Source organism: Vanessa atalanta, chromosome 5 (assembly GCF_905147765.1).
Source record: "Vanessa atalanta chromosome 5, ilVanAtal1.2, whole genome shotgun sequence".
Taxonomy (NCBI): Eukaryota; Metazoa; Arthropoda; class Insecta; order Lepidoptera; family Nymphalidae; genus Vanessa; species Vanessa atalanta.
This window is the reverse complement of record NC_061875.1, coordinates 9,472,741-9,761,098: the sequence shown is the minus strand read 5'-3', so window position 1 is coordinate 9,761,098 and position 288,358 is coordinate 9,472,741. Positions and strand designations below refer to the sequence as shown.

The window sequence follows — 288,358 nt, the reverse complement described above, 5'->3', positions numbered from 1 at the left end:
CTTTACCTTTAATTCAAAAATGTAATACGACGATTCGAACGTGTTTTTATAAGCCTACTTGAATATATTTTGATTTAGATTTAATCTAGTTAGTTATGTTATATGTTTTTGTTGTTTCAAAATATGTGACAAATATCTATTGAAATAACAATAATTGTTAATTGAATATATAATGTCAAATAAATCATGTCATTACAATTATTTTTTTAAATATATCTTAAGAAGGTCAGGCGTGCAAATAGACCACTTGTTGGTTTATAGATGAAGGTGAAAAGGTCAGCTATGCTATTTTTATTTGTACTAAAATCGCTTATTAAAGCAAAACTTTATACATATTCGAAATAGTAACAGTGCTCGTCAAAGAGTAACACAACTATAGCGGTTTATTTGTAAGCTACAAAATTGGAACATTTCATAATTAATTAACGAAGAACATATCAATGTAGCTCAATTCAATTAGTTTACGATGAAAGCCTCGGAAACGGTAAATTAGTTGCTAATATAATAAGCTATGCTCGAGGCTATTTGAGCTCATGCCATGGTATGAGAAATAGCTCACGGGACACATTAGACGTGTCACGTTTAATGACCGTTTGACAATATCAAAATTTGTACACATAAATATCGGACGTGTCACTCGTTATAAAATAAATTCATATTTTATAAAAAAATATATCTCGTATTCTACGGAATTGTATAGGAAGAATTGCGCGTGCCACTTCGATACAGAAAGCAATAAAATGTCTTTCTCTATACATCATAAGTTATCTGTGATATTATTCGCATTTATTGCAATACATTGCGCCGTGAGAGGATCATGGAAACGAGGACGAGGGCATTTTTAGGACAATTTAATAAAATGTTCGTATACATGCCGCCTGCAAATGAGAGATTTCGTGAAGATATTTTAAGCAAGAGTTGCAGGCGCTATGAGTATAATGGCTTTAAAGTCGTGCGGTATTTGCGCCACCGGCTGTCTACGTAAACTAATTAAAGAAGCACTTTGAGCTTCCTGATTGCATTTGACACGTCAGCTACTTTCCTACGCCTATTAACAATGTTATGAGAAGCTACTTGTAAAACGTATTTGATACATCGACACTAAAGTCTAACGTTGCTATAACAACCGTTGTCAGAACAATTTTAAAGTTAATATAATCAACGAGTACAACTAATTCATTGTTATTAGTAGGAACATCAAATTTGTAGCATAGAAATGAAAGTTGATAAATAATAACAAAAAGTAAACCTGATTTAAAAAAAGTATATATATATAAAGAAAAGTATATAAAAATATAAGTATATATGTATATATATAATATATTTTATACTTAGCTATGTATAAAATATATCATTGAAGGGACGAAATGTTTTTTCTTATATCCAAACTACAATGAGAAAAATATTATTGTCTTGTAGAACACAGTAAGGACCATTATAAAATAATCTTCCGAGACGTGCGTCCAAGCTCTTAAGATAAAAATGGCCTTATATGAATCAAGTATACTATAGCAAGCGTCTAGGACACGGCGCGCTCGCTTCCGGCTCTCGCTCACTACGCGACTTCTACGCTAGCAGTCTTGATCATGATGCTACCTTTAATGACAATGATATTTGTAAATATTGTATTCATTCATTTTAAGATAAGGTCAACTTTTGTTCCTATTTTTCGTATGTATTTTGGTTAAGATAATTGATGTCCAAAAAAGAGTATTAAGATTTCTCTTACGACCTCTTAAGATTTAAATCTGGATTTTCAACATGGTGGGATGATTTGGATGCTTTAAAGTAATAAAGGTGCACAAATCCGAGCCCTAGCAATTAAAGTTAAAAAGATGAATGTTTTTATTTATGAGGCAATACCAAAACTTATTTCCCTTAAAATAAATTCCATTTCCATGATGCCAGATTGTCACTTTTTAAAAAAACTCTCAGTCTAGTTTTCATTTGACAAATGAATTGATGTTAGAGCATACGTTATATGTGTATGTTTGACAACATCGCTGAGTGTCGATGGACGACACAGAGGACAGACAGGGAATTGATATACTTGATTGGCTATCAAAATCAATTGGCGTCCGGAATATGTCCAGAAGTAGCTTTTGTTTTTGCAATATATATATATATTTGTAAATACGGATAGATTATAATATATCTCGTGCGATTGTGCACTGTCGAAAGATTGGGTTTGGTGACTCAGTTTATAATAAAAAGTATAAAATGAGTTCATTATGGTTCAAAGGTTAATTTACTTGGTGGTAGGGCTTTGTGCAAGCCCGTCTGGGTAGGTACAATCCACTCATCAGACATTCTACTGCCAGACAGCAGTACTCAGTATCGTTGTGTTCCGGTTTGAAGGGTGAGTGAGCCAGTGTAACTACAGGCACAAGGGATATAACATCTTAGTTCCCTAGGTTGGTATGGCATTGGCGATGTAAGGAATGGCTCTTACATCGCCATTGTCTATCATAAAAACAAGGTTAGGTTAGAGTTTTTTATAATTTAACTGAAATTCACTTCACCGAAGTCTCTATCGATCGAGTTTATGATCAACCGAAACATAAGATTTGAGTAGCAGTGATTATAGGTAGAACCTTTTTTTTTAAATTTACCTACTTCTATTAAATTATTTTTTATAAGAACAATCCATAAAAAAGGTCAATATTTAAGGAAATAAAGCTAACTAATAAAAAAATATATCCTACCGTCCACCTAACGTCTGGACCATTGATATCAATTAGAAGTAATGTGATCAGAATAAAAAAGAGCAATATAATCACCTCAAAGTGTTAGTACCCATTACGGACTGAGCCTACGATATGATAAAAAAAATGTATTACTTTTTGAGCAATATTTGTTATTCTGTTTATTCGAAAATTTAAAATAAAATTAGCAGTAAGTTGATCCAAATAATAATTAAACGTAAGAGTTTTTAAGTAACTGGTGTATTTAAATCAAAATTGCTTTCATTGTAAAATGTCGGAAAATATACTTTGCTTTGGACTTTCATTAATAAAACGGATCCCAGCTTAAATTAGGTTTCTATCACGAGCTGATGGAAAGACGAAAGAGGCGAGTTTGGAATAAAAATGTATCCAACACTGATACGAGTTTTATCAAGTGTACATATTTTCTAATTGGATCCTTTTTTATTTCAGAATATATATGAGGAAGATTTTCAGGATTTAAATACCGAACAACATACTATAGCCTCACGTATAAATACAAACCACAACACGAAGTAAAATTAAATCTATTAAATTATTCTCTTTACTGATAAAATCAAATTACCGGTATTAGCAAATAACGCTTCACTAAACTAACAATTACAATAATGGAAGCATTTTACAAAACAACATAAATTTTGAAGTATGGGTCAGTGCTCGCATCATTTATAATTAAATTAGATACCATTTTTATAAATGCTTGTACCTCTTATTTAACTTCACTTGTGATATAACTGTTATTATGTGGTTAAATCTTGCAATTTAATTTTATACCAGTTCCTACTAACGGATTAAGCTGAAATTCGGAATATGTTTGTAACTTCGGTGACAATGCAATAATATGGTGCCACGGAGTGGCCACACGATAAGCCACGTTCAAATATAACTTATTCGTATGTGAACTATTTTCTTAGTTTTGGCACAGCTTAAATATAACCTTCGATTTTAAAAAAAGGTTGTTATACTTATTAATAACATTTACCTCAAAATGTTGTAATACTTATAACTATTTGACTCATTCATGCACTGTATCATCCAATTTACAAAACTAAAAAGAAACTTAAATATTTTTTTATTCAAATAAGCTCTTAGAAGCAATTTTGAAGTGTCATGTTAAGTTTTAAAATTAAATGCACTACGACCAGTTCGGATTAAAGATCCCACGAAGAATCTTCAATAAACTCAGTAGTTACTCTTGAGCACAAAACATACACATGGTTCGTTTATAATATCCAATTGAATTGACATATATATCAGGCATGAAAATCAACAAATATAATCTTATTTTACTTTATTTATAATGTATAATTATAATCTGTTAATAATAATATATATTATAATTAGTAATAAGACTTATTTATTATTATATATTTTCCATAAGATTTAGATTTACAGCATCGACTTATATACATAATTAGTGTATATACATAAATAATATTATTTTTCCTATACCAGCTGTTACACGCCGGCTTCGCTGGGCGTAAATTAAAATATTACAACGTTTTTTATTTTAAAATGTATTTCATTTCATGGAATGTGTACTGGTTTAATCGACTGGAGTCCCTCGACGACGATTACCAAATCAAGAGTAACGAGGACAAAAATCGGTACTGTGTTGGATTTATTGCTATAATAATCTTAATATCATCTTGATCTCTCATTTATTCATGGTTTTATAACTGTAAAATTAATTTCTAGAAACTTTAAAAACGCTCGACTTTGACAACAACGAGTTTTCTTTGCATTCGTAATGAGATTCAGATTGTTGTCTCCGAACAATTCACTTAATTTTTTGTTTTAAAGTCTTTTTCAACAACTACATTGCTTTTTAGCTCAATGTTTATAAATTTAACGATAGGTCAAAACAGTTTGTATATAAATATAACATACTACTTCACCGATAAAAGGTGGCATGAAAATATACGGACGTTCGATATTTGAATGAGCTGCATAACTTTTTGTTCGGGTGAAGATCCGAAAAAAATAATTGTAACACATATATGTGTTTAAGTTCTGATATAACATAAATAATCTACATGAGTGTAACGTTAAAGTTCGCTAAACAAAATTCAAAATGTAATGAAATTTACTTATTCGTCCGTTCAAATGAATTCTATAAAAAAATAATATAAATGTAGGAAGAGGAAAGAAAATGGAAGCAATAAGGTTCCGCTATAATTTAAGTGATAAAATAATATCGTTTAAATGAATTTTTCCTCCTCGTAACAGTTTCATTAACTAATGTTATTAAGGTCCTCGAGAAGGCGCTTACCAATTAACTTTGAAGAATTTCACTTATATCACTTGTGGAGGTTCGCTCCATCTAATTAATAGACGGAACGTTGTCGACGAAATTAATTACTTGCGTAAATTATATTATAAAAAATCTTAAATTATAACATGCTATCTACAAAAAGATTGAAGATGATAAATTACTGAAGAATTTGTATAAATAATAAAAAAAAAAAAATCATAACTTACATAAGCTTTATGATGTATAAACAAATATTTTTAATATAAAAAATCCATGAAAAATATTTCACGTTTATCGAATCAAAAATATTTCATAGTTTGTAAATGTGAACAGACTTTATTTTTTTATTGACGGAAACCAATATATGCAGAAACAGTCATAATAATAAGTAATTATATCGTCTCTTAACTGATCGTGGTTTATTTGAAGCCATGTCAATAGAATGTTACTTTAAAAAACAACATATTTTCACTATGTTATAAATTACCACCGAGGACGATATTAATTAGAAACACTAGTAAACGACCAAAAAAATATTTGGTGCTCGCCCACTTTGATTTGAACACGATTAAAAAAAATTCAAACCGTTAAATACATTTTTTTTGTACATATGCACAAAAATGCTCTTAAATTTACGAATCTAGATCAAAAGTACAGGACAGAATTATATCAAATTATGAGCGTTATAAATTATACGCTCGTTTTGGAATAAAGATTGCTTTAATGTGTACTTAAATCATTTTTATTAACATGAAAACGTTAGATTTATAAGGCAGATCTGTATTGTAATTTGCGGGTTGCTTTGAATATTACAACCTCTCATATTTTTAAGGGCGTTGGAAATGAGTAAAAGCAAAAAAAAACTAAAGCATTTCCTAGACAGTGGTAGTAGTGGTAGTGGTCGTGGCTTCATCACAACTTAACCTATTGCCGAATATGACTGAAAACACAGGTACTTCTTATGCTCGCTACCTACTGGTTTAAAAGTCTTTGATAACATATTTAATCTTTGCATGATTAGAAAGGTAAGTAATATTCAAACATATTTACACCCATATATCACAAGGTTCACAAATATGAAGTCAAAACAATGGCTTAGTTTAAAATTAGAGGCGCATTTAAAACACGTGTATCAAACGGAATATATAATGTTGTATGAAGTAACCACGTGACTTGCAAATATTTTATAGCGTCCGTGTTGTAGTAAATTTAAAAAGCCTTTGAAGTTAATAAAACTTACACCATCCTGTCTTGAAGGTACGGGATAAATGGACAAAACTGACATTGCACAGTCCAATAAGCGTCTGTTATTACAAAGCGACGCCATGTTTCAATCCTGCAATCTCAGACTGCTCTCCGTTCAGACAGCTTTACCAATTAAATAGTCTTGTGACCAACTATAAATGTTTTATAAACTGGCTTATACCAGATCAGGGTGTTTAATTTGGTTTTGAATTGTCTTTACGACACTAGTTGTAAATATTTAGCAACAAGAACCTGAAATTTACTCTTGTGACGTCAATAGTCTTTTTAAGTGGTCATCAACACGCATAGATGCATGAAATATTAACCAATCCTTACGCCAATACGCCACCAACTAAACTATGATACTATGTCTCTGATGTTTGTGATTACTCTGGCTCACTTTCCCCTGAAACTGAAAAACAAGTATAAATATTATTGTTTGGCGGTAGAATATGTAATGCTTTGGTGGATCTAATCAGACAGGCCTGCACAAAGCCCAACCGCCAAGTGAAGTGTAAATTTATAGCTGGTGAAACTGCGAAGCGCTGCTACTAATCTATATCTATACTACTATATAAATCTGTAGAGTACAGACTCTACAAAAAAACGCTCAAAAATTGAGTATACAGACAGCTGTATACTCAATTTTTTGAGCGTTTTTTTTTTAACGAGTGACAGTTGAGGCGTAGTCAGAGGTTATTATGTTTGTCGCGAATATTCAATTTATTTTTTAATTTTATTATTTTCACTATTAATTATGATTTTAGTATCGTATATGTTCATTAAATATATTCAAAATTAAAAAGTATGGGTTCCATTTATAATAATTATTATTATAAATAACAACTAGTCTAATACTAAAACCTTCTCTGAAACGCATTGCATTAATTCTGCTATAAGTTTCATATACCTATCTTTATTTGATTAGTAGTATCCGGTTAAATAAAGAAATAAGTACAAATAATTTCATAATGATTGTTTGTTAAGAAGATTGCTGTTACTATTTTAATTGAGCTATTTGTTTTACGAAAATTAAATATACATATGTAATGTACGTGTTAAAACATAAACTTTTTATTTTGTTAAATAAATTCCGAATTTATGTTAGGTAATCGAAAACAAACATGAATGGTGACTAGTGAAATCTCATCCCCTTCTCCACTTTCAGCGGCAATAAAATTCATGAGGCTCTTGTTACATTCATGAGTTGTATTGGCTAAAAATGGCGTTTACACGCGTTAGCTTCCGAATTGGGGAATTAATATGAATTGCCGGGTAAATTTATGTCACTTAGTTTCAGTTTATCCAAACTATATGTATATTTTAATTTTGCTTTATGTATGCTAATACGCAGACACGCAACCTTATGTATAAGTCATCTTCGCACAATGACACCCACGTTTTGAGAAATATAATCTTCACGCCTTAAATGCACTTCTGTCCCCTTTGTACCTTCAATTATACTGGCTCACTTACCATTGGAGCACAGTATTGATGTTTGGCGGTGGAGGCATAAATAAGTGAGTGGGTTCTATTCATACAGACGGGCCTGCCTCCGGAAAATATTGGCTTTTTTATACTTAGTATGATATCAAATAAATATTGATAAAATATGATCATTTAAATTTTAGAATTATGATTAGAATTTTGTGGTATTTTAATGCACTAAAACAAATACAATTTTACTAATTTTAGCAGAACCTCTTTCAATTTTTTTATGTCATGGTAAGTGGTCACCACTCCCAATGGACATCGGTATATAAGAAATATAAATCATATATCATAACACCAATGCACCACCAACCTTTGGAACTAAGATATTATGTCCAATGTGCCTGCACTTTGGCTTACGCACCTATCAAACCGTAACAAAACTAAACTAAGTACTGCTGTTTGGCGGTAGAATATATTATGAGTGGTTGGTACACCCAGACAGGCTTGCACGAAGTCCTACCACCAAATAAATCTATCTATATAAATGATAAAGAAAATAAATATGTATTTATAGCTTGTATAGCTTCGTGTTAATGTTATTGACTATAAAGATTAGTCTTCGCGAACAAAGGAACGAGCAACAGCTAATTAAGTAATGCATGTACTGAGTTTGAAATAAGATGAAAGAACATCATAATAATTTTTTGAGATCTTTATTTGCTTTCATAAAAGAGGAAAATTAAAAAGATAAGGTACAATTTCACGTTGTTTTTTTTAAATAAAAAGAAATGTTAACCATTTCAACATTTTCTTGGCAACAACTTAATTTAATACTTTACAGTAAGCGTATTTTATTATGATAATTTATCTCTTTTGTGATTTATTGCGAAGGAAATTTGAATATACGAGGATAAGCGTCAAATTATTATCAGCGGCTATCATAAATTTGTATTAACTTAAATATTCCTTAATTATAATCGGCTTCATGTTAAACGTCTTTATTTTATAGACGTCTGCTTAGTATACTGCATACTATTGTTCTACTCGTGAGACTGTCTGGTCCGGAAAAAGACAGCTGGGATGATTTCGCGCTGCCATTGCTTCGATGACTTGGTTCGGTGGGGGAAGGGGTGATTTTAGAAGTGCACCTAAGAAGGATCACTGTATTGGTATTGGTCCGAGTGTATAAACAGATAACGATGACAAGTAACTTTAATTTATTACGACCAATAATAATAAACCCCGATCAAGGACCTCTTGGCACTGAAGTCAGTTGTAATGATCATGCTATGTGATGTACAGAAAAAATAATGTCGTAAAACAGTTTGTTTATTCTATTAATACATAAAAATGGAAAAAATAAAGAAATTCATGTGATGAAACTATTACTTGAAATTTAAGGAGTTTGTTAATAAACATCAATTTTTTTTAACTAGGTAAGGTATCAGACCTTAACTCAAAGTCAAAGTCAAGTGTTTACACTTGCTTATTGATTGTCAAAAATCTACCACCGGTTCGGAATTTAGCACCTCGGACCTGAGAAGAACCGGCGAAAGAAACTCAGCGGGATATATATATATATATATTTTTAACCATTTTCCATGTACAATGATAATTATATTTTAGTTATTTGAAACAGCCTGGAGGCGATCATTTCATTCCCAAGGTGTGCAGTCAACTAAAAAGTCATTAGTGTTGTAATATCCTTTAGCACACAAACGCTCTTTAACGATTCTTTTGAATTTTATAATTGAATAATTTTGAACGTTTTCTGGGATCCTGCTGTGAAAACGTATACATTGCCCCAAAAAAAGAGTTACTAACACTGTGTAATCGGGCACTTGGAGTAACAAGTTTATTCTTGTTCCTAGTGTTAATAGAATGTACGTCACAATTTCTGGGAAAATCATTTATGTTTTTGCGTACATACATAACATTATCAAAAACGAATTGAGAAGCGACAGTCTTTATTTTAATTTCTTTAAATTTAATAAATAATTTTGTTTCATGAGGTCAGGAAACACGCCACTAAGGACACATTTATTAAATATAGTGACAAGGTAGGGTGCGATTACACAGATTCGCCGTTCGGACGTCTTCGACTGAGGTTGTGTTGAATATTGCGATAAGATTTTACGATTTGATGAATTAAAACGACACCTGGCTTGTAAACTGGTTTTCGTTATCTCTGACGCGTAACATCTGGACTTTTTGCTTTGTATATGGACACTTGTTTTGTTTAAGGATTGGTTTTTGTTGTCGTGGAATAGATCTTTTTAGATCTTGTTTTTGTTTCAGTTTTTATAAATTAATATATATATAAATATATATATATATATATTTTTTTTTTTTTTCTTTCTTTCTTTTTGTTTGATGTTTTTATTTTTCGGCGATGGACGTCGACACTGAGTTGTCGTCCGACGCCTTGGTTGGCAGAAAACGCCCTCATGGGGGCCTTGCTATTTTTAACTCTGACTCTGACACGGAGACGGAGACGAGGTTAGCTGCGAAGAACAAGCCTGCCATTCGCGGCAAAACCGCGAAAGGACGTGGTAGTGGTCTTGCTCGGGCTAAGGCTGAGCTGAAAGCCAAGGCCAACGAAGCCAGAGAGGAAGCCTTCGAACGATCGCTGCGTAGTCGAGCGTTTCGAAAGGACGCTCCTCAGGTTGTTTTGGACTCCGAGGAATCCTCTTCCTCAGATGTACACACCGAGGATCCCACGAAGTTGGGTGCGGAGGAACTTCGAGCACAAGCTGGCCGAAGCGCAGCTCTCATTGTGGAGGTGGCCCAAAAATCCTCTAACTTAAAAGGAGGCTTTGCAAAGAGGCTGAGGGAGTCGGCGGCTGCACTGCAGGGCATTGTAGACGCCTTAGCATCTCGGACAGAAGCCGAGGAGACGCGAAAGCTCCGCGTTGATAATGGCCGCCTGCGCAAAGAGGTGGACAGCCTCAAGGCCGAGGTGAAAGCTCACCGCCGCGAGTTCGCGGAGATGCGGACCAAGGTGGCAGGGGCAAATGAGGCATCCGGCTCTGCACAGGATGCTCAGATGGAGAAATTTAAGGCCTCCATAATTTCTTCGCTCGGCGTTATGTTTAACGCCCGATTTGCAGTACTAGAGGAACGCTTGCCACCCGCAAAGATACAACGCCCTCCGTTAGCTGCGGATAAGAGGCGGGAGTCGGCGCAGCAAATTGCTGCGCCCTACGCGCAGGCAGTCCACCCGGCTCCACTGCCGAAAGTTACACCCGTGCCAAAGCGGGCGCCACGTGCTGCTCCGACAGCACCTATCGCTGGTCCTTCAAGCGACCAGACTACGTCGGAGACGATTCCACCACAGGTAGTCCAGGAGATTTCCTGGTCTACTGTGGTTAAAAAGGGAAAGAAGGGAAAGCAGGTTTCCCCCCCGGCTGTTACAACCGCCACGGTTGCGCCTACGATGCCTAAGGCACGTCATGCGGCCAAGTCCAAGCTGGCCGCTCCTCGTACAGCTGCAGTGGTTTTAACGCTGCAGCCGGAAGCGGAGCAGAAAGGCATCACGTATGCCCAGGTCTTGGAGCGCGCTGAGCAGAACGTGAAACTCGAAGACCTTGGGATCAATGGCGGGCTCAAAGTTCGACGCGCAGCGACGGGGGCTAGAGTGCTGGAGCTGCCGAGAGCACAGACAGAACAGGCGGAGAAATTAGCCGACAAGCTCCGCACTTTGTTGGATGGGGTGGCCAACGTTGTTCGCCCCATAAGAAAGGTGGACATTAAGGTGACGGGGTTAGACGACTCCGTCACTAAAGAAAAAATTATTGCCGCAGTCGCTCGCGAGGGGAGTTGCCCCGCTGAAATGTTAAGGTGTGGAGATATTTCACGCGGGCCCGGTTATATGGGTATGGTCTTTGTGTCCTGTCCGATAGCTGTGGCGAAGAAGCTGTCTGATGCCGGTCGTCTCTTGGTTGGGTGGAGCTCGGCCAGGGTGTACGTGCTGGAACAGCGCCCTCTGCGCTGCTATAAGTGCATGGGCCTTGGTCATACAAAGGCGCTCTGCCCATTCAGTGCGGAACGAGGAGGCCTTTGCTACCGGTGCGGCGTTGATGGCCACAAATCGGCTGCATGTACCGGGAAGCTGCGGTGCGCAGTGTGCTCAGACGCCGGCAAGCTCTCCGGGCACGTGATGGGGTCGAGGGAGTGTAACCCCCCCATCACGAAAGGTAAGGTGGTCCGAGATAACCAGACCACCGCCAACTTGGGACGGCGCCAGGCCGAGGAGGAAGCTGCAATGTCAGTATGAGCGTAGACTTCAGCTTCCTTCAGACGAATCTCAACCACTGCGCCGGGGCTCAGGACCTACTGCTGCAGTCCATGGTGGAGTGGGGGATCAACCTGGCTGTGGCCTGCGAGCCCTATTACGTTCCGCCCTTAACTCATTGGTTAGGGGACGTGGACGGCACCGTGGCGGTCCTCACGAGAAGCGGAATAGGTCCACCCCTTTCACTCATTGAGAGGGGCTCAGGCTACGTAGTGGTGGGGTGGGGGGAGTACGTGGTAATCGGAACATACTTCTCCCCGAACCGAAGTTTGGCTGAGTTCGAGATCTATCTCGGTTCGGTCAGAGCTGCGGTGGCCAGGCAGTCGTCGAAACAGACAATACTTCTCGGCGACCTAAACGCAAAATCGCGTGCCTGGGGCAACCCTGCCACGAATCCGTGAGGGAGGGCCGTACAAGTGTGGGCCCTACTCTCCAATCTGTCCCTCCTCAACAAGGGGCAGGTTCACACCTGCGTGCGCCAACAGGGGGGTTCTGTGGTGGACGTATCGTTCGCTACCCCTGTAGTGGCTCGCAGAGTGCAGAACTGGAGAGTAGAGGAGGAGGTGGAGACTCTATCGGATCACCGCTACATCCGATTTGAGATCTCCACCTCTCGCAGGCCGGCGGAACCCCAAAGGGTGCCGACCACGCTGCCGAGGTGGTCTCTCGGCCAGGTCGATCGAGAGCTGGTCAAGGAGGCTGCCATCGTGCAGCGGTGGGTTTCCGCAGGGAGAAGGGAGGGCGCCAACGCGGAGGAGCTGGCGGGTCGCATGAGCAGTTCCCTCAAGGAGGTCTGCGATGCGGCCATGCCTCGGACCCGGCGCAAGGTTCCGCGCCGGCATGTCTACTGGTGGTCGCTCGAAATCGCTAACCTTCGGGCGACGTGTTGCCGGGCGCGGAGGGCCTACGTCCGCTGTCGAAGACACAACGGCCTCGACGCGGAACTGGAGGGACAGTTGCTGGCCGCTTATCGTCAACTGAAAAAAGATCTGCAGTTGGCAATAAGTAAGGCCAAGGAGAGGGCCAGGGAGGAGCTTCTGGCGGGCCTCAACCGAGACCCGTGGGGGCGCCCGTACCGTGGTGTGCGTGGAAAGTTCCGCAACCAAAGCGCCCCCGTCACGGAGACGCTGCCGCCGGATCTTCTTCTGCGCCTAGTTGGGGAACTCTTCCCCCATCCAGGCGAGCACGTCCCTCCGCAGATGGCCCCTCGCTCCGTGATAGAAGACGCAGTGGCTCCACCACTGATCACGGAGCGGGAGATGGAGATGGCCTTCGGCCGCTTGAAAACCAAGAACACGGCGCCGGGTCCAGATGGGGTTCCAGGGCGTATTTTGTGCGACGCTCTGGAATACCTAGGTGCAAGGCTTCGGGAGTTGTTCGACGAATGTCTTTGCAGCGGGTAGTTTCCGAAGCCTTGGAAGGAGGGGAAGTTGGTGCTATTGCCAAAGGAAGGTCGGCCGATGAATTCCCCTTCGGCGTACAGGCCAATAGTGCTGCTGAACGAGACGGCCAAACTTTTCGAAAAGGTCCTCGCAGCCCGTCTTGTTCAGCACCTTGAGGAGGTCGGTCCGGGTCTTTCAGAGGCCCAGTATGGGTTCAGGGCAGGCCGATCAACAGTCGACGCTCTGGACGCCCTGAAGACTCGGACGACAGAAGCGGTGGCCCGGGGGCAAGTCGTCCTGGCGGTGTCACTCGATGTGACGAACGCCTTTAACAGTCTTCCATTCGAGACGATCAGGGAGGCACTTCTATACCACGGGGTGCCGACCTATCTGAGGAGACTGTTGGAAGCGTACCTCCAGGACCGGGAGGTCCTCTGGGTGGGGGTCAATGGGGAACTAGTCCGGCATCGGGTAGGCTGCGGCGTTCCACAGGGGTCGGTTCTCGGCCCAATCCTGTGGAACGTTAGTTTCGATTGGCTCTTGAGAGCTCCCGTCCTTCCCGGGATGGGGGTGCTCTGTTACGCGGACGACACCCTCATCACGGCGACAGGGCGAGATTTTGGGGACGCAGCCCGCTTGGCTGAAGTCGGAACTGCTCTCACCGTGGACCGGATGGAAGCGCTGGGCCTGAGGGTCTCCATTTCGAAAACGGAGGCTCTCCTTTTCCACGGTCCACGAAGGGGACCCCCTCGAGGGGCAAGTATCACCGTCCAGGGGACGGTGATCAAGGTGCAGGCCCAGATGAAGTACCTGGGCCTGATCCTGGACGGACGATGGAGCTTCAGGCAGCATTTCGCTCAACTCGGGCCGAAGCTCATCAACGCCGCTGCCGCCCTGGGACGCCTCCTACCAAATGTGGGAGGGCCGGGATCGCTATGTCGGCGACTATATGCCGGTGTAGTGAGGTCAATGGCGCTGTACGGTGCCCCGATTTGGATAGACGCCCTCACCGCTGGCAATCGGGCCCTCTTGCGGAAACCGCAGAGGGTCATAGTAGTGAGAGGTATAAGAGGGTACCGTACGGTGTCATGGACTGCGGCGACACTTCTCGCGGGTGATCCACCTTGGGAACTCCAAGCAGAGGTGCTCGCAGAGGTGTACCGGTTCCGGGCGGAGGCGAGGAACGGCGGCGACCGTCCAGGGTTGGCGGAGGTCGGGCGGATCAGGGCCATAGCCCAGCAAGCCCTGATCGCCCGATGGGAGGAGGATCTGGGGTCACCCACGGCAGGCCTGGCGACAGTGGAGGCGGTTCGTCCCCACTTGAGTCGCTGGGTCAAGAGAAAGCGTGGCACGCTCACGTTCAGGATGACGCAGGTACTTTCCGGGCACGGATGCTTCGGTAAGTACCTGCACGGGATAGCGCGGCGGGAGGTGTCACCCTCCTGCCATCAGTGTGGCGCGTCAGTGGACACGGCGTACCACACCCTGACTGAGTGTGCTGCGTGGGGGCCCCAGAGGCATTCCCTGGTGGCGTCTTTGGGCGGAGACCTCTCGCTGCCGAGCGTCATCAACGCAATGCTCGGTAGCGAGGCGTGCTGGTCAGAAATGCGCTCCTTCTGCGAAAACGTTATGTCGCAGAAGGAGGCAGCGGAACGGGAGCGGGAGGTGGACGCTGCTGCAGACCCGATCCGCCGAAGAAGACCGGGGAGGAGGAAACAACGCTACGCGCACCTTCTCCCCCCGCCTCAATAGGCGCCACAGGAGCTAGGAGGGTTCTCAGTACCCCGGGAATCCCCCCTAGGAATTGGAGGCCCGCATAGGTGGGCCGACCGTCAGGGCGTCACGGTAGTATGCGAAAGCGATCCCGTGGCGCCTACCGATGAGACGGAGAGGGTACCGCTGGTTTTTTAGTGGGTATTCCGGTGTGCCGCTAACATCTTGGGCACCGGCGAGTCCCACATACCCCCCCACTTCCACGTGGGGGAAACGCGTAACGCGTTTATCCAGCGAAAAAAAAAAAAAAAAAAAAAGGGGTGCGATTACATCAATTATTGAATTGACTTCCTTGACAGAGATCCCCCACAGATCGGCCGTTTTAAAGCTAATATTACATTCTTCTACATTATTAGCAGCCTGTAAATTTTCCCACTGCTGGGCTAAAGGCCTCCTCTCCCTTTGAGGAGAAAGTTTGGAGCATATTTCGCCACGCTGCTCCAATGCGGGTTGGCGGAATACACATGTGGCACAATTTAGTTGAAATTAGACACATGCAGGTTTCCTCACGATGTTTTCCTTCACCGCCGAGCACGAGATGAATTATAAACACAAATTAAGCACATAAAAATTCAGTGGTGCCTGCCTAGGTTCGAACCCGAAATCATCAGTTAAGATGCACGCGTTCTTACCACTGCGCCATCTCGGCATTCTTCTACATGGTTTTTTAATAATTATTCAACAACGAAAATGGAATGTCAGCAAAAAATTTTTCAAAAACAGTTGCAACATCCCGATCTGAGGAAAATAAATTGTTGTCAATAGATAAGCTAAAGTCGGAGATGTTATTTTTGACTCTTCCAGTTTCGCAATTAATAATTTTCCATGTCATTTTAATTTCATCAGGTGCGTCAATAATTTTTTTTAGCTTTATGACATACACGTTTGAATAGTTTAGAGTAGGCACTAACATAACTTCACTGGGCATTCATTAAAATTTAAATCTGAAAAAAGAGGAAAAATCATAGGAATTTTACTTGGTGGTAGGGCTTTGTGCAAGACCGTCTGGGTAGGTACCACCCACTCATCAGATATTCTACCGCCAAATAACAGTACTTTGTATTGTTCCGGTTAGAAGGGTGAGTGTGCCAGAGTAATCACAGGCACAAGGGACATAACTTATTAGTTCCCAAGGTTGGTGGCGCATAGGTGATGTAAGGAATGGTTAATATTTCTTACAGTGCCTTTGTCTATGGGCGGTGGTGACCACTTGCCATAAGGTGGCCCATATGCTCATCCGCCAACCAATGCCATAAAAAAAGGAATAAAAACTAAATACAACCTATAACTATAGACTACCGCGTTCCGCGTCGATTGTTTGTAGTCTCTCTCTCCTTAGGCGAAAAATATCCAAAAACGCTTAAATGCGAATCAACTCATTTTTAATCGGTAGCCCAAAAATAAAGTTTCCTGCTTCTAACTTAAAAAATGACGGTCTTCCAAACTATCCTATATACGAAATGTCACCTCTATTTCCCTCCTTAAGCGTAAAATATCCAGAATCGTTTAAATAGGTATTAACTAATTTTTAATGGGTTTCCTAAAAATAAAATTTCTAGTTTCTAACTTCAAAAATGACGGACTTCCAGACTAATCTGTATATGGAATGTTAATCCAATTTCCCTCCTTAGGCGTAAAATATCCAGAAACGCTTAAATACGTATTAACTGATTTTTAATCAGTGGCACAAAAATAAAATTTCATGCTTCTAACTTAAAAAATAACAGACTTCCATACAAACGTTGAGCCCCTATTTCACCCCTTTAGGGGTAGAATTTTCAAATTCGCTCCTTAGTGTGTGTCATGATATGTTAGTTTATAAGTGTACATATAAGTTTTATGCATATAGTTCTAAAAATAAAATATAATACTCTCAACAACTTACAACCTTTCATCCCCCTTTTCAATCCTTTACAGCCCTTTTTTCCAAAGTAATTCCAAATAAAAAGTAGCCTATGTCCTTTCTCAGGCCCTAGACTATTTGTGTACCAAATTTCATTAAAATCGGTCCACTAGAAAGCGAGACAGACAGACAGACAGAGTTACTTTCGCATTTATAATATTAAATAATATGGATTATATAAACCCGATGTTGTGACCTAATTTATAATCTTATCGGCTTGCTTCTTAGAAACAAATGAAAATCTAATCATTCTGCTTCGTATACAATTTGCTGACAATCTCAATAGCAAAATGTGGCTGCCGTCTTTGAATTAAGACCAAAGTGATCCGAGAAATTGATAGATTTGCCAAACGTTGAAGCGTAATCTCTACCGCCTCTGACTTCTTAGTTCAGAGACGGTAACGTGATTTTGATGAGCTGTTCGGCAGTCAGTGTGAATTTGCAGTTATCGTCAATAATCGTTCAATCTGAAAGTGAGTCTAAATGTATATATTATTTTAGAAATAAAATACGTTCTTATACCATTTTAAGTTACGCTGTTAAATATTATGAGAAAAACAAATAATTTAAGCAAATCCTTAGTAATAATTGAGCTTAAAAGAAAATTTTGTTTTTGTTTTCAATTATAGGAATTAAAGGAAAATTTTATAATTCCAATAATATCTTACTTTGATATAAGAAAACACAAAAGATAGAACAGAGAACAGAGATACAATCAGGTTCCTGTCATTAATTTTCGAATACCTTGAGGCGCAATCGGATGTCCAACAAAACAACATCGAAGTTAGAGTCGCTTTGTTGTGATATTCAATGCAGCTCGAAAACCAAGTCGTTGGAAATTGAGCTACTCCTTAAGCTTATTACTATTTGTGTTACAAAGACTTGAATCCTATGGCTTTGAATTGAGTATACACTGAGGTGACCGAGTTATTAGCATTCATATATATACCTATATAGCATAGTATTCATGTATATTGTATATCAACTGCCTCGTTGGTCTAATGCTTTGTCTTAGTGGTCGATAAAAAGTTATTAAGATTTTCTGTCACAAAAATCTCAGTTACAATCATAAGTCTGGAAGATGGATGTGTGTGTAGGATCATGAGATTACGGAATAGATAGTGCAACTATGTTTACGCACACACATGCGCGTTATAGAATGTCCTGTGTAGTTGTTGATGAGATTTACATCAGCTATAATGTGTAAGGAGCTGTATAATCTGTGTATATTCTTTAACAAAATCTCTAGGTACTGATCGTTTTTTTTAAATAACGTGATTTTTGCTATTGGCAATGTAAATTTGATTTAAGAGCTAATTAAATGATTTAATATTGATTTTAATTAGGCTTTTTTTCATTCTCTAGTTACAAGTACGGCAAAGCGTTTGTAGAACAAATATGCTGCACCAGTTAGTCCTATTTAAAGCAGAATCAATAAATTATCATATTTATTATAATATATAACAATTAAATCTGTGTAATACTATAATTATTGTTCTTAATACAGCTTTTATAGATATTTTTAATCGTTTATCATCATTTTTTTAATATATTAATATTATGTACATACATATATGTGGATAATACATTTTTTTATATAATTTTATTGATAAATATTTTTATTGCACATAATTTTATAATTAAAAGCGAATGAATGAATTTAAAATGCAAGCATTAAATACAATTATTTGATGGTGATTTTTCCTATCTCTCTTGTTGCGACTAAATGCGTTCCTTTGATAAATAGAGAGGTATCGTCTTCACCATTAATATTACATACTACTCGGATAATGGTGAAGGCTTTGTACAGTCCGCGGCTGTGTATGAATTACTCATTTACAATTACTCAACAATCAGCAATACTACTGTAAGTACTGTCGAGTGACGTTTAGTAATGGAGAAAGAACTATTTGTTTCTTAATTCCTAGTGGATATCGAAAATGAAAACTTTTTACCGTAAGATATAAAAACATAATCAAATATGCTTAGATAAAAATACAAACATTTACGTCTATAAAAAATTTAAAAATTAAAAATTTACGTGAACGCATAATCAATTTCTTAAATAACTAACAAATAATAAAAAGTCCCACCTCAATGGCAAAAAACAACTGGACGTACATCTAAAACACGTTTTATGTAAAAGTTTCAAAAGAAACAACAAAATATTAATAAAAAATCCTTTGAACTGGCCGCAATTTATGCCAAAAATATATGGACCCTAAAATTCTTATGAGTGTATATTTATGAAATGTTTACGGTTATATGACAAGAGAAGTTTACGGAAATGGCCCTATGTTTATAAATGTCGTCGTTTTCTTCAGAGCGATGTGAGATATCAACAATTTTAGTTTGTGAATTTATTATGTCGCCTGTATTATATGTATTATATTTAAAGTTTACGGAATACCCTCACCTTAAACATTTCAGTCTTAAACATTTATTCATTATACAAACATTGGGTAAAGATAGGATCCCCATTGATTTATGGCAAACATAAATCTTACTTAAAGCTTAGAAACACATGCTATTTTCTTAGACGCGATTTCCTATGTTTAATTATATTTTACGAAATATCTCACGTATGTGTTTTAATTTGATGAAGAAGATGTTTGATTACCGACTTATTGTCTTCTGAAGCGATGGCTAATTTACCCGAAACGTTCAATTACAGTGAAGCTCATAATACCATTTGTCTAATTAGTGCCTTTTATAAAAAACAGCCGATTTTAAAATTAACGATTGTTTTTTTTAACAGTGAAATATAATTAGTAATTTGTGATATACTTGTACTTTATTAAATAAAAGTGGTCCATTTGGCATTTCCTTATTTTGAAAGAACTACTTTATGCTTTCTCACGAGCTCTCTGATATATTTATTCGTTATTTTTTAAGGTTAATTCAAAATTCAAATTTACCACCGGCTTGGAATGTAGAATTTCCCGAGAAGTACTGGTAGGAAATTTGGTCCTTAACTTTTTTCGGACAAATAAATTACATTACCCTGCATGGAAATCAAACATGTTAACGCCACGCTTATTATCATCTACCAATATAATATTTTGTCAAGTAATATAATAAGCCGTATGAATCAATGTTTGTGTTGACATGTCAGATTTGAGGAGTTTTAGTATGGAAACGAACATCATGCTATAGACGAATAATTTTGCGGAGTAGGAAACCTGTTGTTATTTTTATATCAAAAACCGGATGCTTTTCAAGAAACAACAGTTTTCTTGCCAATGAGATATTTTAAATATCAGAAATGCAAATTTTAAAATAACCTTTTGCCGATACATAGTTTGTCAATAATTTTGAATATAATCGAAGTAACATCATATCTAAATAGTAGTAGTATTTATCGTAGTTAGATTTTTAATGCGATTTTATAAATATGGTTGCAAAAACAGTAGCAACAGAAAGATATCCATGGCTTTTAAGGACAAGTTTTATTGACGTATAATTTGATAAAAATACAGTTATCTCGAAATATAAAACACTTTTAGTTCATATTATTTAGGTAATACTTAATTATTTTATATAATAATTCTATGGTTTTTCAGTACCTGCAATCTTATCAGAGCTTTTTAGAACATTCACATTTATATTCTAAAAATATTAAAGTTACTAATTGTTATCTATAAATAAAATATAATAGCAAGATAATATTTCAAACGTATATAAATTTAAGTAGTACAATTATGGCATATTATTTATTCTATTATAATAATTCTCAATTTATTGAAAGGTGAAATATATTGATTAATAATTAATTAGCGAGACCGTGTCACAAACTGGCGATTTGAGAGAACGAAAATATTTGCTTAATGAAAGCTTTGCGGGCTACGTCGGCTAACCGTTAAAAAGTACTTCGTCAGTATCAATGTGCCCAAGATATATTTGGTTCCTATTTGCAATTCTCTTTAATATTAGTTTACGAACCTGGTTATAAATAATCTCACGTTATTTATCTGTTTGTAAAATAGTATAATACATTATGTGTTTTTAATTTTGCTTCATTAAAATAAATATTTATATTTTTTTGTGAAATATATCTTTAATCAATGTTTATAATTGTATGGAAAATGAATCAAATAGCGTTTATTAATATGTATTATGATGTAATAAAATTCATTATCTGTCATCGGGCGAATAAAGTCGACACTGGAAACAAGAAAGTTGGACAGACGAACTCGTTTGGCTGCAGCCTTTCGCCCAATAAACGTTTGTAATTCGAGAGTTCCATCTCGGCTGCTACCTAACAACTTTCCTTCACAACTTTTTGGCAGCTTCACTTCAACTGGACAGCTTTTTGTACGAATAGTTTCTGAATACGAAGACAAAATTTTCAACGCAACATTTTTAAATCTTTTTTGCAATCAAAGTTCAAAAAATTGTTTTTAATACTGTCATATTGAAATGTGTAAAAATTACATTAGAGTTTATTGAGCGCATGAATCACCAGCCTGCACAGGAAGTTACGCTACGATACCCAAATCCACCATTTTACGATTTGGTAACTTTTGCTCTGAATATCCGATTGAATATCTCGGTAATATCAAGTTGATCTATCGTGTGATTTATTTTGAAATATAATGTTACATAAGCGATTTTTGGTATTTATTAATTATGATTTCTATGTAATGGATAATAAGTAAGTATTTGTTTCAAATTTCGAATTAAAATTTTAATTAACGTATATTCAATAAATAACTTTATTACCTGTCACCGCAGAAATAAAGCCGAAATTGCAAACAGTAAAGTTGGACGTGGAACGTGGAACTCGTCCGACTTTCCGCTCAATAAACGCTTGCAACTCGCAAGCTGTGCCTCGGTCGGCCGCACCGTCCAACGGTACCTACTAACTTTCGTCACGGCTTTTATATGAGTTTCTATTAGGATTACGCATTTTCACATAATACCCGTAGAAATTACAAAGCGGTCAGCGGTAATAGTAAGGAAATTGATACATATTGTTTTTTTAGTCATTATACTTGTAAAGTAACTGTTAACTGAGGTGAACTAACCGTAACTGGTCCGGTAAGAAATCGGTCTTTGGACCGCTTCATCTGCTTGAGTCTTACTCACATAAGAGCCAGGGGAGAAAGGAAGACTTTAAAAGACATCTTTATATCCTAGGACTCGTGACAGAATCAGGGGACCATAATAAAATAAATGATATTTCTAGAGAACTAGACAGTTTTAAGATCCAGCTGACGTATGCCGGAGGATAAAATAGCAATCGTTTAAAAAAAAAATGTTTGTGTTTCCATCACTTGATTTAAATGGTTTTAGGCTGTGTACACAGTATTTTAGGCTGATGTAGGTGCTAATACGATTGGTAAGTATCTGTACCAAATAGATCCTGCTACAATGGAGATAGTATTTGTATTGCATATAGTGGCTAGTAGTGATTGCCCACATATACTGTTAGTTATAAAAGTGAAGGGATGTTTAAAGGGATTGTCTAGCAAACACGAGGTAGCTGAAAGTAAAGATATTTCGAATTTAATAAAGTTATTAATTATTGTAAGATTTTTTCTTTTAGTAAGCATGTTAATGTATACTAATAAATCAATACTTAGAAATATCATAATTACTTGTGGGTCGCCCGCGAAACTTAGCGTTTAATCAAAAGATTGCAAGTCGCAAGTCGAACTGCAAGTCGCTCATCTACCTTTGGCGCAAAAATGATTATACCTTATTTAAATATTTTATTTAATGTCAAATAGTATATATTAGTTCAGTTAGAATTGGAGTTTGTCGATAACAATTTACTTTAATTTGTTAACGTTTTTCATTTTTTTTGTAACAATTTAGTAAATTGCAAACAAGAATCCTCTTTATTTATCTGCACACCCACGGCTGGAGCTCTTCAAAAGAGACCAAATTTTTATGTGCTATCTTTCCACAATCACTGGGACAAAAATTGGCTTTTACGCTATTAATATGTCGATTATACAACAAAATGCAGTTAAAACAAATAATTTCAACATTGTCATGACAAACAGTAATTGGTCCAATATTAGTTTACAAATTTATTTAAATGACGAGATACATCTCTACATTTTGATAATTGTTCGGAGCTTAGGTATAATAAGTGTCCAAACGGTTTTTTTCTAAAAATACTAGTCATTTCTTCAGTGGCCTTCCGACTGAGTTTTAGAATTAAATAGCTCAAAACAAAAAAGAATCGAATGGGCGACTTTTACCATATTCCTTTCGCTAGATTTTACCATATTCTATCATGACCAATTGAAGCTGTAAAGTTTACAAAGTGAATTAACAAAACGCACTTTGACATAAAAAAAAAAATTGCGACATGCTGGTGAAGTCGGCCGCACACGTAACGAAAAGGTAACCAGTATTGCAAAGGTTGTTAACGACCATTAGAAATACGGCTCTGATTTCGAGAGAATTTCAGACTGAAAGTTCGTTGTTTAGTTTTTCACTGGCATTCGTTAGTTGGAATGTCGAATAGTAACGAAGTGATTAGCAAGTTTCATTTGAACAGATAAATTTTTGTTTAGTTGCATCGTTGCTTTGCGGTGTAATTAATCGACTATTTAGGATTTTGTGGTAATTATTATTCTTTCCAAATACAATGCAAGACAAAGTAAGACATACTTGTCACGTTAATAGTATTAGTTTAAAGCGAGTGAAACTGTAAATTGAAGCTACTTATAAAATAATATTATTATTGTTGGCGGATGTGCAAATGGGCCACCTGGTCGTATGTCACCACCTCCCATTGACAATGGCGCTGTAAGGAATATTAACCATACCCTACATCGCCAATGCGCTATCAATATTGGTAACAAGCATGTTATGTCCCGTGTGCCTGTAGTTACACTGGCTCATTCACCTTTCAAACCGGAAGATAACAATACTGAGTACTGCTTATTTGGCGGAAGGATATCTGATGAGTGGGTGGCACTTACCCAGGAAAGCTACGGGACTGGCGGGCCAATATAATTATTATTATATGTAATATTAAATGCCTAAATGTTCTCAGAGACGAGCTACATCCTCTAGCATAAGTTTTATGTATATTGATTATGTAGTGCTATTCCAGTTATAGAAAAAAGTCTCCTCGTTTAATATCAATATTGCATTACAGTTTGAAAGTCGAGTGAGCCAGTATACACAGCGGTAATTATCTGTAATTGAGCTCAGTGGACATCTTAAGTGCGATGGTTTGCGGCGCTTTTGCTGTATAAGGAATGGTTCAGACTTCGTAGATACAGCAATGCGATTATTCAAGAATTGAATTCTTATCTCTGACATATTGATAACTTACGGTGTTACGACATTTTGATACGTGTATTATATAAATATGATACTTCTTACAATCAATTTTGGAATTCACTTGTTGGAATTTCACGTTCGTAGTTTTCATTCAATATCCGTCTTTCTAATAAATAAAAAAAACCTACCTAAAAATATTAGTCAATTTTGAATATATTTTGATATGTAAATTTCTATAATATATGTTTATAAAAACATTTCTAATATATTTGATCTGTTATTAAGACAATAGTAAAAAATCAGTTGAATATATTTATTGCGAAAGTTTAACTTGTTCATTTTATTTCCGCCTTAGCACTATTAGCTAATTGGAATAAAAACACGTAGCCTTGCGGTGTTGAGTAACAAATGGAAAACGTTTGTTCTGTTATTCTGTAAAAAGATAGATAAAACAAGGTATAATTCTACTTTTAACAAAGTTTAGATAAAGAGTGAATTTTAATTAAATCAGCCTGTAGATACATTTCAGTAACAAAAATATATTATCGATTCTATGATATTCTATTTCATTTGTTTATTGTATAAAATTGTTTGCGATAATGTTAAGCTTATAGGAACTATCAAATAGAACGCTTTGATATTTATCGAAGATTGCGGGTTCAAATCCGGGAGAGCACCGAGCCTTCGTATGTTTCAAACTCGTATCTATTAATTAATTATCACGCGAATGAAGAGGAAAGGGCGATTCATCAGTAAAGGAAAAAAACGCAAGCTTCATGTCGGATTCACGCGCAGATTACTATGTCGAAATAAGCTGAGAAATGAAGCAGGATTTTCCTCCTTTAACGAAATAATACACCATTGTCCAACACTGGGACACTTAAGGGCTGCTACCTTTTTAATAGTATAGGAAGGCGGATGGGTAAATGGACCACCAAATGGTAAGTGGTCACCTGAATGGGTGGTTACAACCCAGACGGCTTGCACAAAATCCTACCACTAAATATAACCTACTAGCATGTGTACGAAAGTTTACAGTTGTAAAAAAATAAAATGATTCATTACTAATAAATTATATAGTATTAATAAAATAATTACAATACTAATGCATTAGCACTGTGTAAAAAAGCTCAAGGTGGCTTTTATTTAATCAGCAAGACGAGCTTAGCAAGTTTGCCATACAGTTTAACATTCATATAGTAAGTATTTCCGTACGTTACAGCTAGATAAATGTACTTTAGACGAATGTCTGACATAAACTATCTAAGTTTGTGTCTCCTAGTTCCTAATATTCGGCGCAACGCTTAAACTTTGCAGAAGTTTGCCCGCTCATAAGCTTATTACTATTTGCTTAAGAAAATTGCATTTTGTAATTTGCAATGTTAATACTTACTATTATTTACTTAAAATGAGATTTTTGAATATATTTTTTTTCTTCATTTTTGAAATTTAATATTTGACCTATCTCCCCTTTGAAATTCAATTTGTTCGTTTTCAGAAGAATATCTTACGTGTTCCCATGTATATAATATACATTGTAATATAAAATTTTTGTTTATGTAATTTATTTGAGGTAATTTAAAAAATGTATATTGTACCTTAAAATGCATGTTGTGGCCGTCTTAGAGAGTCGTTTCTTTATATTATGTCTAACTATGATTTTATTATTACATGTATAACTGACTGCTAATAATCCATAATAAATAAAATAAAATAAATATTATATCGATTTCAAAGTGATTTCATCAGACACATAATTGCATAGTAAATAATTGACTTGGCCTTCATCGAAAAATTTAATTTATTAGTGCCATTATTTTTAATATTCTTTTCCGAGTAATTAAAAAGTTTCGCTCCAATAGCGCTTGATATATATTTTTTTCTAATTTCTGCACACTTCAAGTCATAGTCATCAAAAACATAACCTTTCCTACCGTACTATATGTAATAGATAGGCAATGCACTAATAGATTCACTTTGACTTCAATTTGTGAGAAATAATTTTATTGACTAACTGATTATTATTTTGTTAATTCTCACGATAATAATATCCACACAATTCCGTAATTATTAACAATGAAAATGACGTCAGCAGTAAATTTATGTGGGTAAATAATCACGTACGGTTAAACACAATCTGTGTCACTTCCACTGAAACCTGGCACACTTAATGCGCTTGTGACTGTAATTACTTTGGCTCACTTGCCTAGGTTTCACAGTACATGGTATTATTGCTTGAATGTAAAATTTAAAGTGACTGGCACCTGCCCAGGTATTCCGGTTGTATACCTTCAGAAGGTTCATTTTACGAAGCAGTAAATTATCAGGAAATTTAATTAGTCGATTGGACGGGTGTTTTGATTTTAGTAGGTTTCGAATAAATAGATACAGGCATGCCATATACATATAGCCTTTGCTCTATGGACGCGTTTTAGATGATAGAGAGAAGAGTAACAGCATTAAAAGAGGTCGTGTTTGTAATCAGGAAACAATATATAAAATAAAAATGTTCTCTATGATTTTTTTCTTTGATAATTCGCCATATAATCATTTCGTTGGAAATAAGGATGCAATTTTGTATGTGAGTTCACCTGTTTTGAAAGTTATGAGGGTAAAATGAGGATCAATTTTTTTTATAGCATTTTACCTTTTCTCTATGTTTTAGTTATGGAAATCGGTCTTTTGGCATCTGTTTTTGTTTGAAATGCAGTCGTTTCGGCGCTGTTGAATATTTATTAAATTAGTAATTTTTGAAATTAAAAATATGAAAATTGATCTTTACCGTTCTAGTACTAAGGAAAATTCCGTGGGTTTCTAGATAATGTTTCCGATCGATACTATACGGTAAAAATTTAATTTTTTAACTTTGTTCTTCTAAGATAACAAGTTAATATCGTAAGCAGTGCAGACATAAAGCAGGTTAGGTATCATACAGAGGTTTACAATACGTGTTATGTTTAAAAAAACAATAAAATACTGAAATCATTTGAATTGTCTACAAATGTAACTATTTTGAGTAACCGACTATACATATTGAGAGCCGAGAGGGCATAGTCTTTAGAACGCGTGTATCTTAACCGATGATTGCGGGTTTAAACCCAGGCAAGCACCACTGAATTTTCATGTGCTTAATTTGTGTCTATAACTCATCTCGTGCTTGGCGGTGAAAGAAAACATCGTAAGGAAACCTGCATGTGTCTAATTTCAACGAAATTCTACCACATGCTTATCCATCAACCCGTATTGGAGCAGCGTGGTGGAAAATGCTCCATACCTTTTCCTCTAAGGCAGAGGAGGCTTAGCCCAGCAGTGGGAAATTTACAGGCTGTTAATGTGTGCATGTGTAATGACTATACATATTATGGTAATATTTAAAAACAAAATCAGCGATAACACGAGTTGATTACGTTCGTTTTAGCTTTTATTAAGCTTCTGTTTATATGCTTTTATAACATACATACATACATAAATTATATAAAAACAAGTGTTCTAAGTATTTATATTAAAATGTTTTTTTATTCTTATCAACTTATTTATGGCCTACAAATTAAAACGTTTATAATAATTTCAAATTCAGAATGTGCTTCCTAAACGTTAAAAGATAAAAGTAATTTATTTTATAAAATAGAGATTTTATTACGGTTTCGATATCGCATATCCGTCCTTAGATGTATGATGTTTTATAAACATCAGCCTTTCTTTCGTAAGCTGTCCGTGTCATTTCCCCGTAAATATCTTACCAAATATAAAGAGGTATACAAATTTTAGTGATCATAAATTTTGTTATTACTGCTTGTAAGATACAAGGTATTTTTGGAAGGCGTGTTCTTTAGTGTACAAGATTTTGTGGTTGAGGTTTGTGATAACGATAAAAAAAGTCATTTGTGTAATATTAGAAATTCAGGAAAATTAGCTCGCTTTATGTTCTTAATAAAATTCGCTACGCAGACTTCTTAAATTTATGGAGTATTACCTACTTTTTATTGGTTCGCAGTGGTTAAGTTAAGCAACGTGTTTAAATTAATAATATTTCGTTTAGCATACGAATAACTAATTATATTAATTATAAGTATAATAGTTTGTACTCATCACTCGTGTTGAACAAACATAGGCTTAACCATACGAAAGTCGTGCGAGCGAACTCCGAGTTAAATGCTAACAAAAAGTTGTGTTGGTAGTTGCTAATGGATACCACGGACGGCGCAGACGACTGAGGTGGAGTTGAAATTAACAAACGTTCGTTAAGACAACAGTTAGCATCGAAATATATCAGAATAAATTTAACTTAATTTTAATGAATTTAATTATATTCCACCGACAAAAATCACATAAACTTTCATCTCTAAAATTACAAAAGTAAACTATATAATATCACCTTCAAATTATTCACAAATGTATAGAATTAATTATTAATAATAATTGTAACAACATATTTATATATATACTGATTGGCAACCAAGGAATGCTAACATCTCTTTTTATCACATATATAAAGTGCTTCGTATAATATGACTTGTCTAAATAAATATATGTGAAAAATGATTAATTGTAAAAAATACCAATTTATTTTTTTTATAATAAAAACATGTAAACAAATTATATGTTATTTACTTTTTTATAAAAGTAATAAATATAGTGGTTGTGATAAATCATTAGACACAAAAAGAGGAAATATAAAATCCGAATTGTATAATTGTTTTAATAGGGAAGGGTAGGGTAGTTTGTAATTCTTTGGTAATTAACAAGAGATATGTAAACATCATGAATATTATTAATACTTGTATTCACGTAACGTAATAGATCATTTTATAGTAACAGTATGTAAATTAACAATTTATTTAACTACGTAAATCAAATAAGAGTTTCATGATAATTTCCTTAACTGAAATACACCAAAAAAATAAAAACAATGGTGCTTTCGCGACATGTGCGGGTTTGAACCCGTAATGATATTTGTGAATATGAATTCACTCAAATAATCTATTTCAATGGCAGAAGGAGTAGAGATAACCCAACCTTAGATTTACATATACCGATTTGGTAAAAGGTCTGCTTTATAAACACTTGCTGATTGTTATAACTTTATTTATAAAACAACTTTACTCGACTTAACTGCTATTATTCACAATATTTATACTTCCAAAGCTCCCATAACAACTTCGCCGTCATTCAAAACACCGCTCTCGAATACATCAATATATTTTACGTCCCAATATGTGTTCAATTCAAGGTCCTAATTATTTATTTATGATTTCTATCGTTTTCCTCATCCTACCATTGAATTATGCTATGGTTGGTTTATAATAGTCTATATCTACTTTTAAGTGTTAATTTAACTTCTTAAAACTTTATTTTTTTTTTTGTATAAAAACAACATGTACTCTTGAATTTAATTAAGTATTAATTAAATTCAAATAATGCGTATATTTATTTTGTTCTCTTAAATCTAAGTATTTTCATGGACGGGAAATATTAATAAGAAGAAAAGGTTCGCACACTTTACCCGGAAAGCGAAGATTTTTATAAACATCGGCCCTCGTAAACTGCTCATGTTGTAATCTTCCAAATATAATAGGGTATGAAAACTTTACTGTCCATATAATTTTTCCAATACACGCAAGGACGAAAGAAATGAGGAACTTCGTGTTACTTCGGCTAATATTATTAGATATTAATATTTTGAGTCGATATAGCTCAGTGGCTAGACAGGTGGGTAGAAGATGTGAATTCAAATCCGAGCAAGATTCACTGACTTTTAATGTACTTAATTTGTGCTTAAAAATCAATAATAATGTTAAATATAAAGGTTGGCTTCCATTTTAAACAGGAATTTAAATAACAATACAATCATGGTGCAAGGCTTATCAGGACATCTTAATGTAATTGCTTAGAAGCAATTTCATTATATTGTAATAAAACCTTTTTTGTTTTTACGCACAATAATGAGTTATTAATATAGCAATATATGCTCTATTGTCGTGGTATTTATATATAAAAAAAACTACATAAGGTCATTTTAATTTTTCAAGCGTTCCGCAAATTGCAAGCAAGCATGGCTGCTCGTAATTTATCCGTATTATTCATGCCCTTTAAACATAATAAAAATGATTTTAGTATGTATTAAAAACGTATTTCTTTCACGGAAGATATACAATTTATAATAGCCGTAATTCTAAGGATGACCGTACCGTTTACTTTGCACTTATGCGAAATCACGACACGATACGAAGATTCTTTCGTATAGAATGTGTATATTATTGTTACAAATATTTTTTTATTTGACGTTTTTATATCCACGTCACTCGTAAAGGACTTCTTCAATGGAACTGTTGACTCGTAAAAAATTTAAAAGATCCGCGACCCAAATAAGGTCGTATTTACTGAGGGCATTCTAATGAGTTCAAAACCGATACCTTTATTGTGAGTTGGTGAGGTATAGAATATCCTGCTGTCTCCGGGCAATGCTGACATCAGGCTAAAGTAAATATTATTGTAACATCATTAAATTCATTGATTAGAATTTACTCATATCCCTTTAACAGCTAGAAACGTCCTGATGATCTTCAAGCAACTGAATCAAGACTTTACGTTCAATTACTTTTTTATTGTCTTTTAAAGGAAAACTTTATATGACAATAAAAAATTTAGCCATGATTTGGGATATTTAAACACTATTGTTACATACATAAGGTTTTATAATAGTAATCATATTTCATTCATTCGTTTCTGGTTCTAATCTTACTTTGGGTTTGGATGTTTTATGACACGGCACTTAAAATGAATTGGCAGGTTTTTGAGCCACCCCCTAGTGAACGCGAACCCTTTATTTTTAGCTTTATATAGTTTATTTTCTCTTCACCGTATGAGTAAGGCGCGCTAACTACCGATTGCATTTATGGATTAATTAAATCCACGATACGAAAAAACTTATATTATTTTAAATTAAATTGTATAAAAAGGAAAAATGTTCGATAAAAATTAAAGTACTCCATATATAAAGTCACAAAAGATTAGTTAACAAAAAGTCTTTTAAATTTTATATTGTGTCGCTGCAGCTATCAATTTGTCTAAAACGGCTTACAATGTGCCTGGGTCTCACTGTAGCCTCTATTTGCTAAAACAAAAACTCGGACGGTGAATGCAGACAGGGATTATAGGGGAAAATATAGCTATTCTAGTGGCACACTTTACAGTCGAACATACGCCTGGTACCTACTCATATATTCTTCTATTCCAAGTGTAGAGAGAGCGTACAATTTTATTACGAGTGTGTATTCATTTATGAACCGTTTTATAAGATGATCCAATTATGTGACCATTATAATGAAGACAAAATAAAACTTATAAATATAATAATACATACAATAATAACAAAAATACTAGGTTCTATAATTTAATTGTATTTATAGATTTTAGTTATCATAGTCAAATATATAAAATGAGATGTACTTAACGCAAGGCGGGTCGCGTTACTTAACGCCGGCTGTCTCAGCATAAACTAATTAGTGAAGCTCTTTGCGTGTCCTGATTGCCGACGTGTGAATTCCTTTCTCGACATGCCTTGAATTCAGTACATTAAATTAATTTACAATTTAAACAACTTTTTTGCAATATTTTATGTTTATTTAAATTAATAATTATAAAATTAAAAAAATAATAAATATCAAAATAATTATGACGTTGAATATAAATTACCAAGAATGCTAGTAGCAATAATACGTTAGTTTTTAAGAGTTCAGTTCCTTTGGTCCAGAGTAAAAATCGCTAATCGATTGATAAAAAATTCGGATTTTTGTCATGATTTTTTTTTAATAACAGTTCGAAGCAAGGAATCGATGTTCCTTGTGCTTTGGAACGCCTTTGATTTTACGAGAAGACGCGAAATATATATAATTAAAGATTTTATAGCATAGCCAGCAAAGAACACTATGTTCATTTTATTTTCTCAATATCAATATCTGTTTTTGGTAGATTAATTAACATAAGTGATCTCGAATCTGTGTGAAGACCTCGTTTTTCTCCTGCTAATACATTTTCAAGCGACATTATTTTATAGTTGTTTTGCGTGGGATTAGGAGTTGACCAGAATATTAATAAGCACAAGGGAAATAACTTTGCATTATACGGAATTACTAATTCCTTAATTCAAGACTAAAGATATATACTTATTTTCATCCCGCCAGCCAATAATCGACATTTCCGGTCGAAATCAGTTGTTTGTCGGTCATATTTGTATTCATGGTCGACTTTCTTTATATATTTCAGTCGACGTATTGATTTGGTAACCCAACGTGCCTTTGCAAACTAAAAGACAAATACTAACAACATCCTAAACACGGGGTAGAATAATAAACAGGCCCCTGCTAATGTTAGGAAGATGATTGAAGATTCAGAATGTTCTCAAACAGTATATTTTAAAGATTAAATCTATGGTGATATGATTTTATTTCGCACTAATTAACATTGTATGTGAATATATAGGAATCTGAAAGCAGAAATCTTAAACAAGCCGAAAGCAAAACTTTGAATTCCCGTACGATCTTCACTTCGCCGTGTTTCAGCGTAGTCTCAAATTAAGATTGAGAAAATGTAGCAAGTTTTTTTTTATAAGTATGGAAGTATGATATTACTTTTACGAGAGACCGTTTTATCAGATAAAATTTAGCTTGTGAAAGTAAAAATGCGTAGAAAACGATCTAATTTGGTGACATTATCGTTACGCCACACGAGGTTAAGAATAGATTCTGATTTATTACTTAAAATAATATTCTAAATTTGGTTCGATTTATGAATATTATTTTTACGTTAAAATACAAATGAAATAGGCTATTTATTAAAAGTCTTATTTTGACTATGGTACGGAAAAAATATTTATTTATTTTCCGTTTCATTATTATCTAAAAAAATAACAACATATTATTTTCAACCCTTGGGTTTCTTCATCTATTAGTATGTGTGGGTCAAATTTGCAGCTGTACTTATTTAAGTGCAATAATTATTTAATAATTTAATAATATATTTGTAGGAAAGGAGAAATAAAAAGTTTATTGAAATTAAACGTTCCAATTTTAAAATTAAAATGTATATTATAAAATATACCTGGCCACGACACAATCAGTTGTGTAGAACTTTATATAAAATTTTAACCAAAATGTATATAAATGGGGGAGTTGAGTACTTTATTATAGATAATGTCGGTCATTTGAAGTTAAATTTAATTTCACCGTGCAGTGCATAAAATTAATCACGGTAATATCATTTATAATATGAAAGGACCTGTTACCTTTATAAGGCAGTTCGCGTAATATGATAAGAGCAGGGTAGAGCAAATCCGTAAGACGATCTCATTATGAAATATTATCTCTCGATATAGTTAAAATGATTTCTAATTGATTCAATTTCAATTCAATTACTAATACCATTTTATACAACAACGTAACCATATCTCTTGCTGTGATAATTTTAGTCTTTTGAACAAATAAAGTAACTTGTAACTAGCTTGTTATTGATTCTATTGTTACAACTTTAGCAGCAAAAACAAAAAAAATACTTTAGTTACAATTTCAGCATGTTATTGCAGTTGTTATATTGTCATGTTATTATTTTTTTGGAACGAAGTTCTTTTATGCGTACAGTAGAGTAACTGGCAGAAAACGTCAGGTAAGGAAAAAGCATTATGCCCCATCGCGATCTTTCCCTCTCTTTCTCTATCTCTCTCTGTCTCTTTCTACGTTAAATGGCGTTATTTAATATTATTTAAGCTTATATCATATATTTTCGGCATTGTTTTAATTCACACGTGACTTTCATAACAGTTTTGGAATTGACATTTAATTATTCTCAAAAATTAGAAAAGTTATTTCACTATATATGAATTTGTCTTTTTTTTATCCGTCCTTACAATATTATTGCGTAATGATATCTTGCTTGGTGTAGTAGTGTATATATTTAAATGATAATTTAATTAAAAAAAAACAAACATGTATTTCAATCACAGCAATAAGGAAATGCGCTTAATGATTATACAGGGATGTGAATCAGATATAATGTCTTTGAATAAATGGGAATGAAGTAGTGAGTCAAATCTAGTCAGAAAATAAACTTTTGAAACTTGGAATCTAACTAAATAAACGGAATAAGGCTTAAATTAAGTCTCTAAGGCGAGTTGATGGCGAGATACGAAAGAGGCGAATTCGGATTGAGTAATTCTTATCGCTTTTGGTCGAAATGGCAGAAATCTGTATATTACTAGATTAAATAAAGTACTTATTATCTAGATAGAACTTTATCTCACTATAATGAATAATCAGTGTCAACTTAATAAAGAATTAGACATTTATAATTACAATGTTATACATATGTTTTAATTTTAATGTTTTGAATTATGTTTGTAATTACATATTATAATTACATATAAATAAATACATTTTAACCAAAATGTAACTAATTTTAAGCGATTTTTTAACATTAATGTTACTCTTCTTAAAAAATAAAAATGGATGTGTGTATTCATCTGATTGCTTTGAAGCTTGTATGTTGGTGATGAGTTGAGATGAGTTCTGCGTACGGCAGTGCAGGCATTTACCTTAAATAAACAAATAATTTCTTTGTGTGTATGTCCTCCAATATAGTGGGCACATTTTCTACCCGTGCGCATGCGAGATTGTTAAGTAGTCAAATAAAAAATCGCTGTAAGTTTCTTGTATTTAAAAGTACAATCAATTGGTTTAATCTTCCTTAGTAGTGTCCAGTCTCCAATCTTAGTAATCTTACTATATACCAAACTGCATTAGACTAGCGTGGTGAAATAAACACCAAGTCTTCTCCTAACAACGAAAGGAGGTTTTAAAGCATAAGCTTTTATATCTTATATTAACTTATCTGAACGTTACTTTTTAATTATCTATATCAAATTTGACATTCTCTATTTAATAACGACATGGTGGATTACTATTGTATTAATTATAATTAATTATTGAATTTATTATATTATGTGACAGGTTATATTATGTTTCGTCATGCAATATTCAAATTAACTTATTGATTATGAAACAATACAATCAATGAACAGCAGTAATTTTATTTCACCTCAAATGAATAATTGGCGGGAGTCCCTTTGCGGCAATTGCCAAACCGAGATTAATGAGCGTTAAAATGAGAACGCGGTGAGCAAAATGGAATATATTTTTGTATGTTTATTAATAGCCGAAGTACAAAGTAAAAATGTATTGAAATAACGTTAAAAATTGCTGGAAGGTTGATGATAATGATGTCGTTCTGAACGATTTTGGCCACGGCAACCAATCTCAAGGGAGACCAGCCAACCACGCAGGACATATTATAATATGCTCTTAATTCCTTCTCTCTCATTATCCGATGGGACGGCAAATCCGACATGACCGGTAAGTAAAAACCGAGATCGGAACGACCAACGATTTCACGTGCTTTCTGACGCACGGGAGTGTGTCCTCGGGATTGGCCTTATATTATATTTTTTTGTCATATATATTTTATTTTATAAATGTATGTATATACCTATGCGCTCCTATTCTATACATTGTATATATATTATAATATCCTATATATTGTAAGTAACAACTTGCTACAGATAATATTTTACTTTATATGTGTTTTTTTTTTAAATCACCCGATCAATTTTACTTCCAATTTTATAGTTAAACTAGTACATGTTCATAATCATTTGAATCATTTTAATTCACGTCGAATCAAACAAACGGACATGAAGTAAAGGTAACGTTACTGCGTTTGACTGGAGAACTAACTATTAATTAATACGTGATGAAATTTTAATTACAGTGAAAATAATTAGGAAATCCGCGGCTCAATCGTTTGACTTGATTAATAACATTTGATATTAAGTAACTAAAAAAAAAACCCAAGTCGGATATACATTTGTTTGTATTGTGTTTTATTCATCAAATAGTTTTGTTAGCAGTACAGATATTTTTTCACATTTCAGATATTTGTATCTCGAACAGAATTTTAATTTCATGCTTTCAAAGGAAATAAATAAAATAAATTATAAATATTGGACAACATCACATACATTACTCTGATCCCAATGTAAGTAGCTAAAGCAATTGTGTTATGAAAAATTAGAAGTAACGACGGTACCACATACACCCAGACCCAAGACAACATTGAAAACTAAGGAACTTTTTCTACATCGACTCGGCCGGGGATGGAACCCGGAACCTCGGAGTGGCGTACCCATGAAAACCGGTGTACAACCAACTCGACCACGGGAACGTCAAATAAATTCAAATCAATATAATTTATCAATATTAATACGTTTGTAGTTTGTTCAAGAGTCATGAAAGTTCAACACAATTCAAAGCAATTACTTGAAAGTGCTACTTATTAAACAAAGATTAAAATAAACAACACCACTTGAATTGTTCTAAGAATAAAATAGTAAGAGGAGTTGCTATTTAATAAACATTCTAATTTGGAATAAATCCGATATAGTTCGTTACATCTTATTTAGAGGCCGCTTAATTTGTTATTAAATATTTTTCATACTGTGGAAACTTTCTGAAAAGTACTAACCTACTAACAACTTACCACAGCAACGCAACCGCGGCCCCGTGATCCCGTGCTCTGCTTTGCCCATTGCTCAACGAAATTCTACTCAGAGCGTGAAGGTGATCTTGGTCTCCACCGCATTCCTTTTTAGTGCATACAACAGCGCGAGGTTATCCTGGCTGCCCTCCTCAGGTCTAACTGAAAAAAGATATGGAAGTTTTCCACCTAACGCTTCCTCAGTCCCTAACTTTTAAGCCTCGAGCGTCGGGTTGTGGCAGTGCCGGGACGACGTGGACGCTAACTAGATCTGCATTACAAACAGCTTACTCATACATTATAAGCGTAGAAAAAACCAACTAAACTATATTAAAACCTATGTTTCAATTTTTTTCAATTCAATTTCAAGCTATCAAATAAGTAATAATGATAACGTCCAAGCATTATGTAGTTTGCTCTTGATTTGTTTTGTTTTCAGTATTTATTAAGCTGAATAAAATCGTTTTATGAATTATTATGAATTGTTAAAATTAATAAATATAGAATATTGATACTTATTACAAATGTTTATTTACAATTTCATTTATATTTCCTAAACTTTGACTCACGAATTCGTTATTACAATCATTAATAGCTAAAGTTTTTATGTTACGATTATAATATTATTATAGACTCTCGTACTCATTCGCTTTTCACTTTCCGCAGAATATTAACCGGTAAAGTTGGCGGTTATAAATAGGTCAATAAATATGCCACCCGTATGAGACGCAAAAAGTAATAATAAAACTTATGCTAAAAGAGCAGATAGGTTTGTTAGTTATGTGCTTTTGTTCCATACTCAAACATGAATGTTAAACGAGAACGTGTAAATATAATATTAAAAAGTAATGTAATAAAAAATGTCCACGGCTGGGCAACTGATATTTCATAAGAAAGATTTTCACCAACTTGAATTAAACGAAATTTCTATACCAATATGACTCGTAAAATGCCGCTTTCGCTGAGTACGAAATCATTTATTAGGATTAACATACAATAAATTCATGAAAAAGTAACGATGATCAACTGTTTCTACATTTATAAGTCAGACAAACTGACACTAGTTTAATACCTGTATTTATTGGCTTTTACTGCTAATAGTATGAAAAAAAAACGATGTGAAAATTTTGCTTAAAAAGGGACATTTACAATCTGTTACTATTCTATGTTAAAACATTACGACAAAGCGTAACTGCGAGTCAATTAACAACGATAAATAAGTCTGATTACGGTAATGAACTGTGCATAATATCTGACACAACCCAAACTCTTAGCACGCGAATATCGGAAGATTTTTAATTATTTATGAACAATGACCATGGGACCCCTTAATGTAACAGACTATCTCCACCCATAACCAAATAATATTTGATGCGGAGCCGAGATGGCCCAGTGGTTAGAACGCGTGCATCTTAACCGATGATTTCGGGTTCAAACCCAGGAAGGCACCACTGAATTTTCATGTGCTTCGTGCTTAATTTGTGTTTATAATTCATCTTGTGCTCGGCGGTGAAGGAAAACATCGTGAGGAAACCTGCATGTGTCTAATTTCAACGAAATTCTGCCACTTGTGTATTCCTCAAAGGGAGAGGAGGCCTTTAGCCCAGCAGTGGGAAAATTTACAGGCTGCTAATGCTCAAATGCTAATTTGATGCGGTACGATCAAGATAAGCTGATGACTAGTTTTTTCAGTGCCTGAATGGCTGGTTCATTTTCTTTAATAAAGCAAGAAATATATATATTTAGAATCTACTATGAAAGGAAAAGACAAAAAATTATTGAGAAGATAACATGACGAATTGTTTCTGTAAGACATGAGATAGCTTTTTTTATTTTAGCTGCCTTAATAGCTTTTGTAGCTAACGGTGTCAGATAATTAACACCTAAACATTCACTCATTCTTTAAATTAGTCCCATTCATGGATCCCATGTTTTCTAAAAGACGAACGCTAAATAAACTATTAAAATACTAAGCAGTATGCAATTATTCGGAAATAATAAGCTTCTATCAATTCATTAAAAAATCACAATTTCATTGAAATTCCATATTAAATACCTTGACTGCATCAAAATCAGATAGAGCATAAAATGATGGTGGTAGGTGGTGTTCCCACCCCACAGTAGCAATTCTGTTACGCGTTGGTTGACTTTGTTGATCGATCATGTGTTGATTCTGATGGCCGACCCGGCCGTAATACACGGTATTACAAAGTATATTGAATACATTTTTATATAATACTGTATACTGGTATTACTTCAAATATTTAAATTTTATACCGCAGTCGTATATAGTTCATTACATAAATGTATTTATTTATACATAAAAACCGACGTCAGATACATTAAATCAAAATAATATATTAAAAAGTTATTCGTTCATACTTCTACTTATAAAGGTATATATTTTATTGACAAAATAATAAATATACGCAAGACCAGAGAATTAGATATTATTAAATACTAAAAAAAAATATATTATTTTCACTAATGTAATAACGTACGGTATATAAAAATCATCTTTTAAATCACGTAACTTTTGTGATAAAGTATAATACAACTCAGAAATATAAGATTATATGTATTATTTGGAAGCAATCTCATTTCGGCGACATTGTTGCTCCGCCAGTAATGTGATTAAATACGAATAAACTCTCTGATTTATTATCATGTCATTTGTAGAAACAAATTATGTCAATATGCGAGTAGTATTTAATTGTATAAATGAAAATGTAATGAGCAAATCTTTTGAAATTAATCTGACAAATAATATATTTAATGATACATTTTTGAGTTTAAGATAAGTAACGTATTTGAGCCTTAAGATATCTTGTTGAAATTAAGTAATCAAATACAATAAAACGGTTCGAAATTGATTATTGAATTTAATAAATTCATATTGAGCTACTACGAATGAATTCGAGTTAGATATTTAACACTTTAAAATGATATACAAAAACATTTCTACCAATCACAGCGCTCACGCACGAATTCCTTTATCCACCTGCGACAGTTAACTACTACCCACGGGAATACATCGAACCGCACGTCTGAGTTACTGTTCTACGCAATTTTTCCTACACTTATTAAATTTTGTTATTTCTTAAGAATCTATTTAAAGGTTTTGTCTTTACCTTTAGAATATTTACACATTCGCTGTACAAAGTTTTATTTTCGTTTTTTTGTTATGTATCCTTGACTTTGACTATTTTATACCGCACTAAATATTTGAACTAACTTCGGATGCATGATATTAAAATGTTATTAGTGATTATATTATTATTTAAATAGTGGATATTAATAAATATTGTATAACAAACCAGCATGATGAACAAGTTCAGTCCTCTTTGCTCGAGGAAAGAGAAGGTCTTTGTCCAGCAACACCTTTTGAGCAATTTACAGGGAGTTATTTGCTTTATATAATCTAACCTTTTTGTATAATTTAACTATATTAATATATATATATATATATATCTATAATTAAACTAAGATTAAATTTAGTAAATTTAATCTTACTAGAATTATACATGCGAAAGTTTGGATGGATGGATATTTGTTAATCACGCCGATTATAGGCTGGAATAGCACATAAGCTTTTTATCTCTAATGCCTGCACCCCTCCTTACACGAGGGCGTTATCGTCGGCGGATACTTATACTTAATACATCTAACCAGACGAGCGCGTCTTTTCACACGTTTACGACTGTAATTTTTTATATCAAATAAGATGACACAATGACTTGACTCAATTATATGTAAACAAAAAAAAAGACTATGTAACTAAAACATTAACAGTTTATGCATAAATTTGGGAATCAAAAACAAACAAAACAATCTGTTGAGTTGATCTCATAATTTTTCATTCGATGTGTCATTTCAGATTGATTTAAAATGGTAAATCTTTCGTATTATCCTGAATTGTAAAAGTTTTATTACTATTTTAATGCGATCCATTTATATAAAACAAACGGTACCAATGTAAAGAGCCACTGGGTGAGAGAACAATAAAAACTCAATGTTGAGTGTAATCCGGGATAAGACCTTAATTTCATGGCCACGATTTACGCGTTTGACCGTCAGTAAAGCGTTATTAAAGGAAATAATTACGATGGAAACTATTCTTTTATTTCAGACTAGTAAACTGAGCTATTAAAAACAAAACAATACTAGTTTTCCTACCATAAAAGAAAACAATGATTCTCTAAAAATTATGACCTTGTTTTTACCTACACTTTACTAGACCACTGAAAAGAATTCAAAAACATTTTGCGTTCAATTTTTTTTTTAATTTAACATGAAAGCGAGAAAATTGAGTGAAAAAACTGCATTAATTACGAGCTCTCGTCCTCTTCCACGGACGCTTCACACAACGCCTAACAAAGATGTCTATACACAGATTTGAAAAAAAAGTAATTGCTATTGTGAATGAATTTGAAATCCGAATGAAAACATTCGGACGTGTAACCTCAAACCACTAGCCAGATAGAGTTAACTCTATGACTATTTTTGCTCGAATTCCCTTTAACAAAAACCTTTAAAAGTAAAATTCAAAATAAAAGAAGTGTAGCCCGCATACAACAGCAGCATTGACACAGCATAGTTCACCGGCTTCAAAGTAAATTTTTAGCTGCGTTTCAATGATTACGAAACAAAGTCCTCCCTTGGGCTATTTTGGACGAGAAATAAAATTCATTCATTAGGAATCAGACAAAATGAAATAATTTATCTGCATACATGTCAATAAAGACTTGGACTAATGGCTCTTTGGTTTAATGCTAGCTAGCTTATATGACCGCGGACCCCAGATCCTGGCTCAAATCTCGGGTCGTGCCAATAACAGTTTTTGGGGTTTCTTTAGCAGACTGGAGTTTGGAAGTTGTCGCCTGAACTCTTTTTCGTTGTGTCAAATTTGCCAATTGAGAATTTATGAATAGAGAAAAGAACATGTCTTGCGCTGAAATGAGCAAGACGATTTACTTGGTGGCAGGCTTTGTGCTAGCCCATCTGGGTAGGTACCACCCACTCATCAAATATTCTACCGCTAAGCAGCAGTACCTAGTACTGTTGTGTTCCTTTTTGAAGGATGAGTGAGCAAGTGTAACTAAAGGCACAAGGGTCATAACATCTTAGTTCTCAAATTTGGTGGCGCATTGGTGGTGTCAGGAATGGTTAATATTTCTTATAGCGCCCTTTTCTATGGTTGGTGTTGACCACTTAACATCAGGTGGTCTATTTGCTCGTCTGCCTATCATTATAAAAAAAAAAACCGATATAGTCAGCGTGATGAAAGCCACGATAGCGACCATAGTTTCGAAAGTAGATTTTTTGTCTGTGCAATTATGTAAATGTATCATGTATAGTAGTTTGAAATAAGAATGATATGCGGCATAGATTTTCAGTTGCATTGTTAGGGGTTCACCGAGTACTTGGGCTAACTTTCACAGGCGTGCGATTGTACATTGAAAGTTCACTACGTGCCCTGCATCGTAGCGCTCGAAAGCGACCCCCGAGAATAGCTCTTCTAGTTATAGAAAGTCCTTTTGTTAAGGTCACAATTGCATTGATGAAATCTTATTCATGATATACATATATACGTATCAATTATATAGAGTGTGAACTATTGATTACTTTTAAAAATAATTAATAGTTTTATTTTTTTATTATATGTTTATTAATGTTGGTACGAGTTTATCTATTAATAGATAGGGTTATATTAACAGCATTGATGTATTACAACATATCAACTTCCATACAGTTCAAACGATTGTCATTACGATTGTTAAATATACAGACAAAAGGTCTTATAAAAAGCAATGTCTTAACTAACTGGAATAATTTAGAAATAAAAATGTTAAGGTGGCGACACATTCACTTTATCGTTGACCTACTCGAACGATTCATTTTATTAAAAATCGAAGTTATTTTAAGAATACCAAGTTAAATAAATATGGTCATCTACATTTTCGGATTTACACACATGGTGTATTGAATCAATTTTTTTGACTCGACCGCAGAGTAGATTCGAAATACGAAATTTGGCACGCTGAGGTAAATTCGAACTGCAATAGTTGTGAAAATTGACATCAATTATTATCAGTTCAAGTCATATCAACTATACATTACTACTCGTTTCATCAGTAACTACAGACAAAGATAACTCTATCTTAGTTCCCAAGGTTGGAGTCGTATTGGTGATATTTAGAATGGTTGATATTTCTTATAGTACCAGATGGCTCATTTGCCAGTCTGTCTGTATTATTGACATAATATATATATATATATATATATATATTATTTCTTGCAACTGACCAACCTTTGCTCATATAATAATGACTATTGTCGAAACTTAAATTTTTTAAGTTGACGTCAAATCATCAATCATTTCAATAATTGACAATTCTGCATTTCAGTTGAAATGTTTTATTCAAATAAAATTTATCTATGTTGTTTCAAATATCAAAAAATATAACAGCAGTCAATAGTTGGTTTTGTACCAATTGTATTTTTTCAGCGATAGGACTATGAAAATATTAACGTTTCTAACAAAAAATACTGACGTAAATTTTCAGGTTTAGCGAAAAACTTGTATACAACAATATTATGTTAATTTACTCAATAGTTGATTTTTATTTTTCTAAAAGTTACGATGACCGTATTTTACCTACTGTTGTGTAATAAAATTCCGTTTCTTATATTTTTTTCAAAGTTACGTTATACCTGATTACGAATTTCATTACATTTTGAGTTTAACGGAAATTTAATAATTTGTGAGCTGGAGAGCTTTACTTAAGCGTATACCATACGAGTTTTAAATACTGTAGCTATCTCTTTAAATTAAAATGGGACGTGATACCGAGTAATAACTTTGATTTATTATTTTAATTTGACTCAAAAGATTTTGTAATAACATTTTCGTGGTAGTATACTGGTGTTTTACTTTTAAAAATGTAAGTCATATTAAAGTTTTGTGTGTTTATGTGGCTAGCTATAAGGTATAAGTAAAGAAATATACTAAACTATATGGTGGATGATACCAGCGAGAATCTGAGTAACTATTAATTTATTCAATATTAATAATATAGGTATAATATAATATGTTTAAAAGATAATTTCAACAAGGGGAGAAATTAATTTAAAAAAATCTCTTGACCATACTGAGAAAATTCTAAATCCCAAGTGTAAAAGAGCTAAATATAATTTCGAATTATGGTTCTTGATTTTATCGTAGCCAATATTTATATCCGTAAGCAAAACGAATCATTGTTTGTATATAGTGACCGGACGTAAGTTGATCACTTAAGTAAATTGTGTTTTAGCAAAGATTAATTAATTTATAAATTAAACCAAAACATAATTTATACTTTTTATACTTATTAAAATAACTATGAAGATTTATATTTAAATGACAACTATAAATATATAAATAAGTCAGTCAGCTTAAGAATATTCTTGAAAAATACCCGTCAAATGCAAAAATACAAAAGGTTTCTTGAGACATAACCGGGTTTACCTTCAATTTGTTGAAAGCGGAGTTTGACCTGATTTCGCGAACCCGTCATTGCAATATAATAATACTACGATATTGTGGTATCAGCCTTATCTTGTTCCATTTCAATATTGTAAGAGATGACTCTGATACAGTGTTACACTTTCAGCTTGATGACATTTTTTTTTATATAAAATAATTATAAATTTAAAAAGCACCACTGCCCTAAATTAATGAATGAATTTATAGCCTTACGGCATGATGTAAGAATACACCATAAGCCACATCTGTTCAGACTTATATGTTATAGACAAATAAACAAACTTACATACATACATGACTCCTAAAATGCTTCACCCCTTTTACGTCGTCTAAGATTTTTTTCCTAACAGCTTAAAAGTAGTCAATTTGTTTTTCTGTAAAAATAATATGTTTTAATTTATTTACATAGCTTACTATACGACATATCACGACTAATTAGAATATATTATTAAAGGAAAAATTATGATTATGAATATAATGAAAATGTAACAACTTAGTAGGCACCTTGCTAAATAGATATATATATTAAACTTTTATCATTATCATCCTTTTGTCTTTTTGAATCTAATATGTGGACACACTAAGATCCTTGAACATATGATTTAAACAAGTAGATATTAAGCAATTATTATTTTAATATAACAACAATATTTAAATAAATCTTCTACATGTTTATTATTATTAATACTTTTATTTGAATTATTATATTGATTATGAAATATGAGTGCCTCTTCATTACACAGTATTCTCAGGAATGACGTCTTGTATATTTGGGTTAGATTCAATATGAAATCAGAGAGTCTATATTCGGAAATGTCGCAAATTCCTAAGGCCATCGATCAGCTAGCTCTTGGCAGAGGCATATTTCTACCTCGAGCTCTAGGCGTTTTGGCTTTTCTCCAGAGCCCTCGGGTTATAATCTGAGAGATTATACAATAATGTAAAGTCATTAAAAAAATAAAGTAATATTATCTTGTTGCGAGAGAATGTAGACCGCTACTGGTGCATCGGAAGTCTAAAACTAATCACATTACTGGACATTTTCCTCTGTAGCAATTATGACTCTTTTAGCAAGTAAGCTTGCTTTTAAATAAATAAATTAGTTTTGTAAATAACGTTAAGATTTAGTAACATGGTGAAATTACATAAAATTATTTAAAAAGTAGACACGGAATCGTAATCCCACGAATATGATTATGTGATGTGCCAAACTGATGAACTGAGCTTCCCAGGCGACCACCTCACGAGTTTCCCTTATTGTCCAAGTTCCCTGTATCTACATTTCAATGCCCTATTGATTTAATTACTTATTTTTATCAATTGTAACATTATTTAAATCACTCCTAATTACTTCGAGTAAAGCTGTCGTTAGTTATAAGGCAATTATTGTATTAATATAATATTAATAAATAATTCATAATTATAAGGTTTTTTTTCAACCTCCTGACCGCTGCAAACGTAATTAAGTAAAAAATGATAATAAAAAATATTTTGAACGTTAAAGAATAGATTAACGTTAAAATACAATTTTATTAAATCATTAATATTTCCTTATAGAAATTCAGAATAAAAATCACAAAAACGTTAAGTTCTATTTTCATCACACGTTATGAATAGAATACATTTTGCCAAAAAAATAACGGTGGATAGTGGACTCTTAGTAATGGGGTCCTGTTTTATAATATGGACGCGGAACCGTAATAATCATTATTATATAATTACACAAATCAAACTCACTCATAAAACACTCATACACTATTATATAATAAAAAGAGTTAGATACTTAGTATTCAATTCACTAAAAAAATTTATAATAATAAAATTATTGCAAAAATATATGCCAAGATGTTTTTTCGGTTAAAACGGTAAATTTCTTATAAAAATTGAATATGCTTTTAATATTTGGTCATATAGCAAGTCACAGTGATGTGAAGGAATGGAAAGGGGAATGTGTTAGGAAATAGGCTCCCGGCAGATTGATGGAGGATTCTTCCTGTCCCGACAACACGACGACACTTGAACCGTTTTTGATTTTCGAACGCTGTAGCGATTTGAATTTCGAACTCAGATTCGAGTGATATTGCTATTAAATTACAATGTAGATATGACGGAACATATAATGTAATATTATTGAATCTTCATAAAAATTTAATTTAATTAATATTTATATTAAAAATGCGGAAATGAAATATCCTCTTATATGTAAGGCAGTATACATCTATTCACTTAGAAAGGCGCGCCCCCTTGCGTTAAATTTTTTTTTTGTAATAAAATAAACTTAAAAGAAATATAATCTAATTGGATATTTTTGTTGTCTTTCACGCAACGAATAAATATTTGAAGTACTAGGGTCACTCACTAATAGTAATGCACGTGCAAACTAATTTAACTTGAGGAGCGCGCCTTCGTGAGTGAAAATATTTATAGGTCTATTCTTAGTATGTTACGCTTAGTCTAAACTTCATAAAAGAGGTTTATTGATTTACCAAACGGTTTTAATAAATCAAACTAGCATTTAGATATAGCATTGAAAATATTATGAATGATAAATCTTCTATTAACTTTTGCAGCGGGTTAAATATTTTTTTATGAAATTGATGATACCGTGTCTGCTTTGATAACGAAATGATTGATGTGATCCTTTCGACTAGCAGCGTGCTTATATTTGGACGGTTTGCTAAATTCTCAGTTCTTGAGATATATAAATTACTAGATGTCGCCCGCCGTTTCGCTCGGTCAAGATTGTTTCATACCAAATTCCGTTCAGTTATTTGGTTGTGAAAACGTAACACAGAGATTTCATTTGGTATTAAAATCAAAGAGATTCTGTGAATAGTGTTTACCTTCTGTCTATATTATTAATTTAAAAAAATGAGATACTTGGTGGAAGGGCTTTGTGCAAGCCCGTCTGGGTAGGTACCGCCCACTCATCAGATATTCTACCGCCAAATAACAGTACTCTGTACTGTTGTGTTTCGGTTAGAAGGGTGAGCGAGCCAGTGTAATCACAGGCACAAGGAACATAACATCTTAGTTCCCAAGGTTGGTGGCGCATAGGTGATGTAAGGAATGGTTAATATTTCTTACAGCGCCTTTGTCTATGGGCGGGTGGCCCATATACCAACAAAGGGCATAAAAAAAGTTTATTTTTATTTTATAGAATACTATTTACACCTCCTTTTATGCTTATCACTTGTGTTAGGAGTGGGGGGGACGTTAGCCCAAGGGGTCAGGATCGATCCTGGGACTTTTTACATCACTAGGTGGCCCTTGAATCATTGCTTTATTGATGCTTAATGAACTTATATTTCGTGTTTAATATATAAGTAAGAAACCATCCGTTTTTATTACCTTTGTCATAGTTTTATTAATTTTAAGGTAGCTTAATTAAAAATTACTATAAAAATTAACGGAAATATTTCTCTAATTTTTGAACGTGCGTATTGTTCTGTAATAGAACAATAGTTTTGAGTATATCATTTCATCTTGAGCTCTCTATTAATTTATAAGATTATTTGTTGATGTTGAATGTCAAGAAATATTATCTCAATATTAAAGTAATGGAACACGAAATTAAGGTAGTTTTGTGTTACAAGATCTTAACGTAATAGGAAATACAATATTGCTATTAAGGTAAAGGAAAATTTCATTAATTTTGATATTCCTCACTATTAATCTTATAAAGAATGTAGTATTAAACTATTTATATTATTTATAATTTTATATCTATTTTAGGTTTTTGTCATAATAATTAAATAGTATAATTTTTTGTCACAAGAGTTTATCTTAAAAAAGTAATCTATTCAGCTCAAAGGAAAAAGTCGTCAGTAGTTGAGGAAGAAAGTTGGCAGTGCAGCACACCCCTGTTTCGGAATGCACGTAAACCCATTGAGCCTAAACCTTATGTCCGGATGGCCGGAATTTGGTTAACAAGTCTTCACTTTATTAGCAAAGGCTTAAAAAGATTTAAATAACGAATAAGAAAAGTTGCGTTCATCGAGTAAAGAAAAAAAATAACAAAAGCAGAAAATTGTTTACTTTTCCAATATTATATTTACAACTATAGCTTTTAACTAAATAAATAATGATATTAAACACAATATAACTTAATATCTCTAAACAAGTTCTATACAAGACAATATATATGTAATATATAATAGTATTTAATTTTATAACATATTATGCTTACGTTATTAAACTTTTATTAAAATTGAAGTGTTGGCAATGGAATTTATATTACCTGCAATCGATGTTTTTGTAGAGAGAAATACCCCAAACTTTTATTAATAATATCTATTTCATATAGTTAACATTTTATTTAACAGGTTTATAGTTGAAAAAGTATCTAGGAACAGAAAAGGTCCTTAGCCGTAGATTAGGTACTTCGGTAATGGGAGTCCTAAGGCTAGACTAGGACGCTCGTGACTCGCTGACAAATAACTGAAAACTTCCTCAGCGTTGAACTTACTTCGCTTCCAAACTACGTGATTAATTTTCTCTATATGATTAATAATATTTTATAACATGCTGTATAAAAACTACGTAACATTCAAAATACTTCGTTCATTGAAAAACTAAATATTACATAAAGAATTTCAACTCCTTGATACGTATATAATTAACATATACAATTAACTTCAAATAAAGTAGACTTATTTTCTTTTATAAAAAAATAAATATAAAAATCTCAGCCTGTACATTTCCCACAGCTGGGCTAAAGCTTATTCTTTCGAGGAAAAGAATTTAAGCTCATTCCATCACGCAGGTGGTATACGCTCCCATGTGGTTTGGTTATATATGATACGCATGTGGCAGATTTTCCATCCCTAACCGCCGAGTACGAGATGAACAATAAACACAAGTTAAGCATTGAAAATCAAAAATACCTATTTCGTTTATTCTTCTGTTAAAAGTAACATGAATTTATTCAAATTCGATGAAATTCATTGCATCCTTTCATAAAACTGCATATAACGAAATAAATATAACATTGATACTCTTATTTTTATTATTATGCTTATTCTAAATTCTGTGTAAGTTCTAACAATAAAAATCATTTCCAAACAACAAACGGTTACCAAGTAAACAAACTGAATTGTTGCAAGTCTTAAGGCACGTCGTCTAACTTCAGGAAGCGAGTGATGCGTCCGTCTGTTCCTTATAAGTTTTCTACGTGTTTTGAGTTCAAACTGAACTAAGAATTATATTACGGATATTAAAAACTATTTAAATAATAATTTCATTATATTCAGTCAGGCATAAGGTAGGACATTCTAGAGCCTATGTTTTATGTGCATTGATGATGTATGATTTTGTGAGGTGGTTTATATGCATATGCTATGGAAAAAAGTGACTATTACTATTTTTAGTAGTCCATATGTTCTGCTTTCTTATATCTCAAATTCAAATTCTATCAAACCAAATTCCTTAATTAAATATAGAAGTATTATACTTATTGAGTGTCAGATTAACACTACCACAATAATAATAATCAATATGTACAGACGGTCGTATACATTTTTTTAATTGTATTTAGGCGGACGGATAAAGGTGCCTGATGGTTAGGGGCCATTGCCAAAATTAAAAATTCACCAACGTTTGGAACTAAGGATATGATCCTTCAAACCGGACTACAACAATACTGAGTAGGTACTTACTATACTACTGTTTGGTGGTAAAATAAAGCCTTATCACAAAGTATTAACTTAATTCGATGTAATTTCCAGAGTTTTTTCTATTACATTATGTTTCATTGGCTAAGTAACTAATTGCTATTTGAAAACCAGATTGAAATAAAATTGTATTATTTTGATTCTTGCATGTTGTTTTAATTTTTTTTTATTTGCTCAATTCAAATTTAGATATCAGGATATATATAAACTTTTCAATTAAATCAATATATTTTTTAAGAAAACATTAATATTTATCATAAATCTATAGAATATATTTCTATTATCTATTCAAATATTAAATAAAAAGTTAATTCCTTAAGAGAAATAAACATGTTGTATATAGTTTTTGGTTTGGTTAGTAAATAAAGATTGCTCCAATAAATCGATAATAAAATAGCTCATTTACGTACATCCCCTTGTACGTTATTTCAGAAAATCAGCAAGCAATGTACCAACGAATGTCCTCGTAACCGAAATGAAACCGAATATTCAGTTATTTTTCGCAACAGCGAAAGAAATAAGCCCGAATTTATGAAATAATACCCATTTCGTACAAACAAAATGTGAACCACGTAAATACTGCTTTTGTGTTAAGGTCTTGTACTATTGCTTTTATATGATAATATTTTAAAAAAAAACATGCTGGAGCTATTTTTAATTCAAAGTACTATTCATTTAAATTCACAAAATCAAATTATAGAAAGACTTAAACAATAATTGTCAACCAAATATAATTTATAATCAATTAAAATTTGATAAATTTTGATTGCGTTTGATATTACAAAAAAAAAAAATACTATAACTATACTATAATAAATATTAAATACAACTAGATTATTAACAGTTGATTAAATAAGGGAAAGAAATAAGAAAACATTGCTTTATTTCAATATGCATCATCAGCTTTGGTTAGGGGCCATTTCTCAATTACGTAAGGGTCCGGGAGGGGTGGGGGTGGTATTCGTGGTGGTATGGAATCTGCATTCCGAACCGGTAGTAGGTTCACTCAATAAATTTTGTTAAATGACGATTCAAAAGTGCTTGTAAAAGCCTACTTGAATAAAGTATATTTTGATTTCTATTAAAAATGTCTACATCATATTGGGGTACAGGGTAAAACTTCTAAAAATAAAGTTTAAACTTCTTACGTAATTTATTGTACATATTCAATATTTGTAGTGGCCCCGAAAATGTAGCTTTAAACTTTGAGAGGTTTGCCGATGTTGTAACTCAATACATGTCATCGTTAAGAGTCGAGTATTTTTTTACTTTTCATGATATTGATTCGCTGGGGCTTTGTGCCTCTAGGTACGATCCACTCATCAATTCTCCGAGCATCAATACTTTATTACTGTGTTTCGATTTGACGGGCATGTAAGCCAGTGTAACTACAGGCACAAGATATGAAATGTTATTTCAGTTTTGGTGGAGTGTGGCGTATTGACAGTGTAAGAGTTAGTGTAAAGACTATTACGCGGTACGTTTCCTAAAATATTTAAATAAATTCTGTTATATTTGTTTCTTTAAAATGTTTTTAGATGTTATAATATTAGCAATCGTTAGGGAGATGGCTCGAAGTTCTCGAGCCTGAGGCAAACTCTCATTAAATTTGAATCGAATTGCTTATATCCTTTAAGATGCAAGCGAGTTATGGCGTAATAACAACTTCCGATACAAGAAGTATACTGTATTAGATTTGTACTTTTAAATTCTAATTGGAACAGAGCTGGTCAATATATATTTCTTACTTGTATTTTCCTGATGTTAACAAAAACATGAAAACGCAATGAAAATGTAAAGCGTATTGTTATGTTTTCTAAAACTGTTTGTTGAACTAGTTTTAATCAGTTTATCGTTTTGTCCGTTCGTTGTTGTGGCTTTTAATATTGTTTATTGTGCTTATAAATCACGTCAGGACCATGCAACAGATTAATATACAGTTCAATATACAATTAATTTCAGAATATATTTATTATAATGTACTTTTACAAACTTACAAGAGATATAACGAATACAATTATTGTATGAAATACGAAACCGAATATTAATTGTCGAGGTCACAAAAGGAGTAATCGAATGTTTGTCTAAAATATTTGGCCTCAATTGACAAAAATATATAAATTCTGTTTTGTGAATGATTCAGGATAATAGTTAAATTTGATATTTGCGCTCTGTGTCAGTCTGTCTGGGTAGCTACAACTTACTTAATACATATTGTACCGCCACATTGCAAAACATAGTATTGTTGTGTTTGGGTTTGAAGTGTTAGTTAACCAGCGTAACCACGGGTAAAAGGGATATTAAAATATTTAAAATAACAAAATATTGGACAACATCACATACATTACTCTGATCCCAATGTAAGTAGCTAAAGCACTCGTGTTATGGAAATCAGAAGTAACGACGGTACCACATACACCGAGACCCAAGACAACGTAGAAAACTAATGAGCTTTTTCTACATCGACTCGGCCGGGAATCGAACCCATGAAAACCGGTGTACACACTACTCGACCACGGAGGTCGTCCGTGATTGCATTTTAGTTAATTTACTTAAAAAGGAATTTCAACAGACATACTAATAAAATATAAAAATACAAGTTATGAACGACGATGTTTCAAATTACCTCTTATTACTGGAGAACACATAATTAATTAAAACATATAATCTAAACTAAGCAAACATTTTGAACAGGGTAGCATTCATTGATTATATATTGATATGGTGAAATTTTCGCTAGTTTTATTCTACTCTTACTAATTATAAAAAGTGGATATGAATTTCAGGGCTTCGTGGTACATTTATATTTTTTTCCTAGTTAGCTCTCAAGATAGGTAGGGTTTGTTAATATTAAAGTTAAAGTTTCAATATTAATGATCTGTGGTGTCTTACTACAATTCGTCAGCTTACCTACCAATTAAAATATCATTAGTACTTACGGTTTGATCACACGAACATTTTTTTAAAGTAAGTTTCAAAGTAATAAGTATTTTTTTTAAATAAAATACGCCCAATTATAAAACAAAATGCGGAACGCATCAATTACCAAATGGTAGATGAATATTCAATTCTCTCTAAAATTGAACGGTCTAACGCTGCTGATGTGATAAGAATCTCATAATAGCCACTTTCAAAAAACAAAAAGGAAAACTTTTCTAAGGAATAAATGAATTTCTGCAAGATTCAGCAGTTGGTAATCTCATGCATTTTGTCAGATACAAATTTTAATAAACAGTAGGAGTGTAATGGTATATTCCTTAAAGCATCGGATAATTAATAAGGCTTTATTTCAATGCGACGTAACAGGTAAAGGACGTCCTATTTAAGCTTAATGTAGCATATTAAATAAACATGTAAATTTCCCTAAACAGACGACAACAAATGCAATTACTTTTTTTTAATATTCGGTTACATAAAAAGGATTTATATACATATATTGCTTTAACCTATTAAATCATTCTGATTTATATAATAGAAACTTAATAATATTAACCAATTCACCATGACAGTAGCTAAATTGACAACAAAAAATATAATCGGAAATCATAAACAAAAAAAGTTTAATCTATACGTATGAAAAATATCAAACCTCCTTTTTGAAGTGAGTCAAAAATCACGTGTAAAAATAAACAAATCTTATTGAGCTTTGTCAGTAACCCATTATTGTAACTGGGACCAATAGAAAAATCTACTTGATTTGGTTTCAAATAAAATTCAACCAGCGATAATTATTACATGATTTTAAACAATAAAAAAAGATGTAGCATCTGTTCACGAGAAACTTATCTAATTACCGGAACCAGCCTCAGCTCTCCATAGGTATAGCGTCCGTATCGTACTCGCTACGATCAAGTTTGCGTAACGTGAGCTGTATAATAACAGTATTACATCGTTCTCTTCGTTTGTTAGACTGCACGTTGTTGCATTGGAGATAAATTAAAAAACTATTTAACATTCGAATGATTAATGACACAACAACCGAATAAAATAATCGGTAGTGTGTTAATTTATCGATTATCGATATAATTCCTATGTAATAGGATATATATTTATAAATATACTTTATATATGTTTCCTATATATATTTACAGGTAACGAGAGCTTTATTACTGATAGAATATGTAGTCTATTTTTTCGAAGAAGGAATATAAATAAACAAACCTTAGATTTTCGTGTAACATGCGATTTTCTAATAGCCCAGCTATATTGTACACTACGAACAATTCTCGATTAATATGTATTTATACAAAAATATTCCACTTAATTTCACTTCCAAAGTTTCGAGAACAGCTTCGTCGACGTTAAAAAAATTAGATGTCAAATGTTTATTTCGCTTTTGTTCTCTTGTGGTTGAAAAAGACTATACACTAATTATGCAAGTCTATAACTTGCATCAATATGTTATATTTATTTCTGTGCGCATGAAGTACCAGCTTACAAAATTATAAGCACAAGAACTAAATAATTTAGCAGTGAGCGCTCGCGGTATTTAGGCAAAATGAGACTTGATTTATTTGACTCTCAATTCCAAGGTTACAAGTGCCGCTACCCACGTGTCAATAATAAGACAATTGTAACGCTTGTAATCTTTTATACCAATCAAAAAGAAGGCAAGATTTGAAGGAAGTCATATAAAAATATATTTTGTTCATGCTATTTGCCAGATTTTTTTTATATAATTTACTTTATATTTAATATATATATATATATATATATTATTTACTGTAAGTTTATTACATTGCGCTATTAAAAAAATATATTTTTATAAAATAAAATCCTTTTTATATTTTTTTTAATAAAAGCTATAGTTATAATAGGTAATATAGGTAAGCTTTTAAAGCAAGGTGCTCGAACGAGACAACACATTTAATTACCAAATCAAATAGGAATCTTTTTAAGGAAGAATTTTATCATTCGGATCTATATTAAATAAACGAGAATTCCCACTTCCGCTGGAGCGAAAGAGAAAGAAAAGAATCGTTATTGTCGTCATCCTTTTACATTCGGCAACGATAAATCGTATTAACTTTGTATTTCAAATGTCAGAAAAGAGTAACTACTAAGTTGCTGTTCTTTTCGGTAGAATCTACCTTCTAACCCGGTGGTAGCTTTACTTAACTGATGATTGCACCGCTGAATTTTGAGGAAACCTGCTTGTGTTTAATTTGACTGTATACTCACCAAGCCGCATTGGCACAGCGTGGTAAAGTAGGCTCCTACCTTCCCCTTATAATCATATTATCATAATATAAAAATATTAATAATTAAGAAATATTAGTTTGATGCGTTATTAAAATAAATATTTTACGTGAGGCGAATCAGGAATACAAACTAGACGTTCATTTTGTTTTTATACATTTTTTCCTCTTATATGAAACACACAGTGACCCATTACTGAGCTTTCTCTTCCATGGCAAAAATTGCGCATCAAAACCGGAGCTCTCATTGCTCCAAACAAAGATGAGTATGGCGTATGACTGTAGAAAATGTACACGTGAAAAATATCAACACAATGCAACTTCGAGTCCTTTATTTTCCTTCAAAAGAGACGTAATAATAATAATTATTATTGTAGATTTCTAAAATGTAATAAAATTGAATCAGTAAATAGTTACTTAATTTGTATTTATGGTCAAAAATCAAATGTTATTCTTTAAATTTATTTTTGGTATTTGTCTTGCCTGCCACAAGCCAGTTGGCTACCTCACAATAAGTTGTCCTCTAAGCCCATAGAAACTGGTACAACATGGAGATTAAACCATTATTTACAGCCATTGAATCTAACAGTAACTGTAATACACTGGCTCATAGCTTCGAATTGATTTTCACGATATGATTACGGATGAGTTGGCGTTACACACCCAGCTGGGCCTACACAAAACTACATCACGAAGGGTAAAATTTTACCTCATTTAATAATAGACTGCCTTTATGTCTGCAATACCAATAAATATCATATATTATCAATATTATTTAATATATATAGCTCGATGTTTTATCACGATTACAATTTATTATTTTATATCGAAAACGATAAAGAATTTGACGTTTTAAATAGTCGGTTTGTATAAAATAGTTTTGTTCGTCCATTTTCATTTTAATATACTTTATTGTAAAATAAAAGTACTTGTTGTTTTGTACAATGGGCAGCCTTATGGCTAATTAGTCATCTGTTTTAGACAACCCAATCTGAGAGAGATTTTTAAATATATATGAGCAAGTCAAAAACTTCCATACAAATATTTACACACTAATACATATACTTAATATGCCACAATGCCACCTAGTTATATTTCCGTATGCTATTATACTGCAGAAACATACAATTATTATTCTTTTAAGAATTCCAACGGGCAAAGTTTCATTTATAATTATTTGTACAAACTGAATGCTTACAATTTGTAGAATATTTATTTAAATAATGGCTAATGGCTAATCTTACTATGAACAAATCTAGGCAAAGTAGTTTTTATTTATTTTGTTTTAAAACCAATTGTAGTCAGGTAGTTACACATTGTAGTAAGATACATATGACTTTCATCATTTAGTCGTAAATTTTGATGTTTGTCTCTAACATATAGTATGAAATAAACTGAATATTATGAGCTGTCGTAGTATGAAAGTTTTCTATCAATTGAAATTGTAATTTATGTGAAATAAACAAAAACAAAAGAAAAATTTTCGTTCTCGTATTAGATCACGTAAAATTTTATTTAGAAACCTATAATTATTGAATTAAGGTTCAATATCGCATGTAAATTATTTATAGGCTAGCTATTTGTCCGATGCTTTGTCCTTCATACACATAGATAGCACATTGCTTGCAGCGATACGGTAGGTGAGGAGAACGATTTTTCTGCCCGAAGCAGTTTTCCACAATAATGAGTCACTTGACGTATTGTCCCGCAGGCGCCATCTCGTCCAAATTACGTAGCCATTGTTACTGAGATATTGTTCGTCGCCTCTTGAATATGTGCGAAAGGAAATGAAACGGTTCCCTTGCGTCGTCGTTTGTTCAGCTCACGGTTCGCGAGCCGACAGCAACGCTCCCTTGTGCTGATACTCCACCCGCGAGATGTCACATTAGATGATGCTCCACGCATTACGCGTGATTGCTCTTAATTTAAAGCTTCAATTGCTGTGGGATTCGAAGAGAACATCTCAAATGTAACCCCATTCTCTCTATAACCTTTAATTTTCATCTGTTAGTATATATCTAATCTTGCAGCTGAATTTTAACACAGTTACCGAAAACTGAAAACTAGTGCGGGTTTTTTAGCATTAGCAGCCCATAAATTTTCCCACTCCTGGGCTAAAGGCCTCCTCTCCTTTTGAGGAGAAGGTTTGGAGCATATTCCACCACGCTGCTCCAATGCGGGTTGGCGGAATACACAAGTGGCAGAATTTCGTTGAAATTAGACACATGCAGGTTTCCTCACGATGTTTTCCTTCACCGCCGAGCACGAGATGAATTATAAACACAAATTAAGCACATGAAAATTCAGTGGTGCCTGCCTGGGTTTGAACCCGAAATCATCGGTTAAGATGCACGCGTTCTAAATAAAAAAAACGAGCGAGTCTTACAGCCTTCGTATATGACGAACATTTAACGGTACTAGAACCACACGCGCTCATTGGTCAAATCTGTCTATATAATATCTATTACACACTTCCCTCTCTTTTCACCATATCACTCCCACAGATTGTACGAAAGTGAAAGGAAAGATATATATATATATATATATTACAAATAATAAATAATTTCGCTTCGGTACAATAGCAAAAGAAAACTTTATATACGAGTTATTTTTATAATTAAATAAAACATCAGCAATGAAATTTGTTTTATTATTTACATAAGTATCACGAAAGGTCCTCACAAAGAATTTAATCTAAGTTGATGTGAAACATTTTACTTTTCTTCCTTTGTTTTTTTTTTTTTTGGTCAATCGGCAGACGAAATCCTATTAAAGACGCTGCGCTACAACTCTCAATAATTGAATTGTCTTTAACTTACCGTCTACAGTCGATACTTTAACACGACCTTAATACTTTTCCAATGATTTTTCTTTCTTCCTTTAAATATAACATACAATCCTTAAAATTTCATTTACATTGAAATTGTATGTGAGCTTAGATCTTACATTAATATTCAAGGCTCAAATCGGGTGAAGCACTGTTAGGTTATTAATAAGTATTTATCGTATGCTTGTTACTATTCCCTCTGTTAACAACCGTGTTCAATCGCAGGAAAGTATATAAGTAAGTAAGCAGGTGATTGGTAGTTGACGAAACAATTTCTTAGATTTCGCTGTTCATAGAGATCCTTTGCTTTGCATGTTTCATTTAATCCTGTATATATGACGTAAGATTCATAATAGGACGCTAATTTCAATAAAATACAAACATTTATATAAAATTTACACTAGGACCCAAACGAGTGGAGCAGTGACCATAAATGTCAACCAAATTAAGGGACTGCTTGAAACAGACATGTTTAATCGAAATTAAATACGAGTTTAATTTATTGTAAAGCCTTTTTAATTTAAAAAAAAAAATCTATATGTTAATATTTTTCTTAAAAAGACTTATTGGTTAAAAACTAAAGTTAAACTGCAGAGCTAAACGACTGTTACACAGATCACTGGACTTACTTTTGTATTTTTATGTTTATACTAGCTGTTACCCGACCGCATTAAATAAACTTGAAAAAAGTAGGAAGGATCAACGGAATTCAAAATATTTATCGTCTATAACCATCCACGGACTATTTAGCGTCGATTGATCATACATAGCAAACATCATTGAAATTTTTAGTCTTAACCATGTTATTAAGTCATGCGTGCATAATCACATTTTAAAAATAATTATTTATTACAGTTTAGGTTTCGATAAGAGCAATATAAATATTTCAATTCTTTAACCGATTATTTTGTTAATCGACTCGTAAAACTGAACATAGAATGTTTATAATGTCAAATAAAAAATTTTGTTGCTGGCTCTTATTTGTATGGAAAATGTGGTTATCTAGTTTATGTAAAATAACAAAAAAATACGCTTTGACTTTACAAAGAAGTTTTACCTTAAAATATTCAAGACCATTATATCCTGTTTTACTATTATTAATTTAATTTTTAAATATATTGAATAGTTAGGAAAAACTACCACTGAGTACCACTGGCAAGATTTTGAGATAAATCTGTTATACCAAGATTTCTCCTTATAAAGTCAAAGCGTCTTTAAAGGTGAAGTAAAGTTGAATCAAAGCATTCGCATTCATAATAAACATTCTGATTGAAATACTTAGAATATAAAATCGTATTCCTAAAGAAAGATTTATATAAAATTAAGCGGAACTAGATAGTTACGGTTTAAAAATAGTTTTTTTTTTTTATATTGAATCTTAAGTTAAAAGTTGAAAAACATATTCATATAAAGGTTCAATAAATTATTAGAATTACCTGAAAAAAGTATTTTAGTTTAAGTTTTTATATATTTAATGTGGAAACATAAAGTTTGAAGCGCGTATAAGATAATTAAGTAAACAGTGAAGTTTAAGTAATATATACAGAATAATGAATTCTAAATTCCAAATTCAAAATCATGTATGCAAATGCTTATTAATTTGAGTTTTGAAATAGGTGATCAGTTCTTAGAATAGTTTTATTCGTTCTTTACTCAACTTCGTTCAAGTCCCAAACTTAGATGCCAGAAGTCCAAACGTCTGGTTTAACTCAATATATTCGAGAACCTCTCAGACTACACCGCACGATCGAGTGCATTCACTTTACGATTTGCAAATACAGATAAGAGACGTTTTATTGCAGATAAGTATTGTACCCTTGAGTAAGTTATTAGAGAAAGCCGGTTGACCGCTGTACATGCTCTACCACATAATCTCGAAAGTTCAACGGTTTTCTTTTGCCAGGTGACTGAAATAAGACAAAAATATAAACTATTCCTCTACTATCAATACGGCACCTACAATAGATAGAATACATGTTACAATAATTCTGCATTGAGCCTGTTATTACACTTCAAACAGATAAAAAAATAATATGGTTTCGTTGTAGAAAAACTGGCCGCACGTGATCCTAGTGTACAGTAGTAACTATGCTTACAAACGTTAACACGATTATGAACTACTTAAAGAGTTTTAATATATTTATTTAATGATGTTTATCTTTATAGTCGTATATTTTATCACCAAAGATGAAAAGTGTTGATACTACTTCGATTATAAACGTTTTGTAACAAAACAGTGCTAAAAGGTTTTAGTGGAACAAAATACATTTTTCCTACAAGTGCGTCTTGCGAGTGGATAGCTTGCGGCTGACAAAAAATAATCGATTTGTTATTATAAAGTTTATACTTATCTAGACAACGCGACTTTTACTCTCAATAAAAAGTAGTTAACGACACTTACATTAATGAATGATATAAATAATTTATAGTATTTTTAATAATCCCCGTTAATTATTTTAGTACGATTGTTTCCTACTTAGTGAATGGATGATTGGAAGAGTAGAACCTATCTAATCACGTTGTACGGCATAAATTTGCCGTATTGGTAGTAAATACGCTATCAAGCAATTACAAGTACATGGGTCATACTATATATTTTTTTATTTACTACTATGCTATTTATGAATTGTATAAAATGTATAAATTTCATAACATAAGCAAACGATTAAACGTTAATTTAGAAGGTCATTTACATTTGAAAGATAATCGGCCATTTGAGTACCGATCAGAAGAACGATTACTCATTTTGAGAATTTATAATTAATGTGATTGCTGTAAAGGGGGAGCTTTTAGAGCAATTTGTGAGTATTCATTTTGTTGATTGATAACACAGAACATTAGAGATAGTTAGTACGTATAACATAATATTATTCAAACCGTTAAATGTATCGATTGATAAGCATTAATTTTATTTGAATTTTTTTTAATATGTTTTAACAAATTACCTATAAAAATATTTTTACGACTGTTTTATTTCTTTTTCAGTAAATTTTGTTATTTGTTTTGTAATTCTGAAACAACAAAGATTATGAAAAACTAAAGTATTAGATCAATTTTGCCACTCACGCTGGGCCCACGACACTATGAAGAATGGGAATGAAATTCCTCTTTATGAAATATTTATTACTATACTTTACCTTATTTATTTTATTTCAAGTCGTTATTGGCGAGTACATATTTGTTGATATAAATAAATACACCGTTATTCCTGATATTAATTTTCAAATGTAACCCAAAGGTTGTCTGTAAGAAATCGTTTAGTAAGCGAAGTAAAGACCGCTTTTTGTGCTGAACACGTTCTTGTTTATCTTTTTGTTAACTTATGTAATGTTGTATGTTGGTTACGTATGTAATGTTATATCAGTGTATAGTATAAAACAAATTCGCTTTACGCTGTCTGTCTGTCCCTATGTATGCTTAGATCTTTAACACTACACAACGAATTTTGCTTCTATTTTTTTTTAAATAGATAGTGTCATTCCAGAGGAACGTTTATATGTATAATACTTGTATAATATAGTAGAGAAACACTAATAATTTTAGAGGTCGTGTGTCATGTGGGGTCATGATATCTTAAGTAAAAACACTTGACTTATTTACGAAGCCATTTTAAGCAATACGGCATTCATTCTTATCCAATTAACTTAAATATATTGAGCATTTAATATAGATGAATATGCCTCTTAACAATATGTGATTTAAAGGAATATTTTCGAATATACAGATTTAAAATACATGGGACATAGCAGTTTGTATTGTCTACTGACGAAAAAAAAAAGCTGTGAATGTTGTATATAAAGACACCAGCGGAATCTGCGGCTTTACCCTCGTGAAATTTATAAAACACAAACTTCCAAGCATGGATAGAGGAGGTATTTCATAAAAACCGAAATTCTTAGCGGATGTCTAAGTAACCTAACTGCCAAATTACAAGTTTGTAGGTAGTTTTCAAGTATATTTTATGAGATTTCGTGATTAATCAGCGCGTGAGTATAGATTTTGTAGTATATTCATTGCACATTGCATAGTATCAGATTTGCACCTGTGCGACGCCGCTTGTGTTATAGTAATAAAGAGTTAATTAAAAAACAAGGAAATTTGTCGTGGGGCACCAGGTTGGAACAAAGTTACTTTCGATGTGTATTTTGTATTAAATTAAAGACAATAAAATAAATTAACAATAATAATTAAATGACAATGATTAAAATACCGTGTGAATTAAAGCGCTAACAAAAACTAAGTTTAAATAATATATACATATAAAAAAATTGAAGTGTCTGTTTGTAATATTAAAATAACTCATTTTTACTAAAAACATATGTATGTAAACACGGTACATATACCAAAATAACATTTTTTACAATTTTTGTTTGTCTGTCTGTTTCTTCCAGCTAATCTCTGGAACGGCCGAACCGATTTCGACGGGACTTTCACCAGCTGGTAGCGTATGTAATAAGCAGTTACTAAGGCTACTTTTATTTTAGAAAAATATATAAAATAAAAATAAAATCACGCTACAATATCCAAATAACTTAAATTCCAACAACGTGCACGAAGTCGCGGGCACAGCTAGTATTAAAATAAAACCGTATAAAATAGAAAGAGACAGAGAATGAGAAAGAGGGGGGCATAACGCTTTGTCTCGTAAGGGAAACCTACCGATTTCTGCCACTTCAAACTATACAGTAGTGTGCGTAGTCGCGTAAAGGAACATCGTTCCAAAAATAATAATAGTTTCATGTATATTAATTTGAATCAATCATTATTTTATCTAGCCTTCAAATAAATAAATTCAACTATATTGATATTATATTTGCCAAAGATCTCCCTTTATTGATATATCAACATTATGTACAGAAATTTAAATTCGTATAACATCTTGAAGCTAATTAATATTCATAACTTTAATGGTTTTCCTTACGTTTTGTTTAAATATTAAAGCAATCCTTTACGTCGTACGTTAGATTTGTACATCGCCTAGTTTCCTTTGCAGAATATTTAAGTTTGTTCTGGTTTTACAAGACTTAAAGTTTGGGATCCTCTGCGGTGAGATTAAGTTAAAATTGCTCTCTTAGACACGCGAGGATTGAGTGCTTTGTAAATAAATTGCTCGTATATATGCAATTTAAACAGTGTCGCAACACTTCCTATCCGTTTAATTTTAATCGTTAATTAAAGTAGCTTACATAAACATTAGTAAAGGCTTATTCTATATCATTTAACAATATATTTTTTTACTTGGACACAATAGTTGTAGACGTCTCGGATCTTCGGGGTTCATAGACATCGACAATAATAGTATCACATTTAATACCTTACTTAGAGAGTACGTTTCTACAAATGCTCCAATAATTTTAGCTTTCCAATGCGATTATTGGTAGATTTACTATTTATTTGATACCACAATAAATAGCCGTAAATCACATAGTGATTATTAACGAAGGTCAATGTACTGTGACAGCCGAGATGGCCCAGTGGTTAGAACGCGCGCATCTTAACCGATGATTTTGGGTTCAAACCCAGGCAGGCACCACAGAATTTTCATGTGCTTAATTTGTGTTTATAATGCATCTCGTGCTCGGCGGTGAAGGAATACATTGTGAGGAAACCTGCATGTGTCTAATTTTAACGAAATTCTGCCACATGTGTAATCCACCAACCCGCATTGAAGCAGCATGGTGGAATATGCTCAAAACCTTCTCTTAAAGGAAAAGGAGGCCTTATCCCAGCAGTGAGAAATTTACAGGCTGCTATTGTAATGTACTTCGATGTTTTTATTTATTTTAATTCTAAGGTAATAAACACTGGATATATCCGAGTAGGAAATCCTTAATATCCGATAATATGTGTGGTGTGTCGTTATATGATTCGTTCAAATAAAACGTAAACTAATAAGACTTTTATTAACTATATAATCTATTCCTAACTATATTTTTAAAACAACGTGACATAAGTAGGCTTTAATAAAAATAAATGAATATTGGTATTCAAAGTTCCTCTAAAGAAACAGTAAGATAACCGTTTATATTTTGATTGTTTTCCATTTAATAGCTCATTTCATTCGGTTTGTTTGTCTACAGTCATTATAAAATGAAAATGAGTTTTAAACGAGTTCCCGAGATTAATAAAATATCTCTATCTCTCTAGACCGTTTAATTCTACAATTGTATTCTTCAGCATTTTCTTAAAGAATTTCATTAAAGTTTTATACTATGTTTATTATTTTAATTTTTTTTTTAATTAACTTAGTTTATAACATGAACCATAAAGCCTGAGACTAAATATATAACGTGCTAAAAATTAAAAACAATTTAAACATTTGTGTTATATTTAAATAATTTATCATTTTTCGTTTTGGTTTGATCAGATCCGTTACACGATAATTGATTAAAAAAGAACATTGTTAAATTAAATGCTTACCGCTTAAATGCTCGTCTATAATTGTCTAAGTTCATACTGCCAATGGCAACACACGTCGTTGTGAACTATAATGCTACAAAGTCGAACTTTGCGTTGGAGGTAGATATAATTTCAAAAGTTGGTAGTTTTTACCAATCCTACCTTAAAAATAAGCGGGAGTGACTCCTGCCTGCCTACCTGCAATTTACCACCTACTTGTAGTGAACACGTCTAATGGCTTTACTGTTTTAAGAGCATTTAAATCATCAAAGCCTTTAGAAGTGTTCACTCCTTAGAGTCTTAAGCATTGTAAACATTACTAACTTTTACCTGTGGCTTTTTTCACTTTGCAGCCCATAAGTAACACTCGAAAGAATGACGCTAAAATAAACACTCTTTTGTATTTATAACATTGGTAAGAATTTCTTACGATAACAGTGCAAACATGGGATACGATAGCATATCTCTTGTACCTTTATATACACTAGTGCCTTGATATGCAGTAACTGTACAAGCCGTTAAGGGTGACTTTACGATACAAAGTATTGAAGTTCAGTGGAAATGTAACTGTTTGGTGTAGTACTTAACCACACGTTCCTGAAAATTGCTATACCACCTGTAATTATACCAGATATCATAATTTCATTATTACGTTTGTATTCAAATGCGAATGCACATTCATAGAACAGACTTAAATATATTTACACTGAACAAAAATCACACTTCATATATTTTAGGATTTTCAGGTCTCAATATCTTTGAAAATATTTTTCGAATACAATTTTTGCAATAAAATGTAAAACAGCTCGCCTTTGGTCCAGGTGTGGTGAAGAAAATATGGAAATGAATGTACGAGAAAATGTTCGTTTAAAATCCATTGGGAATGTAACAAACACCCCTTTTGTTATATAGTGTTATTATATAGTGATAATATCTTTGAGATATAGTCATTACATGAGATTATTTTTCTTTGTTGTTGTGTTGTAAGACAATCATCTTCCTAGTTGAATTGTTTTTAATTTTTTTCATAAAAAATACATTTAGGTAATTGTATTTTTAAGATCGCACGCGTTTTGCCTTTGATAATAGTATTTATATAAATTAAGTATATTATTGAATATGGCAATTTATAAATAATTTTTTTTTTTTTTGTGTTACTTATAAAGTTGATTTTGATTACTCATCTATTGTATATTAGTTTTCAAACCAAGCAAACAAAATTTAACGTAAGCCAATAACATAATTAGTTGCACTAACATGTTCATTATTGTTTTGCATAATAGTGTGTTAAAATGAGCTAATAAAATTATGCGAATAATTTTATGCAACGACCGCAAAAATACATTCACTGATTAATAACATATCAAACGTATTTTAATTAGATTGTACATATATACACAATTATTATTATTATTATTATTGAAAATGTTAAAGATAACCCGTGTATGTGCTTATTTTTGTTTAGTAATGAATTTGAGTGTTATTCTTTCGTTAGTTATTTCTGTATGTACCCAACGTCATATGAGATGTTTTTGATAAAACTTTTCATATATCCTGGCATATTTTCTGCATTGATATGCGTAACCCAGGTTTGCTTGGTAGCAAAATATTATAATTAATTCTATATTTAATTTAAATCACCTTTGCTGTCTTCATTGTAAGGTTTCTTTTATATTAAATTTTATATTTAAAATAAAATATTTTCCGTGGAAACAAAAGTATTACAAAATATTCAAAATAATTATCTTTACGCTTAACGTCCACACAAACCAAGTCACGGCTATTGTTCGTATTCATTTAATTTAAATAATTTGTTATTTAAATTAAATTAACAGCATCGCATACTGGTAATTAAAATAAACAAAACACATGATAAAACATTGATGAAATATAAACAGAACCATTGAATTCAAAGTTTAATTATTGTGATTTAAGGAAGCGACAGCATTTTAACTTTTATTCAAGAAAATCTTCTTAGCATTATATAATGAGACAAATTTACATGAAAGTAAGTAAAATGACATCGGAAGAATTCATTTTGTAAGTTTTTGAAGTACGGAGCCTTACTTACACGTCGCGTCAAAAGACGAAAAAGTTTCATTACGCCGGTGGAAGTCGTTTGAGACTCATTTCTATCTCATCGTCGTCGAAGTTAACAAACAAACCGACAACTAAGCAGAAATACTCAGTTGAACATAATCAAACGTAAAATGATTTTACTTTCATTTAAACGAGAGTATTTTAATAATAACATAAATGTAAGAAATTCAATATTAGTTCAATAACAGCTCCGGAGTTTTGCGAAATGGAATAATACAATATGGACCCTACACGTTCGCAGCATCTGCGAACACTATGCATAACAAGTATTAAGAAAAGACAATCTGGAATGCTGTATCGAGAAAAGGAAGAAAATCCAGTTTAAGATAAAATGAGATTCAATTTCTTAACACAATGTCACTTCAGCCACCTTATACTATATAAGGTCTTCAGCAATCCCATTAAACTCGACAATATTATACCTCATATCAATTCATAGGCTGGCATTTTATGATGTTATTCTGTAGTGTTGGTACCTCTTTCCCAGTACCAACACAAAAAAACCTGTAGGTTTCTTGTTACATACAATTCTAAATATTTATTCCAGTTGCTAATATTTATAATAAATAAATACAAAACGAATTTCTGCAGCAATCATGACTGTATGTAATAGTGCGGAACTGCTAAAAGCTTTTCACCGTTGAATCGCAATTCTTATTCTCAGGGCGCATTACAAATAGAACGAGTCGTTATTTACAAATAATTATGAAGTCTTATTTGTAAGTCAGCCATCTTTTAGTTTACAAATAGTAACAATATTATGTCGGTAACATTCAGTGCTTTGTATTCAATAGTTATCGTAATTGGTTTTATACTTGTACTGACTTTAATTTTAAATCTGGCTCTCGACTTTTTGTTGAAGTAACGTTTTATTGCTAAACATAAAATAGTTGGATCTTACTCACCACTTGGCAAATGCCTCTTCACCTGTATATGAAAATATGGAGATAAAAAAAATAAAATAAACTAAATATAATATTGAAAATATTTAGTTAAACAGTTAATAAAACGAACAAAATAAAGTTTGACTATTTATATAAATCGAAATCAATGAAGATACTTTTTGTGTTTCTTACCTAAGAGTCCTTAATGCAAGCCCACCTGGGTAGGTACCACCTACTCATCAGATATTTAATGCAAAAGCAATACATAATATTGTTGTGTTCCGGTTTGAACGGTGAGTGAGCCAGTGTAACTACAGGCACAAGGGATATAACATTTTAGTTAATAATGTTCGTGGTATATTGGTGATGTAAGAAATGGTTCACATTTCTCATTCTCATATTTATGGGCGCTGATAACCACCACCTTACCAGAAGATAGCGTATACCATGGAGTGACTGCAATATCGCGTTACGAGAAAAGACTCGTATTTTATACCGAAGACAGTGAAGACCCGTTGGGAACTCTGGTAAAAAAGGCACAAAGACTACCAACAAGACTCTGGATTACAAATGAAAATCCCACTAATACTTAACACCAAGGAACGCAACAGAAAAAAGTCAAATTGCATGTCAACGAAGAAGTCGTCGTTGTAGAGTTTAATGAAAAGTTTTTGTCAATAATTTGCAATACGGAAATGGTGGAGACTAGGATGCTGTGTGTTTTATTATTAGTTTAAATGTTGATTTTGGCTTAGCAACTATGACTTAAAATGCACCGATTTCAATAAAATCTTCTTTGTGCATGCATCACAAATGAATATCACAGGATTAATGTAAAGAACTGTGGTATAACCATTTGGGGTGTAAAATATACAATGTTGTCCCTATTATCCCTGGAAATTAAGAGATTTTAGGGGATAGTCAGAAAACTGTATGTGTAACTGTACTGTGTATATCTAACCAGTCAGTTGACCTGCAGTTGGCTTTATAATAAATGGCTATAAGAATTGTAAAGAAAAGGAATGTAGAAAAATATTGAATATTTCAGCCACATAACGAAAAACCGAAAATTCGAGCTACTACAACTAACCATACAGGGCAAGATCCAAAAAAGACGAAGTGTGGGTCGAAGAAGAACTTCTTGCTAATAAACCTACGTAACCAATAGTATGGAAAACGCACCCGTTCATTATTCAGAGCCATAGCACCGATGATACGAGTACAAGTTGCCTTAATGATCGCCGAACTTCGAAAGAAGATGCCACTTTAAGGAGAATAAGAATTGCTTTGAATAAATGTCGATATTAAACTTTTAGATGCCGAAGCATTACCTCCCAATACATTTCATTTGCTTTATGGTTTGAGGTGTCAAAGTTAAATTTATGCCGAAATTTTGTCGCATAAAAGGTCGCCTTACGCTTTTCTCTATTCATATTTATATCTGTGGTAGTAGGCAATAATTTTTTATAACTTTTCACAGGCCATATGTTGATGAGCGAATGTTTGTATAAAAAAAGGTTTTTCTGTTTTCATTCACGATAGTTGACAGTAGACATGATTGTAGTAATACTATCTGATACGATGTTCAACCCGCTTTGAAATGAACTCTAAACCTTATTCTTTTCGTTTAAAGAATACTAGCAGTGGGACATTAACTCACTGTTTCTGCTACCTATATATGTTCAATATAGATATACTAAAAGTGTAACGAATATTTGTAATCGAAATAATGGTGATATTTATTGAATTCTGACTCGATCGGCCTACATTTTTCAACATTAAAACTAAGTACTTCTTCATTACATGTTACTAGTAAGTAATATGCAGTGGTACTAAGCGTTTGTGCACTTAGTCTTCATTCATTATCAAGTAACGATGTTTTCGTGTGGAGTTACACCACTGTTTAAAATAAAATCTAACGCGAACATACTTTTAAACGCAAATATGTATTATTTATATTTTATTTATTTATGGTAGAATTAAATAACGTAAGACTACAGTGATAAAGTTCCAAACAAAGTTAGGTAATATAAAACAGTTGCTATAAGAAACTATAATACTCCTACGTAACAAATTCCTTCACAAATTAGATTTGTAAAATTCGAATTTTCGACTTAAAATCCTTTCACGTTGCACTATTTACGACAACTTTGGAACAAAATGCGAACTACCCAGCTAAGAAGTAAGGAAATTTCAAAAGGTAAGTTTCATTCTTACCTTCCTACAGAGTGTTCTGAAGTCGTTAAATTATCACGTCTATTGGTGGGACTCAATGGTGCAATTTCATGGTAGAGCGAGTCCGCCGGCGCCATTCGGTTGTCGACCAACGGCATTCCTTCCGTAATAATACTGTGGACCTCTTTACACTAACTCTACTAACTTACCATATCTGCTTTTTTAAAGCGTAGTAAATATAAACTTATATCTGTATATTGTTATTTTTATGTTATATTTAATAAATATATTATTTTAATTTTCATTAATAAAGAACAACTACTATTAAGTAATGTTTATACTATTTCACGTCTTGTGTGATTTGTTATAAACACGTCGTATTGTAGAATAGTCGTAAATTTATATTATAGATATAAAAAGACTGTTTCAATAAATTACACTTCTTTAACACAACGAGTTCTAGGTGTCTGCGATCTTGAATCCTTTCAAGAGCACTCAGAACATCGCAAAGGTATATGAGAATGAGGAAATGCATGACCTTATTTCAAGGAGGTCGCTGTGACGTAATATGTTTACATATAAATTCCTATATATATTATATATATATTCCTATATATTTATTAGTTGGTAGGGCTTTGTTTGAGCCCGTCTAGGTAAGTACCACACCCTCTTCAGATATTGTTCCTCCAAACAGCATTAGTTATCGAATCCGATCAAGCAATCAGAAAAATTAAAATTTCTTTAAAATCATCCGTTTAAGAGGGGATCAGTGACATACACGATACATACGTACAATATAATTAGATACATATAGATTGGCATGTAACATACATGCATACTTACATACATACATATATACATACAGGACATACATACATACATTTTACGTACAGCCGGATAAATTACTACTGAGCCTACTTTTATTGCCTAAAATATATTATGAAAGTAACGTTACCGTACATTAATGAACACGGGTACTAATATCTAAGTGTGCATTCACAGCGCAGGTTTAGAGGCGCGTTTCGTTAAAAAAAGGTGCAAATTCCATGCTGTCTTCTGACTAAAAATAAGATCGCCGCGACAAAATGTAATCAATTAAAATGTACTGGACTATGACAATATAATATAAATAAAAAATAATAATTTCTCATTAAAGGTTTGTTAGTTACGAAAAATATTTTTGATAATTTATCATTATTGATAAATTATCAAAAATATTTTTCGTCCGAAGAAAACAAAATCTTAGGTCGCTAAGACCTTTGCAGTTGTCTACACTGCCTAATGGATAATCCATAATCCAGCCCTGATTTCACGCTATAAATGCATTATCCTAAAATATTAAACAATTCGTGGGTGAATAAACTACGATAGTAAATAAACTCAAAACTCACATCAGAATGTAACATTGAGATTAGCATTGCTTAGAATAGTTATAACATTATATATATATATCAAAATTTCACGTATGAGATGATTGTTGTAGAATAAGTTCTTACAAAATATCACGACTGTGTCTTGTAGTACAAGTAAATGTAAATGAATTCATCTTAGTTGCTACAGTTATGTACATCTTAGTATCTACGTAGGATATTAGACCAGACACCGAAGCAATGTCTTGTACTTGTCGACATAGCTACCAAGCCACAAAAGCGATGTCATTGCAATGGAGAATATATTCGAAACACATTCTGTGTGTTCGTATTTACAACAATACATATTCTGTTAAAAGCAAATATCTAAGGTTTCACCTTTATGCAACTGTGATTTCGAATCGTGGATATTGAATTTTCAATATTTCACATTGAACAATATATAAACGAACTCTTCATGTAAATTTTAATTTGTGAATTTAAAGAAATTAAGCGAACGTAATTATACTGTTCGATAATAAGGTAAAAACTGTATCGGTGCTGACTTTAAACCGTTTTGTGGTACCAAGACGTGCGTATAGGTATTGTTTATAATATAAACAATACAAATTTTTGAAGTTTAAGTTAGTGTAAAATTACTTTCACTGCTTTTAAAAAAATATTATATAATTACATCTACCAAGTAAATAAGAAACAAATTCCTCATATTACTTTTGATATTAAGCGACAACCGTGAAATAGAAAAATCAACTCAGTTTAAAAATAATTTTACAGAGAAGTAATAGTAATATTTAGTTATACTAGGTTCGTATGCGGGTTTTCGTCTCTATTTTTATAAATTCTTATTTGTTATAACTTCATTCTATTTTTATATAATTGGATGGTCGACGGCAAATAGGCCATTAGATGGTAAGTGGTCACCACTACCCATAGTAATGATAAGCAATGCTTAGAATTGGCGGAAGGATTTATCATCAGTAACTGTAACTTACCTGCTCAGACGGGCTTACATAACCAACCGAGAAAATGTTGACCGCGTTTACACTAAACTTAAATTAATTAGATACGTTGCAAAAGTTCCAATAAGTGTTCGTAGAGTATAAGTAGCTTAGTAGCATTATTAGTTAGCTCAAAATCTTATATTAAAATTATCAATTAATTGAAATTATAATTTTATTTGTTTTCACCAAACGGACTAGAAAAAAATTACTATGTTTTTAATATTTTCTTGTGTTTTAGACGAAGGAAGTTAATGTTTTACTCGTATATTCCGTACAGAAGCTGTCAACAATATTTTTATAAGTATAAATGGAGATAAATAAGGCTTTGTGTTGTTTCCTGGGGAGGACGCGTCCCGACTCTCGAGACATTCTTTTACTAGAAAGTACCTGACAACCTCACTTTGTGATATACATACAGATGTTATATTCGTAAGCGTAACGTGTTTCGTTTTTACGCATTTTACGTGCACATTAGTTATTTATTTTACGATATCAACATTTAAAGGAAAAATATTACAAAGCCTTTCTAAATGAAATATATTTGAAAATCAACGACAAAATCCAGTAAAATAATAAAATATAAAAAGTAGCTTTAAAAAGTGTAGAAACTCTGTCTATCACTAACATGATACTTTTTGATAAGTTACACATGTAAGTAATAATACGTGATTGTTTACTATATCTTTCAAAATATAATTCAATTCGATGATGCCCGCTTGACCGATTTCCGGCCTGATGATATTCTCAACAGTGAATGGCCAAATGTGCTTTTATATGTGTGAGCAAAAAGGATTGTCACTGAGTGCACCCTCTATTCTGTTCCACTCATGATCTAACTCAATACGACTGGATAGAGTACAAGTTTAGGACAAACGGCCTTACATGCTTTTCGAGGCAAGAAAATGTCAAACTTCGGGCTTCTTCTGAGTTGTGAGCTGTGTTCGTGACAGCAAAACCCTTTAAGTTTTTCTGCCCCAACCTGATCGTTAAGACTTTGTAGCCTTATAAGTTTATAGCAATACTAACGAGGCTATGAAGTTTACCTATTATGTTTTAAAAATCAAAATCAAAATATACTTTATTCGAGTAGGATAACACAAGCACATTTGAATCGGTATTTTACAGGATTACATTAGATGTAAAGCTACTACCGATTTGGAAAGTATATTCTACCGGAAAGTAAATCACTAATTTTATTATAAAGGATACATTTAATTTAAATATGCGCAGGCATTTATGTAGTAGAGTGTTAACAAGCAAAATAAAAAAACAGATTGACACTTATAAGTGTAGGCCTCGTAAAATTGGAGCATTCTATGAGAGAACAACTCGTTTTCATTGTTGAAAAATATTTAAAAAAACAATGAACGTTTGGTGGCCACAGTTCGAAAAGTAATGTGGGCGGAATATTGATTTAAGCCGTCAAATGTGAAGAAAAAAAACAGTTAAAATAAAATGTTATATAAACATTTAAAAAAATATATATTTTGTTACTTTTCGAATCTGTGGTAAGGCAGGGCAAATATAATTTAATCATGATCACTTCCACAATAATTTTTGTAGTACAATTTTCTTTATTTCCATTTTTGTCTGATTCATCTATATATATGATTTGTCTTATGTAAGACATTAATAATACATAAGTAAAACAATAATTTGATGAAGTTAAAACTATACCATATAATACTGTCACAGAAATTTGTATAGGTTTGTTTTATAATAATGTCTATTTCCCACTATATCGATATTATTTGGCAAGGTTTGAGTTTCCTTCCCTCATTTATTCACAAAATATAAATATGAAACAACACATTCTCGTAAATCACGTAAATCGGATACTTGAGAAATTCAGCCAAAAATAAATACTGTATAATCTTTACCTAGACGTTATGCATATTGATTAGTTGTAGTATTCATTATATGTGATTTCTTCGATCATATTTTTCGTAAGTGTATTATAAGTAAAATGCAAAAATGGCTGAGGCCTGTCTGGCATCTGCCAAAGCTTCATCCAATCGAGTCCTGTCCTGTTCTTCAGGTCAACGGACCGTTTTCATCAATCATTTGGAAGTTGGAAGTGTTCTCGGCGCATCGGAATATAAGAATGAGGGAATTGAGTGTACCCTTATGCTTATGCAGATACAGTTGCACAAGAACTTGCTAATCTTCATTGAGAATAGCCTCCTAATCAAAACTATATCAAGAATACGTCATAACCATTAGAGGCAAGTAGTATAATATTTGTAGAATTCTGTGAACTAGTCAACAAAAGTTATTAGAAATTATAGTTATTTTTTTGTCTTATGACGATGGTATATAAAAATGATGAGCTGGATAGTATCTGTCATAGTTCGAAATAAAGGTCACACTTTAATCTGGGTTAAGTAGATTGCGATCATAATGTCAAAAGATTGGATAGGAAAAATAAAACCATTCTAAGTATTGCGGGTAATTGGTGATATGATCTATCTCCGCTTTGTTACTACACCCATTACACTACAATCATTTGAAAAATCTAGTATTTTTTTTAAAATCAAAAGCCATGAATGTGTATCATATCCTAAAGATTTTATGGGAGAAAAACTATACAAAACTTCAAAATCTTGACTTAACTCTTTATCCAGATTAATACATAAAAGTAACTAGTGTCCCAGCTCTCTTGAACATTCCAATAGTATAGATATTACTATTAGTTATAGTAACATCATCAAATTATAAGGTATGGGATGGTATCAACGATAATCTTTCAATTTATTTTTATTAATTCTTATTTTTACTTCTGTTGGATATTTGGATACATAAATAATATTAATAAATTCAATGATGTTGTAAGTACAAATGCAAATGTTGAATACAAATTTTTTCTTCGGTAAATCTAAAATAACATATATTAGATATTTATTATTTTAATATGACGCAATATTTGTACAAAAATGAAAGGTCTGTTGTAGTTTGGATATAGTTAGTTTTTCAAAGAACTACTATGACTACACGTATTATCAACGTCACTTTTGTATGAAAAAAGATCGGGTTTTGTGTACAAAGACAATTTTTTTGCCAACGTATTCCAAAGTCATTTTATAAAATACTTAATAAAGCAAGCATGTTTTAATTACTTAACGGTAGGAAAACACAAGTGTAATGTTTTCGAAAACGGATTTTATCTTTATGATGTTACATTAATAATAATTATGGTTTTATAAAAATACCGAGAAAGAAAATGACCTAAAAGTTATGGCGACGTTTATGCTTTATAAAAATACTTGAAAATTAATAGTATTTTCGATGTTAATGTCTTCACTGACTCTGACGTTAACGTATACGTTATTAGTAGGTTCACACGACATGAAGCGTTTAACTGCACGTATTGTATTTGTAAAAAAGATGAAATTTCTTATGAAAGACGAACGGCCTTTTTCATACAACGATCATCCCTTCAAGACGTCCGTATCGTGATAATGACACGTTTAGAGTTTGTTCGATTTGTTGAATCCGATGGTCCGGCGAATATTCGATTAAGATTTTTAATGGTGTATATTCTACAGAGAAAACGACTTGCACATTTGGGCCAAGTATTTAATATGACATATCATATACAAAGTAGTAAAGGTAATACTTATATATACTACATAGACTAATAGTATTTTTTTTTCTAGGTGTAGGGTTTTGTGAAAGCGTGTTTGCATTTGGTTCTACCCACTCTTTAGAAATTCAACCGCCGAACAGTGTTTCTTAGGGTTTGTGTGTTGCGATTCCAAGGGTGAGTGTGCCAGTGTATTTTATATAGCGCCAATGGGCAGTGGTGACCACTTGCCATCTGGTGGATCTTTTACCTTTCCACCAATCATTTTCTTAATAAAAGTGTATTTTAATAATGCTTCTAATACGAAATCTACCAGTGGCCATTATTATTTTTTTGGTATCAATATCGAATGATTATTTTATAATCATCCAATTTCGTACATCCATAATTAAGGTTTCGTTTTGGGATATTTAAAAATAATAAAAGAAATGAACAGGTTATATTATAATATATTCGTTATATACTATAATTTTACGATGCTTTTCCATGGTCACAACCCAGGTTTTTGTTCATTGTTTAATGCTTATTAAGTCAAATATTTTGTATCTCCGAAATTAAAAGGCTAAATTGTAAATCATAATTGTTACTGTGACGCACCTGTAAAAATAGATTTATGATAATGTAGATAGAAGATTTGATTTCTCCTAGGAGAAATCAAATCGGGCGTGTATCTTTCATACATTTGATAGAGTTCATTTGAAACGCGCCTGCGCCCTATATTTATATCACCGACTATGTTGATATAATTATAAAAGCTATATATCTGAAAAAAAGTGATATACACATACTAGAAAGGCTATATATGTAATGAAATTATAACATATCATAAAAGCAAAGCAATCAGACAATGAAATAAGTATGTCTTGTACCAGCTACATAAAAAGTAAAACGGAACTTTCATGTGGAAGTTACATTATATAGGAGAATATTCATTTGTTTTCAAATGAATATTGCTCTTCTCTCCTCAACACATATTAAACTGAATTTATAGAGGACTCGATCATAGTCGTCTTGTTTATGACTTCCTATATCGAACATAACGCTTAGATAACATATTCCTGCTAAAACAGTTCGAGCATTTTCTATGTTAATAGAAAATTAAGTGTAAAATAAGCATCTGTACAAAACACGGACAATTTTATCTAGAATTTTTTAGTAGATGTTAAGCAATGCGTCTCTTTCTCTCAAAGGTCAAATCAATTATGATAGAAAGAGATGAATCAATGTTTAACTGAACATCCGCTAAACTTGAATTTATATATAAGGCGTCGTTATTCATGCGAGTTTGCCTATCACTTCTCTCTCCGAGAGAAATTTTCTAGAATTTGTTTGCACTTGTATTGAGGTAAACAAGACTTAGCCCTTTAAATTAAAATATATATATATATATATATACAATATAAACTTGAATATATTGAGGTAATTGTTATCAGTTAATATTAGATTATTTAATATTATAAAATCAACTGACTAATGTTATGTTCTATGTAAAGTATGTAACAATAAACAAACAATATTCATAGGTTATCTTATATTGTTATTTTATATCCTTCTCAGTAGTAGGGATTTGTGCAAATTCTACGGAGGTACCAAACACTCATAACATATTTTTGTATTTTAGTTTAAAGGGTGAGTGAACCCGTGTAACTACAGGCTCTGGGGACATAGCATCTTACCTCCCAAGGTTGGTGGTGCATTGGCGACGTGAGGAATGGTTAATATTCCTTACAGCGCCAATGTATATGGGTAGTATTGACCACTTACCATCAAGGGTCATTTTGCACGTCTGTCTACGTGTATAAAAAAATATATGTTCTTATGCTATCATGTTTTTTTATGGTACAAATAGAAAACGCGCAAGAGGCTCCGATAGAAAGTGATTACCACCGCACATGGACATCTGCAACACCTTGCTTGCTGTTGCGTTGTCGGCCTTACAGTTACAGTTATACTTATAGGCAAAAACACTACCTGACACCTTTGCATATACCATTGTATAATTTTATAAATAAGTGTAAGATACACACAGTTTAATTGTATATTTCTATACTAATGTTATAAATATATAATAATACATCGTCGATTCCACAGTGCCTTCAGACGAAAGTCTTCAACCAGTGCGTCCTACCCGTCATGACATACGGAGCCGAAACGTGGACACTCACGACAAAGCTGGTCCACCGGGTTAAAGTCGCTCAGCATGCTATGGAAATATGCTCGGAGTATCTCTGAGGGATCGCATCAGAAATGAGGTGATCCGTCAGGGAACCAAAATCATCGACATAGCCCACCGGATTAGTAAGCTGAAGTGGCAGTGGGCCGGCCATATTTGTTGTAGAACCGATAAACGTTGGGGAAAACGTGTTCTAGAGTGGAGACCATTCTCGGCAAACGTAGTGTAGGACGTCCTCAGGCACGGTGGAGTGACAATTTGCGCAAGACGGCTGGCAGGAGCTGGATACGAGTTGCCGAAGAAAGACCACAGTGGCGTGCATTTGGAAAGCCCTATGTCCTGCAGTGGACGAATGCGGGCTGATGATGATGATGATGATGATGATGAATGTTATAAAGAGGTAAAATTTGTATGTTTGTATGAAGAGGGTAAACCACAGGAAACATGATAAAATACAAAGAAAATTTACTGATAGAAAACTATGTTATTTCTGACTGCTATAGAGTATTAATTATATTAATATCATCTCGTTTTCGTTCTTAGTAAATAACATCCTAATTAGAGGGTTGTTAGTGTTATATAAATATACCGAATGGGTCTCTAGAATTAACAACTTCTAATACAACTTTAGCCTCCGAAATAACTATCTTGAATTTCTTCTTTCGAAGCTTTTCATTTTTCATAAAATAAAGATTAAACAATAGCTTCGACTACGACATTAATGGTTATTTTGAAATCAGCGATGTTCAGTATATTTAATTGTGTAGAGGTAAATAACTTGCCCCAGTACGGATTCGGCAGAATTGCCTTATAGAAGAAGGCTTTTTAAATATAAAATAGATAAGCCAAACATGATAGACCACTTGATGGTAAGTGGATACGACCGCACCTAGACATTGGCGCTGTAAAAAACATTAACAATTCCTTAAATCGCTAATACGCCGTCAACCTACTTACTAGCCACACCCTTACTCACTTACCTTTCAAATCGGAACAAAACAGTTTGAATTTCATCTTTATTCTTCGCGTTGTCCTATGTTCGTCCTATCTAAATCATGAATTAATATTATTTTGCAAATACCCTTACACCTTGTGTAACACTCTTCGAGATTCTGATGGTGACGTATATTTCAGGAACTAGAAACATAACATCTTACAACTCATAGTTAGCGCAATGCCATACTATAAAGTTATGCTCTCGATATAAATAATAAAACGATTTAATATGTCATGACATGACCGTTAAATATGATTATTTTATCAAAAGTATCCAAAGTAAGTTGATATATCTTAAGAAATATAATTCACCTTTACATTATGACACAGACACACATGTTACAAAAATTACTGAAATATTATACTAATCCAGTATGAATGTCGCTCAATTAACTAACTCTCCAGTCCGCGTATGCTGGAAACTCTTCCCGCAAGCCATGACAAATGAGCTTCTCTCTGAATTTTGATGGTAATATTATTCCTAGGAATACAGTAGTCATATTAATATAAATAGCTTAATTAGGCTTAAAATACACAGGCAACGAAATTATCTTTGTTTTTTATTCTAAACTAGCTAACCCGGCAGACTTCGTACTGCCATAATCGATAATTTATTATTATATTTTATTTTTGGGCTACTGTATTTGTCTATCATGGATCACAAATGAAAAAATACGCCAAATTGCTTCGTTTTTACTTACATAGCGACCAATCTGGTACTGTGATACTTCATAATTTGCATCGGTTATAGCGAAGGCGGCCATATCGCTACCTTTGCTAACATTACATATGTACTTTAGACTTCACAGAGTTACAATGTTCTACATTAATGTGAGTTTCAAAAGCTTTGGACAATATTGGCGAGTATGGCACAATCCAACGATTGTCTACATCAACATTTTGTCCTTTTTCCCTCACAACTTCCAATCGACCATTGTCCGCAACTGATCGCCGACGATACAATGAGTATCCATCATTTCCCGTGATGGGAATCGCTTGGAACACTTGCCGTCGACCATACAGTTGAAAACTCTATAGATACATGGGTATCATGTGTTTTGGTAACTACTGCATGCAATTTTGGGTCAACTGTTTCATAGCATTTATAATTAATGTATTTTTCAGATCGAAGCTGTCTTTGGTTCAATCGGATGTATGTCAATCGTTCAGTCTCAATTGACATGCATGTCAACTGCAAACTGATGGAAAAGCACCTCAGAATATGATAATAATAAGATTTACTTCACCTTCACGGATCATGAGTCTTTATGAATAGAAATTCATAGCAATAACTTTTTGGGGGCACCTGTTTGGCATCAGCGTCTGTTACTTGTGTAACCATTTTTATATTAAAATGGTACCCATCGTCCCCCTGCCAGGTCACGATCAAAGGAGATTGTAACACATCATAAGTCCTGTGTGTTTCAGATACATGTTTCAAATCATTATTCCGACGATGAAGCACAATATCTCTAGATTGTAAATTTTCTCCTACAATGACATCATCCATTTCGTCAATGGTGAGCGAATTAAACCTCCTTGTGTGTCATCGGCCTCATCGACATCGGCTCATCGGCAGGTGTTTTGTCAGCTCGAACGACAATATTAATATGAACGGCTTTCGGATGGCATTCGATCCAATGCTATTTTGAACATGTTTACTAAATTGTTATTCCGATGAAGAAAATTTTGTAATTCATGGACAATGGTTCTCTTCACTGTTAGATTGTGAACACAACGCTTACCAACTTCCGCATCTGAATTGCCCATAAAATAAATTTGTAAAAATAGATGATCTGCATCTGGTAGTGGTAATAGCGCCCCCAAAAAGTGATAAACTTGTCCTTGTATCGGTATTTTTTAAAGATTTGTATATAATTATTTCTAATACATATTCCAATAAAATTCCAACTTGAATATTATAAAAAACTATTATAGCATAATACCTTGAAATTGGGCATGATGTCATCTGGAAACTGCTGTTATATTTTTGAATGTTGGCCAAGAAGAGTTTAGAATTTCTCATTCCAGAAGATAAAGAGCGTAAGGGATCTGGTGGTGCGACCAATTGTGGCAATTTTAACTTGCCTCCAGCACAACATAATCCAGCAGATTCACCACTGTATTGTAATATCTTACAATATTTACCAATTAATGTTCCCCAATTTTAACCGATTTTTCGGCACAATAATCTATTGCTGGATCACAGTGTAATGCAGGATCGTTTTAAAATCACAGGAGCACTGAGTCTGCGATATGTTTAAATTTCATTATGTTACTAACATTTAATTTTATACGACTATTTTCCCGATCTGTTTCTTTCTGGTCATTAGTACGGTTAACACGTGAAGTAGCTCTTCGCATATTTGATTGACTGCGACGACCTAAGTCAGCTCATGTTCTCCTCAGCATCGTAAACAAAGTAAGAAAAATTCTCGCGCACTTTGCGGTAAAGTGTCATTATCACAAAAGTTAAAAAAGAGCACATCGCAAATGATCACCGTAGTAAAAAAAAGTTCTCGCGCACGTAGTAGTAACCGTCACTCACAAAGATAGAAGCAAAGAGTATAATAATATATAGGGGGATAGAAGGATGCAGAATGCACTCTTTGTCATAAGAGGAATCAATCGACAGTAAAGGTTCGATCTATTTGTTGATTGGCTTGTTGGTTACCATGTTGCAAAAATATGATTATGGCGTCGATAATGACATAAACTAAACTACTATGTTATGACATAAACTAAACGCACTAAGCATCGATGTTAATTGATGACATCGGTGTTTTTTTGTAAACTCTACGTTGTCCTAAAGGGAAGAAATTATTAAATTTGAGAAATAGATGTAACGATGTTTTAAATAAACCAAAATCAATTTTAAAACATCTATGTTTTATTGTCTAACATCGAGGATCATCGAAAATCAATGATAATCGACCATCCCTATTTCTAAGGAAAAACAAAGCTGTTTTTATTAAATTCCTAGTATTATTATCATACTTACTCACCTTCTAAACCTTCCCTGGACTTCCACAAATAATTCAAGACCAAAATTAGCCAAATCGGTCCAGCAGATCTCGAGTTTTAGCGAGACTAACGAACAGCAATTCATTTTTATATATATAGATTAATTATTTTTGAATTTTATAATTTGTAATGTGATTCACTTCAGGTGAAATAATTCAGTTTTATTCCTCAAAAAGTGTATAGACAGATATTGATACATAAATAATATTTTATAGTTTGCTATTTAGATGATAAAAATATTTAATAATATTATTTCCTTATAGTTACAAAATAAAATGAAACCACTCAAGAAGTTGGCTATTTATTGACAAGCGACGTGATAAAGTAAGGTGAAGAGGGTTTAATTAATTTCTGTTGCTGGCTTACACCTCGATATTTTAGATAAACGATTGTTACTAAGCCAATAAATAAGTAAAGACTTTAATTAAAATTTGAAACCAACTCAAACAATTCTCAATTATATTAAATTATTAAATGCTATTTAATTTAAAGTTCTTCTTTCGGAACGGAAACATTTTGAACAGTAAGGTATAATTGAAGGCTAAGATTACATAAGTTCGTTGTGATTCTATTTGGATCAAAACACGTCTATGCTAAGCTCGGTTATTAATATTATGGGAGAATGTGGCAATATTGAGTTTAAACTATTTATAGATACTAACTCCCTATTATATAAATAATAAGTTCCATCTATGACTAATAATATATCTACAATGAAATATGGCGGAAGCCAGTCGCCATTTTGTAAACATTTGTATGTATTTATTTTGCATTAATTTTACTTTGAGTGGTAATTAAGTTATGATTACTTGTAAATACTTTAATTTTTTATCGTTCAAGCTAATGAGCATATTATTTATCTTGCATTCCTACTAATTAATTGCAAATAACTTTGTTACTAAAATGAATTAAAAGAATTAGCTCGCCATATCTGTTTCTCATTGGTCAATAATAATAAATGCACACATTTGTATACATTATATAAAATATCGTAAGTTTTTTTTATACAATATGAAACGACAAATCGGACACGGATTAATATTACGTACAAGCAAAGATATTTTCATTGCGGAAAAAATATTTATATTTTCACTTTACAGTAACCATATCGAATTTGTTTCGTAGTATCGAAATACAATAATTCTTTTATCTCATGCGTTGGAATTTTCAGGGCAGCCGTGCTATTCTATAAGAATTCACTTGTTTGACGCTGGTGAAATGTTGAAAAGCGAATTACGGTGATACGCAATTTTAATGCGTGTACACTTTAAATGTTGTAATTCTTATAATAACTATTATCACTTTCTGAAATTTTCCGATCATGTTCTGCAGCGAATTAAAAATATCGGAATAGCTCATCAATTATGAAACTTATATAGTGATAGGATGATTGTCATTTACATAACATATATCGTATATTTATAGTCATAAATTATTCAGTTTTTTTTTATATATATTAAATATAAAATTTAACGGCTTGTTGGAATTATTAAAATAATTATCATATTTTCTTTCACTATCAAAAATAATGCTTAATCATACAGTCACCGTTCATTTGAATCGATCTGGTAGAATTACTTAACCTTTCTATTTAGTCTTCTTAGCCTTATATACTATGACTACTTGTTGCTTCTGTCGCTCAAACGATCCTAGGCTGATGATGAAAAAATGTAAACATCGGTTAAATGCAGGCTCTTCGTAGTGATGCCACGAGCGTGTCTCACCACTGGATACGGCAAACCAAACCCTGACAAAGTATGCCGCGTGAGAGCCCCAATGCACGAGGTGAGGCATTCCTTGGTGGCGATAGGCGACAGAGATATCTCGCTGCTGAGTGATCAACGCCATTAGTAGCAGCGAGAGGTGTTGGAAGGAGATGGTCTCATTTTACTAGAGTGTCTGTCGGACAGTGCTTCCGTTGATCCGTTTCGCTGAAAAAGACCGCGGAGAATGCGTTAGTGCTTTGCGCACTTTTTCCCCAGTTGTATGCTTCACAGGTGTTAGAGGGTTCACTGTACTGGAACCGGAACCCCTCTAGGAATGGGCATCCGCACAGACGGGCTAACCACCGGGTGGCACGGTAGTAGTGCCCAAACGACCCCATGAACCCCCGAAAAGATGGAGTGGCTTTCTAGTAGATATTCTGGTGCAGTTGGCACCAGTGAGTCTCAAATACTTCTCCATTTTATATGGACGGAAAAGCGAAACTGGGCTTTTTTCAGCGAAAAAAAGGCTCGACGGACAATTCTCAATGAAGAATATATTCAATTGCGCAGGAGATTCTACAGAGTTCCCAAACATAAATACACTCTCTATTCTTTCACGTTTTTATTCCGAAGGGACGGTAAACAGACGAAACATTCATTTAAACTCGAAATCCAAAGGAGTTTCATTTTGAAATTCCAAAATATTATACATTGATTATTATTTAATATTTATGTTTAATAACAATCAAAATTTCTGACGTTAGACGTCGACAATGATATAAAAGTTCTTTATTAAAAATAAAAACAATTGAATTTTTGTGTATTTTTAAAATATAACCCAACGGTGAATGTATTCCTCTGGTTCCGTATTCGCTTCATTGGTATCTGACGTTGTCTTTTGTCATATTATAGGCAATTATTGGTGCATCGATAAACACAGTCTTCAGTTCGAGTAGTCTAGGAAACAAGGGGAAACATATATATGTTATACACTTTATATCTTTTAACCGACTTCAAAAACGGAGAAGGTTCTTAATTTATCTGTATTTATAATTGTATATCTTGCTACAAAAAAATACTTGGTAGTGCTTTGTTCAAGTCCGTCTGGGTAATTGCCACCCACTCATGAAATATTCTATTCTACTTCAAACAGCAGTGCTCAGTATTGTTGTGTTTCCGCTTGAGGTTGAGTTAGCCAGTGTAACTACAGATACAATGGATTTACTTCTCAAAGGACTCATCTTAGTTCCCAAGGTTGGTGGCGCATTGGAGATGTTAAGATTGGTTAATATTTGTTACAGCGCTTTTGTCTATGTGCGGTGGTGACAACTTACCACCCCGAGATGACCGATTTTCTCGTCCGCCTACATATATAATGAAATAAAATGCTTGTTTTAAACTCAACCCTAAAATATGCTCTAATATCATAATAATAATATTGGATGCTGGGAAGATTTTGTTTAAAGCGTTTATTTGTTTTGTTTATTTTGGAGTGCGCGAAACATTGAAGTGCTTTCTCGTTTCCCGTTTTGTTAATACGTCAAAAGCGATCCCACTTTAATGAATAATTAATTATTATTGCTCGCTCGCGAATTTGTATTCGATTTATTTGCTGCACTATAATGTTACGCGCGCTACATTATTCAGCCCCAGCAGTATTTTGAAATAGATTTAATAACCCCGAATTATATAATAATTAAACAGCTGCAACTTTATTCAATACGCTTCAACAAAATACTTGTAAACAAATAGTTTTTTTTTTATTACTTCGTGTTATAATAAAGCCCACTGAAATTACATGTAAATTATTATTCATAATTTTTCATGATGTCTAGTCGCAATGAAAAGTTTTCAAAGAGGTGATATTGCATTAATATTCCCCGCATTACCTAGATACGGGAACTGCAGAAATATTTTTCAACGCTATCGCCGTTTGCGATACAACTAATAACCAGTAACGAGGTCATCGCAAACATAAGGTTGTGTAACTTTGCATGAAAAAGATGTTTTGCGAAAAATATTCGCGTTATATTTGCACTTCTCATTTAGTGGTTTGTATTGAATAATTTACCGATAACTATTTACTAACATCTTGTTTAAGGTATATATATTACTAGTAAATGAAATTAAAAAAGAAAAAAATCGTCTTTCACGGTAATACTGTTAGATTTTGTTGCGGAAAATGTCTGTTTTTTAATAGTGCAGTTATAATTTTTCTTACGATATAGATACGTTAAACCATTATATAAATACCTATTTAAAGGAATAATATCACTACCCAATAGTGATACCCAATAGTGACATTATTACAAAAAAAATATATATTTAAAGTTATTTGGTGGTAGGGCTTTGTTGCAAATATTCTACAGCTAAATAGCAGTACTCAGTAATATTGTGTTCCAGTTTGAAAGGTGAGTGAGCCAGTGTAACTGCAGGCACAAGGGACATAACACATTAGTTCCCAAAGTTGGTGGTGCATTGGCAATGTAAGGAATGGTTAATTTATCTTATAGCGCCATTGTCTATGGGCGGTGGTGACCACTTAACATCAGGTGGCCTATTTGCTCGTTCGGTAGGCGATAAAACATTAAAAAGTAAAAATTTGAGTTTGTAATGTGTATTATTAGGTCGTATGTTATTCAAATCAGCTGGGATGCTGGCAAAAACGATTTCTAAAATTAGAAAATTGTTGCCCATAATTTGTTTTAGGTATTTCTTACCAGTAACGCGATTTTAATGAACTCCGACAAGACGATTGAAAGTTTTCTAGAAACGTCGATGGCCATTCAAACGTACCTTACACCTCATTAGTGTATTCTTATTTATGGTAACGTTTCAGCAATTCCTTAATAATTCATTACTTTCCTGCTTAATGTAGCGTTATTAATAAATAATTGTTGTATTTTTCCGTAATTGAATTTGAGGTCATGTTTCGTTTACTTATTAAGGATTATTTTACATAAGAACTAATGATTGATTTCCACTTGTTTATTGTAACGCGTTGAAACCTTGTACAGTTAATGTTGGAAGTTATCTAAAGGATTTTTTAAAGGTAAAATGGTACATAAATCAGATCTGGCAATTACAAGTACCTACAAGAATTTTAAAGCGCCATTAAAAGTAGGTACTTTAACTAGATGTTATATAAAAATACATTTTGATTTAAATAATAAGCAAACAACAATGTATTAAACTTAGTTTATTTATAAACTTTGAATTCTGTGATTTTAAATATTTTTAACAAAAAATACTTTTTGTAAATATCAAGAAGACACAAATAAAATCTCTAGACAGACCTCATTCCCAAGCAAATTGTCAAATAAGAATTAAGTTATTGCCGCCAATTTACTTTTACGTTCCAATTTCAAAAGTTCAAATTTTGTTTTTGTTTTCATATGACGATCTGTAATAATAAAGATAGATATTGACATTATATGATATGATACAGACATTTCTCATATATGAAAGTATAAAATAACAGATTTTATTAGCACTTTTACTAATTCGCGCACATATGGAAGATCTGTATTATTCGATAAAAAAATGTGTCAATAAAACAATAAAATTAGTTGTCAGCATTTTAACTTTACTTTTTTTATTTGCGTTAAAATAATTCGTAACAAAATTTCTCAAGCATAAATCTTGTGCTGACGTTCAAATTCTTCATATATACATACGAATAAAATTGATATCAGCCAAGATATAACGATTGAAATATTGTTTTTAATAAAATTAAAGCCTATTCCTTTTAAAAATTCCTATTAAAAAATTGATATAAGTATAAATTACTTTGTAAATATTTTTTTTTTATTATAACAATATCCAGTCACAGACGCAATTAACAAAAGAACTTTAATAACCGAAAAAGCAAGTAAAATTAAATTGGCCTATTAAAACTTGAAAGCTTATGTCAAAAAACCATTGATAAATAAGGCATACCTATAACTTGATTAAATTATACTTTGATTTTTGATATTGATTTATAAAATAATGCGTCACAAAGATTTATATTACCAAAGCAACATAGATTCCCTGTCAAATCTAACGAATAAATAATTTTAATTTATTAATTTACAACTAGTGAAACAATAAAGAATCAATATATAGAAACTAAAAAATAATCTTAGAAAAATCTAGACTTCCGAAAATAACCTCCGAACCGATTATGTTTTCGATTGTTATCAAATACAAATATGTCGGTGAAAAAGTTGTAAATCTATTATAGCGTGACGCCAAAGGCAGAAGAGATTATATATTAAATGACATTTCACTTTTTTGGGTCTAATTTTCAGCATTTGCATTGAGTAACAGTTCACAGTTTTCAGCTGACATAGCTCAGTTAAACAGGTCGCGGGTCAAACCAGGGCAAGCACCTCTGAGTTTTTCTTGTTTTCAAGAGTTTTTTCGAGTTAGAAGAAATTTAAAGACACATATCTGTCGTACGCATGTCGATTGAATTGCAGTAAAGTGTTGTGTAATAAATTAAATATACCTCGTATTTATTTCTTTCTCTGAGTTCCGATTACAAAAACAGCGCAAGCACAATTATTATGAATTTTGTGTGAAAATGTATTTAGCAGTTAAATAACTCTGAAATTGGTTTCATTAACAGATTAACAGTGAAGTACCTTCCGGCGGAATCAGCGAGAGACGAACGTCAAACTAACTATATTCAAGTTAGAGTCGCTTTGTCGTATTATATGATACGCTCCAAAACCTTCTCCAGAAGTTAGAGCAAGTACTCGAGGTTATTGCTATTTGTGTTAGAAGTAATTTTGATGTTTCAAATAGAGGCATTATAGTGGCTCTGAATGCGCGCGCGCCTTCATTATTATTTTGTGTTTATGTTGAGCATGTAATAAGTAATTAATTATTTCCTAACTGCTAATTTGTATTAAAAACAAAAAAACTGCTCTTCGAAGTTCGTAACAATGTGTGGGTAATTTAATTGTATCGTCATACAATTAAAATAACTTCATACATGCCACAAACATACATTATGAATTTTAATAAAGAATTAATTGGAATAAAGTTAGTGTTATATAAATATTTGGCATATCTTTACAACAAAAACTTACCAAAATAAGAACATAATATTACCGAATCACGTAACTTGATTAATATTTAGAAAAAAGAACTAAATTTGGTCTCTTAAAATAAATCTTTACGTTGCTCCTAAAAGAAAACTTTTGCACAAATATTACAAATATTTTATATATATTTTTAATCTTAAGGGCAATAAATAGTGGATTTGACTTTTAATTGTTTATACATATAACTAGGTAGGCTAAAAAAGTCGCGTTACATCACGTACTCCAAGATGATAAAGTTGGCTCATAAATAATCTTTTAAATACTACTTTTTATTCCATTTATTTCACTAAGGCTTAATTAAACAATTTATATTAGTATATACAAGGTCCTATAGTATATTTCTAACTAGCAAATAATTAACACCATTATAGATATGTCTATGAGGCGGCATCCGAAATAAATACGCCTCCGTATATGACAGTCTATCCAACTCAATCCCATTGATTTCGATCGGGAGTTCAATTTGTCGAATATATATCGGAAGCGAGTTCATCAAAGCCATCATTAAGCAAATATTTCCCGACATTCAGTATACCAACGCCGGGGCTTCGGCCGACTGACTTAATTAATTAAAGGGCTATCTAATTAGTCGTCCGGACAATCAATCGATGCGACCCACAGTGGGCTCGTGTTCGATCTATTGAGCATAATCATCGATTATGTACGCAATTTAGGCAGGAAACTGAAAGGACGTGACGAATAATGGTGATTACGTTTATTGTGATGTTTGTTGCCTAGTCGGGTTTCTAATTTAATCTATTAAATACTAGTTATCCGTACCGACTTCGTATGGATAAAATTCACACAAAGTTACACCTGAAAGAGTGAAGTCTAAATTTCCAAAAATTCTTCCTTGGTGAAATACCTCTAATTTCAAGTCCCTCGGATATATATATACTGCACTTGTGATAGCAAGGTTGGTTCGTTTTTTGCCCAGGAGATCGGAATTGCAATTCAACGGGGAAATGCCACAAGCATTCTTGCCACCATTCCACGCGGTCAAGATTTATACAGTAATTATTTTTAATTCATATTTGTATTTAAGGATATAATGTTAATTATTCTTATGTAGATAAACAATATATATACGAAATACAAATACATGATACATACGAATACATGAAAATTCTTATGGCAAGAAAGAATTATACGAATTTGTGATTTTGACAATGTGCTTATCAACCTAATTTCAAGTCAGGCCTAAGGTTTTGTTAAGCGACCGCTATCGTCCGTACACATTGACACAATAAATATATTTGTCCTTACACTGCCTAACATTACTTCTTATGTGTTAACGTGATGTATGTACACTGACTCATTCAACCGTTGTTATCGGTCGGAACACTATAGTAGTTTCTTTTATGAAATGATTGAACTTTACTTAATAGAAATGTATTTATTTTACTATAAGAGATGTTTTATTTACAAGAAATCTCAGTTTTATAAGAGTGAATCTTGATTTGGTAATCTTTACATAAGTTAAAACCGGGACTATTTATTTCTAGTAAATATATTTTTTCGCTCTTAAACTATAATAAAAATTTCAACTATAACTCATTCATAAAAGTCCTTTTTTGAACATAGTATTCGTTTCTGTACTTAACTTTACAGATAAATAATAAATAAGAAAGATAAATTAGGCTTTCAATTTATGGAAAAAACTAACTACTGGCTTTGCTGTTAGTTCTGATTGATATAATCTATATTCGGTGATTTTAGTTTCTTCTGTAACATGATCTAAAAGTGCTTAAAATTAAGATTAAATTTGATTTAACTATTATAGTCACCGTAAGGTAACAGGATGGTTATAATATTAACAGTTAAATTGAATCTGTTTACAGTAGATACGACCTGTATATGTATATATTGAATTGATTGCGTTACGTCATATTATACCGTTATTGTCTGTGCAACAATACGAGACATATACGGACGGCAGCAAATCAATTGGTTATTATAATGTTACAATAATTCCATAACGACATCAATGTTTATTTTGTTGTAACCAAACTCAGAATTAAATATACATCGGAGACTTTAACTGGTAAGAAAGATAAGATCAATAAAATTTTATTAAACAATTGAATGCTTGTAAATATTAATCATAGCTGGGTTTCTTTGACGAGAAAATTTAGAGTTTATATAGTATAGTTTCGCAGCCAAATATGAGATGAATTATAAGCACAAGTTAAGTATATTCATTTTCGGTGCGATTGTCTAGGCTTAAATCTGCAATCATTGGTTAAACCACTGGGACATCTTGATTAGATCGATAAAGTGAACTAGTTTTAATGCAGTGGCTGAAATTCGTCCGAAATCATTATTTAAAATTTAAAGAAAACAATCGAATTTGCATACTTTGAACATATATTTTTCTGTTTTTTTTTTTCTATTATTGATAACACTAATAATATATAAATTATATATAAAAATATATAATTATATTATAAAACTATATATATATAAAACTTGTCCTGACCATGTTTTGTGCTAGGCGAACACATATAATTAGCATATTCCCGAAAAATATCATAAAATATCAGACAGATATCTGACGGTTGAGACTACTTAAAAAGACGGTTTATTCGAAAAATTGTTATATCATTCAGTTTTGGTTATTAAAAAATATATTTTTCACATACTAAAAGTTGATTATTTTATACAATTATTTCTTTTTTTTAAGCGATGAATTTACTAAACTTCGCAAAGTTTTCATAAAGTTTATCCTCAACTGCTATTATCGTATCGTTAACATAGGAATTATTTACTAATCTAAATTGATATCATTTTTTTGTAAAATTATACAAATACTGAGACATATATTAATGATTTCAAGAAAATAATATATACTGTAGTTACAATTATTTGAAATAATATGAAAAATATGTTATATAAGTAGAATATAGTTGGCATAAGTTTGATAATACGAGAACACGTTCCTGATATGTTTCCGGTTGAGTGAGTATTAGAGATTGCAGATCGTACCCTGATGCAATAAGTAGGTACGCGCCCGTCAAAACTTTGTTGAAATATAATAAAAAAAGATACATATTATGTCATAGCTAAAATACTAATAAAAAAATTCGTGTGTAATTTCATGTATGATACATTTTTATAACTAAGTATGTGTTTCAATAAACAATTATTCTTAAGGATAATTATAATTTTTTTAATATGATAGCTATATATCTTTTATAAGTTCCGCATATTTTTCTTGGAATAAACACGTTCTACGTACCAAAGACGTCGAAGCTTAAGTTATATGTACAAGTCACAAAGGACTTTAACCTAAATAAATATACATACAATAGGGACACCTCGTTACCAGTATCATGTCGCAAATGGTCTTGCACTGAAAAATATTTCTGCAGCTCGCGTATCTAGGTAATGCGAGGAATATTACCTGCCATATAATTGGGCGATGCAAATGCACTGCACCGTCTAAGACATTTTTATGGCACGTGAAAGAGTTAATAGCGCTTTACGTTAAATTTAAATGGTGTAATTTAAACGTGCAGCGCTCACTGCGCAGTTGGCAGATTTAATTTTATGATGGATGAGTTTTTGTTGCGAATTTAGAGAGGGAAGTTATGAAATTGATTAATTTGTTTGAAAGTTTGAATAATAATATTGATAAACCTTTTTTAATTTTTAATACTAGTTGTGCGTCGAGGATAGACTCAATTTTTTTTTGTATAATTTATTAGTACAAAACAATTTTATTTCCCGCCGTCTGTACGCTTAGACATTTTAAATTAAGCAACGAATTTTAATGTGGTTTTTATCAATAAAAAAGAGGAAGGTTTATATTAATAATATAAGCATATTATAGTAAAATCGAGAATTTCAACATTATAACTTTTCTTTTTATGTTTGTTCCTCAATCTAAAAATTAAATATTAGCCCTTATACGGTTGCACCGTTTTAAGCTGGGACGGTTAGCTAACAATAATCATGGATGTAGAACAACAGTTTTCATTGTACGAGTCCAATTTTTTTTAAACTGAATTACTTACATATGTATATTATATATAAATAATATTATCGGCGCCATACGCAAATGAGAGCAAAATTTCAGCTCAATCGGTTGGGGGAAGTATTTTGTATTTCAACCGTTTGATTTGACCCACAGTTAAATAAAAGCTTGTACAATAAAATTATGTTACGAAATTCCAAGTGTTGTCTAAATTTGTTAAAATCAATGTTAGTTCATATAAATAAACACCCAAAATATCTGTTCATATAAATGAAGGTAATTAAAGCGTGTAAATGAACCTGTAAATTACTTAATATTTTGGTAAATTCACCGCTGTTCAACCTTAATTGTTATTCAGGTTGACGAAACTGGCGCATCAGGCGGGTATCGGGCGTCCCTTGATCGTAGATAAATGAATTATGTCGGCAGCCGTCATCCATCACTGTCCGTTATTTTAAGATAAAAGCTGTAATGTGCGCAGGTTCACTTCAGCGCCAGGCTATGCTCCTGAGAATCGGCTATAAAAAATTGGAGTGATACAAGATCATTTATGCCGAGCCCGGTAATTTTTGATCTACTTTTCCTTCGTTATTTTTTCACCCGATTTTTTTTTATTGTTTAACATTTCTACTGTGTCAAACGTCCATGATAAACTCTAGTCAGTACTTTATAAAGGTTACAGCAATGAGTTAGAAGAGAATATAATAATATTAAACAGCAGCATTCAAATTGCAACTTCTCGCACGGTTTGAATATATTTTTTAAATTTTACTATTTGTGACGATAAGCATCTGATATTACTAGTAGTGCGCCTAGCTCATTAAGTGGCTATAACACGTGAATCATACCAGAAGCATGTATGAAATATTTGTATATTTATTCTTTGCGTTAACGTTCTATCCACTATTATATTTCCCATCGGAAATATAATAGTGGATAGAACGTTCATTTCTTTGATAAAATTCTACCGCAATCCGTAGTGGAGAAGCGTGGTAGAGTAAGCTCCAAACCTTTTACTTAGAGGAACGGAGGCTTCATAAAGCAATTAATAAACTGATGTATATATTTATTTAATTTGTCACCTTAATAAAAATAAAAATATTGATGTTATTCAATAAAGCAAACATTTGCAATTGGAATTTATAATATTATAACTATGGAGCATGAAATTAAAAAAGCAAGGCTGCGTTTTGCAGGATTGTGAATCGTCGAGGAAAATAGGAAATTTAAAGCCGTATGACTTCTAACGTTTTCTATCGAACTTTATCGTCGTCCCGATTCAATTACATTCATTGAATGCAAATCTTTAGCGAAAGTCGAGTCTGATTGAATCGATTAAACTTTTACCTTTTCAATAGCAATTCAAATTGAATGTTTCAAAGTAGAATTAACTGTTTACTGCGGAACACCGACGGTCTTTGTTTGTCGAGCCACTGACGACTGTAATGAAAGGCTCGGTGGAGAATGAAAAATATTTCCGAAGCGTATCGCATTGAACAATACGTAGCGACAGTAAAACATTTTAAGACAAGGGTTTGTCGTATTTCTCTCAAATTGCACTCGGCTCGGTGATCGTTACTTACCTTGGGTGTAATTTTGAGGAAACGAAGCGGTTTTTTGGAATGCCTCGAATTTCAGAGTAGGTAAAGCATAAGCCTGCCTTTATTATTGTTACGATGCGGAATTTAGAACAACCCTTTTAAAAGGTCAATGTTACTGGCTTGATATGTTCTGTAGATATAAAACATATATTGTAATTGTAAATGCTTGCAAGTGTTATACCTAACTAGATACTTTTTATTTATTAAATTTATTAATATTAGGGCGGGGGGTGTAAGGCTTTGTTCCCGTCTGGATAGGTTACACCCACTCATCAAATATTCTTCTAGCAGACAGCAATACTTAGTATTGTTGTGTTCCGGTTGGGAAGGGTGAGTGAGCCAGTATAAGTACCGGCACAAGGAACACAACAACTAAGTTCCAAAGTTTAGGGCGCAATGGCCATGCAAGGAACGGTTGATATTCTCTACAATGGTAATGTCTAAGGGCGGTGACCCTTTACTATCACCTTAAGCTTTATGGTATAAATATATTTGCATATATTATAAAAAATGAAAAAAAATAAAATTATTCTGAAAAAAATACGGTGTTATATTAATGATAAAAAGATCGCAGTTTTTTTGAACGTGCATCACGTAAAAACCGCTGAATATTTAGAGATTAAAGTTGTACCATAATATTCAGCGTTGTTCTGAGGTTTTTGGTTTAATATTATCATACAGTTTAATTTAACGTATAACGTAGCCTCGCAACGCGTGACCGGGTCTGCTGGTCCTTTACTAATATTATGAAGGCGAAAGGAACTCTGTTTGTATCTCTGCCAGTCTGTTGCTCTTTCAGGGCTAAACTTGATGGAATTTGGTAAAAAGCCATCTTGAACTTCAAGGAAGCGTATAGGCTTCATATCTGTACGTATAGTCGGGCGACTAATACTACTTGTATTACATTAATCTACTCTTGTATTCCAGACTATTCGTTTCGTTTTTTTTTTTAATATGAACATATATTAAAAAAGGCATATTAAATATAGCTAGAGCTATGTTTCAAGAGACTGCTAATAGTGCATAAATTGATATAAACAGGGTATTAAATTAAAATAAATGCTATAAGCTTTCGCGATGGATATTTAATATTTCGTACATTACATTCATTCATTCCAGCTCGTGACCACGACAGGTGCAACTCTGTTGAAACGGCGGGTAAAATAACAAGAATATATTAAATCACGGTTAAAACACGAATAAAATATTTAAAACATCAACAAATAAAAGCACCTAAATCCTGCTGTCTGTACGATTCTTCAATATTATGTATAAGGTCGTATAGACTGTACATGTGGACATATTTAGAGGCACACAGGAACATGTTTAGATTCAAAACAGCAGACAAGCTGTGTGTTCAAGACACTTCTAACTTTTTTGTAACGTTTGTATTTTGTTGAAAGTAACAATTTCCAATATATGTTACAACTACCGAGTCTAGTTTCTTGTGCCCCTATCGAACCATGCAAATATGAAACTCAGTAATAAAAGAGCGATACAATCGTTCTTCTTATAGGATACTGGGTGGCGGCTGCGGTTCTGCTCACGTTTTAGGAATTGGTCTTCAGGTTAGCTATAAAGTAATATACCGTGGAGTTCAAGCTACATCAACATTTTATTAAACTCGGTTCAATGGTTTGGTCGTGAACGAGTAACAGATAGATACTTGGTGGTAGGGCTTTGTGCAAGCCCGTCTGGGTAGGTACTACTCACTCATCAGATATTCTTCAGCCAAATAACAGTACTCTGTATTGTTGTGTTCCGGTTAGAGGGGTGAGTGGGCCAGTGTAATCATAAGCACAAGGGACATAACATTAGCTCCCAAGGTTGGTGGCGCAAAGGTGATGTAAGGAATGGTTAATATTTTTTATATTGCCTTTGTCTATGGGCGGTGGTGACCACTTACCATCAGGTGGCCCATATGCTCGTGCGCAAACCAATGCCATAAAAAAAAAGATAGACGGACTAAGTTACTTTCGCAGTTATAATATTTATATAGATAATTAACAAAAAAAAAACATTTTGTTCGTCTTTAAATGTTCTTCAAGTTGGTTATATAAAATAGTCAAGACAAATACAGACTTAAATCACAAAATCAAATTAAATGTCTCGCTTGAACATGGACATAAATATATTTCGCAATAAAACAACGCGTTATTTTTTTAAATCATTTAATAAAATAAGTGACGTATTAATTTCTTATACAGAACACATTAAGAACAGTCATCCGCCTTCAAAAATTATATTATAAAATATTACAAATAAGTATACCGGGGCCTCTTTAAAAGACGAGATTACATTTTCTTGGAACCGATGAAAATATAAAGGGAAAAATTTAACGAGTTCCTGAACTTATTTCGCATTACGCAGCGAGACACTGACGTAACCTACCGGAAAACTTAATTCGAAATGAGACTGAAATATTCTTGATGATAAACAATAATCTTGATTATGATTAAAACACTAAATCAATGTAACGAGCCTCAAAAACAGATCCTTGATTCCACAATTCTTACAATAATATGTACCATTAAATGAAAAAAAAAATCGTACAAAATTAATTCGACTTCTACCGAACCGATTTTCTCGGAGAAAAAACTTAAGGCCGTTTTCTAAGTAACATCGCTATTCATCAAAGACTTCAGAAGTGTAGACATAAATATCTAATTCTATAAAGCTTTGTTGACAAAAACAGAAAAAAATATATTTATAATTAATATACATATGTAATTATAAAAACATTCATAATTTACATTATATATCCAATTATTTCATTTAGTTATATAATATATTTATATTATCTAATATTTCATCGGTTTATTTTTTTTACAAGGGTAAGTTTTAAGTACCGATATCTATTACAAATAGTTTTGTAAAATTGTCTGGTAACTATCCAGACCACATTCCCTCGCCAATAAATTCATGCGTATCAAAATATATTCCGAATACACTATTTATTTCACTGTGAGGTCAGTTCTTGTCAATCACACGCATTAATATAAAATAAAACCCGATAGGGATAAGTTATGTCACATGATGTGACAGCTGTCAAATGGTGCTATCCTTTTCTCCTAGCGAAGGAAGGAAAGGGACAACAGTACATTTAATATACTACATTATAATTGAAAACAAGGCTAGTTGCCAGTTAATGTTATTTATTAGGGTAGAAAAGCATTTCAGGTTAAAAAAAAAATGTCTTAATTATAGGACTAGCTTCTTGTTCTTTATGAAGTTTAGTGCCATTGGAAATTGACAATATTGTCTATGGTGTTTTTTTTTAAGTATTAATTAACGGCATTTTAATTAAATAACGCGTCAGATAATATTCAATAAATCGAAAGTGATTTATTTATAAACAAATGTTTTCATACGAATAAAGATATAAAATAATTTCAAGCCTTATAAATCAACACGAGTTATTTGTATAAATGGCACCGAGGGACTACAGTATTGAATATAAATCTCCTAGATATAAAATAGATACGAACAAAAATTAACTATAATGTACAAAAAGCATCAGGTACGTATATATAAAAATACTAAAGTAAGCGTGTCTGACGTTCGCGTGGAATGAGATGAATCTGATATAACTACGGCGTAAAAACAATTTCATTTCGTATTGCAAGCTCGTTCAATTCTTCTCGCTGAGAAAACTCGTTATAACCATTTCACCGAACTAAAATATCATGCTATTATAAATGTGTTTTATATAAAACAATCAACGAATAGCACCTAAGCCGATATGTGAATACCATCGGTACTGTAAATGGCTAAGTCGTAAGGTATCGGGCAAGCAAAGTTTTTAACATTTAATTTCATGAACACTGAATACTTACGCTAATAATAAAAATAAAATTACCATCTACATAGAAAAAAACACATCCGATCATCGAAACGATGATTATATTACAGTAAATCATTTAATATCACTCTGAATATAATACAAGATTCGATAGACAAAGATATCTTTCAACAAGGATACTCTCACATTGAAACATTATAAACGATTTTACGTATTGCGAACGTCCACAGTTCATAACTCGGACTAAACCGTCTCTTCACGGTACATTCACGACACAAACTTTGATCAATCCATGTATTGTTTTTCTTTTTCTTTCCAACCTTTTAGGTTGAAAGAAACGCTATCCATTCGCGGTTAGCTCCTCTTTGAGCCACTGTGGTACTGGACGGCCGAGTCTCACCAATAGTTTGGACAGAGCCGTATTGTGAGGCGTGTAGTATCGTCTGAGGAATTTCGCCGACCGATCCTCCATTGGTGGATATATGCGGCCTTTTGACTTTCCGAGGCATTTAGTTTTCTCGCTGCTCACGGCCTGGCAGAAGAAACCCTTTTTAGCATCGTATCTGAAACAATTGAGACGTTAATTTAGTATCTGCTTACGCCATCCGCATCACTGGAGTAGATAATTTACTACTTTTTAATTTCAGAATTAGAAGTTGAATTTTGTAAATCGCTAACCACCAAATTTCATGCAACCGACATAATTTTGTGTAGTTCCTAGATAAACAAAGCATTTCTCATCTTACAGGTAAAATTGCAAAGCAATTATTAATTAAAATCCGCAACATGCATTATACCGAGTACGAAAATTTTACCCAAAATTGTAGGTAAACGTTTAGCTTTAAATCAATTTCATCGCTCAAAATACAATAGTTGGAACAAAACAATGTGAAATATGATCTTTTAAATAATTTACCACAAATGCGTTTCATTTTGTCACATTTTAGCATTATATAAGAGTTTGTTTAGTTAGCGTTAAAGCACGTGATCAACATGGTCGAAAAACAATCAGTGGAAGAAATAGATGGAATATTTTAATACTATGCCGTGATACTCAAAATAATAATTAGTAAGTTTGAGAAAGCTTATTTTTCATATTTGTCTTTCTACCAGAAAATAACCTAGAATTATCTCATTAAACAAAGAGTATTGATTGTTTAATAGCTACCTAAATATTGTAATACGTTCGATAACGAAAAAATATTTAGCACTTGCATGGAATCTCTTTTTATACTACGTTTAGCGTTATTTTTGTAGCTTTAGCGGTTTAGGCTCCACGGTTGGCCAGTTTTTCCATAGTTACACATTGTTGATTTGTTTGGTCACTCTATATACATGGTAAACGTGCATACTTTACACTTTACAAAAAAAAGTCTAGTATGGTAGAGATAGCAAAAACACGTAATGTTAGGTAATAAGCTAAACATTTTAACTTTTAAGTATCGATAATAGTATACTCACTTAAGAAGCTTGTTATAATCTAAATGTGGTATCTTTAAGAACTTCTGCAACGTGTTCATAGCAGTCGCCGGTTCGGTCCGTAGAAGCGAACCGTCCAGGATGTGGACTTGGTGAGCGCTGTACTCCGACAGCCATCGTTCAAGATAATGGCTGTACTTTCCCGGATTCAAGCAGCGGTTCCTGTTTATGACAATTAGAAAAATATTACATCATGCACAGATACGATCAAAACTTATTATTACGTCAGAAATGTATAATTTTTAATCAACAATATTGTAGTAACATTGGAACGAAATTATACTTTTAAATAATACACACATTAGAAAAAATATAAATTTGGCTAATTTATGCTCAAATTTGGAAAGAAAAAAAAATTAATGCACCATTACAAACCTAATCCTTGACTTGATTCAGAGATTCATAACCATATAAGTTATGAAAATATAACACTCTATCAATATAATCGCAACTATAAGAGCACTCACTCTTTATTATATTCACTCTCAGTCCGATGAAATAGCAATACGATAGAACCAGAGAGTGATCAGGCTTAGAACTAACGGCTTGACGTGTTTTCTGATACAAGGTAGTGTGGCTACCAACTACCAACGTCTTAATTACGGGCTGACAATTCTACGTCAGCAAAAATAACTTTTTTATTGACCTTAAGATCAGCAGTTCTTCAAGCAAGACATTAGACCTAAAGTAATAAGTTCCATTCCTATAAACAGTGTCGTTTAATGATTAAGAAATGTTATTAGAATAATACTTTAACGTAATATAATGTAAAGTGAAAAACTAAATAAAGACATATGTGCCAACAACGGATCTCATTTAAAGTAAAATACAAATGGTAATTATGTACGGCAAACTCGTTCAATCGTAAATGCATGATTTGTAGATGATAAAACCATTCGCTTGTACCGCGAATTGATGGCTGTCAATCTGATGTACATCATTATTCCTCGAGCATATTTTACCGATCGATAATCGTGGATGTATGGCAATTGTCCAATCACAATTAACCTGCTATTCCTACTACAAACTCCAAATGGAAATCTCTCGGGGAATATGCAACTTAATTACAACAAAGCAACGATTAATTTCCGATTTTCCAGTTAATTTTCGGTTTAAATTGCAAGTTTCATATAAACATTGGATACCTTACGTCAAACTGTTATGAATAAGTATATTTTATAACGTTAATATAAATCAGCAATGCTCCGTTGGTCTAGTAGCTAAAAAATTACAATTGGTAGTTTTTACATTCCTGTGCCTCGGAAGCAGGTAAGGGGCTAAAGCTTTTGGTATTCCCCGATGGAAACTCTTTCCGGTCGTGTCGGATGACTTCCCGATAGGATTATGAGAGTAAAGAATAGAGAGCACACCTGTGTACCCACTTTTTCTCCATAATACCTCCAGTACAATTGGGTAGTCTCCATGAGTACCGATCCTGAGGAAAATCAGTCAGGACATGATCATCATCATTACAGTTAGATTATCATTTCCAGAAATGCTCTATTTAATCGACTACTACATATAATTCTTTGGAAATACATAAATCCAATATAAACTATTGTAATTATACATAGAATTACATTGTCGAATTAATGTCAGGACATTATTTATTGGAAAACATACTTTATGATGATTTTCCGTTCTGGGAAAATTAAATTATTTCCACTCTAATAACTACACTGCCAGTTCAGTAGCTATACTCCTTACCTGTATAACGTTGAAATCAAAGATTACTGTATAAAATAGTATTTATTTTTGAGGACCATACACAAATTTAGGATAGAGTACAGGTTTGACTCAGTTTTACAGGGCGTGACGTAGCGAGTTGTATGCTATGCATTTATACATACAGTCGAATTTAGTAATTCACCTTATCTAAATACTAGTTACAGGTCAAAAGTTAGTCCAGATATGTAGTGAAGTATGTCAATAACACACGGATGATAATATATATTTAATAAGACATAATTAAAACTTAAGTTAAAACGTGCAAGTAAACTATCAATAGTTTTAATTAATATAATTAGACGCTTTGATACGATCTATTATTATTTACAAATATTTAATATTAGTAGTTCCTTTCACGTCAGTCTCAATGAAGTCTAGATAAGTACAAATGCCAAATTCACCTCCAGGTTGATCTTCTGTAATTAGGTTATACCTTTAGTCTGGTAACCTCGTCAAAGTTCAAAGATTAATATTGTTACAGAAAATAAACAATTTCATGAACGATAATCATAATATACCATTTGGTGTCGCGCTTTTTCGGTGTAGATAATTATTTTCTAACGTGCCGTCTTCTAGCGAAGATTGGCAAGCAATAAGGCGATATCAACTTTCGAAACTCAATAGTGTTAAAAAAATTAGCAGTATATAGTACCTATGTTATTATTAACAATTATCAATTAAAATAAAAACGTACATACAAGAATCACTTAAGTATCTTTTTACTCAAGTTAATTCTTCGATTAACACATATCTGTACTCTCCGTCTACTTCGTTATTGATCACTCTACTCTACTATTTAGGATCGACTATATAATTGTAATGGCCGCCTAGCGATGTAAAAAGTCGCAGAATCCATCCTGACCCCTTTGGCTATTGACGCCCAACCTAACCTACGCCTAACCTAACCTAACACAAGTTTTAAGCTTAAATGGAGGGGTAAATAGGAATAGTGGTAATTCTTTAAAAATGTTTTTTCTTTTATTATTGAAAAAAACATACATTGTGTGCTACGGTTGTGTATCATATATTTTAGTGGTTTAATAAAATAAAATAACATTAACATATATTTGAATGATTATTTATAAAAATGAATATATATTTGTGTAAATTGGTTTATATATATTACAATAAATGTATGTTTATGGCAGCATTTCAAACATACAATGACATTATACAATGTTAAAATACAAATACTGTTTTAATACTGTACAATAAAATATTGAACATTTACAAACACACATAAATCCAGTGGCGCGTTCTTCCAAGCGTCACAAAATTGAATAAAATATTCAATAATTTTAACGATACAATTGAAATTGAAATACGTTCGCACTTACCTTAAATCTCGCAGTGATTTCTGACTAGAGTCGTTGGCTGTGATGACGGTGTGGAAGGTGTAATTGTTGGCGATGGGGTCACCGTGTGAACGTATGTGCTGGTACCAGGAATACGCTCTAAGAACAAGATATACATTTATAAATCTGCTCCAATGCAACAAAGGTTACTTTTTTTTTGCAAATTAATTGTTTTTATTTCGCTGAGTGAAAAACAAATCAAATTCATTCATCTTAACATAACATTTAAATATGTTTCAAAACGATTAAATTGACTTCATAATCAGTTTTATTTGGATTTTTATTCTAAGAAAATTTCAAATACCAATAAATTACGAGACGATTCAATATAAATAATAGAATTTGAATACAGGAAATAAATTAAATTCTATCTTCATTTAATGTTGCGTGAATTCGCCAAACTTAAATTAATTCTAAAGAAATATTATAAGTCCATTGAAGTAGTTCATTCAACAATAGGTTCTTGGAATGTGATTACAAAAGCTACAACCATTCAGATATAAACGAACCTAAAATTACTACAAAGCTAACGAAATTCTCAGAGTAATGTTGTACATTGAATAAGGTAAATTGGTTTATTGTTCATGGAACTTGAAATTTTCAATAAGATAAGTGAAACCTAATAGAATCGACTAAAGTTATTTTATTATTAAGTAAAATAAGTTAATCATTCAAAAAGGAGTCCAATAACATTCCGTTATCAAGATAATATCCCTCTGATTGGCTAAAGTTAGCTAAGCTTAGAGCTTACTTTACCACGACGCTTTTTTTTTGTAAGTATCAAAGTCGAAAGTACTAAATAAATAATATAAGTAAATGAATTCGAATTAAAATATTTGTACATCTGATTAATACGGAAGCCAAAAAATCAAAGTTAAATAATTTAAAACAATATTAATAAATATAAAAATAAATTACGCTACTCCGATACGAGTCTTATTAGGAAAAGTTAAATTTTTACTACGTTTGATTATATATTAATGCTAACAGTAATGCTGCCGAAGAAAATGAAAGCCCATAAATATCTTACAGCTGAGCTAACGTCTCTTGTTTTGCTAAAGGAAAGAACCGACCGCGCTCTTAATTATTTGGATTGGCGTATATACGAGTATATGTGTGTGTGAGAACTCCTTGCGACATATTGGTTGGCAGATGGTTAAATGCGTAAGAATTTTTGATACAAAGATATATACCATGAACAAGTATTCCTTTCTATACGTGGATTGGAATTATACGTTTTTGTTAGGAATGCAAATAACATAAATCATTATATATCGAAATAGAAAACGCGATTGTTGATAATCAACGGATGTTATACAAAATCGCGGAAATAAATGACTTATTTTCGAAAACGAATCACGTAACATTTTCTTTGAAAGGAATGATTTATTTTTGCATGAATTAACTGCACCGGACGCATATTTTAAAGTTTTTCCTTTCAACAAAACAGACGATATGCTCTTTGTCTTACTCGAGGCGGATAGCGAGCGACTGGATAGCAGCCGGATTCCTATGAACGTTCGAGCTTCCTATTACATTCCGGATATTTTTGCGGTGTTAGGTGGCTACATTTTATTTTTACTAAAAACGTAACTGCTTGAAAATTTCCCACAGCTGGGCAAAGGTATATCTTATTAAGAAGAAGATGGAGCTTAGTCCACCAGGCTGCTTCAATGCAGGTTGACAGAATTCCCGACACATGTAGGTTTCACGACTTTTTATTTCACCGCTACGAGGTTAATTATAATAATATATTAAGCTTACTAAACTTTGCCTAAACGGCATTAAACCCGCACACTTCATTTAAAATTAACGCGTTCTTGTCACTGGGCCATCTTGGCACTTATTAATTTTAATATAGGACTTGTATATTACAATTGTAAATATTAATAATCCGACTAAATATATAAATATTCGTAAAGATTCCTGTCGATAAATGTTAAGTAAATAATAATTATTTACGAACAAATATTTAAAGAAGAAACGATCCAATATTAACATAAAAATATTATCCGTATTGTACAAATTGTATCCCGAAAAAATAATATTAATTGAAGTAGCGCCTGGTCACAATATAGCCGCAATGAATACTCTCATGAGAAATGTACGTAGAAATAAGCAAGGCAGTATTAATTGCCTGTTTAGGGAGTGATACAGTAGGACCAAATTAACCAGGCGTATTGCGGTGAGACACTAATTTTCTACAGTTCCTTACAAATGAGTTTTTTCATACAAGCGGTTGGTTGGCTCGGATATTTATGTTGCTATTTACTTGAACCTGGATTACCGCAGGAAAACGAAAATTAAGTATTTAAAGCACGTCTTTTGATACCAAATTTTATGAAAGCAGTATTTCCCTTGGAAATCTAAAATTTTCTGTAATATAGCCTCGGAATGCGGTATTTCCTTTATTACTCCGATATAAAAGTAAGCTTTACATTAAAAATGTTCATGGTAAATGTAAAAATGTCAACGTATAAATAATAATTATTTCATCTGTAATATCCGGTACGTACGCTAATGATACTTCAACAAAATGTGACGTTCCGGAATGTATGTAAATACTGCATCATGTTAAGTGACTCTCGTATTTAAACACTGGTTTTCATAACAATTCGGTGAACCTTTATTTTTACGAAAGTTCTTTGATATTGTTTAATGATTTAACATAGGGCGTATAAAGTAAAAGGAACGCAAGTACGATCCTGTAAATAAGATAAGATCGTAACAATATATAAGTTTAATACTTAGTAGAGAAAATAGAATTATTTGGGGCTTCGTCAGTCCTTTTACTTAAAATATTTTAACAATGTTGCAACAGTCTTATTTTTATTTTATGAGGTATTCGGGGCCATAACATATGTGCCACCTAATAAATGGTCACCACGATTCACAAATATAATTAGCACTGTAAGAAATATTCACCATTATTTACTCAATCAATGTGCCATCAACCTTGGAAACTTGAACAACTGAAAGTTCATGTTGTTATACTTGCTGTTGTTGTTTTTCGGCTTAAAGCTGGCACACGCTTTAAGCCGAAAAACAACAACAGCAAGTATTGCAGTTTGGCAGTAGAGTTGTAAGTTGTTGATAAGAATTAATTATTATTATTTAATATTCTTAATTTTATTCGTTTTACTACATGGGCAATATAAAAACTCGTTTTCAATTGTTTGTCCGTATGTCATAGTTACTTCGTTACGTTAGTTTTTTTTCTTTAGAGTTTTATTAGACTAATTAGAATTATAATAACGCAACATAAATGCAAGTAAAACATAAAGCGACAGACATGATTACATTAACTCGAAAAAATTGCACTGTTTGAAATTAAATTGCTTTAACGTTAAGGAAGCAGAGCTGTCCCAGCGCACCAGTGCTTGGAACACATGAATTTATCCTAATATTGAGGGATCAAGCCCGGGCACATTCGACTGAATAGTCATGTATTTAATTGGTGTTCATAATCCATCGCCATTAAAAGAAAACATTACAATGATACATACATTAGATACAAAATTGCAACCTACACCACCATCCACCAACCAACGTTGGAGCTTAACTTTGCTTTAATGTCAACCAACCTAAGGTCAACTCGGTTGTTAGTGTTTTCATCTAAAAAGTCATTCGCAATAAGAACTATATACCATGAACACGTTAGGTCCCCTGTGTCGGCAATACACAACCAATCATTCAAACCGGAACCAACCAATAATCACTATTGGTCAAACATCAATGAACCCGTCATGTGTTGTGGCATTAAACATGACACTCCACAAAGCGGGCACTAAGTCATACCATAAATAAAAACAAGCAGAATTGCGTCAATATCCACATTCCATCTCACTCATTTTACAATTATATGTGACACGGTTATAAAACAAAAATATTAATTATATTAAAGACATTTATAAATACATATATAGGTATTTTTTTTTTATTTAATTTACAACATCCACGGGTTCACAGTTGCCCGTGCCATTTTTTACATTTTACTTTTATAAATTTTGGCGTTATTTTATATGTTTACTGAACATCAGCAGATCTTCGCTGGACTAATTTCATATACAGGTATTAATATGAAGATGATAAGTGAAGATTGAATATAGTTTAAATAACTTTAAGTACTCTGTCTCAAGATTTCTCGATGGATAGGAATTCCGATTCTTTAATTCGTCACTGAAGGTCAATGACGAGATAACATTTGTTTTATAAAATTTCTCATATATTTTTTTAGCATTCTTGGTCATTATTTATACAGATATGGTGAAGAATTATTTAAATTCCTATGTAAATAAACTCTTAAATATTATGTGTTTTTTTTTTATTTTTTGTTCTAAGCATTTACTCTGCACTCTTTAGTGGGTACATAAAATATATTTAAAAATATTGTTCATACCTTTTCGAGGGCGATATAAGTATGGCGATGATCTTCGCGTTTGGTAGGAGAGCATGCGCTCGACGCGGCACGAGGTCTCCATCGAAGTAAGTCGCCGATTTCTCGAATGTTATCTGCGTGTTATTGCTCTGGCTCGGAGGGAAGAAATTTAAATACCTGGTATAAACAATATAATAGGTTAAAAATTATTATATAAAAAAACAAGTTGACGTCTGCGGCTTCACTCGCGTCTTGGTGGTTAATTGACGGGTGTTAGGCATTAAAAGTAGCCTATGGTATGAATCAAGCTTGAAGGGATCCTCGGGATTCAAGCTAGCTTCATAACAAATTTCATCAAAATCGATTCAGTGGTTTGGTCGTGAGATAGGAACAGACAGACAAGAGTTCTTTTCATATGTATAATATTAGTATAGATATAATCTTTCGTCAAATCTTATATCATAACCAAATTAGAATTAACCGGTTAATATATATATGTCGATTTATTTAAAGAAAAATATTTAGTATATTTATTATGTATGTAGTAGCATATCTTATGCTACTTAATAAATAACTAACGACCCGCCCCGGCTTCGCACGGTTGCAATGTTGATAATAATTATACTACAGAATGTCTTTATAAACAACATTAACAGTATTTCAGTCATTAGACAAAATAAACCGCTATGTCCATGCATTTTAAATTTGTAATATTTTCGAAAATATTCATTTAAATTAGATGCTGTAAGGGCCATGTTGATCTACATAAAATGCACAATGTATTTAAGGTACTTTCTAAGGTGCATGTATTATACGTATAAACCTTCCTCTTGATTCAATCTATCAATAGAATAAAACCGCATCAAAATCCGTTGTGTTATTTTAAAGATGTAAGCATACACAGGGACAGACATACAGCAGTAAGCGTCTTTGTTTTGTACTATGTAATGATTATTATATTGTTTAGGTACGTTTAAATTATTATTATTATTTTCCGAATAAATTTTTGATGCGGAGCTCAATAGCCAAAACATATTTTTCCCAACCACATTTTGATAATTATGTTCCCCTGACCGATCTTGGTCACGGCGGTCATTTTCAACGAGAGTTCAACCGTATGATGGGTTTACGTGCTTTTCGAGGGACGAGATTGTAAACACTGGCAAGTTCCAAACTTCGGACTACTACTGAGATTTTCTTGACCAAAAACTCAATTACTTATTATGGGCCTTGAGTTTTAACATCGGACATCAGATTGGGCTGCCTTAAAAGTAATTGAACTAATAACGCTGACATATTTATATTCTATAAATATTAAAAGAATAGAAAACATTTTCTTGAAATAATATTCCTAGTGGTCACAGAATGACTAATATCTCTTTTAGGGTCCCATAATAGCACACAACAGATGAAGATCGAACCTGCGACTTTTAAACGGTTAATGAGATTTGAGAATGAGCCTAATGAGCTACAGCGGCTTGAATTGTTATATAGTTGTTAGTATTGAATTACCGGTAAAATAAAGTTCAAAAATACAACTACAATTCAGTGTTTTGTTATAAGTTTGAGTAGGTATGAGCATAAAACATTTCTCTTGAACACTCTCACAATTAAATTTAAATTAACTCGACACTAAAAAAAAAGCATAATTTATAACGATTGTTTTATTTCAAACTAAAGTTCTAGAGTATTTCGTAATCTAACTTTAAATACAGTTTTATTTAAAACATAAAATATTTATTACTTCGAAGCGGAATAATTTTAACAAATCTCTAAGAACAATCTTGAAAAAAAGGGAAAAAACCATTTGGGATTCATCAAATACTCGTCTCAGAAACTTGAAAGTATTTTAGAAGCAACAATAAAGCGGTTTTATGATCGCCATTTTGTAACCGGCGAGTGTCGTGGCGGCGTGGATCGATGGCAGACATTAAATGGTACCACTGTCACAAGGTTGCGTGCACAAATTACAACCGCCTACTTTGTCCTCGCCAGACTGACTCCACGCGAGTATTTAAGCAAATTGTAATGGAAACTTACGTATAATTTTAGGAATCTTGTTTAGTTCTCAGGCGAATTTTAACACTATCAGAATTAAGAACTTTGGTTTTCTTTTTTTATTATGTTTCAAATACTTATAATATTTGTTATTAAATATTTACTAATATAATAGCGGTCAAAATTCGACCATAATTATGTCGAATAACTTTAGGAATTCATGTTATATGCATTTTCAAGTTTCGAATATTTTTACATTTCAATATTTTTACCTACCAAACAAATTAAAGTAAAATCGGTTGACAACCAGAATAAAAAAATGCAGAACTTTTTTAATTTGGCTATATTATGTATACAGATTCCGCGTTGATATAAATCAAGCGTAAATTTTGAGTCAATGGCAGCGTTGAACCTGTAAGTATTACGCCAGGTCTTTAAGTATTATATGTTAAAATTTCAATATGCCCAAAGTGTATTTTATTTTATGAATATCTCAATAGATAAGTACATAATAGATTCATACATTTACATTTAATGAATATCAATAAATAGCCACGGTTAATCCCATGAAACCTGTCGGAGGAAATAATTAATTACATATAATATATTATTACGTATGATATCAATGTTTCTCTGTAATCGTAATTTCATACATATCACAAAAATATTTTTTCCTTTGAAAACGTTGACGAGGGCAAAGTTCTACACAAGGAAGAAAATTTCATAAGAATAGACCTGTAAATCAGCACGTAACAAATTGACATTTGTCGTGTCTTTGCAAAGGTTAACTTCTCTATGACAACGTACGAGTTGTGAAACGACGGCAAGTAAGCGTGGGCGGGGGAAAGTTACGAATCAAATGTGAGAAAATTTGTTTTTCGAAGACTATTTTAGAATTGTATTCACCGTTAGTCATGTCAAGAGGAGGCCCTAAGCGGTAAAAATTTGAGGCCTTTTAATTTGAATTACGAATTGCAACAACATTTTAAAAAAAAAAGAGAAATCGATGCTATATGTAATATTCCAAAAATTTTATATAAATTTCGTTAAACTACATTATTTGGTTAGTGTCAATTCCCTTATAAATATTCTCTCCTATAAAACTTATATGCCTTTTCTTCTCTCACAGCACTCAGTTTTCCGTTGGAACATTAAATGCTACGTTCAGAGCTCTTTGATATTCTGGGGCTTCACGCAGCTACTTAGAACGATTAAACTATTAATAAAAAACTATACATACATATAGAAAATGTTATTTTGTAACATTGATTTCCGATAGAATAAAAAAAAACGTGTAACAATAATGGGCGAGGAAATCCCAAGGGACCATCGTGAATAAGTTCGAAAATAAAAGTCATGTCACTCTTATTTGTGGGGATAAGTGATGAGAAACCTAGTAAGCCATAAAAGACTTTAGTTTGAATTTAAGTTTTCATCAATTGACTACAAAGTGGACCTCGCAACTGAGCCCGCTTAGTTGCAGTCGCTATGTCCCGATTAGTGCGTAATCTATATTGATTTTGATCCGGATTTGAGTACTTAACACAAAAACATAAAGTGAATATATCATTGTACAGCAAAATTGTATCCTTTTCGAAACGATTTGATTTGACTTACTGCCTTTCTTTATCACAAAGTGGTTTTTTTTTCTAATATTTAAACACGTGTTTATCACGTGAAACACTGAGGATCATATTTGGTATTTGAATTAATTATTAATTAGTATTGAATGTTTTATGCAGAGCAGTTAATAGAAAAAGATGAATTTCTAAAAAACATTAGAGTTCTAGATTCCTTTCATGTTTCCTCTAAACTAATATAATAACGTTAAAGAGTATTTGTTTCTTTTATTATTTATTATTTATTATTTATTATTTATTATTTATTATTTATTATTTATTATTTATTATTTATTATTTATTATTTATTATTTATTATTTATTATTTATTATTTATTATTTATTATTTATTATTTATTATTTATTATTTATTATTTATTATTTATTATTTATTATTTATTATTTATTATTTATTATTTATTATTTATTATTTATTATTTATTATTTATTATTTATTATTTATTATTTATTATTTATTATTTATTATTTATTATTTATTATTTATTATTTATTATTTATTATTTATTATTTATTATTTATTATTTATTATTTATTATTTATTATTTATTATTTATTATTTATTATTTATTATTTATTATTTATTATTTATTATTTATTATTTATTATTTATTATTTATTATTTATTATTTATTATTTATTATTATAGGATCACCAACAGAAATGACAATAGCATTACAAATATTATATAGTTAACAATTGAACACACTTGATAATTGTATTTATTTTTATAGGTAATCACAGCATGCACTAAATATAATATTAAACATTAGTAATTATCACAAAATTGTTTTCTTTGGATCAAATATATAATTTTAAACGCGCTAATATGTATGTAGAACAACATCTTGGTTTTGAATTCTTGAGAGAAAGCCCGCGAAGTAGCCAATTATTATTGCGAATTAAAATTCACAAGTATCTTTTATTTTTAATTTTTAAAACGACTCATATTTATTCTTGATGAAATTAATCTCGATTTGTCGTCGCTTCAAGAGCTGAATTCATCAAATATCCGACACAATGTATACAACTAAGCTGATTGAATTGGTATCGAATATTTGTACTACAATAGTGACGCTCTTTTTTAATGGACGACATGATTACTTCGTAGTTCTCGGTACGGCTGTCTGATCGGTTTATCACTATTCAAAACAATATTTTTCAACGAATATTCTAAAAATAAAAAAGCTTATGCAAAATTTGTGAGTACATATTTGCTAACCTATCTGAAAACTGGTTCGTAAACTGTGAAATTTGAACGTTAACTAAAATATTCAAAAGATATACAACAAAAGAGCCAAATTTACAAACATATCAAAATAATATAGTATTGTATGATAGATAGTTTATGGTATAGGAATAGTTCAATCATTACATAGTATAAACCAAAGTCGTTTACCGCTGTCTGTCCGTGAATACTTAGATCTAATGATAAAACTACACAACGGATTTTGATGTGGTTTTATTATAATAGATAGATTGATTCAAGAGGAAGGTTTGTATGTATAATACATGGACAACATAGTAGAGAAACACTGATAATTTTACACTGTTTTTTTTTTGTCGTAAATAAACACATTTTTTCCGAAAACCCTACGAGATAGATCAAAATAATGTACTACAGTTTTGTATATCTTAAAATTAGTCTTCAAAAAGTAAGCGATGGTATATGTCGTATCTCTTAGGGATAGCCCACAACAACCATTTTTCTCGTAACTGTGACGACGATGACGTTGTAAGATATTCTGTAGTATATTTAGTATCAGCATTGCACCCGAGCGAGCCCTGGCTTCGCTAGTTTCATAACAATCAGCTGATATTCAACAGCCAAACAGCAATTCTCAGTATTGTTATGTTCCGGTTTGAAGGTCGAGTATACCAGTTTGATTAAAGGCACATGGTACATATCATCTTGGTTCAAAGGGTTGGTGGTGCATTGGTGCCAATGTCTATGGGCAATGGTGACCATCTACCATGAGATGGTACATTTGGACCACCATTTGGACATGATTCAATGACAAAAGTGTCATTGAGTTGTGTTAAATGTGTATTTCGAATATTTCGAGTCTCCCATATCAATACATATATCAATTTTGATCCCTGAACTAAATTCGATACATAATATGTTGTAATAATACTTTGGTTGTTCTAATAACGTTCATACACTCCGCGCTGTGAGCGTACAAGCGCTGCTATATTTTATTCAAGCGCTTACAGTCAACGCGCACGTAAATCTAGCTATTTGTCTTTATTATATGCAGAAAAATGGCAAAGTCCTGAGCGAATTGCGAAACACGACAGCTAGTATAATATTAAACCACCAAAATACCATTACAATTTTATGGTACGTCGGTCGGCATTAATCTCCGTAAAAATATTTCTTATTACGGAAGACAAAATAACTGTCTGGTAAATTGTCACGTCTTAACAAGTACATTAGAATCAAACCGATTCTATATAAATAAAATGAAAATGAATGTTTGTATTTTTGTCTACCGTGCGTTTTTACGCCGATCATCCGATTGTGATGAAATTTTAATGTTGTTTTGTTTACGCTACGAATAGATTCCAAAAAAAACTGAGTTTTCTTCTGACTCTACCCATGCGAAGCCGGGACCGGTTAGGTAGTATATAACAAAAGCTGCCTCGTAGATACACCCGCATTGAATTTAATTTATACATATGATGCATATGTATAAATTATGTGCCAAGAGTTCATAGTAACCGAAACAGTACACATTACTAGATAGTCATAGCCTAAAATCTCCCACAATAAATGGGCTAGATATCGAAAGAACACTTTTCCAATTGAACTAGTCGTGTCCGAGATTACCAGTCGCACATAAAAGTGAAAGATAAGATAAACAATTTTATACTGTATTTATATTAATTTGTCGATCGATTAAACGAGACCAATCGTAGAAAGACATAAGCGACACGATTACAACTAATAGCGGATCAATGTCAAATTAGTAGAGAAAGAAGAACTGACGTAGATTTAGATTGGCCCTTCTATTATGAATATAACATTGAATGTGTAAACGAAACAAATAAAAATAGAAAAAAGTTCATCGAATACTAGCGACCCGCCCCGATTTAATAATAAAGAACCTAATATGATATAAAAATAATTTTATAACCCATATATATATATATATAGCAGTCAGGAATAACGATTTATTTTTATATTATCACGCTAAATTTCCGAGTTGATTCTGAACGGTTTATATTCATTATTTGAAGCCGAACTAAAACACGCACAGTTCAATGTGTTATACGACTAACATTGCTATTGGTTCAATTAGATTTTTTCAATATCTATAAATCATAACAAAAATCGATCACATTTTTATATGTAGTTTAAAACTACTGCATCGAAAAATGACTGGAGGATTTGATTCATGGTATGAAATATATGCAGTTTATTTTCGTGACGTGCTCCACTATCGAATCCGTCAATTCCATCTCTCTACTGTGTGACGTAATAAAACATAAATTTTATACTATTTTACGAGTGTAAAAAACTTACCAGTCCAATCCTTTTAAATAGTTGTTGTTGTTGAAGAACTGCAATTCCTCATAAGTCGTCGGACTCGGCAAGTTTGGCACTAAAGTCGGATGCATAGCGAGGAACGTGTATAGCGCAGTACTGCCTGTTTTCTGTGGTCCGATCACTAGAATCTTCGGTAAAGTGTCACACCATTTACTCTTCGACCAAATACGACGGTGACGGATATCGTCGCATGGATTCTGTTGAACGACAAACATTGTTAAAAATATATAACAACAATTACTTATTATTATTACATAGAAATATATAGGGCAAATATTGTCATCATGTCATTAATCCAATAATTTTAATTACGAAAATTGTATTGGGAAAGTATTCTCGGAATGACATATTAAATTCGACTTTTGCCTTCAATGTTTTTAATTAATTGAATATCGTACTCGGGTTAAATATTACTATTTTTTTTTGTATAAATTCATTTTCTGTTTCTCTTAAAATATTAATCCGTGGCTGAGGTTTCGTTTGTATTATACGAAAAAAAAAATATAATTTTGTAATACCATGGTCATATATTGAGAACCGAATATGTAAGAATCGCCAAGGGAATCAATTCTGCAAATTGAATCAGCGGGTGGTTTAAAAATTGCTTCAGTGGATATGATGTAACGTAACATTTGGCTCGCGTAAAAATATTTCCTGATATTTTTATGAACAATATTCAACACTCTCGTTTTAAAACATTATTGGTATAAAGATTTTTACAATTTTCACACCAAACATCTATTCGTGACTCTTAAAATACACATTTTTATCATATTGATAGAAATTTAAATATATCGATGTTGTAAAATTTAGATTGCGATGTCAAAGGCATTTTTAAATTACGCTATTTGCGTTTATTAAATTACAGAAAAGATCAACGTGTGTGAATCTGTCGAATGTCTGAAGACGAAAATATATAAACATGCAAGTAATTTAACAAAATATTCTAGATCGAGTATTTGCAACTATTACTACTCGAAAACAATAAACATAAAATAACTATAAATATACAAGATTCCGATAAAACGATAATCCAAAACATTCAGTAAGGTCAGAGACACGATCAACAACTTTATGTAATTCTGAAACAAAATACAGGATGCTACATGCATGCCTGCATTCTAGCTAGCTTTCTAACTTCTCTGTTACCGAGAATTTTAAGTTCACCGGCCCCTTCTGGATTGTTCGCCATGGACTTCAAGATCAGCAATATTATAAGCTGAATAGCTCTGTTCCGTATTGGCTTAAGATACGATCATAAGGAGTTACCTTCGTGGGTTTATAAAAACTGCCTAAATTGGAATATGCAATGCGCACCTGTTTGTATAAATTAATATCATTCTCAGTGTTATTTATTCCAATTGGATATAAAAATATAATAATTAAAAAAAAATATATAGCTGTCCGTAATGTTGTTAAGGGAGAACGAACAAAATACTCGAACCTATTTAAGAGATTTCGCGGGAATTCATTAGAGCAATATTAATTAAATTTTCAACGGACACTTAATCATCGTCTTTATCATAAACTCTCTAAATTGGTAACACTATCTGTATAATAATGCTTAATTTGAAGTACACAATTTGAATGAAAACAAATTTGATAAATTAATAACAAGTTCCTTGAAAATATATAAGGACGCCTACATATTTGCAATGAAATGTTAAAATTAATGGATCTTTAATAATTGATAAAGCTCACAACATATGTACATTTAGTCTAATATGCAATTACTTACCATTACCAACATAATTCTAATATTCAATGATGATAATTGTAACATAAGAATACAATAATTTTTGTTTAATTTTAAATTTGGCATATATTTATAAAAATTTATAAATTTCTATAAATAAAGTCCGGATACACATTTCTTTGGAGAAAATGCAAATTAAATCAATACAAAAACTGTATATGTGTACAGTATCTGTAATGTACTAAGTACGGGTTTCTACTTTGGATCTTTGTAAAATATCTTTGAAAATCGTGGACAATATATTAAGACCCCTTAGGGTGGTTCGGTTTCTGTCTCCATATGTCAAACCTATATAGCTTAGGCTCAAGTAATCGATAAATAAATCATCAATTAAATTTTGCTTATATAGAGGCAGCGATTTAATTATGTTCACGTGAAATATATGTCGAGTGTAAACCCAAAACGCACCAATACAAAACCCTCTTGACTATTCACGAAGCCCTCGTGGTCTAACAACGATCGAGTACTTTGCATTGTCGTATACACCTGGCATTGAGACCCTTTATTATGATTATATTACGTATTTACATCAATAAATTGTACGCATACCTAAGGTACAATGCCTAATATGAACTTTGAAGTGTGGACACTCGAAATTATACAACGATATACGATGTCGAGTACAATGGGCGAAAATATTATATAATTGTTTTGGTCGTATAAAAAGAATTTTGTCGATAAAATTCAAAGAAAACTATATCGGTTTTTCGCTATGTAATTACGTGTCATCGAGATAGGAGAGAAGACTTTAACTATACACGAATGAACACAAACATAAATAATATACCTCTTATAATACACACAGATCCTATTTAACAGCGACATTACATTTTTATTTATTGTTTATTTTCGATAAACATTTACATATAATAAATATAAACAAAAAGTAATTCGCTTTTCGTACTGCAAAAGTAATTTATAAGAGTTCCCGCAATTTTACAAAACATTGAAATTCTCAATAATTTAAATTCTTGCTGGGGTAACTTATGCTTATACCATCAATGTGCCCCCAACCATTGGAATGTAATAATATTGACAAACTTCAAATCGGCACGGGTAGAACACTTGATGAGTGATTGGCCTACTTAAAGACGTTGGTACAAAGCCTTATCCACTCGATATTAGAATTTCGAAATCAGTCAAATTTAAAAACTCTTATTATACCCTGTACAATTTGACTTGATCTTTTTGACAGATGTAAATTTTTCTGATCGACGTAACTTTGCAATGACGAACACATTATTTTCTTAATTTAATGATTTTAAAAATAATAAAAATATTTAAAAAAATACATATAACACAAAAGATTCAAGCGTTATCCGAAAATTTTAGGACTTTTTCTATTATATTTTATTGTTTCAAATTTAAATTTAAATGGAAACACTGAAAAAAATAGACGCCTGCGCAATGTTACATCGGTGGCACAGTAGGGATGCGAATAACAGGCCGTAACTGCTACAAATATTGATTACAAAAATCCTTATTAAAAGATCATTTTTAAGTCATTGTTATGAAAGTAAAGGGGACCCCCTTGACTTAATAACCTTCGGTTTTAACCAAAAGTTCTCTTTGGCTAGTGTTGCTCTTTTTAGAAGATTAAGTTAAAAAAAATTATTCTGATTCGAATTACGCATTCCATCGTTCCATCGACTGTTATATATGTTATATTTTCTGTTTCTCATCACTAGCCCGTCTGTCAAAAAGATCAAGCTAACTTCAACAGGGTATAGTGTGTTTTTTTTAAACAGTCAGTAAAACACTGATCTAAAAATAAACAACTGAACTATAAGTGACAGAAAAATCTCTCAACAGGCTCTTTACCTGTCATCTTCATGGTTACGATTTTTGTTTTTTATAATAATTATTTAAAACACCACCTGGAAACCAGACTTGAGATACTTTGAAATATTATTTATAGCTGTGACGTATATATTATCAAACACGAATAGAGAATACGTTTGACGATAACACGTAACTATATAATGTATTATATTATTATTGTTCATTCGCATACACGTGTAAATAAAACGTGCTATAAACACATTAACCCAGTTAACTAACAATTACAGTCGATATATGTCTGGTTACAGATCCATAGATTCCGGATACATCAAATATCTCTACTAAGTATTGCGGGTGGCTGAAATTGACCACGACGGCGTACAAATTATGACCAATTTCTGTGCAAAACTATAGCACACTATCTCTCGAATGATTTAAACTTATAAAATGTATTGTCTTGACTATTAAGGTAGACCCAAAATTAGAGAATTTAAAAAAGAAATTTTTGCAAATCACCATTTTTTAATTGAACTTGAACTTGGGTAATTTTGTATGAATTTCACCAAAAATGTATGAGAAGTATCGATTTTTATTTATTAATATAACTCTGTACTCACTCCCCATAGCGGATTCAGTTCGTCCGGCCTCAGTTGGAAGTACTTTTCAGCGAGCGCAAGCGGCGGAGCGGACGCGAGACGAACGTTTGTCCAGCATCTCAGGAACTTGACGACGGACTCGAAGGTGTACAGAGCCAAGCGATCGTTGCCGTAGTTAGACATGTGCGTCATAAACACGTTTATCTGTGGAACATTTTAAATCTTCAATATTATTGATAATTTTTTTTCCCAAAACTACGTGTCGTAGATTTATACGTGCATGAAAAATAATTTTCATTTGTATTCATTATTGTTTTTGTCAGTATTTTATTGATTTCATTTAATAATGTAAGCCAATATCGTAAATCGAATTAACTAACATACAACGCAACATTTTAGATTGCATCGTGTGATGTTTTTATTAAATCGCTTGTGATTTTAAATGTCATACAAGAGAAGTTGAAAAGTAATTACTTTTTACTCGGATTTAGCTATGGTTAGCTATAGTTATACTTCTTCTAAGATCTTACCTCTTAGGCATAAATAAGAAAATAACAATGTATTTACTATTAAAAATGTATTCAACCAAATAGGTAATTGTGTGACAAATTCAAATATAAGCACGAATATATATTTTTATTATGCAGAACATCAATTTCTATACCGTACATCCAATCGCCCTGTAATAATAATCGATGTACATTTGAGTGCGGATAATATTTTAACGCAAATCGGATCGGATTATAGTTTAAAAACAAAGTTTAAGGGGCATTTCAACAAATGCCGAGCATTATCAAGTAATATACATTTGTGTCTAACGCATTGTATATATTTCATAATTTAAATATGCTTTTATATTACGTATACATTAAAAGACTAAGTTATTATATAAGTTAGAAAAATTGATGAAGTTTTCTCCGAAAAGTCAACAGTTACCAGTATGTTTAGCTATTTATAAAAATTAACAAAAATTAAATCTTAACGATAGTAACTAGTTTTTTGAAATAATGTAAATCTTCATGAAAAGTCTAAACTCAAATATTATGAAAAAGCAACCAGCGCTCGACTAATTGGCATGGTTAAGCAATATCTCTGTGCGCGGTAAAAAATACACAAAAAAAAAATTGTCTATAGAACGGTATATTTTGTTAGGTTAGCAAGAGAGTTATGATTTTATTTGAATTGTACTTTCAATTAACCCTCTTAATTAAATGTTACTATAGAATCTCACTATCGATTATTCGTAATTCAAATACTATGCTATTATTTACGTATGTATTTGTGTGAGTGACCAATTACCTTAGCGATAGCGATGTGTTGGTTGTTATATACGACTAGACGTATGAATATACAATATTATTTATTGGTATTTATATTTTAATCACACTACCCATCGAGATTCGAAACAAAAATATAAAGTTTTATATAAGCGATAATCCCAAAAATTATATGAATTATGAATCTATATAAGTATAAATCTCGCAGAACACCAGTTTCTTTAAAATCGTTATTATTATTTACAAGTCTTATTCGCCGGTGTTATTAGGATTAAATGTGAGCCCAAAACAAAGGATGAACACTAACATGATTTATTAATTATTAATTAAAACAATTGTATCTAAGAAATAATATATTTTTTATGAATTTAATATAAATTATTCCTCATTATTCTAATAACTTGTCCTTATATAAACGTCTATGTATAATGAAATAATATATAAAAAAAAATTATACTTAATTAAATTTCTCATGATGATAGAAAATATGTTTTTTATTTTTCTATAAACAATAACACATTAATAATAACATTGTATCTTGTTTAGTGATTATAATGAGTAACTGTAGGTTTATTAACTATACATAAATGTTAAGGCAGATGTAATCAATTTGATAAATGTGGTAAGTCGTGAAATTATTAACTTTCTCCGTTTTTTTAGTACAATTCACGATTATCTTCGGTTAGTAAAAACAAGAAAAAAACTAATTTGGTCGGTATTGCATCGGTAATTAAAAGAAAAATTAATTTTAATTAGCTGACAAGACTTAAATCTTAAATACAATAACAAAATCACCATCCGCCAGCCTCTATTGTTATAAAGATGATTCGATAGCGTTATTTATTGAAATTTATAACGCAGAAATTTCAATGCATGGTGTTACTTATTATGTTACTAATTACTATTACCTGTTATTGTTAATAATAACAGGTAAAAATATATAATAATTAAAATTTTCCGTCCATTTCGGCAAATGTTAATAATTATTAATAACTTTCAATTCAAAATTAGATTACACTTCCCGTAAAAAACACACTATCGTGAATCTTTGACTTTTTTTTTTAAATAAACAAAAGTAAAACGAAACCCGTAATAATTACTCAATTGTGAAGTTCAAGTGAATGTAAAGAACGTTTCACGAAATTCCGTAAAAGACCAGCGGTAAATTGAACTAGGGATGGTATTGACGACCGTTAGGAACACTTGACGAGCGTGCGGTGCCCGTTTTCCACTAGTAACGAGACCATCGACATACCACAAAGTTGTTGAGATAAATTCGACGCAAATTCTACATCGTTTTATATTAAATCCACTTTTGTTTGTTATAATGGATCGTGAAATAGTTTTTTTACTTTAAATATATTCTAATGGTCGTCCCGTAGAAAATTAAAATGAAACTTGACATTGATATGTATAGAGTTACCTTTTTAGATCATTTTCATGTATATTTCATTTTTGAGTTAATTAACAAATACGGAGGATAGAAAAAAATGTGGTTTATTTCGGCGAAATCTGTTCAGTATGGGGCAATAAAAAAACACAAAGAAATTTCAAAAAGCGCTATATTGGATTTTATGTTTGACTACAACCTATGACGAGATGACCAGTGGTTAGAAAACGTGCATCTTAACCGATGATTGCGGGTTCAAAGCCAGGAGTACCACAGAATATACTTGTGCTTAATTTTTGTTAGTAATAATTAATCTCGTGCTCTGTGGTAAAGAAGAACATCGTGAGGAAGCCTGCTTGTGACCGATTTCAATGAAATTCTGTCACATATGTATCCACCAGCCTCCATTGGAACAGCGTTGTGGAATTAGCTCTATAGAGAAGAAAAAGCTTTACAAACATATCATCATATTCCAGCAATGGCACATTTAGAGGCTGTAATTGTACTTTAATTTTTATTTAAAAACTATAATTTGACAGTTTTTGACGTTTGCAATATGAATTAATTGATTATGTTAAATAAACAATTAATGTTTATTTAATATAATGATTTTATAAAACATACTAGCTTTCTATATTCAATTTTCTTATAAACTAATTATGCCTAATCTCACACTCCTAGATCGCAATATGATTAAAAAACAGTAGAAAGATTTCCCTTAACTAATTAATACATAGAGGAAAGCATATTTGCGAAAAGTTATACATATACATGCAGTAAGTCATGGAATAGGATATAGAGTACGTTTGATTATTTTTCTTAAAATACAAAAAAAAAACCGTCGAGCTAAACGGGCAATGCGCTGTAAGATCGAATATAAAAAAGTTATCCTATAATATATATATATATATATATATATATATATATATGTATATTTATTTATTCGCGTGATTATTCTTTTTATTTTTGACGTGCTTTAAGGGAGTTAGGTACTTTTATTACAGAAAAATAAATTAAAATAACAAAAACAATGTGGCCGAGTATCCTAAAGGATCGTCTTATTAGCATATAGATACGTAGATATAGTACACATGTATTGTATGTGTAAAAAAATTATACAATACTTTCAGTGACAAAACCAGACAAAAACCTTACTATATATCACAAGTAACTTTGCCTATTACTTGTTTCAATGATAAATCGTAAACATAGTTAAGATAAACAAATGCAGCAGCCTCAGACCACTTCCGGAAACTTACACACAACTCCGCCCGCATATTGCAAACTCTGGAACAACAATTACGAATGCAAATGGTCAATAGTAAATCCCACTTACCGGGTTATTGATGACCGTTTGGAACAGCTCCCCGCCTTGTATGGAACGGTCGAGACGCTGTCTGCCCCCGGGATATCGCTCCAAGAGCAACGTGTGCGTGAATAGTCCGCACGTTTGACGTGGCAGCACCATTACACCTCGGTGACGGAAACCGCGACGCAGCCTAAAAGATACACGTCATAAAAGTGGTGCCAAAATGGAGGGTACATGTTGTGCATATGAGCATATGTGTGTGCATCCCCACACACACATACTCAAATGATGGGTCTCAATAAAATAGGTGGTAAATATGTCATGGAATAATGACAACATCATCTAATCCTACCGTTACAAAGTATACACATCGATAAAATTCCAACGCAATATTAGTGTTGTATATACCTTTATAATATGTTTGTAAATAAGTTCGTAAAACGTTATAATAAAATAGTGATAAAACTTCAAATAACAAAAAAATTTGTTCTAGGTAAATTATAGTTTAATAATAGACGAACAATTCATTTTGATGTATGTTAAAGGTTTATAAATTTAGAAACAAGTAAAAATCGCGTAGAGATTTGTAGGAAGAATTTTTTTTATAATTTAAATTGTATAATTGTTTCGAGGTATGTGCTAGCCGTGTGCGCTAATTTAAAAAAAAAAAACAATGCAAATTCAACACTTTATGGCACTACTAGAATTCTCTTCCAGCAGATGTGGGGACGCAAAAAGACCCTCTAAACGCGGACCAACACATATTTATCTTAGTTATTAAACGGCGCTGTGTGGTGTTGAATTTTCGGTTGCAAAAGTTTAACTTGTTAATTATGTTGCAATACGACGATCAAAGAGCGTGTTTTTAACAATTTTAATATAGCGAGTTCACATTTTGTTTGATACTAGTATGGGAAGTTACGATTTGGCAAAGCCTTTTGGACAAATCGTTTACTAGTAATACTCGAGTCTTATCTATGAAACCACCTTTATATATAATTATAAATATTCAGCTCAATACAATGTAGATCTCAATAAATTATAAATATCGGTAAAAAATGTAATATTTTTCAAGTCGAGCACATACGTTTGAAATGAATTCCATTTCGTTCGAAAACGCTGCCCGTAACATAACATGCCATTTTGGATTGGATATTCAATCTCGTACATTGGTATTGCATAGTCGAGTATCTCTACAGAAATTCGCTCGCGTTGTAAAGCGATGCGTCGCCGCAACGCATCGCTTGCGGTCCGTAGGACTTTCGGAACCACAATACTGGACCACTAACAATTCCCAATATCACGCTAGTTTCATACACCTCGATGTAAGTACCTACGTACAGTTTATACCAATTTCGTTCACAAGTATAAATTCGTCAGGCAATGCGTAAGTGTCCAGCCGAAACGTTTTAATTTATAAACGACATTTACAATTTAATTTATCGCCGCTCGGATCAATACGAATCGGTATGTTTTAATTAGTTCCAATTTCGTTGTTTGCTACGTATTTGTTGCGTTCAATATCAAAATTAATACAATTGTGATCTACATCTAGAGACAAGAGAAGATATATTTTTTTAAGTTATGCATAGGCTTATATAAAAAACTACGCTATGAATTAGAAAGATTAATTTTATCACTAAAATTCTAAGAGATATAGATTTTTTAAACAAGAAAGCGTAATTGTCTTTTTCATACAAACTTTTTAGGTATTTCCAATAAACGAATTTGACATTTTTGATACCATATTAAACACACTATTACTGTATTCGATAATATTACTATAAATACCTAACCGCTTAAATAGCAAGTTTCAATGTGTATCGCCGGGCAACTCGATATAGGAAGTCGTAAACAAGTTCTATATGGACCAACCAGCTATAAACTAAATTTAATATGGTATGTATTGAATCGAAGACTAACTTTGTTATAGACTGTAATATTGAAATAACATATTTGTGCACAAATTTTCAATTTGATTGAATTGCAATCCGCACTGACTTCATACGGAAGGAGCTAGGGATTATTTCTATAGTACTTTTCGTTAGTAGTAACAAGTAATAATCTGTTAATGTCCCACTGTTGATTGAGATTTAGAGCTAATTCCACCACGCCCCTCGAATGCGGGTTGGTGGACATATGCGACCGAATGTCATTCTAATAAGATACATTCAGGTTTCCTCACTTTACCTTCACCGCCGAGCACGAGATGAATTAGGTATAAACACAATTTAAGCACGTGAAAATTTAGTGGTGCTTGCCTGGTTTGGAACCCGCAATGATCGGTGAAAATGCCAAAGAGATTTACAAATTGATTATTTTTTTTAAATCATACATATTTATATTAATCGCTTTGTTGATATGCGTTGACATGCTTTCATAGAGTATGTATCCCGTTGTTCAGCTAATACTATTAGATTTTAATCCCACATATTATGCAAATTCATCTTGTGCTCGGCGGTGATCACAAACATAGTGAGAAAAGTTTCTTTTTTTTTTAGCATTAGCAGCCAGTAAATTTTCCCACTGCTGGGCTAAAGGCCTCCTCTCCATTTGAGGAGAAGGTTTGGAGCATATTCCACCACGCTGCTCCAATGCAGGTTGGCGGAATACATATGTGGCAGAATTTCGTTGAAATTAGACACATGCAGGTTTCCTCACGATGTTTTCCTTCACCGCCGAGCACGAGATGAATTATAAACACAAATTAAGCACATGAAAATTCAGTGGTGCCTGCCTGGGTTTGAACCCGAAATCATCGGTTAAGATGTACGCGTTCAAACCACTGGGCCATCTCAGCTCAAGTGCGGGATGAAAATCTTCATGTGTACCATAGCAGCAGCGTGGTGGAGAAAGCTCCCAATCTTCAGAATCTCTTCCAAAACATAATTAATATCTCTTATTTTTATCATCTAAGTATGGAAAGTCAAGCATGAATGAATAAGAACAACACTTACCTAGCTGGGCGTAAATGGGGGTATTCTTCGGTACTCGTCACTTTTACATCCCAGACTTTTCTCCACGCTTCATACAACGGTTCGTGTACGGGATACACTCCCGAATGGTGCGGTGATACTGAATAGCACGAATTTGTTGGAATACCGTGTTCGATCGCGAACTGTTTGTTCATCGTCATCTCAGTTTCGAGTTGGGAAACATTGTTGTATAGATGTGGTTGTTGGTGATTCCACATATGGCAAAACCTGTTAAAATTTTTTTTTTGTTATTGTATAATAGTAGTGTATAGTATTTTAGTGGCTAAACATTACATAATTGAAATAAAAACTGAACTTAACGAACAAAACAGCATGTTATAAGTATAAAATATATATTTACATATATACAAGTACGAACATCAAATTAATATAAAATATAAGTATAAGAAGTATAATAAAAATAACAGTTCAAAACATCTGTAGTTATTAGTCATCTTAAATAATACAATATGTATATTTTTATGTTTAATTCTAACTATCAAAATGTAAGTAGAAAGACATCAAACCCACGCTTCTGTTATACTAAATAAAGCTTGACCAAAAGATTAATCGACGTACCAGTTGAAATGTTCCCTGTTTTTCAGTAAAGCATCATCGCCTCGATTCTCCAAGATGGTTCCGTGATGGTAGTACTTTGCGCTGAAACCGAGGTTGAACCGGAAGCCCGGCACGAGACGCTGCAGCGCCGTCTGAGACGCCAACAACGCCGACACATCCTCTTCGTGTAGACGCGTACCTGCATCGAGTAAAAAACATACTTTATATATATTCAAATACATTTGTTTGTCTGTAAGTTGCCTCATAACGACTTCTGCCCGGGTTCTATCTTATATATGAATAGCGTAAGCCGATTTTTGTCCGAGTGATTTGGGACGGCAGCTGCACATATAAAAACGGTTATGGTCTCATTTAGAAGAGCTCCGGCCGTAGATGTGTAGAAAAATAAAGAGGATTGTTGATTGCAATTTACTAAATTGTTACAATTGATACAAAGTCACTGGCCAGTTAGAGAGCAGTACAACGGCTGAATAAGAAAAAAAAATTAAAATGTAAACAAATTTAGAGTAAATTGTTATCGACAAACTCCAATTCTAACTGTACTAATATATACTATTTGACATTAAAAATTTCATTTGAATAAGGGTTCATCGTTTTGGCGCCAAATGTAGATGAGTGTATTGCAGTTTACAATGAAATGAAATCAAAACAAAACCTGTCATAGGTTAGCTTTTGAATAAATATTTATTAATTGATACTATTTATCAGTACCCAAATGTTTTTGAATGACTCGTATCATTTAATTCAGTCCTATTCGATTTTCTTAGTTTCATAATCATTAGGTCATTTGGTAAATCTATTTTTTAAAGGGAATCAAACCAATTTACGAGTTAATAGACCCACGTAATACGATTTTCTTGTACTAACACCATCCGCCCTTTTCAATTAAAACGGTTGTTTTAAATGAATTTCAAATAGGTATTTTAATTTTTACTACATATTTTCATTTTATTATTTGAAAAATAAATATATTGAAATGTTCCTATATTCTTTCACAAAACATCAATAGCCTGTTTCGGTAAAGATTGAGTGAGCCAATTGAGTGATCACAGGTCAGAAACATCGCATGGTTGGCGGTATATTGAAGATTTAAAGAGTGGTTGTAGTGCCAGTGTAAGGTAAATAAGGTAGGTACCATCGTGACGTAATTGCTTGCTTGTCATTGGTAGATACTCATACGGAATAGCGACGTCAATAATTATAGTTTGACATACTTATCGAATCACTACCGAGTTACCTACTATTTTTATTAATCTGTCAATTCATTAATATTTATTGTAAATTATTATTTTCGGAATACATTAAAGGGTATACTATCGGTACTATCAACGCTTTATTTATCTTTCGCCGAATGAACGAAATTTCGTCACAATCTAGATCGCTCGCTACTTGTAAACAACGTTTGTTTTATACACGTCTAAAAATATCGCTGAGCTGACGGGAAGTAGATTTGAATCTGTAACTGTTATGAAAATACATTAAACGATAAACATATTACAGTGACGTGACAACGTAGTCTCCGAGCAAACCATAAATGCTTACAAGCTATGAATGAAATTACATTACAAAATGAACGGAAGAATTATAAAATAATCTTTATTTAGATTTTCGTCTTATTTTTATCAAAGAAAACAAATGAAATCATCTTTTTTATCACCAATTTTACATTACTCATAACGAATGAAATAACAATCTCGTTAAAGAAATATCTTGCCATATTTTATTTGCTGTAATTCAATACATCATCTGTAGCGGCGGCTGCTTTTAATTGACTCGACGAAGATGCAATTTGAATGACAGACCATATTAAAATCAAATAAAGATAAAATCGTAAAATATCAATGATTTTTCGCTTATCCAATAAATGGCCTGCTCTGTTCCCGGACACGTCATGCGTCACAGTTTTATTGCATCGCTACGTATTAATACAAATTGAACTCAATATAAACAATCGGATCAGATTTAAAGTTGGCGGGGACGAAACGAGTATACAGAGTTGAAAAAAGTTTTCTATAGAAGTACAGTGGTTCTGGTGATCTATATGATAAAGTCGAGAAAATTAAATTAATGTTGTGTTGACTGAGACTAGATTAGTGTAGATTATATTTAAAAAAAAAACGATCAATACAAAAATAGAAAAACAAATTATTTGAATTCAATACGTATTACTGACATTTCATCTACAATGAATCGATCTGAGTTTATCCACAATAACTAATGGTGCTTTATACGTATACTGTGAAATATTTCAAAGGGAATTCTAGATATTCTAGCAACAAAACTATTAAGCTTCAATGGATTTAAAATAATATTCAAATTTCGTGGTAATTTGATAACATGTCGAATTAGAAATATTTTTGGGTATGTCTATTGTTTTATTTTTAAACCAGATAAATTATATTAGAACTTTTATTTAAATTAAATTTTAGTCTAAAGTGGACTACATGGATCAAAACAGGAAATAGGGGGTTCAAATCCGAGCAAAGCTCACTTATTTTATAATAATATGTGATTCATTTGTGAAATTTCATAGGATTTCTTTTTATCTACAGAGAAATCATTGTTATTCATTTTTTGAAGAATAATTAATATTTTTTTATAGTTTATAACAAACGTTATATTATGTAGAAACATTTAATTCTACTTTTTTGTTTTAAATAAACAAAAAACTTGCGCTTGTTATAAATAAAATAAATACATATTAAAATATGAAAAATACCTATAATTCTAATGGATATATAAACAGTAAGTAAGTAAAATCAGTAGTAAATTTTCTTTTTAAAGCTTTCATATACTATATGGGTTATAAAGACGATGGGAATGATTACGCTACCTCATAACACTGATAACATTAGATAAAACTGATATAGTCACGTACCACTAAAGGGGTTCGCTCGATCCTGTACAAATACCGTTTCACACGCTGCGCAGTATTGTTGAGAATAAAAATATAAATTCTATGTACTAAGGTTTCTATCTTATACCTAATAATGTTATGGTTTACTAATGTTTGACAAAATAATGTTTCAGAAACTATTTAGGTGATTTTTTTTTTATTAAGGCACCAGTGCCAATAGGGACTGGCGCTGCATGAAATATCAGTTGTTTCATACAATACCATGCGCCACTAACCTTGAGAACTAAAAGGTTATTCGTGCCTGTAATTACACTGATTACACCTTCCAACCGGAACAAAATAATACTAAATAGTGTCACCTACCCAGACGGATGAGTATTAAGCCAAATTTTCAAGTAATTTATTAAAATTTCTTTTTATAAAAGATAATTAGAAAAATTTGTAAAACTCAATACACAATGTCTTACTTTGCACATGTATTAAATGTTAAAGTTTTATTTTACATAAAAATAATTATATGTTTTAAGTAAACCAATACGAAATTAATTGTTCGTCAAATGATATGATATAATGTAATGATATTTTGTCTGGTAATTATTCGTATCATGAATTATTTATAGAACGAGTACCTAGCTTACGTAATGATGAAAATATTCCTAAAATTTTGGCCAAAATTTGTTTGAATAATGTAAATTTGTCATTTGTTTTTCATCAATGACAGGACACCTCATATTATAAATGAAAAAGTTTTTTTTTGGTTCGATCTTTAACGAAGCAATACAGTCACGGATCGACTTGGATTGTTTTGCATAGAGATATGTAAAGTACCCGAGTGGCATAGAGCTACAGTACTTCAAAGATTATCATAAAATCAGAATATTTCCCTATTATTTATTAATTAAGTATGAATATTTTCTCTCTTCCATTTCGACGGTAGTTTATATAATGGTTTTTATATTTATTTCCTTGCTCAGAGCATAACTTGAGAGCCGCTTTACTTTGTAACGATAGTATTCATAATTTTTTTTAAAGTCTTATATATACGTATAAATGATTTGCGGATAATATGTAATAATGATTTATACGGGAAGAAATGTACTAAATGGAAGTTTTCTGAATATTTAATAACGTTTATGAAATATGTTGTGAATCAAAAAGCATGACAATAAAAAAGTACTTTTTTAAAATATAAGTCTATTTTTGTATAATTTAACCAGTTCGAATACCATTCACAGCTGAGACAGGACTATGTCTGTTGGGTCAGCTAGTAGTATGAGATCCCATAATCGTGGAACTGATTTTGACGTTAATTAAAATCATTTCGTTTTTCGGAAAAATATTTTGAATTTATAATATAAATTTTTAGGTAAATATTATACTGTTAAATCACATATATTAGACGTATGTGTTAAACAATTACCACGTATGGTGTCGAGTATAATTCGTGTAACTTTTGAAAATCTAAGCCAATTGATCGGCTTTCTGTCAATTAGTTAGTGAGGCGGCAGAATTATCGCCTTCACCGCCTCGTCCGCTTTTAATCAATACATTACTAAACTGAGCGTATTAATTGTATTAAATGATAAGACTTTTCTTTTTAATTTTTTTTTTGTACGATCTAAACTATGATTTTTATAGATTAATATGACATCGCTATCTTGCCTTTCATAATATTTTTGTGAAATTATATAAAAATCAAAGTAAATTTAATTATTTATTTACGTCCAAATATACTTTTCTCCGAACAGCAAATTTTATTCGACCGCAATGTCATTTTATAAATAGTAATAATCAGCAGGCATATTCTTTGAGAACTCACTTCGTATACAATCATTAAATGTTGAAAACCGACTTACGGTGATACTATATTATCATGCTTGAATAAGGATTCAAGTCATTTTCGGCTGTGTTTTCAATTTGTCATAACGGAGTAGCTTTGCAGCAGTCAAACCAGGTGACAAAAGTAGTCTTTTGGGTAAGAATTTCAAGTATTTTTGTACATTTAGGCAAGTTCGCTGTTATAATAATATTCCGCTATCAATCAATATGTTTGTCTATGTTTCTAAGTGAAGGATAAAACTGCAGTTTGGCCTTGGCACTGAATTCAGTTATAATAAACTAGCTGCCTGCCCTGACTTCGTTCGGATGAAATAAGAATTTTATTTACATCCCGATCGCAGTGCCCAATCTAAATACACGGATGAAATTTCATCGTAATTTGTTCAACCGTTTAGGACGAGTTCATTTATATACACGCGTACCGAATGTTTATACATATAAATAAATATTATATGACCGTCGGCGATGATAAATGTTCAAAACATTTACTACGAATTAATTTGAAATTATTTACTACTTGCTTTATATTGACAGTTTGCATACGATTCGAAAACTAAAAAAATGTAAATAACATCGTACACCGTAACATAATAGTAGTTAACCGATGATTATAAGTTCGAACCCGGGGCAGGCACCACTGATGTGCTTAATTTGTGTTCATAATTCACTTGAACTCTGCGGTGAAGGAAACCAGCGTGTGGCTGATAAGAATTTGTTACGTATCCACCGACCCGCATTGGAACAGCGTTAAACCTTCTCTAGTGGAAAATTTGGAGTACAAGGATTCAAAACATGAAGTTGTGTTTTTTGACTGAACTTAGAGAGTTATTGTCAACATATAATTAAATAATCAAGTAAAAGTCTAACGACTAGAATTGGTTTATTTAATTGCTGTTACTTTCATGCCCCAAATTTTCAGTTTTACTTATATGATTTATTGCCGAAGTGTAGAGGTCGATCCATATCTACTGACAAGCTGCTCCGCGCTGTTTCAACGTGGGTCATAGCATTACGTTACATTATCTATAACCTTTCTGAATATATGGACTCTCTAGCGGAAAAAGATTCCTTCACATCGGTCGGGTAGAGATTAGCGCGTTCAAACGTTACAGATACGTTCCAGCACACACATAAAAATACTATACGATGCGTACATTTTCACATTTAGCGAACCTTAGTGTATTCGCACGGGCACGTACCGGCTCCGTTTTCCGTGTACTTCATCCATAAATGTAATCAACGGGACTGAGAAATAAAAATCTAAATATTCACTACTACTATAACATGCCAATCATTCTATGGCTATTTTATTTATTCGAAATTTGAAATTGTTATTCGTCGAACGGAATTCGAGTTAGCATTCGACACCCCATTTCCGATTGGACGGATAGTAATTAAAGGTTGTAAAAATAAATTTTATTCGCGACTTTTTATTTTTATTACTGTTTTTGATAATTCTACCTTTTGTAAATATCATTAATTAAATTAACACACATATGTAACTTAAATTGTGGGACGAGAGTAACGATCAAATTTTTTGGTAGAATCTACACGACGAACCAGTGGTTTGAATTTATAGTAATCTTGTAAACGTGTATAGTTGTCAATGAGAGTCTTCTTGAATAAAGTATACATTTCGATGTAAAATGTATAATTATGGTATGACTTAGATTTATTTGATTACCTTTAATTATAATTCTTACGTTTCATTTCACGTTGGCACTATTACAAATAATAATCAGAATAATTGTACCACAAATAATTTAGATTGATCTACAATATGTATTATTATGTTTGACTCGCCTAATATGTTCCTAGGAATCTAAGATTAGGTATGTAGTATTCGCTAACTGGCAATAATTCATATTGCTCTTTAAGAGCGCCGTCTTTGCATTGCATCAAAGTCTGACCTATTTGTTTAATATTCATATGAAATCCTTGCGAGAAATAATTATTATTTACGCATATATTCCTGCAAGAATTTACCTGAGAAACCTGTTGAATTACGATGGTTTGACAATAAGAAAGTACACTGCCACAGTGTCACTCATACTACGAGTATATAATTTAGGATAAAAAATACTAAGAAAACGACGTGTAAATATATATATATTATGTGGTTGGTTGGTATATATAACTGTATGATTTTTTCCTATTTATATAAATAAATAATGATGTACCCTTTTCTCTTTATTTCCAATTAAAAATTTGGAAAAATAGGTATAATAAAAATGTTCGAAACATTGATAATGGTGGAATTGAAACAAGTTTTAGTATGTAACAATCAGCATCGTCATATCGTACAGCTACTCGATAAAATTGAGCAAATATATTCAATACAAATTTGTTAGGAACTAAGAAAATAAAACTGCGATAGTCGACAATTTTATAATGAGATGTCAAGAGTACATTTGAATACATATGTCATTGTACTCTGTGAATAGCATTAATAAGACTTTCTCACAATCATTACGAAAGATAATATACTCAAATGTTAATTATTTGTTTGTATTGGCTTGATAACAGTTAAATTTAATAATCTTTATTTTTATGTAAGACGGATAAAGTAATAGTCAGTAGTCTGACGGTGAGTCGTCCTCTCCGCCTTATTAGATATATATATATATAAATGTGCTTGTTTTCGTCACTTTAGAAATATCTAAAATTATCAGTGTTTCTCTACTATATCGTGCATGTTTTATACATATAAACTTTCCTCTTGAATCAACCTATTTGTTTAAAAAACCGCATCAAAATCTGTTGCGTAATTTTAAAGATCTAAGCATACACAGGGACAGACAGCGGTGAGCGAATTTGTATATATAACACGAGACAAGGAAACATTATTAATTGCACAGATGTCAAGTACACAGTAAGAATGCCTGCATGTCTATTTGTCACGCACGCACTGTTGATGCGTGATGCTATTTCATGAATTCAACTAAAACACGGTAGGACATCTCTTATATTTAAAACTTAATTGAATATCTAAATAAACTCAATTTTAAAGATTACTGAGTTGAAAGGTAATTTACTTATTGTAAATGCTCTGCGTTACATTTAGTATAAATAAAGATACCTTTAACGATTGAATAATGTGGTTTGCAATTTAATTAAAATAGTTATATATTCCAGTGGTTAGAACGCGTGCATCTTAACCGATGATTTCGGGTTCAAACCCAGGCAGGTACCACTGACTTTTCATGTGCTTAATTTGTGTTTATAATTCATCTCGCGCTCGGCGGTGAAGGAAAACATCGTGAGGAAACCTGCATGTGTCTAATTTTAAAGCAATTCTGCCACATGTGTATTCCGCCAACACGCATTGGAGCAGCGTGATGGAATATGCTCCAAACGTTCTCCTTAAAGGGAGAGGAGGCCTTTAGCCCAGCAGTGGGAAAATTTACAGGTTGCTATTGCTAATATATATATATATATATTAGTTTAATTTTAGATACTTAACAATCATAGTTGCGTGAAAATGTTTGCGTATATCTCATATGTCTTTCAATGATGTGATATATATTAAGTTGAATTGGTTGAAATTGTTAAGAAATAATAAATAAACGTATTGAATTTATGATCCATTTTACATTTAATTATTGAAATATATTTCATTAATTATAATAACTGAGTGTATGTACCGCAATCGAATCTATTATTGTGGTTTTTTATTAAATTTCAACGTTCCAACACATCGAATATTGCAAATGTTGTGGCGTCATATCGACAATTGTGGTTAGTATATTTTAAATTTGTACCAAGCCGCTACATATATCTGCTATAATAACAATTAAAATTTAGATATAAATAAAGAAATTATTGAATTATTTTATATGTTTGTTCGAACATTTTATATTTATACATATAGTTTAAATAAATCAAATTGTTTAGGAAGCTACACAATCAAATAGGATGAAAATATAATAAAAATAACAATCTGAGATTACCTCAGGGTGGTTAAATAACTGCAATTCATTTAAAAATAAATAAACTATACAATTTGGAAAAGGTAATCAAAATATTTTTACTCACCTCGTTCACCTACAAATATGTCGTCAATATCAACAAGTATCCATCTGTCGAGGCTCAGACTAAGCTGGCCATGGCTCAGGTAACTCAGAGCGTCCAGAAACAGAATACGGTGAAGCCAGAACTGGAGGCCGGATCCGAAGAGTACTCTTTGGACACCGTCCAAACGCCCGTGATCTTGAACTACAGTCGCCAACGGCATTCGGTCTTCTGTATTGAAATATATTAATATTAGTGCCAAATTGTTTTTAGCCAAATAATCCAGTAGCAAAATCTTCAGTTCAAACCACATGAATCTCAATTGAAGACCGAGAGTTGCAAATCTTCAAAGCTTAATATCGCAAAGAAACATCGTAAGGAAACAAACTCTACTTGTGGTCACCAAGACGCAGAATGGCAACGAGGTGGAGTAAGCTACAAACGATCTCTCCAAAAGAATACGAGATCTTAGCCCAGCAGTAGAATTTTAGCTTTCTTTCTTAAATACCATTACAATATACATATATATTTCTAACAATTTTATTTAATTGATTAACTCCAAAAAGCCAATTTTAGTTTCACAGTTTAAACTAAAAACAGAGTGTTTTTATGAGGTAGGATTTTCTTTATATATAAAAGTGTAATCGTATTTATATTATTTAAGTAAGTTGCGGTCAAACCTAATGATGTTCCATCTCAGTTATAACATTTTTAGAAACTGTGAACACCGAGACCGATTTTAAATGTTTCTTTTACCGAAGCTTGTTTGCGGTTCACAGAACTGACCCAAAATACACACCCACGTAACGAAACACGACTTATTCCGAGAAAAACTTCTGAGGTCTCGAATAATACCTAAGTTGTTGCTGTTAATAGGCTTAAAATTAAATAAGAGCCAACGGCAGTCATTTCGTTATTAATTAAAACCGTTTGTGAGGTTTTTTTGCCAAAGAAGTGGTTACGTACTTTGTCTTTGTGCAAAACAATATTTATCAAAAAAGATTTTTTGCGTTCCAACGATATATTACGTATAGAAAATAAATAATTATCTTTTATTAAATAGTTAAAGATGACGTTGATGATGTTCGCTGTATTATCCGACTATTGCGAAACTACGTTAAAATGTATGTTCATAGGATGTTTCCTGGATCTTCAGTTGCTAAGCTACTAATCGTGTTTTGATGAATGAAGTGTCGTTGCTTTCGTCTCAAGTTCTCGCGTGTCAAAGGCTATGTAATGTTATATTATACAGCAGAAAATTGACTTCCATATTCCAATCGACATATCAAGCCTGTTATCAAATTGGTCACGGATTCCAAAATGTATAATTTTCATAAACTTCATTTGTAGTCGGTTTTTAATTTACTTTATTCAAGTAGGTTTTTAAAAGCACTTTTGAATCGTCATTTAACAAACTACTTAAAGTAACGCTACCACCGGTTCGGAATGTAGATTCTACCGAGAAGCACCGGCAAGAAACTCAGTAGTTACTGTTTTTCAACATCTATATGATAAGATTACAGACTGAATGAATGAAAGTATTGCAGAGTATGTCATAAGTAATGTCATAAGTACATTAATAAAGAGATAATAAAAGGCACATGAAATCAAACGATACAGGGAAGGAGCTTGGGGTCTGTCAATTTGTGCATTTTTATAGACTAGGCCCCAAGTTCCCCTCGAGATAAGAATTGTTTTTTATTGGTCTGGCTATCAATTTAAATAATTGACTTTCCCACACCGGAGCAAAGGCCTCGGTGAAGATATTTTACTCAATAAACCGTAATTGTCTTAATCGTCAAGGACGATCGTATTAACCACGCTATTTATTTTTATGAATCACTCTACCGTAAAAACTTAAGTATGAACTATAACACTTATATTCGTGTGAGCTACTAAAGGTTTTGTATTTTATAATACGATTTTGAGCTTAGAAACAATGACAAGAGATATCAATTTTGCTTAATACCTTTACATCATTCAATTATCGTAACGATAATACATGTTTATTGTGTTAAAACACATAAGTAAGTACATAGAAAATCTCTTAACCTAATAAAACTAAATATTTAAAGGAAACTTTGTCCTAAATAATATAAATATATAAAGCGACTATCTGGAGACTTTATAAAAATAATAGTTTATTATTATGCGAAGCCACGCTTCTAATAGTAAATTTATAATAACATAAATCCGAATGCGCCAAAGAGCACGTAACTTATTGTAAAACGATTGACCTAGGCACACTTTATGGTGTGAATCCGGCCGACGCAAACATAGGCGATCCCTGCTAATGAGACACTCCGATTTTGTTATACGATATAAAAGGTAACGTTGAGTGTGTACATACAAACATGTGTTAGTTTACTTGGAATCGTATGAAAAGATTTTTTTAAAAGAGTGAAATAGAGATCGTTATGTATTGTTATGATTTATTTAAGGAAAATAAAGAACTCACTATGAATTTTACTCGTAAGCCGGGACATATTTGAGCTTATAATTAATTTCATGCTCGGGGTTAAAGGAAAACACGAGGAAACCTGATAGTATCGTATGGAATTCTTACACATGAATACACTTCCTTAAACTATATCGATTATTACGTAGTCGACGCGGGGTTACAAGGTCGACGTAAGACTATTTAGTTATTTATTATGAAAATGTAGGATTTACTTCATCTCATTAACTTATTATCGATTTGGATTTGAAATAAACATAACGGAATATGTAACATTGATTTTATAATACATTTTTAATTTATAACTTTAATAGAAATGAGTGATTGTTTGTTGTCGTCTGTAACAACAAACTCATGTAATTATTTATGAAAAAATAAAGATTGAAAACGAATTCTTATATTCGTATGATTTAATTAAAGAGTGTCTACAGATTTCGCAGATATTTACTTTGATTTGAAAAATAGAATCAGTTAACTTGAACTGTGTGAATGTTGTTATTAAAAAGGAAAACTATTTAAGTGTGTAGGTTTAACTAAAATAAACTTTATAAAATATTTAAATAGAATTATAATAATTTTTTAGTAAGAATTTGTAAATAGTAAATGCCAATAATATGATGGTTGTATTGATTACAATAAAAAGGGTTGGGAAAAAACGGCGTAGGCGCCATTAGGAGTTAAACATAAGATTGTTCTCAGAAAAGTGTAATTTGAGAGGAGAAATATTGAAAAATATTGTGAGTACTAATTTAATCCTGTTATTTTAGTTAGTTTTTTTTTTTAATTCTATTAATATCTGTAGACATTAAAGTGCTCGTTGATTTTGTTCGGTTTTTATTATTATTTACAATTATGTGTGATAAACCCAGTGGAACAGAAAATTGCGATGTTAATGTGGCTGACGTCACCAATAATAACGGGATAATTGCTTCGTTATATATAAAAATAAATTATCGTATACACCTAACGAACAAAATTAACGAATGTTTACCCTGTATTTTTTCAAGTGTTAACATCACGTCCGCATTTTATACATGTTATTTTATGATATTTTTAATTTGGGTAAATGGTCAAGTGGTCGCCACCGCCCATAGACATTGGTGCTGTTAGAAATATTAACCACCCCTTACAACGCCAGTGCAACGCCAACATTTGGAACTAAGATGTCTCTAAGGTTTGTCGGTAGAATGTGTTGGGTGGGTGGCACCTACCCAGACGTGCTTGTTCAAAGTAATTCCAACAATTAAATGTTATAATATGAATGAGGTATTATATAAATATATTGAAATCGTTTCAGTAATTTTTGAGATTTTTTGCTGCTGTTTCTAGAGCTTTCATGCAAGGAGGAATGAGGACCATGTTGTGATGAAGGTCTCGAGCATGGGCGTGAATGAATATAGAGGACGGGGTCGACTAAAGAAACGATGGATGGATTGTGTGAAAGACGATATGGCTGGAAAGAATGTTACTTGCGAGATGACGTCATACAGAGAAGTATCGAGGAAGAAGACATGCTGCGCCGACCTCAAATAAAATTGGGATAAAGAAAGGAGGGTGATGATAAACATATTGCAACATTTAATAAAAAATATATATGTGCTAACTTCACTTCTAAACTTTCACCCAATCTTGATTCGCTTAACTTTTTTTATACGTTTTGCGTTCAAAGCTAATTGCTCATATTGTAAAATTTTAATTAAGTTGTAACTGCCATTTATTTTAGCCCTTTCCCTGTCCCGTGAGTCACATATGACTCATAGTTATTGTTTAACTGTTATACTGTGTTAACTGTTTGGACAGCGAAAAATGTTCAAATAAACCACTTAAAAGCTAAATTGTGTGTTAAATGTTCATTGTGAAATATCTATAAAGGATGTTGCCGCCTTTTATATATTAATTTTCTACAAATCCCCTTTAAATAATTTAGCTATATTATGAGATGTTGTAGTGACCGACCGAGAGCGATATTTTCTTTCCGACATAGACAAAATTCATAAATATCCGACTACACAAATAGACATAAGTTAACACAATAAGTTCGTTTGATGTAAGATTTTTATGTAGTGTAGATCCCTCGGAACTTTCACAAGAAATAGAACGCGTCATAAACGTTTCATTTATAAAACTTACATATGAAAACGTAGCACTCATATTCGACGACCCATTTTCACTTATCGAAGCTGATAATTTTCTCCTCAAAACCTATCTAAATCTATCATCTATGTAGTGTATTCATATCATAACATCACACTAAATATCGTATAATATATAACATTTATACAAATTGTCAGTCCGATAATCTAATTCTGTTATTGTCTAGTTTAACGGTCAGGTATTATAGCTAGGTTTCACGGGTCATTAGCTCAGTGTTCTAATGGCGCCAAGAATTGCTATTCATATCGCGCGGCGAGCGTGCCGGAATTCCAGTGATGTCATCGAATTCGATAGCTTACGAATACTGTTCCTTCACACGTAACCCTTCCGTGCCATACATTTTTATTTTTTCGGATATAATAACGTATTTCACGCGTGTTTGGCTACAGGTAAGAAAATGTCCACGGTACGTGAGCTGACGTTAAATTCTCACACTTTATCGATATAATATCCGACATTTGAAATATAAATGAGTTTCGTCAAATGTACACATTTACATATTTTAATGCTTTCATTACTTAAGGGTAGTAATTTAAACCGAATAACAAATTATTACTAACGATTGTCCAATTCTAATTTAAAAAAAAAAATCTAAGGACCTTTTTTAGTATAAGTAAATCCGAGTAATTTGGAGGGAGTGGGGAGATTAAGCATATTCTATCGGTATTCGCTTGTAAGATAATTAGGACAGTTCAGAGAACTGCAACACTATCAAACCGTAAATAGCAATCCCGTTCTGAATCTTTGCAATAAATTATAAATTACTTTAAAATGATATATTTTTACTTTAAAAAACATATACAACATTAAAGATTTATAACTTCACATGAAATTATATTAATATCAAAGTTGTTTTAAAAAGTATTTAAAAAATATGAATTTAAAATGTCAATTTATCCAAATAAATTCATTATAAGCATCGATCAATCTTCATTTTATAAGCTAAATCAAATTGAAAGAAAGTACATTGTACCGATAAAAACCATCCAAAGGCAAAGAATATTTATAATTACTTTGTTTATTAATTACAAGTATATTACACGTAACAATTAATACACAATTAAAAATATTTCCTGAATGAAATTGAAATGAAATTAAGAGAAAACTGACTCCAAACTTTTTTATCATATATCTATATGGCATATTACTCTGTATATTATATATCATATATTTGCGAATATATTCTACTGTAGGGTTAATTTCAATGCACTAATCTCAGGATCATCGAGTTGAAAAAACATTTTTGTTTCAGTTCACTCACGCTACAACACACGAGAGTGGGGCCTTAACGCTGTTGAAAACGCGAAGAGACGCTAGATTATTAATATTTTTGAACATAACCTTTATATTTATTAATCGGTATGTGTAAAATGATCTGCGATATGTGATAACTTACCGCTAGTGCCATAATCATTCTCTCGCAGCGCCCAAGCCACAGGTTCGTATGTGGAAGAGTTAGCTCTGAACACAGTCCAGTGGTCACCAGGCAGCGAGCCCCAAGCGGTTTCGCCGGCGCGAGCTAACCGCAACACCGGCGACGCTGGATTTAAAGCTGCATCCTGATTTTAAAATAACATAATTAACAATTCATCTCTAATCTATTATTTATAAGATATAAAATAAAAATCTACATATTGAAGCAATAGAATTTATATAACCATGTTATGATCTTACATGATAGTTTAAAATTGCTTGAACGAAATACTGCACTATATCAAATCTTTGAACGTGTGATACTAACTATTAATGTTTATTAGCTAAAATTTTATAAATATTTACATAAATACCTAATAAAGTGATTGAATGGAAATCTAATAAGATCATATTTCACTCAACAATACAAAACTCGAATGGTATAACCTTTCAAAGGTTACAATGACATTATGATAAATAAACGTTCTATTATAAAGGTAATAACGCTCAGACGGAGCTTAATAATATGGGCGACAATATGCTACACAATAAATTTCTATTTACCTTAAGCCTTAGATTGGTATGCATGAAGAGAGGGAATCCTTTCAACTGAGCGCCAACAAGGCTCTCCTCCCCCGGCGTTGCGAACCCGACGACCCCTACTGAATATTCTCGACAGTATTTGTCGAGAAGTTCTCGATTCCACTTGTCCATATTTGCATATTTCGACAGCGACTCGAACACAATCACTCCGTATCGCCCCTTGTCCAAAGTGGTAAGCACTGGCAGACTTTTGCCTGCAACTTCCACTTTGTACCTGTGAAAGAGTATGCAGGTATAAAATAGTGACATAACTAAAACTTACTTTTTATCCAATATCTAAACACTATACAAAATGTATTATTTGAAGTTGTCATTCGAATTAAAGTCAAATCTAATAACGACATAATTGATTTAGTAACTACATATTTTATTTTATTACCATTTACTACTTAATTATTCCAAAGCATATGGTATAACTCGACGTAACGTTTCTTGCAGTAAGTCATTATTAGGCAAAAAACTATTACTATAATGTTAGGTGATAACCATTTAGATACGAAAGTTTTTTTTTTGTCCTAGTGATGTGACCATTCTTTTTGGATTTGGATTCATTTCGGTTCATAAATATAAAATTGGTCAATAACTACAGCTTTACGTATCGAATCGTGGCTACTAACCATCATCTTTATAAAACTTTTGTATAGGAAGATCACGTGAAGTTGATCTCAAATGCAAAGTCGTTAGACTTTAAACGATCAGAAGTACATATAAATAATAATAATAAATATAAAATTATAACAAAACGTTGCTTTGAAAATTTTCAAGTATACTTATTCAGGCACTTATAAAATAACAAACGAATGCTGTTGACGGATAAAAGAAAATATTTATTATTCTTTTAATCTTCGCAATTAGTGACAGAAAAATCTCAAACGATATTCAATTATTCGCAGACGTTTTCCTATTGAACTTTTATTCGCAAAATGTTTATTACATTTTTTTATTAGGACTCCGTAGTTTGACTCTTTTTTTTCCTTAATTGAAGGTAGGCAGACTGGCAAATGACCCACTCGATGACGATTGTCCGTAAACTTTCACGACCTAAGGAATATTAACAATCCCTTACATCACAAATCTTCTTGTGCCTTTAGTTACACTGGCTCACTCATCCTTCATACCGGAATACAACAATACTATTACTCTTTAACAGTCGTATATCCACCCAGGTAGGATTGCACAAATCCTTATTTCTACATCTACACGTCCGTCTGTTCATTATAAAGAGTGTGGTTTCTTAAAATACGACGGATAAGAACTTGTTCAATTAAAAAAACGAACCTAGCTCTTAACTGTAAACACTTAGAAATGTTTTACAAGTAAGTGCAATCTAAGTTGATCTGAATTTAGGCTCTAAAAGATGTTCAAGCATGCAAACATGGAACAAAATCGAACAACAATCGACTATTTACGTCATTTTATTATTATATTCGCGCAACCACTCGTAACTAATTTCTGACTAGACATATTAGATCGCGCTTATTATTATGATTTAATTGAAACAATGAAGTTTAAATGTTATATATTAATTATATGTTTTTATAAACTACCCGACAATTTAACAGACTATAAATAACTTGCTATAAGACAACGGTCTCCTCCTTTTTTAGATTCTAAAGGAATTGAAGCACTATCACGCTTTTTTATTTTTGTTAGGATTATATAGGAGATTTAAAATCATTTCGAATTAAGAACAGGATATTAATAAAATAAATATAGATATAATATTTATTAATCCAGATGTTTTATCTTGAATGTATCTACATTCTAAAAGGGCCACTTTCATTAAAGTTTGCGGAGGGTGTTATCATAATTGCCAATTAAATTTTAACCCTGAATTATAGTGAATAGTTGCGACATGTTCCAATTATCTCATTATGTTATCAAAGAGAGTCGACCGTCGTTAAAGGTTATATAATTATATTATGATATCATTAAAATAATTATTTCTTTGTTCCACATAAACAATATCGTAATTGATATTAAACTCTAAATGATAATAAATTTACGCAATACATATGAATTCTGGTCACGGTCAAAATATTCAAATACAGAGAAGCATAAACACGCGGAGACCGCCAGGTAGAGAAATGGAGCGAAATATGAAAGCAACCGTTCATTTTGCTTGAGTTAAGGCTCGTTCAATTTGGCAGTTCGAGTGCACACAGACCGAAGCAACGGACGCTAACTTGCAAATACTACCCCGCTCGAACTTCCAATAATAACATATATACGTATGTATGTTATATTCGCTGCAGTCGTTTCAACTTCGCCCGTATATTGGCAACTTTGTTAACATTATACATCGATATTTGTCATTTAAATAGTTGTTAGCGAAACATTCTTATACTAAGTTTTGTGCATTAACATATAATTAAAAATAATATAAAACTCTTAAAAATACTAATATATAACATATTTCACGTCTGATAATGTTAACAACGTACAATCCCCCAAACGGGTGTACCGTTTCTAAGATATACCGTAGCCGGGTTTATAGAGAGTACAACGAATACACCTCGACTGTAACTCGCGCTAACATGTTTCTAATTACCTTAATTAGCGTCCTGCCGTTACAGGAGACAACGCTCAATTTAAATTAGAGCAAGCGAAACGGTCCAATTTAACCGTGAACCGAAAGCGACGAGGGCTAATTCGTGATAAGGGAACGAGTGAGTTGAATAACAGGGTGGAGGGTGTTGCGATTAAGGCTCCACGATCCCTGAGATAATAGAACTTATCGTTAAGAGGTCGACTCGTGTCATTTTCCTCTAAAGTGTAATAATTAAGTAAATTAAAAATATATATAAACTCGTTTTAAATGTACTAAATTTAATAACTTTCTCTATTCAAGAGATAATATTATATTCATAATTAATTATTTTGTATAGCTTTAACATTCTGTAAATGTTATATATATATGAAAACTCATTTGTCTAACTTAAATTGAACCATTGAGGGTTTTTAGTCAAATTATATCGAAAACTGTGTTAAAGGGTAAGAAAAGGCAATAAAACTGTTCCAACAAAACAAGTGGGCGAGGAGTGTTATAAACAAGAAGTTGCAAGAGCACGAGACGTCAAGATAAGGAGCGCTCGCGGTGGAGACTGGCTCTAATGGCGGTAGCAAAGTGCTACGAGTTAGTAAACTAACGACCACAGCGACTGCCTGCCTCTATACAACTTAAGGACAAGTCTACAACTTACTAGCTTTGTTATTAGGCCCTTAGTTAGAATATTTTTGCTCGTACACTTGCATTTTGTAATCATTAATTTAAAATCAAATCTAATTTTAAAAAACACTGGAATAGAAGCAATTTTATTCTTACATTTTTAATACAGAACAAAAGTTCGCTTTGTAATAAAAATAATAGATTTTGTCTAGCATGACGTAACAGGTTAGATGTTAGCCAGTAACAATAAAAAAGCGGTAAAAAGATTAAATTGAAATGCGCCTCACTGGTACTCACTCCAAGTCTGAAGAGGTCGTAAAATCAGTAAACGGCTATTATGTAAATGTGAGCCATAAAATTTTCCATTTCCAGATCACTTGAACAAATCAAGTATAACCGCTCCTACCTTTTATAGGTTAAGTTTTTAACAGAATTAGGTGAGCGTAAATTTCTCCTTGAGTAATTAAGTCATTTTGTAAGATACGACGTATAACGATGAGGGGTAAGGCAAAGGCGAGGCGCGATACCATTATAAATGGAACTAAGCATGACCGCAACGACTTCCACGACGCGAAACTGCCATCTTATAATTTAAGTTCACGTTTCTGAATAACACACCTTGCCTGTGCGAAACTGTGTAATAATTAGGTCGCATCAGATGTTCGGAATGAGCATGCTTGGTAGCAATTAATAAACTCAATATATCACCCGAAATGTAAATTTACGTCATACGTGAAGCGTAGGAGAAATTCATTAAATTCTCCTTTATTAACCCCAAATATTAAATATCTTGTGCAAATATAGCTATTTATAATTTATTTTTATTTTCAGTATAAAGTTTAATATAATTATGGTTACAGTTTTTCTCAATAATGGTTAGAATAAATTTATTTATTTATCATTGTCAAAGTTTTTTTATAATTTTGTGTATGGAGCTTTATTACAGGCATTTATTTTCTTTATGCTTTAACATATACTTAAATGGAAATTATTTTTAAAAAGGTTTCCTCTTACTACCCTGATTAAAATTAAAATATTTTTTATTGTGACGGTTATTTCGATGTCGTCTGTAAGAACCACCAAGTCATATATGATTCATCATTCTCCCTTCGTAGGGTAAACACTACACATCACACACCATCAGCGTTTTCGCCGGCGGAAAGGAGGTTTGAGATTACTACCGCTACCCAACCCACCGACTACGTTCTGAGCCAACAGACTCAAAAAAAAGATTCATTTATAATTGTATTGTTTTTTTTATTGTGTTTCGGTTTGATTGTTGGCGCATTGGCAATATAAGGACTGGTTAATATTTCTAACAGCGCGAATGTCTAAGAGCAGTAGTTACCTTCAGTTGGCCCATTTGTGACGAACAAACGCTTAATAAAAACAAATTAAAAAATACTTTTAATAAGGCTTAAAACGTATATAAACTAGCGATTCTTTAGTGGAGGTTTGTCATTAACGCAATTGAACGTACGCCTACTCAGGGGACAAGTCTGACCCTCCACGTTAATTCGCAAAATTACATCGGGCAACTGTGTTTACTTCCCGTTTTATTAATCTTTTAGAGGCCAAAGGCAAATATGACTGGAAATTGTCAATTTAGTACTCCACTATTTCAATTTACGTGCAATCTAAAGTGAACAATGTAACGAGGCGCCCACTCCCTCCCCGTATTTTCATAACAATGTTAAGAACTGAAAAATGTCCTAGTATTATATTTCCTTCTAATTTTATAACACTTAATATCGGGAAGAGAAAAATATATCAACAATATATTTAGTTCGTTTTCGATTGAATCATACATCATACGTATAGGTACACATTTGTTAGGAACATTCGTTTGCATACGATGACCTAAACCAACTTATTACGAAATATTTATTCTGACACATGAAACGTTTATTCAATGAAAACATTATTATAATCGAAAGTCTGGGTAAATTTAATGGGGCGATTCGATGCCAAAGAAAAACAGCGTAGAGGAAAAAAAAACTGACGGGAAGTCGTCGAAGTTCGAGACGCCGCAAAAAATATCAGAAGAAAAGTAATTCCTAACCCGTCAAACATTTCATAAGCAAGCGCAGTTTAGACATCCAGTTTAGTATATTGAACCGATTTTTATTCTGCAACAGAGTGACGGCATAGATGAAAGGGTAAGAATAAACAGGATGGATAGCCTTTGCCCTGACTTTAAATCGAATGCAATATAGTATTCTATTATAACTGACCAATTTTTTTTAGTGACTACCTAAAAATAAACCCTAAAATTAAACAAATAAATCATTTTTCTTTATTTTATTAGTGGCAAAGAGCAGGAGGCTCTGGATAGTGACTACCAACGCCCATGGACATCTGCAACACCGGGCGGGTTTACAGGTGCCCTTTAAGAAATGAGTACCTTCTTTTCTTGAAGGTTCCCAAGTCGTATCGATTTTAAATAATATTATATAATAATAATTTAAATAATAAACAAATAAAAACCAAAATATATGCAAAACAATATATTAATATGATCTTTATGAATATTGTTTTAGATTTTATAAATATACTCAGTAAACCTTCAATTTGTTGCCAGTAAAGACATTATGCGGTCAACCTTTATACCGTTTTGTTTATTGTGAAGGCGTTCATTATGCAATTACGAGTCGACTATGACGCCCGAGCTATGTCAATATCACAATTTGTTATCAATATGCGATGCATACATAATTATCTAATACTAGTTGTCGGCCGCGGCTTCGTTTGCATTTTAGGGATGCTAGGCATAAAAAGTACAAGTGTGCTTCCTAGGAGTTCACGCTTGGATCATACATTTCATCAAAATCGATTCAGAGGTAGCCGTGAAAGATCAACAAACATACAGACTGACAGAGTTAATTTTGCGTTTATAATATTAGTATAAAATTTAAGATTTTAAGGAGGTAACTTTTGTTTGTTTATTCTGGTTTCATAAAAAAACTACTACTATATGGAACTTCTAAATTATTTTATTTAATAAAATATCTACAGAAAAATCAGCGACAGCCTATATCCTTTGAAGATAAATATCAGCAAATATATTTACATATTTTTATGTAGATAAATATTGTCCTTAACACTTTGCAATTCGAATTAGTAGTTACGAAAAATTACAGGTTACATTTGAATAAAAGCGTAAAAAAAATACGGGGCGTGTTTTACGATGTATTAGCAGGGCACGGGCGAAAAGATCGGTTAGTGAATGTTTATATATCATTGTTTAAAAAATAGCACGGAATAAAATTCTTATTTTACCTGTGTGAGTAGTCGTGTGTTCTGTCGGGAGTAATGTCTGTTGTAGCCAGTGTAAAAATAAATACACCCGGACACCGTTTTACATATTTGGTACTCCGGAATGGACATTTACAAGTTTTTAAGCAGTGAAACTGCATACTCGATTAAATTTATTGATAATACGGATAATAATCGAATACAATATCTATGTCCTTGTATATACATATAAGTTATGTGTATATCTATAGATATATCATCTAACAATGTAATCTACAAAAGAACTTTACTCAAGGACACAGCTGGCTTATGCCTCAGGATAATCCTACTATTACGTTTTATCGAAAATCGAACTATTGATTTAAAGTAGGAGACACAATGGGCATAACCGTTTACGTCTTATTAATAAAAGTGTATATATATATATATATATATATATATATATATATATATATATATATATAATATTGTTTTTTTTTTTTGTTAGACGGCGTAATGCTTATTGCAAATGGGCCACCTGATGGTAAGTACCACCACTCATAGACAATGGCACTGTAATAAATATTAACCTTTCCTTACCTCACCAATACGCCACCAACCTTGGGAACTAAGATGTTATGTCCCTTGTGCCTGTGATTACACTGGCTCACTCACCCTTCAAACCGAAACACAACAGTACTGAGACCTGCTGTTTGGGGGTAGAATATATGATGAGTTGTTGGTACCTATCCAGTCGGGCTTGCACAAAGCCCTACCACCAAGTAAATGATCATGATAAAACTAATATTACCAATAGTTAGTAATAAAGACCGACAACCAGTATAAACGATTAATTCGACAATGAAATTGACGAAAAGTGCAATGGAACAGTTTTTATTTTTCTCAAAGAATCTACACAATAAATCTTTTCAGGTTAGGTCCTGGGTCATGACGATTACGTTAGTCTGTCAAGAAGTAGTAATCAATTAATCAATAGCAGTTCGGAGTTCGGAATCCGTTAGTCCCACGCCTGAACTCTTTTTAGTCGTAGCAAATTTGACATCCCATCATCCCATGAGAAGAAAGAGTTCATTTGAGTTCATTTGTCCATGTGCACACAATTATGCACTATAAGGATAGGAAAAGAGGACGTAACAATCATCTTTTTAGACAGTGATAATTTTTACTATAGCTTGCAATAAACAACTGTAATGCCGTTTACTATCTTATATATTAAAAGGGTAAGCCGATTTTTGTCCCATTGATTGAGGATAGCTTCACATAAAAAGTGGCATATGGTCTCATTTTGAAGAGCTCCAGCGGTAGATGTGTAGAGAAATAAAGAGGATTCTTAATTGAAATTTACCAAATTTATTAGAATTAATTTTAGAGAGCGGAAAAAAGTTGCTGGCTGGTTAGAGAGCGGTACTACGGCTGTATAAGGAAAAAAAACGTAAACAAAATTAAAGTAAATTGTTATTCGACAAATTTCAATTCTAACTGAACTACTACATACTAATTGTTTTTGAAAAAAATATTAAATAAGGTTTCATCATTTTGGCGTCGAATGTAGATGATAACTTGCAGTTTACAATGAAATGAAATCAAAACAAAATCTGTCATCGATCTCGAATTTCTGAACATATCTTCTGAATAAACGTGAAGTTTCGCGAGCTACCCAATAGGTATTTTATAAAGCAAATTGTATTGAATAACAGGCATCAGTCAAAAGGACAAGCTGTTTTTAGTCAGACCTACACTTTCAATCTCAAAATCACTATTTTCCGATAAAGGTACTTTATTTTCCTTAGTATGCACATCTGCAATTATATTTAAGAAAAATCATTGCAATCCTCGGATTTATTGATTGACGAGTTATTGGCAGAATTAAATCTATATGATTTGAAGATTTATTTGTGATTCAAATTGATGATTTCGACACACAATTTTAGTAGTACCGACACTAAAATGTATAAGTAGCTACTACTGAAAACGGGCAGTAGGATCTTAATAAAAATAATACTTATGGCAATAGTGCGACTGCATATTGGAAAAAATTACAATAGCGATGTTGTAAGTAATCCAGAGCAAAGTAGACCAGGTCGATGGCAAAATTATGGATCTTTCTACTCTTATTGTTATGGAATCTATTGTGAGTGTTACAATAGTTTTTAATGTATATGAAAGTCAAAGGTATGTTTTAATTTTAATTTATCCGGGCAATTAATAAAATAATGTCAATATAATTAAACGTATTTAATTATACTGGCTTTCGTCCCCAGCTTACCGCGTTAAGGATTAAGGTAGATTAGGCGTTAGGTAGCCTAAATGTAAAACCTATAGTTAGTGCAAATTTTAACTACATTTTTCGTACGATTTATAATAAAAGATATATCTAGTTGATACTCTAGTCATTAACATCAATCTTAAACTTTATTGAGAGATTGTTATATCCGTTACTAATTGGTTTATTTGTTTTACATATTATATGAATCCTTACGTTATAGTTTGGTATTATTATACACGATCATGATCCCAACTACAGGGTTTAGTTTTAAAGAGTTGTCACAACTAATCGAGAGACAAAAAAAGGATTAGGAAGAAAAAGTTGAATGTAAGGGTAGAAATGGTTACGTCTCAAAAATAAACTATGGTGAAAGTATTGAGTACTTTCCACTGACAAAACCTTTCTTCCAAGTTAACTTTTATTACAAACAAAGATTTAATCGCTAATTGAATCATTTTTTGCTTTGGAATATACAAAACAATCAATAACTATTTAAAATCTTAGACGATATTAGTTTATAGATGCTTTTGATTCCACCAGAAGAGACGTCATAGACCTCTCACTGTGTTGATGAGAAGAGAGTGTTTTTACTTAGCTCTTACTACTAACTAAAACTTGCTAACTAAATTGATGGTGATGTGCTCCTTATTGATTTCGGACACGGCCATTTAGTGCACACACTTATGCACAAGCACAGGTGCGCTCTCTGTTCCTTCATTCTTATCATCCGATCCGATCCGATCTTTACATGCTATTCCATTACCAAAAACAAAATTCAAGCTCGGGACCTCATAATCGGCACCAAACAGAAAGACCAACTGACCAACGAAGGTATTACGTTGATTTACAGAATTAGCGGCAAATTCGTTATAAGTAATTTTTCGTCACTTACCGTATTCGGTTGGCGACAAGCAGCTCGGCGATGTCGCGTCCCAGTCGCGAGTATAACGACTCGGCTATGACAAGCACTTTAGCATCGATGCGTAGTCGCGCGTCCGATCGGTGGTCCCGTGCGGTCTGCTGCTGCGACGCAAGCAGCGAGCACTGCGATAGCGGACGCGGTACTCGATCGCGCCAAACGAGGCTGTAAGTGAAAAATATGTTACGATGTCTTAGAATAAGGTATAAAAAGAGATTCTACTGAGTTACTTGTCGGTTGAATCTGATACCACTAGGCAATTATGGGCGACTTCAAAAGAACAAAAGAGTATTTGAATAAAAATAACTAGCTTGATTTAAAAAAAAATTGTTTATCATAATTGAATAAAACACTCGAAGTCTACAGAAATATTTAAAAAAGCAATGTTTTTAGTATACATCAATAGTTTTATAGTATAATTGGCGGTGCCTAATATAAAACAGGTAAAGCTTATTTTTAATGCTATAAAAATAAATAAATATGTTTTTTATAATATTTAGAGCCGAGATGGCCCAGTGGTTAGAACGCGTACATCTTAACCGATGATTTCGGGTTCAAACCCAGGCAGGCACCACTGAATTTTCATATGCTTAATTTGTGTTTATAATTCATCTCGTTCTCGGCGGTGAAGGAAAACATCGTGAGGAAACCTGCATGTGGCTAATTACAACGAAATTCAGCCACATGTGTATTCCGCCAACCCGCATTGGAGCAGCGTGGTGGAATATGCTCCAAACCTTCTCCTCAAAGGGAGAGGAGGCCTTTAGCCCAGCTGTGGGAAATTTACAGGCTGCTAATGCTAATGCTATTATAATATTTAATTAAATTAAATGAATGCCAGAATATTTTTATAACCGTTACAAAAACATCTATCGTATTGTTTTTCATTCTATCAACAGGAGAGTGCTGATGGAACTTTAACCGAATGTTTGGCAAGTCACATTAATACTGAAAGGCAAACGTTGGTCGTTAATTCGAACAAACATTAGGTCCTCGTCCGAACTAAACTCCACGGTGAAATTTATTACAGTCAAGAAATGAAGGAGACCGTCCGGCGTCAATATAAGAGAAATATTAGGTTTTAGATAAATAAAAACGTTGCGTAAATTATAGCTGTACGATTTTTAGAGTAGATATTACCTGATAATTAAAATATATATTAATTTATTCAGTTAATTAAAACTTCGTCATAAACTGAAGACTTCGTTACCTGACTTTTATTAAAATCAATCAAAAGCTAGCAAAGTTAAGGCTGCATTTTAAGTCGCCACATCAAAGAGCCATTAGGGTATATCTCAAAAGCGTGAGAATAAATAAATGGTAGAATTTGTTGGAAATATTTATACGTAGGCACGGATCCGTGCCGAGGCCGAGTTGCCTCTTGCCTCTTCGCTTTAATGAAAGCCCCGCCCCATCCGACCGGAGTAAAACTTTAACGAGGAACTGAAAAGAATAACTGACGCAAAGGCTGTGCTTATTTGCTATCTGATAGGGGCTACTGCGATCAAAGCACTCAGTTATTTAGCTTATACCAATTCGGTATATTGGTCTTTTTTACACGTATACTTTAATATCTTTATAACAACGCCAGAAACCAGAATGCTCTTAGACAAAAGCAATATTTAATAACATAAATTTTAAAATCTATACGCAAACTAAAAAAACTATATACTATACGCATTGCAATGACACAATTAATCAATAAACCGCATTACACATGAAAATAATAATTTTTGAATAAAGATTATTGATCAAGAACAATAATAGTGGACACTAATCACATTGTAAATGTGGTTTATTTTAAAAGAGCAACTATGCGAGTTACTTTCTATTTCTTTCGCTTCTAAAAAAGTTGGAAGTTGAAATATTGACGATTCAAAAATTACTATTTAATAGTTTTATTACTACTATTTAAAGTTTACTTGAATAAATACGTTTGATTTGATTTGTTTATATATTATATAGTGAACAATTATTAAGTATTTTGAGGTAGCATAATTTTCTTTTTTTTTACTTGAACTTGACAGAATTTGAAATTATAATTTATATATTGAAATAGCTTTCTCAATTACATATATGGCCTCTTTAGAAAACAAGAAAAGGACACTTATTGAATGTTCTGTTCAAATATGGTAAACCATAATAAGTCCGGCTAAGTATAATACCAATGGACGATATTAAAACAATGGCCCTTAAAATCATCAGATTTGTAAACGCAAGCGAAGCTGCTTCCATTAATTAGGCAGAACAGAAGTTTCGCTATAATTCACGGGAGTTGGGGAAAACTTGCCGCCCATGCCGCTCATCGTAGCGGTGTAAATTTAAGCCGATAAAATAAAATATTATCGTCCTAGGTACACGACATCCACCCTAATTACATAAAATCACGTAATAAATTACTCTGAAATATTCGCCTCCTCGCTCTAATTTAGAAGTGAAAAGCTGCCAAACAAAGGGCGACAAGGACGCTCGGCACAAAGTTAAACGCTTTTAATTCTTTTGCGAAGCAATTTCCTGCGTTAACGGCTAATTTTATGCGCAATAAATCTTTTTCGATATTTGAAACAAACGACCATCATATTTTAATTTTATTCAACACCAAAAAATGACAACATATGACATGAGAGGTTTTATAGTATTATTCTGTAACAAATGAACAATAGCCGCTGACCCATGTTTCATAACTGAAAGCAAATAACATATTTAAATACATAGTAATGGGATTGAAAAGCTTTGCCGGCTGTCACGCAGTTCAACAATACAACGAAGGAAAGTCCACAACTGTCAAAACGACACTATTCAGTAACTTTATACACGACGTAACTAAAGGGACGTTTTTGAATTTTCATCGAAAATAATATCCAGTCACCCCCATTGGGGAGGTAAATGACCACTGCGCACGTTATTTCTTAATATAAAACATTTCAGTCGTGGTATAATTACTAAGATAATAATGTGTTAATAAACGAAACCCTAAATCAAAAAGCCGATTTAATTAAACTTCATGCAAGTTTAGCTTCCCTTCGTTAGTTAGGACGACATCGAGAGTTGAGTTAGTTCCTTATAGTTTAGTTGATTAAACTACCGAAATTTTGGGACGATATATTGGAATAAATTAAACAAAGAGATCATGAAAGATAATCCTAATGGACTTTTAAAATTGATTTGACATACGACAAAGAAGACACGTTATTGTTTAACCAAACAAATCCTAAATGATAAGTGATGGATTTGCCGACATACCATTCAACTGTACAAAAAAGTATTTATTTAGTACATATATGTATTAAATTAAGGACCGATTTTCAATTATCACGGTTGGCCCGCACTATCTAATGATGCGCCAAATATGAGTGAAATAAGCAAGATTAGTTATGACGGCCCTAATGCATACTGAAATGTACGCTGACCGAGTACATCGAAATATCGAATGCATTAAATCCCTGTAAATGCGGTTTAAACTAATGTCATATTGTAACACAATAGAAACAATAGCTCGCTAATCCCAATACAGCGTGAGGTGACCGGGCACGATAATTTCATAATATTAATTTTCCCAACAGTGATGTGTTTGCTGCCGATAGTTAGCAAGTAAATTGGATTTTGTGCCGATATACGTCATATTTCAGCCAAAGTAATTAATTATGTTCGAGTATGTTTTACGACATTTTAATTTTAAATTTAATAACGAATGTTTGATGTAAATTATAAACGATACTACAACGAAAATGAAAGAAAATAATTTGAGTTTGACTTTTAAATCACAGGCTCTCTGATTTACATCGACGTAATGTTCGATGTTCAGCGGAATTAGATCGTAACAAAGCACTGCACAGAATAATTAATGTATAGCCGATGTTTGAACGTGCTGATTCACATGAACTACAGCGGTGCCCATAGGGTGTGATTTGTATGTAATCCAGGATTTATTTTTGTAAGAAATATTGTGTTTTGTATAAACTCTTTTTTACTAATCAAAATATATTTTTTTAATTTTCCGAAAAATATTGAAAACAATTATGTATATTTAATGCTAGCGAAAATATTAAGGTCGAATAAGATGGGATTGCGATGATATAAAAAGTAAGTACCTTTATATATTTCAAGTTACCTTGTAAGCGGCATTGTGACATAATACGTATAGAAGAATATGGTCAGGACGGAGAGCAGCATAATGCCGGCCACACATTTCCTCACATTGACGTGGCTAGCCAACCATATACAGCAGCGTGGCGTCGCCGTCTTATGCGTATGCGCATAGTCGCCGCATTCGAGTAGCGGCGTACGCGCTCCCCGACTTTCGCCTGCCATATCTAGCATTTACACACCACTATATTTACACAACACAGTAACACTTAGGCCTCTACGAATGTTCACTGTACAATCTCTATCTGGGTACTCTAATGGCCGCGTTTGTCCTTGGTGGTGATTTTTGTCGCCACTTGCCGTGTTTCCACATTTCATAGTGACGCAGAGGGGTGCAAATGCGTTGCTGCGCTGGAAGGCTGTATGTACGGACGCCGGCCATCTCGTGACGACAAACGGGTCAGTTGCCTATTTAAAATGGCCGCCGACGCATTTTGGCGGGTTGTGCTCATCACGGCGACGGCGTGCGCTCTCGTTGACAGAGCTCACGGCATCCGTATGCAAACCCTGACGGCCTTACTTGCCGATCTCATCGGATTTATCTGTAACAAATAAATTTTAATTATTAATCAAATATTTTAATTGATTTTAGTACAGGCTCGTGTGGATACCCGCTCACAAGTTATTCTATCGGTTTATTACTGATGAGTGAGAAAGTGCAATTGACCTAAGATGTTAAATCTCATGATTGGCACCGCATTTTTTTATTAAATTGTATTACAACCAGCTACAGAATTGTATGTATCTAATATGAAACTATATGAATTATTAAGGCATTGAGTAGGTAAGTGTCTGTGGGAAGCTTATAGGCGATGTAACCATGTGTAACCATCTTTGCTGGACTAATTCAGGATATCAAGTTAAAAAATATATAGTCAGATAATTCCGTTTTTTAAATTTCTTAGAGTTGTAGGGATGCATTATGATAGCTAAAAATCATTTTGGGTCTATAAATATACTTAAATTATTTAAATTATTATATTCATTTTCATAACCTTGTTGTTTCAAATTTACTCTTTCTAAATTCTTCGATTAGCTTTTATTTTTATTTCAAATTTATGAATGATATTTCTTACTAACAATTGATTATTCAAAAACGCATGATTTAATAAAAAATTATATTATAACTAATTTTTTTGGGATCAACAGACTCGACGCATCGAGAACTCGAGGCGGTCGTCAGTTCCAATAAATCCGACCTTCGCATCACTTGAGCGAAGGCTTACATTGAAACACGTCTTTGCACTGAAACAAAGTTGTTCAGCCGTGAAATTGAACGTGTGGGCCTCAGAATTCTGCATAATATCTATTAAAATGTTAAATTATTCATGATTGATTCGATTGCAGCGTAATTTGTTTTATATCTCTCGGATTTCGTATCTCTACGACACATTAACATAATTGATTACAATTTATGTCAGGCCTTACATGTGCAATTTTAATCAACAAATACTAGGGAATCGGCAAATGAATACTATACTTTCCATTCTCAAGATTTATATAATTATTATATAATGTAGTACTTGCATTGTTTAAAATAAGTGATATTGTGTCAAATTTGGACTTAACACACAGATATAGAAATAGAGAAATATACCTCGTCTAATTAAAAAATGTTTAATAACAATGTGTATGTTAATGTCATATCAGAATAAGTGAAACATGAAATTCAAAACTTTTACTTTCTATGAATTGACATCCCGTATTTGATTCGGTTAATAAAAGAGTAGTTTTAAGAGCTCGTTTCGAGTCGGTGGTTGAAGTAAAACGCGTTCGGGATCTATCATCATATGACCTTTTGAATATTAACTAGTAGATGACCCGCTTGTATTCGGAGCGTGCTCACAAAAGGTTAATTCAAATAACTTACTTTACATTCAGATCAAAACTATTTAAATATTGAATCGTCGTTGGTTGGTATATATAAATATTTAAGAATAGACAAATTACTTATAAAATATCTATTATAGGTATATAAAACAGGTAACAAATCATAAATTCATTTTCTTAGATTAACTGCATAGAGTTAGCACGAGAGCAATTAAAGTTCTTAATTAAACTGAAAAAAGACGAGCCTTCTGCTGGTGTCGGTTATAAAGCTGGCGTAGCGATAAGAATTCGAAAAAAGACCGTCGAGGAAGTAGGTGAAAATTCTATAGCACAAAAGATAGGTAAGTTGTGGCTGTCAAAGGCATCGGTTGATATCAAATAGAAAATAACAAATGGCTATAATTACAAGTAGTTGCTACTTGAAATTATAGAAATTAATTAATAATAAATGTTTAACAAATCATTCTTTTTTAAATATGAATTATGTACAAGGAAAATCTTAATCTATATAAGAAATTTTATTATAATCGAAACTGTGGGATCCTAAATACATTATACATAACTAGAACGTAATTATATATCAAAAGACAATACTCTCGCATGCGAGCCGTCCCAACTTATTATAACTTTGCTCGTTCGCCACACCTCGTCTTCGTCGAAAGGTTCGGAAATCCGCATAATACGGCAACCGTTAACACGAAACTCCCATAATGTGGGGATCGCACATCTCGCAAAATATTACACTATTATGAATCAGAATAGGACTTATTTGATAACACAAGTCTATCCGTCGAATGTTATTAAATAACTTCTTCACCTTTTACATTTTGTCGTTGTATTACACGGACATTGGTACAGAGATCACGTTCCACGAGTTGGATGTTTCGAACGTAATTCAGCTCAAGCAGGTATGCTATATATATTTTATTAGTATATCTCATCTCTTCAGATTCCATTTCAAGTGCATTAATGATCAATATGACAGTAGGTACTAAGTTTAAAACTCTTTTAAATTCATATCACGAAAAATAATCACGAAACAATAGATAGAGTTGTCATTTTTCAAGCGAATGCAGACTTTGAAGGACGGAAGAAGAAATTAATAAAACAAAGGTCTTCATTGAGGCCACAATCCGCCAGGGTTTTGGTCGAGAGAGATTAATTGTTTCTTAGTGCCATCTGTCAACTCGCGGGACAGACTAAGGACATACGTATTGTTTACCCATACAAATAACGTTACATTTCCACCTTTGAATACAGAAGTATACGTTAGCATTAATAAATAATTAAAACGTGGAAGACATATTGCGTATTTTTCTTGTATTCGCAGAACGTGCCGAGGATCCAAGCTCAGGTTGGAAACGGAGCAACTTAGTTCATAATTTATTTGCAGAATCATTTATCTCGTTTCTTTAAATATCTAAGCATACGTTTTTGGTGAGATTCAAAATAAAACGTAACTATTCTAAAACTGCATATTAACGGAAAATTAAACCATTAAATTAATATTATCTGAGAATAAATGGCATTGTACGGGTGCAGTTTATTAATAAGGAAAATGATATGATACAAATAAAGATTATAATCCAATACAAGTCTGGAATAATGTATCTTACGAGTGATTTTTTTTTACAATGGCATCATAGTTCTATGCATAAAAAGAAACAAATTTAACATCTATATAATATTAGTATAAGATTGCTTAAACCAGATAAGCAATAATTGTTGAACACTTTTCGTGAATTATTATTTAATTATGTAATCCACATATTTTTAAATCGAATAGGATGAATACAAAGGAAAACTTCAATAGGAATAGGTTACAAATTGCATCAATCAAAGTGAATCGACGCAGGGATTTCAAATTAAACTTCTACAGGTAACAATAGTCCGATTCATAGAACTTGCATCAAACAGGTATCTCCAATTAGTGGAACATTTGCGCCGTTAAACTCGTTGCTAAGGTTTCACGTCAAATCATTAACGATTCCATTTGTCACTATTGACTTTAATCCTAATAACATTTTATTTACATAATTAAACTTTAATACACTTGAAAATTAAACTAAAGAATTAGAATTAAAATCACAATTCAACAAACATAGTAAAAAATAAATAAAAGCGTTTTATATTAAAAAAAACATCGATCATGCACGATTTGAAAATGTCACCGTTTGCATCAAATATTCTTTCTAAGGTCGTCTTTGTAGGGAAATATTTTTTGGAAGCACTGACTTACCGAGAGAATTTCTGTTTCAAAGCAAGAATTTCTTTGTATTTATAAAAGCAAAATGCTCGGTTACCTTAAATTATGTTAGCAGCGTTGAATTTACACGATTACTGTAAATTTATGCAAGACGTTATCCAAGGACAACGGCGTTGCATAACGCCTTTAGTGTCCGACCACCGCTTCGCCGTCTCCTTTATGAAACCCCTCGGTATGATATATGAGCTTATACTGTCAAGTTATTGCTACCTAGAACGACTTCGCTTTTGCATTACATTAAAGTATAAGTTTCAATATCAGTATCAATCAATTATTGAAGCACATTCATATAAACATATTTTGTTTTCTAAACAAATGACTGCATTTGTTTTAAGGTCTACATACGTATAATCTTTGGGTAAATAATAAGGATTTTCAACATAGAAGTCGTTGACATTCTCATTACGAAACCGCGTTTCATCAACATTTCAAATTTAATTACGTATCGAGTTACACATTCTTGTTAATGACGAAGTCTCGAGTGGTCATGATATAATCCAACCAAGCATTAGATTCGACCAACCTTGCAAATCGCCCGCATATTTTGGTCCAAGATTAATTGTTCTTGAATATCATCTATCACGGTGAGCTCTCTCGTGACGGTTCCAGTTGTGCGTGCGACGTTTTATCCAAACCACAATGCGCGAAAGGAACGCTTATCCAAATATATAGAAATTAAAGCTCGTAAATGTCAAAAATATTTTGCTTCGAAAATTTTACTTATTTCTTGTATTACGTATTTTAAAATGATACGTTTTTCAAATTCTTAGGAAGCAAAGAAAGAAGTTATGATTTTTTTCAGTCTATGTACATATAGAATTTACTTTTAAAACCGGCCTTACATTTAATTTAATACTGTAACATGACGATTCAAAAGTGCTTTTATGAGCCTACTTGATTAAATAATGTTTATATTTGATTTTGATTTGATATGTACGTATGTTATCGACTTATCAAATTACAACAAGAGAGATGTCATTATCTCTGTCTTTGAGTCCCGTGTGTTATAGTTTTACGAGGTCATATTAATTTTAAGAATGTTATATCCATCATGTACTTAATATACGTGAGCAATTAAAATAAAATAAAAAATCAAATTAATAGTCTAACTTACACACATTGAAAACTAATATTAGTTATATTATAAACGCGAAAGTAACTCTGTCTGTCTGTCTGTTGGTCTTTCGCGGTCAAACAATAAACCGAATTTGATGAATTTTAGAATGAAGAAAGCTTGAACTTCAAAGGACATATGCTAAATTTATTAACACTAGAACCTGATGACCAACCCCTAAAACGCGAGTGAAACTGCAAATGACATTTAGTTTATATTTAATATGTTTAGTATTTATTTTGAACTTTTTTTAAAGTCATGTTTTATTTTTTTTAACGTGCGAAGGACTGAAAAATAGCTTATACAATTCCTTTCAAGATTTTTGCATCACTAATAACTAAATACGAATTTCTTATTCTAAGAAAAATAAAATAAAATATAAAATTTAATTTATATACAAAAAATAGTACATGTTTAATATAGGCTAAAAAAAACTCATCAATTATCGTCACCAATAATTCATCACTTAAAACATTCAAGATACTAATGTCGTTAAACGGAATTACGACGATTACTAACTCCCCAAAAGATAAATCCTTAGTTAAAAACATCCCCGGCGAGTTTATTGCGCAGCGGACAGGAACAAATGGAGTCAATCTTTTTTTGCTCGAAATGGAAAAACCGAAACTGTTACATTTTCAACGTGTAAAGTTCAATATCAATCAAGTCGACCTTTTTTCAATAAACCTACCACAAAGTTCCCTAAAGCAATTTTTCGAGTAATTTGACTCTTAGATACGAAGCGTTCATTGGCTTTCAATACCGTCAGCATTGTTTCCGTCTATCTACAACAATTTATCGATGAAAAAAATTCGTTAAAATAAATCTTTATTTCAAATTCATTTACTGCTAACTATATTGAATTTGTAGTAAGGGCAAACAACATTTGAATAATCTCAACGATGTCGCGAATAAAACTAGTTTGCAATAATTGTTTTGAAACAGTATTGCAGCTGTCGTACTTGCCATTAGCGGCGGAGATTGTACGCCGGCAAAAGGAGAGTTGATTAAAGAGCTCCAGCTTATAGTGCGCGTTGCTACAATGAATATTCAGTATTTCAGTGCATAAGCATAATGCGGCCACAATCTTAGTGCCGCTGTCGCAACCGCAATGCTGCCCATTTCTCATCTTAAATGCCAAGAGCACGTCGCTTGACTTCCTTACGGATTTTTTGTCGATTTCTGTTGAATAGATCGGATAGTACACAAACATTCAAGCTTAGTGATTTCAATTCTAAACCTTATATTATATAAAACACATCACATAATTCCTGGTTAGCGATGACAACGTTTATATAATGTTAAGTCTATGAAATCTATTTTTAATGTCACCTGATAATTAACACTTCCACTGTCTTTTTGGAGTTTTAATACAGAAATACGACAGAGTTTTAGAAAAATTAATGACTGATAAATGAATGCAACCAACATTAATATCTCAACTTTCGTAAAAACATTTGTTGGTTACGTTATGAAAAGAAGTTCTCCTTCAAATTATAAACCGCAATAGTTTAATCTGTGCGTTAGTCATTCGGAACATTTCGTATTATACCTATATGTATTTATATAAATTTTACATAAGAAATATTACAATCGTAAAAAAATACCAGTAATATTGCATCATATAGATTAATCGTTTACCTAACCTAACCCAGTACACGGGTCTTCTTTAAGAGTAACATCGGTGCACTCTGTTCAGGGAGAAACCATTAGACATCTTAACCTCGTAGAGTGTTGCGCATTCATCATACACTGAGCGAAAAGCAAACGGCATGGAGTAAAAGCGTTCTATTATATGTATGAGCCACCATTTTCGAGTGTTATGTCAAGAAAAAGCGTTAAAAGTATTCCTTGTACTTTAAGAGAGTCTTCTGATAAAAAATTAAACGTAATCGGTATTCGATACGAAATTGTGTTATTTTTAAAAATCATTTTAAATGTTTATATTAATACAAAAATAATAAATATTAAAGACATCTGGTCCATGTCAATTTTATTATATATAGTTCGTGTTGATTAACAGTATAGGTGAAACATATAGCGTATGTCATCGATATTTTATTTCCTAAAATGCCATTTGTTATTTAAGTATCCGTTATTATGATGTTATATTTAAATACCTTCACCACCTATAACCCGGGTGGCTTAGAGCTAACTCCATCAGGCTGCTCCAGAGCCACTTGGCGGATTTTATCCGGAAGTTTCCTCACAATGTTTTTCTTCATTACCGATCACAGGATCCTATAAACACTTTAGCATGTGAAAACTCAGCGATGCTTTTCCGGATTTCAAAATGCAATTTCCTTATAATTTGCAAGTCTATTATTATTTTTTATGTACACACGTTTCTTGAACTCTATATAAAGCGTGGTGTTCCGTATCTTCCGAATTTTTTTTAATTCATCTTATGGATACTCTAAAATTTATCGTATACATGTGCTGAGAGTTTAACGGCATTGACGTAAACTTAACAAATTATGTACACACATATTGAATTATTGTTTATAGTTCTAACACATACAATGATGCGTTATTATAAACGCAATACGGAAACGTTTGAGCTATTTACTATTCCTGTTCATTTCGGTTAAGAATACATTGTAAATAATTTTTTCTACTGTTCTTTTGATCGCTATAAAATGACAATTTATTGTGTACATGATTGACTTAATAATTATTAAAATTAATTATTTTACAACCAAACGCACTTTATCTCGTGGATAGCTCACCTTTAACCTTTGGCTTTTGATCTAAATTGTTATCAAAAAAGCATCTAGGCCGTTGATTGGAATAACGAAACATTTTTAACTATATTAACTTTTGACATTAAAATTTTAAAACACGTAACAATGCTGATTTCGTAACACATTTTCAACTTTATTCTATCTTTCTTCACAGACAGTTACCTTTTTATATGTTTATAGATAGACTTAGAAGAAGCTATTCTATGGCTCGAGAATTTATTTTGTTTCGCCCCTACGAAGATTTATGTTCTTCGTAGGCAGAAAACTGCTCGGGTCTTTTTGCCGCGTAGAAGTAGTAATGTTGAAAGTAGGCGTAGAAATATTGGATACTCGCTTTAAAATTCCCTTTGGGAATAAAAATGGATGAGATGAGATATCCTAAAACTGTTTTTTTGTGAGAACAATAAAGACTCGAAAAACTTTTTTGCTGTGATAGATAGATAGATAAGTCACAGCGAAATACAATTAAAAAATAATTACTGTGATCATTAACTAAGGCAATATATCTTTTAATTTTAATAATATCTATGTAACTCCTTTTGGAAACTGATATGAAATATTTACTTAACTCCACATTATTTTTCGTGATATAATTAATACTAAATTATTATCATAGTAGATGTTAAATATTATTCGTTGCGACGTTTGGAATCAACATTTAATGTCCCAAAAAAATGTTAATATTATATACCATGTGCATCAGATACAAAGTTTTTGTATTTATGTTCGGATAGTCCACACTTATAATACTCGCAAATGTTACTCATAGAAAAGGAACTTCACTAGTTCTTTGGTACTTTGAATCAGTATACATATATATTATCTTTAATTATAACGTTTATATTTGTTCGTTATAGCAATACATGGGTTTTTTACACCAATATAAAATTTATATTGTTTATGTACTAATCCGGAAGCGATTTAAGTATTTAATGTTGCAAAGATTGAATGGTAATAATAAATGCGAAAACAAATCATCTTACCCTATATATGTGGAGCGTACCGTAACAGTCAGCATTTATTCACGAAGTTGGAGCAATTTATTCACAAAAATTATATTACGCTATATTCATTAAATTATCTCTTATGGTATTATTTAAAAAAATTAAATATTAAAGAGGAAGCAACACTTATTGTCACACATTTCGTACGCATGTGCCGGATGAGTTCGCGGAGCGCGACACGTCAAACCTTCCGGGCGTCTCGGGGCATACTGAAAACAGCGACGCCTCGCATCGGATCGGCGGCAAGACGATACAGAAGCTAAGTTCGTAGGCATAAGCTTTCAGGCGCTACGGAACTCTACGTATGGCGAAAAATTATTTCCCACGGAAAAATTAGGCGCGTTCCGACCGCGACAGTCCATTCATTCAAGAACAACGCTCGGCGTTTCGATACAGCGCACGATCTCGATTAATGCTAAGCACGCCAATAAATATTGATGCTGACTCCTTTGTCTTGCTGGGGATTCGTTCCATTTTATTAATGTTAAGGAACACTCACATTTTCTTGATAAATCGTATGTATCGTCCCATTTTTTAAACCATCCAATAAGCTCAGGATAAACGACGTTAAGGGTCTTTTTGAGAGATATTGGGAAGCTTCATATATTTCTTCTTATTAAAATAGTATTGACGAATTATTTCGTATTTAATAAGAAATGTTGCGAATAAAATAATACTCGAGTTACAAAAAAAAAAATGTTTTTGTTTTTCTTTATAACATTAATATTGTATATATAATACTTAGAAAATAATGTAAATTTTAAACTAAAAATTAATTTATTGTATACATTATTATTTATGTATGTAGTAATTAATAATGAAAAAAAAATGTTTTAGATATGAGGTTAGATTTGCTATTTAAAGGCACATAGATTTATGAAACATTTCGCATCAATATTCGAATCGTCGCTAGACATGAAGTAATATAAATTCAATGCATTAGGTACATTTCAATTTAAATAATAAATAAAGTGCAACGTCAGACACTCGCTAATCGACAAAAATATATTTAAAACATAGGCAATTGAACTATTAATTTATAACAATAAAATAGCGAGTGTAAGCACTTGGTGAAAATTCTCATTTTTTGTCTATCGTATGAACAGTGAATCGCGTATGAGAATGAGGGTGAAATCACGCAATCGCTCAACCAGGTACAAGCATCGAGCACGCAACATTCATTACTATCCATTTCTATCGCATTGAAGCAAACAAACTGAAAGTAAATTGTTGTGATTTATTTGCTGATAAAACATTTGATATTTTAAAACAAAGAGTTCTTATTTTTAATACTGTTACCAACAGTTAAGCTTCAAGGTTAACTTTATATAGAGGAGCGTGGGATAAATACGGACGTGGAGTAATTGCAAATTCAACATTTTAGGGCATTACGGTCCCCTGTGCATTTACGGTTTTGCGGAAACGCATCCGGCAAAGTAAATATATATATCCCAAGTAGTAATAGTATTTATTTCCCAAAAACATTCAGTAACAGTGTATATAGAGGTTAAGGTCACGATAAGTAATTAAAAAAATGTTTCTCATATTTCAAACGAAAATATATGCCGTGCCTCGGATTAGCAAGGGAAAAGTGATACAATTCAAGTTACCGTTAGTTTTCAAATATATATTCGTAATATGTTTAAAATAAAAACATAACCCACTATGCAACCATATTGCAATACCACGTAACGCGAAGAACTTCGTATATTACACCGACAACAGTGACGACGCGGCGAGGAAACTGATGAAGAGGGCATAAACAAGGACTACCAATGAGATTCTGGACAAGCTGGGAATCCAGAATAATAAAAACATCGAACTCCGGTGCTTAGTTCAAAAGAACCCAACGAACAAAGAGACTTCAGGCGATGAAGGCGTCACTGTTTCATACAATTTATAGATAACAATTAATAATTGTTTTAGACTAATTATTATTATTATTATTTAAGATAGATTCTATATTGGTTGAAATTCGACCGTAATTATTTACTTATAAAAATATTAGATATGTAGTTTCATTTTTTCACATTTACATGTCAAATTGTCATCACAATTTAAAAAAAAAAACACAAATCGCTAAAATAATTAGTGATTTCGTAATTTAGTTTGTCATAACGTGAGTGGTCAATCGCAGTATGTACATTTTAGCTGTCTGCATTCCTTCTCCCTAAAAAAATTAACTATACCAAATGTCACGTATATAGATTATTAGTTATGGCCCAAGGGTCGGTTCAGCAGTTTGGACATAGTTACTTATATAGCAGAAATTTACTTCTATCTAAAAAAATATTATGTTTTATGAAAAAAGTATACTCGTCTATTTACATATCTTAGAAACACTTTCGTTGGTTTTATAAAATTATGTACGTTGCTTTTTTATTGTTTTAAAAATGATGATTGATCCAACTGAGCACACGGGTACTGAACATGCAACATAAATAAATTACGATCGTAGATAATTCTAGATTCACGGATTTCAGTAAAAATACATTGAAGCCGTGGACGTTTCGCTTTATTCTCTGAGTTTGCGATTTGTTTTGTATAACTATATTAAATATAAAAATAATGCTGAAATCGCTTTAAAAGCTTATACAAGCACGAGCTTTCAACAACTTCCATCAAGTCTTAAGAACATATTGTCATACATCAGTACGCTTCATCTTCGACACTTCGTGTCTAGTTTCTTAAATAACAACAGCCTTTTAGTCGCTTTTCGCAGAGGTGAAGCTACTTCATTTATGAAAAGCTTTCAGGTTCGGCAGAGCTAGAGGGGCTCTATTCAAATCACTCCCGACAAGGCTTAACATAAATCAAGTATTGAATAAGCTATTTTTCACACCACATGCATTGTTTCGTTAAGAACGGCATACAGACACAACAATGTTACCTTATTTGGTTATTTTTGATTCAATATAAAAAATAAATAGAGTTTAATTATATGATTATTATATGACCTAGTGACGACCCACTGAGTTTTCATTTCATGTTTTGTCACTTAGGTACGACGTATTGATAGCCAATGATAAAATACTAATCTAAAAATGTTTATTATTACATAATTGGATGACGGTCGAAATATATCTGCATCGCTAAGAAACAAAATTTTCATAACGAAAGTTATGCAAGTACATTTAAGAACTATTCATTTGTAAATCTAGGTCAATAAATAATTAATATAGGCTTCGGCAAACTTACTCCGATAGCAGTATTATCTAGCTAAGAATTCCTTCATCGCCCACGTTGAAGATTAAGTCCCTTGAAACAAAAACAACATTGAGCATGCTCCCGGTAGCCGGATTGCGAACATTTCTGTGTAAATAGATAAGGCAAGTGTCCGGCGGTCGTAAGCCGACCGAGAACGTAAGCGTAACGGTAAGCGGCTCATACGATTTGCTGCAACTAAAATATATTCATAGACCTCATTAGCTTATTACTCAAATTTAAAACATTATAATATCAAACAAAAACAATTACTATATATAATTTAATCAGATTATACATCAAAATTATATCAATGGTCCAAACCTGGTAACATGGTGGTAAACCCAAACAAAATAAACATAATAACCAAACACGCATACATACAAACAAACGGCAAAAAAAAACAACCTACTGTATTTGTAGTCGGTTAACAAAACAAATGTCTATGTCGTCTCAAAACCAAACTTATATATTAATAAAATTATTAAGAATACGATATAGGTCATGTGTTCTATAAAAAATGCTAAATAAAATTTAACGCTCACAAATCGTTATTCATTTCAGGGCTATCTCAAGGGTGATATTAAATAGAACCGCAGGTTACGCCACCAGCTGAAGACTCGTGCGAATATAAATCACAAACTTTCGAGATGAAAAACTTTGTTTAACTAAAACATTCGAAAGCAGTCAGGTAACGATCACCAATTAGATATTTGCATTTTTTTTTATTAAAAACAGACACTAAAGAGTATTCTACTAAAGTTTAAAACTTTATTGACGTTTTTTTGTAATCATTTAACATAGGAAAGTCTAGGTAAGTGGTTACTTACGCCAAAAGACATTGGGACTAATCGTAAGTCTAATATTTATAAATCATTTATTATGCCATTGTCAATGTATCGCCAGTTATGGGATCCATGACGTTATTTTATCTTGGATATATATGTCACTCTTTGAAATTCATCCTACACATCGGAACACTCCGTGTGTATATAACTAATATTGATGATATTTGACGACGGACTATCTGATAAGTGCAGGTGCCCACCCGAAACGGGGTGGTACAAATTGTATATAATTATTAATTATTATTATCGGTTTTGGTCGGAATTCACCAAGAGTTCGAAGTGAATTTAAGCAATTCCTATTAGTATACAGTTGTCAGAATATTTCAAATGATATAAATTTCATTGCCATTATTTTCAAAGTGTAAAAAATCGGCAAAATTTTCGAAAAGGTACGGGCAATGTATGAATAAAAGGCATATTACATTCAAATTCTTCATTTGCCTTAAATATTCCATAAGACATTAATTCCCAGATTTCGATTCTTATTAGCGACACTAACGAATGATGTAAAAATAATACAAGATGTGTTTTGAGAAATGTTTATATGACGTCACATATTTGTATTTAATTTAATTTTATACTAGTAGAGTACAACGATACAAACTTTTTTCATAAAAATAAAACAAGGCATTCGGTTGCGAAGAAGCAAAAACAGGGGAACAGTTACTTATTAACTTTTATAACTGTTGTAATATTCCCCTGCAGCTTGTTTGCATTAAAATTTCTGAACGTAGCTTTTAGCTTGAGTCAATTTTGAAATTATTGTTGTTCAGGATCATCTGTAAGCAGTACATTATGGTGCAGTTCTCAACTTACGATTGATGTTTTCCGAGAATTCGCTCTTCTAATTTCCGCTCGGACGGATATTCGAATTGGTCGTAGATTTATTTGTTTCAATTTATATTTCGTCGAAAGACGTAAATTATTCTGATCTAGTGGACGGGTCGCTCAGTATGCTTACGGAAACAATTGCGTTATTTCGATTCTAGTCGATTCACACCATATAAAAGATTTTATTTTATAACTGTTCTCTGAATAGGTAAAGATACGAATATGAATTAACAACCATTACATACATGTTTGTATTTTTTTAAGGGAGTCTCCCCGCTACGCCGTTTCATACCATGACCGTTGACCGTTATGAACGCGACAGTTACGCAAACAAGCATGACACGGACTCCTATTGCCACAAAACGTTCGACAGTATTCTTAAAAGTTTTAGTGCCCGTCGCATCCACGTGACATATCCCAACTGAGATATCGGGAACCATACTGTACCTGTACTGTACTGTAATATCAATTAAAATTATTATAATAAAAAATATTTTGTTTTATAGCCGTATTAGTATACCTGGATATTTTAAAATAAACATGTGTGGGTAAAATCTTTTAACTGAATTTTAAGTCGATTCAACTCAACCGAATTTAAATTGTTTCAAAAAGCTTTTTTTTAATATCAATGTTTTTTTGTTTCCATTTCTATATAAAGTTTTAATGCACACAAATTAGTTCTACGCTTCACAAAATAAAATTTATAAAAAAAAATATAACAGTGACCTAAAACTGAATTCAACCATAAACAGTTTAAAAAGCTTTGTTTTCAATCTGCGGTCCATAGAGCGTGCAATAATGTGAACGGCATGTGTATCAACTGCAAAACTTTATATTCATACCAAAAGGATTAATTGAAACTATGAAATTCACTTATTATTAAAATTATGAATTAAAATATATCCCAGGTCATTATACCGTCTTGTTTTCGGAAACTTTTTTTTAAAGAATATTAATGCATGTTTTTTAGGGCATTATTTACGCCTCCGATTAATCGTAACACTTATGGTGGACGTGGGTACTAAGTAAAGTGGTCATAAGGTAAGAATCTAACGAATGACCTACACATCGCTAGGCGGTCTATATGCACATTGTTGAGCTTCTGAGGGTTTGTAAATTTAAAATGATTTAATTGATTATCAGATCGAACATAGATCTTGAATCACGATTAAGGATTGACGGAAGATACTATAGTATCCGTTAATATGAATATTATAATGCCCAGCTGTTAGCAAGCGAGGTTATAAATTAAATCAAATGTATTTTATTCGAGTAAACTTCACAAAGAGATTTTGAATCGTCAATGTATAGAAAAGCTTAACACATTATTTAAATATGAAACATTTTTTATGTAAAACGGAATAGGTGACAAATGATTAGACATTCACGATTACTCACGAATAACATAACGGCTTTTTATAAATTCTTAAACTAGGTGTTACCCGCCCGCTTCGTTGGGCATTAAATAAAGTCATTATCATTATCATCATCATCATAATCGGCCTGTATTAGTCCACTGCTGGACATAGGCCTCCCTCAAGGCGCGCCACTAAGCCCGATCTTCGGTCCTTCTCATCCACTTCCTACCAGCCACCTTCACTGCCACAGGGCGTCCTATACTACGCTTCCCGATTATTCATTCTAGAACCTTCTTCCCCAAACGGCTATCGGTTCTTCGACGGATAACCTTTAGTCATCTACGGACATACGACTCATTTCGATACAGAAGATATATATACATAAAATAGATTGATTTTTTCTTTTAAAAAACCACGAGCTCTACTCTTGACCGGTTTAACGTTGACTTAGTTAACTAAGCCAGCGATTATAGTGCTTGAGAATAAGATCATTAATCAAAATAATAATTCTAGGCGTTGATCAAAGTATACCACAATATAAGTACACCGAACTTTTTTATTACAATTAAAGTTGTAGCATATTTTAGGGAAATACTCGGAAAAACTAGATAAATATGACTGTGAAATGATGATGTGATGTATATTTCATGTATTACAATCGAAACCTGCACACCCTGTGCAGTCGGTTGAGCATTGAAATTTAATCTTCGATCTTTAATTCGCAAATGGTAATTATAAGTCCACTCATTGCTCGATCAATTTGACATCAACCAAATTAAGGTCAAAATTCTACATAATTTTATCCGGATACCTGTTTACTCGAATTGAATTGTTGTTTGGTTGTTTACTAGTAATTCACCAAAGCAAATAATTAAGTGCAACTTTTATTTGATATGAGTTTATGTTTCGTGTTAATTGTAATATGAACTGTAGGGATTGACCACCTTCCTAACAAACCTACAAAAAAAAGCCATATCTTCAAAGTGTTATACATTTATTTTATTAAAAGAAATGTTACATAAAACCTCTAACGATCTTTCTTTTGATTTAAATATATCGCAAATATTGTGTGTTCACAATATAAAATCACTGCTTTTATCGAAACATTATCTATATTAATATTATAAAGCTGACTGTTCGTTAAGCCTGTCCAAGAAACATCACATTGTTAATTACTTTACGTGTTACACACGACGTGACAGCGAGAAAATTGAATTTTAACTTTTGAAACAGCTCCGTATTGACGTCGCGTGTGTGGAAAACGCGTAATAAACAATTAGGCTTTAATGAAAAATTAAAATATGAATGCGAAACGATTTTCTTGCATTCATTTTATATAGTAATTAAACCCGACCCGTGGTTTGGTCACCTGTTCTAATTGCTCGTCACTGACCTAATGTGATTACTCGAATTACCTATACTAAAAGTAATTATGTCTGTCTGTCAGTCTGCTGCTCTTTTTCGGCCAAATCCACTAAACCAAATTTGATGAAGTTTGATATCAAGCTAGCTCGATTTTTTAACCTAACCCAACCTAACACCTGACGACCAACCCTTAAAGTGCGAACGAAGTCGTATTTAAGGTAGTAACTGTCTCTAAGGCGGTTGAAAATCGATTATCAAATCGAATGTTAGTCGAAGATTTAATGGCATCACTATGAGACATTCTGCGACTATTCAAGGAATAGTAGGACGAAGTTAAAAGGCAGAATAAATTCGACAGTCGACAAGACAATGCGAAGGATGTAGACAAAAGTTTTTTCATAAATGCGCATGGATCGCAGAACCGAGAGAGTGAACAGCTGACGACTGGCTCGAGGCAGGGCCGCTGTACTTTAAGACTTGCTGGCAGATGTATTAAAATGGGAAAATGGGGGATATTTTGTCAGATTTTATCACTTAGCTCGAGGCGACATGAATAGAAAAGAGTTAAATGTTCCTACAGATGTCCGCTATCTTCTTTTGTAACATTTTGAATTAAATGAGTTGAAACTGCCTCGAGAATCTGGAAGTTTTATATTGTGTTACCATTGTTATATTTTGCCTTTAATGTTTTTCAATTTAAAATTATTTCCATCGAAAAGTGTACTCGCTCCCTCTACGATAAAATGTTATATAATCGTTAGCTTGACAATAATACGGTGGAAGATATCTCATAATTTAGTACTTTTAAAATGTTCTAATTGAAAAATCAAACTTACAAAATATAACTAGGTTAACGATATTAATAGTCTAAATATGCTACTTAACTATGTGAGTTAATTATTTACTGATAATGATGGCTATTAGCTTCATTCGTATGTGGTTTTTCGTTAATGGCTTTGAAAGATGAAATTAGTACGGTATCTATAATTTTTTATTATGATTCTATCGTAAAGTTTATGACATGTATAATAAATACGAACACACACATATACAAGTGGCAATCAAAAGGATATAAATCGCTTATTTGCAGAATACAATTGATTTGTATCCTAAATATATTAAGGACTTTTATATTGACAACGTAACTCCGAATAAAGCTGGATATTATTGTGAAGGAGAGATGTAACATGAGACTTATTTGACTAAGCCCACCTCCTGATATCCTCAATACAGTCAAGCAAAAATAGAGAACATAAAGTAGCATTTTAGTATGTGCTATTCGTTATTGCGAGTATTCGACAAGTTTAGCTGCGCCGGCAGATACGGAGCGAACAGGAGTATCTATAATTGGATTCGTTATTGTTACTACAAACGGATTGTCGTGTCTAAACTAAATCAAACTTTATTTCCGGCGGGAGTCACCGGCGAGCCAGCGCTGTTATGGACGATATTGGGAACAAACTATAACCCACTTTTGCTCATTATCATAGCTATCCCCACAATGAGGAAGCCGTCGACGGTTAGTTTTTATGACTCGAGCTTGGAATAAAAATGGGATATATATAATTTTTTTATTAATATTACGATGTCGAAAGTAATAAGTTGCTTCTATTTTATAATTGAATTATGAACTAACTTAAAAAAAAAAACACGGAAAACTATTTGATTCATTTTAATATTATAATTTATAACATAAACAGATTGACTGTATAATAATGTAAAATACTACAAAATAACGTAAATAAAAACTATTGCGTTAATAAACATTACAGTCAACCATGCACGTCGACGCAACGACGCGGACGAGAGAGCGCACATCGCCAAGTGAAATCGAAAATAAATAGAAACATGGACGTCTCTATTAATTTCACTTTTAATAAACTGTTTGCTAAAAATATCCTTATTAATTAATTCAAACAATACGGTAAAATACTTCAATAGGTCAATAATCTGAATAAACGTATAATTTGTAATATGTACATATATAAAACCACCTAAAACAAGCTTTCAGTTAATCCACATGTTACAATGAATTAAATTTAATATACCATTGTTATATCACCAGTACCAGTATTATGTAAGTGCAAAATTTCAGTTAATTTGGTCGAGCGGAACTGATTTAAAATTCACTTCCAAAATTTGACGCGTACATGAAACAAGTGAAGGTGAATAAAAGCTTGTAATAAACGGTACAATTAACAGTTCGCCGATTTGAACAAGAACTGTAAAACATATTTATGACTGGGAGCATTAGACAAATCTTGAACAGGCGTCGCCACTTAAAATAAGCTGGCACGATTTCAAGTGCCGTCAACCTGAATGCGAACTATTCAGTTCATCAAAACCAGATGTTTCCTAGTCCTATGTTAAGACTTTCGTGAACAAGTAATGCCAAATATAGTAATTACGTAATTAATGATACGGAAATCTTGCAACACCGTCCGCGGTAAACGTTTCGTCTTAAAATTAGTCATTAATATGTCCGTGCTCTTATCCAGGTCCCAGGGAACCACAGCCTCGGCCGTGGAGGATGTCAAATTTCATTACGATCGCTTCAGTGGCTTTGGCGTGATGAGAGCGTCGCGTTACAGATAGAGAGTGATACTTTCGCGTTTATGTTATTAGTTTGTGCTTATTAGTTATTAGTTTGAGCTTATTTATTCGCAAAGAGAAGATAAGTCCATACATAAAGATATACATGTCGAATAAGTGGCAGAATTTCATACGAGAGCATATTATGCTGATTTTCTCACGATGACTTTCATCGCGAGACGAATTTGAATCTGCGACCTTCGAATAAAATCTACAATATACCATACACATACATTATATACAAATATCGATTGAAGCGTAAAGTTAGCAAAACTAAATATGTATAAAATATGATTGAATATTTACTCAAGGAAATATAGCGAATGTTTCAATGTAATATAATTTTAAAGAAAACTCACTCTCTTCAAAGTAAAGAATTCATCATGCAGTGCATGTATTAGCATATTTATGGAGGCAGACATAAGACACATTTTATGGTAATTGTTTTAACAATAAATAAAATCTAAATTGCAAATGAACAATGAACGTGATTTTCCATTAATGGAACTATTTTAGATCACGTCACATAAAACACAGCCGCAATGATTGTAAACAAGAATATATGTGCGTTTGGAATTACTGATCTAACAGTGATATATAAATAATGTTAAATTTAAATGTTACATGATATCAGAATTATGTCTATATTGTATTGGAAAGCTGAACAGTTTGTTTGAAATTAATAATCAAATTTACTAATATTATTGGTAGAAATCCGCGTTAGATAACCTATTTGTCATAGAATATATAAAGTCATTCTACTGCTGTATTAATACCCACGGGGCGGGTGATGTAACATATTTTCTTTCATATTTCTATATGAAAGAAAATATGTTATATATGAATAAAACAGTTGGTCTATAAGTTTAGTAATTTGCGAAAGATATAAAAACGGAACGTGTTTTCAGCTCTATTCAGACGTTATAAAAATCTCAACATTCAAACTGGGAGAGTTTCAGCGACATTATACGAATTAATGTTATAAACAAACATTGAGGATTGGCTTTAATCCAAGTAGGTTGGGGCGCCGGCGCTACTTCGCCGCGGCGCGCCAGCCATTTACTATGCAACTATACGAGCTCGGAGCTTGCATCTCTCAGTCGATCAATGACTAATCTTTAACCTAACAATAATTACCATAAACCTGCGTTTTATCATAATCTTAAACCATTTATTTACTTAGTAACAATTTAATGTCATTTCTACAAGACCGGCTTTTGACGAGCGGTCTGTGACACATGCTAACCAAATATTAATTTGTCAAACAACTAGTACTTATAACCGAAACAAACAAACAGAAAAAATTCAATACAAGTGTATCATAAAATAAACTTTAATTTATATAACAACTATTATATATTAAACACAAATACTTTTTAAAGCAGCTCAAAACTGAACTACTACAAATGCGTAGGCACGCACAAAGGCCAAGTTTATTTACGGTTTCAATTAAATCGTAGCTTACTTCATAATTCGCACCGTAATAGAGGTCTTAAATTATCTGCATGAAATTTGACTCGCAAACCGCAGTCTCCCTAGTGGATCGACATAACTCGACCCAAGTTGAAAGCTTCAATTACGCGAAGTGAGTTGTTCACGCAGGTGACTCCTTAATTACGGGGTTGAAATTGAGCTGCCCATTCGGCTGTCACGTTTGCAAACGGATTATCATGTGCTGTTTACGTAATCCGTAATCCGAATCGTCCATATAAGACCTCATAATCGTATTGTACGTTTGAAGTAGAAATAATACCCAGATATTGATTTAATTGAAAATTTTACTTATAAAATGATCGAGTAAATTATTCCGTTTTGTTTTAATGTTAATTTAAATTATTATAAAGAGTAATACAGTTTTACTTTTACTATTATAAAATTATTAACTTATCATAAGTTTAGTCTGTAATTAAAAAAAATAATTAATTTCAACAAATAAATTTAGTTTATAAAATTATCTTATATTCTACCCGTCTCTTCTTCGCACGGGTTCAGATAACATATTTATATCATAATGCTATTGGTTTACGCGAAGCATGTCAGTAAAGATCCCAATCAGCATGTTTTTATTTGTATGTTTGTAATATTTTTTTCGACACCTTCAACAATCATCATAATATTTCAAGCACTTTCAATGACTTGACGATTCACTCGGTCCATTGGTGAAAACTAACGTTCAGGCGGAGATACAGACGCGGCGTGGGGGACTTTATTTCATAATGTTGGGATAAAACCTTTTCTTTATAAAATGCTTTATCTTAATCATTTGTTTTTTTTTAATATACCAAAAGTGACTCGCAGTTTTACTTACATGAAAATGTACTACTCCGCCTTCTTGGGTCGTAGCGTTATATAAAATATTATCTTTAAACCTAAGAAATTGACTATATAACGCATACATATTAAACGCGCTTTAAGCAAATAAGCGAGCAGGCTAACGTGTGTTCCTTTGTGTTATTAGTGTAGATTTTACAGATAACATATAGATTTTACATTAAATAATTTTTATATTAAATGTTCATATAATGCCACATATTGCGATAAACAGAAAGTGATATATTTAATATGAATATGTACGAAATGAAATACCTTTTTTGTTTAATTACTGTTTGCATTTGACACTTGTTTGAAATCCGCCATGACGTTCATTTAAAATTGACCGATTTCAGAGACGTTTTAATTAAGCCCGGAATCGACATATTGGACAGACTCGAAATAAACAAGGATTTTTGAATATTCTCTCTCCACCTTCGCTCTTTTTTAAACCAATACAGTCCAATATGAGAATAACCGATCGCCAATTTAGCACTAAAAATAAATTTTGGCTTTAGGAAATAGACATTTTTCTGCATGAAATAAAAGACCTATCGGAAAAGTCTAGGACAACATATACCTAACTATCTTATATAGAAGAAACACAGTTAAAAAAATTGGCAAAAAAATTAACGGTAGCTCTAGTTTTTGCCAATATATTACTAGATATAATAAACGTAAGATAGTTTAGCATAGAGCATATGACATATATACAAGCCGATAGAGATCGCTTGGATCGATCGTGTTTATATTAAAATATCTCATTATACATATATGAAATAATTCAGGATACAACCGTATACATACATACATTCATTCAGAGCTAACATCAAATTGTGATTACTGGTTCATTGAATAAAATGTTATTTTATATTAATTTGACCCTTACCTGTACCCACGTTTTGTTATTAAAATGAACATAAATAAAATAATTTAGGCATAAATTAAAAATATTTCGAAACAATGATATTAGGAAAATTATTCTTAAACGCGTAATAATAAATTCTTATCATTTATGTATCTAATTTCGTGGACATTCCACGAAACGGATTACGAGTTTTGATTAATAAATATAAGGTACAACCGGGCAGTTTTGTAAGACAAACGATCGTCTGATCCCGCTGTCTCGGTAAGAATCATGTACAATTGTATACTGACTAAATAAACTACGTTTGTGAGCTTACCGTTGCCCAAAGGAATGACAAATCTTACTCAGCCTGGGAATTCTGAGATGCTTTTAAGTAAATATTTTTATGAGATATTCTCAGTTACTTCCATTATTTGTTCCAGCTCTATTAGATAGGATCCGTTTTATAAGACATTTTTTTTTGCATTGTTATCTTAGAACATTTTCCAATATTTTTAAGTACCGGTTGAATTGGTTCGTCATCTCGTTATGTAGAAAGTTTTATAATCAAACTCATTAAATAAAATAGTAGTATTTTTTACAAATATATATATGTAGGTAGATATGTATTATATATACTCCTTATTGTACCTACACATTACATTTTATTTTATTTTCATTACAACCAACAGTAGATACAATATCACATCCAAAATAAAAATAATAAATTACTTATCAAGGCAAAAGTTCTACTACTTACAGATAGTCTCACCATGCATTATCATGTTACACAATGTAATTAGGTATTGAAAATATAAATTAAACATAAGCATAATAATTAAAAATAAGAAATATAATACATTTTTTAAACTATTATATAATAAATTATAATTAATAAAACCAATAAGACTATCCGTATGATTAGAATTGAGCACAAATAAAATAAGTTAAGAATAAGTAAAAAATATACATGCAGTATGATAAGCATATTGTGTGATCATGGTGGGCAGTGCAATTATTTACAATACATAATAATGTGCTAACACTACTCATGTGATACAAGAAATAAAAAACAAATAGTATCCTTATGTAAATTGCATATCATTCGTAAACAATTTTACAAAGGTAATTTTTTTGGAAACAAAAACTTATTTTAATTAAGGAAGCTCTTGTATTATTCAAAGTTGTAGAGATAAGGAAAAAAAAAACAAAAGATAACTTTAAAGTATAATTGTTGGTTTTTCTCATTTAATTCTAACATTCGTAAGGATAAGATCCCGCACGTCGGGTAACCGGGTCGGCCTTTAGACGATGCACCCTGAATTACATTATAGTAAATCAGTTCATGATTGCGAGTTGTTGAATATTTTAAGATATTTGTCTTATTCAAATTCAGAACAAACCAAAAACAATTGCCTATTTTGTGCTATTTATCGTATTCAAGACAGATATTTTGAAAGTAGAGTTCTTAATGGAAAAGGGAAGAATAATCCGTATGTAAACTTACGAAATCCCGTGTCGGATTTTGAGGGTCCTTACACTTAGTATTATCGTGTCAAACGTAGTGTTTACCGATGTTAAGTTACTACGACTTTACGCAGTATGATTTATCGAAGTCGATTTCACCCGTTAGATATGTTAATATTGGACGTTTAGAAACGACTGTGGATGTATTATTAATTTCATAGTTTTAACACACGTATAATAATATGTATCCCTGAAAATGTTAAAAACTATTCGAATATTTTTAATAGTCTAATGCATAGACATAAAAAGTTACTCGCATGTAAGATTTAATTTTTAGTTTCACTTATTTTCACTGGTAAAATAGAACATTATAACGTTATGGGGCATTAATATTGTCATAGAAATTTTGTCTTCATTATTTTGGAAATGGTGTATAGATAAGAAAACGAACAAATATAATTATTTACTATCGACTATAAAACAAAGTTTAACTCAAAACAAAACGCAAAAAAGATAGTCCACGTTTCATACGGACATAAATTTCAAATGAGGATATACACATACAAACTAGAAAATCCTAAGGGTTGTTTCGTCCTTAACGAAACAGCTTTTACTTTGAGTGAGAACATAAAATAAACCGACAGAAGCGTGCAAGGCGGAAATCGTTGCCGTCGACGAACCATCATGACGTAGTCGAATAGACCTGTAACGCGGGACCCTATATCCGTCGTGAAATGAAACGTGATTCCATTCCTGCTATAATACGATCCAGTCTCGCCGAGATATGTGTGTTACCCAATTTCTCTCTTTCGTATAAATTACGGCGGGGCCCGTATGTGTTTACTATATTGACGATCTATTTTCAGCTCGTTTACGCATGTCATACGTATAAATCTATATAAATAATACAAAACAATGTAAATTTTTGTTTCTGTATCTCCGGGAACTTCTTCTAAACTACTCAATGGATTTTAATACGGTTTTCACTGATAACAAGAGCATAAAAAAAAGGTTAGTATTTTGTACAAAATAAACTGAACTGTGCTGTCACAGTTTTACTAGCCTTACTAGAACCGTACTAGAAAATTCTTAAAAAGATCTATATCAAAATCTAAGCTAGCACCAGGATGACTAGTTTTATATGTATTTATATTTGTGCTCAATTCTAATCATACGGTTTATCTTATTGGTTTTATTAATTATTATTTATTATTCTGATGCCAAGACAAACCTAAAAAAGGTTTAATGGCATTTGTAATGTAATTGTATATTTGTTTTATTACACTGATATTAAAAAATATATATATATAATAGTTTAAAAAATATATTATATTTCTTATTTTTAATTATTATGCTTATGTTTAATTTATATTTTTAATACCTAATTACATTGTGTAACATGATAATGCATGGTGAGACTATCTGTAAGTAGTAGAACTTGCCTTGATAATTGTGAAATGTAATTTATTTATTTTTTTTATTTTGGATGTTTATATTGTAACTACTGTTGGTTTTCCTAATGGAAATAAAATAAAATAAAATATGTAAGTAAAAAACCGTAGGTTATTTACGAAGCTATTTTTCAATGATTAATCTTTTTTCAAAAAAATCTTTATTTATCCGTTATAATCTCCACGGCTTTTAAATTGAAATTAGGTAATTTTTACTACAAATGTCAGCATTTTATTTTTATTACTTTATTATTAATTTATTACTTTCAGTTATCCGACCGCCCGTTTCGTACGATTTTTTTCGTTGCACATAATTTGGTATCAGTGATATCTTTTCATGTATTCATATGAATGATATAGTGTTATAAAATAAAAATACCTACAGAACATTTTCTGGCTAAGCGGGTTTTTTTTTCTTTATTAATAAATTGCACCTGTGCGAGACCAGGCGGGTCGCTAGTATTTTTGTAATAAAACATCGTTCTCGAATTCAGCAAAACAGTTATTTTTTTACGAATTCATTTATATATATTTATATTGTAAAATAAAACAGAATTTATGGAAAATAGAGAAGTAAATATTACATTATATATATTATAGTATAAATAATATATATTTTACTTATCACATTTTTAACATCAAACAACAATTGTTATGTTCCAGTTAGAAAGATCAGTGAGCCAGTATAACAAGTGTGTACACAAGGGACGTAACATCATAGTTTAGTGCCGCATTGATGTTGTCAGAAATTGTTAATATTTCTATATATCTATCACTTAAACTATCAATTTGTGTCTACTACACACTTCAAATAAATTTGACTAACAAACTTGTTTCCAAGGCACACCACACAAAAGAATCCCAAACAAATGACGATAATCTTGCGTTTGAACCCGCATTCTGGTTATTCTACCTACAAATTTAAATATTTGCTTTGCGATTTATATTCTTTTGTCTTTTGTCGAATTTATTAAGACCAAATCTTGTAAAATACTTTTTCTAATAATATAGTAATTTGAATCAACATTAATCGTATCTAATTTGCTCATACGATGCATCGTATAAATGAAACAACTGTGGAATGGAAAGGAGAGTTACGGGTGCAGTGAAGAAAGGGGACGGGTGAGTGTATTAAGATAAAGAGCTTTGGACGGCAGCCAGTGTCTCAAGTACCCGTGCACTGCCAAACGTCGCCAGCCGCTCGTCTAGAAGTCACTGTACTGACTGATTATTATTATAGAAATTTTATCAACAAAAGTAATTAATATTCAAATCGAAACATCGTTCATTCATGTTACAATATAAGCAGCACTTTTTACTAAAATATAAAATCAAATTAATTAACAAATAAACCGTTGCATATGAACTTTTAAGATTGTATAAATTGAATAAACTAACACGTGGTATATTGTGGTACATATTCATTTGTGCGGGTTTGACCTCTGGGTGGGTACCCACAACCTAATACTTCAATACTGAATATTTTCCGCGCGTTATAAATACATACAAAGAACGAGTTGGCCTCATCGGAATTTAAATCAAAATGAAATACGTACACAACACTTAAAGTATTACACGACTTACACAATTTCTCGTATAAATTCAAGTTAATTAACCAAACATTAGTGCTGAGATAATCGTAAATGCGAATATAAATACTGTTTCTGAACAATCTTTGAACAGTTTACTTTAAAAAAAAATCTATCCATTTGTGTAATCGAGGTATATATAGTTATAATTAATGATACTAAAAAATCAAAGCTTTTAACTTTTTTTTATATACGTAATTAACGAATAAAATTTAGTTAGCTTTGTAGTGTCATCAGTACCGAAAATTTGTCAATATTTCAGCTCAATCTGTCAGTTATGTTCTATTTAATATTCAGCTGCAACATTTGGCACATAACAAACTATACTTAGAGATGGAGCTAATTAAAAGCTTGTAGAAGATTCTCGAAAACAGTTAGTTGCGCATTTCAAAGCAATTTCACACTAACTAGGGTACTGCGTACAACTAGCGTTACAATTGTCTCCGTCGTCTGGACACATAACGAACAACTCACTCTTCAAACACATCCAGGTCAGGGTGGCCCGCATGTCATTAGGTCAATGACATTAAGCTATTCAATTCATAGAAATATTTTTTGTTTTTAGTGTTTAATTTTTTTTATATATTTCCTACAGCCGGCGTCAATGAGTTTTTTAATAAAAATCAATTATAGTTTTAATTTGGTTTTGCAAACTATTTATTTCAATTAAATAATCAATAATTAATTATAAACAATACCTAATGTTTCGCATACTACAATAAAACGTATTTGACTATGATTAAGTCTAAATGGATATTTAGAAGAACTAAGTAATTGCCTCAAACTGCTTGAATCTTAATATCCATTTAATATCAGATTAAATTATTAATCCATTAAGCTAAAAAGATTAAAAGAAGAAAATCTATATAATAAAAGTCGAAACACTTCGAGCATTTATGTTGCTTTCATTAAGAAGTTCTGACGCGAAGAGATTAAGAATCTCTCCGCTGCTCTCATTCGAGGATGCAAGAAATCCCATATAACTACTTAAAATAGTAATCCAAGTATCCCATTTATTTGTATGTTTCGGTTTAATGAACAAATTAGACGTAAAATAATCATAATGTTTAAATCAACGACAAAATTGTGTAATCGTTAACAAGATAAATAGAATTAATAGAAAATCTTTGTCTCGAGTTATAAAACCTCCACATGCTGTAATGTTAGATAACTCAGCGTCTTTAAAGCGCTTCCTCCTTTAGACAATTCAGGCTCTTAAGAGGAACTCGAGTTGGCTCGTCTAACTGCAGTTACGCTCTTATAAGACGATTATATTATACGTCTTCTTGCAAATCTACACTTCATTTCAATAGAATTAAACAGAAACAAAACCATGGAGATATTTTAATTTCTGCATAATATTTAGCCTCTTGAATATATGGAGGATGATAATAAATTATCACTAACTTATTATTTGTAATCCAAAATAAAAGTTTGTGAGTTTAAATGGCTTTTTTGTATAAGTAAATAAATAAAAAATAACTTTTATTTTAATAACAAACTACCATAAATATAGGTACTTTATCTTGAAAATTAAACAATCTGAACCAAAAACAAAGCATATTTTTTTTTATACACAATTATTATAGATATATTTAGGTACACTTCTAGTTTGTTTGAATACTCTAATTACAAGAACTAATTAACGTCATAAAGCCTTATTATAGAGCCTAAACTATACACGTTAAGAAATCTGACAAACTTTACTAGTAATTTACTATATAATAATGTTAATGAAATGCACTTTGTTATGAACTCGTTTTGTGTATTAAAAAGCCATTTATAATTCAAATTTAACACGGGCGAAACCGCAGGGCATATTTAATTTTTAATATGACTTAAACTCAAAGCTTTATGGCACAAAAAGTGAAAGTGTTGACATTAATATGGAAAAATATGAACTGCTTTTACAACTGAATGACTTTCATTTATGTTTACAGAATGTCAACTTCGCCACAAAGATGTGTCAGTCTTATGTCCGGGAAATACATTTCCTCTCCTGTAAACATATACGAACGAAAACGTACTGCCTACATGCAAACATATAAAATGTTGTTTAGACATTAGTAATTTATGAGGGGAGGTATGAGGATTGAAGTTAGTTGAAAAAAAATATATGTATTTGTTCATATACCTAGATTCTACGGTGAAACACAGCTTGGTGGACGGAAAAAAGACGCGGTCCATAGATATTGGAGCGGTTTCTTACTATTCATATTCCTTCCTATTCTTATCTTGTACTTTAATGAATGAATTCCCAAAGTCTAAAATAACTGAACATATTTCTTTGAACCTAATTATAGCCCACGGCTTCGCTTGCGTTGTAGTGGATGGTGGTCTGGTGTTAGGTATGAAAAGTAGTCTATGTCCTAACATACAGACAATGAGAGTTACTTTCGCATTATTGTCGCACATGGAATGTAAAGATAATTTTAAAGTATTTTCAAGAGTCCAATTATTCGGTTAAAATTTAATCCTATACCTTTGTGGTTAGTTTTCGTCCCCGTTGAGGACATTGGCTGCATTGTCGTTATGAAAGGAATAATTCTCTTGCAATCAGCTTGACAATTTAACTGAATTACGATTTTGTTCAAAGAAACCATACACGCCCTATCCATAACATAATATGTTCTGCATTAGTACAGTTATCTATCGGGTTGCTAGATTTACGTATCCCTGAATTTATCCCATTCACGCAGATTTCCTCGCGATATCTTCCTTTAGCGAAGATAAAAAATTACAGACACAATTTAAGCAACAATCATATAAAATCAAGCATTTAAAAACTTAGCAATGCTTTCTAACATGTTAATACATGATCTCCAGTTAAGATTTGAGTGTTCTATGAAACTTTTCTTAAAGTAAGAACATATTCTACCACTCTGTTCCAAAACGGATTGTTTGACACGAGTGTGCCCAAACATAATCATAGAAATGTAAGATTCTTCCCAAATCTTTCATTTACTGCCAAGCGCGAAATGACTTATAAAGGCATATTAAAGATGAAAACTCAGTGGTTCTGGTCACTGTTGCACACAAATCTTCAAATAAGATCCAGGTGTCGTATCCATTGAACCGACTCGGCTCCTTTATGTAGACTCGGTAGTGATTATGCTTAGATGAAACTTTAATTATCTGAATATAACATTTATCAGGTGAGATTGTCATCCATAATCAGGGTATTATAGGGAAGCGTTCGGGCTCGTGACTTGGCATCAAGTTAGATCGCTAATGTGTAATCAAATAGCGTCAGTGACTGCTAGTTAATTATGCGAACATCGTGTGAATACAAATCGAGCTTGTAATACTCAACTTTAGTATACGATGTTGTTATTAGATTATAATATAGCATTCGTTGATATCCGTCAAGGATTCAATTTTAATTTGTTACTTATGTCATTTTGGAAAAGTTTAAGTAGCAGTTGTCGATTCCTCTCGGTAGAATCGACATTCTGAATCGGTGTATCTTTAAAGTTAAATTAATCTTGCAAAATATATTTAATATGATATAACAGACATCCCTTTTGTACATTTAATATATGTATACACACGTCTCAAGTACAAATGCAAAACACATAATATATTATATTATATTGACGCACATAATAATATATTGACCTAAATATTTAATAAATAATACACATGCAAAGTATTTAGATGTTGGTATATGAAAATATATACTTATAATATACATACATCATAAATAAAATACTACATAAACAGCATTACTTGTTGTTGTATTCCGGTTCGAAAGATGATGATGATGATGAGTGAGCCAGTGTAATTACAGGCACAAGTGGGATAACATCTTAGTTCCCAAGGGCGCATTGACGATGTAAGGAATGATTAGTATTTCTTACAGCGCCATTGTCTATGGGCCACGGTTGTCACCACTAACCATCAGTTGGACCATTTGCTCCGCATACCAATACAATAAAGAGAAAACGTAATATATAATAAATTCATATTATATACATCATCATCATTATTCAAACACAAGTACTTGAATATTTTCAAATTACAATTTCACGACATAACAATCAATGCATTGTGATTATCAAGCAGGTAATTTTGAAGACTTCTTGGATTAAGTCGGAATTCTCATTTATATTTGTTTAATGAGCAAACATAAACAAGGACTAATTCAAAGGGCGAGAATGTCTCAACTTAACCGCCGCAACCCAGATTTCGTGCCAAATATTTATTTTAATTACATCTCGGTTCCTTAAGGTATACAAGTTAAACGATTCCGTCGCTTGCCACGCCGTTTTTGGAAATTAATTTTATATTGGCCTAATCTTTAGTGATTCGAGCATATTTATGCATTTTATTTAATACCTACTGATGCCATTAAAAAAAAACTTTATACATACATATGTTATATTTGACTAGCTCGCCCCATACTCTTTCACCGACGTTATTGTTTTTTTTTAAGTCGTAGTGTGATGTTTTATAATCTACTAGCTGCTTGCCCTGACTTCGTACGGATAAAATTTATACAAAGAATCTTACCCCAATTTAAGTTGAAATAAATTTTTGGCTGCGTGTTGATGTTTATACAAAATATAGCCTTTCTCAATACTTTTTCAGGCTCGGACTGGTAGATTCTGCGATAAGCACAGACAAACAAATAAAGCTAAAGAACCTAGCTTCTTAAAATGAGTAAAATATTAAAACTTGTAAAAATATCCGGACACTTTGTTTCAGATACGAAAAGTTTTCGCATTACTGTAGGTCTCCGGCTCGAAACACAGCTCTGCTTTGAGCATGGATGTCCGTGTGGAAATAGTTTCACTACACCATTTATTTATTTAAAAACTTTATTGCGCGAAAGTAAATAGCACAAAAAGTGAGCTTACGTTACTGACTTCACGGCCACCTAAACTTTGTAACCAATCGCTACGCTATCCATTTTTAATGATTCAATATAATAATTATAGGCCAATACAAATACTTTTATTGAATTTTATAATTAAGACATCCCGACTGAAAGGCGCCTCCATGGCGATTTTTGTGTGTATATAAAATAAATTGCAAAAACGTATAAATATTGTAAAGCCATTACATATAAAAAAATATCAACTAATACTGATACTGATCCACAGACAAATACCTATGTAGAAATGTTGAAGTTTAATAAAACCTTGTGTAATATTCACAAATTGTACCAACATTTGTTTTGTGTTGTTTTGTGCAAGCTCATCTGGGTAGTTACCACCTTTTCATCAAATATTCAACCGCTAAGCAGTAATACTTAGTATTTTTGTAGTCAAATTTAAAGGATGAGTGAGCGAGACAGGTGATTAACTATTCAAGTGGCGGCGGTAGCCGATGGTGACCACTTACCATTGGGTTAGTATTCCAACTTAATTTAAATACAAATAAAAATTGCAAACCAAAAACAATTCAGCATCTGCTTAGTAACAGTATAAGTCCATAATTCACCGAACTCTATAAATAAAAATGTATTCGTCCATAAGGAGAACTATATAAGAGTGATCCTATGGTATCGCTTTTAACGGATGTACGAAACATTAAAAAAGTTTTTTTTCCCTGCTGTATTAAATATTACAATTATGATTAAATTATAAATTAAATTTAGTGCCGATAGATATTAACTTTTTTTAAAATAATCACATAGATTTAAAATGATGAAAATTAAATATGAATAGAATACCAATGAAGACGAACCCTCGAGTACGCCACAGAGACAACCTCATAATCGAACCGAGACCTAGTTTCAATGAGTAAATAAAATCACTGAAATGCACAGAATGCCCATAGCGATCGTCGGTAATACTGTGATTTAAATCGAAATTAGTATCTGGTTTTGAATTCCAGAAATGATAATCATTTAGAATATAAACACTTCGAGATAGATAGATAAACACTTTGAGTTTTGATATACCTACACTACAGTATATATAAAAAATATATTACTTTACCTTCTTTAAAAGTTATAAGAGCTATATAATTAAATATTATATTTAAAAAGAAAATAAATAAATTTGATAAAATATATTTCTATATTCATGTATCCAACTGTATCCTAAATATGTATTATATTTAGGATACAGTTAACAAAGACGAAGATTAAAGAAAGATGCCTAATTAAATAAAAAAATAACATAGGAATCACTATACAAAAACATCTATATAAAAACGACAAAGAAGATTATTTTTATAATTACGTAATTAGGTGAATCGTTAAAAAGATATTCTATATCAAAAGACTAATTCAAAGTTGCCTTGAAGTATGAATAAAGTTATTTTCTTTAATTAGTCGATGCGAACATTACAAAACTAGGTCTGTCGCGATCTCATTTCGCAGACCTACAAAAATATTAATCCATGAATTCGCCGACTTCCTCCGCAATCGGGAATGAACATTCAAAGCCGGCTTAATTAAAACTAAACGGGCCTATAAAGGGGACAAAGCCTGCGGTAGACAATTACGTGGTATTCGACATTAGAACTACTGTCAAGAACAGGTATTGTCTACGATTAGTTCTTCATAAGTTCAGCTCTATTCTATACCTAAATACAATTATATTACAATTATAATATATCGTTATTTTATTATTTTTTAAATACGTTTGTCTTTATATTTCATTCTTATTGCGTACAAAATTATTATATATACAAATAAATAATACTATTAGTAAACATTTTTGTCATACATAATAAAAATATGCTTCCTAGAAAGCTAGCCTTTACGGAAAGATCTTACTAGCCTTATAATTTTTAGTCCCTCTACAGATCAAAAGAAATTATTTTAAAATTTCCTCTGAATAAAGATTATCCTTATAATTCTAATCTCGAATTTATATACAAGTTGTATAATCTCACATTAAACAAAACATATAGGTCAAAATACATTTCATTTTGAACCATGAAATAATACCGCAACCGTTGTTAAACCGCCTTTTGTGTTCATAATTAACATTTAAAATTTTCATAATGCCCTAAAAAATTAAGAGACATCGTTAAGGAAATGTTAAAGCGTATAAATTCAGAACACGTCTTAAGATATTAATTTATAAAGGAGAAACCAACGAGCGACAGGCAGTGCTACGTAGACTACGAATTTATTTAATTAATTAATTGAACCAGGATTAACGAGAGCGTCACTTGAACGAGTAAGACACACCCGCTATTTTACAATGAGATATAAATATGATGTTACAATAAAAAAATTTTTTTTCTGGCTTTTATTTGTGCCAAAAAGGCACAGATTATTTCGGCAATGTCACTTGCGATGGAGAAGACACGGTAGAGATTGATCGGTGCGGTCGAGATTACAGGCTCAGTTTAATTTTGAAGGCATAATAGTAGTAGACGGAATTAAAAACCCACAACCTAAAACAGCACAATAATAATAATTAAATAAAAAAAATAATTGCTATTTAAACATAGAAGAACAATCACAAAATTATTTACAGTTTAATCTTATTAGGTTCAATATATTTATTTACTAATTATCTAAAACGTCACAAATGTGTCAAATCGCTAGAATCCGTGCCGTTAACCCATTTCCTACTTCCCGTATATTAATGTTGCTAACTCAATACTTCAAATTGTCATTTTAAATTAAAAAATGAAATTACATTTTTTTCAGTGAAATTATTATTCGAATTAGTTTTTGTTAACTAATTCGTAGTTCTGCATTGTTTCAGATCAATTTGTCATCAAACCCTGTCATCCCCTATTAATAAAGGTTAATATTTGTATGAAAATTGTTAAAAATTTAACATGACTGATTTCTTTTATCTTAAAATTGGCTTTTATTTATTCAAATAATTATTCCATAATTATTTCTTTGATTTAAATATGGATATAATCCCTATTTAATTTAAGGTATTTACGGTAGCGATACTGGCCACACTCCCTAAGCCTTTCAAAGTTTCAAGAACTTTCGTTCATCGATAAAGAAAGTGTTGTAAAAAATGAAGTTGCATTTCAGTCCAATCTACTACTTATAATACTTTAAAAGAACAACAATAACAGCGCAACAATAAGTGAAAGCTTAAAAAATAATTCTAATTGATAGATTAGATATAGATTAAAGCAACGCCCTATAATGATCTCATTATCTTATATATATAATATATACATAACGTCGTAACGTTTTTTTTATATATTAGGTTATATAGTTTTGAAAAAGTGGCAAACATTTGTGGAGCATTAAACGGCTTTAGTTCCAACGCGGTATCCACTTTTCCAATAAACCACCCGAGCGAGTGCATAACGTGCCGAGATTACTTATAGCCCCCGGAGCCGGCAACCAAACAACAATATTTGTTGGCACGAGACACTAGATTAATTTTTCCTCGGGCGTTTAGTTAAGCTATTCACGACCACACTTACATTCAATAAGTATAAAAGTCTCATATAGCCACAATTTATACATAAGAACACACGTATATTATGAAATATAATCATTTTAAATACGTTACGATCAGATCTCAATGTGTTATTTTATTAATCACAAAAAAAAACATCGTGCATTTTTAAGCCCTTTAGATCATATTTAAATCTTTAAATAAACTATGCACGAAATTTGGCTTCAATCCAAATCGGATTTTTGTATGTTGGGACGGTGTAAGCTATGGTTTGCGGAAATAGAAAACTAGCGCGCCATTTTCTTCTCACTTTATTTATGCATATGAGTATTATTGAAATATATCTTGTAAAGAAGTAAGTAGCTGCTAATAGTTACAATGATTTAGTTGAATAAAATCATTTAGGTGGCGGTCACTAACAATTAACTCGTATAGTATCGATTATAACTACATAAAATTAGTATATATATATATAACGAAACACGACTACGACGATAATGCCAGATCATGTGGGTAGGTATCATGATGATGATTGATCATCACATATTCTAGCGAAAAGCTGCAATACCTACCTGTCGTTAGTATTATTGTTTTACAGGCACAACATATTTTTCCCAATGTGATGGTGCATTAGCGATGTAAGTAATGGTTACAATTTCTTATGGTGGTAGAAATATAAAGCAAAATAAGCAAAAATATCTAGGAAAATAAACCAGAAAGTCACTACGATAAGATGTTATATGTGATTCTTTTTAGACACCGACAAGAATTAGAAAGGTAGCAAGATTCTCAAGTACGTATCGTATCCGCCGTACATACCGTGCCGTGCTTCCCTTATATCGGTCGAGCACATAACCGCCTCAACCATCCGTATGATGAATGGGAATCAACCACCATTACAACTGTTAAGCAAGCAAGTTCATTCAGTTTACAGACGGAACGATTCCTAAATTAATGGCATTAAGGGTCACCACTAACAAAAGCCGCGTTAGCGAGCTTTTTTCAATTTATTTTTGGCTGGGCACTTTTAGGTTATATTTCAATTTAATATTATAATACGTTTTACATGTATTTAATATGTTTAAATAAAGTTTGATGTTGATCATATAATTTTAGTTAAATATTCGTTGAACTTTTGGATATGTGCGCAACATGTAGAACCCATTAAGGTACACTCATTGCTTACGAGGTACTTTATATTAATAAAATCACAAATAATAAAAAAATAGGCCGAAATGAAATAATCGAAAAAAAAAAATCAAAATGTTAGCCAACATTGAAGACCTGATCTCTAAAGTATATGCGGATATGGTCCTTATGGTGCAAAATGATCATAGTAGATGCATCAGTTAACATCCGGTAGGTATTTAGTTATTGAGATGGACTTGATTATATTCGCGTGTATGAACAGCCATGTACAATTTCCAATTTTAATGCGGTTTAAATGACGAGACAGAGGAAGTAATTTTACCACAAATGTGCAAGCTACTTTTGTCCTATGTTGTGTTATAACTGAGATGTAAACGTTCATATAAAAAATTTATACCTAGAAAAATGTTTGTTCTAACTCAATATAAACGAATATGGAATATAGTTTTATTTTGTAACGTAAATATGTAAAGGATCTTTTGGAAATTACAATTTAAATTGAGAGAATATGATGATGGTGAAACTTTGTCTCGTTACCCATTCCAAGTCGGGGCGCCAGCTATTATATAACATATACCAAAACCGGAAAGCGATTAGTAGTCAATGTTAATACAATGGTAAACAAAACTTTTAAAAACATTAAATGTAAAAAAACTTCACTCAGTTCACCTTTAAAAATTTACCTCCGTTACTGATATAACTATTCATATTATAATGAAAGACTCTACACTGTTATACAGGTATATTGCAAGTAAAGCAGATAAATTTGCCGGTTGCTATTCCTAGTTGAATATAAAATGGAAAACCAACATTAATTCATGCTAAAGTAAAGGACTTGATTTTATGAACCATTTATTACAAACGAAGCAAGTACTAAAATATTAACAGGTGAGATAAATTTATGAAATATAATAAATTCCTAACGACTGCTTCGTTGTTCTACTAGCTTATAAGGCTGTAGACCCTGAGGTACTGAGTTTCAACGCCGGGTCGTGGCAACATAGTTATCGTGTTTTTGTCAAAAAAATGGGCAATTATTTAACTCCCGTGTCTCGTACAGCATATATAGCTGTTGGGCTTTGCGTCTGAACTATTTTTTAATAGTGTCGGATTGCTATCTCATCGGATTATTAGAATGAATAGAGAAAGCACCTGTGTTGGCGCACACACATGAGAACTATAATATATACCGCACAGTTGGCTAGTTTTGACCGAACCTATCACTAGCTACACTTCGCGATTTATTACTCCGCTCCTTTGAATCGTAGCGTTAAATAGACTAACACTTCAACAACAAAAGTCTAACTACTGGAGTAGTTTTTGAGATTATTGCGTGTAAAGTCATTCTTATTTTCGTGGGAACGAGGGTTTAAAGCTAAAAAAAAATTGATGATACTTCTTACAGTTAAAAGGTTACTAAGAATACGAATAATGACAAAAAAATAAATAATTCTTTAATTTATATTTCAATAGATATCATTTATTACACTCCTAAGAGGTAGAATTTAAATATCGACGATTCAAAAACGCTTCATTGTGAAGTTTACTTGAATAAAATTTGATTTGATTATGGTTTAAGAGAAATAAATCAATTACATAAAAAATATGTCCCATTCTCGATTAATAATTACTTTAGCAGTGACGGTATATAAAATATTTATGTCTACCGAAGCCTAACCATACATTAATACTGCATGATTAATTTACTCCGAAGCCTGAGCGTAAATGTAAGACATTACCTGTCTGTCAATCAAGCCTAAGCTAAGCTAGAAGCGTATCTAGACTTAAGAACATGTTGATGTTATACCTATATAATAAAAGCCTTTTTTAAATTATGAATATATAACCCACATTAGCAAATGTCAGACATCGGTTAAGAGCCAGAATTTACACAAATTTTATGTAAACGATGACTTCGCAAGAGAAAATATAAAAACCAATTCTTAGTATGATATAATCAGTCTAGAACGAAGCTTTAATACATTTTACATTCATATTACCGCCCATTATGTAATACTTAAGATACAGCTCACGTCTTTTTAGGCGTTCATTTAAATACAAACAAAATTACAAATTTATACCTTCTCCAAAAATTGTTGCATTAAGTTCACTCCACCTGCACTTCCACAATGGTAAAGGATAGTGGTGTCCAAACGTGAAGACGGCCAGTACAGTCAGGGAGAATGAACTGCGTTGGTCGCCCTCGCCTAATAGAGTATGCCATTATTTGGCGGTGCGACGAAAAAAAAGGTTTGCGGAATTTTATCGAGCGCGATAGAATTGATGTTACGGTTAGGTATCGCGAAGTTTTATATACACATATTAGTTTAATAGTTTTTTCAGTTAGGCAACACAAAAAAAAGCCTCCTCATTTATAAGTATAGATATATATCTCAAATCACTTTTCTATTAACAATTAGGTCGGTAGCAAGTTTGTATTAGCAGAAAACGTTTAAAATGAAAAGGTTATTTATTCTGATAAGACATAGTGTGATAACTTAATACAGCTAAAGTTAGCTCTTATTATGTAAAATTTAATATACTGAATAATATAATATAAATTACGGTAACGAAAAAAAGTTCTATAAAAAGTAAATATTTGCCGTTGCTATCTTTTCTGTAAATATGTTTAAGACTATGACTAATTGTACAATCATTCGATATAGTATAGTAGTATGATTAATATGAACATAACATAAGCTGACTACTGTATTACTAGGTACTTAATAGCAGGCTATATAAAGATTATTTGTTTGTGCGAATTTTTTGATACGACTTGCGCGTCTTTGGTGACGTTATACAACCGTCAACGTGACAACAGCAACATTCCCGAACAACACCCTAACGCAAACTCTACAAGCAAAAATAAGAAATGTTTCTTTTCATATATAAAAATATATATATATAACTTACTAGTTTTCGCTCTCGGTTTCAACTGTTTTTTAACGGGGGATCGTAGGCTTTTAAATTTTTTTTAAAATAATTATGATTTCAACATTTTGTGTAGTATCTGCGAATACAACGCACAGTATCGTCACTGAAAGAAAATAAAGGACAGAAGGCGCGGATGTTATCAGCACAAACAATAGAAAGGTTGGAATTGTATTTCTAGTTTTACACATATGGTAACCCGTTCGCGACGCGTAAGCGCTACAAAGCCAATTGCCACAACTCAGTCTTAACGAAAGGTAATTTAATAGCTGTCGCCATATGTGGATAACGCCTTCTGCGGTAAACTCTTGCGTATAGCGCTTTGGACAATGTTGGCGAGTGTTTTGCTTTTTCGTTATATACAATGGACTGTGGTTAAAATATTTTATATGGTTATTTAGGTAAAAATAATTTCAGTGTCATTTTTGTCTTCTGTATTGTATTCTGTCAACGATGATAGGAAAATCTATTAAAGTGATAAGCATACTTTGAACTTTTTTCCGGTGACGTTACTAAGTATTATATTATTTCTGCTAAGTAATAATAAATAGCTCGTTTTACGGTATGACCTTGTCTGAATAATTTTTTAAGAGGGCAAGATATTTTTCTTCTAAGCACCATAAATGCTATGATTTCATTAATACATTTTAATCAAATAACAATACTATTTGTACATAATTTCTCTAACATTTATACTTTACTACCTGTCATCGACTGGCTTCGCGACAATAGTAAATTAATTAATATACATATTAACATAAATTTTATTTTATTAATATACATAATAATAAAAAAATATGTCCTACGAGGAACGTTATGCTTGAAATGCTTAAACCTTTTTTTTTAAACGGGCCTTAAAGTTAAAAAAAATTGACATGCTCTTTTACTAATAAAAAAATACCATAATATAGGTATTCATGAGATGACTAATTACGCAACTACAATAACTATGTACGGTAAAGTATACTCATCATAAATCGATTTTATTTTACGAAACGATTTTTATTAAACAGCTTCACCTTATTTTAAGAATGTACAAGAAAAGTACTAAAAGTAAAGATTATTCCATCATGATATTTATAAAACAACAATAAAGATGACAAAGTCTGAATTACTTTTGATACTAAAACACGATGCAACTCAAATAAAACTTTGATACAGTTCTGCCCCTGAGGGATCAAACTTCCGAAAATGGTGTTTGAACAAAAAAACTTTGTCATAAATCAAGTGAAGACATACATGTTATAACAAGGAAGATATGTTCAAGTTAGTCGTAACGAGGTTATATTATGAGATTTATCTTCAGTCTTTAGGTCGTTATGAGTTCATTATACAGCGCTTTCACGCTGTAGTTTAAGTGCAGATCTCGAGGTCCTGAGTTCAAATTCCACGTCAGACTTATTAAGTTATTGAGTTTTTGTCATGACACCCACAGTAGACCGAAATTAAAATCTGTGTATCGGACAGCTGTTGAATGCTGAATGCTCTCCGGATTATGAATAGGGGTATATGTGCACACTGCGTTTATGAACACACTTGATCACTATATCTCCTGCGAATTTGCCTATTTTCCTGTGATAATGGTTGCCGTAATTCGTGAGCGAAATCGATGAGAATTGTATATTAATGCGATTTTATACGGAAAATTTAAATCAACTTCAATTATTTGCTGAAAATTCAATTATTACACTAGTGACGAAGTCTTTAGCATGTTAAAGTAATAATAAGGTCTGATACTGAATCAAACTACTTTAAATTCTAACTTATTTCAATAACCTTTTACTTGGTGGTAGGGCTTTGTGCAAGCCCGTTTGGGTAGGTACCACCCACTCATCAGATATTCTACCGCCAAATAACAGTACACTGTATTGTTGTGTTCCGGTTAAAAGGGTGAGTGAGCCAGTATAATCACAGGCACAAGGGACATAACATCTTAGTTCCCAAGGTTGGTGGCGCATAGGTGATGTAAGGAATGGCTAATATTTCTTACAGCGCCTTTGTCTATGGGCGGTGGTGACCACTTACCATCAGGTGGCCCATATGCTAGTCCGCCAACCAATACCATAAAAAAAAGACTGATGCTTTAGTATCAGTACTATTTGTTCCTGAAAATATCCGCAATATTCGAATAAGTATAACTGGTCTTACTTTGTTTAGTAAGGATACCGGAAACCAAAAACAACATTTGAAAATCGTGGTCGCCTGTCAGTCGTTCTCGTGTCACTGTGAAACAAACAAAATTCAGCGAGTATTTTAATATATGTCGGCATGTTGAAGAACATAGCATATTGCCTGGAACACACACACACACACAAAGTGTTTTCAGGAAATTTTAAAAGCTGTAACTTCCCTTCAAAAATGAAGGTGTGTCAATCCAATTGTATTTTTGTATTTTATTTGTTACTTCAAAACTCCGTCATTTATAAAAAAATTTAGAAAAATATTTTTTTATTTGTATCGGACTGTTTGCTCAATAAATATGAAGTTTAACCAACTACTTTTAAATTATATTCATTTATATAATTATTTATTTTAAATATACGACGTGCAAGTCATAAAATAAAGGATTGAAATACTAAGTAATTTATGTCAAAACTAGCTTTTGCCCGCCATTTGATGATGTAAAGGGAATATGACTATTATGATAAGCATTAATATTATGTTTTTAAAACACATTCCCAAATTATTTTAATTATTTAACAAATTTGATTACCATAAAAGAGGTATATAATAAATCAAACTTAAAAGATAGACTGATGCTGTCGTTTACGTTTTTTAGAAACTTTAAAGCGAAAATATTCTGTCATACATGATTTTTGCGAAACTTTAACCGTTTACACAGCTCAAGCAACGGCAAGCAACGACAAGCTCTCAAAAGGAATAATTTACCCCCGTTTTTGCAAGATTTTTAATTGATACTCCACTCCTGTCGGTCGTAGCGTGATTGTATAGCCTTCCTCGATAAATGGGCTAACACTGAAATATTTATCCAAATCGAATCCTTAGTACCTGAACTTAACGCGTTTAACCAAACAAATAAACAAACTGTAGTTTTATAATATATAACTATTGCTTGCTATTTTTGCAGTTGAATGATTACTACAGGTATTGTTAGCAAACATTAACATAGCTCTAATATAATTCAATAAATTTTAGTTTATCTGATGAGATCTGGTGATACAAACATTTACATTTCCAATTTTAGGAAAATCCGTTTATATTTTTCACATACCATATTACAAACTAAGCAAAATCATAAATCACAATAATCTTCATACTAGACATGTTTATGCAATTAAAAATTGCATTATAAAATTATTAATTTATATTAGCTCGATACTTATGAAACAGAGAAGCAGATAGCGTTAAATCGTTAAAGCGTTTTTATTTGAAGGGCAATGGCAAAATGATTATGTCATTTTGTTTATCATTATATTATATTTCATAAAAAATGTCAAATGTTAAAAATTACGCAATTCTAAACATTACGTATGTAATGACGCGTTTAATCTCGATTAAAAAAAAACCGCGCTGCTCGTGACGAAGCAGTTACTGTTGCTAGATCCTGGCGCCAATTCTATCAACAAAATGACATTTTATCGCAATCGAATCGAAACGTTATCTTTGCCCTTTAGCCGTTTTTCCTATTTTACTTACACAACGATTTAGTTGCGGTCGAAGTTAGAATCGTAACCATAGTAAACTAGTAGGAATGGTCTCGCAGTTATGATTCTGCCGAGAATTATTTTCGAAAAGAGGATCGGAAAAAATCGGAAACGTTTCAGAGTCATTATAAATTAGTAGAATTTCCCCCTGGTTTATCAGTGGATTTGTAAAATCACGGTCATCCCTCAAAAGCGTGGTGTGTGCGTCAGAACACAACACAACACGTGTAATAAAATTGGTTATCATTATATTGGCAAATACATCATGTGTAAAATACTTCATTGTTTAAAATTACAATAATACGAAAATCAATACGATTAAATTAATTAAATATATTCTATAAAACTGTTTGCGTCTTTCTCCGTTCTCTATAACATTTCCCTACAACCTTTTAACCGTACAAAATGTATAGTACAAAAGAGAATCTTAGAATAGAAATTACGATTCAACAAACGCAAACACACGCTAACAATACTAAAAAGTAATTATACTTATTCGATCACCTACAGCGGTTCAAATAAAAATATTCTATATTGTTAAATATTTTGTTATGTTATTTAACATATATAAAGTCCCTTTTGGCACTTTTCATATTACAGAATTAAAGTAAGAGCCATCACATCTTCGCCTTATGAAACTAGATTTTATTTACTAACCTAGTAAACCAGAATGTTTCTCGCAATAAGATAAATCTTTTAAAGGTTTACTATTACTCAATATTCAGTACAATACTGTATTACTATGAAACATTGTGATATATCGGAGTAATGTATGTAATTTATCTTTAAGCCTATAAGGCAAATGAAGCTTGAATAGCAATATAGTTGACTTTATGGTACTTATCGCTCATTGTGACATTTAGAGAAACAATAGTCCAGTCATCTGCGTTAGTGTCCTGAGCTATTATAACACGAGACATTAACTCTGAGGGCGGAACGATAGCAGTTAACCGACCAGCAACTCTATTGTATTCAATCACGTTTAAATTAATTTATGCGAAGCGATCTCAAAACCGATCTTGCTTATGGTATGGTATTCACCTACAGGTGAATTTTCCAAAAGGACGTGAATGGCCAAAACCGAAACTACAAGCTATATTGAAAAGTGCACAAAGAACGGAACGGTCGTAGGGCGATGTTCATGAAATGAAATATTTTGGATCCAATTTTTTTAATACTATTTGTTAATAATATTATTTCCAAACCAGTTGCCATCATTTCCGAAAATACAAATTCTGGGAACAAAGATTTATAAATATTTAATAGCCATAATAATCTTAGACACACTTGCTGACGTCGTTTAAGTGTTTCACACGCCACCTTAAGCACTCAAGGTAAATGTTGGGTATTGTGTTACGTTAGTCACGTGTGGACGTAACGGTACACCACAAGTGACATGTGTAATAAGATAAAGTAACTCCCGGTGTGGCGTGCCCTGCTAGAACAAAGGTCTTCCGAGTTCCCGACGCTTCGAACAATGCCGTACATAACACCGTCCTCCCACTTCATCCGATCCCCTCTTTATGCTACACATTATAAAAGTTTAATATCGAAATGTTGTTCGTGAACCCCAGTACACTTCAATGTCGTATACATCCGGATGTACTTTTATGTAATATGCGTATAATAAAGTTTCAACGGTTTTATATTTAAAATATACTTTGAAAGAACAATCGCTGTGACGGTATATGTTACGAAAAATGTTTGTATTACTTGTTATTTTTTTTTAATGTGTACACTAAATAACACTTTATCCATTGGAAGAGATTGATGTTTTTGCAATGAGACCTTTTGTACCATTCTTGATCTGTACTGTATTTTCTATACTTCGGTGATACTATTTTTTTAAGAATATTTCTTTTTCAGATTCAGAATTCCGACAGTTTGTTTCTGTATTATTATAATATGTATAGAATTCAAGTATCGTTACGTAGCATTTGATGTATATGTAGCTATAAATAAATAAATAATCCTTACATAGACAATGTTCCACTAAACTCGGGAACTAATATGTTGTCCCCTGTGTCTGTTGTTACACTGGCTGACTGACCCAGCAAAACGTAACACAACAATACTTGTTGTGTTAAAAAGTTTTGTTGTTGAGCGGTAGAATATGTGAAATTGGGTGGTGGTGCCTACCATGATGAAGCCCTACCGCTAAGTAAAATTGTCTGGAATAAAACGCTTGTAAATGATAAGGCCGACATTTGTGCTGTACATATTTTTATATATGTATATATTTTTTTTTGTTATGAATAAGAACTTTTTAAAATCGATCATATAACCAAAAAATATTAGTGTTCAAAGTACATGTTGACATGAGAATGATTTACGCATTTCTAAATAAGCAAACCATAGTATTCAAACAAAATAATTTATGGCAATTATATCAAATGAAATTGGAAAAATTTATTAAATTTATTTCCATTACAAATTTTCCGCCACATAATAAAAATCTTCTAGATGAAATATTAGAATAAATATCACTCAGTATTTTACTATAATTTTAAAACTCATGTATTATACATAGGTACACCTACTCTTTGTTGTCACCAATGCAACTTATATATATGTACTTGTAGGTGTGTACATAATAAAGACAAGTATATAGAATAGGCGGTTTTATCGCTAAGATAGTTATCTGATCCAGGCAACATTTATTACTTTATAAAGTAATAGTTGTCAGTTGTTTAGTTATAAAAACCTTCAATCTTACTTAATACAAAATTCCATTAATTTCGGTTTGGTTTAGTCGTGAAAGCGTAACAGACAGATAGTTACTTTCTTACTTACTTCTTTATTGTTCTATTATTTTTCTTCTATTTAAGTATCATTAGAATAATAATCACACTGTTAGATATACAACCACTAATATTTTTTTAAGATTATGGCTTCAGATTGATCTCATCAACACCTATCTTAAGCTTTTAAATTTTACAAAGAAATACTTTGTCATACCTGAAATAATAATAATAATGATCAACGAAAAAGAGTATATATACCCATATCGTTCATGGGTTTAGAAAAAAATCTTAAACACGAAAGGCATATATTAAACAGTTCGCAGCTTATCTTGAACGTTAAACGTCGAGGCATTTTGCAATATCGAGCCTATCTTTCTACTAATGGCCTACATGTGAAAGGTGAATGGCTTCATCGTACGGGGGACGAGGATCGATGAGGTAGTATCAGGTTTTATAATACTTTCCATTAAAAGCTTTGTATTTATAGCACCATTTTACTAATCAAGAAACAAAATGATTTGACCCATTTTAGGTGTAACAGATCGCCCAATAGGTATATTTAACGTATTGAAAAACATTAAAAAAAAAACTTGAGATATAAAATATTTAAGTACTTATTCATTAATTCAATTTAATAATAACAAATATTGTATTAACTATTTATGGTGCAGTGTAAACATTATATTATTTTATTATTAGTTTTTGCTCTTAGTTATATCTACTATTAGTCAATGTCATGATCATTGATTTTTATTTGTGCATCTATCTCTGCATTTCATCTAGAGCAGTAACCACTTATCGTATATTCAGAACTAGGAATACAAAGTATTGCTGTGTTTTGGGTTGATTAAAGTCGACTATACTTAGTTATAAGTACTGAAACGGAAATATTTAGATAAAAAAAAATTAAGAGTGTTTTTCAATTCTAACATATTTACGTGAAGACCATAAAATCCACTTAAAGACCGGCTGTTATGATTTTGTTTGCTGATTGCTGATTTTTACATTATTTTTTTTTTTAAGTCATTACGGGCACTAAGTACATATAAGTGTTCCTATCAGAATAAATCGAGTGAAAAATTGTAATCAAATGATAAAAATATACCAGTTTCTGATTAATTCTTTTGTATTCACCTAATTACCTATATGAATGCCAAATTTGATTTCTCTAGGTCATCTGGAACGGTTAGAGTTTTGATCTATAGGTAAGTCAGTGATAAAAATGACGATTTTTGGACGTTGATAGGTATTTAAATAACCATTTGAGATGTGTTTATGAAATTTGGAGCACATATGTATGTCTCAGTCTCAATATACAAGCCAAATTTGACGTTTATGTGAAATCGTTTTTGAGTTATGATTATGGTAAAAAGTGGCTCCAAATGGTTCACACACGACGCTGCAACTTTAATTTGGCTTGATACGCTACCGCGTGTCTAGATTTTTTACAGTGCCAATGTATTAGAACAATTGTAACATATTTTACTTGTCTCACTTGGGTGTAGAGCTTTGTGTAGGCCTTTCTTGACTCACTCAACTGAACCGCCAAACAGCAATCTGAGTGGTTATAGCTATAGGTGTATAACTAGAGGTGTACAAGGGATATAACATCATTATATAATATATATTAAAAAAGAGCTTATCATTGGATTGCTCGTCTGATTTTTCAATTACAATTTACAACTACTAGTCTTAGATTGGGTCAGTTCTTTTGGTATCAATATTATAAAAATAATTAAAAACATTATAAATATTTAATCTATACCCTATTCTAATCGTAGAAGTAAAGCTTAACAAATCTTAGATCGTCATATTCTATATTCCATGAGATTTGCTAATGGATAAAACAGTTCTCGATTTATAGATAAAATTAATCTGTAACGCGACACTAAAATAATGATAAAATATTACTTTACTATTTATCCTCTTTAATTTTACCCCCAAAGTTCAGATAACAACTTCACCGATATTCAAAATGCAATTTTTAAAGAAACCTTACTCAAGACCAATTATATCAATTCAATGTCAAAGTTGTTTATTTTTCTTTACTCCTCTTGCGGTTGGAATAGGCTATAATATAGGCTTCAGTGCACATAAATGACACTAGGAAATAATGTTTATTTATTTTACAATAAACGACACCGACGGGTCACTAAAATGCGAGTAGCCGATGCTTGTCCATTACCATGAAGCATGTCAATGTAATTAATGGACGGTCTATTAATGAACGGATACCACGTGTCGCCATAGACTGCCCGATCCAAAATAAATTCACTGTTAATACTGAATGCTGTGTGCACTGCTATATTTTAGCCAACAACCCAGTTTCCGAATGCATACAATTTTTTTTGTTTCGATAAACTTAATTTAGTTATAGTGATCGATCTAAATGAGTTTTTCAGAAGAGTACCACTTTCTACAACTCTTTAAAACTTAAATGGTATGTATCTATGGTACAGTAAAGTAATAGTCTTTAAATGCCCACTGCTGGGCTCCACTTCGTTCAAGATGAAAGTTTTGGAGCTTATTGCACCAAGCTTCTCTCTAATGCGAATTTGTGCCACACATGTGACGGATTTCCATGCGTCACAAGTTACTCATAAACTCCCTCCACTTGAGTGGAGACTGTATCGCATTACACAAATAGTGGTATATACCTACTATATGAAAAAAAGATGGCAACGCTACTCTGCTGTGTACCAAAAAAGCGTTTACTGCGGCCGAAGACGAAAATTTTAATAAAATGTTATATTGATATTTCTTCGTTTCACACAAGTTACGTTTATCTAATATTAAAAACGTATGTAATATGTATTAAAAATGCTATGCAAGCATATCTTAAGCCATAGTTAGTCAGCGATTCAATATAATGTCATATTTACAATGCGGCTTTAGTGTGTCATAACATTAGAGATCGTAGATGATCATTTGATTGAATGGTAAGGATAGGTTTGGCGATCGGTATTCGTGGTTCAGAGCATCTGGCACCTGAGACCCAACGAAGCTCCGCCTAATGGCCTGTCGCGCGTCCATCCGCGCCGGTGATTGATCGACACGCCCCGCGACATGTGTACATAGCCTACATCGCTTATATCTCCGTAATAAATCACGCATTTGAACTCGATAAAAGCAATATACGCTATCGGAAGGTACCACTTCATTACGCTGAAACAAAGTAATATTGTATTAGATATACCGAGAGTTTTTTTTTACAATTTCGTTTTTTTCGCAATGTCGCTGTGCAATCAATCTTTGCTGCCCTAAAAATCTGGTTTAATGCTCAAAATTATACTACATTGGCACATTTTCTTTTCTTTTCATACCATTTTTTCGAACATATCGGTTTACGAAAAAACATTTTGTACGAAGCAATTTACTAGTAATCTTTAAATCCATAACCTAGTCATCACAAAACAACAATGACGTTAATAGCAATATTACAAAAAGGTTAGGAATAACAGGGCTCAGGGTTGTTCGAGTGGAAGTGATTAATAATTTTCTTAACATTCCCCTCGTCATCTCGAATCTTTTCAATAGCACAAAACATTTAGCCTATTTAGCGAACAAGCAGTTCGACCATAAATATATTGGCATAAACTACCAAGAACCAGTATTCTTTATTATTACCCATTAACGTGTTAGTTTTCTCACATACTATTTTTTTCGCAAAATACATATATTAAATGGCTTATTTATTGATCAATCGAAACTTTATCATGGCTAATATTTGAGAATGAATTTGATATAATGGGAGTGCAAAGGATACTGTATGATCTAAACATCATTTAAACAAGATGGCATGCATACGACAGACCGCAGCTATGAACCCACCTATTCTCTCCAGAACAAAGATCCTCTGATCTAATCAACGCAACAATACACCTCGGATAGCTGGAAAATAAAGCCAGCGGCACTCTTGCCTACATAGCCGATTTAAATTACGAACAATATTACACGGCGCGGATACAAACGAGTCCATTGTAGACCGTGTGCGCCCGACAGCTGTTTTAGATAACGTGTGACCTCTCCAGAATAAAGCGCACCATGAACAATTAAAACAACAATGACATCGGGCATGCGTACTTATCAACAACAATTTAGGTAACATGGCGAAATTTAGGCGCAGTGAAAATAGTATAGAAGAGTAGAACCACCAAAGACGAAAAGTACTGCCATAATATTTTTTCTTAAGTTATATAAGACCAGCGATCACCACTACCCACTACATTTACAGTAATATAAGAAATATTTAACACTCCTCATATCACCTATGCCCCACGAAACGTGGGATCTAGGATGTTATGTCCCTTGTCATTGTAGTTACACTGGTTTACTCACCCTTTTAACCGAAACAAAACAATACTAAGTATTTGTTATTTGGCGGTAGAGTATGTGATGAGAGTTACAAGTCCTATCATCAAGTTAATAATATCCTCCAATATTCCAATGAGATTTACTATATACTGCACTACACATGTAACATTCATAAAACAATACTAATCCGCTTAACTATTTATACCGACTTCAGTTCTAAAGTTTCGACACCAATTCCAGTGACACGCAAATTTTTTCCATGTTTGCTTGAGGCATATCATCGATTATTTTAGATTAATATCAATACTGTAACGTCAATTCAAGGTCAAAACTATTTATTTATCATTATTTCTCCTGTCATTGGAATTCACAATACATTCTATTGTTTCAAATGCAAACTATACTCTTATTAAAACAGATTGACAAAATACCACAACCTCAGATAACACTGGTGAATTCCCTCAATAGTCAGCACTATCCAATAACGTGATATAACATTTCACTAAATACCAAAATATAATCATCACAAGCAAAAAATGAAAAAAAAAAACCGAACAAAGAAATCTCTTTTGATTAATTTTAAAATATGTTTAAATCAAATATACGTGTATTATAGTAGTGATACAAGGGCTTGTAAAATAATTTATTTTGGAAATTTTAATAATTTCCATAAAGTAGAAAATAATTGAAAATTATTTTAATCATAGATATAATTCAAATAAATGTTATCCGGGCAAATGAAATTCGTAATATTGAAATACGAATAGGAAAATGGATAAGTAGTCTTTAACAAATACAAAGAAATAGGTATATCCTTTTATTTATTCGCTTCAATGGCTTTGATCTTCGACCCTTTGAAAAATGCCACTCAAGATTTGCAGAATACGCTTAAGTAAACGGTTTTGGTTGAAGTCTTTCTCACTCAGAGTACCTAATATAGAATTTACAATTCTTGATATTTTATCGTTAAACTTTTTATATGACAGTTGATTAGTATCAATCCTTTATTTCTATTCTAGAATCTGAAATATATACAGAACGTCTATTATGAGAGAATCAAAATATTTTGTTGTCTTATATATATAAATAAATAGCTAACTCATACAACATACGCGCAAGATAAATCAGATACAAAATGAGACTTATTGCATTGCTTACACAAATGCTTTTATAAAATAAATTATAGTAGACATTATTATAGTGTATTTTGACTAATAATCATTTTCTGTCCAAAACATATATTCGTGTTATGCACGAATCATATTCAGGTTTGGTGTGCATGTATGCTAAACGAGACACAAGATATGATAAAACATTATTGTTTTATGATATCTATCTCATAATTCATCAAAGAATAACTAAAATCTAGACAATTCACCATCCACATTAAGCAAATAACGAAAATTTTTTTTTGAAACATATAATATTATATATTGCGGTTCGGCGTCAGTAGAACTGCCACCATGTATGCCAAGTTAATGTTTGCAAGATAGACTCATTCAGTATAATGCAACCATTATCACTTTACAAAAAAAGCCTGAAGATTATTTAACTTTAAAGTAAAAGTAGTCGTCGTAGAGTCAAATGCAAACTTGTATTTTCACATTAATGAAGAAATATATAAATTATGTCTTAATTAATCTAAAAATGTAGCTAGACTATGATGCCGTTTGACAAAAAATAAACTTTATAGACAACATACAACAAATGATGTTTAAAATTTATTCTCACAGATTCTATTAAATGTTTGAGTGTAGTGTTTAGTTTACCTTTGTTAACATGTAAGTTGTAAAATGTAAATACCTGTAATGGTGTATCACACTGTACAAGTTTACTTTTGTTGTTTTTCCTAAATATGATTTGTGAATATGCCGATGGTATTTCTAAAGCAATAAATAAATAAATAAATGCAAGAACAGCACGTGTGCCAGCACGAGATACATTAAAAATAAAGAGCCCAAATCATTTAATATTTTTATACGGTGTAATTATATACCATAATTTAAAAAAATATACATCTTATAGTTATTAAAGTTTTCACAAAAATTTACATTCAAATTTTCTCTGACCGTACGTACACTAATTAGTATGCTACACAGTTAACGCTGCATTGCTGATAAGCATGAGATAATACGACAGATACCGTGTGGCAATTATGTTTGGCTATACGTTGATAACATTAACAATTCTTCTCTCGGATACCATAACCATACACGCTTTACAGTGATCTGTTATAGCTTCAAACATTTTATAGATATCATGACATAAATAATGTATTGCAGTTTTAAACGAAGTAGGTATTCTTCATAATATATTCATAAGATTTTAATAGTCAATAAAGCCATACAGAAAATCTCGTAAATATGTACATGGCACATATCTAACGAAGCAGATTTTTTTAAGAATTTAAATTCATTTATTTAACACTGCACTGTCTTGTCGTTTCAAGTTTTGACTTAATGAATCGGCTGAGTACCTTATGTAACTACCATGACCTAGGATGTGATTAATTATAGTAAGTCCAGTTTCGTCATTTCGAATGATTTTGTTGCAAAGTGCCATTTATTTAGAACTCGCTAGCGGTTATTTTTAATACCTACATATATTTTACGATCATGCTAATTACGAAAAAATAATAATATATAATTAAAATAATAGCTACAAATACAGTAGGGGTCTATTTACTATTATATGTAATGACAGTGAATTCGTATCTGAAAAGCGAAATACAACGAATATATCGGCAACTATAGATAAGACTCTGAATCTCTGCGAACTACTAAGTGACATCGCAAGTAATAAATCACTTGTTATTTACATCGATGATATTTTATCACACACAAACTTGTAAAAGTAGTAAGTGGGAAGCCCATGATGCTAAATGGGGATTTACGCGATCGAAACGAGTGAAGAAAAAACAATTTCATGGAAATATTGTGTTGCGTGAATAGATATTGTTAGTTTAGGTTAGGGCCAACGTACCTCTAACAAAAATATGCTGCTCTGCCTTGTGTTTTGTGTGCCATGGGGGTATATACGTCCAATCGGAAGGGTAGAAAATGAAAGAAAAAAAAGTTATCCGTGTCGCATTAGACATTTAGAGATTTTAAGTGAAGCTTAAAAATGCTTCCATTCAAAAGATTTTAACGATTTGAAAGTGATGCAAGATCCCAGCGAATTTAGAAAATGCCAATAATCGACATATTGAATAACTCGTGTGTCACAGATTTTATAAAAATGATTCAGCAACAAAACGCTTAGAAGTATAAAAAAGTTTTAAAGTGTTGTCATTACATTAAAACCTTGAGAAAAGTAATTAAAATTCATCAAATTAAAAATAATATACAAAAATTTGTGTTTTTTTTATGAGATATAGGTGGCACACGAGCAATAGGCTCACCTGATGGAAAGTGACTACTACCGTCCATGGACATCTGCAACACCGGGGGATGTATAAATTGTAACTTTTTTGCACCTTTATATTTAGTAAGTTTTTTCTTTGAATTACGTAATCGTGAATTTATTTACTACCTTGTCGCAAAGCTACAGTCCAGCGTATGTCGTATAAGTAAGGCTTCATTTACAATACATTATACACTGTGTATAGACCTTGTTTGTTTATGTGTGAGTAAGCGAAAGTGTCTGCAATTGAAACATTTATATACATCGATCAGCGTCCCTGAGATCGCCGTGTGAGATGTTTGTGACCGAATATATTTCAATGACGTCGGATTTTTTCAAATCGGCAAAATTGAGACTGAAGTTTAAATTAAACTAATTTTGGTACTTATATTAACGCCACCGCAGCAAAAGAAAAAGTCTGCGAATGCACCAATATAGGTTAGGTTGGGTAAGGATTTATTTATTATATATATAGAAATGTAACAAATAAATCTAAAAAATCTAACCTAACCTGTATTGGCGGTTTTTTTGCTGTCATGGGTTGATCCATAAGCACACTAATTTTAAACACTTGAAACATATTCTACTTAACCATCAAATTCAGATTTTTTATTATTTTTGTAGTTTATTTACAGTTGTTGGTTTATAGATGGCAGAATCTAAGGCAGTTATTTTTTTTCGCAGAGCAAGATATTAATTATCACAAGCCTCTAAAACTTAGAGCTGCAAATTCAAATTCAGGCCGACCTTAATGCAAGACAATGAGACTTGTTTTAAATTTGAGGGCACAGTATAAGAAAAAGTCAGTATATAGAAAATCCTGTTCAAAATAATATTAAAGAATTTGTGACGTCTGGATGATAACTTAATGTATTTATTATATGAAACAGTTTTATGAATGTATACATTACATATCATGCTAGTCAATGAAAATGAAAATATAAATAGTCTATTTAACCATAGTTTAATATTTATCGTATTAGCAATATGTGGTAATGACAAAGTTGTAACACAAAGATTTCATCAATAAGAAACAGAGATGCACCATAGTTTATGTAATAAAGTGACTATTATACTAAAAACTTAAAAGTTTTGTTTAAAATTTATACTTATACTTGTCAGAGATGTGTGCGTACATTGCTAGAGATCTGAAGTTGACCAATATCATCAATTTAATTTGCCTTGTAACCTTGCCATACAATTATAGGTGGTTTGTTATTTTACTAAAAAACATTTATAATTTTATATACATAATGAATAATTGGATATTTTGTTTTGAATTATCCGATTGATTTGGACAGTTTCTGTTATGAAAATTAGATTATTTAGTAATTGTAAAAGAGAAAATTAACAGGTAACAATTAGGCCTTTTTCATATTAAGAATAATTCAAGAAACAAGGAGTAGCCTACAAAAACAATTAGCTACTAACGGTAGGCATGACACTATGAAAAAAAATATATTTACTTGATTCAGATATAGTTTCAGATAGGGCCCCATCACATCACTGATGTATGTTTATTTTAACTCGATAAATATATTACTATAATCAATACATAATTTTAACATACCCTCTTACTTACCTCTACACCAAGAGCAATTGAAGAATTTCTTTTAATTAAAAATACTCAAAAAAAGCTATTTACATATGTAGTTTCATAACTAGTTCAACTTATATCAGATTTTAATTTGAATCCATCAGATTTTTCAGGCATGATTAAGTAACAAACAAACATTTATTATCGTGACTTCATTCAATACTTTGTTTATTTCAAATTAGGTAAGATCAAGTAGTTTTATGTCCAACTCCTGGAAACCTTTTGATTTTTCAGTATATTTAACATTGTTATAGTATTTCTACCATTATTGTTGACAGAATATATCATATCTATAAACAATAATAATAAAAATTATAAAAATTTGGAATAAATAACTTATACTGCAGACCAAACATCTGCTTTCTTATTACATTCTTATTTGTGTTATAGTTTAATTTATATATCTTTAAAAATAAATTATTAATGTTTTCAACAATCACTTCTATTATTTTGATACCAAAAATTCAAAAATATACTATATCTTCTCAAAATTAACTATAAAATATTCTGTTCTGTAATCTAAACAAATAGATCCCTAATTATGTATGAGTAAGAAAATTGGTGCAACCCTTAAACTTATGTTATCATAGTAATGATTCTTCTCAAATTTAGTCATTTTCCTGATCTACATAATTAAAACAGCACACATTATTATTTTTAGATTACTTAGTTCGATTTCATATAGCATTTTTTAATGTTTCTGCAAAATATTTTTAGCAGTAGTATAAATGATATCACATATTAGGTTGTAAATATAAACAAAATGAACTATACATAGATCAATGAAAGTTATCACAAACTTTAAACACAATTAAGATATTGATGAGGTTATGTATGAAATGTTTACTTAAATGATATTAACTAATTATGAACTATGCTATATTTAATGTCTAAAATATCTGGTACCTTTTGATGACTCCTCTGGACGTCAAATATTTTCGAAATTTAAAGTCACACTCAACAAACGCGAATCCAAAACTTAAAACAACTTTTCACGCACAGCATAGTCATATAAATCAGTCATAGGTTACAACTTCTTAACATTTAGCGTAGTTTTATGTTATCAAAACAAACCACTGTAATACACGATCACTGTCGTATCTTTTACTATCATATTTTCCTTTCGTTTACCTCTGACTGTGACTGACCACTCACCACAGTTGATATACAAAATTCAAAAATGTTACCTAGATTAAATTGTTATTTCGAATGTTGATGTTAAATTCATTACCAAAGAATTCAACAACATAAAGAATGAAAATTATAGTATTATTTCATGATTATAATTAGATAATTACTATTATTTTAGAAATATTATCTTTCATAAAGTAAAAATAATAATTAATCAAACATTGATTAATTATTCAAAACTTAATACATAATATATTCTATTTTATATAAATAAAAAACTAAATAATGCGAAACTTCCTAAAAACATTAATAAAGGAATGACTAAAAATGTTTGGAGTATTCATGCTCAGTGCGGACAATTTAAGTAACGACTCGTTTACCTGTAATACATGTTTAATTACCAAGATCGTGAAATTACATTAAGGAATGGTGAATTTTATTTATAACAATAAATATAAGTTGGAATTATTGTTATCTTTGGTTTTATTTTAGTTACTTTTTTTTCATAAGGTATCAAATTGTTTTGTCTTAAAAAAAACGAATACCCTTTTGCATTATTTTAAATTTTTTTTCTAAAAATTCTAAATATCAATCCTTATTACGGACAAAATAAATAATTACTTTGTTTTAAAACTTTATTGGTCGGTGTTACTGATATCTGTGTTGAGATCATAGACTTTCATTCTTTATTTTGATTCATTTCAGAATTACACCATAGATAAAGATATAAACTAAAATTGAAGTTTGAAGCAGAAGTAATAAGAAAATAACCTCACTACTGAAAATAGAAATTAAATGGGGAAACATATTTTCTTCTATTTGTGACTTTGAATTTTGTAAGAAATGAATTTTACTTTGTTTAGAAGTGTTTTGCGAAATGTTACCTCAGTAACATACAGATCAAATAAAGTATTCAGTCTTAGCGGATTACCACAGGTTCCGAGAACCATACACACGACATGTAAACAATACGATTTAATGGAATTTTTTGACGAGAAAAAGAATTGGAATGAATCAAATATACGAGTGGGAAGATCTTGGAAGTTAGACGAACTGAGAATAAAATCCAATGGAGATTTACATAAATTATGGTATGTCTTGTTAAAAGAACGTAATATGCTCTACACCATGGAACATGAGTGTAATGAAAATGTTAAACTTTTTCCTAACCCAGAGAGGATTGATAAAGTGCAAGAATCAATGGACAACATAGAAACAGTTATACGAGAGCGAAACATAGCCTATTATAAATTAGAAACTGGAGAAACTGGTGAACGTTCCGTAGATGAAGTAGTAAACCTATTGGGATTGAATGAAAAATATCAAAAGCAAGAATACTATTTACCAAAGTTTATGAATACACGTTGGGTTCGATCATATTTTGAACATGGATATATAAACAGCTTAGCAGTGAAGAAATTCTATAGATTATATAAAGAAAAGTTATATAATATAGAGAGAAAAGCACGAAATAGAGATTTTAATCATGTTCAACAATTACTGAAACGTTTCCCAGATATGGATATGGAAAAATTAAAAGCTGAATATCCAAATGTAGACATAGAGAAAGCAAAACGCTCTAAAAAAGCAAGAGGCCATTTTATGCCAAAATATTAATTTGATTTATATATTTTTCAGAATTAAATATTCTGAGCTGATTCTGTTTGCTTTTGTAAAGTCTATTAAACCTCAGAATCATAGAATAAAGATGAAACAAACAGTTATTCAGAATTAAAAATGTTTAGTTTAAACTTTAACATGGCAATAAAATTAACCGATCCTGTGTATTCTTTGCATTTTGTCTTGTTTCCAACATTTACAGCCTTCCCCTATTCTTCCTAATTTAAAGTAAATAAAATTTTTTGTGTCTATATATAATAGTCTTTTTTAGAATTGGTGTAGATATTCTATTTCAAACTAGCACCTATTGCTTGAAATTGCATATAATCATTTTATAGGAAGTTACAAGTAATTTATTGATATTCATTGTAAGCTCAATATTTACTGTGAGTTAAATATTGAGCTAATTGAAGTTATATATATTAAGATCATTAACTCATGTATATAAATGAAGTAAGGTTAACTAGAGGATTCGTCACTTGTCCAACGAAACGCAGTGCGCTTATCACTATTACACGCTTACGCACTATTGGTGTAAATAAATGACGGGAAGCAAGCCTACAAAGTAAACCATCGAGTCTTACACTTTGTCTTGAGAATGCCACGGGCGTTTGTTCTGAATACCTATGGAGCGTAGAAGTTATGAGATAAGTAAATCTTTGTTTTTTAAAGTGTCTGCCCAAGCAAGGCCGGATCTACCATACAACATACATCTCTATTTACTACCACAGGACCTATATCTACTTTTTGGGCTTCAGCCCAGGGCCCCGTGGATTCAAGTCAAAGTCAAAAATAGACGATAATGCGAAAGAATCCATAACTTTATTAAATTAAACAGATTGTATGGTTTGCAGCCCTGCGAGACCTGCAATTAATCAAATCCATTGAATTAATTAAATTCAAGTCTATGTTCAGATATGTTTTAGGTAGGCCCCTAAGAAGTATTAGCCCAGGGCCCCCTGAACTTACGGTCCGGCCCTGTGCCCAAGGATATGGAATCAAGGTGTTCTTATTTACCAGAAAGGCACTACTGCAGCTTGATTATTCGTTCATTAATTGGGACATTCAAATTTGACTTACAGAATAGTTTGGAAATAGGTCCTTTTGAAGGTGGATGACTAACTTTCTTGCTTTAATTTCGTTTTACTTTTATTAGCGTGCTTTCTAATATGACCCTCTAGGTAAAAAGATAAATTATAACCACATACAAATATATACATATGTATAGTGCTTGCCCCGGTTTGAGCTCTAAATCACCTATTAAGATACGATGGAGTCCTGCAAAGAGGTATTTAATTCTACATAATGAGTGACACTTTTATACATAGATACTTAACCTTACCTAAATACTCGTTAATTATGGCATAAAATCGAATGAAAATGAATATATAATAAACTAGCGACCCAACTTTTACAGCTTTTTTGTCATTTTACAAAACAAACCGATATATCCCTGCATGTTAAATCTGTAATATCTTCGGAAATATTCATTTAAATTTCTATATTAAATGCACAATGTATTTGGAAATGGAATGGATTAATGCTGTAATGCTTAAAACCATATCGTAAATAAGCCATTATTTCTCGTAAAAAGTAAAGGATAAAAAATGATTACTGTGGGTTATCCCTAAGAGATAGACATATATCATCGACCATAGACATTTTTGTATCCTTTTAAGGTGTACAATACTGTAGCACATTATTTCGATCATTCTTGTAGGGTTAAGCCAGCGTTTGCAATGTAAGCACAAAATATGTGTTTATTTACTCATCACATTAGAAATCTCAAAAATTATAAATGTAAATTATAAATTTCAATACTAATATATGCATGTAATACCCATTAAAAACTTCCCCTTGGATAACTTTATCAATTAAAAAATAACGCATCAAAATTTAAATATCTAAGCATACATAGGGATAGAGTGATAGTGGGAAGCGACTTTTTTATACTAAGTAGTGACTTATTACATTTAATGAATATTACGAAGACTTCTAAAGAAATCAGACATGAAAATCAATTGTATAAATTTAATTAAAAATGTAAAAAATATAAGAATAAAAATAATAATTTTTACATAATTATATTGTTAGTTAACATCATTTTGTGTACCTGGTTTTAGTTAAGTACAAATATAATAATAAAAATAAGCTATTGACTAACGTCATCGGTAACGCGACTTAGATATTACTAAGTTAAATAACAAGATACCGCATGTCTTTGGAAATATTTTGTATATTGTAAGTGAGTACCTGTTAGAATTTTTAAGTTCGGTACTTTCTCTGGTGTTTTTCTACAGTTTTGCTTAGCAAATATTGGTAAAATCCTCATAGAATCTATATTTCTACACCATATGCGAGAAGCTTAAATAATATATCCCTCACAGGTTTACTCTACTACTATTTAGGCTCTTCAATTAAATCAAATGTAAAAAGTCTTTCAAAAACTTTAAATTGTTCTGGTAACCTATTGTCTTTTTTTAAATCATTTAAAATTAAAATAACTTTTGGTAACAGCTGATAAATATTTTTATAGATCTTTATGAGTTCTGGTGTAATGTAATATTCAGATATCTGTTTTTTCTCTAAAATAATTTCTGAATTATTCATTTTTTCTAGAGTTGCATTAACATTTTGAACACTATATGACTCTAGATAAGCATTAAGACTTATATACAAGGCACTTATAATAATATCTTGGTTAATTTCACTTTCACCAGGAGATTGAAATTTAGAGTAACTCATATTGTTGTTAGACATGACACTTTTAATTTTACAAATTTTAGATAAATGTATCATAATATTTTTTGGTGTGCTTTCCACTATATTCAATCTTTTTAGTAAATTTTCAGAATCACTTTTTGGAAAATCTTTCCATTTTGACGTTTCTAAAAATGTTATTAATACATTCATTATATCCTCTTCAACATAATTAAGATATTTCTTACAATACAAATAACCTACTTCGCGCTTCATATAATTTGGATGTATTTTTGACAGTATCTTGATAATAGACTCATGTGGAAGATCTGAAAGAAAGAGGTTTTAATTGAAAGTAAATTCTTCTAACCATGAAAACAGCGCTTCCCATTATTAGGTATATGGGGTCTCCTGTTTGTAATGGTTAGTAATAGTCATGTTTCACATATGTATGAATAGATTTGGATTGAATAGACTTAAGTATGGAAGAGGTTAAATTTATATGGTTTCAGCAAGTATATATCAACATAATTACCATATGAGAAAACAAACATATTTCCGATTTTTAATATTTGTTGAAAATTATTACAATATTTAGCTATTTAATTAAATTCAATCGATTTCGCAACATTGAGTGATCCATATGCAGAAAGTTGTTATTGTATGTGAGAGTGGCAAAAATAATTTTAAAGATTTGTTGTAGCCTAGATAGCATAATCCGTCTATTTAAGAATGCTCCAAGTTAAAGAAGCTTGCAGGTGGTTGATTAAATAATCTAAAAAAGGTTTAAATCTCTTAAAGATTTTGACTTTAAACAGTTTATTTTTTTATTAATTTTGTAGCTTTTAGTAACTTGAGAAAGGTTGTCTTTAATTGAAATATTATATATTGAATAAAATTTCAAAAGAAATAAAAATATATAACTTTTATAAAGATTGTGTGTGCTACAAATAGTACCTTACCGTTCATTATGTTATTTTAATAATTTAAGGTAAAATAAACTATAAATTTAAATAATTTTGTAAAGTGTACCTCACCTATCAATAAACATCCTGTTTACACCATCCCACTTTTAAATTTATTTGGCAAAGCAACTCAAGCATACATTTAATTCAAATAAAATCTATTTAGAAAAAAAGTATTTTTTGTTATACCTGAGATTACAGTATTTATTTCTTCTGCAAAGTCATTTCCAAATAATCCGAGATGAGAAAAGTTACAATTTCTGTTATTGGCATTGTACATATGAGTTTCAATCGCAACATTTAACCAAATCTAAAAAAAATAAAAGATTATGAACACAAAACATTGTACAACTATAATATAAATAATTTATTGTAATTAAAAATAAATTGAAACAAAGAAATAAATAAATTATAAAGAAGTAACAAATAATCTGTAAAGAAAATCGATTATTGATTGACAAAAATATAACATTAATATTTTTTAAAAATATAAAAGTAATAGTCTAAAATAAAGTCTTTATCATTTATATTTGAATAGATTATTACTTACACTCATAATTTTAATATGTTCTGCAGGGTAATTGAGATGCACAAAATAAGCAAATAATTTTATTATTTGCTTAGATATTTTCCGAATTTGGTAGAACGGGGAAACAGGCAGAAATAAATTATGCATTAGAAAGTTTTGTCTTAATTCTCTGAAAATGTAAAAACATAAATTAATTCTAAATAATAATGCTACCATAAACTAAATTATCCAACTTGCAGAAGCCTAATAATACTTTATTTAAAATTATGTTAAGCATTGTTAGGCTATTCAATGTGGAGTTGCACTAAATAGCTCTTATTTTAAAAATAAAAAAAATCTTGAATGCCAAGCTTGTATGGGAATTATGTTGAATTTGCCCATAGTTTTTTTATGATATGCTTGAGGAACTCCTAATTTTCTCACATTGTTTTATAAAGAGTATTTTTTATGCATTACCATTAAAAGTATTGGAATATTATTAATTTCTGCTTGTGTTAAATTTTAAAATGATATTGATACCTATCAAAACCTTTATATACTTTATATAACAGAATATATAACAGAACATATTTTGTTTATTTTTTACCTCCAAAGTTCTGCAGCAATACTAAGTTATACTTAGATCTAAAAGTCACCAGAATAAAGTTAGATAAAATTATTATTTTTTACATTAATTATAAACAAACACTTCTCAGAATATAAGTTACTAAAATTAAATTCTATGATGATTTAAGTCACTTATAGAAGTTTATTCAACTCACTGGTTACAACTCACTTTTTTTATTAGTAATACGACTGATGTCATTCATAGTCTGGCTGATAGAATATCTTTACTACCATCCATAGATATTAGCATTATCATAAACATAAGCTTTTCCTAAAATTACAAACTACTACTGTTATATCTCTTGTGCCTGTGATAACATTGCCTTTGCAACTTAAGCATAGCAATACAAAATATTGCTGTTTGACAGTAGATTGATCAATGAGTAAAAAAACCACCAGTAAAATTTTAAATACCTTGATCTTAAGATAAAAAGATTAAATTGTATCAATTCTATCGTACTACGTAGAACTGCCATTAATCTTTCTATTCTTTCGGTTCTTTCTAGTAGTTCATATATCTCAAGGTATTCTTTTTCATAATGCAATCCCTTAAGACTTCCTTTTAAATTGTCTGGAATGATATTGTCTTTGTTAACTAGAGGGCCATCTTTGCTTTCTGAACTTATTTCATACTCTAATCTATTTAAGCAATATTCTATAATTCCTTTATCACAGCCATGGTCATTCCTTGTAGAATGTTTCTTGTTATTTGTATTAGATGCCGAGGTCATTGGATCCGTTAAAAAACTATTGTAAAGGGACAATATAGCATCATGCAAGCCACAAGGAGGATGCATTCGAAAATGCAATGCTAGCACTTGTTCACATTTGCTTATGAGATGAGTAATGGAGTACTTTGAAGACACATCTTCATGCGCATTCTGGAAATATAAGGAAACTTATATTTTATTTACAAGATCTCTTTAAAATAATTGTATATTGCATCACATTTACAAAGAAATAGTAGAAATATTTACCAGCATGATTTCCACAATATCTCTAAGAGCATTCGCAGTCAGATATTGCTTTGGTGTTATGCATAGATAACTTATGTCCAAAGCCTCATACCACATATTATCAGAAATTTCCGTTTGAATTGAATTGATGACTCTGGGTGATATTTGATGTATCTGCAATTTCTATGAAAATACTATTTATAGCGCAATAAAAAATATGCACTATGTCACTATCGATAAAATACTAAATATTTTTATCTATTTTCTTTTTAATATGTTATTAATGTCTGTCTTGTCGGCATACTTACTTTTTCTGAATGTTTGCAATTAAAATTTGTTGAACAATTCGGCAAAAACATCATTTGCAAGCGTTCTGTGTAATTCAGATAGGCTTTCTCAGATTCAAGCTCACACGCTCTAACAAAGTTTTTTTTATGTTTTCTGGAAATATCTCCTTTTTTCATTATAATGCGAGAACAACCAGGAACTTCATGTTTATCCTCTTTGGAAGCCATATTTACGATAACTATATATTTAATTCACAAACCACTAATGTGATACAACGATTATGAACGATATCTCATATTGAACTATTTATAAATTGTAGTGTTGTGTTAGTCTACATATACGCAATTCAATTTTAATAAACATTTAAAACAAAATGTAGCAATAACTATTCTTAAGTTACAAGAAAATATTTACTATATTATTTAAAAATGCTTAGTAAATAGTTTAGACTTTAAAAATAACATAACTTTGTATAAAATAAATCTGTTTTTATGTTAGAGTTCGGTAGTTTTTATATTTCCAATTCGGAAATTTGAAGACTAAATATGACATGACATCATGTTTCTTATCAAACCGGTAAAGATTATCATCACTAACCATAGAGACTAGAGTACATAGACAGTTGGTACTACATTTTGCCTCGTAGTGTAACGGATAAATAACTCAATCTGAATAATAAAAAAAACCTAAAACGATTTCGCGAATGTGGCAATATTTGTCTACAACTATTTGTCCTATTCAAAAATGATTCTTATAAAAGTTGAAGGAAATTTTATTATTTATAATTTTTTTGACTGCCTCATTAGTTTCGTGGCTGAATATTATAACGCCGCAGATGCTGATATAATGGGATCAAACGCCTATTCAGGTCGAAAAAAAGTGATTGGCTTTTTTAGTCGAAAATTTACACAAGCAGCCCAGAGAAATCGGGATTTGGAAGTATACACTATCGTACCTTGGAAAGCACGTAAAGGCGTGGTCCTGCTCCCAAGCTCTTTCCGGTCATATCGGATTTGCCATCGAATCGGATTATGAGAGTGGGGGATAGAGGGTGCGTCTATGTTTGCGCTCACACACTGAGGGTACCTCTGTGTGGGAGCGCAAAGTTACTCTATCAAATTAGTGTACTAGAATATTTCCTGCGTAGATTGTTAGTCTCTCTTGAGTCTTGAGTTTGATCGCGGTGGCCATCGGCCAATTTGACATTATTATTAGTAACTACATTTAATGTAAATGGCGATGAAAAATATATTTTCGTAAAACATTGTTTATGGTAACGGCGTATATACTAAACTATTTTATTCTACTAAATTTGAACTCTCGTAGACGATTCAGTGTGAGTTAGAAACTACCCAGGACCTCGGACTAGAAGGAAACGTCAATGAAATTAGTATAAGATCAATAACAATACACTGTTATATTTAAAAAACTGTGGAAAATTGAAGAAGAATGCAGTTTTGTTTATATAATTATTTAATTTATGTAACAAGCTGTAATAATGTGTTATACATATTGTTATTACAAATGCAGATCTTAATATAGTTTTACAGTTTTTTAATTTAGTTACAGTTTTTGAGTTATTCTATAACTAAAAATTATGCCAGCTAGACTCAGCGTGACAATTTGGGATAAAACAACGATTGAAAAATCAATGAAATATAAATTAGAATAATTTATATGATTTAAAATTAATACTTAGGCGGTACTGACGATTAAATGATTTTATATTTAATAATTTAGAACACCGTTCGCCAGGTCAATTAAGTTTGTATAAAAATAAAAATGGGTACATCACCAAAGTTCCAGTGGATAATGCTAATATTTAAGGGAACAGGCATGCTATCCTTGGAGTCGCACCAACGGAAATCTAGACACACTCAACTAGTAAACTGCGGCTGTCCACACTTAATATTTCAGCTTTAAATTACTAATCCATGTGGTAGGTATAAAAAAAACCTCCTGGAAATCCTGCTCACTTTAAATAATTCCAACTCCGGAGAATCATTCCAATGGGTCAAAAATCAAATGCTTAAAGGTCAGTAGAAACATGTTGTTAAAAGTTATATCAAACTTCAAAACACCATTATTAATATATTCGTTATAATCAGTATATCGAATTTGAACTTTGAATTCGATGCTAAGCCGATGATATATAAATGGAAAAAGAAAGAAAGAGAAAGTTCTTGAAATTTTGAAAGTTTTAGGGATTGTGGCCATACCGGTGATACCATACTATCACTATCATAATACCTTAAATTGAAAATAAATTATATCCATATTTAAATCAAAGAAATAATTATGGAATAATTAATTTATTTAATAGAAGCCAATTTGTAACTTTCCCTAAAAATAAGAAAAAGACAGCAATACTTAGTATTGTTATGTTCCGGTTTGGGGGATGAGTGAGCCAGTGTTATTACAGTGTTATTATGACATGCGTTAGGTATCAATGGTTGCTAGGCGTTGGTAGGCAGATAAAAGCCCCGGTGCGGTGTTGCATTGTGATAAAATTGGACCTCTGCCCCCACTTTTCATGTAGTTTGCGTTCATTATTAATTTATTTAGATACTATTTAAAAAAACCTGTTTTTTACATAAACTAACTAAAACACAGTTCTCTACAGTTACCATAAGTAACTAATTTCGTAAAATGAGTTCCTTTTTTTACATCTTCTTAACGAGAATTGATAAAGTACAAATAGTTTGGTATTGCTAGCGTGGGAATATAATCTAATTTAATAAATAAGTGTAAGAATGGTTTTTTTTTTATATTTGGTCCCTTGGTGTCCTCAGCTAATGGTGGAGTACCGAATATTCTTACCACTGCAAGGGAGATATAATCATTAGCTACCAAGGCTGGTGGCACATAAACGATGTCAGGAATACAGCGGTTAATTTCTCAGAGCGTTGGTGACCATTCAACATCAGGTGACACATATAAATATATAAAATAAATGATAATATCCTAATAAAAAATATATAGCAATAGGCCGATAGAAAAAATTAAGAAGGAAGTTTTTCTACATGAAAATAATTTAAATGATATAACTAGTTTGAAGATATACACTGGAATATCCTTGGTTATTAATTAAAATAAACTAAGTTTCATAAGACAAAAATGTAATATATATTTACACTTTTATACACATTTTATTACGAAGGGTTATTACAAGATAGTAAAAATTAAACTTAAATTATTTTCTGACAGTAAATCTATAATGAAATTCATGTGGTCAAAGGAATGACGAAAATAAGCCTATTCAAAATGCTTCTATACGCAATAAAGTGTTTATATTGTAATCACACGGCCTACCTTCAGCTAAATATTGAAAAATATTGATTCATAGTTTGCCGCAACCGACAAAATAAGTTCGTGATTACCCTAACTTTCTTAAATAACGCTCTGGGTATAAAACCACAATACCGGTAGAGAAGGCACCAGTCCCGCAGGCAACGGTGCAGACAATCCTAACAGCTGTTAATCACAAACAAAATGTCATTCATATTTAAGGTAACACTTGAAACATTACTTATTGGATATATAACTTATAACATTCTTGTTTTGTAATGGGTATATTTATTTAATGCATTATATTTTAAATTTTAATGCCATAGTATTTATTAATTTTCAATTTTCATTGCCACTTCTTGGGAAATACCTCGCGCCAAATGACCGTGAATGTCACTGTTTTCTCTTGGTGTTAATGTTAACACCAATGAACTTTATACATAATCGCTCGTAAATTGAAAATAAAATATGTATATATTTAGTTTTGCAAATTAATCTTTGATAATAATAATAATCTTTTTGTTTTGTTTCCAGACGTTCACGTTGGTAGCAGTAGCGACAGTCGTTTCTTCGAGTCATGCTCCAGGGGGTTTTTCTTATAATCGTTTTAGCGGTCCAGTTAGTGGAAAGATAACCGAAGTTCAAGTTCCCCCAGCACACGGTATTCCCGCTCAACAACATGCGGATTACGGATATGATCATAAAGCTGGAAAAATTAATCCCGAAACAGCTAAATATGATCGTTTGAAAACAGTTGATTACAAAGTTAGTATCTTTTCGTATATTTAATATTAAGAATGATATAAAAAGTCGTCATTATGTACATGTTTTAATTGTTTATTAAAATAATATGAAACAGGCTAAACCCGATTATCACTTCGCTTATGGAGTCCAAGACCCTCACAGTGGAAATCAACAAGACCATAAGGAATATCGCGACGGAGACGTTGTTCACGGCGAATACTCTCTGGTCGAGCCTGATGGTTCAATTCGTCTCGTACGATACACCGCCGACCCTAAGAACGGTTTCCAGGTATTTGAATTACAGAGATATTGTTGTTTTTGACTTGAACACTCTCTTTTGATTGAAACATTTAATTTAGCGCTGTAAAGTAATTTGATCATACAGAAATTAATATGGGAATATCCCGGGGGAACTCTATCTAATTTAGCAGAACTCGAGGTATTGTGCAGTGTTGTATTGACGTTTATCGGGTGAAGCATCTATTTCACGATAAAAAGGCTGTAGTATGAAATACTTTTACTTTGACCGTTTAAAAAAAACGCTTTTTTGGTTTTGTTTATGTATATTAATATGTTTTTTCTGTTTTCAGGCTGTTGTACATAAGAAGCCCGGTGGTCAACCGAATGCACCAGTTCATTATGCTCAACAGCATCAAAACGAAGATGACTCAGGAGAATATTAGTCATTTAAACTGTATAATAGTTACAATTTGTAAGAGTAGTACTAGATTTTGTTTTAATATTTATTTTGCTGTAAATGTTGGCTAAATAAAAACAATAATATATAAAATCACTGAATTTATTTTTATTTAATTTCATTGTTATATATTTCTTGTATATATTTAACAATAAATTATGTACGTCATTTATTAAATATCTTCTTAAAAGTGTCCACGGAGAAAGGAAAAACAATTGTGTGTGTTTTCTCGCCGGCAATAGTATTCAGTGACTGCAAATATCTGAGCTGAAATTATAATGAAAATGAAGAAAACGCAGGAAACTTTCAATTATGCTAATTTGCCACTTAAGATTTTCGAACGAAACGGAAGGATTTTGGTCATTATTTAAACACTGAAACTGTAATAAACACAAGCCTATTAAATTTCCTATTTTAATTACCAACTGTGATTATTTTAAATCATAATTATATGTATTTTAGTTTTTATGATAACTAACATTACGAACAACTTTTAGTTATATTTAATTGTTGTGCGTTAGCCAGACATGATATGAAAACTGATTTTAGTAATATTTTTTTGAGTACATTATTTCTAAAAATTGTTATGTAATGGCCAAAGGCCTTCTCGCCGCTTTGGAAAAGACGTGTAAGTTAATCCACTAAGATGCTTCAGCACGTGAATTGGTAGTATTGGTGGATTATTCTAGTGAATTTCCTTATTGCAGACTTTTCTAATATTGAAAATATCGACCACATTCTTTTATCATCAGGTTATTTGGTTTGGTCAAACTTGATTTCACGTTAATATCGAATGTAATGTGTACATTTATGAAAACTAAAATGTTATATACATTTTACTTTTCATAAACGTAATAATGAATATAAGTACCTAGAAAGTTAATGTCTATTAAAACAATGAGGTTGTGTAAATATGTTTTGGATATTAATATCAAGTATTGGTCGTTACATATTATTTTAAAAGTTATCAACCACGGAACCACATCTATGTAATTATTTGAATGAAAATGTTGTGACACAAAAATAGATAATACTACACACTAAATAGTACTAACATCTTGCTTGCATTTAAATAAAAGTGAGTTAGTAACGCTTTCATGAATCATAATCAACCGATCATATCATGACTTATTGCATACACGTTATCAAAAAATCCCTTTAGATTCGAGCAAAGCCGCGGGAAGATATTAGTCTTAGTAAATTCATTATGGCTGAGCGTTGTTCTTTGGGGAAATAAACGTTCCTAAACCTTTTTAATAGACCTTACTTTTTAAAGTAATAAAAGATTGATTTTATTGGTTAATTGGAACCACCGTTGTTTGTTTTATTTATAAATGTTTTCCCTATGTCTCTTTTAAAGCAATGAATCCAGTCCAATAACCGTTTTGTGTAACAATACTTTACTCTTTTTTGTTCCACGAACCTGCATGCATATTGGATTGTCCATTAGAATACCCGTAGCTAGTTCAAGGTTCTTGGTCGATTCGATTTCGGCCTTTGCAACAATGATTTTAGCATTTGCCAATCTCGTCGATTCAGCTTCTACCGCCATCGCTTTTTGCAATTGAATGGGCAGACGAATATCTTTACTGAATTATTAAACTTTCTATGAAAATCATTAGTGACTTGTTATATTATTACTTTTTTAAAATTTGACGGACAGTGAATAAGCTACCTGATGGTAAGTTGTCACCACCGCCCATAGACGTTGTCGCTGTAGGAAATATTAAACATTCCTTAAATGGCTGATGTGATGCCAGCCTTTAGAACTAAGTTGTTATGTCTCTTGAGCCTGTGCTTGCCTGATAAGTGGGTGGTACTACACAGACGAACATGCAAAAATCATTTAAATTAAACTTATTTTTTAGTTATGTCAAACGTATGTTTTAAAATTTTTCGTATTAAAATTTGAAACATACATATGTCATTTGTTAAGAGCTTTAAAATGTGTATCTTAAATATCTTATGTAAGTTTGTATGTTATATTAAATATCTAGACTAAGACTACGTTCGTTATTTTAGTAACATACATAAAGGATATTTCTTTAACTATTGAAGCAATTTCTATTGGTTCTGATAAATTATTATGTATAACCGTAAGTTAATATATAAAGTACATTTCAACTCTGACGATCTGGATTCCCCAATCTCTGATTATATGTTTCATGAGTTCAAATACTTGGTGACTCACGGCTGGTCTGTTTGCTAACACTTCTGATAGCTTTCTTGTTCCAAGTGCATTACGAAGTGTTGTTGCAGCTAGGTAGTGGGTTGACAGTCTAAATTTGAATTATATTTTAAGAATTATTTGGGCCAAATGTGCAAAATAGTATTTCATCGTTGGTATGACAAAAAATCTGACGAGATGATGAGATTTTAAACTAATAAAATGTTATTTGCATTAAATTAACAATGTCATGTGCCAGTTTCAATATTAAGTATAATTATAGATATAAATTTACTAATTTAACCTGATCAAATCAAATTTATCGGATTATTCCAATATGAACGCTCCGTTTATATTGATTTATAAAAAACTGATGGTGTATCATTTCACATCATTACATAGTATAAAACAAAATCGCTTCCCGCTGTCTGTCTGTCCCTATGTATGCTTAGATCTATATATATTTGATGCGGTTTTTTTAATAAGTAGTGATTCAAGAGGAAGGTTTATATGTATAACACATGCATAATATAGTAGATAAACACTGATAATTTTAGAGGTTTCTTATGTGATGTCGTAAATAATTTACATTAAACATTTTTTGCGCACTGGCTGGCGGGTCGCTAGTTGTACAATAAAATAAATTAACAACAGCCTGTAAACATTCCACTTTTGTGTAAAAAAATCTGCTTTTTAATATATAACATACTAAGCGTAATTTTCTTCTGTCTGTCTTTGTGTTAATTAGATAGGTATACTACAAGTTCCAGTTTATTTTTCCTCGTTTTTAGGTTACGTCACAATTTTTTCCTTTACTGTCGAGAGTGCGATAAACTTTAAACACGGCTTAACACTTAAAATACTATGTAGTGCATTAAAACTTTAAAAAAGGTTGCAAGTCTAAGTTAAATTCTACATGAAAGTCTATAACTAACATGTACATTGTAAAAACTGATTTACTTGTAATCGGTTACACTTAAAACAGCTAGAACAGGATCTGTTATTTTGTAAAATACAACGGCATCCACAGATACGGTGAGCGAGTCTTTAGTTAGGACCTGAAAGTTAAAAAATATTTTTGATATAAGAAAAAAAATAAAAATAAAATCATGTAAGAAAAAGCAAATCACATCTTGCGGTGGAACAGAATAAACAAATGTTCGCAAATCTATGAATTTGATAGTATCAACACAAGGTAAATAGAAGATAAGGCCTGGACCATATGCGCGATTTTTATGTACTTTGCCATTGCGCAATATTACTGCTCTTTCAAATTGACGGACGACCTAAAACGATTTAAATTGTTAGTGAAGGTTTTATTAACTTCAATAAAATATATATCAATTATAAGCTATTAATAAACAAACCACAAAAATACAGAAGAGAGATAGAGGGAAAGTTAGTATGACAAGAATAATTGATATTAGCACCATAACTTTTTCAATGAGCTTGTCATCTTCTGAAAACATACGTAATTTTGTTAAATATATGCAATTTATAATACTAAGTAGCTTAAGTTGGATTTGTATTATGATATCTATTCGTTGTAGGTATATATATCTTATACGTTTGAAGTATGTAATAATCACTCTCGGGTCAAACCGTCTTGTATGTGTCGTGTTGCCGCTAAGACGCAACGGATAGATCATTTGAGAATGAAAAAAGGATTATGATTTGAATTTAAAATTCAGTAATAAATAAATGACCTTGGGTTTCTTGCATTCGTGGAATTCGTTTTTGTATGTCATTGTTTGGTATTATTTGATCGTCGCAGTTAGGAGAGACACTGTGTGATGGGGACGGTGATTGATTTAAATGATCAGATTTTCTAGCTTTTTCTTTGTTTTTCATGTCCTTTCAATTTGATATTTTGAATTGAATTATATAATGTATTATTTTGTACTATAAAAATATTTCTTCTCTCAGAGCTGATGTTCTCAGTTAAATTGACAACGTCAATAAACTGTCTTAAAATAACACGACGTCATATTTCTAGAATTTACTAACGACTACTAGTAAAGATAATTTAAATTACCGATCTTTTGTGTTCATGCCAAAAATCCAACTGATCAATTTTAATATTTTATTTACTTTTGATGATCAGGAATATCAATAGGGAAAGGAAAAAGTATTGTTGTTTTCTGTTGTGAGGCGATATAGTTGAGCGATTGCAAATATCTTAACTGTAAACATTAATACTATTAGATCGTAAAGATAATTTCAAAAAACTAAACACACGTGATTTGTAATACAAGAATCATGGAATATCTGATGAATTGTCTTAATTTTTTATCGTAGCTGATCCTAGATATGTTATCTACTAGACTTTTAAGTTAGTTATATTTAAATTTATATTTTTTATTTTTTAGTATATTGAAGTTACTTCAATTTTTCCTTTCCTTTTGGACTTATCTAGGTTAAACCCACGATAGTATACATCTTATGCATTGTTTTATGTTCGTGATACAGGTAAAAACTGAGTTGTAAGATAAAAAAGATCAAGTTCCGACTCATGAAATCTACTAATGGAACCAATGAAAATGTAAAAAGATATGATAATAATGGGAATGCCATTATAAATATAGAAAGTTGTAATGGTATCTCATTTTATACTATTATTAAGAAATTAATCTATATCGTAAAATAGGAGTATAATCTACCACAAGCTATATATAATAAAATTTTCATACAAGTATAGTTTGAGGTTTTTGCATAATAATCTTCGAGGCATCTCTAAGGTTTTCTGCTGCTTTTATTTCACCTTCAGCTTCTATGATTTTTGCTTTAGCGATACGCGTACCCTCGGCTTCCGCAGCCAAAGCTTTTTGCAATTCGTATGGTAAGATTACATCTTTTCTGTATAAAGGATGTGGTACATATAAACATGCATATTATACGGTAGGATGTTTAAAATGGAACAGTCAGACACACTTCTTAGATTTTCTTTATTGATTAATTGTGAAATACTATGTAAATTTAACAAATAGCTAATTTCTGATATTAAAATAATAAAAATATTATCAGAAAGTCAGCGGTCTTCCAACACTTTTAAATCAATTATAATATTCAAGGATGAATCTAATAAGACAAAAAAGTTCAGTATCTTTTTTCGCTCTCTTTATCAACCGATCATCTCTTTTTTGTTTGAGAACTATTTTTATTGATGAGCTTCATCAATAAAAAAAAAGAAATAAAATGAACAAATGAAAAAAAGGTATGTTCGATACATGTTTTCTTCAAATCATCATCAATCAAATTTATACTAATACTATAAATGCGAAAGTAATTCTGTTCGTCGTCGCTTCACGCTTAAACCACTGAACCAATTTAGATGAAACTTGGTGTGAAGATAGGTATATTATATATTATTATATATAGTATTGAGTGGGCATAGGCTATTTTTTTAATTCACCACTCGAGGGGGTAAAATTTTGAGCGACGCTTTGTGTGCCAAGTAGGTAAAGTTTTATAAATTTCGCACGGGTAAGCCACAGGTTCAGCTTGTTTTCAATAAATGTCAAATTTCGACCATTGGTTAAATATTAGTTAATATAAACACTTAATTATGATTACAGTGTGAAATCAAGGTTAAGTAAAACTATTAAGGCTGTGAAATTATTACATTTCTACTCGTTCCACTTCGACGCCCCACTCTACTGTTCCATTATCTATTTCTTTACGAACCGCTTGACTGATTGATTCACGGTTTGTCAATAGATCTGACAATGTATATTGACCCAAAATATTTCTTAAAATAGTCACGGCCAATAATTCAGTTGCATGTCTGTAATTATAATTGAATATTAAATATATTATTAATATTCAATTTAATTATATAAAATATATTTTATACAATATTATACATACAATATTACACATTAAAAAACACAATGATCTGAAATATTCACTGTCTACTAGTTCTATGCACTAGTCACTGATTCAAATCCGAGCAAGCAGAACTAAATTGCTTGTTGAGTGTGCTATTTATAATTCACTAATTACCTTTTAGGTTTCGCGCTGATAGAATAAGGTATACGGTTTACGTGTTATAGGCACGTGGCAAATGGGTCAACCGTTGGTGTGCGACAACCAGTCCATACCCATATAGGTGGATATCGCAGGTAATATTTATCTCCTTGTATCACCGTTGCGCCACCAATGGAACTGCACGACCGACGAAGTACCACTCTCTCACTTAAAATTGGCGTAAAGTGGTAGCTTCGCCACCGCCTTTTGTTCGGTATGTGAGAGTCCCGGAGGCCCGAACTCCGTTCCCCACAAAACATGATGTTTGTGCAGAATTTGGTTATATTACCCCAGTAGGGTACTAGCAATTGCGGTGGAGAATCCCTCTCTGGCTATCCTTGCTCAGGACGTACGCCACCTGAACAACCAGCTGGGGTGTGCGTTTACGTCAGAGATGATATCTGCTCTCGTCGCTTTGGCAGCCTTGTAAGGCAGGATCTATCCATTTTCTGTTTGCGTGTAGACTGCGATCATCCGCGTATCTACGCATGTCTCTTTAGGTCCCATAGCCGTAATGCCGAAATCGATCGACTGGTCAAGCACGTCCAACTAGTTCGTCAACTTCATAAATCACTCCATTTGTAAAAACGGTATGAAAATCTGTCCAGCAGTTTTTGACTTTATCACGTTCAGAGGCGGCGGAGAGTTTTTGTTTCATAACATGTAGCCATATCGTGTTCAGTGTAAGTTAAAACACATGAAAACCAAGCAAGCAAGATTGAAATTTTTTAAATTGGTATTCCCTCATTTCAAACATAAAGGTACATAGACATATATCTAGCAAGTAGTTTAGAGCAAAATGCTAAAAAAGTACTAAGTTTTTGTGTGATAACCAGTGACGGGACATTTAAATAAATAGTTATAATAGGGATAAATAGTTTTAAAAAGAGCTTAAATTTTACTATTTTAACAAATAAATTAATGTTACATGTACTTGTGAGACTGGACGTGTAACAAGCAGTTCAACGGTTTCAAAACGTGAAAATACACAACAGCATCTACTGTTACGGTCACCAAATCTTTCGTAAGAATCTGAAAATTTAAATATTTTATTAAAGCACGTACGATAGAGTCGAGATGGTCCAGTTGTAAAAAAACGTAAATCTTAACCAAAGATTGCAGACTCAAACCAGGGCATGTGGTGTTAATTTGGTCGGTGGTGAAGAAGAATGGTGTATGATGTGCTGAAATCAATTCTGCCAAATATGATATCTAACAGCCTGAACTTTTAGTAGCGTGGTGGATTAAGCGTTAAAAACTTTTCCTCGAGACAAAAAGATGGTTTTGTCCAACAATAGGGCAAGTACTGGCTGGCTGGCTGACTGGCTACTATAGCGGTTATATTGTGTTTTATATCCAAATATTTAAAATAAATTTAACTTCTCTAAAAGGTGGGTGAGCCAGGGTAATTAAAGGCACAAGAGATATAGCTTCATAGTATCCAAGGTCACTGATACTGGAAATATAAGAAACTATGATTATTTTAACAGTTCCTACGTCATGGTGATTAGTTTCCATCAGGTAGCCCATTTGCCAGTCCACCTACATATTATACATTTAAAAGTTACTAAGATGAATACATTACACTATAAATACCTCTTGGGGCAGCACATTGAAAGATTGAGTTCGAAGATCAATTATTATAACTGTATCCGTACACGGAATTATCCAAATGATGCCGGGTCCGGCGGGGGAGACACTTCTTACTCGTCCGAAGCGCAATATTACTGCTCTTTTATACTGTTTCACAACCTATTCGTAATTTCATCCCAATGTATACAATTTAGGTTTAGTAACGACAATTTATGTCGCAGTTGCAACGATCACGATTTAATGTCTAAATAGTTATTAATATTTAAAATCATTAAAAAATAGTAAAATTATCTGAATATTAGTCTTTGATCAGATGTGTGAGAAGGGTCTATGTTGGAGAACTCCGTCATAATAATTAATATCCAGTTAAATAAGACTTATAAATTTAATAGTTATAGGTAGTATAAAACTAAATACAAACAATTTACACATTCACATTTTTAATTTTATTTTGTGTATTCATTTGTGACGTGCTAATGTTTTACTGGTTCAAAAGACATTTATTGTATTGCAATAAAAATATGTTTTTCAATTTTTATAACTTAACCTTCCTATATCTAAACACCGATGTACTCTATGCATACAAGTGCGGCCATACACGACATTAATTATTCTAATTATTTATTATTAAATTTACAAAATATACTTTATATGAAGCTATCTTTTATAAAAATTGTTAGAAGTGGATGACTCATGATCACGAAATGGAGATAGAAACAACAGTAAATTCAGACTTTGAGCAACAAACAATACGGAAGGTAATTAAAAAAAAAACAAGACTTTGCGGATACTTATAGTTATTACTATCTATACCAGAACAAATGGAATAAGATATATCACAAATGCAACGATTATTGCTTCGTTTTTAGTTTTCTTGGCCCTTGTATATTTTATCCTACTACGCAGGCTGTAATGAAAGACATTAATAAGAGTAAATATCCAATTTTAATTAATTTAAGATTGATAGTTTATCTATACTAATATGATAAATGCGAAAGTAACTCTGTTTGTCTGTTGCACTTTCACGGTCAAACTACTAAGCAGAATGGAATTTAACTTGGTATGAAGCAATCTTAAGCTGTAAGAAAGAACATAGGCTACTTTTTATGTCTATCGCCTGACGAACGACTCCCTAAAACGCGAGCTAAGCTAAGGTGATAATTAGTTAAGTAATATATTAAAATATTCACACTTTCGGTCTAACAGATCATGTGCGTGTGGGTAGATGTATTACATTATTTGACGCGGACATCGGAAGGTATACTAACCATTATTTCTATTAGCTGAACAGAATTAGAAGTCAGATGAAAAATAATATTTAGATATCTTACCCGAAAGCAAAGTAATAAACTCAATGGAAACAAAATGATGGTTAATATTGTGATAAAACGTATTATTTTCTCCTTTAAAGATTCTTGTTTGATTTCTGTAAAAAAAAAATATTAAAAAAAAAAAGAGAAAAAGGAACAGACTGATATAATAGTAGCGCACTGGTTGCCGTGTAGAAATGTTTTCGTCATCTTTACGGCTTTAAAATTGTCAGATTCCAGTACAATTTTACAAATTGATGTGATGAAACATATTTTATTTACATAATCAATGAAACCCTAAAAATACCGCTGGAACCGGTCTTATTACGAGTATATAAAATAAAATCACAAAACTTAAAAAAAACACATAAGTGTTTATAATGACATTGTATTTACCGTTGTAAAATTCCATTGTATCAGTTTTTAATCTTTCTTCCATTATAATATATGTCATAAAAAATAAATATTCATAAATAATTTAGTTTTTTAATTTTATGTACTTTATATGTGTATCAGGAATAAAAATAAACTATTGTTAATAATTACAAAATTATTGAAGAAGTTAATGACATTAGAGATGTTTTGATACGAGACAATGTCAAATCTAAAAGATAAAGTGCCGTAGAGAAAAAGCAATGTCGTGGCCAGTTATTACAGGCTTTGGGAATCTTTATGGTAAAAATGTAAAAAGTAATGCTTGTTATTTTTTGTATGTACACTTTGTACGCTTCGTTCATGATTTGAATTTGTATTCATTTTTTTACTCACATGACAAATAACATTAGGTAAATGAATATCCATTACTTTTGATCTTACACTATTCACTTTTTTGGTATGACTAATTATTTAAAAAAAAAATTGAAATAAAATTTAAAATGTATTCTTGATTATTAAAGTTCATTCGTTTGTATCATGTAAGTATATTTTTCTCGATAGCGTCAAAATCGTTATCAGAAGTTTGAAGTGATTGGTTGTTAAATATAATTGTTTTGTATTACAAATGAATACTTTATATTGATAAAGAATTGTGGAACTATTTGCAAACTTAGGTTTCGGACAAAAAATAAAAGATAATGAAATAAATTCTAATTTAATAACAACTAATTTTGTGGTGATCGCGTCTTTGGAAATGACGTAGATTTTTTTTTTAAATAATGACGATGACGATCTTTAACTTCATACTGGTAACGGCGGAGGTATGCTGGGCCCTGAGCCGCTCAAAAAACACTTGAGGAAATCCATCGGGAACGGAAAGATAATTGTTGAGCTCTTCTCAGCCGATATTGTGTTGAGAGATTGTAGGTATCTTAACTGCAATAATAAATGATATACTTTAATAAATGGATGAACAAATTCGATGACCTACAAATTACAATTCTCATCGATCAGCTTGTACTAAAATATGGGGCATACATAAGTTTCGACTAATTTTGCAGATACTTTAGTGCTAATAATAAAAATAGAATATCTCATGTCTTTTCACAAATAAATAAAAACTAATTACAATAAAAAAAAATGTGAAGTATAATGTATACTCAAACAATAGAAGTAAATTATCAATTGAAAAAACATAAAATGAAAATTAGACAAATACCTAATTTCTACTATTATAATATTCTTGACACGTATTAATTATTATAGCTACTTCAAATGTTGTTGCTTATCTTACTTGTAGAGCAGTAGGGTTGTCTATCATAACGAGGGATGCTTCTCTTAGAGCCTTTGAGGCTTTAATTTCGCCCTCAGCAGCTATTATTTTAGCTCGGGCCTCTCTGTCAGCTTCTGCTTCAGCTGCCATTGCTCTCTGCAACTGTACTGGGAGTCGGACATCTTTGCTGTAACCCAAGATTAAATAAATAGATCTTTCAACGTGAACTTCCTTGGGTCGCGTCTAAAACAATATTTCGGTTTCATATATTACAACACATGTAAAAACGAAAAGGATTTTTTATTTGAGCGTTCATTTATTAAGATCTGCCAACTCTATTTCTGGCCCTAATGGTTATAAAACTAGAATAATAACCGATGACTTTGAGTTAAAATCCGGGCAAGAAACACTGAATTGCTCGGCGGTGAAGAAAAACATCGTGAAGAGAATCTGCTACGTGTAGCCATTAATACTGCATTGAAGCAGCGTGTTGGAGTAAACTTCATACATACCTTCTCCTCAAAAAGGAGAAGAGGTAAAAGTCCAGTAGTGAGATATTAACATGCTTTTCCATTTTGTATTATATATTTGTATTGTATTTCTAGAGTTAGATTATTTAGGAAAACGACTCACGACCCAACGGAACGGACGGAGCAGAAACGTTTAACGCGGGTGAAACTGTCCTGATCAGTTAGCTGTACATAGTAATATAGGTCACACGAATGTAAAATTAACTGCAGATTAATATTATTACCGCGTATGCTAAAGCGTATAAACTATAGAGTAAACTATAGCTATAAAATAACTGCCTGTATTTTTCTCACAGCTTGGAAAAGCCTTTCATTACCATCGGGGAAAGGATTCAAGTAAGTACAGACAGTAGCTTTAAAAAAAAATGCCTCAAAAACCTTAGAGAAATAGTATATATTACATTTCAACTCTTTCTACTTCAACTCCCCATGGATCAGTCGCTACGTCCAAGTTGGTTTGCATCATATGACTTATGGCTTCACGGTCGGATAACAGCTGGGCTAAGTCACGCATACCCAGAACATTGCGCAATGTTGTCGCAGCGAGGAGACGAGTAGAAGCACTAAGAAATAAATAGAAATAATTAAAACAGATAATATTATGAAATATTCAAAAGAATCAGGATTAGTCAAAAATATTTACCTATAATCCGCTACACGAACTACCGCGTTTAACGGTTCCTTTATTCTATAGTAAACGACTGCATCGACCGCCACAGTAACTGAATCTCTTGTGAGGACCTGAAAGTATTTATTTTTTATGAATAGTTAATCAATATTTTTAGTCAAACAAAACTTTGGTATATTTTACTTATACATTCCACCACGATTTAAAATGTTGGTTAGTTAGACTCAATACATATGCCTATAACGATACTTCTAATAGTTGGTAATATAATAGAATCATCTATAATCAACAGATTTTACATAAAATTTAAAAAAATAATAATCAGTTTTCATGTTAAAAAACATAAAACAGGTACTTTATTTCAATTCTCTTAGTGTATATATTATTAATTATATTTACAAATATAAGTAATAATTAATAGATTATAGTAGCCTTTGGTACCCAATAGAATAATATATTGTTTGTAAAATTTGAAACTAGTGGTTTAAAGGGATCGATACTGTAATGGTGTTAGACCCACTTGAAAGATAAGTAATTTAAGGTAAAAATGGGTCAAGTTTGAGTAACAGTGTCCTAAGGGCATTCCCCAGGGCTCCATACTAAGTCCGTTGTGTTTCATGAACTACATCAACGATATTAACAATGAGAATGAAATATTTCCCAATTAATTCGTAATACATACCTAATATCTTCTAATAGCAATATACATAGGTAAAATTCAAACAAAAATACAAGCTATTTTTGTTCGAATTTAGAAGATTTTCTCACGTCGTAATAAAACGAATTCAGCAATTCGTATAATTAAACATGACCATCAACGCACGTAGTCGTGTAGTAACCTTACAAATATATATAATAGTTCACCGCTACGATTAGTCAGTGAACAAAATATCTTTGATAAAAGAATAAATTAGAGAAAGTTACGTTTTAGTTAATTACGTAGAACATAATTTTTCTTTTTACCTTAGAAATTGGCTTATATAAATTTAAAATACATCATATTTCATATCTCTTGGGCTACAGTTTAATATTCGACTCTCTGAAGTTCCAATAGCAATAGGATAAAAGGTGAGGGCTGGCACCATTGTCCAATCATGTGCTTTTTGTGTATATAAATAATCTCGTGGCGGGAAAGGAAAAATTATTTATTAAACTTGCATGTAAAATAATCTCCAAACCTTTCCCTAATGGGAGTCGTTATCCAGCAGTAGCATATTTACAGGTTGCTGCTTTGTTCTTAGTTTACCAAAGGCTTAAAAGTTAGCTAGTGTAACAAACTACTCCTATCCCTCAAATAATATCACTCATCCCGCGCGCTCCCAAAAAGTAAGCGTCTTCGAAAGTACGAGCCCGGATTTCGACAACTCAACTTCCCCTTTTGCTCATCTTAATACAGTCCATTTTTTATGGCATAGGTTGGCGAGCATATAGGTCACCTAATGGTAAGTGATCACCACCGCCAATAGACAGCGCTGTAAGAAATATTAACCATTCCTTACATCACCTATGCGTCACCAACCTTGGAAACTAAGATGTTTTGTCCCTTGTATCTGTGCTTACACTGGCTCACTCACCCTTCTAACCGGAACACAACAATTTAGGGTACTGTTATATATATCTGATGAGTGGGTGCTACCTACCCAGACGGGCTTGAACAAAGCCCTACCACCAAGTAAAACCACTTATCTCTCACGCGTACAAACACAATATTTAAATAATTTACATGGTGTTAAGGTTTTCTGAAAGCATATCTGGGTAGGTAACACTTTCTCATCAAATACTGAGCTAAGCACTTCTTTGTACTGTTGTGTTCCGGTTTGATGGTTAAGAGTAATTACAGGCTAGGGATGTAACTTCTTAGATTGGTGACACATTGGCTATGTAATGAAAAATAATATTTCTTGGTACCATACCATCAAGTGACCAATTTGTATGTGTTCTATCGTTTGGACCATATCAACTTAGTGATTTATGTTCTATAGTGAACCAGTGGAATGAGCGGTGCTATATAAATGAGGTAGATCAGTATTTGGTACCGTATTATTAATTTTTACATGATACTTGATTACTTTTTTAATTTAAAAATAATAATTTTAGCACAGTAGTTATAACTATCGATAAAATATATTAACACACTTTCATGTTGTAATTCAATTATGATTTACTTTTAATCAAAAATTATATTAATTTAATAAATCATTGCACATTTACAATAAAACTAATTTTGTAAAACAGCGATTCAATCAATATTGCATTTAAAAAAACTACTTACATAAAATATATTTTAATTTCAATTAACTTTATATATTAATCGTAATGATTAAATGGGTAAGCAGAAACATAACGTGGGCGATACCGCGTAAAACAGCTGGCTCAATAATGAAACGGTTATGAGGTAGAACGGTTTAGACAACCAGTACAAGACACAATTGTTTGTGCATCGTAAAACTTTGATTGATGGTTTATAGGAACATCAATTAGACGCAAACCAGCTGAATGGCAGGCATTCGGGTTAACTGTTTTCAATACCAATGCCAATTCCAAATCGTCTTTGTTTGTAGCCATGTGTTCTTTGTTATATGCATCGTAGTTATACTTAAGTTCCGTCGCGGTATATTGTATTGGAATGATTGGCTTGTTAGGAACACGAGTAGTGATATTACTCAAGGTGATTTTTTTTTTTTTGTAGAGATTTGTGATTAGAGGTTGTTCAACTCTCTACATGTTTCAAATTGAATATTACACGTATCAGTGGAAAATATTTGATTTATTATACTTCATGTTTTAGTTGGCTGATCAGGATAAGGATATCCGCAAATTTTCAATATTAGCATATGGTAGTTTCGTATGGATAAGCGTCATTGGAAATGTTTTTTTAAAAATAAAGAAATTATTAAATTCAGAAAAATAAAATGTTTATTATAATTTCCAATATAACCCAAATTCAATACAAGGATATTTCATATTTAAACGCTATTTTTATTAATTAGTATATAATCATAAGATAACTTACTTACTATTTATAAGGCAAAAAAATATGATTCTTTAATAGCGCTTTTCGAGGATCTTCCATTTCATTTTGAAAAATCAATTTTGTGTTAGTAGGTCATATATCGTTAAAATTAAGGTTAGGTTAAAATATACTAATATATAACACTACATTACGACCAACGGGGGTCGGACTGTAATATTTAACACGAGTAAAACCGCACAGAGCACCAAGATTATTTTAACGACCGAAGTGTTTGTTTAATCAGACGCGCTCATTTCAAACTAGCACTCCGATTTGAATAATCATTTTTGCGTTAGATAGTGCGTTTATTAAGACAGATCATGGGGTATAATATATCTATATATCTTTACGCTAGAACTAAGGAGATTAGGGGTAACCGATATTATTTAACAATATGGCAATCATAGGCATTTGGAGTTGTAATAAAAATAAAATCGTTTCCAAAGACACTGGTACTGATGATCGCAAGGTAATAATCATACTTGGTGACTAGCATATACGTCATCTGATGGTAAATGGGCACATTCACTCTTGAACAAGAATCGCACTGCAAGAAATGTGAAACTCCTCGCACAGTCAGCGCGCTTTTAGCCATGGGACCTACTCGTTAGATTTAATTAGTGCTTACAATTGCAGCGTGATTAAACACCGGCTTCATTATATTTACATTAACAGCCTGTAAATTTCCCACTGCTGGGCTAAGGCCTCCTCTCCCTTTAAGGAGAAGGTTTTCGAGCATATTCCACCACGCCACTCCAATGCGGGTTGGTGGAATACACATGTGGCAGAATTTTGTTGAAATTAGACACATGCAGGTTTCCTCAAGATGTTTACCTTCAGAGCAGAGCACGAAATGAACTATAAACACAAATTAAGCACATGAAAATTCAGTGGTGCTTGCCTGGGTTTTTACCCGAAATTATCTGTTAAGATGCACGCGTTCTAACCACTGGGCCATCTCGGCTCATCACGTTGCAAACTGAAACACAGCAATATCTAGTTTTGATGTAATCAGTTTGTTTTTTGTTTCATAAGTCAACGCGACTTGGTAAAAACATAAAGTAATCGAACTGAAAACAATTTAGCTTTTATCAAGCGTGCATGATTTTCACAGAGTACTCACTTACATCGTTATCTACTGCCAAAAGTAATTAATTGTTTTTTTTTAAGATGAGTAAGCCAATGTAAATATCAATATGAGACATAGATTCTATAGTTAGTAATAATTTGTATAGTGCTAATATCTATAGGCGGAGAAGACCATATGTAAAAATATAATATTGACTCGTTTGCCCGTTTACCTTTCTCTAAAAAATAAATGTAGAGTCATGTTGGTTAATTCTGAGGAAAGGTTAATAAGCACCTTAGATAGAAAAATAAAATATTGTGTATTACTTATTGATTTGAAATTGGTTACCTCTTGGGGTGGTACATCGAATGATACTGTTCTTAAATCAACTTTTCTGTAAGTATCGACACAGGGTAATATGAAGAAGAGTCCAGGCCCTCTCACGCCACCTTTACGTAACCGACCGAGGCGGAAAATCACTGCGCGTTCAAACTCTTGGACGACCTGAGAAGTATAAAGAGTGTACTTATTAATAAATATTTTCTCTATTAAATATTAATCTATATAATATTCTTAATGTTCTCTAAAAATTTTTAATATACTAGGTTTGAACGATTAGTTTGTAATAACACTAAAATAAATAATTCATTTGTCCACTCCACGATACAAAATTTATGTTAAAATTGAATAGAATTTGGAACAAAAGTAAATTTCTCATTTTATAATTACAAATTCAAAATAATCTGAAATTGTTTTAGAAAAAATAAACATTAAATAATTTTATTTACCTTAAAACATTCGAATAACGAAAACGGAAATGTAATAATGACAAGGAGAAAAGAGAAAAATGTTGCAAATTTTTCAACGCATCCGACAGCATGCGGATTTGCTGAAAAGAAAATTTCAATCTAATTATTTTTTTATTATAATCAAGAACAAAAGAAAGAATCTGCATTCGATATAGGCAATAAGATTGCACTCTGTTAATTAATTAATAATTATTATATTGATTTAAATAACTGAACAAAATTATTATAACGCTAAGATGCAATATTTACAATGGCTGTTAATCGCATATAAGTGGTTTATTTTGGCAGCATTTAAACGATATTTACATAAACTTGCTTATTACTTTTATAAATGAACCGATTACGAAGCGATAATAATTACAATTACTCATGACTTTAATTAATCACGAAATTTACTTTCGACGTTAAAATACTTACGCATGTGTATCGTGATAGCGCAAGTCGTACCCGTATCACAATCTAAAATATTCAAATTTACAAATTAATTTTAATTACACGCTAACATTTAGTTTTTAAGCTTATCAGTTTCTACTTACGGCTGGGTACGTTATCACGTCTAGTGCTTACAGATCTTAGTTCCGTATGCATCGTTAATAATTCAAGATTATATATTTTAAGCTATCAACACATAATGAGTTAAATTCGTTAAATGATACCAATTTCTAATAACACGTTTAATTCGGCCAACAAACACTGACTGCGCTGACATTCGGACTAACTTACTGTCCGATGAGCGCATGTTTACGCGACCCAAAAACAACACGATACCAACTAAAAATATCAAATACAATGCGAATGTTTCGAATTCTAAAATAATAACATGTCTCTGGATTAGTTTCGATTACAGATATTTACGTATTTCGAAGTAGCACTCCACTTCGCCTGAATCCTTGTCGTGACAACCGAAATCCATGAGGAATTAGAAGCGCAAATTGACGCGCATTGACCGATTTCTGAATCAATCAATCTAAGTGTTTGCAGTGTGATCTAACCGGTGTCTATATTGGTACTACGGTGAACACGGATAGTCAGGTTGACGGTAAAAATAAATAAATAACGCACTTCCCATGTCGATGGACGAACGGGCGCACAGTGGCTCGCGATGCAGAGTATTGTTGGCTAAAGCACTTTGGAAACATTTACCATAATACATTGTATATGAGGATGTTTAGATAATAACTTCACTATTAATATTAAAGTGTTTTAAAAGTTAATCATGTTACGGTTATGGTTGTCGGCGTAATTGTCGGTAATATGATATGTTTGATTGTTTTTCTTGTTTAAATTAATTGATGTAACTATTACACTTAACTACGGATATTCTAGAGATTTATTTTCGGTTGACTCTTAATTATAACCGGTATTTAATATAATACGCTATAATCAAGATTCAAATGTGATTTTAAAAGTGTACAATGAAGAAATATTTAGATTAGACCTCGTAATGGAAATTGCAAATTATACTTATTTATCCTAATAAAATTATTTAAAAATAGTAGTTGTAGCTTGCGATTTACGGTCTAACGGAACACTTAAAATAATCAACATTCAAACTTCAGACTGATACTGAAAATTTCTTAACAGAAAAAGCTAACATAACCAGGGTTTATATTAAGGATGTCACGATATGTAATCTTATAAATCAGAAAGTGATTTTTAGTGTTGGAATAATTACTGATGTAACCACTCAGAAATGAGTTTGTATAAAGACTTAGTAGAAAAAAAATTGAAAATACTTATTTTTTAATATTATAATTATCTTATGATGTATAAAAGTATGAATACGATATTTCCTGTTGCCGTACGTTTCACTCATCACACACGCGAAAACCGAAACAGATGGCCGACTTGCGATGAGCCTTTGTTTATAAGAACGTGCATACGCACCTCTTGTCGGCCAAATATAAGATAATTCAAGCGATTAATGTGTTCTTTATTTGGACCGTTGCATTATTATAACTTGCATCAATAAAACGTGTTACAATAATGTAATTCGTGTAATAGTATGGACCACCTGTTAGTGTTTATTCGAGCTCGTTTATTTTGGCAGATTTATATAATTTGTTAATTGTAACGTAACTTATATATAAATATTTATTAATATCACTCTTCATATCTACATAAACATAAACATATCGATGGAAATTTGAGGTTTGTACAAACTACGTTATAATTTTTTGATGTGTAACATATTTCGAGAGTTTTCGTTTTGCGAGAGTTATTTCATGAAAAGGGAGGAAAGTGTGTAACAGGAAGCCGGGGAAGCACACACTATTTAATTCGACCAAGGAGCGCGCACTGTGCTAGAGATGTAGCCCTCAGATGGTACCAAATCATTTTTTCCGAGAGGGTTTAATGTTGATGTTGCTTATTATGTAGGTATCGTCCACTCATATATTCTACCGTCAAACTGCTACTCGGTTTGAAGGGTGAGTAAGACAATGTAGCTAAAGGAACAGGTATCATAGCATCTTATTTCCCGAGGTTAGTTGTTCTCACTCACCCTTCAAATCTATGATGAGTGAGTGGTATTTTACCCAGACGGGCTTACACAAAGTACTTACCATCAAGTAAGTACTGAAGTTTTCAGGAGTAGTGTTAGTAGATTAAGAAGAATATTTATATCTTTGTGGTTTATTTTGATATTTCTTACATAAAATTGTATAATATTCAAACTTAATATAATTCTTAGAAAGGTGATACATTTGTCTTAATGCTGTGACATTTGAAGTTTATAAAACAGTTTATATATTCTTATAAACATGTATACTTTGTTATATTTATGTAAAACACCAAATAAAAGCATTTTGTTAACTGTATATAAGTTATAGTTGAAATCTTTTAAGATTACGTTAAAATTGAAATGAAAATAAAATGGAGTGTGTGTGTAATTCAAAATAATATCCTTGTAGTGTTTACCTCCAAAATTCAATTAATTTTCTTACCTCGACCGCACCGATTAATCACTTTCTTTCATATATTGAATTAAGAATTAAATTGAATTAGTTGAATGTGCTTTTCAAAATTAAAAAGATTTTTTGAAAGTCCTGTGATTTGCAATTATTCCTTAAGGATAAAGAAACCATTATAAAATGAAATTATTACGTATGTATTGCACCAGTCATTACTTTCTATAGATAAACGATATTGCAATTCCGCAGGTAAAAATACTGCTACAATACTTCCTCTAAATAAAAAAGGTAAAAAAATGTGCCAATAGTTCTCAACACATATTCAAATCAAATGTGCGACTTTCAGTAGCTCGGCGCCTTTTATCTGTTAGTATTTTTTGTTTTATTTAAAATATAATCCAATATATAAAGAATAAAATTTATGTAACTCGTATTGATAGACGACCGACACATATAACCAATAGGTCCAATCCAAGAACATTAAGTACTAAAACCAGTCTTTGAGCAAGTTATATCTATCTATTTACATATAAACTTGTTGATCTTTACATTTTGACTATCTTTTGACCCAAAAGATCAAAGGCTGAATCAAACAACAAATCAACGGTAACCGAATGATTGAGAACTTTTGATTAGTAGTTAAAATAATTAAAATTATCAAAAGTCTCGGGAACCTAATGAATGATACAAATCATGCTTTCAAACACGAAAGTGGCAACATTTAACTCTTATTAAATAAAATCGAATAAAATCAAGATCTTTATTCAAAAAGGCTCTTATAATGCTTGAAATATTACGATTTTCTTAATAAGAAGGATTATCAAGAAACGGCAGATTTGGAGTATTGTATTTATTTATTTACTTATTTTGTAATCCAACAGTTTTTATACGTATGAATAGATTTTTTTAATATGAGAATTATTAAATTGTTTAAATATATAGAAACAGTTCACAAAATTAAAAGTGGGCTTTCTTATTACAACCGGTTTAGGTAAACCTTGTTTTATGTCAAATAATTGATTAGATCCAAGATAGCCCAGTGGATAGAAAATCTGGATCTTAATCGATGAACAAGATACGAATCTGAGCATACAACTAAACTTTCACTAGCTTATTTGTGTTTAAAATTTCACACCCGCTTCTGAGGAAAAATGTCGAGAGGAAATTTGCGTGTCTTGGATGAAATTCTGTCATATCTATATACATATATCAACCATCCGCGGTGGAACTCTGTACTTTCTCATTAACAAGAGATGGCTTTTGCATAGTCGTGGGAAAGTTTTGGGCTGTTAGTATTAAAAGTATTAATAGACTGTAAATAGAGTGATAAACATCAAATATGGCCGTGGGATGAAGATGAGTACAAACTACTTTTCATGCAAAATAATTCCCAGAACAGATCGATATGGATTCAAAGGCTTAATTTACTTTTGATATAAAAATAAAATTGCATATGCAATACTAGCTGTGCCCGCGACTTCGTTCGCGTTGTGTGAATTTAAGTTATTTGGATATTATAGCGTGATTTTATTTTTATTCTATATATAATTCTAAAATAAAAGTAGCCTAAGTTACTCCTTATTACATTCGCTATCTGTCAGTGAAAGTCCCGTCGAAATCGGTTCAACCGTTCCAGAGATTAGCCGGAACAAACAGACAGATAGACAGACAAAAATTGTAAAAAATGTTATTTTGGTATATGTACCGTGTATATACAGTATATAGTATATATACATTTAGTAAAAATGGGTTATTTTAATATTACAAATAGACACCCCAATTTTATTATATGTATAGATATGGATATGATCATCGAGGTCAAATTTATTTCTTTATAAAATATCTTTAACATAATTTATTAAGGTTACATTACCAATATAGAGATCGTAATGCGTCTAAAATTTTTATATATCAATTAGATTTAACATGATTAAAATAACGATCGGTTCTCATGGACTAAAAATACTTTGTTCGATAACCGTGATAAGGTATTCGATTAGAAAATACTTGTCATAGACTTGGAACTCGAAGTGGCATAGTGCAGATTTCTTATAAGTCCTGCATTAATACGTAGTATAGGTTTTTTGTTACCAAGTCAAGAGTATAAAAAAGGTTTTCTTGATCAAATATATCATATGGTATTGGTAACTGGGCCAAATCTTGGTGAACCTAAATAGAGAAAGTTGTATTGCAAAAATAATCTCAGGGGCTTGGTCGTGTCAACAGAGATACTAATTGAGACTTTATAATGACTTTATTTTTATTAGCTTAATGATCTTATACTTGTGGATTAAGCAAAAACTTATACTAAAAATTGAATGTTTTTTAAAAAAAAAAAAAACAAAAGCAAAATATCCCGCTGAGTTTCTTTCGCCGGTTCTTCTCAGGTCCGAGGTGTTAAATTCCGAACCGGTGGTATATTTTTGACAATCAATAAGCAAGTGTAAACACTTCTATATTGAATAAAGATTTTTGACTTTTGACTTTTATTACGATAGCATTGAATTTCGAAATAAATATATGCTATATTAACATTGTTTTAACTAAAGATTATAAATTAAAAAAGTGTGTATTTCTTTATATGAACGTGGCATATTGACATCTTCACCATAAAGGAACCCAGATAGGACTGAGATTATCGATACTATGAGACTTTCTCAAGGCTCAATTTAACTTACAAACGCAGGTGACAAAATATGCAAGCTACAATTTAGCGTCAACCATCACGATTACCATACCGGTGGTTTTAGTGATACTGTCACTGGAGGATTTTAGTGATACTGGAGGAGACTGGGACTCGTCTAGGACTGGAAGTTATTGGGAGTCCCCAATACAACCCCATCGTCTGCAGTAGGAGAGGTTATTTACCATTGTTGAAAAAAGAATTGATTGATTTTCGTAACTTTCGACGACGTACTAAAACGATTTAAGCTATGTCAATCTTTGAAAAATGTCTTATTGCGAAATTTCAAAGTGCAGTAAAAGTAAAGTTTTGAAATATAATATGTTGCACTTTTGATTATATAACTGATCAGTAGTATGTCCGAAAGAACTAAATGGTTTAGTTATATAACATATTACGTCCTGTCCCTAACACAGGTGTGCCTAATTATATATAGAACATTTTACAAAATTACGTAATATTTCATCATTCGATCCCACGAATGTTTCGAATCACGAATGTCCTGTACATAATCTATTATAGAAATATCTCGATTGACTGATTGCCACACATTAATAAAGATATAAAGACTTAAAATTTGGCAATGATCCTCGTTTTAATAAATAATCTTGCTAATATTTAATTTTAAGGGGGTGCCTTAATCGGCTTAGTTTTCTTCAATCTTCAACTGTAGCTGATCGACCAATATTTGAAGTACACCAAGATGATGATGCATGATAATATATGCTGTATTATATCAATGATCACGTCACGGGACACAATGTTACGTACATTATGTTTAACTTTTCGCAGGTGAACCCGCGTCGTTAAGTGAAAGCAATTTATAAGACAGCATGTTTCGCTTTATGAATGGTTGTAAATTGACACCGCGCCAAGAAAATAAAGTCGCGGATGAAAACGACTAAAGTCTTTATTAAAACTATGTATGTATATCTTACAACTTATACTTCAAAGATAGTGAGTGTTGTATGCACTTATTATATGTATTTATTTTGAATAGATAACTAAACATTCATATGTTTATACAGCTTATGCTGTAATACCTTCGCGTAAGCTTTATTTCAACATGAATATTTTATTTGCAGTATTTTATTTTTCGTTAAGATATTGGCATGAATATTAGTAGAGGTAAAATAATGTTACTTGATTATTACTATATGATCATATAATGATAAAAATTAATCTGTCAAATGTCAAATAAACATTTGAGACAATTCTAACTAGCGTGGTTCTCGCGAGTGGTATCCAAAACATTATTATTTTTTTTATTTTGAATTTGATACACTCAGTGTAACTGTCTATGCATGTTGTAAGGTTATCTGTAAATATGGCGTCTGTTTGATTTTGAATGCTCTTTACAATTGGTTATTTCGTTACCTACTGTAGATATGCTATGACGTTGGTCCTTAAATTAAAATGAGACTATAAACAGTTTCGCATTCGTGAGGTTTTTATTGCGTTGGTGAGTTCGATTAGTGACACACATTTAAAAACAAATCCACATACAAAATATTTTAAATTTTCTGTGACCGACATCTAAAACTTTTCACTTGGAGATGAAAAAGTAACTTTTTAAAATTTACGCTTGTCATATATGTACAAGAGTAAAAAGACATTATTTGCCGCACTTTAGATAGAATTATTATTATTGACGTGTCTTATAAATTCAGTTATTTAATTTTATCTATACATCCGTTTTGTTGTCGGTAATAAAGCATGTGGAGTTAGCCTAAGACTTTGATCTGGCTTTAAATTTAGGTTGCACCACGCTCAAATGCACTAACGTTGAACCAATTTCATCACACAGGAATGTTGTATAGCTTATTTTGTTTTATTGCTTTTAGTGTTTATATAATAATAACATTCGTATACATACTTTTGTATATTAAATATAAATAAAAAATAAAAACGACTGTAACTATAATTTCAAACTTATATAACAATTGCTTGTACAATTAAGCCACAATATGAATTGTAATTATTATTATATTTTTATTAATTAACGTGAATATGTGAGTATATTGTAAGCAAATATATCGTTGATGAGTGAAATTCTTTCAATTACAATTTGCGTATGCACCGGAGATATAGATCTAATTTATGACGAAGACGCACATCTCCTCATTAAATTAAATTATTGGCGTGTATTAGTGTTGAATGACGCTCGTGACAAGATATAGTGCGTGGAATGATTAAATGAGTAAGTAGATAAAAAAGAGAATATATATAAATTTCGAAGCATCAAAAAGTTTAATTAGGATTTATTTATTTTTTATCGTACATGCTGGCAACGTCACTATGACGTAGAAGAACACGTGACAGCCGAAAATTGTCATAGTTGAGGGGATATCGAAAGATATGTTACGAATGTGAGCAAATAGATTTACATTTCGGATATCATCATGTCTGATAAGGAGTTGATGCCTAACCCCTTCGATATATTTATACCTTTGTTTTTAAGTGTTACGTGTAGTTTATGTATGGGTCCACCTCAGTGAGTGAATGGATCTTTTATTACCTCGTCTTTGCAAAGACAATTATATGATATAGATATAATTACAACCTATAGCACTCAGGAATAATGTAGTTTTCTACCAGTGAAAAAAAATATTAGAATTGGATCATTAGTTTGGGTGATTACCTCTACATAAACATAAGCATACTTTACCTCTTTATTATATTTGTACAAATTTATTGCACACTTTTTTTATATTGTAACTTAAAAAAATCTCGAGTATTTGCGATGTGATCGTGATAACATATAGATTTGTTACTTTAAATATTTAATAAGCGTCATTAGATTTGTGGTTACTATGTATATTCGCGTATTTTTTTTTTGAATTCCAAGATAATACATGGGGAGAAAGATTGATAATATTATTTGCAAATTCAATAGATTGTTCCTGAAGCAAGGTATTCGTTTTTATAACAAAATACCATAGATACTTTTAACTTTTCCAAATGGTAAATGAAAAACATTCATAATTAAGGTTTTTATTTCATATAGATTGATTTATTAACTTTTTTTTAATTTTAAATACCTTCATCGAGTATAAAAACACGGTACTGGAATGTTTCAAATGATTTCAACAGTAGAAATATACACTAACATAAAATTCTAATCAAGCTTAAAATTGTTTTGCTCTGTGCAATAAAATACTGCATTTTTTGTAATAAAAATTCTACTATACTTTACGAATATTCTAGCGCGGGAGTAGTACTTGTGCAGGTGCAACGGGGGTATGGAGGGGCCCTTAGTTTATAAGCGTAGGACATTCATTGCTCTGTCAAGCAGGACGAACTATCGTGTGTAGTGTGTGTTGTCATAGAAGTTACAATATGTGGGTAAGTTGTTCAAACAATATATGTTAGTGCTTAGAAACACAAAAAGTTCTCAACAAGTAACAAGTTCCTAATATTTTAAAGTGTGATAATAATAGTGATATTCAATTAAAAATTATGTAATTTAAGTTTGTGCAAATGAGTGAAATAATTTTTTTAGATTACATTACATTAGCAGCCTATAAATTTCCCACTGCTGGGCTAAGGCCTCCTCTCCCTTTGAGGAGAAGGTTTGGAGCATATTCCACCACGCTGTTCCAATGTTGGTGGAATACACATAGAATTTCGTTGAAATTAGACACATGCAGGTTTCCTCACGATGTTTTTCTTCACCACCGAGCACAGATGAATTATAAATACAAATTAAGCACATGAAAATTTAGTGGTGCCTGCCTGGGCTTGAACCCGAAATCATCAGTTAAGATGCACGCGTTCTAACCACTGGGCCATCTCGGCTCATTTTTTTTTATTATAAATAAATTTTAAAGTTAAGATATCTTGAACATATAAAAATAAGTTTGTATCGACCCCTTGAAAATGAATCGTAATTAATTACATATATAAATTTCTATATGTACCTACATATATCAATATGGTCACATCTACATGTAGTTAGATGTGACCAAACTGCTTTTTACTATAATTATTAAATTTTTAAGTGAAAAACGGTACTTTCCGCCATATTTGTGACAATATAACCTGTGATACTTCAGATAATTATTTTGCAAATCTATTAATACCTTTTCTATACTAATACTAATTGAAATCAGTTTTTTATCTATATTCATACATACATAGATAAACAGGGAAAATACGCTTACATTGTTATAATTTGTAACTTTACAGCTCTGAACAGGATCGCCTGATTTTAAAAATAGAAATAAAAAAGTAGAAATCATCAAACCCTTAGTTATTGTAGTAACATTTATTTGGAAGAGACAAACTATAAACATTATTTATTTTGCATTTTACAGATCTTAGCGCTGTTGTCCTGTGTTAGCGTCGCATTGGCGGTGCCAATTGAGTACGGTGGACTGTATGCGCATGCGCCAGTCTTTCATGCCCCAATCGTTCATGCACCTGTCGCTATCGCTGAGCCTGTAGTGAGTTAACAGCTTTATTTACTTTTTGTAATATATCGCGTAATTGCAATAAAAGTACTAAATATATATTCTATATAGCTTAGCCTTAGGGATTCTACATCGTTGATTAGTATTTGTAACAAAAATATCATCAATGGATATATACATATTTAGTTTATCGCATGTTTTGTATAGTTTCGAGCTTGTAAGTTGATCTTTAAATGCTGAGTTCCTGGGTTTAATTTCAGGGTAGAGTCAATAAAAAGTTTAAGACTTTTCTATCTAGAAATTCTGGGTCCGATTGGAAGCTAAGTAAGTGTAAACACTCTTATGCCGCAGAAAGGAAATGCCTTTAGAATTTATCCTGCTTCCCTTCGGTGCCCGGTGGTATCAGATTTCCGTCCTATCAGATATAATCCAACGGATTATGAGAGTACGCTTGAGCGCTGTATTATATGCGCAGTTTAAATCGGTCAGGAGGTCATCACCATGGTACATTTATATTTTGTCTTGCTTCTTAAAAGTACAAGTGTGCGCCGCTCCTCTAAAAAAAACAATGGTACCAAGTGCATTATAATATTTGGGTACCGGAAAAGTTTCTGAGCTCTTTTGATTACTACAAATCAGAGCACCTGCTTAATATACAAAAACAAATGGGGGTTGATCAAAAAAATAAAAGAAATATATACCTAAGTACATAAAGGAAATTCACCAATTTTTCATATTTGTATTTATGCCAGGATAAAGTTCTAAGTTGAATTGTATTGAAAATATTCTAAAAAATGGTATGTTTTTTATTTCAATCAATTTACTTTAGTTTCAATTATGTGATTTTATAGGCCTATCCAAAGTACGCTTTCAATTACGGAGTCAAGGATCCCCACACTGGTGACGTTAAATCGCAGCAGGAAGAAAGGGATGGCGATGTTGTTAAAGGTAATTAGAGGTATCATATTCGGTCATTCAAATATATATATATATACATATGTATATTAGTTATTCTTAGTATAATGTACACTTCGAACCGGTATATATATATAACTGTAAAATGATTTCTAAACTGTCTAATGTAAAATCCAGCTCTGGACACCAATTTGTAAAGTTGTATATGTTGTTGTAATGAATCACGTGCATTTTTCTTATAGGTAGCTACTCCTTAGTAGAACCCGATGGTACAACACGGACAGTGAACTATTCAGCGGATGACCACACTGGCTTCAATGCAGTTGTTCACAAGTCGGGCCATGCAGTTCACCCGGTTAGTTCCAACAATGTCTATTAATATGTCATCGTTTGTCATATGTTACTGTAGCAGAGCATTTATAACAATAATTTTTAGATTACAAATTAAATTTAAGACTATAGCTAGATCTGACGCAGAATTGTAGATTTTATGGGATGTCTGAAATAAACTGATGAATCGAATTGCAAGCGAGCTAAGCGATTCTTTGATATCATATAATCCTAATATATAATATAATTTAGTGGACACAAATATTATAGTTATTAAAAAGAGTATAAGTGAATAAACATTAATACATTGACAGCTCTTTATTATCCGGCGGCTTGGCAAATTTTGAGTGTATGCCAAAACGCTTTATGACATACGGCATTCCCGTTAATCGCTTAACACGAGATAAACTATTAAAAAAGACGTGTCGTGGACCACACGGATAAACGAAAAATTGCTTTTGCTCTATATTGTGGATTAAATATCAGAAGCAATGGAATAAATAAATGACAAGAAAATTATTGTTAATAATCCCGTGTGAATTAAAATAATAACAAAAATAAGTTTAAATAATTTGTATGTAAACGTATATAACTATTAAATATATTTACATAAGAATTATTAATATTAACAATATAACATATAGAAAGAGAGTAAGACAGGAAAAGATTGTCTGAACATAACGCTTTTTGTTTAAGTGACGTTTTTTACAAGTTCACTCAATGTAAGCCGCGTTAAAGAACATCGTTCCAAAAAACTATTTACTTGTTATTCAAAACCACTATCTCTGACAAAACTAATGTTCTATATATAGATATTCTACCGCCAAATAACAGTACTCTGTATTGTTGTGTTCCGGTTGGAAGGGTGAGTGAACCAGTGTAATCACAGGCACAAGGGACATAACATCTTATTGTCCAAGGTTGGTGGCGCATAGGTGATGTAAGGAATGGTTAATATTTCTTACAGCGCCTTTGTCTATGGGCGGTGGTGATCACTTACCATCAGGTGGCCCATATGCTCGTCCGCCAACCAATGGCATAAAAAAAAATCTATTTACTGGACCCAGACTTATATGTAAGAAAAATAAACCAAAGCTCAAAACTAGCTTTGGTTTATCTCGCGTCTTGTTGGAATAAATATTGCACAATGTAAATATCGTCGCTGTTACCGGTCCTTTCGCAAATCTAACGGTATTTGTCATATATGGAAACGCGATAGCCTGATAACGTGAACTTAGCTAACAATATTTTCGATTTCCGCTACAGGACTATCGAGCGTAAACTGGAAATTAGTTGATTAACCGAGTGATGAAATCTGACATTTGACGTAATCAATTTTATGTTGAATTAAGATTTTGTAAGCAAAGTTTTCTTTGTAATTAATTTTTTTTTGTAACAGTTATAGTCTTAGAAAAAACTTTAGGCAAATAATAACAACTAATATTTTTGTATTATTATTGAATTTGTATTGAGATAGATATTAATTTACATGCGGATTCAGTTTGAACTAGACAAATTAGCTTGAAATAAAAAAAGAGCTATTTGAGTAATATCTTAAAAAAATACAATAGTATTTTGCATTTTATTGAAATTATCTCATTAAAGTTGAATGTTTTTATGTTATTTATATTGTATATGAAAAGTTGATTTGTTGAATAAAAGATTTGAGTGGAAAATTAGAACATTATTGACAACTAAATTTGTTACAAAAATTGTGTAATTCCAACCTTCGGTCTAACGACATGCTTTCTTTACTTTTGTTAAGTCAGTTAAGAAACCTGGCTTTGGAAACAACTCTGCAATTCTCTATTATTTATCAATTCTCATTGTTTTAATCTGTTCAACATTTACATATACATTTTTATATTTTTTTATCTTTACAGGTAGCGGTAGCTCCAGTTGCTCATTATGCACATGCACCGACACTTGTCCTGTCTTCCTATGGACACCACTGATAATTTAACACGACGGTACTCCTTAGTCTTCTAACCCTCGCAAAGTTGTAGTTTAAATAGTTATACCTAGATATAAAACGGAAACATTGTTTGTGGTTGCATAAGTATGGGTAACATTTAAAACGTTGAAAGATTTTTATCCTTTTAATAAATAACAGGACTGGGATAATGGAAATAATATATATATATATATAAATGTCTAGGCTGTATGGTTGCAGGTCTTTGTCTAGCCCCAAAGAAACAAAATGAAATGCCATTAAAATAATGGATACATACAGCTTTTGTTTTAAGATCGTTACAATACGAAAATGCGTAATGGTGAGCTGGATCCGTTGTCTTCAACTTTTGAATGTTATTCACAAGACTACATAAGAATGTACTTTTAAGTATTTCAAGCGACATTCAAAAGTATTTTGATTTACTTATTATATTTTAAGTTATTCGATTTTCTTGTATTAATTAATTCGATCTAAGTGCCTTCCTATTCATAGCATCTGAAGTACAACTATATAAATTAATTTTATATTAATTTTACTTTAATGAAAGAATAAATTATATAATATACACCAATGTTGTATTTTATTCAAACTAAATTAATTTAATTAAGAATTCTCATTAAAATTACTTGTAAATTTTATTAATTAAGTCTATGACATTGAAAAAAAAGACTACAATACAATAATTTTTATAATTATTAATAATATATTAATTATTTTAATATAATTAATAATCAATTGGATATTTTAACCCTAGATAATAAATAAAATAAGTAATATTTGATATGATTTTCTTTTGTATAAATTAATAATGTCAATTCCAAGGTTTAATATTAAAATTTAAATTTTGTTTGAATTATTTGGTTGCGATATAATAACTTACTCTTACAATGAAACCTTTTTTTTTTTAAATAATATTTAGATGATTATAAAAGTTAAGCAAAACATATAGGATAGTATTTCATAACGATTTTTCAACTATGACCATTTGGTTATTTACATCACTGTTAGGAATGTTACCTGGTAACACTGCTCCATCCTCTATTCACTTATTGTTATAGAACGAAGGGACTGACAAACGTTAATATGTGCTTCCCGATACATGAAAATAATTTCCCCGACTACACGGGAACTTCAAGCGGCTACGGAGAATTTCTTGACGGAATAACGAATCAACACAAATTATGATCTTGAAGCCGGCCGCTAGACCAACATAGCAATTTTATTACTATAGATTTATATTGAAAGGTATTTTATCAAATTCGTATTAAGAGAAAATATATTTGGCCATTTTACATTTTTACTCGTCGTAAATGACACTAATATGGAAACGATTTACGTCGACATGGGAACAAGCGCCTTGCCATGTGTTGGTGCTGTTTTATTGCATATTGCCATAGGAGGAATATACTGTGATCGTATCTTTAAATTATATTACGACTATAAAATAATATTTGCTTTAATCTGTAAAGTTATGGCTTATAAAACCGTTTACGTTCTCTAAGAAAAGTATATCAAAATGTTTACTTACTTCTGGATACATTTAATTTTCATATATATTACATACTAGCTGCTTCGTGCGGTTCTTCCCGCTAACATTACTATTCTTCCTACAAGGACTACAGCATATTACGCTACAGCGTCATATCAGCCTTTCTTAAGAATTGGGTTATTAAATTTAATAATAAGTATTCAACGATTGGTGGTCCCAGGTATGAGTGATGAGAGTAACTTTATTATATTGTTAAAGATGAACAAGATATATAAAAATAAGTAAAATTATCTTTAATTCAAAAAATTTGTAAGTAATTTCAATATTATTATTTTTTACTTTACTAATATACTAATATGACTAAATACTAAATGCTCATTGGTCGTCATCGGCTGTCGTTGACCAATGACGAGTCGGATTAAAGTACCCAATAACGCTTTTTGTTATTTCTTTCTAGGTGCAAAAAAACAAACTAATCCGATAAATATATAATCTTAACATTATCATATACCCGTATTTTTTATACATTTATTTATTTCCAATAAAATACATTTTCCACACGAGATGTAGGACTAGCAGTTATATATTTATTTATTTTATTTATTTATACTTTATTGTACACCACATGATACAGATTAAAATATGTTACAAAAAAAAAAAAAATAGATATTATTGTAGAGTACAACGGTTGTATGGAAATTGGGTAGGTGGTGCTAAGGCGGTATTATAACTACACTTGCATACAAATATCTACATGTAAATACTTATACAATGTACATATATGCAATATACAATATATATATATATATACATATACATATACACATACATAGCTGAAAGCAAATATTTTTTGTAAGAACATTCATTAATCATAAATAGAATATTACAGGAGTGGAATGTAATAAGTACACAAGAATTATTTACATTAAAGGCCTTAACTATATACAAATAAGTTATAATACTTATTATAGGATTAGCACGGATATATTTAATAATGCAATATGTATAAATTGTTTTTTTTTTTTTGGATAATAGTGATCAGAAGTATATGATCTTATTTTTTAAGATAAAGATGGCACTGGTACAGATATGTAAGTGTATTTTATGTTCATTTGTTAGAATACGATATCTGTCATGTTTTTGTACTAAAACCGTTCTACGAAATGTGTTGCGTGTTCTGTTATAAAGTTTGCGTATATTAGTTTAGTAGTTTGTCAGGCAATTAAAGTATCTTCGGTTAATATAGATCACAATCTTAATTATGTATTAAAAATGGTAAATAAAATTAACCATATTTTAGTTTATATATATATTATTTTTTTAGGATATGTGTGTGTGATATTTCTTTTAAGATGTAGAATTTTCAATTTGTCATAGTACTTGATATTTTCACGATTTGCATCAGTTCATTTAGAGTTTATTACTTATAAGATGTTTGAATGAATGCATAAGAATCATTTATATAGGTTGTGAAGTTACTATATTGAGTCATTTGGGTATTGTGAATGCATTTCATAAGAGCCCTTGAATTATTGTATTCACTCATTGAGTCATTATTACGAAACATTTCTGTGTTTAATGTTTGTCCCAAATAAAAATGACGTAAGTTTTAATTTGGGAGTTAATTAGTTTCTGTAATCTCAAAGAATTATCGAAGTTTAGCGCACTTGTCTATATATATATATATATCGGAGCGTGGTTACTTTGGTTGTTGATTTGGATAATTAATGAATCGAGTAGTTGGCAATAATGTTTGATGGCTGATTTATTTATAAGAGCGGGTCACCCCGAATGAAGTTGTGAGTGTCATGGCAACGCGAGTCGTTATGTTTTGACAAGCTTCTCGAATGCGATGGTTGCTTGCAAACCCATTTGCTCTTAATCGAGATGAATTATTGTAATCCTTTGATATTATTGTGGTGTACGATTATTGAATCAATGAATACAGTGATTAGACGATATTAAATACGTTTTATTTTGTGAATATCTCCATTGTACGCCCACATAGTTTTACAAATGTCGGATCAATCCCCGAACCCAACTGTTCGGCATCCTGCTTCTCCGACATATATATATAAGTGTGCTATACAATGTCTGGTCTTTTGTCAATCTCATAAGGCTGTAGTTCTTGAGGACCTGTTTAAAAATTCAACGGATTAAAAAGTGTTTGAGTTTTTTTATCAAAAAAATTTCTGTATTAGTCCGAATTTGAAAGTTATATCAACTATGCCTCGAATAGTATGAAGTCGTAAGTCATGCGCATGAGTTCTCTCCGGTTGTGCCGGATTGCTGTTGAAGACAGTGAGAGATTACAGGGATAATCTGTGTTTGCGCACAAATTTATGGACTAAACTTGTTGAATGTTACCATTATATAAAAAAAATATTATCAATTTAACAAAATACACTAAATGATGAAAACGATTTTGTATTACTTTTTGAGTGACTTCTACACATAAATTAATATAAATTCCAAATATTTATACAGAAGTCACGAATATCAAGGAATTAAATTAAAATTAAGGAGCTTGAGCTGAGAGCTTGCGGTGCAACATGGTGGAGGTGACAGTTGCCTATATGACGTTGACATCTGCCAGTGCCACGCGATAGGGATGTGATATTATGCAATTCATTTTTATCACTAACGATGCTCGCAGCATAAATCTAGTTCTCATTAAAAGTGTTACACATGACATATGTATAGTAATTTTGAGTGGTATCCAAAATATATACCTATTTCGCTTCTCACTCGCTCTCTTTTTGTAAATGGAATTAACGCTGCCACTAAGAATGTTATATTAGAGCTTTATACTTAATTTATAATTATAATACTATTTTAACAAGAGTATCCGAATCAACTATTTAATACAAAAACAATAAGCGAGTACAGTGTTAAAAAGAACGGTTTTTTTTTTAAATATAAAATCATTGATTATTTATAAAATTTATTCATAATGCCATATCAGTATAATAAATATATCCTATAACATTTTCGGAAGTACAATCTATCAAGATAACTTAAAAAGCTCGTGGCAAAATGTGGGCGTCGCGAAAACACTGTCGGCTCTCACAAAGCCGTCTGGAATCCTTAATAGTAGTTTGATATACATCGTTGTTTTAATCTCGAAGCCTTTTTTGAAAAATAATATAAACTTGGCTATTTTTCAATTCGCTCTTTTTGACCATGATGACAGAAATATGAGTAATGTCGGAGAAAGTTAAAAGGACCGTAATATATCACTCTTTTAAGTTGATATTTATTTTAAATAAAATTCCATTAAGAATATAAATTTATTTTACATAAAAACTATTTTTTAAATCCTTTCAATTATTTTTATTTACTTATTTATATTTATTTATTCGTTTATTTAGACTTCTAGTTAAGGTACTTTTTGTAATTTATCTAAAAGAATTATAACACGGCTGGTCTTAATGGTCCATGAAATTTGAAACAAACAATCATGCAAACGACATTGATAAATTAGATTTGCTTAATATTTTTAAGGAAATATTTTGATAAGCCGAATAAATATTAGATGCCTCAGACTAATATTAGTTTTAAGAGACCGAATAAAATCAAATCTAATACCTACAACCTAGTTTAGAGCAGAGAAAAATATTGCTCATATATTTATAAACATAACGGAGTTCATATAATTAAGGTTACATGTAGAGAAGCAATTAAAGAGTCCGTTAACAAAGACTCGACTGACCATAAATCGTAGAATTCGCAAATTCGATCTGAGTAATCATGTTATCGTCAAAGCTACCGTTAACGACCTTAAAGAGCTTATCACCTCATAAATGTTGTTCCTTATCCTGTGCCTAATGGAATGACATCAGTGTAAGCGGATATGGACGGAATCGCCTTCACCCACAAAGACAACTGGCTTGTTTTTGCCGGCTAAAAACCACTAAAAGAAGCTGACAAAAGTTTAAACATGTTTAAGGCATCGTATCGTGAGGTTACACATATATTTCCTCTATGAGAGAAATTTGAGATATTGTTGTGTGATACAAAAATGGATTTCATTGTAAAGGTCAGAATATATTTCAATGTTATATTATATTTTTAATTTTTTTTTTTTAAATAAGAAAAAAGTATCAATTTTTTTTTTTGAAATTCAATTATAGAATCAATTTTTAGCAGTAAATTTCGTAATGGAAATTCGCTAAGTTTTCATGAAATTTGCATTTAAGAAATCAGTGTTGTAATATTTTATAAAAAACTTTTGCTATTTCTTATTACTCGTGTAGATTCAAATTAAAAAAAAACATTAAATTAGCTTTAAATTATTTAAAATGTTGTAAAAAATTATTACGAAATAAATGAAACAGTTTTATTCATTTTATAAATTGTAATGCAAATCGGTATTATAATATCAATACGAACATCATAAAATAATCTCCAAGAATTGTCGCTTATGCAATTTGCTTGTATTTTTCATCAGGAGAATAGTAAATTTTATCGTAAGCTATCATGTACCTCTCTAATGGCCTGACTAAATGTATTAAAGTCAAATAAATCTATATTAATTATAATATAGATGTATTTGTATTTTTTTTTCTTAATATTATACATTTACATTGATATATTGATTTATTTTATCGGTATACTATTTGAGTGTATTTATAATTCCAATTAAAGTAGAAAATACAATATTAGATTTAACATAAAAGTTTTTGTAAAGTATTTTTTTATAAACATCAGTGTAAGCGTTTAAATCCTCCTAAGTTGTTTGGAAAAACCGTCTTAGCTACAAGGAACTTGCCTTAAAATTAATTAATAGATTTATACTAATAGTCTCATTTGTACTTTAATTACAAGGTTCAAATAAAAAAAAAAAACAAGAGCATTTATAGTTTAATACACCGCTTCGCATAGATTAACACATACATACAGTTATGATACTCAATGTTCTAGTAATAAGAATTATAATCGCGTACAAATTTAAGCAAATCGACTAGAGATATAGTTAACATATGGGTAGTAATATTAATGATATGTAATAAATAAATAAATATAATTAGTACAATTTTGACACGAGATTAATAGTTCTTAGAACTCGGATAATTAAAGCTAAATAAATAATGATTACATTTCGGTGAAATATAAAAAGAATTATTTATTTGAATGTGTTTTTTTTTGTATTATACGATAAAATATTTATGTTTTAATGGATTTATGGAAACCTAATATTAGAGGTAGGATTATGTGTCAGTCTGTCTATTAAGATACTATCCACTCATAAAATATTGTACCGTCAAACAGCAATAAGTACTTATTATAGTTGGGTTTTGGTTAGTAGGGTGAGTGAGCCAGTGTAACTACAGGAACAAGGGGCTTAGTTTCGAAGGGTAGTGGCTTTTTGATGATGTAAGGATAGTAATATTTTTTTATTGTGTCCATGTATATGGGTGTTGATGACCAATTTCCATCAGTGACTCATTTGCCTGTTTAACTACGTATTTTAAATAAAAAAGAAGTAACATATTACCATGTACCGTAGGGGTTAGTGCAGGCCTATAATTACGGTTGTATAATTTGTTTGAATGATAAATTAACCAATTATATTATGGATGTAAAGGGTTAGCGACTTACATCTCGTGATCGGTAGCGCATTGAATAAGTGGTGAAGTTGGGCTCTTAAACATTGTAGTCCTGTTTACTATACAGTCTTTTTAAAAAAAAAAAATTAAATACACCTATATAGAGATACAAGGTCACAGAAGCAGTTACTAAAATATATTTGATGTTGAAAATGATTATTTTATAAAATTACTCTGATATTTCAATATTTGAATGATTTTATTAGTAGAATCAAAATATATTTTATTTCTGGAATATTATTCAATTGACTCACATAAAATAATGAACAACCTTTAGGTTATCGTGTTAGTGGCGATGTTATGTACTAACGAACTTAGAGCTGCCCCGAGAAAGCCGAGATTGAGTTCAGCAGCGCAGAATCCTAGCTATTACTACTCAAACGTCGACGGTGAGTAATAAAAACGATGACTTTTGATTCCATTATTTCTTATAACAGAATTTTCATATTTTATTATAAATCAATGCAATAGAAATATTAATTTCACTTGTTTAGTGAAACTATTTCTGCAATACATGCAATATTTTATAGGACTGATCTCTACATGCTATTGTAGTGGAAAAATGTGTGCACGATCTTACAGTTCTAAGCCCGGATCGGGCTAACTTATTGAGTTACTTTGTCAAGCAAGTATTAAATTAATGAATTACTTTGTCAAGCAAGTGTCCATTGTAGTTCAAAGTTTGTAATTTATCAGAATTTCTGTCTCATGTTAATTCGTTCATTGTTCGTCTGCACCTCCCCCGTAGTTCCTTGTGCGGTGCCGTCGGTAACAGAATTTATTTGTAGTCGTGCACATTTATAGGGACCTAAAATATTATCCCGCGTAATTCTGCTAGTGTTTGAGATTGTTTGTCGAAGCTGAATTTTAATTTATACTTGAAACTAAAAAAACTATGTAATGTTTTTCTTTTTTTTACATATTTATTATTCGCAGTAAATGAAATATTTGCCTAAATCAGGTGTACCAGGGACCTACTCATTCGGGTATGATATATTGGATCCAGAGACTGGAAACATTCAGTTTAGGACTGAGGAAAGATATCCCAATGGTACCGTCGTGGGGAGCTATGGGTACATTGATCCACGCGGCAGATCACGACGATTTGATTATGTTGCTGACGAGAATGGATACAGGTATTTTTATAAAATTATAATTAGCTACCGTACTAATTGAACCAGGACAAGATGATAACCATCTTTTTTTCTAAATCTTAAATTTTTATGTTATTGTTTATATCGAGAGCCGAGATGCCACAGTGGTTAGAAAGCGTGCATCTTAACCGATGATTTCGGGTTCAAGCCCAGGCAGGCACCATTGAATTTTCATGTGCTTAATTTGTGTTAATAATACATCTCGTGCTCGGCGGTGAAGGAAAACATCGTGAGGAAAAATGCATGTGTCTAATTTCAACGAAATTCTGCCACATGTGTATTCCACCAACCCGCATTGGAGCAGCGTGCAGCAATTTATTTTATGTTATCCCCCCGACAGACTAAAAATTATACTATATTATATAGTAACGTCTTTATCCTATTATTATATGAATCGAGAAGTATTCATGTTACAGATGAAATACTGCCACGTCATGTACAACCACAAACCTGCATTGGAGCAGTGTGTTGCCAAAGCTCCAAGCTATATTCTCAAAAGTATTGCAGACCCTACTCTGACAGTGGAAGTTTATTGATATTTATTTATTTTACAGAGTATCAAACGAAGGGCCAGTCAGTGAAAAATATGTACAAATAGCAGCTGATATAAAGAGTACATCAACGGAATCTTCGGTCTCGTGGAGCCGGCCAAGGAAAGTTAAAAAAAATAAGACGAAAACTCTGAAGACACCATCAAATGTTCTCGAACCACCACGTTTTACTTTTCTTGATTAAATAAAAATAAAAATTAAGAACATTTATTTTTTATTTTTTATAAACGTATGTATAATTGTATTGTGCTTAGAATTAAGTTATAATTGAATCTTTTTGCGTCACTAGAATTGTATTCAAACGTTACATATTAATAAAATATCTTTACATGTCATTTAGTTCTCATTGGGCTCAAAAAAGACTAATTTAAACATTATTTAAAGTATTTGATTATTTATATCGACACATTATATTATTTGAATTACGGTAAAAGTGATTTTTAGTTAGTGGCTCAGTGGCTTCATCACGTGACTTAAGCCCTTAGTCCAGCATTGGGATATAAACGGGCAAGTAAATTGAAATCTTTAGCTGTGCTATATTTTATTAAGTATCAAAAACTGCGATCGTAATCACAATTCCACTTTTCGTTTTTTGTTTAAGTTTAGGTATTTGTGCAAATGAAATTACTGTCTACTTTATATCAAAGCTGTGCAATAACTTATTTTATTCATATGGCTTTTAAATATGAGAAATACATACAGATTAAAAATAGAAATCTAGGCTGTATGATCATTGACCCATGCCTGTTCTAAATAAGGTAAAAGAAACAACAACAGGAAGTATTTTTCTGGCATTGTCGGCGTTATGTCATGTCAAACATTGATATGAGAACATTGAAGACATAAGCAATTATTACGTAGGAAGCTTGTATTCCCTTTAATAAACAAGCTTGGCTAAATAGCCTGGTGTAAGACAGCCAGGATATTTAAAACAAAACTATGATCATTTTCTTAAATGTATTGCTATATTTATTTATATACATAAATATTTCAATCGGTATGTTCAGATTTAATATTGTTTTTTTTTGCAGTAGAATAGGTGTGTAGATATTGCTGTAGATAATTAAAATACGATTGCTTAACTTATAAGCACGTGATTACGATTTGTAAATACAAATTCTTAACAAATGAGTGTTGATGTGGGTACAGGAGATTTTTTTAAATGGTGCTGATGTCATGATTTGACCGATTTCAGATATGCGAGAGACATATTATAGAGAACAAATGTATCCGCAAACACGTTGCATTGTCGTAATCCGATGGGACAGCAAATTCGACATGATCGAAATATTTCATGAAAAGACTTTACGTGCGTTCGATACGGGAATGTGAACACTACCAATTTCCAGACTATAGCCTACTACTGAGAATGTATACGACAGAAAAATCCAATAACATTTTAATAGTCGATTTGAAGTACCCTGTACTTTTTGGGTGTCGGCCCTTTGATTAGCCACTAGACCAGACTGTCTGTGTATCATTAATAATATTCAGCCCATTAATTATACATATATTTATACTTCGAATTTTATTAAACACATAAATCCTAAAATATAGGTATCCCCCTTAAGGAAAATATTCCACAAACGTTTAAAAACGAAAGGCAGTTTCCTAATGGTTCCGTATTAGGAACGTATACTTACAAGGACAAAGATGGCAGCCCAGTACACGTTAAATATTTTGCTGACGATTCTAGTTACAGGTAAGTTATAGTTGTATTAATGTCGATGTAAAATTTCTTTGAGCGCAATGAGTGTAATGTTTCAGGAATTAATTTGTTTCCAAATACATTAAACGTCACTGACGCAACGTATACGGAAAATGGGTTTCTCTTTAATCACGTGTACCACATTAGATGCATGTTCTCTTTTTAACACATAAACAACGCATCTTAGCATAATTGTTAACTTGCTCTAACCCAACATTAACATTTAATGTATTACTCGATAAGATAATAAGCGTGTAGTTAGAATTGTTTTATTAATTTTGTTTAAATTTACGTACGTAAGACTACATACGTATGTAAATAGGTGGAAATAAGTAACACTAACAGTTTCTAGCCATTCTCCTCAGTAGAATATACATTCCGAACTGATGGTAGCTTTAGTGTTCATTTAATCTTGTAAAGTCAAAAGTGAAACGTGTTTGTAAGAAAATGCTTAAATAATAATTTGATTTGTATACGTCATTATAATCAGTATTTATTTCTAGTGTGGAACTAAAAACCATTAAGGTCCTCGAAGGAAATCTTAAGCAAACTGAAAAGCAACAAGATCAAGTATTATCGAACGCTGATAATATGGAAACTTCAACCGATTTATTAATACCGGATGATTTTTTGAGTAAAGCCAATTCTATGTTGGCTAAGAATTATTATAAAAATAATACTTACAATCCTATATCGTACGACGTTTTAAATACCAATCTTAAAACTAAAAAGAATGAACACCAAAAACCTAATGATGAATATGAGATTTTCTTAGAAAATGTTCTAAAGCCATCTGATAAGTTCAATAAAGAAAAAGTTCGGGTGTACATCGACAAAAACAGACGCAAAATAAGAAATGTATCTAACAAATATAAGCCCTATGCATCTTTTAATCGTTTTTAAATTGTGTTTTCTAGTTAATACTTTTTATTTGTTGTTTAAAAGGGCTTTTTATTAATAAAGTATATTTACGTAATTACATTTTTTTTTTCAATTGTTTTATGCAATCTTTAAATCTTTGATAAATCGAATGTATTGTGATTATTATTTAAATCTATGTACTTTTAAACATATTTTATATAACGAATATTTATTCGATTAAACATTTTTTTCTACAAAATCATGATTGAACTTCAGCTGAAAGGCGGCATCAAATAATTAGAATATAAATGTAAATTACTTGATTAGGATATTGAACAAATAATATTAATTATATTTTTTCTTATAATACGGAAGACGTTGTGAAATATGCAACTAAGTAAATATATTCCGGCGCGTTTTAGTCATCAAGAGAGATATTGACAGGGTTGCCGCCTTTATACATATGTTGTAAAAATTATTTGTTTTTCCTTCTATAAAAATAAGATAATCTATTTCGTCTTTGTGATTTAACGGTAGATTCCACTCTAACGATTGTTACGCTATTACTATTTATGAATTTATCGAACACCTCGAAAACAACAGTGTATCTGCTTTATAGCCTGTTTTATGATATAATTCGTTATCGTTACAATGAGCTATTTAATATATTCAAATATTCCGTATTTCTCTTCATAGTTTGCCGACATGTCGAGGCTACCTGATGGTAATTACATACTTGTGTAAAACCAATCCTTATAATATCCATATGCTTCTAACCATGGAACACTGAATTTCAGGTCTCTCGTGTTTAAAACATTATGTTTGTGATTACAATGAACCAAACAACCTACAAATAAGCACTCAGCTATACAATATGATTAATTTTATTGACGTAAATTGAATTATGGTACTGATAATACGAAATTAGCTTAATAAATGCTTAATTTTCATAATATTTTATTGACAAACAGAAAATATTTAGTAAAAAAAAATTAATGTGGCTTCAAGCGTTATAGAAAATTGGCAGCCCTACACATGAGAAAATGCAGTATATGAGCCGTCCCTAAGTGTTCCAAGGCGTGCTCTGCCTGGCCTATTAGTTAGAAGTTAAGTAAGATTCGTATTGTATTTTGCTATTCCAATTGTTTACCTATGGTAATAGTTACTCGGGCTGATCTATTTCATATATATAATATGAGTATATATGTACTTATATGTTTATTGGTAGGGAAAGTGTTCGACTTTTGTAGTTCACTTATTCTTTAGATATATTTATGTCTATGATAATTTAAATTTTAATAAAAAGATCGAATATAATCTTGATTTCCTATTTGTACATTATTATACAAAAAATAAAGAGTATCTTGTATAAGTAGTAAGATGTGATAGAATTGTATTATAGAAAATAATACTTATGAAGAAATTTAAAATTTATATCTGTTCCTAGGAAATATTGAGGAATAAAAAATTTCCCGGTCAAATTCAAAATTGATGATCAGAGTTTTACAAAAAATCCATTTAGAAATAGCACATAATACGAATTTACTCAAATTGTTCTTTAAGAATAAACAATGTATATATTCTTTTTAAAATTCGTACTAATTTCAGTTTTTTTTATATAACTTGTTATATTCATACCGTAATAGAGAACAAAATTTAAAAAATCTGAATATATACAATATTGGTTGGTAATATTTTTTTTGTTCGCCTTTCATGTATTATTACACACATCGTTGTAAACAGAAAATCCTATAACAATATGACACTAATATGCGAACATTTTTACGTAAGTGGGCGCAATGTCAGCACACTTTCCTTGCTCAGCTTAATTATGTGACAATAGGAACATTGTAATGAATATACGAAAAGTCGAAAAAAAAATCAACAAAATTTTTGTATGAACAGGTTAATATTTCAAAGAATAATTTCACTAATGTCAATTTCTGAACATTTTATCACATTTATTTATTATTTTATAGAAAACAGACATATAGTTTTTTTATAAAACAAACGATGCGTGCGTGCGATACGAAAAAAACTTTCAGGGAGGGTATATATTTGTATACAGACGTGTGCGTTTTATTCAGAAAATTAGCTAATTTTCATGATTCTTTTCATTTCACGAAATAATATTATTTATAAAATATTAAGATACCGCCATACTTTAGTAAAAGTATAACCATTAATTATATATAATACCATTATTTTGTAGTTTGTGGTTGGTTGTTTGTAGTTGGTCAAAATAAAAATCTTATATAATTTTTAATTATGTAACCTTTTTACCTAGTTTTAATGAATGTAATGCTCTATTCATACGATGTACACCGTATCGGCCCGGAAGGAAGTGAGTGCTCATGTTTTTTACGAAATACTGCATCTGTAATTGATTATTCAACCATGTGCACACATTTAAACCGCCTTGTCTTGCTTTCAACTATGATAATAGAAAGAGGCGGCAATATAATCAATGAAGATTGCTCCAGTAATCGACGTGTAACAGGTAGAATAGATAAGTACATTACAATTTCTTGCGTTAAGATTCTGTGGAAAGGTATTCTTCGCACATTCTTTGTGCTATTAGTATTTTATAAGCGGATCATGATATAACCAGAGCGTATGATTGCAATATAACTTCATTTTCTTCGTGAATATATTTATGATATTTATTTTAGATGTATTTATATTTTTTAATAAAAAAAAAGTCTTTTTTATTTGGCATAAGAAACTTTATATAAGCTATGAGCTACCCTTTCCTGCTTCACTCGGATAAGGGTCTTAAAGGTAGGATATACAACATTATTAAATAACAATCGTAAAAAAAAAATCTTATTTATTTCCGGTTAAACAGTTTAAAATCTCGGTTTTTATGTACTGTAATATGCCGGTCGTTCTATTTATTGATGAAAATCGCGTTATAATTAATTAAGTAATTTAAAAGATCTAAGCTTTGTTACTTTGAAGAGATAAATCGGCATAATTATTCGAATGACTGACAGAGCCCAAAATTAGCGCGAAAAACCATACAAACATCTACTATATAATAAAGATCTTATGTACTTTAAATTAGATTACATACATTGACGATGTATTTCATTAGGGTTCATTGCCGATTATTCTCGATATAATCTACATTTAAATTGAATGTAAAGTTACCATAACATTGAATTAAAACCTGAAATAAATATGACAGTTCAAAAGCCTATATGTGCCCATTTGAATAAAGAATATTCTGACTGATACTTATTCTATAAATAAAATTACTGTTATAAAATTTGATCCAATATTTAATTAGTTACGTTAGATAGCGATATTTATAAGATTTTTGTTCATTATATTATTATTTTAAATTTAACCTAAATATAAAATGATGTGTCAAAATATTGTCAAAAAAAAATCATTTGTCATTATTTTTATTTTATCGTTACTTGCTTTACTAAAAGTTTTTTTATAAACACGACCTTATTATGATATATTGAGCACATTATAATGAAATTTGTGTTCTGTATCTGTTTAACAAGAAATTATTAGATACTATTTTAATATTCTAAGCTCTCGTTTAGTCCAGACATAATCATAGAAAAGTTGTGATGACATTTTTGTAAATAAACAGCAAGTATGTATGTATTTTTCAATGGCTAAACCCACCACCCGCTCTACGTATCTACTTTCATATATAATCTTCGTTAAGTTTCACTCAATACACACGTTAACAAGCCTTCGACTCGAGTGGATTTTATTATTATTGAAATATAGTTTTGTGAATTCATTAAAGAGATCCTAATAGAAATTATTAATAATGGCAGTTAAGGTAAGATTAATAACATATTAATTTTAATAAATCGTACGGTTGAAACAATAACGATTAATATATTGATAAAAAATAAACAAATATGCCGAATTGTATTTAAAAATAAATAATGAGAGTTTTCTTTAAAAAAATACTTTATAATTCAAACAATATTAAAGACTTTTTACTTTTTGCATTAACATATAGTTTAATAAGATATAATAAGCTATTACGGTATATATTTTTAGATAAATAATTAATACAAAGATGATTTTGTCTGATAATTTTCGATATGGATTAAAGGAACTTCTGTCTAGACATAAATCTGTGGTAATGAAATGTTTACCCTGACACGCGTCATAAAGGCAATAATATAAATTTTTAATTGCAATTGGACTTTTTCAATTGCATTCCTTATATTTATGACTCTTAAAAGGTTTGTATTTTTAATTTGAAATGCTGTCTGTATGTAAATAGACGTAAATATCTACACACATCAGCGACTTTAGACAAATGCACTCGATCAAGTCAAAGCGTTTCTATCATCGGTTTTTAGCAATCTTATTAAATACTTATATAATTTCGATATATTTTGGAGTTATCTACAAACGAATTTGTCAAACTTATGTAACTTGTCTAAGTTCGCAAATCACTAAACGTCGTCCACTTAACCTAATGCTTCGAAGTATAACTTTACCTTATTGCATGAGTTTCACTTTTAATACCAACTCTGTAATAATGTTCACTATATTTTAAAGAATAATCGTGCGTTTCCATTGAAATGGTTTTTGATTTCTATGTTTGCAATTAAGCGTACTAAAAATACAGAACAAAATTGTATTTTCTGTAGATAACATGAAAGTTATTGGAATTGATAATAATAATACTTGGTGGTAGGGCTTTGTGGAAGCCCGTCTTACCACCCACTCATTAGATATTCTACCGCCAAATACCAGTACTCCGTATTTTTGTGTTCCGGTTAGAAGGGTGAGTGAGCCATGGTAATCAGAGGCACAAGGGACATAACATCTTAGTTCCTAAGGTTGGTGGCGTATAGGTGATGTTAGGAATGGTTAATATTTCTTACAGCGCCTTTGTCTATTTGCGGTGGTGACCACTTACCATCAGGTGGCCCGTATGCTCGTCCGCCAACAAATGCCATAAAAAAACCCTTTCGTATAGACGCAGCTTTATACCGTCTTGATTTAAACAACAACAATCATTGTGTAACAATTATGACAATTATTGAAAGTTCTTGGGAAAAATTCGTAAAATAACACCTCGATTTCTTCGAAACACCACAATTGTACAGCGCATTGTCAACGAGTAATGACGAAACGTGTAGTGTTATATAATAATGGGCTATTATGTTTTTTTAAAGATGAATTAATCTTTACAATGTATGTGAATTATTCAGAGTTTTTTGGTTCTTTTATAGTTCAATGTTTACATTACTTTTCTTATATCACTTTCAAAACAATAAATAATAAGTATGCATATAACTCTAACAATTGTTAGAGAAATACATAATGTTGGATTTTACAGGATTGCATTCATGTATGTTTTAGGAAATAATGCAGTTGGTTTTCTTCTTATATATATAAAGTAATATACCACCATAAACACTAAATTTGCCGGTGATGTTATCATTATTTAACCTGAATATAGAAAAAAAAACTTGAGTTTCTATTTCGCTCTAAGGCATTGTTTAACGTTTTACTCGTTGGCATGAGTTGGCATGGTTGTTTATTTTACTCGAAGGAGTGGTTATTTTTTTCAAATTTAAATAAAAATACTCCAATGGCATAAAGTTTCACCATTTTCATCGCTATAACTAGTACACAAAAGAAACCGAATTATTTTTTGAAAATGGATTCTTTAGATGTAACCTCAATCCACTGTTTTCTACTCTTATGACTTAAATATAATATTATACGAATTAAAATTTTGGTAGTGTTTACGTTTATATTTATGTTATCTTTATTTTTCAGAGTGTGATTCTAGCCTCAGCATTAATAGTATGCGTATATGGACGTGTGTTTACATATCTGAGGCCTTTGGAATACCAACCGTCGTCGACCCTCATTCACGCCCAACCGAAACTTGCTTACGACCTGCATCATCAGATACCTGAAGACGAGCATGTGGACTATTATGTGAGTACCTTCCGAAATGTTTCAAAACGAAAACTAAAAATAGTTGGAACTCATTTACAAATGCGCAAAATGTCTGTTAAGTATTTTTTACGAGAAACTTCAAAGACAATTTGGACAGCTTAAATATATTTATTGAAGTTAACCTTACATTGCAAATACATTTATTAAGGCGAGAATTATTTAGGTTGAAACAATTACCAAATTAATAACTAGCTTTTTTATCAGTACACAAAAATATAAACTAATTCCACGTAGACAGAGTAACAGATGTAACAGATGATGATATAGGAAGAAGAATACGAATTGAATGTTGATGAAAATGGTTATGTTTTGATGTCATAAATCATATTATTATTATTGAGTATGATAGTATTATATTATTTAGACGTTAAATATTATTTTAATAATAATTGATTAGAACGTTTTTCGAGTTAAATATCAATCGATCTAAGCATAGGATGAACGAATCAAATATTGGTTAAAGTAAATATAACTGAAACTTTATCCTCTCAAGAAGACGGTTTTGAGAAGCATTTGGGAGAACTTCATTCGGATTATAGAATAAACTAGCGACATGAAACTCAATGAATGAATGTAGCCTGTGATATTTAGTTAAGATCCATGTATCTACTTTACTATTTAGAGTCCATTTTCCTATTTTATTGCTCAAGGTAATTAGTTTAAAGTAAGCAATAAAGTGTCCAATAAGATATTGAGTAATTACTTAAATGTATATTTTACGCAAAAAAGAAAGCGCAATATGATGCGTAACATTTATTTAAATATGCGGACTATTCAATTCCGAGCGAAACTGACGCGGAATATTTTATTTTGTATTATCAATGATGACATTTGTTATTTAATTGAAAACTTTCCTTCTTGTGATTATTTTAACATAAAGCTTAAATTATAATGACACTGAAATAGAGATCGATGTCTCGATAAAAACATCGTACCTACTCGTATATTAATACTGATTGTTTATTTTTTAAGCTGCCTAAAACTCTTTCGGCAAGCTAAAAAATCGGAAAATTAAGAAGTATAGTAAAATGTTAATGTTAAATGTATATTAAATGACCGGTATTATTTCTTATCAATCAAATGGTATTATAAAGATTTAACTTCTAAATAATAGCAGTAATAAAATACTTATTAGAACATTTATAAAAATAAAAAGAAAGTGTGATGACAAAGTTTAAGCGTTTATTTTCGAAAGCAAAAAAAAAAATTACTATCGCACGATCCTTATTTCGCGGTTTTAATCCGCAGTATATAAATCGCACCGTCTTTTATGCAGTGTGGCAGTGGCCTAGATATTACCATGACGAATAGTGGTTGATTATTTCCAAGACACTCATTGTTAGATCGTAAATTTAAACAATAGATAATTATGGCTCAGTAGCGTTTTACTGCATGGTATAGGAGGTAAATAAAATCCGTAAACAGGAACCAACAAACAAGATTGTACTTCCGGGCTAACGTTTAGTTCTATCACGTTGACAGTCTCATCCCAAGGTACTTACTTTGGGCGATAGATATATTGCAATAAATTTTTTTTTTAATAACTGCCCTTGCGTGATATGTGTAATGTTTCAAGGTCAGATCTAGTTCAATTTTAGTAGCGTTTGAGTTAACTTTTTTGAATCTTAAATATTTTATTTAGATTGTGTGTAATATAAACCTTTTAATTTAATAGTGTTATAATATCAGCAGCGGTCTTGTACACTGCATCAGTCTGTGTATTTTAGATTGTGTTTAAAAAAAAAACCACATAAATTACAAACATTTTAATTGTCAAGTCTTCACTTTAGTTATCTGAATAATTTTTTAAGGTTGAATTAAACGCTATAATTTTATAACTTAAGACTGGTAATACGAAAGAAGGTAGTTACGAGTATGTTATACAAGTGCTTTGATTAAAGCGTTTTCTCTTTTTGTAGTGATATCGATACTTTAATCGTATAATATATTTTTATCTATAAGGAAAAATGGATCTTACGAGAAACAAGTTACGAGAGCTTTTGTTCTGTAGCTTATAGTCAGTAGATACCTTTTTCCTTTGGATTTTCTGCTGTTGTGATATTTTATTAAACAACGAGTTTATTGATTTGCAGGATAATTTTAAAATACTCATCGAATTCCAGTAATTGTATTTGAATTTAATGTGGTCGATTTAATTATTTGTCTGGAATTTAGTATTTTTTGTAATGATACTTCCTCCTCCAGTTCATTTTATTGCCAACCACATATTGGATGTTCATTTATTTTTTTATCAATCCGTTTGAAATTTGTATTTTTTTTTAAAATAATAATTAAGGAAAATGTTGTTTTTTTAGGCATACCCGAAGTATGTATTCAAATATGGAGTGAACGATTTTCACACTGGCGACATTAAAACTCACCACGAAAGCCGAGACGGTGACGTCGTTAAAGGTATTTATTTGATTTTATTTTAGTGTATGTTTTGGTTATAAAAAATACCTGAATATAGATTATTAAAAAAAAATATTTTAGTTTTTTTTTTAAATTTCCTAAAGAATCAAGGGCTCAAACCTTGGGTACTAATATGTTCATATCATACTAATTGTTTCATATAAATCTCCACAGGCCAATACTCAGTCGTAGAGCCTGACGGTTCAATTCGCACTGTGGACTACACGGCTGACAAACACAGCGGTTTCAATGCGGTCGTCCACAAGACTTCCCCTATATCTGCACACGAGGCTGCGCATCTTCATCACATTCACTAAGCTATACTAAAATTAAACTTTGATTTGTTCGGTAGGCATATTGCAGATTTTTTTGGTTTTAAACTTGTATCCATTATAAATATATTGCTTCGCGTAGGATACGTATCAAAACACGATTCATCTAAAAATACGCTGATAAAATCTGAAGTGTGCGTTTGGTTTTTAACATATTATGAGATCAATAATTTTTCCAACGATCTCTTACATCGTTTTTAAGTGTTTTTTTATTTATGTATTTAAGTTATGTTACACAAAGTACCTGATGATTGTTGATAAAATTATAATTAATTATTTTGTTTGTTATTAGTAATAATATTAGAATATTTATCGATTTTTGTTGTTACTTTATTATTTAATCGAGTATTAAAATATATGAGTACTTTTTAAATTATTTTTCTTTTTTAATACCTATTTATTTGTGAAATAAACGTGGATAGGTAGATAACTCATAAATATGTGTCTTTATGAGTTATACTATATTAGTAATTTAAATTTCTATCCTTGAATTCATTGAGCAATTGCAATGACAGTGCAAAAAATAGAAAATGATGTTTAGAGTCTTAAAACTTATGAAAACATAATCGGTGAAGCTTAAGATTCTCCACGATACAGTTAAATAATAATCTTCATATTCAACATCCCTGTTGAAGAACTTGCACTAAAATAACCTTGAATGTTATGAAAATTTTTATTTATCTTTATAGTTTCGACAAATTCGTATAATTGATTAATTTTATTTATATCTATTTAATTAGGCTTATTGCTACTTGTTAACTGTCTTACTGAATAAAACATGCTTGATCCTTCGTCATCCAAGCCGAGGAAGTCATGGCACTCTTACCTTTATTCGGTTCATAGAACTACGTTAAGACCAATTTCATATCGTTATTCCTCATTGTTGTTGAAGCAGTTTCGATCTTCCGTATGCAAAGGGCGGTTTAATCGCATCACAGGTCAAACTTGTCCTTCAATACATAATCGTAACTCATTATCATACAAAGTATGTATTGTTTACTGAAAAGTTCACACGATATGTAATTATTGATTATATACGTAAAAATAATATAACAATAGAGTATAGATTTAGTGGTACAGTGTGTACTGTACTGCCTTGAAGATAAATAACATAGACATTAAAATTATTCCTTTACAGGTCTACTTAACTACTTTGAACTTGTAGGAGTGTGATCTAGATTTTATCTTGCAGTCATTTTTTGTAATTAATTTAAGCCGTTTAATTTGAGTTAAATTTCAAATATGAATTTTTATCTCTAATATCTGTACCAAATATTTATTATGCGTCATTTAAAAAATCATTTAAGCTAAATGACGACAAGTGTTTTAATTTTTGAATAGTCAATTAAAGTCAAATTTATTTTGTTCTTGCACTGAATTTGGCCGTTCGTTGACCGTACCGTATCTTTTACTTTTACATAAGCCAAACTAGACTAGCGTTTCAGAACCTGAAGGTACGCTCACGTAATAATTATTTAGATTGTCTTGTTGAAGAAGATTTTCGAAAACAAATGAATTAGAGTAGGGACCGTGTCGTTTTATATTTTATTCTCTATCAATGAACCATATACGTTCCTGAGGGTTGTGGAGGTTAAATAAGACCACGGGGTTCCAATACGGGTTGCGATTAAAAACCATTTATACTATATTGTTATTTAAATGCCAAGACCACAGGTCCGAAAATTGTAGGTTCTAGCCCCAAATCGAGTCATGTAACAAAGATCAATAAATTCTCAGTCAAAATAAAAAAAAAAAAAAACCGACTATACAATGTAAGTACACAGTATAAGTGTAAGCAAGTGTTTTCCTCGGAAAGCACGTACAACGGTTGGTCCCACGCCTGAATTCTTTTCACTCGCATTGGGTTAGCAAATCCAATGGATTATGAGAGTAAGGGAATACAAAGTCAAGTGCACTTTCTACGTTTGCGCGCATATTTGCGATATAATTAGTCCTGAGAATAGCCGTGGCTGAACGAACGATTTTAGACCTATTGTCGTGAGTCGTTCGGAAATATAGTAAAAGATTTCTTAGCACAAATAAACAAAATCGCAGGAATCCACACAGCCCAAGAACATTATTTCCTAATTTTCTTAAGCAATTACTGTTTCCTATACATAGGCGTATCATTAAGCAAGGAGTGATTACTCAGTAATCACGGATTGTTTTCGTTCACACGTAAATAGGTTTACTAGGAGCGTAGATGCGTTTAACTCTGGTGAAATTAAGACCTCTATTACAATTGTCGATTACTCGATTTAGTTTTGATGAATTTCGTTAGAACAGAGATTATATTAAAAAATTATTTGTTTTGAACATTAAAATAGAATGAGTTGAAGAGAATTGTTTCACATGTCATTATGTTAACTTCGTCTAATCAATTTATAATTTTAAAATTATAAATTATATTTAGGAGTATATTTTTATTTTTGTTTCCTTTTCCTATTTGGAATATGCAATGGTCGTGATTATACAGCCATAAATATTTTAAAATACAATCCAATATTTTTATTTTATTTTTCAGCGAAAAATGTTTCATGGTTGTTACTTATATATGTGTATTGCAACATTAGTATCCTTTCGCCTTAAAATATTTTATTCTATATTTAAATATCCTTAAAGTATTTGTAACAGTATGTACCAACTATGACTCAGGTAAAATTTGAATACAAATTAGATTGAAAAGACCATAGACTTATTCATACAATAAAAAACCAACACCTGTACGTGTACACGGCTCCCATGAAAGTGTTGCAATCTAATTTACATACGACGTCATTGTAGCGTGCGAAAGTTTTCTCAATTAGACGCAGGAGCATAAGGAAACTTATCTTCAGATTCGGCCAGCTTCAAGGCTATCTTTGCTAAGGCCACTTATAAAGGCCTGTGAACCCTCTATTGTGTTATTCAGGGAAGAAACGTACTGTGATACGGTCGTTAGGATGTTTGCTTTTAATATGTGCCGGTGTTTTTGTGTAATGTTTGCGTTTGTGATCGCGTGTGCACATGCGAGACCGAAAATTAACCCCGTTTTCAGTCCCGTGTACGAACCGGGATACGAATACTATGATGTAAGGTTTGGTTTGATTATATTAGAGTTTATATCTATCTAGTTAATCTAGTTAATTTCGAATGAATACGAAATTTGAATAAATTGTAAAGGTGCGATTTTCAAACGTCCAAAAATGTCTCTACGATTCGAAATCATGGATAATTTTATGGATGGATTTTTCAATAGTGGTAAACTATATAACTTAAAGTAAATATCTCAATAAAATAAACTTTATTTTACCAGATTTTCTCAGGTCTTAGAAAATAAATTATTGAATTAATCATTAGTTGTTTCTGACTATCACTAGACATGTTTAATATTTCAGTGTTAAGTAAAGAGTCTTACTTTGAAAGATTATGTTTACAAGAGGGTATCTATATTTTAATGTAATATTATGAGTTTTATTTTCGTGGCGAATGATCGTCTCATTTCAAGCGAATAATAGCATAGAAAACGTTTTTAAATTTGACTTAACATTTTTACTGTCAAAATAAAAATACAAATAGAATATAAAACTTAAAAATATACTTTAAAAGAATATTCACCTCTACCCTTAAGAAGAATAATTAATACAATGGAGTCAGCACATCAGATCATAGTGTAATCAGATAAATTTTAAGTACCTCAGTATGCGAAAAAAATCATTTTAAGTAAATATAGTTTGACTCAAGTTGACGAGAAAGGAAAGGATAAGTACTTATTGTAAATATTTAAACAGTCAATGTAATATTTATTATTTTAAGTGTTTAAACAGGTGATTTTTTAAGTCTCTTTAATTTTTTCCAAATAAATATTTGTTATTAAATTGTTAAAAAGTGTTACATCGTTTGGTTATTGTTATTACATATGAGTTGACATTTCAAAACGCGCGTCCCAAACTGCGCCAAAGTAATTTCTCTCAGCTGCGTACGTATACAAATCTTTTGTATTTAGTCATAGTTTAATATAATTAGTCGTCTGTGAATACAATGTGTTAAAATAAACGAGCGTTGCCAAATTCGTAATTAAGATTTAACACATAAAAATAATCATATTTATGTCCCTTTTTACAGTTACAAAATATGAAAATGGTTATTTTACTTTTTATTATATGTAATGATTATTTCCATGGTCTGTACTTTCATTAAAGCCGAAGATCGCGGCTTCAAATTCAGGCTACGCAATAATTAATTTTCACAACTATAATACTTCATTTGTTATTAATTTATCTAGAGCTCGTGCGTTGAAGGAAAACATTTCGATATAGAATGAGCTTTTTCTGAGAGAGTCTTTGCTCATTTTTTTTACTTCACCAGCAATATACATAATTACAAACCCATTTTAATATTTATAATATATATATATATATATATTGTAATCATTTAGTACGTAATAATTATTTTATAATAAGTCCTTGATTTCAATGCTTAGGATCACCCTCGATATGCATTCAACTACGGAGTGGCCGATCATACGACTGGTGACATCAAATCTCAGCACGAAACGCGAGACGGCGGAGTCGTTAAAGGTAATGGTAAATTAAATGAAAAAATAATTATTCTTGAATTTTTATTTGATTAATTTACTACTAAAAGTAATTTTAAAAGTCACCGCCTACACTTAACAGTAAATACTGGTACTCTCGGATATACACGACATGAGGGGATGAACTATAACATTTCACTAATCTTTATGTTTCTTAATTTCAAAATTGAATTAACTAATCTGTATAATTATATAAAGGACCATATTTTGATGCGGCCGTGTTTTGTTTCCAGTAACCTATGTTTTTTTTTTAGTTGATTTGATTCTAAATTACAAACTGCGCTGACTTCAATGTTTCTCTCTACTAAACCAGTATAGTTACATTAAAAATAAAGTGAAGTAATAAGCTGAGTCCATTGCTGTAATAATACTGCGCTTTGATTATGCTACGAGTGAATCAGCATTCTTAGACCACGCAGTAGAATGAATGCGAGCAGTAATTTTCTTTTTTGCTTACGCATCCGCATATAAAATATATATATTAAGATTACCTCAGCGAGATAATTATAAAATTTATTGTGTAGATTCAGAAAGATTGCAAACAAACAAGTAACCTACGGGACAAACTAATTAGTTTCCCTTAAAAAATAATTTTATTTAAAGCGTATTTACGTAACATATTTTCAAAAGATCATAAATCATAAAATTGCACAACACGCTAAAATTTTTTCTCCGTACATACTAACAAGTTTCAATTTCTAAATAACGCGTATTGTTTGAAAATTATGCCGTCATTAGCGTTTTGTTAGTGGAAACGTCTACTAATGACTGTGAAACATGGGATTGAGAAAATTTGTTGCAACATTATCATTTTCCATAATCAACAGTAATGAGCACTATTGTCTACACGAGTACACGATCAAGGAGTAAAGTTTAATTGATAATTATAATCTCATAGATTAAATTATACTTTGGAAGAAATTTTTCGATGTTTTATCGGACTTCAACATGCATTGCTGACAATTATGAAATTTATAAAGAATATTTAATTTTAAATATTGCTATTATAAATTTGTGAAATTCATACAATGTGTGTATATAATATCGTTCCTTTCAAAAATTCCTATAATTTTTTTTTAATTTTTTTTTTGCAATTTATTATTATTATTTATTTTGTGCGCTTTTTATATTTACAAATATTAATAATGTTTAATTTTCGAATTGCAGGTCAATATTCTTTAGTAGAGCCCGATGGTTCTATACGCACTGTGGATTATACGGCGGATCCTGTTCACGGATTTAACGCAGTTGTATCAAAAGTAGGACCCAGTGTACACCCACAACCAAAAGTACATCGCCCCGTCCAACCCAATGTTGTACAATACGTTCCAAAACCTGTGCCTGTACCTGTTCAAATACCGAGTCATTACGTGCCACAACAAATCTATGCATCGCCGACACCTTTCTGTAAGTAATCATATTGTTCACAACGGTTTGTGTTTCATTGAGTTTTGAAACGAATTTTAAAATTTTCTTATTTATTTAATAAAAACTTAAAGTACAATCTCAAAGGCAACCAAAGATATAAAAAATTTAGTCACACGACAAGCAGATATAATATCTAATTAGTGTCGGATAACATGCCGTAACACTATTGTTTCCTATTGTTTCGTATAATGTATTTTGTTTTACAGTGTATTCCAAGGTTGGTGGCCAATTTCCAGAGTACGACGGCTTCGAACTAGATGGACCTTCCAACCACTTTTACAAACGCTGAAATTTTATTGTGATAATACTTTTGTAGCTTATAAGAATGTATATGTGATATAAAAATAAATATATCTTGCTTTTTATACAAAAAAATATAATGAAAAATGTTTTATTTACGACTAATTAATTTATACAAAAATGATGCATAAATGTGATTCAAATATATTCTATGGACTATAAACAAGTAAAGATTGTGTTACTCGTATTAATGCAATGTCTTTTATGTTTATACGTCAATGTAAAGGAACGGAAGTGTGTAACATAGAGCTGGGGAAGCGCGCGCTATTTGACTTGATCAATGGGAGCGCGCCGTCCTATTGTTGGCCGTCAAATGGCACCAATTCGTATTACAAGAGGGTATACTGTTATTGATGCTGTTACCAAAAATAATAGATAATTCAGTCTCAAGTGTAAAAAATAATTTTAATTATTTTTTATAGGCTTTTGGAGGCTCAACTGATTGAAAGTGACCACCGCCCATGGACATCTACAACACGTGGGGACTAGCAGGTGCTTTGTCGGCCTTTAAGAAAATTATTGGCTCTTTTCTTGAAATTCGTATCGGTTGGGAAAAACCGGCAACGAAAGCTGGTTTCACGGAGGCTAAAAATGACGCTGTTCTGAAACTGTACCTACGACCTATCCTGATTTGGTTATAAACTTTCGTACTAATCGATATATCTGAGAAGAATTTTATTGTAAGGAAAGAACTTTGCAACTTACTCATGGGTCAATTAAATTATCCCCAAATATTGTACTCATAAATAAATAAGCATTTTATAATGTTGGATTGATCATCAATAAAACTATAGCTACTATTAGCTTATTCAATCAAGTCGAAAAACATGCATGACCCGACCATTGACCAACCATCTTAAATCATGCACAAGCTGCTTGCACATGAGTAATTAAAGAAACAGCTAAAATTGTAACACACGGGAACAAAACCATTTGGTCATTATGATCGATTTAACTAGACAGCGTATAATCTATGTCTCTTGTATGTAATCCTTGTAGCATTGATTACAGGAAGAACGGGTACTTGCAGTAGTTATTCGAAGCCCGACTCACAGCTAACGCACGTCGGTGAAGACGCGGACGGACACTAGTCGTATCACCTACCTAGTAGGCAAGATCATTGTGATTCTATTGCTAGCATCATCTGATACAACAAAATAACTTCCTCGTTGACATTCTCCAACTCAAAAAATACGTTATTGATTTATAAACCTTTATTATATATATATATATTTACTCATTTCAAGCATACATTGATCGAATGATCGAATAATAATATGTTCGAAATATTTTTCTTACAATATTTTATGTACCAATAAGCAAAAGAAATAATATCTAATTATTCATTTCAAAACTTTGCTTCATAAATAGCGTAGGCGTTCAAATTATGTTGTTTGACTAAATAATTCTTGTTTGTTTTTGTGAGGTGATAATATAATTAAGCTACTATTAATTAATTATTTTCTATTTTATTCAAATTTAGTTAAAGATTCTTTGAGTAATATAATATTCTCGATCACTTCATCACATAGTAAAAAACAAAGTCGCTTTCTTTGTCCCTGTGGTAATTTTGATCTTTAAAATTACGAATCGGATTTTAAATAGGTTTTTTTAATAGATAGACTGATTTAAGAGAAAGGATTATATGTATAATACATGCACACTATAGTAGAGAAACACTGATAATTTTAGAGATTTCTAAAGTGTGAGGTTCACCCGTGCGAAGCCGTGGCAGGTAGCTAGAAAAATATTAATTGTGACTTTGTTAGTAGGCGTTTTAATTAGCAGCGAAGTAAAAACTACGTTAAAAATGTTTGCTCTCCATTTATACGTAGGAGATTCGCTCTGTTATTCAGTTAATAAAACATCGATCGTCGGTATTTAATTATTGCTTATAGTTATTGTAATATTATTTAGATTAAAGATAATTTAAGACCATACGTCATTGTATTGTTGCGCTACAGAGCTTCAAATAAAAAAAGGTACAAGCAAAAAGGCCAGTTGACGGTAGGTGATTATCACTGCCCATAGACATTGGCTCCGTATGAAATTTTAATCATTTCTTACATAACCAATATGCGATTAACTATGGGAACTGAAATGCGTGAGAGATGAGAAGTCCCTTCGGCCTGAAGTTATACTAGATCATTCATACTTCAAACCAGAAATAATACTAAATATTATTTTTTGGCGGTGGAACATTTGATGAGAGGTGCAAGCCTGTGTATCTACCCAGACGGGCTTGCACAAAACCTACCACCAAGTCCTACTATCTTCTTCTGGGGCTAGAATTCTTAATCTTGCTTAAAATAAATAATATTGTTAAATACTTTGCTTTAGATAAGGAGTTTACTGTTATAAAAAAATGCTCAATGTTTTAGATGCGTCCAATTCATTCATTGTTATACGATTAAAAACTGGTATCTATAAAAATACCTCACATGATTTAAGCTGAATATTATCTTGGAAATTATTAAAATAAGCTCCATATGATCCATATATAGCCTACATATGATAATATATTATACATGTTCAGATAAAAGTTCATGCGAATATTATATGTATACTTACGCAATATTTTCTATAATTAGTGAGTAACTGTTTCGAAAATATTGGAGGATTTAATGTGCATCTCATTGATTTTATTTTTCCATTCATATGAGAAGTCTGAACATGATTCCAAAAACATACTAACAGAGTAATGGAAAATTATCGTAAGTAACTCAACAGAACGAAATACAATAACTGAATATTCGATTCTTTACGTTAATGTAATGTAAGTGTAAAACTAATAAAATTATGATAATTCTGCTGATGGTAGTATTCTCAATGAGTCGTTATTCAAAAGGTATATAAAACGTTTCGAAAGTTTTGAAGTTGCATGACGTACAATGATTTCGTTAAAGATGTTGATTTGCGGCGTATATTATAATTTACATTACATGATGTTTCCCTTCACCGCCGAGCACGAGATGAATTATAAATACAAATTAAGCACATGAAAATTCAGCGGTGCTTGCCTGGGTTTGAACCCGATATCATAATTTAAGATGCACGCGTTCTAACCACTGGGCTATCTCGGCTCTATATTATTATAATGTATATTTTGAATTGGAACAATTTTAATTATTTCAAGAAAATATGGAGAGGGGCAGCCGGTATGTCCCAGTGTCTAGAGCACGTTAGCTAATGTTGCGTCAAAACTAGAAAAGTACCAATGAATTGTCAAGTGCTTAATTTTGCATGTAAAATTCATTTCTTCTTCGAAAATCTACCATATGCGTACCCCACTAATAGAACAGCGTGGTGTAGAAAACTCCAGAACTACTCAAAAAAAAAGTTAAGGCCCTGCAGGCGTAGGTTTTTAAGAAAATATATTTTCTATATTAATAAAAGCCGATGAAATGGTAATAAAACTGAAGATATAACAATCAAGTATTCTGTGATTTATCGCAATGAATTCGCATCAATCCTATCTGCTATCGAGATCATGAAGTCGTGTGCTCACAGGAATTTGACATTTAATAAATCGTGACTGGCAAAGCTGAACCGGAACGAATTAAATGCTCATCTTCAATTTTTCAATGATAAATATAGTTATTTTATACTTCATAAATTAGCCTTTTTAATAGGCTTTTGTTTTTATTTTAGAGCACGACAAGTAGTTATTCGAATCACAATCATTTCGGTATGTTATGTCTTGTATGTCGAGTAATTAGCTCGAAATTTCGGTTCATTTAGTGGTAGGGCTTTGTGCAGTGGGTAGGTGCCACCCATTCATCGTACATCTTCGGCCAAAGAAAATACTTACTGAATAGAAATAAGTATTGTTTGGTACCAGTTTGAAGGGTGAATGTGCCAGTGTAACAACAGGCACAAGAGACAACATTGTAGTTCCCAAGGTTGTTGGCGCATTTACAATGTAGAGGTTAATACTTCTTACAATATCAATGACTATGGGAAGTGGTGATTACTGATCATTTGAAAAAAAATCTAACCGTGGGCCGGGGTGCTTAAAAGTTAGTATTTTGCAATGCTTATAATCAATTGTTTGGAAAGCACACGCCATCATTTATCTTAAATCTCTTCGATCTTTTTGGATCATATCGGAATACCGTTCTATCGGATTATGAAAGTGAGACATCGCCGTGACTGAGATTTATTAATCACATTATAATTTCCGGTAAATTACTTCAATGAATATCAATTACAGAATAATACGACATCAACGTTCGTATTTTTTACATAATAACCTGAATTACAGGCAACATAATAATAATATTATTATTTTCACATATCAATTATTCTTAAAGTTTTATTAAATGGTACAATTGTTTTATAATTTCTAGGACAGTTGTCCTAGAAATTGTTGTCCTAGAAATGTCCGTTTCTAGTTTCATTAGATTTATAATATTTATGATCTAGGTACATCATTTTTGTGCAGTTTGTATTGTTTTTATATGCATTAAAAATGTCATAAAGATTTAGTTAAATTGATTTTTAATAGATTTTTTTTTCTATGATATCGATATATTGCTATTAATAAAACGTTCAATATTATAAAATAATATTAACAATCTAATTGTTTTTTTTTATCAAGTAAAATTATAAAAGGTTATTAAACCAACCGCAAAATATCTTTCGTATAGCACTAACCACGAATTAAGGCTGCATTTTAGTGCAACTTAAGCAAGACATAATTGTTGCCTAAACTTTAAAATTATATTGCATCAAACAGTATCTTAGACAGACATCTGTTGCTCTGGTATTGACAGACAAATGAATTTAATTTATTAATTATCCATAAAGTATTCTTTACTTAGATAAAAGCTAACAATTTCGTTGTAAATTTGTGTCGTAATAGTATTTACATTGGCGATTATTATATATTTTGTCATAACTAATTACATCACATTGTTGTAAAGGAGTTAAGTGTTGAGCTAGGCCGCTGGCAGTACTGGTTGAGTGACATTAAAAAGTATGAGAACATAGAGACCTTTTCGACACGCTACAACGACATCAATCGACAGTTCGTCTTACTCACATCTTTCTGGTGAAATATTACATAGAACCGTCACACGAGTGTACCCGTACATTCTAATCCGGTAAATTTTAACAACAGGGTAACTCAGCTGAACTAACAATTTCTGTTATAGGATTTAGTAAACCGTTTATAAGTTGTTAAATTTTGTTAACTAGCACGTTCTACTGTAATACATATCTTTACTGCTCTCTTGTGAGTTTGCGTTATATTTTATTTATTTAAACATAGCTTACGAAAGCATTTTGTAACAATCTAATGGCGATTCAAACAATAATCAATTTAACGCCTATAATACTTGTAATTGTGAGATGTTTCAATCGTATTTCAATAGACTCTTATGGAATTTAAGGTCATAAATATTTATTAAAATGGAGTGAGTGTTGAAGTTAAAATATTGCAAAATTTTATTTTGTTGTATAGGGATTACTTAAAAGTAAAATTCACATTCATCATTCTTAAAATTATTTTTTATTTTATTGTATTAAGAACTATCTTTTTTATACTAAATAAAACCTTTGACCAATTTTGACTTCTAAATAAATAACAGTTACATTGTTCTTGGATTACATTGTTCTGATTTTATTTCGACTGTCAAATGTTATTATGTTCTCCATCTGACAAATATAAATGGAGATAGGGTATCTCTTTGAGATTAATTCGGCACCAATAAACCATAAAAGTAATGATGTTGCAGTACATAAATTAGTATACCGATCACCATGACGTTGCGGAGGTATAAATTTAAATCGGGATCGTTAGTTTAATAAATCTTCTAGATTGTAAACTTCCAATATTTTGCAATAAAATACGTAAAATTTAAATTTGCCATTTACAATAAAATGCATAAAATTTCTACACCAAACAGCTCGTTTCTGCAACAATCATTCAATTCATGCAATTTTGTCAGATAATATTCTGATACAGATTAATAGGCTTTACTAATGACATAATCTGTGTTAATAATCTGAAGTTTATTTGGTAGCAATTAATGCATATCCAGTTTTTTTTAACAACTTGAAATAATATATTAAATTTAAACCGTAATAGAAATAGATAGATTGGTGGTGTAAGTAGTATTTTATTATTCTTGTAACGTAAGATTTATCTGATATCCTAAAAATAAAATAGATAAAAGTACTTTAAGTTACTTAAGAATACGATATTTTAGAACTACCATATTTTTTATTGTAATAGCTTCTTTAACTCCGTTTTTTATTTAGTTTAACGAAACAGCTTTAATAAGTGGTCGTTTCAGTTTAGTATCTCCTAAAACCCGTTATAATGTTAGAGTAGCCTTATTCTGAAATATAAGTTGCTTTAGATTTAGTAATGTCAATCTCAAATCTTTTAACGATGTATCAATGTCCTTCTGTTAAAAAAAAAATCGCTTTTCGAAAGGCGTCTCAACATCGTCGCTATGTCTGTCATGATATTTAAATAACACAAGTTAACATTGGTCCAGTATAAGTAATGCCCTTGACTTTTAAGTGTAACGCTTCCGACGCGACGTTAAGGGCACGCGCAGATATTCGTAAAGACAGATTTGATGTAAGATTAGCTGTTCCTAGCTTGACTTGTATGGAATTTTATGCTTCTGTCATTATTACTTCGTTCCTAAACAAACTTTTTTTCTACAACTTAGTTTTCATTTATTTAATATTTATAAAAAATTGAAATTGGAACATTACGCGGCCGATAAAAAATAATTTATTGATCATCACTTCGAACAAGGTTCGGGTAAGGAATCAATGACATGCATTAAATTTCAACATTTTTCTTAAATTTGCCTTATTATGTCATTATTGTATGTGAGTATTATTTTTTTTTAAATCCAAATATTCAGTTGTAGCTTTCACGAAAATCGGGTATCCGACTCTTTTGAGTATTTTCTGCAATTCGTTATAGTTTCGGATTTTGCCATCCGAGCAATGATGGTAACAGCTAGCCGACATATCTTGTCGGATGGCTGTTGCTATCATCGTTGGACACTATGCGGTCAGATTTAGGTAATCGAGTAGACAAAAGAAAAGCTAATTTAAATTTAGAAATACATTAAAAATAATAAATTAACATAAGCCATTACAATTGAATTACCTCGATAGCGTACATCTTACATTGTATTAACACGTTAATACAATACAATAAAACTGTCGCGGCGCAAACAGGAGTGTCTGCACCGCGCTACGTTTAAAGACTGCATTAATGATCGTCTCCGAAATGTAATATGTAGATCTATTATGATGCTAAAGTAAGCCTGGGTGAATACTTAAGTTCTATTACTTAAATTTTGTTGCAAAGAATTTTATTTTATGGCTTAATAAATTTAAATATTTCATTAATTTTGAATAGCCAATGAATAAGTCGGTAACGTGAGTTCAACATGAATCTACAAAAGGTTCGGAATGTGGATTCAGCAAAAAGAGCTGGATACCAGTTTGGCAGGAAATTTTTATATTTATAATTCATTGCAAGTTAATTTTAATATCCTGTATGAAAATCAATTATCCATTTCAAATATATTGTATACTTTTGCTATTAAGTACATTGCATGTCGATGTATATCGATGAAATAAATATAAGTCAGAATTGATTAAAAGGATTGTATTGAAGTTATCATTGAATATTTTGAATTGAAACTTTGGAAGCAATCAGTGCAAGATTTGAAGGTCTAATTTGAATGCAACTGTTCTAAACGGAAGGTTTATTGATGTAAATAGGTTTTACTTCCGTGACGTGTGCCTTGCATGAGCTTTAATTGATATATTAAATTCATATTGTTTTAAAAATTAAGCCATCGCATCCTGTATATTTTTTATCATATTGAAAAAAATTATGATCAATCACAAAAGTAGATAACAGAAATACACTAAGTATTTTTAAGTAGTCCGTTTCAGCTTATTTTCTTAGATGCGTAAGGTATGTTTGATGTTAATTGTAAGGATGGTAAAGAAGAGTGGATCATGCATTTACTTTATTTATTTATTTGGGAAACAAACAATTATAATTACACTTAATAGTAAAAAACAAACATAAGAAAAACAAAAATCAATCAAGTTTCCACTTAAAATGTATACAAACAAACTTATAATATGACGTAAACTAAATTTAAATTCACGAATTTTTGAGTTAAATATATCTAATACTTTATAATGTATGTTATAATTTTTTACATACACGTAACAAGAACATATTTTTTGCATAGTCACACTTACAAAGGGGTACAAAAAATAAAGATTGGTTTCTCGCGTACAGGCGAGGGTATTTAAAATGTAAATTATTAAGGGGACGCTTAGAATCAACAAAACTACTTTAGAGAAATTGCATAAGTCTGCAGATTTTTTTTAATGTGTTTCTGTCAAGCTCATCTGGTGTAACGTGTAACTCAAGTGGTGTGTATAATTATAATATACTCATTCATTACATGCAACATTATTTATTCGCCAGTTGATAAATTAATGAAAAGGCAGTTAGTTAGTGTTGTCAATTAAGTATTTATATCGAATTAAAAAACTTAAACAGTAAAAGACTAACTATTAAATCGAATTCTCTACCACTTGGAATCAAATCAAATTGGAAGCAACAAAAATCTATTAAATAATAGTTTACTGTTTCAAC

The 288,358-nt window shown here is 31.7% G+C and overlaps 13 protein-coding genes across 18 annotated transcripts; 8 read left to right on the top strand and 5 right to left on the bottom strand.

The window, feature by feature from the left end:
* The first annotated feature begins 10,051 nt into the window (after positions 1–10,051).
* Positions 10,052–11,935, top strand: LOC125064408. Its single transcript, XM_047671399.1, has one exon. The coding sequence runs from the start codon at positions 10,052–10,054 to the stop codon at positions 11,933–11,935; it is 1,884 nt and encodes a 627-aa protein (XP_047527355.1).
* Positions 11,936–96,308: 84,373 nt separating this feature from the next.
* Positions 96,309–210,924, bottom strand: LOC125063978 (bifunctional heparan sulfate N-deacetylase/N-sulfotransferase). Of its 2 annotated transcripts, none has more exons than XM_047670736.1 (15): positions 210,699–210,924; positions 154,794–155,370; positions 150,656–150,847; positions 141,035–141,287; positions 140,454–140,616; positions 134,470–134,676; positions 125,739–125,916; positions 125,142–125,387; positions 122,212–122,374; positions 118,230–118,412; positions 114,051–114,271; positions 106,908–107,063; positions 102,491–102,607; positions 99,408–99,587; positions 96,309–98,509 (listed from the first exon to the last, which is right to left on the bottom strand). In XM_047670736.1, exons 2-15 carry the CDS (start codon positions 155,000–155,002, stop codon positions 98,287–98,289), a joined length of 2,691 nt encoding a protein of 896 aa, XP_047526692.1. In that variant the 5' UTR covers positions 155,003–155,370; positions 210,699–210,924; the 3' UTR covers positions 96,309–98,286. The 2 variants fall into 2 exon arrangements, with proteins under 2 accessions (XP_047526692.1, XP_047526691.1); XM_047670735.1 differs by lacking the exon at positions 210,699–210,924 and adding an exon at positions 163,766–163,988.
* Positions 210,925–211,620: 696 nt separating this feature from the next.
* Positions 211,621–212,710, top strand: LOC125064104 (39S ribosomal protein L47, mitochondrial). The gene has a single exon (XM_047670896.1). It carries the CDS (start codon positions 211,767–211,769, stop codon positions 212,538–212,540), a length of 774 nt encoding a protein of 257 aa, XP_047526852.1. The 5' UTR covers positions 211,621–211,766; the 3' UTR covers positions 212,541–212,710.
* Positions 212,711–214,556: 1,846 nt separating this feature from the next.
* Positions 214,557–219,097, bottom strand: LOC125064073. The gene is made up of 6 exons (XM_047670854.1): positions 218,608–219,097; positions 218,321–218,482; positions 217,758–218,224; positions 216,759–216,906; positions 216,398–216,518; positions 214,557–215,572 (listed from the first exon to the last, which is right to left on the bottom strand). The coding sequence occupies exons 1-6, from the start codon at positions 218,812–218,814 to the stop codon at positions 214,944–214,946; spliced, it is 1,734 nt and encodes a 577-aa protein (XP_047526810.1). The 5' UTR covers positions 218,815–219,097; the 3' UTR covers positions 214,557–214,943.
* A 2,982-nt stretch (positions 219,098–222,079) lies between these two features.
* On the top strand, positions 222,080–223,382 carry LOC125064407 (cuticle protein 21-like). The gene is made up of 4 exons (XM_047671398.1): positions 222,080–222,097; positions 222,410–222,640; positions 222,735–222,908; positions 223,210–223,382. Exons 1-4 carry the CDS (start codon positions 222,080–222,082, stop codon positions 223,300–223,302), a joined length of 516 nt encoding a protein of 171 aa, XP_047527354.1. The 3' UTR covers positions 223,303–223,382.
* Positions 223,383–223,481: 99 nt separating this feature from the next.
* LOC125064406 (stomatin-like protein 3) lies at positions 223,482–231,242 on the bottom strand. The gene is made up of 11 exons (XM_047671397.1): positions 231,106–231,242; positions 230,444–230,541; positions 229,106–229,267; positions 228,174–228,339; positions 227,519–227,666; positions 226,851–226,942; positions 226,614–226,769; positions 226,444–226,541; positions 225,434–225,595; positions 224,740–224,905; positions 223,482–223,583 (listed from the first exon to the last, which is right to left on the bottom strand). Exons 6-11 carry the CDS (start codon positions 226,914–226,916, stop codon positions 223,482–223,484), a joined length of 750 nt encoding a protein of 249 aa, XP_047527353.1. The 5' UTR covers positions 226,917–226,942; positions 227,519–227,666; positions 228,174–228,339; positions 229,106–229,267; positions 230,444–230,541; positions 231,106–231,242.
* Positions 228,168–229,955, bottom strand: LOC125064405 (stomatin-2-like). The gene is made up of 3 exons (XM_047671395.1): positions 229,897–229,955; positions 229,106–229,267; positions 228,168–228,339 (listed from the first exon to the last, which is right to left on the bottom strand). The coding sequence occupies exons 1-3, from the start codon at positions 229,953–229,955 to the stop codon at positions 228,168–228,170; spliced, it is 393 nt and encodes a 130-aa protein (XP_047527351.1).
* A 2,200-nt stretch (positions 231,243–233,442) lies between the features above and the next one.
* LOC125063934 (mechanosensory protein 2-like) lies at positions 233,443–241,214 on the bottom strand. Of its 5 annotated transcripts, none has more exons than XM_047670655.1 (8): positions 240,965–241,139; positions 240,527–240,568; positions 240,089–240,189; positions 239,649–239,804; positions 235,234–235,331; positions 234,992–235,153; positions 234,082–234,247; positions 233,443–233,723 (listed from the first exon to the last, which is right to left on the bottom strand). In XM_047670655.1, the coding sequence occupies exons 1-8, from the start codon at positions 241,020–241,022 to the stop codon at positions 233,589–233,591; spliced, it is 918 nt and encodes a 305-aa protein (XP_047526611.1). In that variant the 5' UTR covers positions 241,023–241,139; the 3' UTR covers positions 233,443–233,588. The 5 variants fall into 5 exon arrangements, with proteins under 5 accessions (XP_047526611.1, XP_047526612.1, XP_047526613.1 ...); XM_047670656.1 differs by lacking the exon at positions 240,965–241,139 and adding an exon at positions 240,646–240,926; XM_047670658.1 differs by lacking the exon at positions 240,965–241,139 and adding an exon at positions 241,172–241,214 and having other exon boundaries at positions 233,444–233,723.
* A 7,829-nt stretch (positions 241,215–249,043) lies between these two features.
* Positions 249,044–253,705, top strand: LOC125064404 (cuticle protein 8-like). Its single transcript, XM_047671394.1, has 5 exons — positions 249,044–249,049; positions 250,021–250,149; positions 250,968–251,064; positions 251,274–251,386; positions 253,245–253,705. Exons 1-5 carry the CDS (start codon positions 249,044–249,046, stop codon positions 253,314–253,316), a joined length of 417 nt encoding a protein of 138 aa, XP_047527350.1. The 3' UTR covers positions 253,317–253,705.
* Positions 253,706–260,708: 7,003 nt separating this feature from the next.
* LOC125064403 (larval cuticle protein 16/17-like) lies at positions 260,709–262,302 on the top strand. The gene is made up of 3 exons (XM_047671393.1): positions 260,709–260,802; positions 261,375–261,549; positions 262,122–262,302. The coding sequence occupies exons 1-3, from the start codon at positions 260,709–260,711 to the stop codon at positions 262,300–262,302; spliced, it is 450 nt and encodes a 149-aa protein (XP_047527349.1).
* A 1,013-nt stretch (positions 262,303–263,315) lies between these two features.
* On the top strand, positions 263,316–264,729 carry LOC125064401. Its single transcript, XM_047671392.1, has 3 exons — positions 263,316–263,427; positions 263,676–263,820; positions 264,330–264,729. Exons 1-3 carry the CDS (start codon positions 263,316–263,318, stop codon positions 264,727–264,729), a joined length of 657 nt encoding a protein of 218 aa, XP_047527348.1.
* Positions 264,730–268,401: 3,672 nt separating this feature from the next.
* Positions 268,402–273,625, top strand: LOC125064146 (cuticle protein 19-like). The gene is made up of 4 exons (XM_047670977.1): positions 268,402–268,495; positions 270,466–270,630; positions 272,967–273,063; positions 273,238–273,625. The coding sequence occupies exons 1-4, from the start codon at positions 268,484–268,486 to the stop codon at positions 273,378–273,380; spliced, it is 417 nt and encodes a 138-aa protein (XP_047526933.1). The 5' UTR covers positions 268,402–268,483; the 3' UTR covers positions 273,381–273,625.
* Positions 273,626–276,320: 2,695 nt separating this feature from the next.
* Positions 276,321–279,752, top strand: LOC125064145 (cuticle protein 19). The gene is made up of 4 exons (XM_047670975.1): positions 276,321–276,466; positions 277,858–277,954; positions 279,139–279,378; positions 279,606–279,752. Exons 1-4 carry the CDS (start codon positions 276,338–276,340, stop codon positions 279,686–279,688), a joined length of 549 nt encoding a protein of 182 aa, XP_047526931.1. The 5' UTR covers positions 276,321–276,337; the 3' UTR covers positions 279,689–279,752.
* Positions 279,753–288,358: the final 8,606 nt, after the last annotated feature.

What these genes read in the sequence shown, in the direction of transcription:
- LOC125064104 (XM_047670896.1), top strand. Translation starts at nt 211,767, where the DNA reads ATGAATTTTACTTTGTTTAGAAGTGTTTTGCGAAATGTTACCTCAGTA.
- LOC125063978 (XM_047670736.1), bottom strand. Translation starts at nt 155,002, where the DNA reads ATGCTAGATATGGCAGGCGAAAGTCGGGGAGCGCGTACGCCGCTACTC. An exon ending in AACAGGGAACATTTCAACTG is followed by an intron (nt 125,388 to 125,738) that starts GTACGTCGATTA and finishes AAATTTTAACAG; the next exon opens with GTTTTGCCATATGTGGAATC. An exon ending in TATTTAAAAGGATTGGACTG is followed by an intron (nt 107,064 to 114,050) that starts GTAAGTTTTTTA and finishes TGTTTATACCAG; the next exon opens with GTATTTAAATTTCTTCCCTC.
- LOC125064405 (XM_047671395.1), bottom strand. Translation starts at nt 229,955, where the DNA reads ATGGATAGATCCTGCCTTACAAGGCTGCCAAAGCGACGAGAGCAGATA. An exon ending in GAGCAGATATCATCTCTGAC is followed by an intron (nt 229,268 to 229,896) that starts GTAAACGCACAC and finishes TTATAATTACAG; the next exon opens with ACATGCAACTGAATTATTGG. An exon ending in GAAGTGGAACGAGTAGAAAT is followed by an intron (nt 228,340 to 229,105) that starts GTAATAATTTCA and finishes TCCTTTATACAG; the next exon opens with AAAAGATGTAATCTTACCAT.
- LOC125064407 (XM_047671398.1), top strand. An exon ending in TGAAAACAGTTGATTACAAA is followed by an intron (nt 222,641 to 222,734) that starts GTTAGTATCTTT and finishes AATATGAAACAG; the next exon opens with GCTAAACCCGATTATCACTT. An exon ending in ACCCTAAGAACGGTTTCCAG is followed by an intron (nt 222,909 to 223,209) that starts GTATTTGAATTA and finishes TTCTGTTTTCAG; the next exon opens with GCTGTTGTACATAAGAAGCC.
- LOC125063934 (XM_047670655.1), bottom strand. Translation starts at nt 241,022, where the DNA reads ATGGATTTCGGTTGTCACGACAAGGATTCAGGCGAAGTGGAGTGCTAC. An exon ending in GTTCGTGTAGCGGATTATAG is followed by an intron (nt 235,154 to 235,233) that starts GTAAATATTTTT and finishes TTTATTTCTTAG; the next exon opens with TGCTTCTACTCGTCTCCTCG. An exon ending in GAAGTAGAAAGAGTTGAAAT is followed by an intron (nt 234,248 to 234,991) that starts GTAATATATACT and finishes CTTGGGTTACAG; the next exon opens with CAAAGATGTCCGACTCCCAG.
- LOC125064073 (XM_047670854.1), bottom strand. Translation starts at nt 218,814, where the DNA reads ATGGCTTCCAAAGAGGATAAACATGAAGTTCCTGGTTGTTCTCGCATT. An exon ending in AACATATTAAAATTATGAGT is followed by an intron (nt 216,519 to 216,758) that starts GTAAGTAATAAT and finishes TATTTTTTTTAG; the next exon opens with ATTTGGTTAAATGTTGCGAT. An exon ending in AATAAATACTGTAATCTCAG is followed by an intron (nt 215,573 to 216,397) that starts GTATAACAAAAA and finishes TCTTTCTTTCAG; the next exon opens with ATCTTCCACATGAGTCTATT.
- LOC125064146 (XM_047670977.1), top strand. An exon ending in ACGAGCATGTGGACTATTAT is followed by an intron (nt 270,631 to 272,966) that starts GTGAGTACCTTC and finishes TTGTTTTTTTAG; the next exon opens with GCATACCCGAAGTATGTATT. An exon ending in AGACGGTGACGTCGTTAAAG is followed by an intron (nt 273,064 to 273,237) that starts GTATTTATTTGA and finishes AAATCTCCACAG; the next exon opens with GCCAATACTCAGTCGTAGAG.
- LOC125064408 (XM_047671399.1), top strand. Translation starts at nt 10,052, where the DNA reads ATGGACGTCGACACTGAGTTGTCGTCCGACGCCTTGGTTGGCAGAAAA.
- LOC125064401 (XM_047671392.1), top strand. Translation starts at nt 263,316, where the DNA reads ATGCGAGAGACATATTATAGAGAACAAATGTATCCGCAAACACGTTGC. An exon ending in ATTTCATGAAAAGACTTTAC is followed by an intron (nt 263,428 to 263,675) that starts GTGCGTTCGATA and finishes CCTAAAATATAG; the next exon opens with GTATCCCCCTTAAGGAAAAT. An exon ending in GCTGACGATTCTAGTTACAG is followed by an intron (nt 263,821 to 264,329) that starts GTAAGTTATAGT and finishes ATTTATTTCTAG; the next exon opens with TGTGGAACTAAAAACCATTA.
- LOC125064403 (XM_047671393.1), top strand. Translation starts at nt 260,709, where the DNA reads ATGTTATGTACTAACGAACTTAGAGCTGCCCCGAGAAAGCCGAGATTG. An exon ending in TTACTACTCAAACGTCGACG is followed by an intron (nt 260,803 to 261,374) that starts GTGAGTAATAAA and finishes TGCCTAAATCAG; the next exon opens with GTGTACCAGGGACCTACTCA. An exon ending in GCTGACGAGAATGGATACAG is followed by an intron (nt 261,550 to 262,121) that starts GTATTTTTATAA and finishes TTTATTTTACAG; the next exon opens with AGTATCAAACGAAGGGCCAG.
- LOC125064404 (XM_047671394.1), top strand. An exon ending in TCGCTATCGCTGAGCCTGTA is followed by an intron (nt 250,150 to 250,967) that starts GTGAGTTAACAG and finishes GTGATTTTATAG; the next exon opens with GCCTATCCAAAGTACGCTTT. An exon ending in CGGGCCATGCAGTTCACCCG is followed by an intron (nt 251,387 to 253,244) that starts GTTAGTTCCAAC and finishes TTATCTTTACAG; the next exon opens with GTAGCGGTAGCTCCAGTTGC.
- LOC125064406 (XM_047671397.1), bottom strand. Translation starts at nt 226,916, where the DNA reads ATGGTGCTAATATCAATTATTCTTGTCATACTAACTTTCCCTCTATCT. An exon ending in ATTCTGTTCCACCGCAAGAT is followed by an intron (nt 226,542 to 226,613) that starts GTGATTTGCTTT and finishes TTTAACTTTCAG; the next exon opens with GTCCTAACTAAAGACTCGCT. An exon ending in CAGATCGTCAGAGTTGAAAT is followed by an intron (nt 224,906 to 225,433) that starts GTACTTTATATA and finishes TTAATAATTCAG; the next exon opens with TAAAGATATTCGTCTGCCCA.
- LOC125064145 (XM_047670975.1), top strand. Translation starts at nt 276,338, where the DNA reads ATGTTTGCTTTTAATATGTGCCGGTGTTTTTGTGTAATGTTTGCGTTT. An exon ending in CGGGATACGAATACTATGAT is followed by an intron (nt 276,467 to 277,857) that starts GTAAGGTTTGGT and finishes TTCAATGCTTAG; the next exon opens with GATCACCCTCGATATGCATT. An exon ending in TGCATCGCCGACACCTTTCT is followed by an intron (nt 279,379 to 279,605) that starts GTAAGTAATCAT and finishes TTTGTTTTACAG; the next exon opens with TGTATTCCAAGGTTGGTGGC.